We start from the raw sequence: 233,467 nt of genomic DNA, 5'->3' as shown, positions 1-233,467 counted from the left end.
TAAGCTCCTTAAGGAAGGTCGCTCTGTAATGGGCTGTAAGTTACAAAGTTTAATTTTTTTTTCATATTGCTTTTGCCTTTGTTCTCCGCAGCAATTTCCAAGGTTCCATGTAGCAAGTATCAGTACATCATTACATTTTATGGCTAAAACTATTCTTTTAAATGGACATTGCCATATTTTGTTGTTGTTTTTCTTCCCTCCCTCCTTTCAGATATTGCCACATTTTGTTTATTTGTCAGTTGGTCGTTTAGGTTGTCTTCATTCACTTTTAGCTATTATAATAATTCTGCTGTGAATACTCAAGTTTTTGTTTGAACTCTTGTTTTCAATTTATTTAGGTATATGTTTAGGAGAATTCTACATCACATGGCAATTCCATACTTAAATGTTGAGAAATTGCCAAACTGTTTTCACAGTGTCTACACTAATTTACATTACTACAACCTCCTCAACCCTTACTTTCTTTTTAAAAAGTTGTTACAGGGGGCGCCTGGGTGGCTCACTCGGTTGAGCATCCGACTTTGGCTCAGGTCATGATCTTGTGGTCTGTGAGTTTGAGCCCTGCATTGGGCTCTGTGCTCAGCCTGGAGCCTGCTTTGGATTCTGTGTCTCCCTCTCTCTCTCTGCCCCTCCCCTGCTCATGCTCTCTCTCTCTGTCAAAAATAAATAAACATTAAAGAAAATTTTTTTAATAAAAAGTTGTTACAGCTGTGATGCCTGGGTGGCTCAATTAAGCATCTGACTTCAGCTCAGGCCATGATCTCATGGCTCCTGAGTTCAGGTTCCGCATCAGGCTTTGTGCTGACGGTTCAGAGCCTGGAGCCTGCTTAAAATTCTGTGTCTCTGTCTCTCTCTCAGAAGTAAATAAATGTTAAAAAAAAATTTTTTTTTAATATGTATGTATACTAAAAATAAATAAGTAAATAAATAAATAAAAGTTGTTCATTATAGCTATCCCTGTGTATGAAATGGATTTAATGGGTATCCCTAATGACTAACAATGTTATCTTATTGGCCATTTGTTTTTTGGGTTTTTTTTGACAGAGTGAGTGTGTGAGCGGCAGAGAGAGAGACTGAGGATCCCAAGCAGGCTGCTCTGCACTGACAGGCTGATAGCAGGAAGCCTAATGTGGGACTCGAACTCATGAACCATGAGATCATGACCTGAGCTGAAGTTAGACATTCAGCTGACTGAGCCACCCAGGCACCCCTCTTATTGGCCATTTGTATATCTTGCTTTCAGAAATGTCTGTTCGTATCCTTTGGTTCCCCTTACACTCCCTTGGTAATTTTTTCTTTGCAGTATAAAATATGCAACATAAAATTTATCATTTTAATCATTTTGAGAAGTGTACAATTCAGGGGCATTAAGTACATTTACAGTGTTATGCAACCATTACCTTTGCTCAATTTTAAATGTGGTTGTTAGCCTTTTTGACTGAGTGCTAAGAGTTCTAGTTCTGTGTACAACTTGAAGTCAAACTTATCTATTTTTTTCTTTTGTTACTTCTGTTGGGGAGGAAGATTTTTATGCTACACTTCAAGATTATTCTGGCTGATCAAAGAATTAAATTGAGATGAGACAAATTAACAGAAGAAAAGTCAAATTTAATTACATACATGTGGAACATCCACATCAATATGAGAGATTCCAAAGACAGTCAAGCAAAATGAGGTGTATATGTCATCCTGGACTAAGGAGAAGGAGGTAGTGGTCTGAGGCTTGAAAGGGAAGGAAGGTAATTCATAGGAAGAATATAAAAAGTAAATTTTGATAAATGTTTGCTGGGCCATCCAGAAACAATGGGACACAGAGATCAAAAAGGCCTTGCCAGGGGCACCTGGGTGGTTCAGTCGGTTAAGCGGCTGACTTCAACTCAGGTCATGATCTCGCGGTCCGTGAGTTTGAGCCCCGTGTCGGGCTCTGTGATAACTGCTCAGAGCCTGGAGCCTGTTTCAGATTCTGTGTCTCCCTCTCTCTGACCCTCCCCCGTTCATGCTCTGTCTCTCTCTGTCTCAAAAATAAATAAACGTTAAAATAACAATTTTTTTTTTAAAAAAAGGCGTTGCCGGAAAAAAAAAAAAAAAAAAAAAGGCCTTGCCAGGTTCCTCCCTGTGTAACATACCTAGTTCATATTGTACTGTAGTTACCTACAGGGTGTCCAGTTGGCTTAGTTGGTGATTCATGCAATGCTTGAAATTGGGGTCATAAGTTTGAGCTCCACGTTGGGCATACAGATTACTAAAAAAAAAATTAAAAATTGGGGCGCCTGGGTGGCGCAGTCGGTTAAGCGTCCGACTTCAGCCAGGTCACGATCTTGTGGTCCGTGAGTTCGAGCCCCGCGTCAGGCTCTGGGCTGATGGCTCGGAGCCTGGAGCCTGTTTCCGATTCTGTGTCTCCCTCTCTCTGCCCCTCCCCCATTCATGCTCTGTCTCTCTCTGTCCCAAAAATAAATAAAAAACGTTGAAAAAAAAATTTAAAAAAAAAAATTAAAAATTAAAATAACAATAATAATAAAAGGGGCCTGGCTGACTCAGTCGGTAGATTATGGGACTCTTGATATTGGGGTTGTGAGTTTGAGCCACACATTGGGTGTAGAGATAACTTAAAAATAAAATATTTAGGGGGTGCCTGAGTGGCTCAGCTGGTTGAGTGTCTGACTCTTGATTTCATCTCAGGTCATGATCTCATGGTTCATGGGCTCAAGCTCTGCTTCCCTCTCTGTGCTGACAGTGTGGAGCTGGCTTGGGATTCTTTCTCTCTCTCTTCTCTCTCCTTCTCTCAAAATAAATGAATAAACTTAATAAATAAGATATTTAATTTTTTTTAACTTTATTTTTGAGAGACAGAAACAGCGTGAGCAGGGGAGGGGCAGAGAGCGAGGGAGACACAGACTCCAAAGCAGGCACCAGGCCCTGAGCTATCAGCGAAGAGCCTGCTGTGGGACTTGAACTCACAAACCTCGAGACTGTGACCTGAGCCGAAGTCAGACTCTTAACCAACCCAGGTGCCCCAAAATAAAATATTTAAAAATAAAATAATAGGGGTGCTTGGGTGGCTCAATTGGTTAAGTGTCTGACTCTTGATTTCAGTTCAGGTCCTGATCTCACGGTTTGTGGGATAGATCCCCATGTCAGGCTCTGTGCTGTTAGCATGGAGCTGGCTTGGGATTCACTCTATTCCTCTCTCTCTGCCCCTCCCCCATGCTTGCTCCCACTCTCTCTCTCTCTCAAAATAAATAAATAAACCTTAAAAAACTAAAATAGGGATTGATTTCAGCTCAGATCATGATCTCATGGTTCCTGAGTTCAAGCCCTGCCCACAGAATCTGCTTGGGATTCTATCTCTCCCTCTCTCCCTCTCTCTCTGCCCCTCCTCCACTTGCCCTCATACAACCATGCTCTCTCTTTTGAAATAAATAAATAAAAACTTAAAAAAAAAATCAATTGACTATACATGAATAGGTTTATTTCTGGAAATTAAATTCTATTTTATTGATCTATATGTCTGTCCTTATGTCAATACCGTACACTTTCTCCCTCTTTTTTTTAAGTTTATTTATTTTGAGAGAGAGAGCACATGCAAGTAGGGGAGGGGTAGAGAGAGAAAGAGAGTGAGAATCCCAAACAAGCTCTACTTGGTCAGTGAAGAGCCTGATTCAGGGCTTGAACTCACGAACCACGAGGTCAAGACCTAAGACAAAACTAAGAGTAAGACACTTAACTGAGCCACTCAAGTGCTCCAGTACCATACTCTTTAAATTACTGTGGCTTTGTAGAAAGTTTTGAGAATTGTGAGTCTTGTGACTTTGTTCTTTTTCAAGATTGGTTTGGCTTTTCAAGGTCTCTTGCAATTCCATATGAATTTTAGGATCCGATTGACCAGTTCAGCAGAAATGGTGGTTGGAATTTCTATAATTTAATTAATTAATTAATTTATTTATTTATTATTAAAAATTTTTTTTTTCATTTTTGAGAGAGAGAGAGAGCAGGAGAGGGGCAGAGAGAGAGGGAGGCACAAGATCTGAAGTGGCCTCTGTGCTAACAGCTGACAGCAAAGAGCCTGATGCGGGGCTCAAACCCAGAAACCATGAGATCGTGACCTAAGCAGAAATCGGATGCTTAACCAACAGAGCAACCTGGGTGCCTCTGTCTATCTATCTATCATCTATCTATCTATCTATTATTTATTTATTTAAGTAATCTCTACGCCCAGTGTGGGACTTGAACTTGCAACCCTGAGATCAAGATTTGCATTATCTTCCAACTGAACCAGCCAGGTGCCCCAGTGGTTGGAACTTTGATAGGGATTTCACTGAATTTATAGACCAATTTGGGGAGTATTGGCATCTTAACAATATTAGGTATCCGTTTCACAAATATGGGATGTTTTTCCATTTATTTAGTTTCTTCTTTAATGTCTTTCATCATGTCTTAAAGGTTTCAAAGTTCAATTTTTGCTACTTCTGGTTAAATTTATTCTCCAATTATTTTATTCTTTTTGATGCCATTGTAAATGGAACAGTTTTCTCAATTTCATTTTTGGATTGTTTATTACAAGTGAACAGGCATACATTTGATTTTACTGGGACGCCCGGGTCACTCAGTTGGTTTATCATCCAATTTCAGCTCAGGTCATGACCTCATGGTTAATGAGTTCCAGTCCCAGATTGGGCTCTCTGCTGTCAGTGCAGAGCCTGCTTTGGATCCTTGTCCCCCTGTCTCTCTGCCCCTCCTCATTCTGTCTTTCAAAAATAAATAAAATATTAAAAATAAATAAATAAATGTTTTAAAAATTTAAAAATTTACTTTGGCATGTTGATTTTGTATTATACAGCTTTGAAAAAAATTTTAATGTTTTATTTATTTTTGAGGGGCGCCTGGGTGGCTTGGTCAGTTAAGCGTCCGACTTTGGCTCAGGTCATGATCTCACGGTCTTTGAGTTCGAGCCCCGCGTCGGGCTCTGTGCTGACCGCTCAGAGCCTGGAGCCTGTTTCAGATTCTGTGTCTCCCTCTCTCTCTGCCCCTCCCTGTTCATGCTCTGTCTCTCTCTGTCTCAAAAATAAATAAACGTTAAAAAAATGTATTTATTTTTGAGAGAGAGAAAGAGTGAGTGGGGGAGGAGCAGAGAAGATCTGAAGCAGGCTCTGCTGACAGCAGAGAGTCCCTGGTGTGTGGGCTTGAACTCACCAACTGTGAGACATGACCTAAGCAGAAGTCGGATGCTTAACCCACTGAGTCACCCAGGCACCCCTGTATTTTACAACTTTGTCAGTTTATTTGCTATAATAGTTGTGTTTTTATATATGTATTCATTAGGATCAAATATAAGATCATGCCGTCTGTGAATTGAGATAGTTTAACTTGTTCCTTTCCAATTTGAATGCTTTTTATTCCTTTCTTTTTTCCCCCCTTGGCTTAATTGCCCTGGCTAGGACTTCCAGTACAATGTTGAATAGAAGTGGTGAGATCAGACATCTTTGTCTTGTTAATGATTGTAGGGGCAAAGCTTCAGTCTTTCTCTATTAAGTATGATTTTAGCTTTGGGTTTTTCACAGATGCCCTTTATTAGATTAAGAAGTTTCTATTCTATTCCTAGTTTATTGACAGTTTTCCTCATAAAAGGATTTGGATGTTGTTAAATGGTTTTCTTCCATCAATTGAAATGATCATGTGGATTTTTACTGCTTTGCATTAATACAGTGTGTTAGATTGACTGGTTTTTGTATGTTGATCCATCCTTGAATTCCTGAGGTAAATCCCTTTTGGTTATGGTATATAATCCTCTTCAGATGCTGCTGGGTTTGGTTTGCTAGTATTTTGTCTAGAATTTTTGCATATATACTGGTCTGTCGTGTTTGTATTAATTTTTTTTTTTTTTTTTTAGGTAATCTCTATGCCCAATATGGGGCTGGAACTTATGACCCTGAGATCAAAAGTCATATCCCCTACTGACTGAGCCAACTAGGTCCCCCTCTTGTGATATCTTTGACTGGCTTTGGTATGAGAGTAATATTTTGTTCATTTTTATGAACAAAAATGCTCCTTTGTCCTGTTTTTAGAAGTGTTTAAGAAGAAGTGGTGTTAATTATATTTTAAATATTTGATAGAATTCACCTTCACCAGTGAAGTTATCTTGTCCTGGACTTTTTTTTTTTTTTTTCTCAGTGGATAGTACTTTTATTACTGACTTAAAAATTTTTTGTTACAGGGATGCCTGGGTGGCTCGGTTGGTTGAGCGTCTGACTTTGGCTCAGGTCATGATCTCACAGTTTGTGAGTTCGAGCCTGCTTCGGATTCTGTGCCTCCCTCTCTCTGCCCCTCCCCACTCACACTCTGTCTCTCTCAAAAATGAATAAAAACGTTAAAAAATTATTTTTGTTACGATTTTATTTTTAAGTAATCTCTAGACCCAATGTGTGGCTCAAACTTACAACCCTGAGCTCAAGAGTCACATGCTCTACTGACTGAGTCAGCAAGGCACCATTTCTTTTCTCCCCATTTTTACACAAAATCTATACCTTGCATTTTAAATAATATATATTGGAAATTGTTTCATATCAGAATAAGAGTGTATCCCCATTCTTTTTGCCAGCCAAGTAATATTTTTTGTACGAATTATCATAATATGGTTACTTGATCCCCAATTGATGAATATGTAGGTCATTTTTAAAAATTAAAAAAAATATTAATTTAGGGGCGCCTGGGTGGCTCAGTTGGTTGAGCGTCTGACTTCGGCTCAGGTCACGATCTCACGGTTCCTGAGTTTGAACCCAGCATCGGGCTCTGTGCTGACAGCTCAGGGCCTGGAGCCTGCTTCCGATTCTGTGTCTCCCTCTCTCTGCTCCTCCCCTGCTCACACTCTGTCTCTCTCTCAAAAATAAATAAGGATAAATAAAATAAAATAAAATAAAATAAAGTAAAAAATATTTATTTTTGAGAGAGAGAGACAGAGTGCAGGTGGGGGAGGGCAGAGAGAGAGGGACACACAGAATCCGAAGCAGGCTCCAGGCTCTGATCTGTCAGCACAGAGCCTGACGAGGGGCTTGAACACATGAATGGTGAGATTGTGATGTGAGCTGAAGTCAGATGCTTTACCCACTGAGTCACCCCAGGCACCCCTATGTAGGTCATTTTTTTTTAAGATCTCTTTTTCATGGAAAGAGGCCTTTTATTTATTTTATTTTATTTTATTTTATTTTTGTTAAGTATGCTCTACCCCCAATGTAGGGCTTGAACTTATGACTCCAAGATCAAGTCACATGTTCTGTCTACTGAGCCAGGCAGGTGCCCCCTAGGTAGGTCTTTTTTTATCCTTTGCACTCATAAGCAGTGCTACAGTAAACAATCTCATACTCATTTCACTCTTGTACAATTTTATCAGAATATGCTCTTAGAAGTAGGATTGCTTAGTCACAGATCTTGTGAATTTACACTTCTAACATTGTAATTAATTTGCAATTTGTAATTAATATTTAATACATATTGCCAACTTGATTTCTCCATGAGTTATACCAATTTACACTCCTACCAGTAACATATGAGAGTATCTGTTTTCCCACACCCTTGCCAAATAGTATATTTTCAAACTTTTAAGGGTGAAAAATGGTGAATGGCACTGTTTTTGTTATCTATTACAGTATAACAAACCATCACAAAATGTAGTGGCTCAAAATAACAACTTCTTAATGTCTGCTGGCTCTGTAGGATGACTGAGCTCAGCTAGATGGTTATTGCTTAAGGTCTCTAATTTGCTTGCAGTCAGATGGCAGCTGAGGCTGGAGTCATCTGATCCCAGCCTGTCCAAGGTGATTTCTTGACTTACATATCTGGCACTAGAGTGTTCCTTTACTCTCGGCCTGTCCAGCAAAGCAGCCTGGCCTCCTTTTATAACAGCTCTGGGTTCCAAAGTAAGGAAGGGGATAATGTCAGCTCAGGTTCAATAGAGTGGAAGGGATAGATGCCAGCTCTCAATGGGTAAGTGAAGTGCACAGAGAGGGAGGAAAGGAGATGACGGCCATCTCTGGTATCCTGATATAGTTTTGGTTAGTAGTTCTCTCAGTTTGAGTGAGGCTGTTTTTTCACACATATAAGAGACATTTGTATTTCCTTTTCTAGTAAACAATTATTCTGTTCCTTTGTTGTTTTTCTATTTGGACACTGATCTTTTTCTTCTCAATTTGTGGGAGCTCATCTTAGTCCTTTATCATCTAATCTGCAAACATTTTATGTAAATTTTTGTTTTTTTATGATTTTTAATGTAAATTTATGATTTTTTTTTTACTTGGATTTTGGTGAGTTTTACTGAGCAAAAGTTGTTATCTTTAGGTAGTAAAATTTATAAAATGTTTCTTTCATGGCCCCTGAATTTCACACACACAAAGAAAGGCTTTTCCACTCTGATTATAAAAAATAAATTCTACAAGTGTTTCTTCTAGAGTTTTTATTTATTTTTAAAAAATGTTTATTTTTGTGAGAGAGAGTGCGCACGAGAAGGGGAGAAGGGGAGGGGCAGAGAGAGGGAGACAGAGGATCTGAAGTGGGCTCCGCACTGAAGCAGGTTCCAGGATGACAGAGAGAGCCCAAAGTGGGGCTCAAACTCACAAACCGCAAGATCATGACCTGAACCAAAGTCAGACACTTAACTGACTGAGCCACCCAGGGGCCCCTAGATTTTTTACCTTTTTTGTCTGTTTGTTTAAGTTTTCAATCCATTTAGAATTTATCCTGGGGAAAGGAGGTAGGACTCTAACTTTATTTATTACAAATGGCTACCCAGTTATTCCAACTATTCATTGAATAATCCTTCATTTCCCTAGTAATTTGAAATGCCACCCATCTATTATTGATAACACCTGTACCATATTCTTTCATTATAGCTTTATAAAATATTTTATATTTGTAATACTGTGTATTTGTAATCCTTTAATTACCTTTTCTTTCCCCTGACCCCTGAAGTTTTTGGTTATTCTTGTCTGTTCCATATGAACTTTAAAGTAAGATAAGAGTCAAACACTTAACCGACTGAGCCACCCAAAAAGCGCCCCTGTATATTTATATTTGAGAGAGAGTGAGGGGGGGAAGGTACATAAGGAGAGGGGGGACAGAGGATGTGAAGCAGGCTCCGCACTGACAGCAGACAGCCCAATGCAGGACTCGAATTCATGAACCAGAGGTCATGACCTGAGCCAAAGTTGGATGTTCAACCGAGCCAACCTGGCCTGCTTAAATTTCATTTTAGAGAGAAAGACTGTGAGCAGGGAGAGTGGCAGAGAGAGAGAGAGAGAGAGAGAGAATCCCAAGCGGGATCCATGCTGAGCGTGGGCTCAATCCCATCACCCTGGGATCATGACCTCGGCCGAAATCAAGAATCACACACTCACCGACGGAGCCACCCAGGTGCCCCAACATGTAAACATTTTTAAATGCACTCAAATATCCCACTATATACTTAATATACATTTTAAAAACATTTTTATGTTTTTGCTTATGGAAATATTTTGCCACAAGTGAGTCTTATTTTATACTCAGCTAACATTTTTGTTTAGTATTTATGCATATATGGAATACCTTTTCTTTTTTTTAATTGAAGTACAAGTAACATACAATGTGATATTATTTTCAGGTGTACACCATACAAATTCAACAATTCTATACATTACTGAACGCTCACCGCAATAAGCATTTACACCATCTGTCAGCCTACAATGTTATTACAATATTATTGACTATATTCTCTATGCTGTAATTTTCTTTTATATATATATATATATATATAATTTTATTAAGTTTATTTATTTTGAGAGAGAGACAGAGGGAGTGTGTGTGTGTGTGTGTGTGTGTGCGAGAGCAGGGAAGAGTCAGAGAGAGACAGGGAGAGAGAGAGAGAAAAAGAGAGAGAGAATCCCAAGCAGGCTCCACACAGTCTGCACAGAGCCCCATGCAGCACTGGAACTCGTGAACTATGAGATCATGACCTGAATGGCAATCAAGGATTGGAAGCTTAACCAGCTGAACAACCCAGTTGCCCCCGTATGCTGTACTTTTCACCTTCATGATTTATTTTGTAACTGGGAGCCTGTACCTCTTTTTTTTTTAAATTTATTTTTTAAATTTCTATACCCAATGTGGGGTTCAAACTCAAGACCACGAGATCAAGAGTCACATGTTCCACTGACTGAGCCAGCCAGGTGCCTGGAAGGCTGTACCTCTTAATCCCCTTTATGTATTTCACCCATCAACCTCACCCACATTTCCTATGGCAACCACCAGCTTATTCTCTATAGGAATTCTTAACAAGTGAGAAAAATCCAACCTGCAGGTTTTCAGTGAAATAGAATTTTTATGAAAAGCGTACTGGAAATTTAATGAAGTTTTTAATTTGCTTAGAAGTAATTCAGCACGCTTGGATGACTCACCTGGTTGAGTAGCCAACACTTGATTTTGGCTTGAGTCATGGGATAGAGCCGCAGTCAGGCTCTGAGCCGAACATGGACCCTCCTTAGGATTCTCTCTCTCTCTCTCTCTCTCTCTCTCTCTCTCTCTCAAATAATAATAACAAGGGGCACCTGGGTGGCTCAGTCGGTTAAGTGTCGGACTTTGGCTCAAGTCATAATCTCACAGTTTGTGAGATCAAGCCCCTTATCAGGCACTGTGCTGAGAGCTCAGAGCCTGGAGCCTGCTTCAGATTCTGTGTCTCCTTCTCTCTGACTCTCCCCCTCTCATGCTCTGTCTCTGTCTCTCAAGAATAAATAAATCTAGGGGTGCCTGGGTGGCTCAGTCGGTTAAGTGTCGGACTTTGGCCCAGATCATGATCTCACAGTTCATGAGTTCAAGCCCCGCGTCAGGCTCTGTGCTGACAGCTTGGAGCCTGGAGCCTACTTCGGATTCTGTGTCTCCCTCTTTCTCTCTGCACCTCCCCAGCTCATGCTCGCACTCTGTCTCTGTCAAAAATAAATAAACTTTAAAAAAAATTAAAAAAAAAGAATAAATAAATCTAAAAAATTTTTTTAATAATAATAACAAAAGTAATTCAAATTTTGGTTTTTGCAGTTTTCCTTCCACATTATATTGAGCTAATATTTTACTTTTATTTTTAAATAAAATTTATGTATTTTGAGAGAGAGAAAGAGAGAGGGAGTACTAGCAGGAGCAGAACAGAGGGAGAGAGAGAATCTCAAGCAGGCTCCAAGCTGTCAGTGCAGAGCCCTACGTGGGGCTCAAACTCAGGAACCTTGAGATTTGACCAGAGCTGAAATTAAGAATCTGACACTTAGGGACACCTGGGTGGCTAAGTCAGTTGGGTGTCAGACTCTTGACTTTGGCTCAGGTCATGATCCCAGGGGTGTGGGATTGAGTCCTACGTTGGGCTCCATGCTGAGCAAGAAGCCAGTTTGGGATTCTCTCTCTCTGCCCTGCTCTATCACTCTCTCTCTCTCTCTCTCTCTCTCTCTTAAAAAAAAAGGGGGGGGGGTGCCTGGGTGGCTCAGTTAAGCATCCAACTTCGGCCTTGGTCATGAACTCACGGTTCATGATTCTGAGCCTTGTGTCAAGCTCTGTGCTGACAGCTCAAGCCTAGAGCCAGCTTCAGATTCTGTCTCTCTCTCTCTGTCCCTGTCCCACTTGCACTCAGTCTCTCTCTCAAATATAAAAATAAACATTAAAAAAAATTGGGGGTGCCTTGGGTGGCTCAGTTGGTTAAATATCCGACATTGGCTGACGTCATGATCTCATGGTTTGTGGGCTCGAGCCCCATGTCAGGTTCTGTGCTGACAGTTCAGAGCCTGGAGCCTGCTTCGGATTCTGTGTCTCCCTCTCTCTCTGCTCTTCCCCCATCCTCTCTCTTTCTCTTAAAAACAAATAAACATTAAAAAAAATTTTTAATTAAAAGGAAAAAAGGGTCAGACACCCCGAGGTAATACTTTTTTTTTTTAATTTTTTTTAACGTTTATTCATTTTTGAGAGACGGAGAGAGACAGAGCACGAGTAGGGTACAGGCAGAGGGAAGGGGAGACACAGAATCTGAAGCCCAACGCAGGGCTCGAACCCACGAGCTGTGAGATCATGACCTGAGCTGAAGTTGGACGCTCAACTGACTGAGCCACCCAGGCGCCCCGAGCTAATACTTTTTTAAACTGGATTTTACATTTCAACAGATCTTTGGAGTGCTTATAAATTCTAGATGCTTAGATGTGACCCTTGATGTAGGAGAATGAAAGGATCTTATGTAAATACTAATTTTTTTAAAATGACTGTGACTGGAAGAAGAAAGAAGACAGAAATGGTGGTGTTAGCAGAGGGATGTGGTGCTAGGAGGGGGTTGTGGGGCTGAAGAGCAGTTTCTTATTTGCTTTATGATGCCAGAGACTAGGATGTATTTGAATACTGCTAGGGAGGATCCAATATTGAGATTGAAGTCAAAGGGAATGAACAAATAACTCTCTCTTGAGGAATTGAAGTCCCTGAAAAGGCTAGTTGGGACAGAGTACACAGAGAGGGATTAAATCTTTGTGTGTTTTTTTTTTTTTTTTTTTTAAATTTTTTTTCAACGTTTTTTATTTATTTTTGGGACAGAGAGAGACAGAGCATGAACAGGGGAGGTGCAGAGAGAGGGAGACACAGAATCGGAAACAGGCTCCAGGCTCCGAGCCATCAGCCCAGAGCCTGACGCGGGGCTCAAACTCACGGACCGCGAGATCGTGACCTGGCTGAAGTCGGACGCTTAACCGACTGCGCCACCCAGGCGCCCCTAAATCTTTGTGTGTTTTGTTGGTTTTTGTTTGTTTGTTTTTGGATTTTTAAAAATTTATTTATTTTTTAATTTACATCCAAGTTAGTTACCACATAGTGCCACAATGATTTCAGAAGTAGATTCCTTCCACTAAGGAATCTACTTACCCATTTAGCCCATCTCCCTCCACAACCTCTCCAGGAACCCTAGTTTGTTCTCTATATTTGAGAGTTTTTCATGTTTCCCCCCCTCTCTGTTTTTATATTATTTTTGGTTTCCCTTTCTTTCCATACTTTGGCTATTGTCAATAGCGCTGCTATGAACATAAGGGTGCATGTGCCCCTTCGAAACAGCACACCTGTATCCCTTGGATAAATACCTACTAGTGCAATTGCTGGCTCCTAGGGTAGTTCTATTTTTAAGTTTTTGAGGAAACTCCATACTGTTTTCCAGAGTGGCTGCACAAGTTTGCATTCCCATGTTTATTTGATTTTTTTAAACATTTTTTTAAAATTTAACGTTTATTCATTTTTGAGAGATAGAGAGGGACAGAGCATGAGCGGGGAATGGGCAGAGAGAGGGAGACACAGAATCAGAGGCAGGCTCCAGGCTCCGAGCTGTCAGCACAGCCAGACACGGAGCTTGAACTCACGAACCACGAGATCATGACCTGAGCTGAAGTTAGACGCTCAACTGACTGAGCCATCCAGGCGTCCCTGTTTGTTTTTTAAGAGACAGCGAGGGAGGGAGAGAGAGAAAGAATCCTTTTTTTTAATGTTTATTTTTGAGAGACAGATAGAGAGACAGAGCACGAGAAGGGAGGGGCAGAGAGAGAGGGAGATACAGAATCTGAAGCAGGCTCCAGGCTCTGAGTTGTCATCACAGAACCCAACCCAGGGCTCGAACCCAGGAATCGTGAGATCATGACCTGTACCAAAGTTGGATGCTTAACTGACAGAGCCACCTAGGCACCCCAAGAAAGAATCTTAAGCAGGCTCCATGCTCACCACAAAGCCTGACTTAGGGTTTGATCATAAGTAAAACTTTAAAAAATGTTTTAGGGGTGCGTGGGTGGCTCAGTCAGTTAAGCTTCAGACTCTTGATTTTGGCTTAGGTTATGATCTCAGGCTTCATGAGATCGAGCCCTGAGTCGGGCTTTGTGCTGGGTGTGGAGCCTGCTTGGGAGTGTCTCTCTCCCTCTCCCTCTGCCCTTCCTGTGCTCATGCTCTCTCACTCTCTCTCTCTCAAAAATAAATAAAAATAAAAATGTTTTAAAGAAAATAAAAAGTCTTGGCAGAAAAATGCTTTTGAATAATGTCTACCTCCTGAAGTTCTGAACTTTTCATTCACAGTTTTATAAAATAGCCTGGTAATAAATTTGGTGCCTGGCAAGGAGAAGGGATTTTCATTGATCTTTGGCCAAATATTTTTCCTTAAACTGCCAGAAAGGGCTGATTAGAAAGAGTAAATAAAGTGTTGGCAAGAAAATGATTGAAATCAGGAAATGCAATCAGGGAAAGATTGCATAGGAAGAAGGATCAATAGAGTCTCCAGTGAGGTAGAAAGAGACTTGTGGAAACAGCAGGTAGGACAAACAGAACAGATAGGAGGTTGAGGTCATGATGTGAGATATATGAGCTGATGATTTTGGAAGTGATGATATGTTCCATTCCATGACTGGAGAAAGGAGGCTCTGGTGACGTGGGAGAGAAGGTGCCCAGATAAAATCAAGGAACCGAGATGTGAAGGTGTTGGGATGAGGTATCTATTTGTTCAACCCAGAATGGTAGTAAAACTCAGGGCAGGGACGAATAATGCATGCCAACAGCAAAGTCACCAATGAATGAGGAGGAGTGTTCAGGAAGGTAATAGAGAATGGGAGGCGTGGCAGAGCTAAATGATGTGAGATTTTTCGATTTTTTTTTAACGTTTATTTATTTTTGAGACAGAGAGAGACAGAGCATGAACGGGGGAGGGTCAGAGAGAGGGAGACACAGAATCTGAAACAGGCTCCAGGCTCTGAGCTGTCAGCACAGAGCCCGACGCGGGGCTCGAACTCACCGACTGTGAGATCATGACCTGAGCCGAAGTCGGAGGCTTAACTGACTGAGCCACCCAAGTGCCCCGAGATTTTTCAATTTTTAAAATCATTTATTTGTTTATTTGTTTCTATTTTTATTAATTTTTTTTTTTTAAGTTTAGTTATTGGAGTGCCTGGGTGACTCCGTTGGTTAAGCATCCAACTCTTGCTTTTGGCTCTGGTCGTGATCTCACACTTCGTGAGCTCCAGACCTGCATGGGTTCTGTGATAACAGTGTGGAGCCTGCTTGATGTTCTCTCTCTCTCTCTGGCCCTCCCCACCCTCCCCCAATAAATAAATAATCTTTTTAAAAAAGAAAGTTTATTAATTTATTTTGAGAGAGTGTGTGTGGGCACACCTGCGTGTCCAAGTGGGGGAGAACGACTGAGCCACCGAGGTGCCCCGATGTGAATATTTAAAGGGAGAGCACATTGGAACAAGAAGAACATCTCTTTTTTTTTTTTTTTTTAATTTTTTTTTCAATGTTTTTTATTTATTTTTGGGACAGAGAGAGACAGAGCATGAACGGGGGAGGGGCAGACAGAGAGGGAGACACAGAATCGGAAACAGGCTCCAGGCTCCGAGCCATCAGCCCAGAGCCTGACGCGGGGCTCGAACTCACGGACCGCGAGATCGTGACCTGGCTGAAGTCGGACGCTTAACCGACTGCGCCACCCAGGCGCCCCAAGAAGAACATCTCTTACATTTACTCCCATTCAGAGGTTTGTGCAGTGTGAGATATAAGCTTCTCCAGTTATGAGGCTCTAGCCTCATGTTGCCCTCAGGGGAAAACCAGATTTCATTTTCTGCAAGGTAATAGAACATGCTTTTTTTTTTTTTGAGAGAGAGAGAGAGAGAAAGAGTAGAGGAGGGGTAGAGGGAGAGGGAGAGAACGGGAATCTTAAGCAAGCTCTATGCCTAACTTGGAGCCTGGTGGGGAGCTTGATCTCACAACCTTGTGATCATGACCTGAACTGAAATCAAGAGTCAGGACACTTAACCGACTGAGCCACCCAGGAGCTTCTTGCACCTTGCATTGATTGATTGATTGATTGATTTCATTTTGGGGTGTCTAGGTGGCTCACTGGGTCAGACATCGGACTCTTGATTTTGGCTCCGGTTGTGAACTCATTGTTTGTGGGATTGAGCCCCATGTCAGGCTCCACACTTCAGTGTGGAGCCTGTTTGGGATTCTCTCTCTCACTCTGCTCCTCCCTTGCTTGTTTTCTCGCTCTCAAAATAAATAAATAAACATAAAAAAATAGATTTTATTTTTAAATCATCTCTACACCTAACACGGACCTTGAACTCACAACCCCAAGATCAAGAGTTGCACACTGCGCCTACTGAGCCAGCCAGACACCTCAAGAATAGAGCATGCCTTATAAAAAGATGACTAGGGGTGCCTGGCTGGCTCAGTTGCTATAGCATGCAACTCTTGGTCTTGGGGTCCTAAGTTTGAGCCCCACATTGGGTGTAGAATTTACTTAAAAAAATGAATAAAAAGAAGTTGAGGCAAAGTCACAGGAAAAATTGCTAATCACAGAGGGGGAATTCCAGAGGACTCCTTGGAGGGATGGAAAGGAAGGTGGGGGACTCCATGGTTAGATTAGAAGATGTATTACAGAGTTACAGAGCAGTGTGTGGACGACCACTTGTTAGGTGATGGCTGACCAGCAGAGCTTACACTTTGAGTGATGGCCAAAACAAAGCAGAATGTGATGCATGTGGCATTTAGTTCTGAGAGGCACTTCTAAGAGAGTCGGCCATCTGGCAGTACAGATTAAACTATGGTTGGAAGTGAAGACCAGTAGGTGGAGATGGGGTCTCTGGTTTCCTGTGGTTAGCTGGTGTGGGTAGCTGCAGGGAGAGTAGCTGTGGAATATAGCCAGTCTTGCTTTTTCTGGCATTGGCTGGGGTATCTCAAGGAAAATGTACATATGGTTTATGTGTTCATGGTGTTATGTACCTTTTACCATATTCTTATCTATCATCTCTCTCTCTCTCTCTCTCTCTCTCTACCTATCTACTATAATCTACTTATTTACTTTGACATTTTTTAAAGTATTTTTTTTAAATTTAAGTAATTGTTACACCCAATATGGGGTTTGAACTAATGACCTCAAGATCAAGAGTCACATGCGTCTCCAACTGAGCCAGCCAGGTGCCCCTCACTTACCATAATTAAAAAAAAAAAAAAAATGTATCGTTCCACTGATGATGGGCTAGCAAAAAGGTGCTGTACTTCCAGAAGACGATTGGGGAATATCTATCATAAATATTTAAAAATATACATTCAGGGCACCTGGGTGGCTCAGTTGGTTGGGCGTTCGACTTAGGCTCAGGTCATGATCTCGTGGTTCACGGGTTCGAGCCCCGCGTCAGTCTCTGTGTTGACAGCTCAGAGCCTGGAGTCTGTTTTGTGGATTCTGTCTCCCTCTCTCTCTGACCCTGCCCAGCTCATACTCTGTCTCTCTCTCTTTCTCAAAAATAAATAAAACATTAAAAAAAAAATTTTAAATAAAAATATACATTCCAGGGTACATAGGTGGCTCAGTCAGGTAAGCATCCAACTCTTTTTTTGTTTGTTTTTAAATGTTTATGGGGGTCCCTGGGTGGCTCAGTCGGTTAAGCGGCCGACTTCGGCTCAGGTCATGATCTCGCGGTCTGTGAGTTCGAGCCCCGCATCAGGCTCTATGCTGACAGCTCAGAGCCTGTTTCAGATTCTGTGTCTCCCTCTCTCTGACCCTCCCCCATTCATGCTCTGTCTCTCTCTGTCTCAAAAATAAATAAACGTTAAAAAAAATGTTTATGTATTTATTTTGAGATGGGGGGGTGAATGGAGGAGGGGCAGAGGCAGGGGTGGGGTGGGGAGGGGAGAATCACAAGTAGGCTCTGCACCATCAGTCCAGAGCCAGACTCGGGGCTCAATCCCACAAACATGAGACCATGACATGATCTGAGCCAAAACCAAGAGTTAGATGCTTAACTGATTGAGCCAGCCAGGTGCCACAAGCACCCGGCCCTTTTTTTTTAAGTTTATTTATTTATTTTTGAGAGAGAAGAGAGAGAGAGAGGGAGCAAGGGAGGAGCAGAGAGAGGTACAGAATCCCAAGCAGGCTCTGCGCTGAGCCTGTCATCTCAGCTGAAACACACAAACCTGTGAGATCATGACCTGATCCAAAAACCAAGTCATACACTTAACCCACTGAGCCACCCAGGCGCCCCCTTCCAATTCTTGATCTCAGCTCAGGTCTTGATCTCAGGGTTGTGAGTTCAAGCCCCACATTAGGCTCCAAGCTGTTCATGAGGCTTACTTAAACAATAATAATAAAATTTAATTTAATTTAATTTAAAATATACATTCAAAAGACTGGGAAAACTTATATGTCTATCAATAAGAACTAGTTAAATAAGACATGATTTGTCCATACAGAGAAATATACCATACAGGTATTACAAAATAAAAAAAGAAGGGCCACCTGGGTGGCTCAGAGGGCTGAGTGTCTGACTTTGGCTCAGATCATGATCACACATTTTGTGAGCTGGAGCCTTGCATTGGGCTCTCAACTCTCAGCCCCAAAGCCTGCTTTGGATCCTCTGTCAGCTTCTCGCTCTGCCCCTCTTTCATTCACACATGCACGCACACACTCTCTCTCTCAAAAATAAATAAACACTTAAAAAAATTATTAAAACATAGGGGCGCCTAGGTGGCCGACTTCAGCTCTTGTGGTTTTGTGGTCTGTGAGTTCGAGCCCCACGTGGGGCTCTGTGCTGACAGCTCAGAGCCTGGAACCTGCTTCCGATTCTGTGTCTCCCTCTCTCTCTGCCCCTCCCTTGCTTGCTCTCTCTCTCTCTCTCTCTCTCAAAAATAATAAACATTAAAAAATTTTTTTTAATAATGAAAAAAAAAATAAGTAGTTCTATATACATTTATCTGGGCTGTTAGATTTAAAAAAGAGAAGCAGATGTTTATTTCGTTTGCATATGTGCACAGCCTCTGGGTAGACACAAGAAACAGCTAAGTATGGTGGTCTTTGGGAAGACGAAATGTGAGGCTACGCTTGGCAGACTGATTGGATGCTTACCGAAAAGCCATTCTCCCCTATTTCTTCCTTTGCTGACAGAGCCCACATTTTGCTCAGATGTGACTTCAGGAGAAAAGGATTTCTTCAGCCCCAAGAGGTAAATATTGATTGGCATAAGCCAATTATGGTACTTATTCTCCCTGCTAGTGATTGTTTTAGGCATGTCTATGTGACAAAATATTGGCCAATGAAACAAAAGTAGTCTATTAGGGGCTTTTGAGTTTTGTTACTGATTAGGAAGAGACTAGAGGGTAAACTCCTCTTTAGGATTTTTAGGTAAAGTTGGGAAATGTCCTGACTCTTTGAGTTGTCGCAGCAATCTTGAGACCATGAAGGAAACCTAAGAGAATTGCAGATCAGGAACTCTGGTATCATTGAATTGCTGAGTTTATTAGCCCGGAATCATTTATCTCTGGATCTCTTGTTAAGTCAGAAAATGCACTGTTTATTGTTTAAGCCACTGTTAGTGGTAGCCAGGAGCATCTTTAGTACAAACATTGGACAACAGAGGTAGTGATTAGAGAACAAAGGCAAAAGAAAAATAATTAAGCTTCCTTACATTCACAGCACAGTGACAGGTTCTTGAGACAGGCAGAGTGACCTTCCTCAAGAAACTCAACTCCCCTGATGTTAATACTTTGCTAAAGGCAAAAGGGAACTTAGCTTGACATTAGCCCAACCTCTACGATCTTGTCTTTTTTTTTTTTTTTCTTTTAATGCTCATGTATTTGGAGAGAGAGAGAGAGCTCCTGCACATGTGTGTGAGTGGGAGAAAGGCAGAAAGAGAGGGAGAGAGAGAATCCCAAGCAGGCTCCATGCTGTCAGCACAGAGCCCAACTGGGGGCTCAGTCACAAGAACTGCGAGACCATGACCTGAGCCGAAATCATGGGTCCAACCAATGGAGCCACCCAGGCACCCCTGTAAGTCTGTAACATATAAAAACCCCTTTGGAAACTTCCTTTATTTCTACCCTCCAAGATACAGGTTAGCAAGCATCCTCCAAGCATATGGCCCACTGATATACACCTGAAGGGTCTCATGACTAATGTTTTACTAGACAGAAGTAAATGACCTTTTCCTAACAATAGTGAACCACTCAGTGACCTGAAAACCTTGATTCCAAATTCCTTAGAGTCTTAAGCTATCCCGAACCCCCTCCCAACTTGAAGGAATATAATCAGCCACTCCTCACAACCTCAGTGCAGTTCTTTCTGCCCACGGATCCTGTCCCTGTGCTTTAATAAAACCACGCTTTTTGCACCGGAGATGTCTCAAGAACTCTTTCTTGACTGTTTGCCCCTGGACCTCAACATTTCACATCAGTGGGAAGTTCATTACTTTTTTCCTCCTTTAATATCTTTTGTACTTCTTGAATTTTGTACCAATGGAATGTCTTAACTATGAAAAAAAGTCTTTTTTTTAAGGTTTTTTTTTGTTTTTTGTTTTTTGTTTGTTTTTTAATTTAAGTAATCTCTACACCCAGTATGGGGCTGGAACTCATGATCCTGAGATCAAGAGTTACATGCTCTTCTGACTGAGCCAGCCATGCACCCCAAAAATGTCTTTAATTAAGTGCATTCCCTTTAATACAGAGTTTTAATGTTTATCACTATGAAAAATTGGACAAAAAATAGAACTACCCTACAACCCAGCAATTGCACTACCAGTATTTATTCAAGGGATATGCTGTTTTGAAGGGACACATGCACCCCAATGTTTATAGCAGCACTATCAACAATAGCCAAAGTATGGAAAGAGCCCAAATGTCCATCAATGGATGAATGGATAAAGAAGATTTGGTATGTATATACAATGGAGTGTTACTCGGCTTCACTCATATGAGGATTTTAAGACACAGGATAGATGAACACAAGGGAAGGGAAGCAAAAATAATATAAAAACAGGGAGTGGGATGAAACGTAAAAGATTCTTAAATATGGAGAACAATCCCTACTGGAGGGATTGTGGGGGGGGCGCTAAATGAGTAAGGGGCATTAAGGAATTTACCCCCAAAATCATTGTTGCACTATATGCTGACTAACTTGGATGTAAATTTTAAAAAATAAAATAAAATAAATTTTTAATGTTTATTTTTGAGAGAGAGAGAGAGAGAGAGAGCAGGAGAGGGGTAGAGAGAGACAGAGACACAGAATCCAAAGCAGGCTCCAGGCTCTGAGCTGTCAGCACAGGGCCTGTGCGCAGGGCTCGAATTCATGGAGTGTGAGATTATGACCCGAGCTGAGGTCGGACGCTTAACCGACTGAGCCACCCAGGTGCCCCACCAGGGGTATGATCTTAGCCACTTAAAGCTTCAGAATTGATCTGTAAAATGGGGTTAATAAGAGTCCTTACTTAATAGCATCACTGTGGGAGTTAAAGGATTTATATAAAATGCAAAGTTTTGGGCATATAATTATTCCATACATGTAGCCATCTTGATTTAGGTTGAGCAAAATTCATCATTTGAACATCTCTAAATATTAAATCTTATAGCCTTATATAGTTAAGAATGTGTGGTTTTTATTTGATATTAAAATTTTAAAATATTATTTTGAAGAGGAAAGAAAAATTAGACTACCAGGTGCAAAATAGAAGTATAAAATTTATTTAAAACCACCCACAAAGTTCCGTGTAATCAGGAATGATACAATTTGCAATAGTTTTTTTAAAAACTCATGACAAAGATTTAAAATATAATTTCAATTACAGTATTCATTTAGCCTTATTCAGTTAGAACACTTAATAAAAAAGAAACTTTATGCTCTAAATAAATGAGACACACAAGGAAAATATAATAGACAATTTCCACAACTATCTTTACATGTATGTTTCAATACTAGTACATTTCAATGCATTTTGCTACATAAACATGAAATCACGTACAACTGCTGTGCACCAAAATTTAGCTTAATTAGGTTCTTTCAAGTAACATGCAATTCCAACTCACAAGTCTTCAAGTACTGCTAATAAGTGTTCCCTTGTATGCAGAGCACTACATGTTGAACTGTAATCATCACAATTAAGATTATTTCTTTCCCTTCTGCATGGTGAAGTGCTTTTTCTTTAAACGGTTTCTCCCATATGTTAAGAACCAAAACCAGATTTTGTAGAATTTTAAAATCTTTTTCTTATTAACTTATTTCATTGTATGGAATATTTAATACAGTAGGACTGCAATAGGTAAAAATAAATCCCCCTAAGCAAAAAATCAAAGGTACAAAATAAATAGTAAATATACCCTCAGAGGAGGAAAAGTCACCTAGAGACAGGAATATTAACTTGTGAAACTGATACTTCGTTATTGAAAGGTCAGTACTACTCTATTTCCCCATGATGAAGTATCTGTGAATATTTCACTCCCACTATTGAGAAGCACTCATTCTTCTCCTTTGAACCAAAGTATTGATATGCACGTGAATCTACTTGGTAGGTCATCATATAACACAAGAGAAAATGAAGAAACTAGAGAGTAATGCTTTTCCTTCTGCCAAGTAGCTTTACAAATTTCTCTTCAGGGAACACTTCATGATTTCTTAGTAACTCAAAGATGACCATCCACCCATAGGTAACAATGCAAAAGCTGCCCTCCCCCCCCCCCCCCCATTACTATAAAACCGTTTCTGGAAAAATATTTCTCTTAAAGCACCTATCACAATGTTATCTGTTATAGAAGTTTAAAAAAAATGACCATACATAGTAATAAAAAATATTTAATCTTTGTTTTGCTTTTTTTTAAGAGCTGTTTTTGTAAGGTCCTATGTTGTCAGCCATTTTAGAATATCACAAACAGGCATTAATTAGTGAGGATAGGCAGTTACTGAATCAAATCACCAAAAGTGGAATTTATTTTGACTATTTAGGGAAGTTTGGGTTTTTCATTAGCAACCCATAATGTACTGATGGAATAGGCAAAATATCCTACCTCTTTATTTTTATAAAGAACTTACTAAAAACTTTACAAATACATCTCGTTATTTTTCTTAACTCTCTGGGCAAAGGTATGTTTAAACTTTGACTAGAGACTTTACATGGCTGGAAACAAAGAGGAAGGAAAAACAAAATGAAACAAATTTAAATAAGTGGGAGACAGTACAATCTCTTAGAGATGTCAACAACTTTACATTTTTACTATGAGTACCTGAAAACTAAAATAGTCAGTTTACTGAGCACATTCCCTTCTAGAAACCTGCACTTCAATATAGCAAATACATTAAACTTTGATTATGAACTGCTGATCTTAGTCTTTTTAAAAGTAGTATTTTTAAAACAATTATTATTGAGGTTTCCCTTTGTTTTCGTAGCACAGGGACATTCCTTATTAAAAGGTTTATTTACAGGGGAAAAACTGAAACTTCATTAATCTAAGCCCTAATGCAAAAGTTCTGGGAATTTAGGGAGACCTTCCAAAGTATGCATTAAAAAATCACTGTCTAAATAAATAGTGGAAACAAAATACGTCAGAAACATGTTTTGCATATGTTAAATAGGGTTTACATTATTCTTAGATCTGGTCTGACAAAATTTCTACCCACTAATACTAAGTCATTGTTTATGATGCCGAAATGCATTTATTTATTTTTGAGAGGGAGAGTGGGCACACAGGGAAGGGGCAGAGAGAATCCCAAGCAGGCTCCACACCACCAGCCTGGACCCCAATGTGGGGCTGGAACTCGTGAACTGTGAGATCACGCCCTAAGCCAAAGTCAGACACTTAACTGACTGAGGCACCCAGACGCCCTGATGCAGAAATGCACTTAGCAGTCTGCAGATATGAAATGGTTTAGTCTCAGATGGATTGACTTGGTGTATGACTTGGAGCAAGCCATTTGCCACTCTTGCCAATCAGCAGGTTCACCACCAGTAAGACGGGAACATTTGGACATCTGTCCAACCCTCAGTGTTGGGGAGAAAAAATGAGCACATTGTAAAGCAGTTTGATAACCTAAAACATTATAAAATACAGGGATTATAATTTTCTTACTACCATATTTGCATTCAAAATGGTTCCTCATTTTGAGCTATTTTTCACATAAAACTTATACGGTGGGGAGGAGAGCTATTAATGAATTTTTGGCTGGGCTGGTCAAGTGAACCAGCAGATTGTGAATAGGGGCACAAATCTCCCTCCTCTCTGCCCCTTAAATCCTCCCTATTATACTCAGAACTCCTGATAACTGATTTATCCCATCTTTAAGAATTCCTCAAGTTACTTTCAGTTCATTTTTAACCTTTCTCACCCAGATTTTAGAATATTTCCTATTATTGTCAAAACCCAATTTCCAAAGGGGTAAATTTACAATAGAAAGTAGATATCATCCACAAAACTGGGCCAGGAGATAAAACGTGCGAAAACATATATATCTACTCTATAAAGCAGACCTGTTATTAATTCAAAGTCACTGGTCAGACAACTTATAATTAGTATAATGTATTGTACAGAAATAGCAAAGCTATGCAGAAATAGTGCTAGAATATTTAACTTCTTATACAATTTTTTTTGCAAAACACTCAAGCACTAATAAACAAGTTAAGAGACACACATTGTTGGGATTGTTAAAGAGAACAATGGGCGCATGACCACTATCTAATCCTAAAAACTGAATTTGCCTCTACCCAAAAATGGCTAAATAAAATATTTTGATTCTTTTTGGTATTATTCCACAAAGGATTTGTGAAACATGATTTTAGAAGACAGGAAAAGACACCTTGACCAAGATCACTGCTATTCTTGAAATGAACCATGTGTATATGTGTAGGGAGCATGGGGAATGGAGGCAGAACAGGGAGAGAATTTTAATTTAAAGAAAATCAGAGGAAAGGATAAAAACTGTAAAAAGAATGAAAGTACACTAGTAACATCATAGCGTCAGTGAAATGAAAAAAGAAAAATAACAAGCACAGTTTCTGGTCAAAGATGGCAAGTCTATACCTAGCCAAATGAAGAAGGAAACTACTTCTTAATACTGTCTCTCCAAAAGTGAACACGTTTCTGACAGCTGCAAGATTTTTTTCTGATGAACAAGACAAGAGAAAATGCCTTTCATAACAGCTGCTGGGGACAAAATTTCTATTTTAGGAAAACTAGGTTAAACTATTCAACAGGAGTTTCGCAAGTTGTGCACAAACATAAATCGGTTAAATCAGATGTAATGTGTTTAAAATCTGATAATAACATTCCTACCTTAGACTAAGTTTTGCTTCAGTTATAGGGGACATGTATGGCTGAACAAACAAGAAAAACTTGTGATCCCGGCGGGATCATGGTATCACAGTAGGAATGGGAAAAGTATGGCCAACAAAGCTGAGACAAGTGTTTGACTTCTAAAGCTAGAAATATTAAATATTGCATACTATCAAAAGAGAAACACATTGTGGGGCCCTTAAAGGAGAAGTGAAAATTAGGAGTGGCAAAATGAGGAATACCTTTGGATTACTTGAAGGAATAAAATACATGCCTTTCGAAGTAAACAGTGGTATTTGATCAGGTGCCCAGAAGACAAGGGGATTGAAACAAAGTCACCTAGATGTACTGAATAAAGAGAATTGAAGTTTGTAGAGTTCAAGACAAAAAGAATGATGTCTTGCATAAAAGCCAGTTTTATCATTTCCAAAATTAAAAGAAGAACTTAGACACTCTTTTATACATGAGAAAAGAAAACAAATAAACAACAACACAAACCCGCCAATAAATCTTAATACATTCTAAGAAAATACATGAATCCAGCTTCTGATAGACATGCTGATTCTTTCTGAATTGCATTCCAGAGCCGTAAGTGGCATCATTTTCTCAACCTGTTAGAAGAAAGCTCAAAATGGAGCACAATTTTGATTTGGATAAGTCCAGACTCTTCAGGAATCAGGGCACTCATTATCATCACTTGGTTGAGTGTACCTTACGGTTGACATTGAAGTTACAAGTTCAATACACTTATGGGCAAGTTTAGGAACTGTGCACAATAAAACAGTATTCTAATACAGGTAGACAATCACTTCAAAATTAACTATGCTAGGATTTACTTGTGAGGCCAACTTGGCAGGAGGTGTGACTAGACTGTACAACCATGGCTAGGTAGTATATATATATACACTGGATATACTTTCTCCAATTCTTTTAGTCATTCAATTTTTCATAACTCCTTATATATGCCTAATAATTGTTCCAGGGGAAATAAAAGCCTGTACCGTGTAAGTACTTGATATATATATATATTTTATTGAAATAGCAAATAAGACTATTGCCACATTTTGTTGGATTAGTTAACAGGACAACTTCATAGGTAAAAGTCAGCTAGATTTCCCACACAGGGGAATCTTGATCCAATTTCACTTGACTTATTTTCCTGAAGCCCTCAGGAAAACAAACAAAAAAATAAATAAATAAAAAAAACAAACAAAACAAAAAAAGCAATAGAAAAAATAAAAGGCCATTTTTATCTTTCACATACACTGCAATAAGGTTATTTCCCAGTGATACAATACTCCCTGGGTGAGGAAATCAAGTTTGTTTCCTAAAATCCTCCTACGCACAACAAAGTGGCCTTCATTTGATGGTTTAAATTCTATTTATAAACATAAGTTATACACTGACATTAACATCTGCTCTTTAGGCCCCAGTGATTTAACTATAGGACTTCTAAGGTGTCTTCCAGGGCTATGAGAGGCCACTACCATATTACTTCACAATTCTTGTCATAAAATTGTACAGAAGATCAAAACTCACAGTTGTACTAAATCTAGACTAAAAAGAAATTTCCATGCAGCAAGAAGTTGTGAAATAGAAGGTAGCTATATATTATTAAAAGTCACATACAGCTACTGATTTACTCAGCACATTCAAAGGAAGTCCTGTGCTCGCTATAGGTGGAAGTTGTCATGCAATGTCAAAACTTTGTCCCAGATAAAAAAATCTGAATAGAATTTGTCTTAAAGAATAAACTTAAGTAGTTTGGGGTTATTTTCATACATGCTATTGTGGAATAAATGATGGTCCATTCAAATCCACTGAAGCAATAACATTAGAAAGTAGGTTACTTCGTATGAATTGTTATCTCATTTACACAAGGGTATGCATTCAATTAAGTATGTACTGGGGTTATGTCTTAAGCAAATTGCTTACGGATTTCATCTAGTTGAAATTCTATATTTAACAAATTAAATTATTTCACATGCAGATTGCATAACAAAGATGTTAGAAGGGTAAGCTGCAAACATTTTGCTAACATATTGCAAAAATTTACCTACAGCTATACATTTTCAGCTAGCCTCACTTTCCAATAATATGTTTCAATTAAGTCTATGACATGATGTACTTGGTACTTTGTAGATGGATTGGAAGATACAGGTGAGGCTGATAAGCAGAAGAAAACATTTTTTTCCAACCATGGCCTGAGAGCCATTAGAAATGGGAGTCTGAAGGGCAGAGTGATATATTGTAGGATTCTAAAATAGGCAGTTCATTGCAGTTAGTAAGTTTGTAACATATTATGGACAGGTTGGGTTAACACCGGGGTCATGTATCAATGAATTCAATTATCATACCATGAACAAAGGCAGAAGATTCAAAAACTCAATTTGAGTGCTGTAAGAGAGGTGAAGCAAAAGGTGATCGTGACAGTAAAACATAAGAGGTGTAGAAATAATGTTAGATGACCAGTTTTCTGAGTGAAAATGTCATTTCAAACAAATTTATTTCCTTGCTTCATAAAAGCAGTCTAAAAGCAGTGTTGCTAGCATACAATCACAATGCTGTAGAACATTGAATAAGCAGGAGTTAAAAAAAAAAAAATCACAGGGCAGACAAAGGGATGGTAAACTGCTAATTTAAACTTATGAAGTAACGTCCAACAAAGTAGGGATCACGTGTGGTTCGCACCATGGGGTTATCGGTTGAGGCAGGCTATTGATGGTGTGAATTATAATAAGGAATGGAAAACATTTTAGTTGAGAAGGGATATTTTCATATATGTTTTTGGGGCAACTGCAGCCAACTTCACAATTTTCAATATTCCCCTTAAGTCAACACTGGAGCTTCAAGTTCAGTTGTTAAGAAACTTATTCCGTTAGTGACCCTGATGGGAATTTCTGCAGATATATTATAATGGATTCTTTTGAAGGAAACTTGCTGTTTCTTTGAAAACCATGGATAAAAACATCTTTTAGGATTTAAATTCTTCAAGTTTACTTTGTCATGGGAGGCGATTCAAAGAAAATCAAAAGCTAACATTTAAATTCTGCAGACATTTAGTAAGTGTTGAATGGTAAGAAGATGGATGGATGGATAAAGGGTGTTAAAACTTGATCCATTAAATCTGGTGATGAAATAATTTCTAGTGGGAGCTAAGGCCTAATATCTAAAATGAAATATCACAAGGGCGTATTCCTGATAGTCTAATACTAGTAAATATCTTATTGAAGCAGCAGAAACAATAAACAATCACTTATTTATATACTTATATGTATAAGAAACCTTAGGCTCACAAAAATATACATGTTTTAAAACGGAAATCTAAGGCACACAAAATACTAAAACAAGTCAATGAATCACCCTATTTTACATATTCAAGAAGCAGAAATCTACTTGTACAAGATGATGGTCTACCAATGGATATTTGTTATATACAATCCCTTCATATTCCTTTACTTGTATTAGTCAAAAGCTTGAAACTGATACTTTGCACCATATATTATTTTAATATAAGTTACAATGAGTTTTTCTTTAGAGAGCTTGCTGGAACTGTTTGCTTTTGCACCAAAATTGTTGAGTGTTAGCAGTTGTGGGCTTCCTATGGCATTTCCAAGGGAGAAGCACCATTAATTAGGTTTTCCACACTCCCAAGGAATCTGACACTTTGAATGTTATAGCACCTCTGCATTTTAACAGAATCAAGTATTTCATTGAAATTTCTTGTTCTAAACATTTTGCTCGGGCAATCCTTTTTGTTTTGTTATAAAATGAGCCAATAAAATAATGGGAATATATAACGGGAGGGCTAACATAAATGGAATGCCTATTTTCCTGTTACCTAGAACATAGGCAATTATCAGAGAAGATGAGTTTTCATTTTCCTAGAACGAATGTGCTTAAATCAACTACTTTGGATTAGTATTAATGGGCAATATCATTCCTACTGTTTCGGATGTATGGATATGTGATGATGATAGGGAATTTATTTTTAAAAGATTCTTACGGGAATTTTATTCTTATTCTGTACCAGAATGATTTTAAGAACAAATAAGGCAGTTGGGATGGGTAGGGTTTTTGCTACTTTATTTTTATATTTGAACACCTTGAAACTTTAGAAGCATTTGACTCTACTGATTCCTACTATGTTTCATCTCCTTTTGGAAAAACCTTTCATGATTATACTGAGAAAGCTGGAGGGAAAGTAAATTGGGGCCACTGTTGCTTGATAAATCAGAAGAGAGCGCTCTTACTCAGCTCCAAATAAAGCGTTAATCGATATCGGTGATACGCTTCCTAATTCCGATTTTAGAGAAAATGAACAATTTTTGCATGTTCTAACTATTTTATAAGTAGCTAATATTTGCATGAGGACACATTAAAAAAAAAAAAGAACACAACAAACCATATACATGATTAGAATACATATTGCAGTTAACAAGATGGAACTCTACACAGCAATAAATGATTTCTCTTGTATGCAAATATGCATAAACAATAGACAATAGGATTCTTATACTATACTATTTCAAGTTACTTTTAAAAATAGAAAGTGCTTTTAAAATATATATTTACAATTTATGAACAGCCTCCAACCATTATTAACAATAATGAATTATTTTATACAGGAGAGATATTTTGAGAGAAAACATTTCATTGGTTTATTTCAAAGGAATATGCCAATTTTCTAGCAATGATTGGAAGATGTTGGAACAATGGCACCATGAAAAAATAATGCAGCTTATTTTTAACTGTTGATGTGGGTAAGCACCAGGAGCTGTGTAGAGTTAACACTGTGTCTTGATTTTACATCATAGCACATGAACCTGTTAAAATCCTCTAAAAATGACTCTTGTTTCATAGTAAACAGACTTAATTTAAAGCACCAAACTGAGTGATTCTATCAAGGTTAACACCTAACCAAAACATTTCTTTATGTATTGAAAACTATAAAACTTTTATTTTTGCTTAAAATGTGCACCTTCTACCAATTGTCAAAATATAGTCACAGTTAAGAAATACCCACCCCATTTTTGTTTTGTTTTTGTTTTTTTTTTTACCTCAGCCTTCAAATGGGTGAGATGAAGATATAAGTAAACGACAACATGACTTTCTTTTAACAGCACCTTGAAAAAATACACAAAACTAGCAAAGGCATTAAGAAGGGGAGAAAAGCTTTCAGACCCAATGGTTATAGGGCCCTGCAACATGTGTGAGAGCATAGGGGGACACTGTGACAATATTGTCATGGGTTAATGTTAATGCTTTATGAGAAGGAATTTGGTTCAATTCATTAACTTCAGGGGACAGTTCAGGACCCTCATTAGCTGCCTGGTCTTTCTGCTCTGAGGCCTTAGTTTTCTTATTCTTAGCTTCTTTAGCCTCAAACTTCATTTTGTTTAGTTCAAAACCATGTTGGGGCTTATTCAGGTTTTTGTGCTGGTAGAAGACAAGGGAGAGGCGTGTGGGATGATTCCGGTTTGGGTGTTCGACAGGAGTCGTTGCGTGAAGCTCTCGCCGGGCACACTCGATCAAAACGGAGCCATGAGCAGGCGCGATAGCCACCCCACCAATGTTGGCATCCAAGAAGATGTGCTCACTGTCTGACCAGTACTCATCAATGTGGGGCAATTTCTCCTCAGCAGGTGACAGGGGGTCATCTGAGAGGGGATCATCTGAGAGAGGCTCATCTGCTTCAGAGTGTGGCTCATCTTCTTCCACCAGAGAGGACGCAAGGTCATGAGGAGAGGCGGTGAATGGGGGTTGCTGGTTTGGATGATTAGAAGATAGCTGTTCAGATGGACCAGTGGGAGGCTCAGAATAAACCAAGGAATCTGGCATGGGAGTAGACAAGGTGGGAAGAGGAACCACTTCACCAGGCTGTGCAATTCCAGCGCCTTCCCCCGCAGCTGCATTAGCACCACCGTGTCTCGCAGAAGGCATTGTGCAGTGAGGATTGCTACTTCTTTCTGAAAACCCGTACGAAACTGACGACACATCGTTCTTAAAAGGAGCTGTTGTGGCCGACACAGTCTTAGGGGACCAGGAGAGACTTGGAGGTATGTTAGCCTCTTTCCATGTGTGAGGAATGGATGGGGTCAATGAGTAGGTTTTAGTGTTGTCCGAACCTTTGAAGATAAAATGGGGTTCAGTTTCATTTTTTATTTCAAGGTGCAAGGCTTCGGTTTTATTCCCTAAACAGAGAAAAGGACACCAAATGCGAAGATAAGTACAAACTACTTTAGGTAGTTGTCTTTAAGGAGTATTTTAAAGAGAAATACATGACAAAACATTGATGATGGCAGTGTTGGTCAGTTTTGTTCTATTTACTTTAAGACAAACATACGAGCATGCTTTAAAAATCGCATGTAGTTTGGTATGCTTTTCCAACCAACAAATTTCCTTAAAGAATGCTTCCCTAGGCACACATTTAGCCAGAAGGATGCCCAGTGATTAAAATACTAAGAAATTAGAAACAACCTAATTGGCTATAAGGTAAATATTGAAATCATACATTGGAATACAACACAGGTAATAACATGACGATTCAGAGCAATATTTCTACCCAAAGAGATTATTGCATGATCTCATTTTCAAAAAAGTAAAAATAAGTAATAGTTTATAAATATTTCTGGGTCATGACAACTTCATAACTGGCAAAGTTAATTACTAGGCAAAGGAAGTCACAGAAGAAGTTTTAGTTGAAGAGGCACCTAGGTGGCTCAGTCAGTTCAGTGTCTAACTCTTGCTTTTGGCTCAGGTACCATCTCACAATTTGTGAGTTCAAGCCCCCTGTTGCTTTCTGTGACAACAGCACGAGCCTGTTTGGGATTCACTGTCTCCCTCTCCCTCTCTCTCCCACTCTGTTCGTGATGCCATTCTCTCTCAAAATAAATAAATAATACACTAAAAGAATAGTGCTTATGGGTTAAGATTACAAAAAGACGCGGGGTTATAAGCCTAATATTGTGCAGAGCGCTACCAACAGGGTATGTATTATTATTATTATTTTTTTAAAGTTTATTTATTTTGAGAAGGAGACAGAAAGAGAGAGCGCATGTGTGCACAAGATCATGACCTAAGCTGAAATCAAGAATTGGCCACTTAACCAACTGAGCCACCCAGGCGCCCCATCAAGGTATATAGTATTAAAAACATAGCAGTAGGGGCGCCTGGGTGGCTCGGTTGGTTAAGCGGCCGACTTCGGCTCAGGTCATGATCTCGCGGTCCGTGAGTTCGAGCCCCGTGTCGGCTCTGTGCTGACAGCTCAGAGCCTGGAGCCTGTTTCAGATTCTGTGTCTCCCTCTCTCTGACCCTCCCCCGTTCATGCTCTGTCTCTCTCTGTCTCAAAAATAAATAAACGTTAAAAAAAAAAATTAAAAAAAAAACATAGCATGTAAAGATGCTACTGGGGAATGACACGAAGATAAAGTTGGTAGAAATGCTGTTTACAGGCAGTATGGAATCAGGTATGTGACTCTTAAAATAAATCCAAAATAAGTGTCTGTAAAATGGAGCTATATTCAAAAAAACTTATCCTAATTCTCCCCATCTTGCCTCTTCATTATCTCCCTATTAAATTTTTCTTAGCCTTGTATAAATGCCTGCTCTGTCATTTCTCTCATCTTACAAAAAATAAATAAGCAAACTCTTGTTGTAAATATGAAAAAAAAAAAAATCAAACAAGTTAAGGAATACCCCGTAATTCTATAGTTGAGTAAAGTTGAATACAAATTCATGGTGTATTTTGTTCCCTCGGGCTCCTTGGAGAGATGGCTGAATTTATATATGGGGCAGTGTTATATAAAACAAGCCTGGAACATTGTGTTGGAAGCTAAGGAAACTATTGAAGGCAATCGAGGTCATGACAAAAAAATTCAGAAGCCAGCATGATGGGTTTCTACTGATCAAAGATGGAACAATTTGAGGATTTTTTGGTTTCAATTTGAAGATTTTTAAAGCATTTTTCATATTTAGTTAGGAATAAAAACCTATTTAATATGCACTGAAATATGAACTATAAATAATAATAAAAATACTAGTTATAAAATAACAAAAATTAAAAAATTTTGAGATCCAAAAGATACTAAATTAAAAAAAACTGAACACACTGGAAATTGCTTAGGAACTAACTTGTATTCTAAAAACCGGTGAATAAAGGCAAATAGCCAAGCATTTATTCTAATTTCCCTACATGAACCATATATCTCAGCATTAACAAGTTATTGGTAAGGGCAATATTTCTTTGTAAAAGAAGATCAACCACCAAATGGAAGAATGGTGGACTTTGTTGCTGCTCATGTAATAAAGAATATAGAATATGAGGGCACCTGGGTGGCTCAGTTGGTTAAGTGCCCGACTTCGGTTCAGGTCATGATCACATGGTTCATGGGTTTGAACCCTGCGTCAGGCTCTGTGCTGACAGCTCAGAGCCTGGAGCCTGATTTGGATTCTGTGTTCCCCCTCTCTCTTCTCCTCTCCTGCTCGTGCTCTGTCTCTCTCTGTCTCTCAACAATAAACAAAGACAAAAAAAAAAAATATATATATATATATATATATATATACACACATATATGTATATATATAATATGATATTAAGTGTTTCTAAAATGGGTAAAAAGTTCATAGGGAATGTTATGATCAGTGATTCCCATTGACGACACCCGGACCATGGATCAGTCTTAACATCATAAAAAAGAGATATCACTGGACACTATATATTTCCTGATGTGAAGAAACAAGAGTGTTCAAATTGGACAGTGGTCTTTAAATAGTGTTTTTATTTTTATTTTTATTTTTTTTTATTTTTTATTTTTTTAAATTTATTTATTTATTTTTGGGACAGAGAGAGACAGAGCATGAACAGGGGAGGGGCAGAGAGAGAGGGAGACACAGACTCGGAAACAGGCTCCAGGCTCCGAGCCGTCAGCCCAGAGCCTGACGCGGGGCTCGAACTCACGGACCGCGAGATCGTGACCTGGCTGAAGTCGGACGCTTAACCGACTGCGCCACCCAGGCGCCCCTTAAATAGTGTTTTTAAAGTGGAAGCTGAATTTGTCTCCACAGGACAATGGTTTTGGCTATATGAAAAAAAGAGAAAGGAAAAATTGGAAAAGCAAGCTTAAATAAAAAAGGTTTAGGAGACATATCAAATAACTATAATGTGTGACCTTGTTTGGATAATAATTTAAACAAAACAAAATGTGGGGCGCCTGGGTGGCTCAGTCGGTTAAGCATCCAGCTTCGGCTCAGGTCATGATCTCACAGTCCGTGAGTTCAAGCCCTGCGTCAGGCTCTGTGCTGACAGCTCAGAGCCTGGAGCCTGCTTCGGATTCTGTGTCTCCCTCTCTCTCTGCCCCTCCCCTGCTCGTGCTCTGCCTCTCTCTGTCTCAAAAATAAATAAAAACATTAAAAAAAATTTTTTTAAACAAAACAAAATGAAAAACAAAAGAAAAATCATTTAGGAGAAAAATGGAGCATTTTTTTGGTTTTGTTTTGAAGTAGGCACCATGCCCTCCCTATGTGGGGCTTGAACTCACGACCCTGAGATCAAGCGTCAGGTGGTTCTCCTACTGAGTCACAAAGGCACCCCAAACGGAGCAATTTGAACACTGATTGGTATGAAAACAATATTCGGTTTGTTTGTTTTAGGTATTGCGGTTATAAAAATTACTTATTGTTTAATGACATACTGATGAAGTAATTGATAAGATAATATGATGTGAGTTCTGCAATTTATTATTGAGGGAAGTGAGATTCATTAAATAATTCACTCACTCTATACCTTTAAAACATTTTTCCATTTAAGAAAAAAACCTCTCAACCTTTAAAACTTCACTGCATTCAACTGATTCCCTTTATAACCAAGCACAAGAATCTCTCCATTTCTCTCCTATTTTGCCAGCAATCTACTTCAATAATGCTCATGCAGGACCTCCCACCGCCTGTAAAACTCAGAGTGAAACTTCAGTTTTCATCTCACTTGACATGGTTGAGCACTCCCTCCTTGAAACACTGCATATACTCTTAGAGTTCCATTAATACCTCACCAGACCTTCCAAGACTGTGTTCATCTCTGAAGCCTGTACAAATTGGGAATTCCCAGGACTTCTCCTTTTACCTCCTTTAGTTCTCTGTGATTTCATTTGCTCTCAGGCTTTGAAATTCTATCTCTATGCAGCTGACTTCCTAAGTTATACCTCCAGCCAAAATCTTTTCTTTGAACTACACTCTTATTCAACTGTTTACCTAACGGTTGTCTGACAGGTGTCTTAAACTTGACAGGTCCAGAAGTGAGCTTCTGATCTCCCTCTGTATGTTTCCAAATTTGTTCTTTCCCATTTCTCATGATTCTTGGTGATTTCCCCATCTTTCCAGTCACTCCAGACCAATAACACCAGGGTAAACAGTGAGACTTTTTTTTGTCCACAATCCAGATTTTTCAGAAATCCTGTTGACTCTACCTTGAGAACAGATCCAGAACCAGGCATCTCTCATGTCCTCATTAGCCAGTCTGGTTCAAGCTCCATCACCTTTTTCTTGAGCTGTTAGGATGTAGCCTCTTTACCATTAACCTATTTTTCTGTTCTGTCTACTGGTTTCTAGTTCAACCCGGTAAGCAGAATGTTAAGTTTGAGTCACATCATACACCATCTCTATGTTTTTTTTTAAGGCTTTACTTTTAAGTAACCTCACACCCAACGTGGGCTTGAACTTACAACCCCAAGATCAATAGTAAAATGCTCCACCAAATGAGCGAGCCAGGTGCCCCAGCCCCTCTCTATTCTGAAATCTCCAGTAGCCTTCCTTTCCCTCACTAAATGCTGATATCTTTACAGCAGTCAACAAAGCCCGAGATGAAACGCTCCAACACCCCTCTTCCCTCTCTAATCTATTTCTTACTCCTCTCCCCATTTCATGCTCTGCTTCAGCCACACTGGCCTCTTTGCTTGCATAAAGTATTCAAGGTAACCTCTTGTCCCCTGATCTTTACGTTTGCCATTTCCTCTGTGTAGAATGTTATTTCTCCCAATAAAAACACTAAGGGTTCTTATTGGCCTAAGGACTTTACTCAAATGCTCCATTCTCAACAAATAGCTTTCTGACAACCATATCCAAATAGAATTCTCTCACAGAGCTCTCTCTCCTCTTTCACTGCTAACTTTCCAACACCCAGAACAGCACAAAGTGGTACTCAGTAATATTTGTTGACTGGATTACTTGTATTTGATGCTAAATGTGACCAAGGAAGACTTCAAGGAAGTGATGTCATTTCCCATGTTCCAAGAAGGAGTAGGGCTTCAAAGTAGATGGGACCAAACAAGAAAAACAGGTTTCTGTTTGTTTTCTTAAAGCATAAATAGAAAAAATACCAAGAAATACTGATGGGTCACTTTTTTGTTGACTTTTAGTTTTGGAAAGTATGTAGAAACTGTGTACATGTATGGATTCAGTGTCTTATTTTGAACTCTAAAGCAACATGTATTAGAAACAAGTGAGATTTAAGAATAATTACCTAATTGAATTAACATCTGACCTAAAGTTGTTTTTTGCTGTGTTTTGTTTTCACAATGCCTCATTCCTAAGAGAGCAGCAAGGATAAAGGACAGGGGAAGTGGGGTGCAAGGGAAAGTCCCAACACTTTGGCTAGTGGGAGTTGTGCACAGAGACTCAGCAGCATCCATAGGCCTCACCTAAAAGCGACAGCGATGAAGCCTTGCTATTGTTTGTGGTCGAGTTATTCTTCCGCTTGATTCGAGGAATGAATTTCTTCTCCACAGCTCTTATCTTATGTGCAAGAACTTCTGTCATCATCGCTGCCCTTTTCTTCCCAGAGCGAGGAACAGGCTGAGTGAAACGTGTTCTTTTTTTACGGCGGGGTGTGAGCACCTCGATGGCCCCAGATTTGATCTTGGCTTCCATTCCTTCACTAGAGCCAAACTCATCTGTGTCTGAGAGTTTGTAGAGCGGTAGCACATGCAGCTGCTCATCTTGAGGAATAACCCCCAAGGAGCGATTATCCTCTCGTGTTAAAGTACAAACCTGACAGAAAGAAAACATGAAATAGGTCCTGCACATTCAGAGTTAGTTCTACCTTCTAATTGTTGCCACTGTGAAAGGGATCTATGTTCCCATTGTATGTTCCATTGGTTCCTGCTGGTATATTAATTTTGCACAACTAGTATACATCAAGCCACTCAACATTCTTCAATTCTAGGAATTTATCAATTATCTGTAAGCAGACCAGCATACTTTTGAGTTGATCTTATAAGTACATATTATGCACGTTTATGTATTTTATAATATTTATAATGTTTATTTATTTTTGAGAGAGAGAAAGAGACAGAGAGAGAGAGCAGGGGAGGGGCAGAGAGACCGTATCGTAGGTAGGCTCTGCGCCATCAGCACAGAGCCTGATGTGGGGCTTGAATCCATGGATCGTGAGCTCATGACCTGAGCGAAAACCAAGAGTCAGACACTAAACTGAGCCACTGAGGTGCTTGTTTAAAAATTTTTTAAATGTTTATTTCTTTATTTTTGAGAGTATAATATCTTTAAAAAGTAAACTCTGTTGGGGTGCCTGGGTGGCTCCGACTTTGGCTCAGGTCACGATCGCATGGTTCATGGGTTCAAGCCCCACATGGGGCTTTGCCCTGACAGTGCCGAGGCTGCTTGGGAATTCTCTCTCTCTTTCTTTCTCTGCCCCTTGCCCATTTGCACTCTCTCCCTCTCAAAGTGAATACATAAAACTGAAAACAAAACAAAACAAAACAAAACAAAACAAAACCACACAAGCAAACTCTATCCCCGATGTGGGCTTGAACTCATGACAAAGAGATCAACAGTTGCGTGCTCTACTGGCTGAGTCAGCCAGGCACTCCTGTAATATTTTAAATACTAGGTCTTTTTGTTATATTTCATCTTACTCCATTGTCCAAGTTAAGGAATGTTTACTGGACTGTCCACAGCTTTCATACTAAATACTATTAAGATATTATTTTAGCCTATATATTACCATATTTCTTAACTATTTAAATAATGACACATTCATTGGGTAGAGGGGGATTACTTATGAAAAATTTCCAGATTGTAAGGTTGACAGAACTTGATGAATACAGATGGTAAAGAAAGATAAACTTAGTTTTATTTTCTCAGTATCTATAGTCATGTTTACTGGCAAGACTTGAAATACTAAAGTCTCTTGGGTGTAATTTGTGAATAATTTAAAGTAATCATGTTAAAAATTAGACTCTTGCATCAATAAATGTTTAAGCGGTTTATTTGTTCACAGGGACACTAAGAAGGGGCCGAGGAGACAAGATACAAGGAGCATAATTAGAAAGACTGAGGCAGCAGACAGGGAGGCAAGTGAGTTGGTAGCTGAAGGTCAAGATTCCAGGGTTTCAGAAATGCAGAACTTTGGAGTCAGGGCAAGTTCTAGGTACAAGCCTCATTGCATGAGCAATGACAGCAGAGGAGAAGAGGCCACACTGAATGATACACAAGAGAAGCACAAGAAGAAGACGAACCAAAATCCAGTTTGACTGAAACTAATTCACCCTGATCATGGATATTGTGTCATGAAGCAATTCAAGTAAAGTGACTAGCCAAGCAGTGACAATGAACCACACTGTGGCCATGATTCACCTGGACAGATTTCTACTATTTCAACTTTGAAAATAACATTTGTCTCAAAGACTATAGTCAACGACAGTGGAGAGGAATGATAATGCAAAAAAAAAAAAAAATTTTTTTTTTTGGCTCCTTAATTCTATCAGTCATAGACTTCACTGGCTAAACAAGGAGGGAAGGCTGCCTTTTGACGGATTAGATTGTGTCCTTCTAGTCACAGTGTAAGGGACTGTAGCTATGTCTTTCTTATATGGGGCCAACCAGACTGGTGTCATGCAAAAACAGAGGAAATCACTCCATATTAATCTCTTGTTTTACTAGGTGAGGAGATAATGACTTGAACCAAATCCATTTCATTTAAAAAAGACAACTGTGTGATTTTTCTCAGGGTCTTTTACCTAATTTAAGTGTTTCTTAATTGACTTCACGCTATGGGCGTATAATTCTTTTCATGGCTGTAAACATAAGTATGAGCACTGAAATGCAAATATTTCTGATAATTCTGGAATATTAATGGAACTTTATACATACATACTGGTATTAAGAACAAACATGAACAAGAAAACGATACATTCAGGATAATTCCATCACAAAAACCCTTTGGTACCCAGAAGGCAAAAAAAGAGAACCGATAAATTGCTTAACTTCCTAACTATCAGTTTGAGAGCATACAAGAGTGCTCGTACCTGCTAGCAAACACACCACAATTAAATATAAGATTCAAGACCTTCAAAAAATATTTAAGGCCAGTTCTGTAACTTTGTGGAAGGACTTGGACAATAACATAAATGCTATTGATGTATATACTATGTGAGACAGAACATAAAATATGATTTTTAAAATTTAATTCATCTCTGCACCCAACGTGGGGCTGGAACCCATGATATTGAGAACAAGAGTCATGTGCTCCTCTGACGGAGTCAGGCTGGGGCCCCTAAAGTAAAATTTTTGACAGTAATCATATTCAGCCTAACCACACAGAGATGGAGCTTTTAGAATCAAAAGCCATCTATGTACATACCACAGTGCTTCCATTATTCATGTTGTGAATGTCCCTGTGGGGATGGGCACAGAAGTCTAGGCAAGCAGTGACCCCAGAGAAAGGACGACCCTCTTTGCTGCCAAGCCGACATTCTCGGGCAACATGTTCATATTCTACCTAAAAAAGAAATGTATGACACAGAGTTGTGAGAGACAGAAAGAATCACCTTCAGTAAAGAATAAAAGTCACTTCCTGACCAGGCTCTTAAACTAATGACACATTGCAATTTCAGATATTTATGACCATAGTGCGTTAAAGTAGTGGATGTGTAGCTCAGAAACATTCAGGAGGAAGAGTCTGATAGTACACAAAGGAAAATGCAAATCCCTGGCTGTGACTGATGGTAGGATGATAAAAATACCTGCTGCTGGTGAATAAACAAGCAGAGCAAGCCTAATTTATTCCATTAGGAAGAGAGACTAACATAGTGCATTAATTATGTGGGAAGAGTCCTCAAGGTCTATAAATATACATGTATTCATAAACCAGTATAAAAAATGAATTTATAACTATTTTATTTTATTGTTATTATTATTAATTTTTTAAAGTAGGCTTCAGGCAGGGCTCCAACTTAAGACCCTGAGGTCAAGAGTCAGACGCTTAAGCGACTGAACCACCCATGTGTCCCTATAACTCTTTTTAAAATGAAAAGTTGAATTTAACAGAAAGGATGTTATTCATGACAATACAAATAAAGATTTAAGAAATATAGACCATAGGTCTCTGGTTATGTTTAAGATAAAAAGATATTGGGGTGCCTGGGTAAATACACACAATGAAATGCTATTGAGCCTTAAAATGGAATGAAATTCTATGGTGCCTGGGTGGCTCAGTCAGTTAAGCATCTAACTTTGGCTCAGGGCATGATCTCGCGGTTTGTGGGTTCAAGCCCCGCGTAGGGCTCTGTGCTGACAGCTTGGAGCCTGGAGCTTGCTTTGGATTCTGTGTCTCCCTAACTCTCTCTGCCCCTCCCCAACTCTCTCTCTCGGTTCCTGAGTTTGAGCCCTGCACTGGGCTCTCTGCTGTCAGTGCAGAGCACACTTTGGATCCTCTCTCTGCACCTCCCCCAGTCTCGCAGACTCTGTCAAAGATAAACTTTTAAAAGATATTTACACGTATTTTCCACCTTGTGATGACTGCACACGTGTGTATTGCAAAAGGATTGCTACAGGAAGGTTAGGTAACATCTCAATCCCTTAACACTATGAGGTTTATTTTGTGTGTGTAGTGATAATTGAAGATCTTTTAAAAACTTGTAAGTATATAATATAGTATTGTTAATTAAATTATAGCCTCAATGCTGTGCAATAGATGCCCAAATTGTATTTATCTTATAGCTAGCTGGAAGTTTGTACCCTCTGATCAACTCCCTGCTTCCCTCAACCCTCATTTCTTTTCTTTTATTTTTTTAAAATTTATTTATTTTGAGAGAGAGGGAGAGAGAGAGAGGAAGGGAGAGAGAGAGAGAGAGAGAGAATGATTGGGAGAGAGGCAGAGAGAGAAAGGGAGAGAGAGAATCCCAAGCAAGCTCCATGCCTGTAGCACAGAGCCCAACATGGGGCTCGAACCACAAACTGGGAGATCGTGACCTAAGCCAATATCAAGAGTCAGACATTCAACTAGCTTAGCCACCCAGGTGCTCCTCCTTTAATTTGTGGATGATGTCCTTTGAAGCACAAAATTTAAAAATTTTGAATTTCTTTCAGTTGTCCTTAATAGAACCTTCAGCAAAGTGTTTAATAGAAATGGTGAGAGTAGATATTCTTGTCTTGTTCCACATATAAAGCAAAAAATGTTTTAGTCTTTTATCATGATTATATTAGCTGTGGGTTGTTATAGATGTCCTGTATCAGGTTGAGCCAATTCACTTCTATTTCTATTTTGATGACTGTTTTAATCATGAAAGTGTTAGCTTTTGTCAAATGTCTTTATACAGAGAGATTATATGGTTTTTGTCATTTGTTCTATTAATATATTCAGTATACTGGACTGATGGAATTTTCTTGTGTAGAATCAATCATGCATTTCTGCTTTTATAAATTATAGTTCTAGAAATAACCAGAATTCTGTCACTCTGGAATTTTAATTTAATTCAACTGTCATAACAGGAAGTTTTTAAAGACAGATAAATATCCATTTTTTTTTAATTAAAAAAATAGAAAAAAGTTTTTCTTTACAGTAATCTCTACACCCAATGTGGGGCTTGAACTCACAACCCTGAGATCAAGAGCCACATGTTCTGCCATCTGAGCCAGCTAGGCACCCCCAGGCTAGATAATTTTTGAAGTTGTTCTATAAAGATAGATAACCATGTTCAAGAGTACTGCATCTGGTCCCCAAACATACCTGGTTTTGGTAAGCAACTGGAGCATACTGCTTATAAATTGGAGCTAATCGTGTAGCCAAACTCTGTAAATTATCTTCAAGGTTTTTTTCCTATAGGAAAAGACAGTCCATGAAAGTTGTTTCATAATGACATACAAGTTTTAGGTGTGTGAAAAAGAGTGATAAATCATTGCTGATGTGTGGTTGATGCACAATTCATACTTACCCTAATAAAAGAGATACCACAGAAAATAAACTGGGTTGTTTTTTCATAAAATCGAAAGCCTTAGTCATTGTTATGGTTTAACTATGTTGTAAGTGAGTTAGAAATGTAAATGGTGTTAGAGATAAGGTGTAAACCTGCTCACGTTGCTAAATATAAATACAAGAACCGTATTTTATATTTATTTAGCAGTACCGGGTACTTAAATCTAGTAGGACTGTAAGGAGCCTTGACACCATATCAAGAATCTGGATTGCTACCGATGGAAGAAACATGGAAGACTTTTCAAAGGAGAACAGTCTTTAACAAGAGTCTCCATTAAAAATGTCACTGATGACAGTATGAGGTATCCAACACAAAAGGAGACTTTGGAAACAATAGTTGAAAGAGCACTGTGATAATTTTTCAGAGAGGATTGTATTCTAAATCAAATCAAAGACTTGATAAATGATCAATCACATCCAAGGAAGACTATGGAAGGGAAACTGAGAGCAAGGATGAAAGGAAGAATTAAGGAGGCTCAAGGCTTCTGCTTCATTTCAGATTTGATGGATGCCAAGAACACAGAAAGATCTTCATGTGGATACGTATCGGATTATAAAAGCCAAAGCCACACACAGTATAGACACAGGAAGTTAACTCTTTTTCTTTTCTTTTTTTAAAGTAGGCTCCACAACCAGCATGGAGCCCAATGTGGGTTTTGAACTCAGGACCCTGAGATGATGACCTGAGCTGCAATCAAGAGTCAGACACGTAAACGACTGAGCCACCCACCTGCCCCAGGAAGTTAATTCTTGGGTGCCTTTAACAAACCCCAATTTGAGCAACTGAAAAGCCATCAGTGGTAATAACCTTTTTTGTTTCCTACTGATTTAGGTTGATTCTTTCACTGAAAAAGAAATTTATTTATTTGGCATATATCTAAATTACTCTGTTCCTTTCATCTGTTTTCTTACGTATGTGAAACTTAATATAGCTTAATAAATATCGTCAGGAAAGTCAGGACCCTCCTTTAAAAAACTTCCTGACTATACTCACCCATTAATTATTTAATTTATTTGAAGAAAACTTTACAATTGTGATTTAAGTACCTATTGAAAATATTTTGATTATGTTTTGTAACACCTGAAATATTAAGTGGAGCAACTGTGTTTTACTACTGGTAGATAATGAATTCACAAAGAGTATCAGAAGTTAGACTGAGTATATGGTCATCAAGAAATATTTATTGTGTGGAAATGTTGAAATAAATTAGGCCCACAGAAATTAAATAAAGCTTATATAGGCGACCATTACAAATGTAAGTCTCATTATTCATAATGTAAGGATCTTGACACTCTGTTTCATTAGAACAAATGTGTTTGTCAGATATAGAGGTTTCTTCATATCGGGTCCTAACATGTCAGGGCTCAAGCCTATATTCCTCTTCTCTTTTCATCCTAAACCTGATCTCTAGGACTGTCATATCCACATCTGTGGTTATAATTACTATCTGGACAAGAAATCACACTTGAGCTTCAGATTGTTATTATTGACCTGACATCCCCACTTGGATTTACCATAGAAATCTCTCACCCAGTGGTTCCAAACTGAATTCATAATCTGCCTTTTTGAAACCTTATGTCAAGAAATAGCACTACCATCTGATTATGAAAACCTTTCCAGACTACCACTATCCACTATGTCCTCTGTCACAACCAATTCCAAGTTACTATTACCCCTTCTCTGGACTATTCTTTTTTTTTTTTTTTTTTTTTTTTTTTAATGTTTATTTATTTCTGAGAGAGAGAGAGAGAAAGAGAGTGTGAAAGGGAGAGGGGCAGAAAGAGAGGGAGACACAGAATCCGAAGCCAACTCCGGGCTCTGAGCTGTCAGCACAGAGCCTGATGTGGGGATTGAACTCACAAACCGCAAGACCATGACCTCAGCCCAAAGTTGGAAGCTTAACTGACTGAGCCACCCAGGCGCACTTGGACTATTTATTCTTAAAGCTAGCTCAACTTGCTAAACACACTCTTCAACAATTTTAATACGTTATTCAAAGAGCAGCTAAAGAGATCCCTTTGAAAGACAAGGGTAATTGTACCACTATTCTCATTAAAACCCTTCAATGATTTTCCAAAATGTTTGACATATAAGGCCACTGCATTCACCTTACTCTCTCTTGCCTGCTGAGCTTCATACTGGCCTTCTGTCAGTTCCTGGAAGGAGAAATGCTTCTTCCTGTATTATAAGCACTATATAGATATTACTCATTATTTATAAAGACCATAGAAAAAGATCATGATTCATATAATATTATTATGTTGTAGAATAAAAATGTAACACTCATGTCAATACTCTGATGTATTTATACACAGGCAGTTTCATCATAAGATATTTGTAAAGAAAACTGATTAATTTTAAGGGAGAATGGACATCACATTATCAAGTGTTCTTATGTTTGAACATAGCACCTTTCCATGATCAGGTATAGCCTTTAGTAAATTTTATTGTTTTCTCCCTAGAGGTCTAATACACTTCTTTGATTTTTAAATGTAAGCTCTACACCCAATGGGGCTTCAACTCATGACCCTAAGATCTAGAGTTGCACACTCTTGAGACTGAGCCAGCCAGGTGCCCCTAACATACTTATTAGATTTCTTTTAAGGTATTTTATCTGCAAATGATAGTTCTCTCACTAAAATCATTTACATGTTTTATTCCAACAGACAGGAACTCTAAAAAATGCTAAATAATTCCACTTACCTCTTTAAAGGGATCATTATTAATTCTGAGGTTCTTGGAAAGATGATATATTCACCTTATTATGGCTATAATTGAGAATCATTCCTGCTGTTGTATTTTGTGTTTCCTATTTATCTTGTATTCTAATGACTTTTAAAAATCCTTTTGCTGATTTATGTATAGGTTGTCTTCCTTAGAAAGATTTTTTCCCCACACTACTTTAAAATGCAAAAATTCTATTTAAATTCATCTAAAAAATTTTTAAACATATGCTTTCTTAAATATATGTTTTTCTGACAAATTCTAGAGCAGTGTTTTCCAAGCTGTGGGTCATGACTCAGTAGAGGGCTATGAAGTCAATTTAGTAAGTCACATCTAACAAAGAACAATGAAATTTTATAAAAAGTATTGTAGTGAATACCAGTGATCCTTCGCTATAATTAAATTAGATATTAAGTTTTTAATATTTTAATATCTTATCTAACATATAAGATGAAGTATTATTTACTGAAGGTTTTGTTTTAATTATTTACTTGCATATATCTATTGTATAGCAGTTTATAATATAAAATGTTTTTTATTCTTGGTCACAGCTCAAAGTTTGAAAAACACTGATCTTAGAGTTAATTGGTATCTAAATCATCTCCACTCCAAACAAAGCATAAAACATCACCACATTTAGTTCCTGTAGGTGCCCCACCCCCTCCCAGTGCCTACCCACCCTTGAGCTGGTAAGAGTATGGAATTATACTTATCGGTTGTTATTTTAATTTAAAAAAATGTAAGTACTCAACTTATTTAAACTTAACAGTAAGGTTGACTAATTTCTTTGCTCACCATGGCCTCGTGTCCCGGACAGATTGGTTCCGGTTTCATATATCTTCTTTCTGGATTACGTCCTTTAGTAATTCTTTCATAGTAGTTCTGTGGGTAGTAAACTTTCTGAGTCTTTGAAATGTTGGCAAATGGTTTTATTTATTTTTCCTACTTTGGCTGGGTATAAAATTCTAGGTTCTTTGAACAATTATTGTCTCTGGGGTTTGGGGAGAAGGAGGAGGGAGCCAGGGACAGTGGTAATTTGGGCTCAGAGATGAAGACTTTACCTAATTTATTGAGAATTTTAAACTATTTACATATATATATTCTTACTGTTTTTTCCACTACTTCTAAAATATTTAATTGTTTTACTATTTAAAAAACATTTTAAGGAATGTACTTATAAACTCATTGTGAAATTTAAAAGTAAAAAAGGGCACTTACGTGTAAGGGAGAGCTTGGATCAATTCTAAATCTTCTAGGGCTTGGGCTTCTACCAAATTTACATCCATTGAAATACATACTCCAGGAACAACCAAAAGAGAAGGAAGCTCCACAAGTCTCTGGATCAATTCCTTGACATGTACAGGTACGACTGTAAGATGATAATTGCAAGGGAATGAACTGATAAAGCGGGCCAATACCTCAGAAAGAACATTTCAGATTCCTATAATTTTAGAAGTATAGATGACTAATGAATTGATTTTAACACATCTATTTTATTACTAATTTTACCTTAAGTAGTGTTGACAACCCAAAGCTAAATGCCCTTGAATATAGGCCAATTTTTAACTAAAATGTTTGCTCACGATTGGAAATCCAAATAAATAGCAATAAACTATACAGAAATATACATATGGATATGTCCAAGGAGAGGAAATAAAGAATCTAGATTTTAATCCTGGATCTGTTCCCTATCAGATGTGAAAATTAGAGTATCTCATTAGCTCTTTGGACTTTAGCTCCTTCATCTATAAACTGACATTGATATAATTCTCTGAGGATTGACAGTGGATAAGATATTTTGCATGTGAGATCACTCTCAATTTTAATGAAGGTCTTTATTAGGGCGCCTGGGTGGCTCAGTTGGTTAAGCATTGGACTCTTGATTTCGGCTAAGGTCATTATCTTGCAGTTTGTGAGTTCAAGCCCCATGTCGGGCTCACTGCTGTCAGTCTGTCAGTGCAGTACCTGCTTCAGATCCTCTGTCCCCTCTTCTCTGCCCTTCCTCCACTCGCATTCTCTCTCTCAAAAAATAAATAAAATATAAAAAAAAACCATTAAAAAGTCTTCATTAAGGTTATAAATGAAAAAATTGAACTGAAAGTTAATTTGGTTATTTTATCACATTGGGGGCATTTCTGAGGTCCTAACAGACCCAATAGTAAGGATGACAATGATTACAATATTCATACAAAGATATGAAACCAAGGAGGTAAAAAGCACTCTTTGGTTTCTAATTGCATAATCCTCAAAACTTGAATAGTATGTGCATAGTTCTTTCGTAATGGTTAAAGATACAAACAAAAACCCATATTTTAAAAAGTAAATAAAAAGAATATAGAAATGTAAAGTTTGAAACTATTATTAGTATTTTTAAATTGTGAACATCAGGAAAATGCCTAATACATAAGGTAACACTGAATATGATAAGAAAGTATACAAAAAGTATCATTTAAGATACCGCGAAGGGGAGGAATTGTCTAAGTACCCCTAAATCTTCTTACCAAGATGGAAGATATATTGTAAAATGACAAAATGTTACAACAACTTGAAAAGGAAGAAAAAGGGTATGTAAATGGGATTAAACTTGAAATTACAGAAGGACATTAACGTTGCCAAATAGAAAAACAAATAACACATTTATGTCATTGAAATGACACATGGAAAGGAAAGAAAATTGTAGTTTCACTGAAAGCTGACAGTTATTTAAACAATTAAAAACACAGGAAATGTAGAAGTTCGTGAGACCTACAAGAGCTTTTGCAAACAGTCAATATCACTGATAATAGGACAAATGAAATGAAAGTAGGTCCTTATCTTTTGGACTAAATATGATAGTCCTGCCAATAATTTCTCAATTGAATTACATTAGCAAGCAACAATCAAACTCAAACTGAGCAATTGTCTATAAAATTAGGACCAAAGCAAAAATGTGCTATTGGGACCTCCTCAAAATAAAAGGCTTCTGCACAGCAAAGGAAACAATCAGGAAAACTAAAAGGCAACCGACAGAATGGGAGATGTTTGCAAACAACATATCACATAAAGGGTTAGTATCCCAAATCTATGAAAAACTTATAAAAAAAATCAACCAAAAAAGAAATAATCCAGTGAAGAAATGGGCAAAAGACATGGATAGACACTTCTCCAAGAAGACATCCAGATGACCAAGTGACATGAAAAAATGCTCAACATCACTCATCACCAGGGGAAAATACAAATCAAAACCACCATGAGGTATCACCTCACCCCGGTTAGAATGGCTAACATTAACAACTCAGGCAACAACAGATGTTGGCGAGGATGTGGAGAAAGAGAATCTCTTTTGCACTGCTGGTGGGAATGCAAACTGGTGCAGCCACTCTGGAAAACAGGATGGAGGTTCCTCAAAAACTTAAACATAGAACTACTCTACAATCCAGCAATTGCACTACTATAGGCATTTATCCAAAGGATACAGGTGTGCTGTTTTTTTTTTTTTTTAATTTTTTTCAACGTTTTTAATTTATTTTTGGGACAGAGAGAGACAAAGCATGAACGGGGGAGGGGCAGAGAGAGAGAGAGACACAGAATCGGAAACAGGCTCCAGGCTCCGAGCCATCAGCCCAGAGCCTGACGCGGGGCTCGAACTCACGGACCGCGAGATCGTGACCTGGCTGAAGTCGGAGGCTTAACCGACTGCGCCACCCAGGCGCCCCCAGGTGTGCTGTTTTGAAGAGACACATGCACCCCAGTGTTTACAGCAGCACTATCAACAACAGCCAAGTATGGAAAGAGCCCAAATGTCCATCGATGGATGAATGGATAAAGAAGATATGGTATATATACACAAAGGAGTATTACTTGGCAATCAAAAAGCACGAAATTTTGCCATTTGCAACTACACGGATGGAATTAGAGGGTATTATGCTACGTGAAATTAGTCAGTCAGAGAAAGAAAGATATTATATGATTTCACTCATATGAGGACTTTAAGATACAAAACAGATGAACATAAGGGAAGGGAAGCAAAATAATATAAAAACAGGGAAGGGGACAAAAACATAAGAGACTCTTAAATATGGAGAACAAATAGAGGTTTGCTGGAGGGGAGATGGGCTAAATGGGTGAGGGGCATTAAGGAATCTACTCTTGAAATCATTGTTGCACTATATGCTAAGTAACTTGGATGTAAATTAAAAAATAAATAAGTAAATAAGTAATAATAAAATTTAAAAAAATAGGACTTCAAAAATATCAATACAATGAAAGACAAGGCATGAGATTTAAAAAAAAAAGTTAATGTTTTATTTTTGAGAAAAAGAGCTCAAGTCAGAGAGAGAGGGAGAGAGTATCCCAAGCAGACCCTTCACAGTCAGTGCACAGTCCATTGCGGGGCTAGAATCTACAAACCAGCGAGATCATGAACTGAGCTGAAAGGAAGAGTCAGACACTTATCCAACTGAGCCACCCAGGTGCCCCAAGTCTTCCTGTTTTTGATTATTGTACAGGAATTATGTAAGAGAATTTTGTCATTCTTAGAATATACTCTTGAGTAGTATTTACAGGCAAAAGGTATCAAGCCTGCAACTAACTGACAAATAATCCAGAAAGAAAAAATTTAAAAAATAAAAATAGCACTAATAATAGTAGGTTTTTTTTTGTTGTTGTTATTTATTCTTTGAGAGACAGACAGACAGTGCGTGAGCAGGGGAGGGGCAGAGAGGGAGGGAAGACACAGAATCCGAAGCAGGCTCCAGGCTCTGAGCTGTCAGCACAGAGCCCAATGCGGGGCTCGAACTCATGAACGGTGAGATCATGACCTGAGCCGAAGTCGGTCACTCTACCAACTGAGCCACCCAGGCACCCCAAGTAGGTTTGTGTGCATGTGTAAAAAAGCAAATTTTACAAATTGTTAACAATAATGAAATCTATGTGAGGGGTATATATGATAAGAGTTCATTGAAATATTCTTGCATCTATTCTGTCAATAAGAATTTTTCTTAATTTTTCTTTATTTTTTTTAAGTAGGCTCCAACTCACAAGTCAAGATCAAGCCCCACATTGGGTGTAGAGATTACAGAGGGGATGTCGTATATTTTTGTTTATATTTTGTATAATGACATTTCTTTTTTTTTTTTTTTTAACGTTATTTATTTTTGAGACACAGAGAGACAGAGCATGAACGGGGGAGGGTCAGAGAGAGGGAGACATAGAATCCAAAACAGGCTCCAGGCTCTGAGCTGTCAGCACAGAGCCCGACGCAGGGCTCGAACTCACCGCGAGATCATGACCTGAGCCGAAGTTGGACGCCCAACCGAGTGAGCCACCCAGGTGCCCCATGTAATGACATTTCTTTAAATACTCTCTAGTAACTGGAGTTGGCTTAAATGGAAAAAATGATAGAAATAGATCTCCTCCTCCCATGATTGACTAGCATAAATTTTCAAGTTTATTTATATATTTTGAGAGAGTGAGCACGTGCATGTGAGTGGGGGCAGGGCAGAGAGCGAGAGCCATAGAGAATCCCAAACTGGTTCTGCACTGTTAGCGCAGAGCCTGAAGTGGGGCCCGAACCCACGAACCATGAGTTCATGACTTGAGCCGAGGTCAGACGCTTAACAGACTGAGCCACCCAGGTGCCCCAACTGGCATAAATTTTAAATACATCACAAATTCAGGTTTTTAAAATTTACAATTTCAACAAGAACTAAAAGAAACCATGGGTGGACTACTATGTAACTTGCAAGAAAGAAAAATGTTCTTTAATGCCACTTAAAATGCAGACAGAAAAGAAAAATAGGTATGATTAATTATATTATAACAGAAAGAGGATGGGGTGACTGGCGGGCTCAATCGGTGGAGCATGAGACTCTTGATTGTGAGCTTGAGCCCCACGTTGGGTGTAGAGATTACTAAAAAATAAATAAATGAGTAAAGGAGAATATCCTAAAAGGGTCTCAACTCACTATGAAACCAAAGGAGAATACCCTAAAAGGGTCTCAACTCACTATGAAACCAAATTTCTATTAAAGAAAAAACAAAAACAAAAAAACCCCACTTCATTATTTTTAGTTTTAGAATACCTAAATTTATGTTCTCCCATATAATACACGTCATTGGTAGTTAACTAACAATGTAATATTACATAATAGAGGTCTGAACAGGAAAGCAGTAATAACTAAATTTGATTACTTTTCATTGAGCGTGCATCTTCGGTCTGTGGGATGACCATTGTAGGACTTCAGATTTTCAGTGAGCTCTGTATACAGTCTGTCGGCCATGGGGAGAGGGATGCCGTCCCACACCATGATGAGGACCACCATCACAGCTGTTGGACAATGGTGGCCTGTGCGCTGCCGAACCAAACAGAGAACTTTTTCTTCATCGCTGCCTCTTCTTAAAACCTGGAAAAGCAGAGTGCATTTGTTTATAGAAAACAAGAAACCTGAACTTGAGTGCAATGGATATTGGTTTTAAAGCTCTGTATTATTGCATTTCAGGTCTTTTTAAACGTGACTATTTCTTAAAGGGTTGAAGCCTATTTAGTTTTTAGACTAGTTGCCTCTACACAACTCAGAGTAACCCAGGTTACTTGACTAACAAACAACAGGCAGAACAGGAGTCTGTGGTATGTGGTTATTACTTGTGAAAGGAGACGAAAGCAATCTGTGGTTTCTTTCGCTGTCGATACAGTATTGCAAAATAGACAACAGAGGATTCCCTGGAAAAGAGCCTAACTGTTTTGCTCTTACACAAATGCCACAACGGGACAAATCTAGCCAGATGCAAATAACCAGGGACCCTCAATATTAAAAATGGACTTCAGCACTTGGGTGAATGGTTTTATTTGACAGAATAATTAATATATAAAGCAATGCTCCTAAAATTCCTGTGACCTTTCCATGCTATCACAAGGATCTAGCATACCCATATTATCATAAGATTAAGGTGGTTCAGTTGATACGGTAAATGCAAAATACAATTAACTTTGAATAATTATTGATTTTTCTTACACTGTATCGTACCCATGGGGTGCTATAAAGGTCTCAGAAGTATTTAAAATATAGCCCAGTGGTCCTAGTGCACACCAAAACATTACATAAAAATGTTGACAAGACATAAAACCAACCAATTCTGTTTAAAACTCCCTCCATAAATCACAAATTTACACAGCAGAGACACTGACCACATTAATCAGCACATAATCAGTAAATGATAAAGGTGCCCACCCCTGTGACCAAAATGGAGCAACGAACAGCAAAATTATTATCCCATTTCTGTTGCTATAATAATATTACATAAACTTGAGATGAAACTTCTTAAGATGTTAGTTACCCAATATCACTTTCTTCTGTCACTCCAGATGGTTAACAATCATTGCTACCAAGGCATCCCTTGAGTAGAGTTGGCTTTAGGACCTTCCCCCTAAACACAATTATTTATATTAAAATTTTTTTCTATACTTATATGTCCTTTTACAGCCAAATAAGAATACATTTGCTTTCAAATAATCTCAAATACAAAATGATATATAATGTATTAAACAAAATTATACCAGATAATTTTCAAGTTTTCAAGCAAAGAACAAAGTTACATTTATCTAGTCTTTGTATGGGAAATGCTAAAACGCTATTTATTCATGGTTATCTGTGCTTTTCTCAGATTCTCCAAATGTCATTCAGTGAACATCAGAAAATTAAGCATAACGAGTCTCTAAATTCAGATCTGGTTCAATATGCTGCTTAAGTATTGCCATGGTATGAAGATTTGTGACCACCAAAAATCCATATATTAAATCTTGAATCCCAGTTGTGGTGGTATTACAAGGTAAGGCCTTTGGGAGGTAATTAAGTCACATGGGGGAAGCTCTCATGAGATTAGTGTTCTTATAAATAGACACCACAGAACTCCCTAACACCTTCATACATATGACAACACAAAGAGAAGAGGACTCCCCCCACCCCCCATCCCCCCCTCCACCCATGCTGGCATCCTGATTGAGACTTCCACACTCCAGAACTGGGAGAAATATATTTCTGTTGTATAGAAGCTACTCAGTCTGGTATTTTCTCATAGCAGTCTAAATGGAGGAAGACAAGTATTATACCTGTGTAAGTCTATAAAAACTATAAAACATTAAAAGAAATTAAAGGTGATCTCAATAAATGCAGAACTACCATGTTCATGGAATAGACACTATTATAATGATGCCAATTTTCCCCAAATGGATTTCCAGATGTGATGGGATCCCAAGCAAAATCTTATCAGAGTTTATTTTGTTTTGGGTGGAAGTTGACAATCTTGTGCCAAAATTCAAATGGAAATGCAAAAGATGAAAAAGGGCCAAGAAAATGAATGAAGGCAAAGTGATTTACCAGATTATGAATCTTGACCCTTACTGCACATAAGTAGCTTGAGTTATATTGTTGATATAAATATGAAAGTTAAAACAACACGTTTTTGAAAGAAAACATCTTCATGACCTTGAAGCAGGTAAAACCAATTTAGAATAGATTACCACATTTAATAACTATAAAGAAAAATATTAAGAAGGTGGATTGTACAGGCACTTGGCTGGCTCAGGTAGTAGAGCATGGAACTCTTGATCTCAGGGGTGTAAATTTGAGCCCCATGTTAGGCATAGAGATTATGTAAAAATAAAATCTTAAAAAAAAAAGAGAGAGAACTTGGATTATATTATAATTAAGCACGTCTGTTCATGAAAAACATTAACTAGCAAGAGATTAAGAAGGCATACAGGCAAGCAATACAGTGGGAGAAATATTTATAATACACATAATTGATAAAGTATTTTTACCCAAAGTATATAAGGACATTTCTCCAAGTGAGTAATAAAAACACAATAGAAAACCAGCCAAAGATTTGAACAGGCTCGACACAAGAGAATATCAAACAGATGATGAGCATATGAAAATATGCTCCACATTACTCGTCATGTAGCAAAGTAAGAAAATTTTAAGGCACCACATATGTTGGTGTGATGATAAAATAGTGAAAACTGCTACAGAAAACAGTCTGGAAGTTCCTCAAAAAACTAAAAATAGAACTGCCATGTGATCCAACAATTCCACTCTGGAGCTTACATGCGAAAGAACTGAAAGCAAGGCCTAAAACAGTTATTTGCGTGTTCATAGCACCACTATTCATAATAGCCAAGTGGTGGAAGCAATTCAAATGTCCACTGACAGATGAATGGATAAACAAAACGTGGCATATCTATATAATATCCAGACTTAAAAAGGAAGCGAATCCTATTACATGCTGCATACAACATGGATGAACTTTAATGATACAATGTTAAGTGAAATAAGTCAGTCACAAAAAAGCAAATCTATATGATTCCAGTTATAGGAGGTACCTAAAGTAGTCAAATTCATAAAACATAAAAGGGGAATGGTGGATACCAGTGGCTGTGATAATGGGATAATCGGGAGTTATTTAATGGGCATAAAGTTTCAGATTTGAAAGATGAAAATGTTCTGGAGATTTATGCCACAAAAATCTGAATATATATTAATGCTAAAGAATTATACACTGTGGTTAAGTGGGTAAGATGGTAAATTTTATGTTTTTTTAAACATAGTATAAAAAAAGTGGAGGGGTGCCTGGGTGGCGCAGTCGGTTAAGCGTCCGACTTCAGCCAGGTCACGATCTCGCGGTCCGTGAGTTCGAGCCCTGCGTCAGGCTCTGGGCCGATGGCTCGGAGCCTGGAGCCTGTTTCCGATTCTGTGTCTCCCTCTCTCTCTGCCCCTCCCCCGTTCATGCTCTGTTTCTCTCTGTCCCAAAAATAAATAAAAAACGTTGAAAAAAAAATTAAAAAAAAAAAAGTGGAAAGAGATCTTAAAAAAAAAAAAAGGCACTAAACACCCATTAGAATGTCTACAGTGAAAAAGAAAATATCAAGTATTGCTAAGAATGTGGAGCGACTGGAAGAGTTTTATGTTAGTCATGTGACTATAAAGAGATAACCACTTTGGAAGACTGTGTGTTCCTCTCAACCAAAGCTGCACATATGCACACCCCACCCTCCCCACCCCTGCAATTTAGCAATTCCACTTCTAGATGTACAGCAAATAAAAGTGTATTCTTATATTTCCCAAAGATTTCACCAATATCCATAATTATCCCAAATCGGAAACAACTCAAATGTCGATCACCAGAAGAATATAACTCCATAAATTTTCAACATTTATGGTAACAGAACACTACTGAGCAATGAGAATGAGAATGACTTACAGTTACAGAAAACATGAATTAACCTTACAACTCTAATGGTGCATAAAGGAAGATAAGACGAAAGAATAATTATTGTAAGACTGCATTAAGATGAAGTTGGAAACAGGCAAGAGAAACCCATACTGTTAGAAGACAGGACAGCGGCTACTTTTAATCGGGGATAAGAGGGGACAAGAGTGCTTTTGAGGTGCTAGTAATATCAGATGCCAATTACACAAAGGTGCTCACTTTAGAAAAATCCTGTGACCTTAGGATTTCTGTAGTCTTCTGCACATATGCTACAGTTAATTAAGAAGTCTACCTTAACCTAAATTAAAACAAAAAACTGGAAAAGGCTGGAGCACCTGGGTGGCTCAGTCGGTTAAGCGGCCGACTTCGGCTCAGGTCATGACATCACTGTCTGTGGGATCGAGCCCAATGTCGGGCTCTGTGCTGACAGCTGGGAGCCAAGAACCTGCTTTGGATTCTGCGTCTTCCCCTCTCTCTGCCCCTCTGTGGCTCGCACTCTGTCTCTCCCTCTCTCTCTCAAAAAAGAAATAAACATTAAAAAAAATTAACAGCAAAAACTTGTAAAGGCGGTCATTTACTACTTCAGGATACTTCAGCAAGTTTCTTAACCCATGTATAGCAGCACAGAGCTAGGATCTAGTTAATATTAGCCACTATTTCATGTCTCTTTGATTTATTACTGCACACTTGGCTCCTGATCATAGAATTTCAGCTCAAATATTTGTTGAATGAATGGTTAAAAACCACAAAAGCCCAATGTGGTTGCATTTTACAAAACTTTCAAAAAAAAACAGTTACACTATTAAGATGAAAACTCTCATTTCAAAAGATTTTAAATGAGTATAAATATCCCCAATTTTAAAACTTTTCTCGAGAATTGTATCATTTAGAAAATGGAAGGATTTATTAATTTATAAGCTGTTGAATCTGTGGTCATGTGGCAGTCACTTTAGATGGTAAATGGTACATACAAACTTCTGTGGGAAATGTTTGTGTAATTAAAAACACACCACAAACTGAATGAAAAATGTTTTAAATAGTTTTCATAAATATGATCGACTTGTCATATATGTAAAATAATTTAAATACCATGAAGTCCATCCTTTTAAAGTACAGAATTCATTGGTTACTGTATACTCAGCGTTCACCCTCTCCCCAACCCCTAGAAGTCATGCCACTTTTTTCTCTTTCCTCTGCCTGCTTCGGTCCCAAATCTATTTTCTACCTCTATGGACTTTGCTCATTTGGGACATTTCATATAAATGGAATCCTCTAACACGTGGCCTTTTGTATCTGGCTTCTTTTGCTCAGCCTATGTTCATTCATGTATGTAGTACTTATCGGTACTCTATTCCTTTTTACTGCCAAATAAGTATTCCATTGCATGGACATGCCATTTAGACTGTTTCCACTTTTGCAGTTATGATTGATGTTACGATTAACATTTATTTAACAAGTTTTTCTGTTGACATGTTTTCATGAGACCAAGCCCTGCAATGACAGTGTGGAGCCTGCTTAGGATTCTCTCTCCCCCTCACTCTGCCCCTCCACAGCTCACGGGGGGTGTGTGCACTCTGTCAAAATAAATATATTTATTTTTTAAATATTTATTTCCTTGTTGAGAGAGAGAGAGACGGAGAGAGAGAGAGTGGGGAGGGGCACGGGAGAGGCAGAGAGAGAAACCCAAGCAGGCTACTCTTTGTCAGCACAGAGACCAATGCAGGGCTTGATCTCATGAACTGTAAGATCATGACCTGAGAGGAAATGAAGAGTCATACAAGCCACCCAGTCACCACTAAATAAATAAACATAAAGAAAGAAAGAAAGGAACAATCAGACTATTTTCCAAAGTGCAAGATCTATTTTGTAATTACACTAGGAATGTACAAATGGATCCAATTTCTATATCCTCGACAACTCTTGTTATGGCTTGCCCTTAAATTATAGGCATTCTAGGGTAAAGTGGCATCTCATTTTGACTTTGATTTGCATTTTTCTGCTGAGTCATGATGCTGAGCATATTTTCATGTGCTTATTGGTCACCTGTGTATCTTCTTTGAAAAAGGTCTGTTCAAATACATTGTTCATTTTAGTTTGGATTGTTCATTTATTATTGATATTTAGGAGTTCTTTTCTTATAGTCTCTATACAAGCTCATTAGACATCTGCTTAGCAAACATTTTCTTCTATTCTTATTGTTTTTTTTGACCTTTCTTTATAGTCGTGTGAAGCACAAAAGTTTTAAATTTTGATGAAGTCCAATTTATCTTGTCACTTGTGCTTTTGGTGTTTTATCTAAGAAAAAAATTGTGTAATCCAAGCTCAAAGATTTACAGCTATGTTTTTTGTTGTTATTGTTGTTGTTAATTTTTTAAATGTTTATTTTTGAGAGAGAGAGAGAGAGAGAGAGTGCTCAGGAGAGGGGAGAGAGGGCAGGGGGAGACAGAGGATCTGAAGCAGGCTCCATGCTGACAGCAGAGAGCCTGATGTAAGGCTTGAACCCAGGAACCGTGAGATCATGACCTGAGCTGAGGTTGGATGCTTAACCAACTGAGCCACCCCGGTGCCCCTACGACTATGTTTTTATGTTTTGACTAATGATTACATAGCTTGAACTCTGACATTTGAATCTCTGATCCATTTTGGGTCTTTAAGTGACTAGGACATTTCATGACAAGTTACTTCATTGTAAAGTTTTTAAGTTAAAAGACGTGGTAAATAACTAAATATAAATAAGTGATCCTGGATTGAATTCAGACGCAAGAAAAAATATGTTGTCTTTTTCCATAAAGGATAGTTAGATATAAGACCTAAAGATTAGACAATAATATTAAATCAGTTTTGATCATTGTCCTGTGGCTATGTAAAACTTTCTTAATTATATTGTGGTTATATAAGGCAACATTCTGGTTTGTTTGTTTTTTTTAAAGACTTCATGGGGCTCAAACTCACAACCCTGAGATCAAGAGTCTCATGCTCTACCAAATGAGCCAGCCAGGCACCATGCACCATCCTGATTTTTATGAAAAACATAGCAATGTATTTAGGGGAAAAGGGCATCATGTTTACAAATTACTTTTAAAGTATTAAGAAAAAATAGAGAATAAAGAGAGAGAGGGAGAGAGAAAAATAAAGCAAAGCTAATTTGGTAGAAAACTACATTTGCAAAATGTAGAGTATACGGAAATTCTGCAGTATTCTTGCAGTTTTTGAATAAGTCTAAAATTATTTTAAAATCATAAGTTTAAAAATAATCCTATGATGTTGGCCAAAGTTCCATATTGTATATTTTATTCTCAATACAAGCTTGGGATTCTTGTGCTCATTGTCCATAGGGATGGATGACAAGTTTCAAAACAGAGCCACTCAATCAGTGAGATCATAGGTCAAGACATAAGCTACAGGCAGATCTCTGGAAAGTACCAAACCCAGGGATTCAAAAAAACAGGCCACTGTCAGAAACGATGTAAGAGCAAAGAATAAGTCTGCATAATCGGAGGATTGAAGAATGGACATATATTTTGTAAAATAAAAGATCTCCCATCCTGAGATTAACTCAGTCTGTGGGACAATGAATATTCAATGCATACTAAGGCCTAGTAACATCTAAGATAAATTAATGTAAATTAATAAGTATGTGAACTTAGATAAAGCAATTAGTTGCAAGTCCAAAATACTGTCAGGTTAGCAAGATGTCATTTTGTCTAATTATTATGCTGCAAATTGTAATCACCTGGGAAGCCGATTAAGTACCACTGCAAAGGAAATCAGACAAATGCAAAATTGAATATACAGTATCATTTTGATTAATGGGGAAAGTATTAGTCACGTACTTTTCTATCAGGATATTGTAGGGGAGGTAGACATTTGTAAGGGGTCTGTATGAGTTAAGTGTGCAAAGCAGAGCTAACTCTGTTTGGAGAGCGGGAAGGCTTTATGGAGGAGACTCCTTTTCAAGAACTACAGAAGTTTGCTACCACAGAAAAGAGTACAAAGACCATTCTAAGAATTTTGGAAAATAAGTCCCACGAGGCAAGGATGTTATTTAAGGAAGAATTCTGCTAGTTGTCCAGATACCAGATGGCTTCTGTGACTTATAAAACCTCCTTTATTAAATTATTATTCATAGTTGGCTCTATTTCTGGGATCTCTGACATAAAGATGATGTTCACTCTGTATATAAGATGCAGCTCAAGAGTCAATACCTTCCCAAAGCCCTTCCTGGACCCTCATCTCCAAATATTACTCTTGGTCTCCTCCCTACTCCTTCTATATGCTCTTCTCAAGCAGGCAAGTGGTAGCATTTCAATAGTAACAGCACACTGGTGACTGCTTGAGGCACGGCCATGAATGAACTCACCCAATAAGGAACACTTGACGGGCTGAATGAATTGCTGAGGAGTGTTGGGGAAAGCTGTGTGATGGAAACTCTTGCCACACATCAGCTTCTCCGAAGATGTAGGGTAACCAAAAGTTTGAGCTGCTGAAGAAAATCTACGAGGACCCAGAATTTCCTTTGGCAGTTTAGGTATCGGTTGACCATTGGGAGAGCACGCTCAGAAAAAGGGTGAAGAAAGAAGATAGAGCAATCTGATGATCATTAGGAAAATATTTCCTAGCAAATCTGTGATAGAATTCTCTCATCCTAGGTTATACATGATTCTGCCTCTACAGCCTCTTTACGAATAGCTCTGCAAAGTACATTCTTAACGATTTTCCAAGAACATGGTCCAGATGGGACAACCTATAGAAATTCCCCATGGATAGTTCTTAAGATTGGGATCAAGAGTGACAGCCTAGGATATTCTAAAGAACTCTCTGGTGGTGTGTGTATGTGTGGGTTCAGGACAACTCATTACTAAGTGTATGAAAACTGCTGGGGAGAGAAGACTGTCCTGAGAAACAAAATTACTGTTATAATTTCTAAGGAGGCAGGTATAGGTAAACAGTATTTTCACATGCTTAGGGGCATAGAAAGAAGAAACTCAAAGACCTAGAGAGGTTTCCCCTAGGGCAGGCAGATTTGGGTTCTAGTCATAGTGTATTTATATAGGCAACAAAAAATTATTGAAGCAGCTGTCTAATTCCCACCACTTCCAAAAACCAGAGAACATGAGGTATTTATAAAAAAGGTTTAAAAAAAATGAGAGGAAATTGTCCTTCTAAATTTCAATTTTTTCTTTAAAGCTATAGCAAAGCACATTTTATCAGCCAAGCAATGGTCTGCTCTAAATGGGTCAAGGAACAATTTCAACCAAAATGAACATATAGAAAATGGAATTTTAAATCACTGAAAAAAATTCAAATTAACTATGGGATCCATACATAAAATTATGAAAGTACAGGGAGACACTATGTTTCTAATAGCCCGGTAAAGACTCAGGCTTCCTCAGCCAGATGAAAAAAACTCTGAAGGTATAGAGTAAATGACATTGATTTGACCAGGTAAGAATTTCAAGCTTCTGTACAAAGATAACAGTCAAGCACTATGACTAAAAGAAAATCTACTGGGGGGCCTGGGTGGCTCAGTTGGTTAAGCATCTGACTCTTGGTTTTGGCTCAGGTCATGATCTCACAGTTCTTGGGTTCGAGCCCGGCATTGGACTCTGTGCTGACAGCACTGAGCGGGCTTGGGATTCTCTCTCCTCCTTTCTCTGTCCCCTTGTTTGTGCACTCTCTCCCTCTCTCGAAATAAATAAATAAATAGATAAACGTTAACAAAAAAATAAAAGAAAGTCTAGTATTTAAACAATAGCAGACTATATAATAGAAGTTTTATTCACACACCACAAAAAAAGATAACGTAAATAAAACATGGTTATGAAGAGTGAATTCATGGAAGAAATACAAATGGTTAATAAAACTTTTATTTTTTTTTTTAATTTTAGGGAAAGAGAGCAGGTAAGAGGGGCAGAGGGAGAGAAAATCTCAAGCAGGCTCTGCGCTCAGTGAGGGGCATGACTTGGGGCTCAATTCAAAGAAACTGGGATCATGACCTGAGCTGAAAGCAACAGTTGGACACTAAACTGACTGAAACACCCAAGCACCCCAAATGGTTAATAAACATTTAAAAGAAACCAACGTAATCAATTACAATGTAAGTTCACTCATAGTATCAATTTTTGGTTACTAGGTTAACAATGATGAAATAGATTACACTATTAGATATATATATATATATATATATATATATATATATATATAATTCAATTTTTTAATATAATTCAATTTTTAAGAAATTAACAATAACTAAAAGATTTATTGTTAACTCAAGTGTTTAAAATTTTTTTTAACATTTCTGTGTGTGCATGTGCAAGAGACAGCACAAGCGGGGGAGGGGCAGAGAGAGAGAGAGAGAGAGTAAGACACAGAATCCAAAGCAGGCTCCAGGCTCTGAGTCATCATCACAGAGCCCTACACGGGGCTTGAACTCACCAGCCATGAGATCATGACCTGAGCTGAAGTCAGACGCTTAACTCACTGAGCCACCCAGGTGCCCCTGGACTATTTTAAGCAAAGAATTTGTAAGAGTTTGTTTGTTTGTTTGTTTTAGCATCTTTAAATATTAAGCAAGTTCTCAGATGCTTTCTTTATAATTTCTAATATTGGATCCAAACTATACATGAAGAATTCCATTTCAGCATGCAACTAAGAGTAAATGCCCTTGAGAAGATTCTGCTCCAAAACAATCCCATGCTTATTTTTTAAAACATGTTTATTTATTTTGAGAGAGACATGGGCAACAAAAGGGAGAGAATTCCAAACAGGCTCTATGCTGTCAGTGCAGAGCTAAACCAGAGGCTCAATCCCACAAACCTCAAGATCATGACCTGAGTCAAAATCAAGCATCACTCAGCCGACTGAGCCACTCAGGCACCCCAATCCCATGCTTATTTAATCAACCTTTCTTGAAATTTAGAAAGTTTTTGCCATAATAATATTAACCCTGTAACTTCTCTGCCCAACATGCTTCAGCAGGTGTCGAACATTTTTAATTGAATGTTTTAACATCCAAACTTAGTTTGGGTATACCCAGGGTTGTTAAACATCATTATCTCAGAAAGTAAATTTAAGATCGATTTTTAAATTTGAAAGTAATCAATTTTTACGCAAAGGAAACAATCAACGAAAGTAAAAGACAACCTACTGAATGGGAGAAGATATTTGCAAATGACATATCCAATATAGGGTTAGTATCCAAGATATACAAAGAAATGATACAACTCAACATCCCCAAACCAGAAGAAATGAACAGACATTTCTCCAAAGACAGAGAGGCCAACAAACACATGAAAAGATGCTCAACATCACTCATCATCAGGGAAATACAAATCAAAACCAGAACTGGATATCACCTCACCCCTGTCAGAATGGCTAAAATCAAAAAACACAAGAAATAATATGTGTTGGCAAGGAGGTGGAGAAAAATAAACCCTCATGCACTGTTGGTGGGAACACTGTGGGAACACAGTGCAGCCACTGTGGAAAACAGGATGGAGGGGCCTCAAAAAATTAAAAATAGAATTACCATGTGATCCAGTAATACTACTATTGGGTATTTACCCCAAGAATACGAAAACACTAATTCAAAAAGATATGTGCAGCCCTATTCTAATTGCAGCATTATTTACAATAGCCAAAGTATGAAAACACCCCACATGTCCATTGAATGGATAAAGCAGATGTGTAGAAGATGAGGAATATTATTCAACCATTAAAAAAAGAATAAGGGATGCTTGGCTGGCTCAGTTGGAAGAGTATGTGACTCTTAACTTTGGGGTCATGGGTTTGGGCCCCACCTTGGGTGTAGAGATAGTTAAATAAATAAAACTTAAAAAAAAAACACAAAAACTGGGCACCTGGGTGGATCATTCAGTTAAGCATCCAACTTCATCTCAGGTCATGATCTACCATTCTGTGAGTTTGAGCCCCACGTCAGACTCTGTGCTGTCAGCTCAGAGCCTGGAGCCTGCTTTGGATTCTGTGTCTCCCTCTCTCTCTGCCCCTCCCCCACTCACACTCTGTCTCTCTCTCTCTCAAAAATAAACAAACATTAAAAAATTAAAAAAAAAATTACTAAATCTTGCCATTTGCAATAACAGGGATGGAGCTAGATAGAGAGTATAATGCTAAGTGAAATACGTCAGAGAAAGACAAATACCTTTATGATTTCACTCATACATGGAATTTAAGAAACAAAACAAAGAAAAAAATGGAGACAACCCCCAAACTAGGCGCTTATCTATAGAGAACTAATGTTTACCAGAGGGGAGGTAGGCAGGGAATGAGTGAAACAGGTGAAGGGGATTAAGAGTATACTTAACTTGATGAGCAGTGACTAGTGTACAGAATGTTTTAACCACTGCATTGTATACCTCAAACTAATATAACCTTGTATGTTAACTATACCTGGAATTAAAATAAAAGTGGGGGGGCACCTGGGTAGCTCATTCGGTTGAGTGTCCAACTTCGGATCAGGTCATGATCTCGTGTTTCGTGGGTTCGAGCCCCACATCGGGCTCACTGCTGTCAGCCTGTCAGCACAGAGCCCGCTTTGGATCCTGTGTTTCTCTCTCTCTCTCTGCCCACCCCCCCTTCCACTTGACTCTCCCCAAAATAAGTAAATATTAAAAAAAAATTTTTTTTTAAGTATGGTTCCTGTAAGTACTTCAATACCAGGTCAATGTGTGGAGTGGATGGTGCAAGCTCCTATTCCATCTCCTTGCTCCAAACCCCATTTAATATAGGTACAGATACTATACTTAATCTTAGCCAAAAGACCAAGTGACTTAAAACTTAATTTTAATTTTATATAGGGTTTTAAGTTTCAGTTTGGATACTTGACCTTGATTTAGTTTTGAATTTTAGTTTAATAGTTGCATAAATATAGGACTACATTACTTTTCTTAAGGAAAAAAAAAACAACAACAAATAGAACAGTCCTTGTAATACAATCTCAGTTGTAAAGATGTCAGGTGATTAGGGTTCTACACCAGTTCCACTGAAGACCTGGGGCCCACAGAAGGACTAGTTTAGAATCACAGCTAGGAGTAATATCTGCATCATGTATGGAGTCTATTACCAAGGCAAGATCATTTTTGAGTTTATTAATAGTCACAGGGGAGAAAAAATTGAGCAATATTTTCAGCACAAAATAATGGTGACCAACCATAAAAACCAATAAATACCAACAATCAAACAAAAACAACACAACCTTTTGGTAAAGACAATTTAAAAGTACCTATGTATGATAATAAAATAAGCTTCAACCTTTGGGGATAATGACTGGGTACGTGCGAGAGACTTCTAGGGTGTTGGTAATAATTGGGTGTGTTCTTCTTGATCTAGCTGGTGGTTACATGGGAGCGTTCACTTTGTAAAGCTTAACTGCGCTATATATGAAGACTTGTGTAATTTCATTTGTGTATATTATATCTGAATAATAAGTTTCCTTAATAAACGAACTCTATAAAAGTAGTTCTAATGGTGGTCTTAATTCAAGAAAAATATGTTTTATAACAAAAAAAGGCAAGGACAGTGAAAAATGTCTGTTAAACATTAGCTGAGAGTTAGCATCAACTTCTTGGCTTCTGCCTAATTCTGAATAAGGAAGCATAAATATTCTTCTCACATTATCAAGGTATCACAGAAACCAAACAAGTAGCCCAGGACATTATACTCCCTTTATTACACACCAGAGTAATATTTCAGAGAAGTGCCTGATTTGGGGACAGAAATATGCAGCAACATGATACAGCCCAAAGACATCGAGGACAGAACCTTGGAACAAAGGAACCAAACAGGGAAAGGAAAGTATTCAAAGGTTATATACATATATAAATCCAGACAACATGGTTTGAAAACTTGTGGATACTTGGCTTTCTTCTTACCCTAAAACTCTTCTCACCTCAGACCAGAGCAGGCAATAAAATATTCACTTGTATGTATTTACTGCCACACCTGCTCTACTGACCACAAAACAATCCTATAGAGGAGAATCCATAAACTGATTCCTGCCGTGAACTGATCAGGCACTGGAGCCATCTGGGCAGCGTACTGTTTGAATTCTTGTCCCTACTCCTCCCACCACCTCAGAGGCTTAAGAGCGTGTGCGTGCACACGCACAAGCGCTCATGGAGTTAGTAGCATAGGGAGTTAACAGAGCCTACTGTATCCAAGAGACTCCATCCTTTCCACCAAAATCTACAGAGTAACAAGATAACTAGTCCTTGACAAGACTCCCAGTGACATGACAGCAGAGAACAGAGTCAGAAACATCTGCGAAAGGCTAACAATTATGGGGGAGGGTTAATGACTACCTGGCAAAGAAAAGTGTTAAGAGCAAGGGCACAACAATGTCAGAGAGGCTCAAAAACCTGTCCTGCCCGGTTAGAATTTGCTGCTAGGATTTTTCTGTGTGACCATTAAAAAGAGGACCAATAAGTCTCTCCTTCAAGAAAAGGAGGCCAAGTGCAGCACAATAAAAATAGGATAGAGTTCAACCACTATGAACAAACGAACATGGAAAAATAGAGTGAAAAGATTTACATAAAAAAATCACAATGTTTGATTTAGGTTAAAGTTGAATATCAAATACACGATAAATATACACTGTACAGGACGAAGAGTAAAAATGGAACAATGCAAACCACTAGTTAACTGTTTACTGAATTCCTTCATTTAAAATGATTGGTCTTCCTCTACCCCATCCCTTTACTTCATTCCTGCATAAAGCATCCCTGTAAGACTCAGTAACGCTAGTGCCATTCAAAATAATCTGCTCTAAAGTCCTAAAAAAGAATGTAGACTATGGAGACCTAATTCTCTCAATTTTTTATTTGACCCGTATCAAAGTTCAAATTTGAGATGGACAATTTTATCAGACTATTAATTCTCATACTCCAAGTTCTTTTTTTTTTTTTTTTTTTTAATTTTTTTTTCAACGTTTTTTATTTATTTTTGGGACAGAGAGAGACAGAGCATGAACGGGGGAGGGGCAGAGAGAGAGGGAGACACAGAATCAGAAACAGGCTCCAGGCTCAGAGCCATCAGCCCAGAGCCTGACGCGGGGCTCGAACTCACGGACCGCGAGATCGTGACCTGGCTGAAGTCGGACGCTTAACCGACTGCGCCACCCAGGCGCCCCTCTCATACTCCAAGTTCTGCATGCCTCAGAAAAGAGCTAATAATGAACACCACGGCAATACTATTCCAAGATACCAATTCAAATTCAAAATATTCAATATTCTATAAGACTTATTTAAGCTCTATGTTCATTCACTCAACAAAAATTTTTCAGTGTTGACTATGTGCTGGGCAGTGCTTTGGGCACTAGCAATGAACATATAAATATATTAAATAAGATAATTTGGAAAGTTTGCAAAAAATAAAGTTTGATTAATATTTTGATTTCTCTAGGACATACAAGCTTTTATGAGACCTAGCTTTTCTTTTTCACAGATATACAAAATCAATTCTTGGTTTTGTTATCAAGATTACACTTTTGACTTCTCATTAGTAGACACCAAATTTTCATTAAGTTGCTTAGCAACCGTGCTTTACTTCAATCCTTATCTTTGGATTGCTTTTGTATTCGTGAAAAGTGCCAGATATGTATCATGATGTATTGAAATGTTCTTTTATTCTGAGATAAGTATTGCAAAAGGGAAAATAAGAAAGTAATTTTACTATAGCTGCTTCATGGAAAATGCTAACTACTCTTTTTTGTCCCTAAGAACCCCTGAAGACTAAATCAATAATAGCAACAGAATGATGCTACCAAAATCTTTGAATGGTAGATTTCATTTTTGTCTTCATTAAAAAAAAAAAAAAAAAAAAAAAAAAAAGAGGTATACACTAAATTCTATCAGTGTAATTATTATTGCTTAAGAGAAGGTTTGGAAGGTAGGAAGGAAGGATCATCTAGAATCCCACCACTTAACCCAACTACCTTGCTTTCTTTTGGATGACTCACTCTAGGGAGAGCCAGCTGCCATGTCCTAAGGATATTTTTACCCTTTGCTACTAAATAGGCAAGAAAGTAAAGGATTCAGAAGTATGTAACAGATACAGATTTAATGAACCCATGTCAATTGTCAATACCAAGTATTGGGAACCAGTCTCTGCTATTTGTTTCAGCAAATGTGCTGAATGAGTAATATGTGAGTAGGGGGAGGGCAGGAAAAGCAAGAAAATTATTACCACAAAAGTCAGGATGGGAAGTTCTTGGGCTTCTAGGAATCAAAGAATATTCTGACCTGGGTAGTTGCTTTATCAATGTTTTCTTTACAATTATAGGTAAACTGTACTTTATATTTTATGAACTTTTCTGTTGATATATTCCATAATGAACAATGTTAATACTTAACAGCATTATTTTGTTAATAAAGTTCACAAAGGACTTCTTTTCCTCCTTACAAAAATACAGGACTATGTTAGATTATATTAAATATTAACTATATTGGATAAGGCTGAGATAGATACATTTTACAATGCCAATATAGTGTCTTTAACATGATATTTTTAGTGAAGAAGAGATACAGAATATTGCTGTAGTCATCTCCAAGACATCTCCAATGATTGCCACCACCTAGTATTTACACACTTGCACAGAACCTTCCTACACTGAATAGGGTTCACTTTTGTAGCAACTTCCAAGGCTAACACCCTAAAAGACACTGTTGGGACGTCTGTGTGACTCAGTTAAGTATCCAACTCTTGATTTCAGCTCAGGTCAAGATCTCACTGTACAAGAGACTGAGACCCACAATCGAGCTCTGCACTGTCAGCTCAGAGCCTGCTTGGGATTCTCTCTCTCTCGCACCTCCCCTCTCTGTCCCTCCCTTGCTTGTGCTTCCCCCCGCCACCCCCTCCAAAAGACATTCTAGCTGTTTCTTGTTATCTGTTGATTGACTTACTATGGCCATGGCAGGGCATGGGAAAACACCTAAGTCCTATGATAAGAAAGTGAGGCCTCTAGCAAACAACCATCAACGAATCTCCTGCAAATGACCTGGGAAGTAAACCTTCCAGCTCCACTCCGTACTCTCCAAATTTGCAGATGACTTCAACCTCATGAGAGTCCCTCTTCCAGAAGCACTCTGCTAAGCTACTCTCAAATTCTTTTTAAAAAAAATTTTTTTAAGTAGGCTCCATGCTGAACATGGGGCTTGAACTCATGACCCTGAGACTGAGTCAAATGCTCTGCTGACTGAGCCAGCCGGCACCCCTACCCTCAGATACTTGATCCACAAGAGCTCTATGAGATAATAAAAGTTCCTTGTTCAAAGCTACTAAATTTTGGAGTACTTGGTAAGCAGCAACAGATAATACAGATTTGCCAATTAATTCCTTAGAATGCTCTTTATAAAACATAAACCAGGTAGATAACATATCCCTAATTAAAATACCTCAAAGACTTCATGTTGTTCATGGACTAACACCCAAATTGCCCACTATGGTCTACAAAACCATTCATGCCCTGGCTTCTGCCTAACCCTTTTACCCTCACACGGTTCCATTCTCTACTTCTTCAGTGACTAGACTCCTCTGAGGTTATTAACGAATATACTCTTTTCTATCACCTTTTTTTTTTTTTTTGCTGTTTTCTCTGCTTAGGAATGTTCTTCCCTGCATTCTTGGGAGTATTCTTTGCATACTTGGCTCCTTTTTGTCTCTCAGTTCTCAGCTTAAATGTTCCCTCCCCAGAGAGGCTTTCCCTGATGACCCGTTCATGAGAAAGCCCTGGAAAGTTCCCACTAAAGAGAGAAACAAGATAAGGAGGCCATATTTAAAGCAATATAAAACTGGAGTTAGTCTGTTTGAATAATTGTATGAAGTGAAAGAAATGGTATAAAATTTGAAAAGAATATAAATTTGTCACTACAGATTACATGATTGCACATCTGAGATCACAAGCAAAATAAACTGAAAAATAAGAAACAAAACAAAAAAGAAAAAAGAAGAAATATATAAACTCTGGGAAGTAAACTTTAAGACACCTCTGAAGGAGGGGCACCTGGCTGGCTCTGTCAGTGGAGTATGTGATTCTTGATCTCAGGGCTTTGGGGACTCTCTACGTGTTGGGTGTAGTTTACTTAAAATTAAATCTTTGAAAAAAATTAAAGCACCTCTGAAGGCCAAAAGAATACCCTAGCCAATGGAAAGGTATCCTGTGTAGGACAGAAAGACTAAGTATATTCTCCAAATTCTCTGTGCAGTATGGTTACAATAACACCAATAGGACTTTATTTTTGCAACTAGACAAACTGATTATTAACTTAGGGGAAAAATAAACAAGACAGGAATAGTCAAGAGATTTCTGAAAATTAGAAGGAATTACCTCTACCAGATATTAAAATATATTGTAAAGTATATATATTTGTGTATATATACAAATATATAGTATATAATATACAAATTTTTATTTGTACTATATACAAATAGTATATAATATACAAATATATAGTATATACAAATATATAGCATAAATATATTGTAAGAGTAATTTGATGCTTATTTGGGAGACCCATAGCAATGAGATAACAACAGAAAATCTAGTAGTATAAACAAATACAAATCAGTGGAGAAAATATGGACAATTAAATAAGTGGTGTTGGATGTCTGCACAGTCATCTGAAAAAATATAAGCTGTTATTAACATCCTACATGCAAAAAATGGGTAAAATAATGCAGAAAAATCAAATCATTAAAATACGACAGATTTATCAGCTTATAAGCTAGAAGTGGTAAAGATTTTTCTAATTAAGACACAATACACTAAAGTCAAAGAACAGATGAAAGATATTTACCTTAAAATTTTTTTCATCTCCAAAATTTTTTTCAAAATTTAAAATTTGATTTAAAAATTCTGAACGTTAAAAATAATGACAAGCAGTGGAAATACATCTGCAACCTTTATGACAAATGTCAATTTTTCAAAGGGGCTCCCATAAAATCAATAGAAGACTAATAATCCAATAGAAAAATTGGCAATCTGTATATTGTTTCCTACTTTAAAATGTTTTGCATCGCCTGTATTTTTCAAGAGTGATTAAAACATAAAAATAAACATCACTTTGGCTACTGTTTAGATATATCTTCACCAAAACTGTTACACATAGAGATTGACTCATGGGGACTGAAGAAAGGATGTACTTTCACAGCTGAGTTGACACAGTCTGAAAATCAGTGCATGGCTAGGACAAGAGGTTGATCCATGAATGAGGAAACAGTCGTTCAAAACTAGTTGGGGAGCATTTTAAGGAGATTTTATTTAGTTCTTGAGAGGTGAGGTGGCCCAGCAAACATGTAGTTAGCAAGCCTAGTCTGAAACTGTGTGATGGCTGGAAGAACCCTGGCCAGTTTGTTCCCATCTACAAAATGACTGGTAGATCTTAATTCATGTTTGCTTCCCTAATATCTAGCCCAGGGGCTGGCAATAGAAAGTATTCAAGAAGCACATTTTCTTCACTTATTTTTCTCCTTCTGAAACTGTTTCTTTTCCCTTCTAAAACTCACCCACATTGTAACAAATTGAAGGCAAATTATCTTGGAACTTGATTCTATTTCACATAACAGAAAACTCCCAAACAACACGTTTTTAATACGTTAAAAAAAATTCTCTCTCATGTTAAAGAAATTCAGATTTAAGGGGCACCTGGGTGGCTCAGTTGGTTAAGGGGCCCGACTCTTGATTTCAGCTCAGGTCATGGTCTCATAATTCATGAATTCAAGACCCGCATCCGGCTCAGCGTTTGTAGAGCAAAGCCTCCTTTGGATCCTCGGTCTCCCTCTCTCTGTCCCTCCCCCCTGTTCATGTTCTCTCCCTCTCTCTCTCTCCCTCTCTCAAAAATAAACATTAAAAAAAATTCAGATTTAAGAAAGACTGAAGTTAGTTTGGCAGTGCTCCTGGTATCATCAGGAACTCATGCTCCTATCTTTCTTCACACTAGAAAGTCAATCTGTGCTTCAAAAGTGGCTGTTGGAGCTCCAGTCATTAAATAAACTCATGTTCTATAAATGTTGAGTGAAAGGAGAAAGACACAAAAGAGCACACACTATATGAGTCTACGTATATGGAGTTCATCAAAAAGACCTTTAAGGAGATAAAGGTCAAAATAGTAGTTACCTTTATGTGGTGTTATTGTCTGGGAGGGCCCTTCTGGCGTGCTAAAATGATTATATCATCATCTGGATAGCATTAGACACAAGAATAACCTTGATGTGTACGTACACCTAAGGATTTGGGCACTTTACTGTAAGATAACTAAACAAGGTAAATTCTAGGTCTTTGAGTTTATCTGTATTTTGACAAGACCAGGAACTCCACATAGATTGAAGAAACAGTATTTTGGAGGCCCCTGGGTAGCTCAACTGAGTAAGTGTCTAAAGGAAGCTCAGGTCATTATCTCACAGTTCATGAGTTTGAGCCCTTCATCGGGTTCTATGTTCTAAGCACAAAGCCTATTCAGATCCTCTGTCATCCTGCCTCTCTGCCCTTCCCCCACTCTCTCTCTCTCTCAAAAAAACAAACAAACAAACAAACAAAAAAAAAAACAAAAAAAACCCAAAGTATTCTAGAGTGTGCAGTGTGCAGCTCTTGTGCTTTTAATTGCTTCCAAAGGTTTAAAGTAACCAAGACAAATAGTTTACTACTAGAGCAGCTATGGGTGTGGCAATTGTCTTGCTTTAGGAATACCTGGGTTTAATCCTACTTTTATTTTGTATTTAATGTCTTTAATTTCTCCAAAAGGGGTATGAAGTTACTGACTTTTACCTTATTCAAAATCATAACAGAGTCCTTTTGTGAGGATTCAAGTTTTTAACATAGTACCTGATGTGTAATAAAAGGTAGTTGTTATTGTTATTATTTTATTACCATTATTACCAACATCAATTTTTTTTTTTAAACAACATCGTCATCATTAACAAATGATGGCACAGGGATCTAAAATGATTCTACGATTGGGGCGCCTGGGTGGCTCACTTGGTTGGGCGTCTGACTTCAGTTCAGGTCATGATCTCATACGTCGTGGGTTGGAGCCCCGTGTCGGGCTCTGTGCTGACAGCTCAGAGCCTGGAACCTGCTTTGGATTCTATGTCTCTCTCTCTCTCTCTCTCTCTCTCTCTCTCTCTCTCTCTGTCCCTCCCCCAGACATGCTCTGCGTCTCTGTCTCAAAAATAAATAAACATAAAAAAATTTTTTTAATGATTCTATGGTCAAAAATTCCAAATAAACTGGTTAATATCCTTGTGGATGTGAATGTCCTACTGAATATATATATTTGGCCAGGAACTTGTTTTACAGTTGAGAACTTCCCAAAGAAGCTGAATTCAGTTCTTCTTATAGTTCTGCATGTTTAGAAAACCAAAGTAGTCATGGGTACAATTTTGGGAGTATGTTGTAAAAAATTTGGTTTTGCTTTCAAAATTATATGATCCTCATTAAGGTGGTCCTATGGATAATGACTTGGAAATAATTTCAATACAGAAACAGATAACAGATATAAAGCAGTATGTATAATTTAGTACCATTTACTTATGTTACCTAACTATAAATTCATTAAAAGATCTCTAAAAGTACATAAGACACTGACAAAAGTGGTGACCTTGGGGAGCTGAAGATCACTAAGTAATAACTGGGAACTTTTGTTCATTTAACATAAAAAGTCCAGGCTAAGATAGAAAGCTTCCTGATTATTTCCCAGGGAATAATAAGGGTGGATACTTTTCTAGTCCACATATTCATGGAAAATAAATTGATTGGTTTTATATGTGGAATAAATCTAGTTTTGAAAAATGTGTAAGCACAAAATACTTACCCACTTAGCAATTGGACACCCATGAGAGCTTTTTCCTTCTTTTCCCGTGTACACTACAATTTCTATCCTTATTGCGTTTCCTTTTTGACCATACCTGAGTACAAAACACAGTGAAGGGAAAATAATTGCAATTAATTGCGATATACACTTTTGACATCTTAATGTACATAAGATACAGCTTTAAAGAAGTACAGAAATCAAACACTCCTCATAATTTACATTCGTTAAAAATGTATTTTTGTGTGGCAGATATTTTTATTGTTATCCCATTCTGCTTACTTATCCTTACAGATCACTCTTCTAAAAAATGGACTGGCTCCAAGATAAGCATAAGGAATGTGAATGCAGTGTTGATGGAGGTAATCTGAACTATCACTACGATTATACAGTAATATAAAAATAAGTATTTCTGAATTTAACAAAGACAGCCTTGCTCTGTGAGTGTCTTGTTGAGGGCCCCAAGGCTCATGTGATGAGTGACTCAGCAGGGACACCAGGACACTATTCTTTGCCTGGGCCCTAAGAAACATCCAACTTCCACTCCTGAAGGTATATATATACTTCTCATTTGTTCCAGAGATAATTTCTCTGCATTGAGTCAGGTCCACAGTAATGAAGGATTTTAACAGGGAAGGATATTTCCTCACCTATTCTCCATGATTTCCCTGATAGCAGCAACACTTGGTCCTGCCCCAAGGTGTGTATAATATGGGCCTTTGTCTTTTTGTATAACTCGATCTGTGGAAGGAATAAGATTATTAGACCCAAAGCTTTACAGAATTGCATAGGGGCAAGGAGGATATAGTTTTATTATTTGTTTTCCAATTCAGAACAATGAATCTTGACAAGCTTTTGGAAAGATTTAATAATTAATGTCTAGGACAATAAGCCCTAGAATTTCACTTGTTTCTTTCTTTCAGCTCCTAACTATTTCATTCTTCCTCTAAGAATCAAAGGAGAAAAATATTTTAAGATGTGGGTCATATTTATTTTTCTACCTCCTGCTTTAAAAGGAATCTATTAATAATTGAGGTACACAATTAAAAGTTATGAGAGCAATACATCTTAAAACCCTGGCCTTACAATCCTATTAAAATCGAGCCCTGCAACTGTACTGCTAAGAATTTATTATACTATACACTTGCCTAATTATATATTTATAATGCAAATGTATGCAGGAATGTTCCTTGTCACAATTATTTGTAATATCAAAAGAGAGAAGCACATTTAGCATGTCATTAAATGATAGGTTGAATAAATTGTGGGATGTTTATATAGTGGAAAAATAAAAAAAACTATCAAAACAATAATATTTAAGTAATGAAAACCCTGAGATTTCATATTTTTAAAAGCAAGTTGCAAAAATATAGTATATAGAGTATTTTTTAGTATATTTTAAAAGATCCAAATTTTCTAAAACTGTAACCAAAATTGAAATCAGTAATAATGTTAATTCATATAGAAAAACTCTGAGGATTTATCGTTAGAATATTATACTGTAAGAAGACATTTGCATCATATTTCTGTCCTACCTGAAATTTTATGGGTGTGAATTATATATTTCATAAAAACAGTATGTTTAACTTGGCCTCTCAGAATCATGTCTAACTGGAATCGCTCAGGAATGCATTTCTGGCCGTGGTGCATCTATACTGACTGAAAGGTCATTATGATTGGACGTCGGATACAACATAAGATTACTTTTGTGGCTTCCTAAGATACATTGAACAGATTGTAAGTTATTACTGATGATCTAAAGCAGTGGTTCTTAACCAGGGGCGATTTTTCTTGAGTAGAAAATTTGTCCAACCTTCTTGGTTGTGACAACTGGGCAGGGGTGTGTGTGTGTGTGTGTGTGTGTGTGTGTGTGTGTGTTTGTGTGTGTGTTACAGGCCATGGATGCCACTAAACAGGCTAGGTTGCAGAGGACAGTTCCCCTACAATAAAGAATTATCCTTTCCTCAAAAACTTAAACATAGAACTACTCTACAACCCAGCCATTGCACTACTAGGCATTTATCCAAGGGACATAGGTGTGCTGTTTCGAAGGGACACATGCACCCCAATGTTTATAGCAGCACTATCAACAATAGCCAAAGTATGGAAAGAGCCCAAATGTCCATTGATAGGTGAGTGGATAAAGAAGATGTGGTATATATATACGATGGAGTATTACCCGGCAATCAAAAAGAATGAAATCTTGCCATTTGCAACTATGTGGATGGAAGTAGAGGGTATTATGCTAAGAAAAATGAGTCAGGCAGAGAAAGACAAATATATGACTTCACTCATATGAGGACTTCAAGATGCAAAACAGATGAACATAAGGTAAGGGAAGCAAAAAGAATATATAAAAACAGGGAGGGGGACAAAACATAAGAGACTCTTAAATATGGAGAACAAACAGGGGCGCCTGGGTGGCTCAGTCGGTTAAGCGTCCGACTTCAGCTCAGGTCACGACCTCACGGTCTGTGAGTTCGAGCCCCGCGTCGGGCTCTGGGCTGATGGCTCAGAGCCTGGAGCCTGCTTCTGATTCTGTGTCTCCCTCTCTCTCTGCCCCTCCCCTGTTCATGCTCTCTCTCTCTCTGTCTCAAAAATAAATAAACGTTAAAAAAAAAAATTAAAAAAAAAATATGGAGAACAAACAGAGGGTTGCTGGAGGGGTTGTGGGTGGGGGATGGGTTAAATGGGTAAGGGCATTAAGGAATCTACTCCTGAAGTCATTGTTACACTATATGCTAACTAACTTGGATGTAAATTTAAAAATTAAAAAAAAAAAAAAAAAGAATTATCCTATCTAAAATGCCAATAGTGTTCAATTTGAGGAAGCGTGATTAAGAGGTTAATTACTCATACTTTGCTAGAACACAACACCTGCATGGAAATCTTTTACTCTTAGATACGACCATCCCACTTGGGATGATTTCTGAGTGAGTCTGCTTTTTGTTTTTTCATCACTTCCCATTTCTACACAATGAGCACAATAATCTTGCATGTAATGATTACAGGAAAACATGTAAGTGACAATGTATAAAACAATTACGGGTGTACTGCCGATGTTCAATAAACTTTAAATGCTTAGTTGTGTCTCAACTCCTACCCTGTGACTAGTTACTATCTCTACGGAAAGAGTTTTGAAACTAGACAATCATCCTACTGAAATTATGCACACAGTAAAATTATACTAGCTCAGTAAAATTAGACTAAAATATAAATTTTAATGGCATTTTAAATTACAGATTTTTTTTCCATTTCTAATGATATTAAAAAAATTACCGTCCCTTTTTTACTTCAGATTTTTGAAACAATAGGAAGGTAGGCTCTCAAGTTGTGACTGTCTTTGAAATCCAGTTTAGTCATTCACTACCTGTGAACTTCCCTGTGACTTAGTTTCCTCATTTGTAAACTGGAGTTAATAAGCCTTCCCTTTGTAGGGATGTTGTGAATATAACAAGTCAGGGCCATTGTACTGTATCAGACTTGGCAGTAAAAGATCTGGAATAGGAATCATCATTATTACACTCTTCTGTCCTTGGTCCAAGAACCTCTCATTCATTCTCCTGTTTCGACCCCACTCAGCATTGTCACCCCTTTTCAGATTATGAGATCCTTCCAAGAAGAGCTTATCCCTGGTACCTGGCACATGGCAGGCTGTCTAAGTGGTGTTGAATGATGAGCGGAGAAATAGAGGATTGACTTCAAAATGTCAAATGTACTTTAGAAAATCAAGAGCAAATAGTCATGGCTATATACTTCACTAATTTTTCTGCTGTGGTTTTGAAAAAAAATCAGAATGATATAGTTTATCCTTCCAAACAATCCTTTACCCATTCTGGAATGTACTAACCAACCACCTACTTCTGACAAAAAAAACTTCCCTTGTTCAAGGCAAATCTTAAATCTTCGTGATTTGGGGCTATATTTTAAGACTTTTTTTTTTTTTTAAAGACTTTTAATAATCAAACCTATTTGAGTTCAGAACAGGTTATTTCACAAATTTTGTCCTCATAAGCTGTATAAAAGCTGAAATAATGAGGGCATCAAGTAGTGTAACAAACTTGAATGACCCAATCTATTTAATCTCTCTATTACACCTACGTTAGAGTAAATTAATTCTTCTTTTACATAAGCTCTTACATGAAATCTGGCCATAAACAATGACTAATCAGTACAGGGTTCAAATTAAGCTTTCGTATGTTTTAAATACTGAGCAAATTTCTCATAAGGCCTGCCTAAGAATCTTTAGTCCTGCAAGATTTTCTCAGGGCTGATAAAAATTCTAATTATTAGTTCCTGAATGATCTCTTTCAATGACTCCTAAGACACATAATATGTATTAGTTAGAAATCACTTCCCAGCTCAGCTATTTACACATGACTATTTGTTTTTTAAACAGGAAAACAATATTATACAACAACTTAATATTTTAGAATTTCAAAAGGTTTTCAAATGCTTCAGCAGCTAAGATTATGGATTTGTTTCATATGTAAGGACATCCTTTGTATTGCAGAGCAGAAGAGCTCTAAGCATTGAAAAAGAAATAAACCAGGTCCAGTTCTTTAATGGGGTGGCAATCACACATACTTTTTATAGTTATTTGTTAAGTTGCACATATATTTTATGTTCTCTGTGTGTAGGTTTTATATTTCACAATAAAAAATAGTTTTGAAACAAATGCTTACAGGTTGAAATTCTTTTCCATATAGTAAGAATAAACTGTAATAAAGTATTAAAGGAATTCATTCCTATCATATTCACAATAAAATTTGGCCAAGAGAAATCAGCAAATTTTCCACTTAAGAAAGTTTCCAAATTATGCGTTAAACTTCCCAATTATTTGAGCATAATCAGTAAAGGTCCCACAGAAAAATCGGCATAGATTTAGTCCATTTCAGCTAGAACATGAATGGGGCAAAAATGCCACATATGAAAGACAACCCAAAATTTGATTTGGTCATGAGGAGGCAATTAACGGAAGTAAACAAAGAAGAAACACATAACACACTCGGCCCCACACTTACCAAGACAGTTGCAGGTTGGCAAATCAGAATCTTTCGTTGTGGACACCAGGTTTTTTGTAGGATTGGTAAAGAAGTTCATGGCATAATCATTAAAACTTTTCTGTGCACTGTCTACTGGGGAAAATTCTGATGCTCCAACACTGGATGAACAGACATCCTCTTCACTTTTGGTAGAAACCACTGTAATTCCACCTGAACACACTACATTTACATTCCTGAGAATTTGTGCTGGGTCTGGTAGGGGGGTCTCATGAGAGATACCAGGCAATGTCGGCAGTCTCTGATGCATGACTTGGTCTTTAACGTCCTGCTGGAATGGTGTTTGGTCTTCGCCAGCCATTACATTAGCACACTGGTTAGTTGGAGAGGAGGCCTGGAGTAAAGGATGAGCTTTCTGATTGACATTCACGGATGGCTGTACCTGAGAATTATAAACTTTTTCTGTAAACGCCTGCCCATTGGATTCTGTTTTTAACTGGAATAATGGGAGAGAATCCAAAGGTTCAACCTTCATGGTTTTTTCCTGTGCTAATTCGGGATAATATCGCTCAAATTTTATCTGAGTGAGTGGAGGAAATAATTTTTTGTGTTCTAATGCTGAAGTCGTTTGAGTCAGTGGTTTCCATACTTTGGTTAGGGGAGGAATTTTTCCTAACAGAATGGGAAAATCATGTGGACCAAATTGACCAAATCTTTGAAATTTAGATGCTATCCAAATGTCATGTAACTTACTGTACTCATATGACAGCTGTTCCCTCTTTTTCTGGTCATTATCTTGACCAGTTAGGACTACAGGCTTCTTTTTCCGCCGATCTCTTGATGGGGTAGATTTTGTCTTTTTCTGTGTCGTGTTCTTGTGCTTTGTTAATGATGAGCTATGATTGTTTTGTACACTGGAAGGTGGTTTCTGTTGTACTGTGATTTTCTCCTGACTGCATTTTTCCTGCACATTATATGCAACAAGATTTGTTGATGTACTTTCAACCTTTTTGTCCTCTTGTTTTATATAATTGAATTTAATTATTGATGCAAGTTGTGTTAACTGTGTTGCAACATCTTCCTCTATTTTACTATGAACTGTATCTTGACACGATGGATCATCTTTTGAATCTATCTGTTTACTGCTGGCCAGTGACTGGTTACAATACCCCAATTTATCACTTGTTGGTGGCAACTGATGCAAATTCTTAGAACCCTCAAGGGTAATTCTAGCTTGAGCAACATTTTTATTGGTGTCAATTTTAGACGAATTTGGATTTGGTATGAAAAGAGATCCTGAATTTGTGACTTTTGAATATTCCTGTGACTTTGTAGATGCTTGGTTAGCAGCTGAGTTGTTGTGTGACTTGGAAATATTTTGGCCATTAAATACCACCGTGCTGCATGAACTTTGCTTTTCCAAAGATGGATAGTGATGAAGGCTTTCTGGCTCCCCTTGTAAGGTTGGGTCTTGAAGGTCTTTTTTTACCGAATAAAGGATAGCTTTACAGCTATTAAGCAAACTCGCTGTTCTGTGCTCTGTTTCTTCATCCTTCTCAGACTTTGATGGTGAAGAATTTTCCGATGGAGCTTCTGATAGTTGGGTCAGAGCTTCTATGGCCACCACTTGCTCCAATGTTAATCTCCTATCTTTCATCAGGGATAGAAGACTTGGTTGAACTGGAGATCCATCTTTTGATTCTTTACTTGGTATATTTTCTAGAGATTTGGGTTGATCACTTTCATTGTGTGTACTAGTATGACTATTTAGGTTGAAATTTGCTGGATCTGGGATAGACTTGCAGTTAAAGCTGGGCTTCTGGAAGACTGAAACATTACTTTTCCCCTTGAGATGATCACAGCTTGCATTAGTGGCAATGGAGCTCATGGCATTATGGTTGGCAGTGTCTTTCAGGAATTTATAGGAGTTGTTTTCAAATGCCTTGCCAAATTCTTCAATACTGAATTTTTTAAAACACACGTTGGTCTCGGTTGGTAAATAGTGTACATTTTTAATGCCGTTTCTTACAGTTTGTGCAAACAATTTCTGAGGTTCTGGTAACTCGGTGAGTAGGACTTTCTTCTTGTCATCTTCAGAGTTTTTCAATTTTTCAGCTTCAGTCACAATTGCCTTAAATTCTCCTTTGACATGATCGGTTAAATGTGATTTCTTATTTTGCGTCCACTTCTCCACTTCAATACCTGTCATACTTTCTTCATTTTTAGTTACATTTTCAAGGGGAGGTGGGTTTAATTCCAATCTCTGTTGGTCCCCATGGCATTTACTGTATTCCATGGATTCTGACTTGGGGCCATTTACTGGTTTGTTGTCAAAATTTGCCTACAAAATGAACACAGAGATATCTCATATTATCTATGCAAACATACGAGTAAGAGCCATGGGAAATTCACAGTTTAATAGAAACTAAATGTAAAGCCCTGAAAAAATATTTTTGCTTTTTTTATGTGTTCAATAAAATAGCAATAATGGGTGTGTAGGAAAAAAGAAAAAGACCGAAGTACAAACTATCATAACCCACGTGTATTAATATTTTGGTATACTTAATTGTTTTTCCAAATTAATTTTTAAATATTTTTATGTTGGTACCATTCAATGGGCAATATCTATTATTTGAAATACAAAATACACGCAGAAAAATGTGCAAATCATAAGTACATAACTAATTGAATTTTCACAAAACGAACACCTATGTGCCCAGATTCCAGGCCAAGAGACTCCCATCTGGTCATCATTTCACTGCCTGAGGGTAACCATTGCTTTGACATCTATCATAGATTTCTTTTGCTTACTTCCAAACTTTAAATAACTGACTTCCTTTCACTCAAAATCGTATTTGTGATTCATCCATGTTGTTAAGTATACTTGAAGTCCATTAATTCTTATTGTTGGACAGTCAAACAATGACTACAATGTATTGATTCTACTATACATGGACATTTGAATTATTTTTGGTTTTCGGTTATTGTAATCATATTGCTGTAACATATTACTCTTACAAAATTAATTATTTTACCACTTAAAATCTTACAATTCAGTGGGTTTTTTTTTTAGCATATTTACAATGTTATGCAACAATTGTGTCTAATTCCAGAACATTTTCATCACCACTAAGAGAAACTTTTTCCCACTAAGCAATCACTGTTTACCCTAAGTTTCATAATTTATTTTTAAAAATATTTTATCTTCTTAAAATTTTTAATTTTTTATCTAATTTAATTTTCTTTTCAGAGACATAAGAGGGTTCAAGTGAGCGAGCAGCAGAAAGGGAGGGAGAGAGAGAGAGAAGCAGGGCTTACCCAAAGCGGGGTTCGTGCTCATGCTCTCTCTCTCAAAATAAATGAATAAACATTTAAATTTGTTAAGTTTGTTTGTTTATTTATTTATTTATTTATTTATTTAGAGAGACAGCGAGAGCAGGGGAAGAACAGAGGGACAGAGAATCCCAAGCAGGCTCTGCACCACCAGGAGAGCCCGACATGGGGCTTGAACTCATGAACCTGTGACATCAAGACCTGAGCTGAAATCAATAACCAAACGCTTAACTGACTGAGCCACCCAGGCACCCCAATCTCAGTTTTTTAAAACCATGAAACAGCTCAGCCAAAATTATAGCACAGGAATTCAGACACTAAGGGCATTTCTTCCTGCTGTCAGGGGCAAATGCAAAGACAAGCTCCACCTCCTAATCTTTAATATGGCTCTGCACATTCTACTCAATGCCTCAGGGAGAAAAAAATGTTAAGTATCAAAACTTAGGAGACTTCCTCTTTAATGAAGATGATATACCTGACTCCATAGACGAACAAGGAATATTGGCTGAAAAATGGAATCAATGTTCAGGATAGCTATAGTTACATTCAGAATATAAAATATTGAAGCATTATCCAATTGTGTAATTAAACACTAAACAATCTTAGTAGAAATAAATTCTATCTAATTTCTTTAAAAAAATTTTTTTTTCAACGTTTTTTATTTATTTTTGAGACAGGGAGAGACAGCATGAACAGGGGAGGGTCAGAGAGAGGGAGACACAGAATCTGAAACAGGCTCCAGGCTCTGAGCTGTCAGCACATAGTCCGACGCAGGGCTCAAACTCACGGACCGCGAGATCATGACCTGAGCCGAAGTCGGCCGCTTAACCGACTGAGCCACCCAGGCGCCCTTCTAATTTCTTGATCAGGGTACACAAGTTACACAGGTTATGTTCAGTTTGTCAAAATATATGATACACATATATATATACATACATTTTGTATGTATATCCTTATTACATTTCAATAAGATTAATTAAAAATTAATCTGAGATAGTGGACTTTGTTTTTAAGACAGCAATGGTCTTTAATTAAGGAGCGACTGGGTGGCTCAGTCGGTTAAGCGTCTGACTTCAACTCAAGTGAATCTCATGATTCATGGGTTCAAGCCTGAGTTGGGCTCTGAACTGACAGCCTGGAGCCTGCTTTGGATTCTGTTTCCCTCTCTTCCTCTCCTTCACTCATTCTTTCTCACTCTTTCAAAAATGAACAATGAAGAAAATAAAAAAATAAAAAAAGAATCTTCAAAAAAAAAATTCCATTGTTAATAGGCAAAAATGTCCAGGATATACTGGACAGTTGAAAAAACCCAACCAGGGGCGCCTGGGTGGCTCAGTCGGTTGGGCGTCCAACTTCGGCTCAGGTCATGATCTCGCGGTCCGTGAGTTCGAGCCCCGCATCGGGCTCTGGGCTGATGGCTCAGAGCCTGGAGCCTGTTTCGGATTCTGTGTCTCCCTCTCTCTCTGGCCCTCCCCTGCTCATTCTCTGTCTCTATCTGTCTCAAAAATAAATAAATGTTAAAAAAAATTTTTTTTAAAAAAAGAAAAAACCCAACCAAACAAAAAAGAGGGTATAGAACCTGTACACATAATGCTTTTATTTTTTAAAATAAAAAAAAAGGGGCTGGGGCACCTGGGTGGCTCAGTTGAATGTCAGACTTCAGCTCAGGTCATGATCTCATGGTTCATGGGTTAGAGCCCTGCATCAGGCTCTGTGCTGACAGCTTAGAGCCTGGAGCCTGTTTCGGATTCTGTATCTACCTCTCTCTCTGCCCCTCCCCTGCTTGCATTCAGTCTCTTTCTTTCTCTCTCTCTACCCCTTCCCCACTCCCACTGCCTTTCTCTCTCAAAAATAAACATTAAAAAAAAGTCCTAATTAAATAGAGTTTTGATTTGTAAAATTTATTTCCTTTAGGGGCACCTGAGTTGCTCAGTCACTTAAGCATCTGACTGGCTCAGGTCATGATCTGACAGTTCCTGGGATCAAAACCAACATCGGGCTGTCTGCTGTCAGCTCAGGGCCAGCTTTGGATCCTCTGTCACTCTCTGTGTGCCCCTCCCCTACTCATGTGCAAGCGCAGGTGATCTCTCTCTCTCTCAAAAATAAATAAACATTAAAATATATTTCCCTTAAATTTAAACCAAAATTGGGGCACTTGGGTGCCCCAGTTGGTTAAGTGGTTAAACTTCAGCTCAGGTCATGATCTCATGTTTCGTGGGTTTGAGACCTGCATCAGGTTCTATGCTCTCAGCTTGGAGCCTGGAGCCTGCTTCGGATTTTGTGTCTCCCTCTCTCTCTGCCCCTCCCCCACTCCCACTGTGTGTATGTGTGTCTCTCTCTCTAAAAAATAAACATTAAAAAATAAATAACTAGGGGCGCCTGGGTGGCGCAGTCGGTTAAGCGTCCGACTTCAGCCAGGTCACGATCTCGCGGTCAGTGAGTTCGAGCCCCGCGTCAGGCTCTGGGCTGATGGCTCGGAGCCTGGAGCCTGTTTCCGATTCTGTGTCTCCCTCTCTCTCTGCCCCTGCCCCGTTCATGCTTTGTCTCTCTCTGTCCCAAAAATAAATAAAAAACGTTGAAAAAAAAAAAATAAATAACTAAATGTAAACCAAAATTGATTAAGCTTCCTATGAAAAGATTTCTAGCATACAGTAAGTGAAAAAAGCTCAAAGTTTATGTAGTATCAAATTACAAATTAAAGCATAAAGGGTGTGGAGTATATATGTATTTTATATTATATATACATAAATATATAGTAAGTTTATATATTAAAATATTTCAGGAATACCTAGCTGGCTCAGTGATTAGAGTGTGCGACTCAGTCTCAGGGTTCTGAGTTCGAGCCCCACGTTCCATGGAGAGATTGATGAAAAAAAATAAAATATAAAAAAAATATTTCAGGAAGGCTATGCACAATTGTCTACTTGTGTCGTATAGAAACTGTACTCAGTAGAATACTGGTAAATGTTTGACAATCAGATTGGGAAATGAGAGGGAGGAAACACTTTTGCAGTGTGGGCCAATTTTCATGGTGTGCACACCTCCACCATGGTGGACTGTAAATGATCAGCATGACACCCGAGAGGGTGTTAGGAAGAAAGGCGCACAATCCCAAAGCTGGAAGGAACTGATTTCATCATACCACTGAGTGCACCAACAGAGACTGCTGGTGCAACAGGCTCCAGTAACTACATTATGAATTTTTCTTTTAAGTTTATTTATTTTTATTTTGAGAGAGAGCGAGCAGGAGAGGGGCAGAGAGAGGGAGAGGGAGAGGGAGAGGGGGAGAGAGAGAGAGAGAGAGAGAGAGAGAGAAAATCCCAAGGAGGCTCCAGTGCGGAGCCCGTTGCATGGCTCTAATCCAGGAACTACGAGATAGTGACTTGAGCAGAAACAAGCACGCTTAACTGACTGAGTCACCCAGGCGCACCTGAATTTCTTTTTTAATGAAGACTTCCTTGACATTTAATCTACTTAGGCACAGTGAATTTCCAAATATCCATTTTGTGCCTCAAAACATTTGTTAACATCTACCTTCTCTAATGAGAAGCCAACTCTCCAAAGGGAGTGAATACTGAAATGATGGCTGTTTTATTCCCTAACTTTCTATATGCACTCTGGGGACCCAAACTCATGCCACCTGCCCACTTGTGTTTTGTCTCTTCCTCCTCTACCACCCAAGGCTACCATTTAAGGGACAGTGAGTAATTCAATGTCTCACAGCTTTCTCCTTTGCGCGCTATACTAGTCACAAGAATAGAAGTTGCTCTGGGCCCCTCTCACCCATCCCAAACCAACAGGAATGTTGAACACCTTAGATCAGATCTGAGCCCAAGAGTTGCTGAGCCCCCTCTGTTCTCTTATTTCTCCACATTCCTATCATAGTGATACTCTTACACCCATTCTTGAATGAGCTCAAATGGCATTGAGCAAAGTGGTATTTGATTCTGAAGTGACTACGCCCTTTGGACAGAATCTGACTGTAGCCTCTCCCAACACTCACATTCCATACATGCTGTATCAAGAAACAGGTGCGCAGATGACATGAAAACATCTTTCAAAGCATGTACAGAGACATGGTCCACAAGACTCTGACCTTTACTATAGGTAGATCAGTGCTTCAACGTGCCTTTTGTTTTTGTTTTGTTTCGTTTTACCGCCCGCCCTCCCCCCCGCCCCCCATCCCAGGAGTCTTTTAAAGCTTTTTTTTCCCTAATAAACTTAGGGAAATGAAATTTAAATTTCATAAATATAGTGTGTATGTTTATGGAATGTAGCCCCATTGTAATTTCTACGATTTTTTCCACCTTTTCCCCCCAACCAAGATAACCTTTATCCCCTTTGAGGAAAAAATAAAAATTAAAAAAAAATAACACACAGAAGAAAAGGAGCATCCCACAAAGTGCTTATACCTAATCAGAAGCAACACCCTCAGGACTTATGTTCTCAACCTAAAAATTAAGTGTTTGGAGAAAAAATTCAGGAGGCCCACTGGTGGTTCCATTAATGTTGACTTTCAGATGATGCAATCATGCTGGATACTGTATTTTACCTCCTACATTCCCACAGAAGCATGGAGGTCAGCCCTGCTCTGCACAACTGCTTGTGAACAAACCCAAATTTAAATCAAAAGGAAAGATTAACCAGTCATTCACCAAAGCGAAAATAAACATTTAACACACATACACAAAAAAATCCTCCTTCAAAGTAGACCTGCAAAATAGTTACCTTATTTTGCTACGACAGTAAAAATTGTCTAGCTCTTTTCCTTTTTTAGGCATAAAAAAAGGACACCTAGCCACCAAGTGCCATAGCCCTAATATTTGAGCATTGCCTCTATCCTGTTTCTCCAGTTTGCCTACAGCCACCCTGTGAGATGTCCAAAGTTCAGAGAAAGGCAGGAGAGGGTGGGGTCTAAGGGACTGAGTTTGCACGTGTCCCCACTGGTCCCCACTGGTCCCCATTGGTCCTACCTTGGTGCCAGAATGAATTATGGTTCTTCCACACCTGGGCCAAATAGAAGCCATTGCAGAGACTTGGAAAGTTCCTTTTCCAATTCAATCCACCAGATACAGACTTCTTTTCTATTCTAAAGTTTTTACTCCAATCCGCAACAAAAACCCCACCCTTATTTGGCCACAGGGTCTCAGAATCCAAAGTAAATCCTTTACGTGGGGGTGGGGCAGAGGAGGGGAATCATGTCATTAGAGGGAGGGACAACTACTGTTTAATACAGAAACATGTAAATTGTAGATTGGCTCCAAATGTATACAAAACTGAGGTAAGAACTCAACCTCTCTGGTCCCAGGTGCCCTTGTTCCTGACCTCCTCTTCTGAAGCTTTGAGCCAGTACAATTTACTCCAAGTCAAAAAGACTAAAACCATTCAGACCCCAAATCTTCTGAAGCTATCATCCTATCAAATTCCCTGGACATTCAAATATCTTAAATGGCTACCCCAAGATTAGACATGAGTCCTCGATCGCCAAATTCTATCATTCCTTAACCTACTCTTTTTAGACCTCCAAGGAGAGTCTCAACTGAAATTCTAAAATCTAGGTCTCCTTGGAGCTCCACACTTATGTGCCTCTGTCCCCAGGCTGTAGGTGTGTCCCCCTGAGCCTACAACTTGGAGGATTCCAAAGAGAAACCCGTTGTCCTTTTGTTCTTCAGACTTTTCATGAACAATCTTATCCATGCTTAAAGTTAAAAACCAACTCTTATCCAGTGTATTTTATTCTTTATATTTTGTGTACCTTCTTTCAAGTATTTGTCAGAATATGGGCTTTATTGGAATCAGACAGACTTTGGCTACTTTCCCTGGTTCCATCCTTATAAAACATGTGGCCTAGAGTAAGCCTTGCTCTATGGAGCCTCTTTGAGCCTCAGTTTCCTTTTTTTTTTTTTTTCCTTAAAAAAATTTTTACATGATTATTTTTTAATTTTTTAAGTAGGCTTCACACCCAGCGTGGAACCCATTGTGGGGCTTGAATTCACAATTGCGAGATCAAGACCTGAGCTGAGATGGAGTCGGATGCTTAACCAACTGAGCCACCCAGGTGCTCAAGCCTCAGTTTCCTTAAGAAAAATCAGGATGAGTAACAGCATTCACTGAACAAGTTTATTTTGAGGATTAAATGAAACTATGTATTTACATACATTGTTAGACCTTATTACGTGCGGAAACGAACTATTTAGGGGAAGGATATCTATTAGGTAGTTCTTTCTTTGCTACATATATGTCCTTCAATATATAGCAAAACCTACTAATTCCAGTGTCAAGTCCACAATTAAGAAAAAAGAATATTTATTAGTGGTTATTATGCGTTGAGCATTGACTGCTGGCTAGTCATCAAAATTAACACTCTATTGGAACTCATTTATGAGCTTCTCCTACTAAGTGTATTAATATCTCCATTTTTCTCATAGAAGTTTAAAAAGCTTAAGTAACAATCCAAACTCAAATGAATACTCTCAGAGCCAGAATCAATCAAGGTGCCTGTCTCTCACAAGACCTTAGTGTTTAAACTCAAGGCACTGCTCTTTAAGTAATAATTAACATTTATGATGAATTCGATTAGTTACTAATATTTAGTAATGTTTACTGAACTAAGATTATGATAGATGCTTAACACTTAAAAGAACAACACAATTTCTGTGATACTTTCTTTTCCCAGATTGTGTGAATTCTTGTTTTTCTGGACCTACTAGCCTACTTTCATTCACCTGTTTTGAGTTGTAACAGCATATACAGCATTGCTATTCAAAATATTATCACCTTTTGTGCAAATTCTATATATGCACTCTATATCAAGTGATGAAGTAAACTTGGGTGAAATTAAAATCCAATTTACAATCCAACTCTTGAGGATATGGTCAGAGGCCATTGTCTCTTTTCTCTCCAAATGTTCCTTGGACTATATCCCTCCTTACTTCTGAATAACCCTGATTTGCTTTACCTTTTCCTAACTTTTTGCTCAAAATTATCAGTTTCATCTAATTACAAGGTTCGGTGAAAATGTACTGGTATTAAGTAATACCCCAATATGTAGTGCCACATTAATTTTTAAAAAACAATTAAAAGAACACACAAAAAAATGGTAGCTTACTTAATTCAATCAGACAGGAGTCAATCACAATGCAGTTTAAAATTTTTTTAATGTTTATTTATATTTGAGAGAGACGGCGACAGAATGCAGGTGGTTTAGGGGCAGAGAAAGAGGGAGACACAGAAGCAGAAGCAGAAGCAGAAGCAGGCTCCAGGCTCTGAGCTGTCAGCACAGAGCCCGATGCGGGGCTCGAACTCACGAGCTGTGAGATCATGACCTGAGCCAAAGTCTGACGCTCAGCCGACTGAGCCACCCAGGCGCCCCTATCACAATGCAGTTTACATGCACTCATACTGTCAAAGCTGGGCATACAAAGTAGGTTCCAAATACCTTGTTTTTCTCTTTTCTTTTCAGGGCATTTAAATGCTCCTCAAGATTTCGGGAGACTTGTCCCATGACAAATCCTGTTTTTCACTAGGGTTTATCCCCTATCAAGTCATTTTGCTTGGAATGCTCCTCCCTGGAATGATCAAAGATAAATCCAAGGACTTTGCCTCACCTAACCCCATCCAGGAGGCCATCAGATAACTAGTTTAATTCAAGATCCCACAAAGTAACGACAAAGGTTTCTTCAACTTTCAGTTCTTTCCAATATGGCTCACGTGGCCTTGGATCTTCCATGTGACATTGGGCCCTCCCTCAATGTTTCCCCTTGAAGAAAAGAAAAAGTGTCTACTTCTGTCTAGGCTTTCTAAGAATATAAGCTCCAAGAATACTGAGTATTTATTCAGCACTTAGCTGGTGATGATATGCACAGAGGTATTTACACATTCCTAACAGAAAAATCAGAGACCATTCTGGAGCCAAAGTATCAAGATCTGTATATCTTTCCCTTCTAGCTCCTTCCCCACAGGCCATAACAAACTCAAGTCTTTTCTAACTTAAAAAAAAAAACAAACCAAAAAACCTAGAGAAGCATTGAGCTCTCACCCTATCTCACTGCACCATTTTTACAAAAAAAAAAAAAAAAAAAAAAATGGCCTTCAAATAACTATCTGCGATTCTGGACTATAGCGCACTCTTCAGCCTACAATATAATTAGGCTTCTGCAGCCACCACCTCACTAAAACTGCCCAAGGCTCACCAGTGCAGTCCCAATTCCCAAATTCATTTCAGTGCCAGAATATCTTTTGATACTGTTGCTCAATTCTTTAAGATTCTCCCTTCAATTCTCCACACGTCATTTCAGTCTCCTTTGCTGGCTTTTCTGCCTACTTATAAGTTTTCATTTTTTTAATGTTTCGTTTTTAGAGAGACCATGCTTGCGTGAGTTGGGGAGGGGCGGAGGGCGGGGGGGGGGGTGGGGCGCAGAGGATTTGAAGTGATCTCTGCAAACCGTGAGATCCTAACCTGAGCCGAAGTCAGACACTCAACTGACTGAGCCAACCAGGTGCCCCTTTCCTGCCCACTTATAAGTGATGTTGTTCCCTTTTGCCTTCTCTCACGTCTCCCCATTTATCTACATATAGGCCTTCAGTTTACACCTGCTTGCTGATGTTTTGCTTACGGCAAAACAAGATCTTTCCTCTAAACTACAAACTCAGATGCCAACTGGGCATCCTCACCAGGCAACTGAAACCCAACCACATCTAAAAGTTAATGAGTTATCTCTACTCTCACCCTGCTTTAACTCCAAAACCCACCTAGCATAATAACCCATGAGTCTTGTCAGAAGCCTCCTGCATTCAAAACCCAAATTCAGACAATGAATTCACAGTCTTGTTAAAACCTCTTCCTTTCATCCTGTGTTCTTCATTCCTACTGCTTTTGGCTCAGTGCATTCATTCTACAAATGTTTACAAGAGTACCTGCAATATGCTGGAGGCATGGTTAATGGGAGAGTTAACCCAAGAGGTACCAGATCTTATGGATATTACACTCAAATGAAGGTTAGGTAACAAACACTTTCAGAATCTAGTCTTTCACCACTACCCTTAGTGGATTAACCTCAGCAATGGGATTAGTTTCCAGTATGTAGCAGGTTGATACTTTTATATACTGTAGTTCTAAGGAAGCACTTTCCAATGAAAATACAATATGGGCTCCGAAATCATCTTAAAATTTTTAGGAGGTGTCTTTCTTTCTTTCTTTCTTTCTTTCTTTCTTTCTTTCTTTCTTTCTTTCTTTCTTTCTTCCTTTCTTTCTTTTTTTAAGTTTATTTATTTATTGAGTGAAGAAAGAAAGGGAGGAAGTGGATCCTAAGCAGGCCCCAAGCTGCCATTGTGGAGCCCAACCCAGGATTTGATCCCACGAACCGTGAGATTATGACCTGAGAGGAAATCAGTAGATAGATGCTTAACTGACTGAGTCACCCAGGCGCCCAAGGAGGTATATTTCTTAAAAGTAAAAGGAACAGGTGAAACAAATTTTAATATATTTCGATTGAAGTCATCATATAAAAACTATTATTACAACATGTATGAATATAAAAATTAGTGGAGATATTTTAGTGTTTGTATATTAAGTCTAAGAAATTCAGTGCATGTTACACATGACGCAAATTAATTCATTGCCAAATTTTCAATGGTTAAAGTAAAATGTAACCCCAAAACAAACTTGTATGGTAATAAAAATATTTCACTTTAATTCACTTTTAGCTTTTAAATCAATTAAACTTAATTAAAATTATGAAGTCAGTTTCTTAGTTGTACCACCCATATTTCAAGTATTAGATATGCAGTTATTTAAGGAAATTGGTTTACATGCAAATCTCATGGCTTTAGGCCACATTCCACAAGCACCTGGCTAAACAACAACATCACCCTGGGGTTTTTAGAAAACGAGATTCTAAACTAGCCCCTGCACAGTTCCTTTATTCTGAAGGTGGAAACTCTAGAAAGATTCAAACAGAGCATGGTAAGGGAACCTGGGAACCACTAACCACCAGAGCAAAATTCACATTTTTCAGTACAAGAAAGGCCTCCAAGATCCTAGCCTTGGCCAAATTTTACACAATGTATCTTGCACTGGCAGTATCCTCAGACCAGCCCCACCCCCAAGTTTGCTTCCCCTTGGCTATTTTAGGCAGCCCAGTCTTTTCTCAAGTAGCAGTTTTATAGTAGAATGCCCCTTAATCATTCAACCCTCCCCCATCCATTTTGCCCCCCAAAAAACCCCACCTAGAATTAGAAGAAAGGTATCTGTAGAAATCAACTATTTTTGACAATCCCCCATCTGGTAAAAAATCAAGCATTTCTTAACCATCCCCCTCCCCACCTGCCCCCACTCAGATAAACCGAACACTCCTTCCTTTACTATCTCTGCATGGCCATTTATCATTATCAATTGATTGTACCTACTTATTTGTTTGCAATGCTGTCTCTTCATCCTGGACTTTAGTCCCCAGAGTACAGATCTTGGTGATTTGTCTTCTAGGCTCAAAAATGTGTTTTATTTTGGGGCACCTGGGTGGCTTAGTCTACTGAGCGTTCGACTTGGGCTCAGGTCATCATCTTACGGTTCGGGGTTCAAGCCCCACATTGGGCTCAATGTTGTCAGCCTCTCAGCACGGAGCCCACTTTGGATCTTCTGTCTCCCTCTCTCTGCCCCTCCCCCACTTGCACGCTCCCAAAAAGAAATACATATCAAAAACAAATAAATAATTTATTTACTGTGTTTTATTTAGGGGACAAATGGGAAGATCTAAGTATACACTTGGTATTAGATAGTATTAGGGTATTGTAATAATGTATGATTGTATGGTATGACTTAACTTTAAAGATGATTACCTACAACTTTCCGATGGTTTGTACACATACAAAAACTCAGTTATTGGTGGTGTTCACGGCCATATTCTCTTAACTTGTTTTCTGTGTAAATTTTTTATTTAAAAAGCTGGATGATTATCTGAATAAAATATGAATGAGAGGTACGTGGGTGGCTCAGTTGGTTGAATGTCCAATTCCAGCTCTGGTCAGGATCTCATGGTTCTCGAGTTTGTGGCCCACATTGGGCTCTGTGTTGCCAGTGCGAAGCCTGCTCCAGATCTTCTGTGTCCCTCTCTCTCTGCCCCTCCCCTGCTCACTCTCTGTCTCAAAACTAAATAAACTTATAAAACATAAATACATAATGAATAAGTACACGAATGAACTTAGAAGAAAAACACAGGATGCTTTAATCTGGGGAGACTTTCCAATTTAGCTTGTATTCATTTGTAAATATTATTTTAGAATAAAGGAATAGTTCTTCTTTTCTAAATGTCAATTTTTCAAATACTTGTTTTCAGAAAGTGCTGCTTCTGAAACCAGACACCTTAAGTAGCAGGATTGGTTAGGAAGTTATTTTATATAAACTTGTTCTAGTCTTTTCTTGTCTCCCACAAAACAGTCCCCAGGACATAGCATCACTAGACTGACTCCTTTCTCATCCACCACCAGTCTGTATATAACACCTTTCCCCACAACCAGAGCTCCAGTTTTCTTCTATCTAATTCCCCCTTTTTTTTTTCTAAAATTTTTTTAACGTTTATTTATTTTTGAGACAGAGAGAGACAAAGCATGAACGGGGGAGGGTCAGAGAGAGGGAGACACAGAATCCAAAACAGGCTCCAGGCTCTGAGCGGTCAGCACGGAGCCCGACGCGGGGCTCGAACTCACAAACCGCGAGATCATGACCTGAGCCGAAGTCGGCCACTCAACCGACTGAGCCACCCAGGCGCCCCTAATTCCCCTTTTAATGCATGACTCAATCTTGGCAAGAAGAGAAACCCAGGTAAGCACTTACAGGCAAAGTCATGAAGCTAGGAGCTACTACAAACCAATACAAGTTACCATCATGGGTTTACTCCTTTTTTCCTTCTTTTATTTCCATAAAATAAGTACAATGATGGAAATTTTTGCCCTATCTTTCTCTTTTTATTAGAAGTAATAATTTGGGGCGCCTGGATGGCTCAGTCGGTTGAGCGTCCGACTTCGGCTCAGGTCATGATCTCGTGTTCTGTGAGTTCGAACCATGCGTCAGGCTCTGTGCTGACAGCTCAGAGCCTGGAGCCTGCTTCAGATTCTGTGTCTCCCTCTCTCTGACCCTCCCCCGCTCATGCTCTCTCTCTCTCTGTCAAAATAAATAAACATTAAAAAAAGCTTTAAAAAAAGAAGTAATAATTTAAGTGGCACCTGAATGCCTCAGTCAGTTAAGCATCCAACTCAATTTCTTCTCAGGTCATGATCCCATGGTTCATGACTTCAAACAACGCGTGGGGTTCTGTACTGACCGCATGGAGCCTGCTTGGTATTCTGTCTCTCCCACTCTCTCTGCCTCTCTCTCTCAAAATAAATAAATAAACTTAAAAAAATAAAAAGAGAGGCGCCTGGGTGGCTCCATCAGTTAAGCGTCCGACTTCAGCTCAGGTCATGATCTCACAGTTCGTGGGTTCGAGCCCTGTGTCGGGCTCTGTGCTGACAGCTCAGAGCCTGGAGCCTGCTTCAGATTCTGTGTCTCCCTCTCTCTCTACCTCTCCACCGCTCGCACTCTGTCTCTCTCAAAAATAAATAAAATGTTAAAAAAAATTTTTTTTAAATAGAAAGAAATAAGTGATAATTTAAAAATATCTTGGGGCACCTAGGTGACTCCGTCGGTTAAGCGTCTGATTTCGGGTCAGATCATGATCTCACGGTTTGTGGGCTTGAGCCCCGTGTCGGGCTCTGTGCTGACAGCTCAGAGCCTGGAGCCTGCTTTGGATTCTGTGTCTCCCTCTCTCTCTCTTTGCCCCTCCCCTGCTTGTGATCTGTCTCTCTCTCTCTCAAGAATAAACATTAAAAAAAAATTTTTTTTTAATAAAAATACTTCTAGATTTACATGTTTCTTTAATAAGAAAAATAATTATGAAACATTTATAAGAATGTTTATGGAAGACCTGTTTGAGCTGCATCATAACAGCAAATACTTCAAAAACAATACAGGACTAGGTGAAAAAAGCATGGTATGGTATGTCTGTATAATGGAATTCTAGGTAGCCAATGAAATATCATGTACCGAAATGGCAAAGGGTCCAAAACATTTCATGAGAAGAGCAGTTGAAGAGGAACATGTAATACAGTTTTCTATGTGTGTATGTGGGGATGTCTGGGGAGAAATCTCTAAGTGTAGATTTAAAACAACCAAGGGGCATCTGGGTGGCTCAGTCAGTTAAGCGTCTGACTTCAGCTCAGGCCACGATCTCACGGTTTGTGGCTTTGAGCCCTACATTGGGCTCTGTGTTGACAGCTCAGAGCCTGGAGCCTGCTTAGGATTCTGTGTCTCCCTCTCTCTCTGCCCCTCCCCGACTCACACTCTGTCTCTGTCTCTCTCTTTCTCTCTCTCAAAAATAAACATTAAAAAAAATTAAAAACAACCGAAGAGGGGGCACCAAGCTGGCTAAGTGGGGAGAACACTCAACTCTTGATTTTAGAGATGTGAATTCAAGCACCACATTAGGTGTATAGATTAATCATAATAAAATCTTAAAAAAAATAAAAAATAAATTAATAGGGGGCACCTGGGTGGCTCAGTTGGTTATGCATCAACTCATGATTTCGGCTCAGGACGTCATCTCTCTGTTCGTAGGTTCCTGGGTTTCAGCCTGGAGCCTGCTTGGGATTCCTTACCTCTGCCCCTCCCCTGTTCTCTCTCTCTCTCTCTCTCTCTCTCTCTCTCTCTCTCTCTCTCTCTCTTAAACACATAAGTATTTTAAAAAATAAATAATAAAATAAAACATCTGAAGAGATACACAAAAAACTAGTCCTGAGGTTATTGATGTGAAATAAAAGAGATGGAAAGGACAGGAGAAAGAAAATGGGAATTGTAACATTTAGCGCTTTGCTATTTAAAATTTTTTTCAACTAGTATCTGTTCCTTTTATATTTTTTAAATTATAAATGCATACAAAACTGAAAAACCAGAAAAGTACATCTGCCAAATTCCAGTATTAATTAATTTTCTATAAACAGAGGTTTCATTCCATTAATAATAAATAAATGTTAAGGATCTAAATAGGTATTTTTCCAAAGATAAAATGCATATGGCCAACAGGTACTTGAAAAGGTGCTAATCATGATTAATTATCACAGAAATGTAAATCAAAAGCAAAATGTGATATTACCTTAATGAGGTAGCAGCATTATTCACAATTGTCAAGGTAAGGAATTGGGTTAACTGAAGTGTCTCCAGACAAATGAATGGGGACAGATAAATGGGTAAAGAAAACGTGTGTATATGTGTGTGTGTGCGTGTTTGCATGCACACATATTGGAATAGATTATTCAGCCTTTGTTTGCTTTCTTTTTAAAAATTTATTTTGAGAGAGAGAGAGAGAGAGAGAGAGAGAGAGAATCCAAGCAGCCTCCACACTGTCAGTTGTAGAGCCTAACACAGGGATCAGTCCCAAGAACCATGAGATCATGACCAGAGCTGAGATCAAGAGTTAGATGATCAACCGACTGAGCTACCCAGGTGTCCCTTATTCAGTCTTTAAAATGGAGGAGGAAATCCTGTCATTTGAAACAATACGGATGACCCTCAGAGGCATTATGGTAAACGAAATATGTCAGAGAAAGACAAATATTGCATGGAAACACTTACACATGAAATCTAAAATTTTAAAAAGACAAACTCAAAGAAACAGTAAAAAAGTGGTTGCCAGAGACTGCGGGGGTGAGGGGGTGGCGGCCGGGAGTGGAGCAAATAGGGAGAGGTTGGTAAAAAGGGTACACGTTTTCAGTTATAAGATGAATAAAGGCTGTGGATCCAATGTATAACATGGTGACTATAGTTAATAACACTGTACTATATAATTAAATTTGCTAAAGGAGTAGAATTCAAATGTTCTCACTAAAAAGAAAAATTAAAGTTAAATCTGTTTAGTAACATATGTGTTACTTCGATGGGGGAATTCTTCCATGGTGCTATACATAAATCAAATCACCACATTACACACTTTAAATATCCAAATTTACCAGTTATACCTCAATAAAGCTGGAAAACCCTTAGTAATAATTTTAAATGTAAAACAATGTAATCAATTTAAAAATGTCAGACTGACAAACAATAATGATTCATAATATCTAGACATGAGAAACTTGCTACTCTTGGTTCAGTTTCAAATTTATAGATGGCAGGGAGCCTGGTAGCTCCATTAAGCATCTGACTCTCGATCTAGTTTCCTGAGATGGGAGCCCTGCCACTGGCTCTCTGCTGACGGGGTGGAGCCTGCTTGGGATTCCCTCTCCCTTTTTCTCTGCCCCTCCCCTGCTTGCACAAATGGGTGCAATAAATAAATAAAGAAATGGCAGTAGTTACCAAAAATTTAAATGTATGCATCAAAGCATATTCTACTTTTGTTTATATTTCTCTGAAATATTTTTGCCCCTCCTAAGAGTTTGAACTCTCTTTCCTTTTGAAGTGTCCCTTGTGCGTAGTATATCACTTAATTTAGACTTTGTTTTATTTACCTAATCTGAAGCATGTCTTTTAGATGGTGGTTATATTTTATAGACACACTGTAATAATAAGTGTTTGGTGCTGGTAGGTTTTTTGCTAAATGGGTTATTTTTCTTTTTATTCTCTTTTCCTCTATTAATTTAAAAGACAGACACTCTCTTTTACATTTACTACTGATTCCTGTCATGTCTTTAAATATTATTAACTCCATATTTCTCAATTTATTAAAATGATAATGGATATCTACTTAAACTGATCCAAAAAGGAGCACACAGTAAATTAATATGAAAAGAACCAAGGTGCAAAGAAGCAACATGGCACAGTCTAATTTTTATAAAACAATAAGTGTTAGTATGGTCATAGGACATTTATCATATAAGACAATTGTTAACACTAGGTACATCTGGGTAAGATGGGAGAAGTAAATTTTCCACAAGAAATAAATTTACAATTAAAGAAAACGAGAGGCTCCTGGGTGGCTCAGGAGAAACAAACTCACGCTCCATTTCTCTCTCCCAAAAATAAATAAACATTAAAAAATAAAATACAATAAAGAAAAAGACACTTTCTACCATGGGGGAGGGAGGCTCGAACTCACGATCAAGAGTTGCATGCTCCTCTAACTGAGCCAGCCAGGTGCCCCATGAAAAAGATACTTTCTTTTTTTAATTTTTAAAAAATGTTTATTTCTTTTTGAGAGAGATAGAGACTGACAGACAAGAGCGAGTGAGGGGCTGAGGGAGAGGGAGACACAGAAGCCAAAGCAGGCTCCAGGCTCCACGCTGTCACAACAGAACCCGACACGGGGCTTGAAACCACAAACCATGAGATCACGACTTGAGGCGAAGTCAGACGCTTAACTGCCTGAGCCAACCAGGTGCCCCAAAGATACTTTTAATAAGTGTCTAGAATGTAACCTGCTTGGATTCACATCATTTGGAATAAAACACCAGCACATATCATCGTTTCATGTATTTCATAGTGCAAACAAACTGCCACAGAGGGCACCTGTGGGGCTCAGTGGTTTAAGCATCTGACTTCAGCTCAGGTGATGATCTCACAGTTCGAGTTCAAGTCCCGAACCAGGTGAGCGGGAGCCCCGTTTCTCTCTTTCTCTCCCTCCCCCACCTCTCTGCCTCTCAGTCACTTGCACCCCCCCCCACCAAAAAAAGCCACTGATAAAAATGAAGCCATTACAAAAAACTTCACTGAAGTTATGTAATTACTACCTATGCAGAGGCCACTGTATTTTCCCTCATCATCTTATGTATTTCTTTGACAGTTATAAACAGACAAATTCAAATCTGGGACTATATTGTTTTTTAAATCTTCATAAACACCTTAAACATCCTGGAATATAAATCCAATGAAGAAAAAGGGAAACAAGAATCAGAAAGGGGCACGATTCGGAATTCCACAGTTCCCAAAAGACTGGTGTGATACAATAAAACAGAAAATCACACACCTTAAAACCATACCACTGAGGACAGTTGTAGAGACTGACATAGCTGAGCATAAGGCTTTTAATAAAAATAAACAAAAAGAACACCAGAAAAAAAATGTCTCCTAGTCTGTGAACATTGACTTTCTGTTGCCACTGAATTTTTCTCACCTTTTATGAATTTCAAAGCTACAACCTGACCCTAAAATACCTCTATTCTGTTCCTCACTGGAAAGCTGCCAGGAGAACTTTTGTGGCCTGTTCTTAAGCCATTCAGATGCTTGCTAACAAATGATATGACAGCCATAGAAACTAACAGAACTGTTGAGAACATGAGGCTCCAGGCATGACGGAGCCTTAGCAGATGTTGTTATACATTTGGACATTAATAATGAAGCAATTCCTACAAGGCCTCTTGGTATTATACTTGCAAAACTGATTCAAACAAATCAGCTCGGGAAAGAGCAATCAGTGGAACTAAAAGCTGGATTAAATATGGTAAACAAAGGAGCCTTGCCAGGGGTGAGCAGAACTTGGCTAGGAGAGACACAAATAACATCCTAAGACCTACTAACTCTAACAACGAATTGAAAAACACAGAAAAGAGTCAAGTTGGGGCCAGTAATAAATTTACAGCCAATGCTACAAACCAATGCAAGGGAGAAAATTTCAATAACATTCTAAATGAACACAAGAGTATGGCAATCATTTCACAATAGATATATATACCAAATAAGCATGTTGTACACCTTAGACTCACATGGTGTTATATGTAGAGTAGTCCCAGTAAAGCTGGGGAAAAAATAAATTTGAAAAAATTCAAATAAAGTTCAATAGGTTTTTTTTGTATAATATTTCAGAAACTGTGGAAATAAAGACAGGTAGAGAATTCATTTCAAAAGATGGAAAATGTCTGGGGAAGTATAAACCAAGGCTGAAATTCTAAGGAGGAAGTGTGGAAAAGATCAGGCAGAAAATTAAAAGCAAAGCAGTTGGCTCTAGAAAACAACACAACTACACCAGCAAATGCAATAATCCCCTTTACACAACCCAAGAAAAAGTCACCTTGAGCTATAAACTTACTCATTATTATGTTTAGTTCTAAGAAATAAGAAGCCAGCTACACGAAAGTGATGGAAACTATCAGGCCTGGCGTTTTTACATCACATACACTGCAGTTCCATACCCCTTACCCTTTGCCTGGGGTGCCCGCTGGGTTTTACCAATTATGCGACAGATACACCAGAGGCTAAACATGCGCTGATATAAAACCCTTACCACACAAGCTTAGTAGTTAAGTAAGTTATGAAGTGACCATCTGTGTTTTCTGCTTAAGCAGATGAGAGGATCTCAAGGTTAGAAGAGACCTTCAAGGGCATGGAGTCCACCTCCTTATGCTAGGCACAATACCTCTATTAAGTGATTCATCAGTATTTGCTTAAGTACCAAAAGTAACAAGAACTACCTCTCAACAATACAGTATGCGGTTTCTTCCTACTCCATACTTATCAATCTTATTTTTATGCTTGGAACCTGACAGAGCAAGTCTTCCTTAACCCTTTAATTACTGATTTGTGATGGAGTACAGCCCACAGAATAAAATAAGTAGCTCTGAGTCCATACTGAGATAAATAATCGAATAAGTGGGAGAAGAGGGACAGTGCTTTCTTACAGTAAAATTTCCATTAACAGATGGAGAGGAATGGTAGAAACAGAAAATGACCATTTGGTAAGCACCACGTTAATAATTCTTGGGAGCAAGAATCATGTATGAGTACTAAATAAAATCAGTGGGTAAAATTATGAAGGAAAGCAGGATATTTTCAGAGTGTCCAAGTACCTCCACACAGGATACTTTTAAGTAAGGTCCACTCCCACTATGGAGCCCAAAGCAGGGGTAGAACTCATGACATTGAGATCAAGACTTGGACCCTTAACTGAATGAGACATGCAGCGCCACCACCACCCCCCCCCCCCTCCAGACCCTGCCAACACACACACAAGATAATTTTAAAATATTTTTAAGTTTATTTATTTATTTATTTATTTATTTATTTATTTATTTTTAAAAGTTTATTTGTTTGTTTAGAGAACCAGTGGGGGAAGGGCAGATAGAGATGGGGACAGAGGATCCAAAGCACACTCTTGAGATGACTGAAGACAGCCTGATGTAGGGCTCGAACTCCCGCCCCTATTTATTTGTGTTTTGAGAGAGAGTGAACAGGGGAAAGACACAGGGAAAGGGAGAGAGATTCTCAAGCAGGCTCCGCGCTCTCAACACAGAGCCTGATACGGGGATCATGACCTGAGCTGAAATCCGATGCTTAATCACCCAGGGTCTCCAAGATACTTTTTAATTACAAAGGGAAACAGTAATTTCATAGAGAAGAATCCTGGCAGACACCTAAGCCAAGAAATCAAAGTTAACTCAGACATGAGACCTGATATCATACACTGAGAAAGGCCTGCTGCTTCTGTTGATTCTTGCCAAAAATGCATATCCTAAATTTAATCACGAAAGAGCATTAAACAACCCAACTTGAGGGACATTCTACAAAATAACTTACGAAGAGGGCACCGGGGTGGCTAAGTCAGTTGAGCGATTTGGTTTCAGCTCAGCTCATGATCTCACAGTTCATGACTGCATCAGGCTCCATACTGAAGGTGAGGAGTCTGTGTGGGGTTATCTCACTCTCTTTCTCTCCTCTCTCTCTGTTCCTCCCCCTGCTGAATCTGTCTCTCTCTCAAAATAAATAACTAAACTTAAAAAAATAAATAACTGGCCAGGATTCCTTAAAAGTGCCAATGCCACGAAAGACTTTAAAACACTGAGAACTATAGCAGTCTGAAGACTAAAGAGATGTGCCAACTAAATGTGATGAGGTTGGGTTTGTTTGTTTTTTAATGTTTATTACTTATTTTTGAGAGAGACAGAGCACAAGTAGGGGAGAGGCAGAGAAGGGGACACAGAATCCCAAGCAGGCTCCAGGCTCGGTGCTGTCAGCACAGAGCACAACGCAGGCCTTGAACCCATGAATGGCAAGATCATGACCTGAGCCAAAGTCGGACACTTAACCAACTGAGCCACCCAGGCACCTCGAGAGAGAAAGAATCTTTTTTTTTTTTTTTTTTAATTTTTTTTTTAACGTTTATTTATTTTTGAGACAGAGAGAGACACAGCATGAACGGGGGAGGAGCAGAGAGAGAGGGAGACACAGAATTGGAAGCAAGCTCCAGGCTCTGAGCCATTAGCCCAGAGCCTGACGCGGGGCTCGAACTCGAGGACCGCAAGATCGTGACCTGAGCTGAAGTCGGATGCTCAACCGACTGAGCCACCCAGGCGCCCCAAGAGAGAGAAAGAATCTTAAGCACGTTCCATGCCAGTGCAGAGCCCAAGGCAGTGCTCAATCCCACAACCCTGGGATCATGACCTCAGTAGAAATCAAGCATCGGATGCTCAACTGATTGAGCCACCCAGGCGCCACTGATGATGAGAGATCTTAATTGAACCCTGCACCCCCAACAAAAGGACAGTAGTAGGGAAACTGGCAAAATTTGAATTAGGTCTTTAGAACAGTAAATAGTATTGTGTCAATGTTAATGTCCTAGTTTTGATCCATGAGATGTGAGACATTAACATTTGGGGATGTTGCTCAACTTCACTCATCATCAGGGAATTTCAAATCATATCACCTCACATCTGTCAGAATGGCAAAAATCAACAACACAAGAAACAATAGGTGTTGGTGAGGATGTGGAGAAAAAGGAAACCTCATGCACTGTTGGTGGGAATGTAAACTGGTGCACCCAATGTGGAAAACATAAGTTAAAAAGAGAACTACTCTATTCCAGCAATTGTATTATTGGATATTTACCAAAAAAATACAAAAACACTAAATGAAAGATATACATTTACCCCTATATTTATAGCACCATTATTTTCAATAGCCAAATTACGGAAGCTGCGTAAGTGTCCATCGATTTATGAATGGATAAAGAAGATATTACACACACACAAATACATACAATGGAATAGTATTCAGCCATATAGAAGAATGAAATCTCATCATTTGCAACAACATGGATGGAGCTAGTGTGTATAATACTATGTGAAATAAGGCCGTCAGAGAAAGACAAATACCACATGATTTCCACACACTTGGAATTTAAGAAATAAAACAAATGAGCACAGGTGAAAAGAGAAAACCAAGAAACAGACTCTTAAAAAGAACAAACTGATGGTTATCAGTGGAGAGGTTGGGGGGGGATGAATTAAATAAGTGATGGGGATTAAAGAGTACACATAACATGATGAGCACTGGGTGATGTATAGAACTGCTGAATCACAATACTGTACAACTGACTGTAATATAACACCATATGTTAACTATACTGGAATTAAAATAAAAATTTTAAAGATCAGGGGCGCCTGGGTGGCGCAGTCGGTTAAGCGTCCGACTTCAGCCAGGTCACGATCTCGCGGTCCGTGAGTTCGAGCCCCGCGTCAGGCTCTGGGCTGATGGCTCAGAGCCTGGAGCCTGTTTCCGCTTCTGTGTCTCCTTCTCTCTCTGCCCCTCCCCATTCATGCTCTGTCTCTCTCTGTCCCAAAAAAATAAATAAAAAACGTTGAAAAAAAAAATTAAAAAAAAAAAATTTTAAAGATCATTTGGGGATGTTGGGTAAGTTCTTTGTGCTATTTTTACAGTATTCTTTATTTTTAATGTTTACTTATTTATTTTTAAGGGAGAGGGAGAGGCAGAGAGAGGAAGACAGAGAATCCCCAGCAGGCTCCGTGCTGTCAGCGCAGAGCTCGACTTGGGGCTTGAACTCATGAACCGTGATAGCATGACCTGAGCTGAAATCAAGAGTCAGACACCTTGAGCCACCCAGGTGCCACTATTTTTGCAATAGTGTTATAAATTATAAATGATATCCAAATAAAAACTCAAAAATATTTACTTGTCATAACCAAGAGCCAGCCCATTCTCCTCTACCCAAGACTTCTCCACCCTCAAGGCCTCTATTGGAATTTTACACAGAAGGAGTATTTTTTACAATATTCAGCGTACTAGTTGCTTCTCTTTAATCACAATGGTAGGGCTTACATTTTGTATTTTAATCAAAATTTCTTTGATTTTATTACATTCTTATTACAGGAAGAAAAAAAACTGGCACATTAAGGAAAACCAGAAGAAAGACTCCCAATCATTTACTCAGGCAAAACTAAATTGTAGTCTGCCAGATCCTTTTTTATGTATATAAATATATTATATTTGATGCACTGTATTTTTAAAACAAAAACGAGATCTATACCATATGTCATTTTGTAACCTATTTTTTTCACTTAAAAAATATAGTTATATCTCTCTTAAAGACTAAAGCATACTTTTAAGACTCTAGCCAAACTGCTCTCCAGGAAGATAGTATCAATTTATTTTCAAAGTGCCATGTGTCCCATTTTAACTCCAACTTCCCATATTTCCTAATCTTGTTGTTTTACCTTTCCAAATTCATATAAAACAAAAATGAAAACAGAATCTTGATTCACATGTTCAAATTATTGTAGAGGTTGACCATTTGAAAACTATTTCTTGAACATATTTATAGTTCTTCTTTTGTGATGTTGACTCTTTAGTAAGTTCTTTCATTTATTTTAAACTTCCAGACAATTCTTTCATTTTCTTTTTCTTTTTTTAAATTTTTTTTAACGTTTTATTTTTGAGACAGGGAGAGACAGAACATGAACAGGGGAGGGTCAGAGAGAGGGAGACACAGAATCCGAAACAGGCTCCAGGCTCTGAGCTGTCAGCACAGAGCCCGACGCGGGGCTCGAACTCACATACCGTGAGATCGTGACCTGAGCCGAAGTCGGACACTCAACCGACTGAGCCACCCAGGCACCCTATTTTTTTATTTTTAGACAGAGAGTGAGTGGGGAAGGGGCAGAGAGGGTCACAGAATCTCAAGTAGGCTCTGGGCTCAGCATAGAGCCAGACGCATGGCTCGAGCTCCCAAACCATGAGACCATGACCTGAACCAAAATCAAGAGTCAGATGCTAAAATGTCTGTGCAACTCAGGTGTCCCTTGACTCTACTCTTCATACTGTTATTACATATTCAATATTATAAGACAGATGCATGGATTATATACCTTTAAATATCTGTGCTTAGTTAAGTATGTATATTTTAATACTAACTATAATGATGGAAAACTAGAAGTCAATTAATTCTCCTGGATGATAAGGTTTTCTTCCAAAATTATTAACGTAATTAATAATGTTATTTGAAAGTAATATAGAGTATATTTTTCAAAAATAAATAATTATCATAGAGCCATATGATGGGTTAACAAGAATAGCTATCATTAGTAGGATTAAATGAAAAATTCCTAAACCAAATGTTGGTTAAGATGTGGAGCAACTGGAATTCTCATAATTACAGTAGAAGTATAAAATGATACATTCACTTTAGAAAATTGCCGCATTTTTTAAAGTTTATTTTATTTATTTTGAGAGCAGAGAGAATGTGTACACACACAGGGTAGGGAAGAGACAGAGAGAGAGTGAGAGGAGATTCCCATCCAGGCTTGGGACACAGAGCCCAACACAGGGCTTGACTGCATGAACCATGAGGATCATGACCTGAGCCAAAATCAAGAGTTGGATGCTTAACTGACTGAGCCACCCAGGTGCCCGTGGCAGATTCTTAAAATACTAAACATATACCTCCCATGACTCAGCAATTCAACTCCTATTAAAGAATTGAAAACACATGTCCACCAATAAAACCCTTGAATTATATCTTAATAAAGCTGTTGAAAAAAAAACAACTAAGGATGTTCAAATTTACCTACCTACCCAGTCCTGAGTGAAAGAAGCCAACTTATTCTATATAATTCCATATGCAAAAAAAAAAACAACTAACCTATGATAACAGAAAACAGATCAGTAGTGGCTTGGTGGGGCTGGGGCGGGTGGTATAATATTGACTAGGAAGAGGCACAAGGGAGCTTGCACAAGGAAATAGAAATGATTGGTATCTTTCGATGCACTCATCAAAACTGCTTGAAAAGGGGGCGCGTGGGTGGTTCAGTCCATTAAGCGGCTGACTTTGGATCAGGTCATGATCTCATGGCTCATGAGTTTGAGGTCCATGTCGGGCTCTGTGCTGACAGCTCAGAGCCTGGAACCCATTTCAGATTCTGTGTCTCCCCCTCTCACTGCCTCTCTCTCTCTGTCTCTGTCTCTGTCTCTCTCTCTCAAAAATAAACATTAAAATTAAAAAAAAAAAAAAGCTGCCTGAAAAATATATGTAAGACCTGAGTATTTCAATGCACATAAAGTGTATTTCAAAAATACCAATATAAAAATGAACAAGCTGATACATCTGTATATACATGACATATATGTGACTATGGATACACTTGTATGTCTACAGACTACATGTGGAAAATACTCACAAAACTGTTAAGTGTATGTACCTCTCAGATGTGAGGGTAAGGGGGTTAAAAGAAGGGAAGGACGATGAGTATATAGGACAACTTTGGGCTTTCCAGATATCTGTTTTAATTTCTTTCAAGTTTGTTCTTCTTTTGTAGTTTAAAACTATTTTAAAATGAGTTCACTGGATTTTCTTTTAAATCATACTGATCTTTGCATTTTCTTATTTAACATAATTTTGACTATACTTTGATGTTTCCACCAGATCATTAGCTGTACACAGGATTGAAGTGTAATTTTGCTATTATCATAACCTATTAACTTCACTCAGAGGTAATTTTCTGAGTTTTGTTTCTTATATATATCCTGAATGATGTTTAATGTAATTTGTTTCTTATCTGGTTCATAAATAAATAAATATTCTTTTTCTTTTCTTCAAAGCTCCTTGGTCCTAGATTGAGGGAGTAGGTTATCACTGATTGGTTATCTTCTATTTTACTTTGTCTGCATTTGAGCTAGACGCCTTTCCTTTGTATTAAGTTCTTGGTAAGATAGGGTTGTGGGGAAGATAAGTGGCGGAAAGGGCAAGATAAAGAAGGAATGAAGTCTAAGTCACATTCCCTTCGAATTCTATGCCTACTTAGCCTCATCATCCAGATATCTGCTTTTTCTCAACATCCCAGAGACTATGCCCACATTTTACCACTATGTGGCCTGAGTCCAACTACATTCTCAACCAAAATAAACCATTTGCCTACACAGTGCAATAGGACATTAACTGGAGCCAGGGGCATTTTTCGTTCTTAACTAAAAGTTTTATTCATTTAATCTTTAAAACTTAAAATCTTTTAAATTCAACTGTTTTATGCCCCCCCCCAAAGTCAAAGTGCCTTAAAAGTAACAAAATATAAAATAGAATGTTTAGGTTAAAAATGGAGTGCATAATATTTCATCCAGACAGAAAGCATTAATGGATGCTAAAAATCAATGAAAAGTAGTACTAAAGTATCTCCACAAAAGATAATTACAAAAGCTAAGAGTATAGTATTACCTGGAAGATATCAACTTAACCAAGTGATCAATGTTAGGATCATAGTAATGGAACAGATTGGCATCACGTGCCTCAAGATATGATCCACAGAGAAGAACACAAACTCGCTTCTGTGGCTTTCTCGTTAAAAATGCAGAACCTGAATCTAATCATGAGCAAACATTGAATAAATCCAAATTAAGCGACATCTACAAGAATAACTGACCCATATTCCTTGGAAACATCGGATTTGCAAGACTAAAGAAAAAACAACTGAATGCAATGCATGATCTGAGATTATCTTTTGATATACACTACATTAAAGACAATTGGTGAAATTTGATCAGTAGATTAGATAAGGAGAGTATCATATCCATGTTAGTTTACTGATTTTGATCTTTGTACTATCATCATATAAGAAGAGGTCCTTGTTTGTAAGAAGTTCACATTTTAGTATGTCTGAAATGTACTCTCAAAGAATTCAGGGGGAAATCCATGTATGTGGAGAGAGAAAGCAAACAAGATAAAACATTAACATTTGGGGAAACTTGGTGAGGGGTGTATGGGAATACTTTGAACTACCCATAGCTTTTCTGTTGCTTCAAATAAAAAAAAATTTTTTTTTTAAATGTTTTATTTATTTTTGAAAGAGAGACAGGGAGTGAGTGGGGGAAGGGCAGGGTGAGAGGAAGACAGAGTCTGACTCAGGGCTCAAACCCACAAACTGAGAGATCATTACTTGAGCTGAAGTCAGCTGCTTAACCAACTGAGGCACCCAGGTGCCCTCTAAAATTTTTAAAATTTTAATAAAGTCCACAAGAAAGAAGTGGGAAGACCAGAGGCTTTCTCATTTCAAAGTGGAGCACATGACACTGCTTGACCTATGAATTTGATTGAGTTTCTGACTGAAAAGTCAAATTGGAAAACATTGCTTACATTGTCTTTCTGTGACCATGGGCAGCATGTAACTTCTTCTTCACGGATTATATTGAGCAGACATTAGCCTGTCAGGCCCTATACAACTGTATTATGTATCATAATGCATAGGACCTTAGGAAATGTGCACCAAGTAACTCAGCTTTCTGATGGTCCTAACTTATTTTAGTGAAGTGATCAAATATCAGGCTTTAAATAAACCCTGGACAGCTGGGTTAAATTTCTGATGAAATGTTCTAACCTGCAGTGCAGTTATCTTACACCATCCATTAAGTGAGGGGATAAACTAGACTTCATGGGTAGAGTGATAAAATTAACATTTTGAAATAGTTTTTATTTATCTTAATCAAATAAACTTCAGATTTTTATAAGATTCATCAAAACCCTTACTTCAAGTCAATAATACTTTTGTAAGTGCTTCCCCATGGCTCTATAAATACTTTTACTTCATTTTGTTTTCATTTCTTTATTTCAGTGCACCAATATTCAAGGTATCCCTTTCTTGTCCATTCCTTGCCTCCAGTGTAGATGGAGAAGATCAAGTTAATCTCTGAATTTACACTTATTTTTTTTTTTCAATGTGCTAATCTCTTATCAGAAATTTAAGATCCAATCCAGGAATCACTGGACGCTCTCCAACAGCTACATCTGGATTGGACAATCTACCGAAAACCTGAAATTTACTGCCTGTTACCCAGATTTCTTGACAGTCAAACCGAAACATTTTATAAGAATGTAAGAAAAGACAAGTAGTGTTAAAAGTCATCAGTCAAGAAAGAATACACATACACACAATGGTAGGAAGACCAGAGAGACATAATCAAATGCAAGACGTGATCGAGGACTGATTGTTAAATCAGGAGGAATACAGCTAGAAAGGATTGTTGGGGGGGGAGGAGGGAGGATAATTGAAAAGATTTTTAGATGGACAGTATCTTAGATTAGACTGAATCAATATTAAATTTATTTAGTGTGATCACTGTATTGTGGTTACATTGAAGAATATTCTTTTCTTAGGAGAGGTATGCTGAAGTATTTACAGGTAAAATGTCACATGCTCCAGCAAAAAAAAAAAATATATATATATATATATATATATATTTTTTTAAGTATATAAAATAATACAGATGTTCAATGTATTTTTCTTTCAACTTTTTTGTAGGCTTAGTCTTTTTTTCAAATAAAAATTAGACAAAAATTAATCAAATTAAACTAAATGTATTAGATATGTATTCTGATTTCCATAGCAATTCATTAACACAGACTATTCAGACCTGGACGGATGATTTGAGACAACACAGTTTCTCTTATACACTGAGATGTCACTATAGTAACATCTAACGGTTCCAACTTAACTGACTAAACTTAGGCCATGATATGTATTAATTTGATCATTCATGAAACTAACATTTATTGAATTATAGGCACAAGGTATTACACTAAGATATTCTGGAGACCACAAAGTTAACTGCTGCTCTAAGCCTAAAAGTTATGATTGTTCTCATAACAAAAACAATAATGATGGTGAAAGCTATCATTTATGGAAGATCAACTACATATGGGATAAATTAAGAAAATTAAAAATTATGCAAGCTGCCAAATAATCCTGTAGATTAGTTACTGCTCCCCTTCTACAGATAATGAAAATGTGTCTCAGAGAGTTCACTTAAAATTTCTTAGGTCATGCTTCAGATTCTACATCTCCCTTTCTCTCTCTAGCTCATCCCAGCTTTTGCTCTGTCTCCCAAAAATAAATAAAAACACTAAGAAAAAATTTTTTCTTAGGTCATATAGTAAATAGAAGAAGAAGATGCAGAGCTTAACTCAGGGCTATGTGACATTAAAGGTCACGTACCTTCCTTTGGGTGCCGCTGATTCAGGAGATACACAGTTCAAACATGAACTGTAACTGTATGTTCAAAAATGAAAAGTAATCAAAAGCACTAAATGTTTATGATATCAACATTTAAATACTCAGAAAATTTCGATATGTTTTTTCCTATTTTGTCTAAAGTAATTTTAAGCTTATTTCAAAAATTGAAAATTAGATAACTTTGTCTTTTTCTAAAGTAGAATGAATACATAGGATATTAAGTGAAAACATTGCTTTCTAAGAAAAAATACTTTCAGATATTTAAGATAATTTTTTGATAATTTAGTGAGAACTTTATTATGTGACTCTTATCTGTAAAAAAACAGGCTTAAAAGATACATAACCTGGAAACATCACTAACACTTATGTTCTGCTTCAGATGTCTTCATATCCATCTACCTTTGTCTCTGTACCCGAGTTGTGTTTTTTAAGTTTGTTTATTTATTTTGAAAGAGACAGAGACAGCACAAGTGGGGAAGGGGCAGAGAGCGAGAGGCAGAGAGAAAGAATCCCAAGCAGGCTCCCTGCTGCCAGTACAGAGCCCGATGCAGGGCTGGAACCCACTAAGCAGGGAGATCATGACCTGAGCCAAAACCAAGTCTCAGATGCTCAACAAACTGAGCCACCCAGGTGCCCCTGTACCTGAGTTCTATAATTCAAACTAATCATCAAGTGTGAGATTATTTTTCATACTGATGATATTCTAGCTTTATTAACAGAATACTTGATTCTATAATATATTTATAAATAAAGGGGGAAAGAGAAATTTAGTGCTTTCAAGGTTTAAACTCTTATTTCTGGGGCACCTGGGTGGCTCAGTGGATTAAGCATCGGACTTCAGCCCAGTTTATGATCTTGTGGTTTGTGGGTTCCATCCCCACATCCGGCTGTCTGCTGTCAGCATGAGCACTCTGCAGATCCTCTGTTCCCCCCCCCCTCTGCCCCTCTCCCACTTGCACTCTCTCTCAAAAATAAATAAACATTTAAAAATAAATAAATAAACAAAGTCTTATTTCTGATATTCCTCATGATAAAAAGCAGAAATTACATTTTTACAAAGAAAGAAAAGGCTTTCTGGGATATAAGTTATATATTTCTTTTTATAATTTTGTAAATATTTATTTATTTTTGAGGGGGAAGGTAGGGGCAGAGAGAGAGGGAGACAGATGATCCAAAGCAGGATCTATGCCCAACACCAACAAATCTGATGCAGGGCTCGAACTCACAAACCATGAGATCATGACCTGAGCTGAAGTTGGACCTTAACCAACTGAGTCACCCAAGTACCCAGGTGCCCAGGTTTAATGAAAGAATGAAGTGAATATGCTGCTAAGAAAGTACACATTTTCTGAAAGACTCAATAATTTTAGTAACATACATTACACCTTCAGATATAATAATATACTGATAAATTACTATATGCCATGCTGTCTTAACCACTTTACATGTATTAAAAAATTTTTTTTAACGTTTATTTATTTTTGAGAGACAGAGAGTGACAGAGAATGAGCAGGGGAGGGGCAGAGAGAGAGGGAGACACAGAATCCAAAGCAGGCTCCAGGCTCTGAGCTGTCAGCACGGAGCCCAACACGGGGCTCAAACCCAGGAACCACGAGATCATGACCTGAGCCAAAGTCAGACATTTAACTGACTGAGTCACCCAGGTGCCCCACCACTTTACATGTATTAAATAATTAATTTAACTCTACAACAATCCTATGATCTTATGTGGGTATGTTTAGGTGTGTACTATATTTAAAATTAAATACACACAATATATAACACTTAAACAATTTAGTTATTTAAAATAACCTGGTCCCTATAATAAGTTTATTGTTTAACATCTGGTTCCTTAGAACCATGAAAAGAACATGTGTTTTAATCAAATTCATATGACATCAGTAATTTTTAAAAATAGATGATAAAACTACAGCATCTCTTCTCTTAAAATCTGTCACATGCAGAAAGTCCTGCTTTTAGTTCAAAAAGGATTCAGAGTCAGCCTTTAAAACAATAAATCAGGGGTGCCTGGGTGGCTCAGTCAGGTAAGTGCCCAACTCTTGACTTTGGCTCAGGTCATGATCTCGTGGTTCCTGAGTAGGAGCCCCACATTGAGCTGTGTTGGCAGTGGGGAGCCGACTTGGGATTTTTGTCCCCCGCCCCGTCCCCCCCACTTGTTCTCTATCTCCCTTTCAAAATAAATAAAAATAAAGCTTAAAAAATTTAAAAACTAAAAAAATAACCACAATAAATCATCAGAACAAGTCAAGAAAAGATTCTATAATCTTTATTCTCTTGCTTAGGCCACTGTGGCAGGTAAATCTTATCATCAAATCTTTAAATAAACATTTTTAGAACATATTTTGGGCATTAAATTAATTACACTTGAAAATTAATTACAATACTAGTAACGTTTCAACAAAAATTTAATATTTTTTATTTAGCTCTTTTTATCTGACTCTTCAGAATACATTCTAGTCCAGCACTATCAAAACACAAACACAGTATCAAATGAGCATAAACATTCAAGAAACAAGGTATATATTCTTTTCTTAGCTAGGAAGAATTCAACAGATTTTTTTTTTTTTTCTGGTAGCTTGAATGAAATTTTCCTCAAGCCCATTCACCCCACTTGGCTTTTATTCACTGATTCTTTGGGATCATTCCTAGAAATTACAGAATGAACATGGGCCTTGAGTCACTGGAAATGTACGTGCTCCAATAATAAATGAATGATTTGACTGTGTGTGAGCTTGGCTTAGTGAGAACCCAGCCCTGAAATCAGTCTGATCATCTCTGGGCAAAATGCTATATTACAATTTCTGGGTATGCAAACCAGAAGCCCCATGTGTGCCTTTGATCATGTGAATAAACACTGTTGGATGAGCACACATCTTTGACAATTTTTGCCAGTTTATGACATAATGAGGAAAATAAGGACCATGTGTTGAATCATTAAACTAAATAATTAAATTTATATGACTGTCCTGTATCTGAGATTATCTTCTTATACTTTATACGGATTTTTTAAAGCTAGTATTGCTTTGCAGATACTGTCATCACCCACTCTGAATTTTTTCCGCACTGCTCTATTATATTCAGAAGACCGGGATTCATTGCACGAGACTATGAAAGACTATCAAAATGGCATGCTTTTTTTCCTGAACAATGGTCAAGCTCCGCATGTGATCTATCACTTAAATTTGCAACATGTTACTATAAATCATAGAATGTTACATTATAACCAGAGTTAAGAAAAGTTTACTAATGATTTTTTTTTTTTTACTAACTGAAACAAAGTTGTAGATAAGTGTGCAGAGAAAATGTTTTAGTAACGTTGTTATCTTCCTTGTCTCCTAGCTTAATGGGTTTTAAAAATAAAGAAGGTAACTCAATGATATCAAATTTGGTACTTTTTTCAGCACTAGTATAGGTAACAATTTACAAATGAAGTAAATTTCCCTAGCTTGGCATTTTGTTTGTTTGTTTCATTCAAAGCATGTACAATTTGTAATTTTTTCATTTGTCTTTAATTTTGTTTTGTTTTGTTTTTTTGCCTGCCTTCCCTAAGTAATAGTTAACCTCTATGAGGGCAGAAATAATTTTGGTCTTGTGCACCATTGTAGTCCCAGCATTTAGTAAATGCTAAGAAAATATTTATTGGATATAAATGATGTTGTTCAGGAAACTGAACTTACTGAGCATTTACTATGTGCCAGACAATGACGGTACTAGATATTTTGAATGTCACTATGTCTTGCAAATCAAGACCATGTATGAATATGATTTATTATTTATTCTCCTTTTAAAACATAATTCCTAAAGACCTAAGAGTAGCTATATGTGAGTGTCTTCTTCTCTCCTAGTGAGATACATGTCTTATGTCCCCCCCCCTCAGCCCCCCCCCAACTTGTTCTTTTCCTTTATCAGCATCATCAAGGAAGGAAGGAAACAGTGAAGAGTAGGGCCTGCCAGTGTAGAAGCTAGCAGGAAGATCACTTAGCTTTCATTTTTTTTCTAAATAATCTGTAGACAGTTTCCTGGTTTAATATCCACTGACATTTCTTTAAATTTGTTCACTCAGTTCTTCCAAATACTACTTTGATGATATTTTGTAACCAAATAGCTAGAAAATATCCCTTATTGGCCTAGAAAGAGTGTGTCTAATTACAGAAGGTATAAATGTGGCCCACGCTCAGGGATGCCCATACTTTTTATTCTGAATGATTTTAGATTTACAGGTAAGTTGCAAACACTGTATGGGGTTGCTTATATACACTTCACCCAGCTTCGCCTAATGTTACTCTCTTATGTAATAATGGCTCTAGTACTATTTTTGACTCTACTATACTGTCCCTGTGGTCACTAGTGATGCTGAATATGTTCTGTTTGCCCCTCTAGGTCCATACTCCATCTTATACACCCTCTTACATGCCACAGGAAGTTCACTGGGACGTATTTTATCCGTATGCTCCCTTCCCTTTTGGCTTCTGATTGGATCCGCCAATGAAAGCAGCAAGAAACTGGAGGGCAGGGTATTTATTTCCAACCCCCCTACCTCCCGACCCAAAGAATTTTATTTCTGCAGAAACATCCCTTTACCAAATCCACAACAAAGCCCTGCGACATCTCTTCCACTCCAGTCATGCTTTATGCCTGGATACCTGCTCCCACACGCTGGTCTCTCCAGGCCTATGGGTGGTGAGAACTCTCTGCTGTCACTAACTCTGGGATGCTTTGACATCCCTAGTTTTTTCTTTAATCTTACTTATAGTTCTTAAACAATTCCCTTTTTAAATTCCCCCTCACTACCCCCAAATAACTGTGCGATCTGATTTTTTTCCCAGGGACAATGATTGGTAACCTAACCAAAGTGATATTACTTTAAAATTGATTTTCTCTTAAGAAAATTTAAGGGAATATATCCTTTTACTCTGACACACCAAGTTGAGATTATTCATGTAAATGTTTCTACCAAACAGAGCTCCAAGTCATGCCATTCACAAGTGCAATATTATGAATCAATCACTGAAATTACTTCATACGTTTAGCTTGCTCAAGAGTCAAGGAGACAATTACAGCACAGCCAATAAGCTGCCATGTATATATCACAGCAACTCTAGTGATAATCAATAGGGTTTCAGTTGGAACCTGTCCTCCAGAACCAGTGGGGGCAAGCATCTGTGCCAAGCCCCCCCCCCCCCCCCCATCATCTGATACCCATTCCGGCTATGAGTGCTTTGGACAGAAACTGTCATTTCATTTAGAGGAAATTATCTCTCTCGGCAGGGATTGGAGGTCACATCTACAGTTTTAAATTAGGAACTACAATAGAATAAATATGTTATCGACATAGATAGTAGATTGCTTAAAAATTAGAGGTATGAGACATACCAGGCAATTTCAGCCCCACAACTGGATTCAATATTTAGTTGGCAAGTTCAGAGTAGGATGGACAAGCTTCAAGTCTGCACCCAATTTCCTTAATCAGACTCTTCACCTATCCAACTGCTTCTCCACAGATAATGAAAGTGAAGATCAGCGGGGATGCCTGCAGCATCTACCCTGACAAAGAGCAGGGGACCCAGGAGATCTGAAGATCTAAGAGGCCAGAGTCAAAGCAAGCAGACTGGATCTCTGGCACAATGCCAAATGCAAAGAGCCAATTACAAAAGGAGACCAAGTTGTAACCTGTAGACTCCCGTCACCACTCTCCCAGGTAGCAGCCTGCTGGAACCCTAAGTCCTCACCTACAAAACTTTAAACTGAAGGTTGTGCTCTTCCCCCTCCCTCCCTCCCCAAGTATGGATTCAGTTTTCCTAACATCTCCTTCAGGGTTGTACCATATCCTACTTATTTTACCCATATCAAACGAAAATCTGACAGCATTTTAGCATTTCTACTGTGGAGCAAAGAAACAAAGCTTTCTTTGGAGAACAAAATACATTACAGCCAACAGAAAACTAAGAAAACATTTTAAAATGCCAACATCAGGGGGAAATTATTATGTTTTCCTTTAAGGGCATTTCCCTACTCTTGTACAACAATTGATAGATAGAGGAAAGTGAGCAACAATTCAGTTCTGCTTTCCGTGGCCCATGAAATTCAGCCACCCACAGGCATTTATTTTAAAATAAGTCAGAGTCCATTGCCATGATTCAAAAAAGCAACACACAGTATATTTACTTCTGAAATTTATTTCAGGTGACAAGACACCCACAGACTAACAAAATAAACATAGAATTAAATAGTATTTCCAAAGCCCAATTCTACTTCTTAGCAAAGGCAGATGATGCTTTAGCTACCAAGCTTAGTCTATATTAGTGTGTCCATGTAATTGACCTCTTTCTCCTATACCCTCATTCCACCCCCTGCAAATTTGAGAGCCATTTTAACAACAGCACTAAAACAATTTCTCACTTGAAGATTTGAAGACAAAACACCTAAGATGGATACACCCAACCCAGAAAGTGTAAGAAGAGATGAAGAAATATAATCAGGGCTTTTGATGATATTAATTCTATAGTTAGAGGAAGGGAAGGAAGTGAGAGGGGGTGAGTGAATCAACATGCAGAAGAAAAACAGGAGGGGTTAATTTACCCTGAAAATAACCAGTATTCTATTTGTCCAGGCCCAATGAGAATTTGTGCCAAGCAATTTCATTCATTTCACGGTGCCTAGAACACTGATGACTGTGTGGTAAATATTAAACAAATACTCGTTGGTTGATGAAAATGTACATGGCAATGCCATATACACACAGGAAACAGAAACTCAAGGTGGTCAGACAAATTTGAAAGCAATGCAAGGTTTGGTTCTCCATGGTAATAACATTTTCAAGGCACACAACTGGGGAAGCAAATGAGATAAAAATTTGCCACATCCATAGCTCAACATGTTGTTCCTCTTTGAGTGCTAAAACTTTATTTGCAAAAGAAAAGCTAAGATTAGGTTTAGAATATTTTTAATTATATATACATAATATAATTTTAAAGACCAGTTAAGTTTTATTGCTTAATATGTCTTTATGATTTAAAAAGGTTACTTGCTCAGGTTGGTTACATTTTAAATAGCAATATACCACTTGAAACCTTTAACCCATAAGCACCCATTTACTGAACTAAAGCTAGCCTTGAACTTTTAGTAAGCCATATGCTTTTAAATTAACCCTTCTAAATACTGTACAAAGCTCATAACACAGACTGTTAGCTTATAGCTGAATTAGGTTACTACTAAATACTCATTAGGCAAACTATTGAAAATAATGAAACCATGCATATTCCTACAGCTCTATGAAGCCCGAAATTAAAAATGATACAGTGAGAATTTGGGATTAAGCAATTTGGCTGATCTCAATGGCTTACACATTTTAAGTTGAACTAAAACCTCTAAGGACCTTTTCCTTTGGAAAGAAAAACCACACATTTAAAATAGTATCTAATGGAAGGTCTATTAAAATCACAATGGATCATAGCTGTCAACTTCAAATAGTGTCTCTCTCCTTAAGAGCTTAAGTTTACACACTGGTGCAACACCACAAATGCAGATGCTACAAAGGGATCTACAGAGGAAAAACAAATTTTATTCACAACACTTTGCATATAAACTTTTCCTTCTGGAGACTTGCGTGTGGTTGAAAATAAAGGATGCTAATATGCACATTATGCAGCACATCAAGAAAAGAGAAAACACTTTAGTTGAGTGAAAATTCATTTATCTACTGAAAATCCGGGAGAATTCACATCCACTGTGCTGCAAATTTACTCCTAAGTGACAGAAAAATACTATATGAAATGGAAAAAAAAATTAAATATGATTTAATCAATAGCTGATTACCTTTAAAACTTTGGGCTTCTTTTCCCTCTGGGGCCTCTTGTTTTCTTTTATAACCTAAAAAAAATCAAATTGCAAAGTGAGCCTCCGTTTAAGAAAAAAAATTAGCTCCCACCCCCCCAAATTTTTTGGCTATTTCTCTAGAAAACTACTTATACCATTTAAAATCATCAACATGTTTGCTAGGCAGAACCTAAAGAGCTTATGTAAAATGTATACTTTAAAAGTCACTGAAAAAAAGCCTTGCATAAAGATGAAGTAGGGAAATACCCTTTTTTCCCCTTAAAGTCTGTCTTAATTAGCCTCTGCATTCTTCACAGCGAAGCCCACGAGGTAGCCATCTTGCTTGCTTCTGCAGAGGAAGCCTCTACAGTGGAACAGTTCTGCAAACTGCTTTTTGGTATTATTATCATGGTGTTTAAAGGCAGCCCTGGCCTGCCAGCACTGTAGACGTGCTGGGCATGCCTTTTGCAAAAACAGCCCCACAAAGAGTGCAGCCAATGGCAATGCAGAGCTTAGCAACTCCAAAGTGATCTTCTCTGCTAGCCTTCCTAGACAAAGGATCTCCTGTGCGGCTCCGCTCTCACCACAGGACACAGGCAGCCACAAGCTGCGACATGGAGTGCGCTGCAGAGGATCTGGTCGCGCCGAAATCACAGGAGGCTTCAGCAAAAACAATGCACACAAATCCCCCAGGTCTCCGCCATCGGATCGATGGCGGAGGCTCCCTGATTAGTAACCTCTTGGCGGCTCCGAGGGCAGGTCTGCGCGGGGGGAGGGGTGCGCGGCTCTGCCTCCAACGTACAGGAGATATAACTGAGCCGAGGGGGGCATTTGGGCTTGCTGAAACTCTGGAAGGTATTGTGCATTTTTACTTTATAAGGCAAGGCTAAATATTGGCGATATTTAAGGCAGGGAGGTTATGTGAGGACAGTGTAGGCTCAGCTGTTGGGCTGCGTGTCTCATTCCCCGGGAACCACACCTCTTTGCAGCAGGCGCTTTGCCCAGAAACACAGCAATTTGATTTCTGTCAATAAATGTCCAATGACAAAGGCGGATTAGAAAATACTAATGAAGCCACTTAAAAGGAAAAGGACAGGATGAGGACAAGGAGAAGGGGAGGAGTTTACAAAATGTACTTGCCACTCTGAGTGGCTGGAGAAAAAAAAGACTTCTCTCTTGCTCTGCACATTTCTGGTGACCTTCATTTCCCAGAGAAAATTCCTACTGTCCCAAGGTGGGCTCAGACCTTTGGGATAGAAGGGGCACCTTTGGCTCCTCTGTCTCCCAAGATCATCAGCTGTCACCGAGCATCTCCCGGTGGAGCTGCCAAGTGGGTCCCCACGTGCAGCCTGTCTGCGCAGCAGGCTGATGGTCAGTCGGGGCCACCCACTTCCCAGGAATTGGGAGCGAAGCCAGAGGTGGCACAGGCAGCCACCCACACTCACGCACCTGGACCGCCACTGTGCCCAGTGGGTGGTAGGCACTGGGAGAGCTGGGCACCAGAGCCAGAACTTGCCAGACCCTGAGAGTGGCAGAGCCAGAGGAGTTCAGCTCCCTCCCCTTAAGCCCCCTGGCCAGGCAACAGTGGCAGGAGAGAAAGAACCAAGACAGCTGCTGTGAGCTGGCAGGTCTCAAGGTCACTGCCAAAATGTAGTGAAGAGGCCAGTCACAGTCCCATCATAGCCACCTTGACAGCTGCACAGATCTTGGGAAGACAGCCTCAGCTCCATCCTCCCAGGGCCAAAGTTTCAGCAACACATTTAGGGGATTGGCAGGAGGGCCTCCCTTGCCGCTCAGCCAAAGATGGGTTTTCCACTTGCAGTTGGATTCAGAACAGATTCCCACAACCAGAAATCAGGAACAGAGCGAGGGCCGGAAGGCCTGTATTTCATCACCCTGGATTCCTAGCCTTTCGGTTTGCCACAAAAGCACGCTTTTCTTGTTAGGATGGTAAGTCCAACATGCACTCTTTTCCGACTTTAAACTACCTCTCTCTCACCTACCCACCCTCAAATTTTTAACAAATGTAGAAAGCAAGCCTCCTGGTAGCAAAACCAGTGGATTCTGACCTATCTACATCTTTCAGGGCAACTTCAAGCACACTGTGCCCACACCAAGAAGCTCTCTGTGGTGAATGAAGCATCCCCGAAGCAGGTAGGAAAACAGGACATAATACAACAAGATTTGAAAACGGCCCTACATTTCTTTTTCTTTGAAGTTTGTGTGTGTGTGCATGATAAAATATACATAACATAAAATTTGCCATTTTTACCATTGATAAGTGTACAAATTTAGTAGCATTACATTCATTCACAATGTTGTGAAACTATTCCCCCCCCCCTCCATTTCCAGCTCTGTTTGATTATCCCAAACAGAAACTCTATATCCATTCCACAATAAGTCCTCATTCACCTTCTCTCAGCCCTTACTACCTTTTATTTTGCCTTCTGTCTCTATAAATTTGCCTATTCTAGTATATCATATAACTGCTATCACACAACAGTTGGCCTTCACTTCTTGTAATGTTTTCAAGGTTCATCCATGTTCTAAGATTGTCACAATTTCATTCCTTTTTTTTTTTTTTAAATAAGATATTTTTTTAAGTTTGGGCCGCCTGGGTGGCTCAGTTGGTTAAGCATCCGACTTTGGCTCACCTCAGGATCTCAGGGTTTGTGAGCTGGAGCCCCGCATCGGGCTCTGTGTTGACAGCTCAGAGTCTGGAGTCTGCTTCAGATTCAGTGTCTCTCTCTGACCCTCCCCCCCTCACACTCTGTCTCTCTCTCAAAAATAAATAAACACTTTAAAAAAAGATATTTTTTTAACATTTATTTATTTTTGAAAGAGAGAGAATGAGCAGAGGAAGGACAGAGGATCTGAATTGGGTTCTGTGCTGATAGCAGATGTGGGGCTCCAACCCATGAACCGTGAGATCATGACCTGAGCTTAAGTGACTGAGCCAACCAGGCGCCCCAGAATTTCATTCCTTTTAAAGGCTCAATAGTATTTCACTGTGTGTATATACACCAAATTTGTTTATCTGTTCTTCTGTTGATGTACATTTGGGTTGTTCCCACTTTTTGTCTATTGTGAAAAATACAGCTATGAACATGGGTACGAGTATCTATTTGAGTCCCTGCTTTTAATTCTTTTAATATATACCTAGGAGTAGAATTGCTGGATCATGTGATAATTTTGGATCATATGATAATTTTAATTATTCAAGGAATCACCAAACTTTCTGTGGTGTCTATACCATTTTACATTCCTGTCAGTGCATGCAAGGGTAAAGTTCCTTGCATTTCAATTACAAATAATGCCTCTCCCCCTTGAATACTTGAATATAATTTTTAAAAAGTATCAACATTTTCCCAGCTTGATTGCTCAATATTTAGTGAAGTTGGCCATGATATATAATAAATCATATGCTGAAAATCAACCTATTACCTATGTGATCCATGTTCATCTCAATAAAACAAAATCAGGCTCCAAGTGTTAGGTGTACCGAAAATCCACATCAGTGAGAAGGCAGACCCCTTTTTAAAGCCCCACTGACAGAATTTTCACTGCATGGGATACTCATGAAGTCATACAACACTGCACTTGGCAACCTAAGCAAACAGTGGAAGTCTGTGTGCCGTGTTCTGCAAAATGAATTAATAAATAAAGCCAAAGCTCATCTCAGCTAAATATGAGGGTTAATTAAAGTGACCAGAGCTCACATTGACTCAAAATAGCCAACTGATACTATACCATGAAGATCTGCACTTGTTTGAACACAGAATAGATTGGTAACCTGCATTGGTTGTGACCATCTGCTCTAAATCCTATACTTAGTGATTTGTCAGTCTCTCGACTCAAGGCTTAGGTGATGGCAAGCTTTGATGGAGAAAATAATCAGACATTGCTAGCTGAGAAATTGGAGGTCAGGAAAGCCATTCCCACTCTCTTATCACTCAGGGCAAAGTACACACCACTAGATTGTGATGGAAAATGGCAGATCAGAAACTAAGAAACCCTGTGTTGCAGTCTTACTTACTCAGAACTTGCTTATGTCACTTAAGTCTATTTGTTTTTCTCACAAGAAATCATGATTGTTAAGTTGCATGAGTTGTACTTAATTTTGTAGTAACTTCTAGGTTCTTTCAAATATTACAAAATAGAATCTCTTTTCTCTTAATCCCATGATTGTAGGGGCGCCTCAGTTAAGTGTCAGACACTTGATTTCAGCTCAAGTCGTGGCTCCGCATCAGGCTCCACGCTGACAGTGTGGAGCCTGTTTGGAATTCTCCCTCTCTCCCTCTCTGTCTCTGCACCCCTCTCCCCTGCTAAGGCTCACATGTGCACTCTCTCTCCAAATAAATAAATAAACTTAAAAATTTTTTTTGAAATCGAATGATTGTAGAACTAAAAGAGAACATCAGAGAAAAAAATTGAGTCTAACTACATTATTTCATAGATAAACTAAGGCTCAAAGAGATAAAATTACTTAATTCACACTACACAGGAAGTTAGAACTTGACTTGAGCTGAAGTTTAACTGTCTACACTGCTTTGTCTATAACTCCTCTTCGTTTTCAATACCCAACAATAGACATTGGTAAATATCCCCCAAATAACCTTTAAGGTTGAAACATCTTCAAAACTACACACTCTGGGAGCAGGGGGCCTGGGGGACTCTCTTGGTTGAGTGACTGACTCTTGCCTTCCACTCAGGTCATGATCCCAGGGTCATGGAATGGAGCCCCACATCAGGCACTCTGAGTGTGGAACCTGCTGGGGATTTCTCTCTCCCTCTACCCTTCTCCCCTGCTTGCACTTTCTCTCTCCCCCTCTCTCTCAAAATAAATAAATAAATTTAATTTAATTTAAAAAAATTTTTTAATTTTTTTAATGTTTATTTTTGAGAGAGAGAGAGAGAGAGAGAGAGAGAGAGAGAGAGCGCGCACAAGCCAGGAGAGGGGCAGAGAGAGAGGGAGAGACAAAGCAGGCTCCAGGCTCTGAGCTGTCAGCACAGTGCCTCATGTGGGGCTCAAACTCACGGACTGTGAGATCATGACCTGAGCCAAAGTCAGATGTTTAACCAACTGAGCCACCCAGGCACCCCTAAAAAAATTTTTAAATGCAAAATCCTACATACTTTGTAGTGGCTCATATTCCTAGAAGACTGGTATTTAAATGAATATTACATTAAATGTGCTTTTAAAAAAGTAAATCTTGTGCCCTCAGAGATAAATTTATGAATAATTTTAAAATTCTACTTCTCTTTCTAAGCATAAGCCATTCTGCATCCACAAGAAACAAGACATACAAACACCACCTAGGAGGAATTTTCTTCTAGGTTAATCTCAGGAGTGATCATGCTTTCTCAAATTGGACACCTCTGTAGCACAAAATCCTTCCAGTATACACCCCACTCCCCTCTCCCATAAAATCCTTCTATATTTCTTTTCTTACACGTTGTTGGGGGAGAGGGGGTCACAGCTTTTGTAGTGATACCTGGGTAAAGATATTTTAAGTACCGTACTTTATAAATTTCCAATCATTAAGAATAAGAAAAGGATGGCTCATATTGTTCACAATTCTTACAGAGATCTTGAAGTTAGCTTGGTTTTATTTCTTGTGAGACACAGAAACCTTAGGTTAATGGGAGATCTTCCTGGGTGATTGGGTAAACAATAATAGTCTGGGTATAGGTGGCTGATCTCACACAGCCTTCCCTGGCTTCTTTCTGTCCCCCACTTCCTTCCCTGAGGCTTATCTGCAGTGACCCTTTTTTCCTTCTAAGGGGCCAGGTCTACATAGGGTCTATCCCATTCCCTCTAGCAGTCCTGCTTAGTGCTGGTAAAAGTAACTGCTTTTGGGGGCCCTTGGGTGGCTCAGTCAGTTAAGCGTCTGACTCTTGATTTCAGCTCAGGTCATGATCTCACGGTTAGTGTGTTGGAGTCCCACATTGGGCTCTCTGCTGATGGTGCGGAGTCTGCTTGGGATTCTGTCTCTCTCTCTGCCCCTCCCCTGCTTGCTCCCTCTATCACTCTCTCTCAAAATAAATAAACATTTTTAAAATTTTTAAATAAAAAATAAATAACTGATCTTCAAAAATAAGAATTAAGGAACAAGTGAAGGATGGTCTTCAATAATTGCCAAGGGAGGGGCGCCTGGGTGGCGCAGTCGGTTAAGCGTCCGACTTCAGCCAGGTCACGATCTCGCGGTCCGTGAGTTCGAGCCCCGCGTCAGGCTCTGGGCTGATGGCTCGGAGCCTGGAGCCTGTTTCCGATTCTGTGTCTCCCTCTCTCTCTGCCCCTCCCCCGTTCATGCTTTGTCTCTCTCTGTCCCAAAAATAAATAAAAAACGTTGAAAAAAAAATTAAAAAAAAAAAAAAATAATTGCCAAGGGAGAACTGTTGTCAGTGAGGGGAAGCAGAGATAATGCCAGAGATTAATGGGGCTGAAATATCACCTCTCCCTAGTTTCTCAACAATTCTTAGTACTAACTTCAAATTGACAAGTTTACTCCATTACAGTCTAAAGCCATAATTTGACACAGAAATCCAAAGAGTATGTATAGGTGCTTGTCAAAAACAAATCACAAAGGATGCTGATAGTTAGAAAATGTCCCTTTTTGTGAATGATATATTGAAATTTGCTTCTTATTATTGCTAGTCTGTCCTGTGTATTTTATATCAATAATATCTTTAAAAAAGAAAAAAAAAGGAAGGTCTCTATCTTTGGGCTCCTTCTCCACGTGCTAGAGAGCTGACACTAGATAGCACTGAACCCTCAGTTTTTAGATAATCCTATTGTCTCATCAAGTCTAATAGCAAAATCATAAAAATTCAGTTTCTCTGAGAAGCTCTAATCATTTTACGTACACACAACTTCTTTCCTGAGGTTTAGATCTAATTATCTCATAAGTTTAACAAAATCTAACTTAAAATTGTTGAACAACCTTAAAAAACTCCACATCCAAAAACATTTTCTTTGAAACTTGTTAATTCATTTTTTATAATGAACCTTTCCATTTAAATCTTTAAACAACTTAATAATAACAAAAAATAAATAATCAAAACCCATACGATGACTTCATAAATGTTGGGGACTTCTAATATGCAGAAATGGTGCTGGGCCTGGCCCTCAGAACCTAACATCTCAAGGGCCGCTTGAGTGGGTCAGTTAACCATCCAACTTCAGCTCAGGTCATGATCTCACCTCTCATGAGTTCGAGGCTCATGTCAGGTTCTGTGCTGACAGCTCACAGCCTGGAGCCTGCTTCTAAATCTGCGTCTCCCTCTCTCTCTGCCCCTCTCCCACGCATGCTCTCTTTCTCTCAAAAATAAATAATTGTTAAAAAGAATTTAAAAAGAACCTAACATCTCAGGAGAGACACAAACAGACAATCATGATGCAGTATAGAATGGGGATGAGCCCAGAAAAGCTATGAAAGAGAAGTCTTCCCAGAGGAAGTGACATTTCCACTGAAACCTAAGGAGGATAAGCAGGAGTTGGTGACATTTAGAGGGAGAGAAGAAATGTATGTGCCCCCGATGAAGGTTCACAGCATGTGCAAGGACACTGGCAGCACTATGACTATGGAAAGTCACACTGGAGCGTGGCTGTGAAGGAGCTAAGGGGACAATGAATATAAGAGGCACATGGATAGATGTAATCAGCCTTTAAATCTCTACTTTTCCAGTTTGAAATGTTACTTTTTTTGTACCGTTTTCCATAATTAGTCCTTTCAAAAGCCAACAATGATGCTCCTATTAAATTCATCATCACAGAGAGTGTGATGCTAAGTGAAATAAGCCATGCAGAGAAAGACAGATACCATATGGTTTCACTCTTATGTGGATCCTGAGAAACTTAACAGAAACCCATGGGGGAGGGGAAGGAAAAAAAAAAAAAAAGAGGTTGGAGTGGGAGAGAGCCAAAGCATAAGAGACTGTTAAAAACTGAGAACAAACTGAGGGTTGATGGGGGGTGGGAGGGAGGGGAGGGTGGGGGATGGGTATTGAGGAGGGCACCTTTTGGGATGAGCACTGGGTGTTGTATGGAAACCAATTTGACAATAAATTTCATATATTGGGAAAAAAAATAAATAAATAAATTCATCATCACAAATAACAGCTACTTTTTCAAAGGAAGAACTAAGGAGGGGCGATTGGTTTGTCTTAGATCTGAAAACCCTTACTTTTCAACTAGAAATCACCCTTGTATAACTAAGTCTCCTAATCAGAGAAAAGTATATTTTGAAAATGAACGTATGCAAAATTTTTTGTTGAGACAAGATCAGTTATTCAAGAAAGGTTAACTCCTTTAGTCCTTGAACTCATTTCCTAGAGTTTCACACAATCTATGGAGAAATGTATTTGTCTGCCTAGAAATAAGTTATATTCTTTCAGCAGGGCAACTACTGGACAGATGTTTTTGATGTTTGGAGTAAAGGGTGCCCTTTGTTCATCCCGGTAATGGAACAGAGAATAGCAATTATATTGGAGCCACTTCATACCTTTGGTGTTTCTGATTTAATGAATAATTCTTTTTCATGGAACTTAGCTCAGGTTGAGAGAAGACAGGAATTACCACTTTTTTCAGGGAGAACCAAAAAATAAATAAAACCAAAAAACTTGCCATTGAGCCTGTAATATTTTTATAATAGTAGAATGCCTAAAATTAATTTTTCCCAAAGTCTGGTTTTCCTGACAGCCAAATACTTATTCAATGGACACATTAGTTCTTATGTAACATAATAAATAGGGCACCTGGGTGGCTCAGTTGGTTAAACATCTGATTTCGGCTCAGGTCATAATCTCGCAGTACCTGGGTTCGAATTGCACGTCAGGTGAGCTCAAGCCCCACTATGGGTCAACAAGAACCCCGCTTCAGGAGAACCCCACTTCTCTCTCTAAATCTCTCTCTCTCTCTCTCTCTCAAAAATAAATAAATAAATAAATAAATAAATAAATAAATAAGACAAATAAAATAAAATAAAATAAAATGTCCTCAAGGTTCTTCCTACTTCTTACTAGGTCCTCAGTTCTTCTAACTTGGCACCACTTCTGTGTTTGAAGGTGATCCTTTTGAACTTTTGCAATATAAAGCCCTTTAGAAATACTTTGTGAAGTCCAGAGAAGATATACTTGCCGTAACAAAAGAACAAAAAGGTTATTTTCATCACAGTTCACCTTAGAAATCAACAGGTATAGAGCTCAAGCTTGTAGCTGTGCTAAATGTGCAGACTTAAATTAAAAAAAACTTGCATATCTTTGTTAGGAATGTTTTTGCATAAATGATTATAATAGTGTTTCCATAGATACTTTTTTCTTTTTTTTTTAAGATTTATTTTTAAATAATCTCTATGCCCAATATGGGGCTCAAATTCACAACCCAGAGATCAAGTTGCATGCTTTACCAACTAAGCCAGCCAGGGGCTCCCATAGATACTCACTCTTAGTGGCTACTTTAAAAAATGCAATTTCCCCCAAAATGTGTTTGATTTACCTGACTTCCGAATACTTATTCAATTGCCTCTTGTTTAAAAAAAAAATAAATGGTTCTTAATGTTTTACTATTATTTATAAATTGTGAATGCCCATCATTAACTCTTTAAACTGCATCATTTGAGAATGAGTCAAACTGCATTCACTGATGCTGTAATTAAAATTTTAACTTTATGAACATAAAGCCATATTTTATAGGGTTACTTTTTGCTTCGTCATAATAAATGAAGTGTTAGTGGGTTTGGGGGGATTAAGGATTGCTATACCCACCAATTGTCTTAATCACTAACTATGCATGTAATAAAAGAAAATTACTGTAGATGTCTTGAAAAGAAAGTTTTGGGGCACCTGGCTGGCTCAGTCAGTGGAATGTATGACTCTTAATCTCAGGATTGTGAGTTTGAGCCCCATGTTGGCTATAGAGATTACTTAAAAATAAAATCTTAAAAAAAGAAAGAGAGAGAGAGAGAGAGAAGCTTTATTTCCTCCTGGCCTATACATCTTAAATATATTTTTAAATTTTTTTTAATGTTTATTTTTGAGAGACAGAATGTGAGCAGGGGAGAGAGAGAGATATATAAATATCAAAATATTTGAGGGGCTCAAACTCACTGACTGCAAGATCATAACCTGAGCCACCCAGGAGCCCCAACCTTAAAATAGGATATTATACAATATCAAAATATTATCTTAAATAAGATCAGTATGTCCCTGGTGGGTCCAAGTCCCAACTATACTATTAAATATGGGACCTTGGGGTACCTGGGTGACTCAGTTGATTGAGCATCTGACTCTTCGTTTCGGTTCAGGTCATGATCCCAGGGACATGGGATGGAGCCCCAAGTTGGGAGCCTCCTTAAGAGTCTCACTCTCTCTCCCTCTGCCCCCTCATGCTCTATCTTTTCCAAACAGGAAAAAAAAAATCTTTAAATATGGAACCTTAAGCAAGTCAACCTCCCATAGACTCAGTGAAGGACAATGCTGACATTAGGTTTAAATGTTGAAATGACTATGAAAAGCATGTGATATGGTGCTTGGCTTTCAGGCGGTTCCATTACAGCAGCCAAGAACCATGACTGTCATTAGTTAAGAAAACTGTATATGAAAAACAGTGTAATAAAAAAAAGTAAAGAAACAAGTGTTGGCAAGGATGTGGAAAAAAAGGAACCCTCGGGCAGTGTTGGTGGGAATGCAAACTGGTGTAGCCAAGGTATGGAAGTTCCTCAAAAAATTAAAACTAGGGGCGCCTGGGTGGCTCAGTCAGTTGAGCGGCCGACTTCGGCTCAGGTCATGATCTCTCGGTCCGTGAGTTCAAGCCCCGCGTCGGGCTCCGTGCTGACAGCTCGGAGCCTGGAGCCTGTTTCGGATTCTGTGTCTCCCTCTCTCTGACCCTCCCCCATTCATGCTCAGTCTCTCTCTGTCTCAAAAATAAATAAACGTTAAAATAAATAAATAAATAAATAAATAAATAAAATTAAAACTAGAACTACTATGTGATCCAGTAATTCCACTACTGGCTATTTACCCAAAGAATATGAAAACACTAATGTGAAAGGATACATGCATCCCAATTTTTATTGCAGCATTGTTCGTAATACCCAAATTATGGAAGCAACCCAAGTGCCCATTGGGAGATGAACAGATAAAAGAAGATGTGCTATATATACACAGTGGAGTATTATTCAGACATAAAAATTAACGGAATCTTGCCATTTGCAACAACATGGATGGATCTAGAGAGTGTAATGCTAAATGAGATAAGTCAGCCAGACTTATTTGACCATACGATTTCACTCATATGTGGGATTTAAGAAATGAAACAAATGAACAAAGTAAAAAAAAAAAAAAAAAAAAAGACTCTTAACTCTTAGGAACAAACAGATGATGAGAGAGGAGGTGGGTAGGGGGATGGGTGAAATAAGTAAAGGGGATTAAGAGTACACTTAAAATGATGAGCCCTGGGGCGCCTGGGTGGCTCAGTCGGTTAAGCCTCCAACTTCGTCTCCGGTCATGATCTCACAGTTTGTGGATTCGAGCCCCGTGTTGGGCTCTGTGCTGATAGCTCAGAGCCTGAGCCTGCTTCAGATTCTGTGCTCCCTCTCTCTCTCTTTCTCTCTCTCTCTGCCCCTCCCCTGCTCATGCTCTGTCTCTCTTCCTCAAAGATAAATAAACATTAAAAAAAAAAAATATATATATATATATATATATATATGATGAGTATGATGAGCCCTGAGTAATGTATAGAATTGTTGAATCACCATATTGTACACTTGAAACTAATTTATAACACTGTATGTTACCTATATTGGCATTCAAAAAACAGTAATGAGCAATTAACGCTAATTTAATATAAAAACTGAAGATATTTAAGAACACACTGTTTGGGGACATCAGAACCTCTCCCAGATAAATCTAGTATCAACAAGACTTCTGCTAGACTTGGGGCATTCTAATTCCACCATTCCATCATAACATAATCTTACATTTATTAATTTAAAAAGAATATAAAGGGGTGTCTAGGTGGCTCGGTCGGTTAAGCGTCCGACTTTGGCTCAGGTCATGATCTCACGGTCCTTGAATTTGAGCCCCGCGTTAGGCTCTGTGCTGACAGCTCAGAGCCTGGAGCCTGTTTCCGATTCTGTGTCTCCCTCTCTCTCTGCCCCTCCCCTGTTCATGCTCTGTCTCAAAAATAAATAAACATTAAAAATAAATAAATAAAAATAAAAAGAACATAAAACTTTCACTGTCATTGATAATAGATTTGATAGTTTGGAAAAACCGTCCCGCTAAAGACAATTAGAAAAGCTGCACAAAATATAAAAACATCTGATAGAAGGCATAGGAGAGTGTAGAATTACCATACCAAGATTCAGAGGGGAATGAGTCCAGGAAGGGTAAAAATATTTTAAGTAAAAATATAAAATTTGAGAGAAAGAGGTAAAAAGCTGGCTAAAGAGAAATGTAACCTTGGAAGTAAAATATAGAATCAGTGGAATTGGCAAACTCAAAGAGTTTCAATATTTGATTCATGTCAAAAAAGAATTATAGTTTTGGGGGCGCCTGGGTGGCTCAGTTGGTTGAGCGTCCGACTCTTGGTTTCGTCTCAGGTCATGCTCTCACAGTGATTTCAAGTCCCATGCTGACAGCACAGAGCCTGCTTGGGATTCTCTCTCCCCTACTCACATTCTGTCTCTCAAAACAAATAAACTTAAAAACAAAGAAAGTATTATAGTTTTGCAAAATTAACCTATAAGACTCTTAAACAACATCTATTTCAAAGTTTCACAAGTCTGAAAGATAGCATCAATGCCCTTAGCATGACTATTCACAACCAGTCTGCCTCTAGGTTCCCCTCCTCCACATCCTCTGGCTTCTTCACCTCCTGCTTGTTGCCTTCACTTGAGAACATGGTGGTTAAAATGAGCACATACCATCCAAGCCAAGGGTTCTTTCAAATCCCAGATCAACTGTGTGGTCTTAGACAAGTTACTTGGCCTGTCTAAGCATTAGTGTCTTTATTTTTTAAAAAATTTTAAAGCTTACTTATTTATTTTGAGAGAGAGAGAGAGAGAGAGAGAGAGAGATTGTGTGGTGGAGGGGGAGAGAGATGGAGAGAGAGAGAATCCCAAGCAGGCTCTGTCCTGTCAGAGCAGAGCCCAAAGTGGGGCTGGAACCCACGAACTGGGAGATCATGACCTGAGCCAAAATCAAGAGTCAGACTCCTAACCAACTGAGCCACCCAGGCACCCCTTCAGTGTCTTACCTTATCCACTGGGGGAAGAACGTATACTTGATAGAATTGTTGTAAGGATTAAATGAGACAATGAGTATGTCAGTAGTTAATACACTATTGGGCACTAAGTAAGTACTCAAAACATGATAGCTGTTATTAACCTCTTCAGATAAATGCTTACTGCATACCAGTTCCACATCTATGTTCACTATCATTCAACTCAACCGACATTTGTTTGGTGGCTACCCAATGCCAAACACAGCATAGGGAGGGACATGAAGGGCAGGAAAAAAAATCCTGGCCTCTTCAATCAACTCAGTGATGTTTCAAAAAAAAAAAAAAAAGATTAACGCTCAGGTCATGATTTGGTGGTCCCTGAGTTCCAGCCCCATCGCAGGCTCTGTGCTGACAGCTCAGAGCCTGGAGTCTGCCTTGGATTCTGTGTCTCTTTCTCTCTGCACCTCCTATGCTCTTTCTGTCTCTCTCAAAAATAAATAAACCTTAAGGAAAAAAAAAAAAAAAGATGGGCCTTTGGGAAATGCTTCAGTCATAAGAGTGGAACCTTAAAGAAGGGACTAGTGCCTTATAAAAGAAGCTCCAGAGAGATCTCCTAGCTTACTCTACCATATAAGAACACAGTGAAAATGCACCAGCTATGAACTATGAAGAGGGCCTTCACCAGAATTTTATCATGCTGTCACCTTGATCTTGGATTTCCCAACCTCCAGAACTTTAAGCAATACATTTGTGTTATTCATAAATGACCCAGTCTGTAGTATTTTGTTATAGCAATCCAAAGGTCTAAGGACTAAGACAGAATTGCAAAGTATTCATGGAAGATATACAAATGGTCAATAAACACATGAAAAGATGCTTGACATCATTAATCATTGGAGAAATGCAAATCAAAACCATCATGAGATAATCACTTCACATTCACTAAGATAGCAATAATCAAAAATTCACAGGTGGCTGAGTTGGTTAAAGCACCCAACTTCATCTCAGGTCATGATCTCACAGTTTGTGAGTTCAAGTCAAGCCCCATATCAATCTCTCTACTCTCAGGGTGGAGCCTGCTTTGGATCCTCTTTCTCTTCTCTCTCTCTCTCTCTCTCTCTCTCTCTCTGCCCCTCCCCCACTCGTGCTCTCTCTTTCGTCTCTCAAAAATACATAATAAAAAAGTAAACGTAAAAAATTGGAATAATCAAAAAGATAATAACAAGTGTTGGAGAAGATGTGGAAAAATTAGAATCCTCATACATTGCTGCTTGGAATCCAAAATGGTCTATTTTGGAAATCAGTTCGGTAATTCCTTAAACAGTTACCATTTGACTCAGCAATTCCACTTCTAGGAATATGCACAAAGTAACTGAAAACACATGTCTACAGAAAAACCTGTACACAAATGTTCAGAGCAGTATTACTTATAATAGGCAAAAAGTGGAAACAACCTAAAAGTCCAACAACTGATGAATGTGCATACAGAATGTGGTTTATTCATACAGTGAAATATTATTTAGCTATAAAAGGGAACAGAGTACTGGTATATGGTACAACATGGATAAACTGTGAAAGCATTATGCTAAGTGAAAGAAGCCAGACACAAAAGACCAAATACTGTATGATTCCATTTACATGAAATGTCCAGAACAGGCAAATCCAGTGACAAAAAGCAGATTAGTGGTTGCCAGGAGCTGGGGGAGGGGAGAATGGATGACTGCTGAGTGGCACAGGGTTTCTTTCAGAATAATGAAAATGTTCTAGAATTAGATTGTGGTGATGGCTGCACAACCTTGCAAATACATTATAGAACACTAACTTGTGCACTTTTAAAAGAGTAAATTTGATTATGTGAACTCTATCTCAATTTTTTTAAAAAGAAGAGATTAATTCTTTAATTCTCCTTTATCACAGTGAAAAAAGTGCCTCTACTACTTGCTAGCCATGGGGAATTAAGCACAATTTTTAAAGTGGGTTTCTATTTACCAGTCTGCAAAATCAGAGTCCAAACACTTAAACTTCACCGATCACTGTCAGGATCAATTATGGTAACATTAAGACTTTTAGCAGTGTCTGGCCCATAGTAGACCCTCAATAAACGTTAATTTCTATCTTCTTCCTTTCCTTTGCCAGTTTCCTGTTTCAAGTCAAAGAAGTTTAAATTTTGTTAAAATCTTATGTACCCAATTAGCAATGAAGATAGAGTTCCCTAGTTGTTAGTTATTTAAAAAAGATAAAAGTTAAACACTATTGTTTTGTTTTCCTGGTTTTTAAATTTTTGTTTGTTTTAACATCTCATAATGCACTTGAAAATATAATTAGGTGGGGCGCCTGTTGGTTGAGCTATTGGCTTCAGTTCAGGTCATGATCTCACGGCTTGTAGTTTTGAGCCCTGCATCTGGCTCTGTGCTGACAGCTCAGAGCCTGGAGGCTACTTCAGATTCTGTCTCCCTCTCTCTCTGCCCCTCCCCCACTCACATTTTCTCTCTCTCTCTCTCTTCTCTCTCTCTCTCTCGTTCGCTCACTCTCAAAAAAAAAAAGTAAAAGAAAAAAAGAAAGAAAGAAAATGGAATTAGGTGAATAAAGGCATTTGAATTTCTATATTACCTAGGACAATCTCCCTGCAGTTTTGTATTAACTCCTAAACAATTTACTTACACACACACACACACACACACATGGCTTTCTAAATCTAAACAGTATCAACTCTGCCCAAATTTCATTCCTTGCATAAACTGTGGACTTCCATTGCCTTATCTTCCCACTTCTTCCTGTCTTGATCCTATGTTTGCTCTTTAACGTAAAATTCACCACAAAATGATATTGCATATGAAATCTATATGAAAAGGGCACCTGGGTGGCTCAGTTGGTTGAACGTCCAACTTCTGCTCAGGTCATGATCTCATGGGTCATGGTTCAAGCACCACAAAGCACCACATGGGGCTTGATGCTGTCAGCTCAGAGCCTGCTTTGGATCCTTTATCCCCCTCTCTCTGCCCCTCCCCTGCTTGCATTCTCCCATAAATAAATAAATAAATAGATAGATAAATAAATAAATAAATAATCTGATATGAAAATAAGCTGTAGTGTAAGTGTCTAGAATACAGCAAACACCAAAACCCTCTCATTATACCAAGAAAAAAACTGTACCGTCATCATCTCACTGGAAACCACAACTATAATTCTATATCACATGGGAACAGTGAAACCAATTCATTCATAAGGCACCTTAATCCTCCAAAGAAAATGCTTTTGCAGATACTGCAAAACAGTGTGTACTGACTACTTCTGAGTACTTCAGTTGCTTTGCTCTAAATAACATGAATCAAGTGGCGAGAGGGAAATGGCTGAAAGTAATGAAATGAATACACAAATCTCTTCAAGGATGTAGTGACCACCACGTTTAGGCACCTAGTGTTTAGCAGGCACACTGCCAGGCCTTTTATAGACATCACTTCTGCTCCTCAAGTCACAGGTCTGTCACAATGTTATGAATAAATCCATTCTCATACTGATGACCGTGTGGGGAATAATCAAAACTCAGTATAACTGGTTTTTCCTTTTTTTTTTTTTTTTTAAAAATTTTTTTTCAACGTTTTTTATTTATTTTTGGGACAGAGAGAGACAGAGCATGAACGGGGGAGGGGCAGAGAGAGAGGGAGACACAGAATCGGAAACAGGCTCCAGGCTCCGAGCCATCAGCCCAGAGCCCGACGCGGGGCTCGAACTCACGGACCGCGAGATCGTGACCTGGCTGAAGTCGGATGCTTAACCGACTGCGCCACCCAGGCGCCCCTAACTGGTTTTTCCTTATCTGTAGGAATAGTTGTCAATTTCATTCCTTCAAATTTGTAAAAGAGCGGTATGATTCTCTTACCTGTTTTACTTTTGGGAAGTGAGAGACATAATTGCACAGTTCTATGAAATCTAATAAAAGTCACGGACCATCTCTACAGAAAAATGCATATAAAAATAATATACTGTAAACTAATATAACACTGTATGTTAACTATACTGAAATATATATATATATATATATATATATATATATATATATACATATGGCATAAAAATTTAAGTTTTACTTAATTTATTTTTTTAATTTACATCCAAGTTAGTTAGCAATATAGTGCTCAACAATTTCAGTAGATTCCTTAATGCCTCTTACCCATTTAGACCATACCCCCCCCACAACCCCTCCAGTAACCCTGTTTGTTCTCCATATTTAAGAGTCTCTTATGTTTTTTGTCCCCCTCCCTGTTTTTATATTGTTTTTGCTTCCCTTCCCTTATGTTCATCTGTTTTGTATCCTAAAGTCCTCATCTGAGTGAAGTCCTATGATATGTGTCTCTGACTAATTTCACTTAGCATAATACCCTCTAGTTCCATCCATGTAGTTGTGAATGGCAAGATTTCATTCTTTTTGATTACAGCATATAATTTTGAGGGAATGGGATCACAGAACACTGAAGCCCATCCTGATTAAAAAGCCTCTAATGCAGAAATTCTATTTTTATGATTACTGAAATATTGTATGAGTGTTGGGATCATTTAAACCGGGATCAGCGGTGCCTGGGTGCCTCAGTCAGTTAAGCTTCCAACTTCAACTCAGGTTCATGATCTCAAAGTTTGTGGGTTTGAGTCCTGAGTCAGGCTCTATGCTGACAGCTCAGAGCCTAGAGCCTGCTTCAGGTTCTGTGTCTCCTTCTCTCTCTGCCCCTCCCCAGCTAGCACGCTCTTTCTCAAAAATAAATAAACGTTAAAAAATTAAAAAATAAACTGGGATCAAATTGGTCTTAGTAATTCTTGTCTAGCAACCAAAATACATGTGCAAATTTTAGTAGGACTAAAGAACTAACATAATGATAGCAATTTAAAATTTTTGGTGTTTCTGTAAATGCTAAAAATTTACCAAGTATCTAATCTGATCTGGCTAGTATCCAGTCATTAGTTAGAAATGCTGAAATGCTACCTCAATCACCATCTTTTTTAAAAAAATTTTTTTTCAACGTTTTTTATTTATTTTTGGGACAGAGAGAGACAGAGCATGAACGGGGGAGGGGCAGAGAGAGAGGGAGACACAGAATCGGAAACAGGCTCCAGGCTCCGAGCCATCAGCCCAGAGCCTGACGCGGGGCTCGAACTCACAGACCGCGAGATCGTGACTTGGCTGAAGTCGGACGCTTAACCGACTGCGCCACCCAGGCGCCCCTCAATCGCCATCTTTGAGAAAGCAAATAAGATGTGTTAACCAAAAAACAATGTAACAGAAACTTCAGTCTCTCATTTTGGGAGAAGGAAATAAACCTGACTTTCCAAAAAATACCTTTACTGTAAATACAAACCTCAGGTTTCTAAAAACGGTAAAGATTTGGAAACCATTAGGCATTAACATTAGAAAAATACTAAGTATTTTGGTTACGTTAATACTTTTAGCTTGAAATAAAGGACTAATGATTCCAGTATCAAGGAAAAATCTGAAATAGAAAACAAGATTTATCCTGAAAAAAGTTCACTACCATACAAAAAACTGTAAGAAATTGAAGCATCCGCCAATGGAAAATAATTTAGTAGAGTTAAGTTTATTTTTCACAGTTTCTAAGTCTTTACAAAATTTTAATTACAAGGGAAAATGTGAAAAAAGGAGAAGAAACACATTTACCTGATTTGACTTCAACTATGTGTTTTTAATGCAGAAAAAATACTCAACTTTTTATATATATGCCATAAACCAATATACGTATGGGGGTTACCTCTGGTAGAATTATAGTTCTTTTTTTCTTGCTCCTAAACTTCCTTTTTTTTAATTAAAAAGTTTTTTGGTTTTTTTTAGTTAACAGGGTTTCTTTGGTAATATTTATTTATGTATTTATTTTTAATTTTTTTTAATGTTTTATTTTTATAAAGAGAAAGAAAGAGAGAGACAGAGTGTGAGCAGGGGAGGGGCAGAGAGAGGGAGACACAGAATCTGAAGCAGGCTCCAGGCTCTGAGCTGTTAGCACAGAGCCCAACGCAGGGCTCGAAGCCACAAAACTTGAGATCATGACCTGATCTTATGTCGGAAGCTTAACCAACTGAGCCACCCAGGTGCCCCAATATTTATTTTTGAGACAAAGAGACAGCATACAAGCGAGGGAGAGGCAGAGAGAGATGGGGGCAGAGGATCCAAAGTGGTCTCTGCACTGAGAGCAAAAAACCTGATGCAGGGTCGAACTCGTGATCATGACCTGAGCCAAAGTTGGAGGCTTAACCAACTGAACCACCCAGGCGTCCCCCCACTTTTTTTTAAACATGTTTATTTATTTAGAAAGAGAGAGAGTGGGGAGGGGGAGGCAGAGAGTTTGAGAGAGAATCCCAAGCAGATTCCCTGCTGTCAGCACAGAGCCAACACTTGGGGCTCGAACTCAGGAACCATGAGAGCATGCTTGCCCTGTGCCAAAATCAAAAGCCAGACACTCAACGGATTGAGACAGCCAGGCGCCCCCAATGTATCTTTTTCAAAAGCACACTGCAGGGGTGACTAGATGACTCAGTTCGTTAAGCACCTAACTTGAGCTCAGGTCATGATTTCATGGTTCATGAGTTGGAGCCCCCCATCGGGCTCTGTGCTGAGAGCTCAGATACTGGAGCCTGCTTCAGATTCTGTCTGTCTGTCTGTCTGTCTGTCTGTCTCTCTCTCTCCCCTCTCCTCCGTTTATGCTCGGTCTCTGTCAAAAACAAATAAACTTTAAAAAATAAAATGTTTAAAAAGCACATTGCAAATCATCATTATACCCTATATGTACCTATCTATATGTGTCAAGCAACTCTTGATCTTGGGGTTGTAAGATCCAGCCCCACGTTGGGTGTAGAGATTAGTTAATAAAAAAAAATCTTTTTAAAAATAAAATAAATTAAAAAAATAAAAAGATACATTGCTATGTCAGAGATACACTGAAGTCTTAACATTTTTATTTTTTTAATTTTAGAGAGAGGGTGTGCATGAGCAGAGGAGAGAAGCAGAGGGGGAGACGGAGAGGGAGAGAGGGAGGGAAGGAGAGAGAGGGAGAGAGGTGGGGGGTGGGGAGAGAGAGAGAGAGAGAGAGAGAGAGAGAGAGAATCCCCAAAAGGTTCCATGCTCAGCATGGAGTCTCACATGGGGCTGGATCCCATGACCCTGTAATCATGACCCTAGCTGAAATTAAGAGATGGACCCGCAACCAAGTGAGCCACCCAGGTGTCTCCCATTTTTTTCAAAGTCTTACATCTTTTATAAGATTTCATTCTTTCATTTATTAACTGAATCATTTGTTCACCAAACATTTATTGAGCAATTATTATGTGCTAGTACCTGCTAAATCCCAGGCTTGGGCTTTAAAGTAATTTAAACATCTCACTTCTAATCACTTTTCTCTCTGTAGGGCAACACTGACTTTTTTTTAAGTTTATTTGAGAAAGAGAGAGAGAGAAGAGTCTGAGTGGGGGAGGGGCAGAGAGAGAGAGAGAGAGAGAGAGAGAGAGAGAGAGAGAGAATTCCAAGCAGGCTCCACACTGACAGTGTAGAGCCAGATATGGAGCTTTAACTCAGGAACTGTGGGATCATGACCTGAGCTGAAACCAAGAGCCAGACACTTAACCGACTGAGCTACCCAGGCACCTCTATGACTTTCTTTTAAGAACTGTGACTCAATAATTTTTTTTTAGTTTATTTATTATTTTTTAAATAATCTCCACACCCAACATGGGGCTCAAACTCACAACCGGAGATCAAGAGTCACATGCTCTTCTGACTGAGCCAGCCAGGTGCCCCTGTGACTGAGTATTAATGGAACATAATTAAAGTGGAAGAAAAGCAAGGTTTCTCTTTTGTTTCCTTCATAGTCAACTGAAGAGCTAATGATAATTAGCCAAGCTTTCTGGATACTCATGACTTGAGTACTGAATCTCATTATCAGATTAATAATCTGAATTACTTTGATTAGTTTGATTCACTTGCTAGTTGTATTATTTTAATATGATAATAATGCAAAAAGAGAAGAGCTTGCCTCTCTCCTGGTAACACAAGTACCACATGCATCAAAGTGCAACAATGACTGGCTACTTTATAAAGAGAATGACTGTTGCAGCTTTGAAATCATGAACTCTTGAAATACCATTTTGGAACATGAAAACCAAGAGTCTGACCAACAAAAGGAACTATGGAGTTAAGTTCTGTAGTAAAGTGAACATGTACCATACTATGGTGCTCACTATCATATAATAGTCTAATGTGGATAATGCTGACACTAGATGAAGGTGTTCTCCAGTTCCACACACTTTCCTTCTTGGTTAAGATGATATACACAAAATGGCAGGTAAGATTTGAACCATATTGACAAGATTCTGGAAACTAACACCTGAGGTCAGAATCAATCAGGGTCACCATGGTTTTGTTGACATAGTTGGGGTTTACACATGCAAGGATCCTAGACACCAAAGGGTTTTTTCCCTACAGTCAGCTCTGTCCTGGATACGCTACCAAAGCCTCAGTAGTGATCCAAAGAGATTCCTTAAAGGCATATTTAAGGACATACAACATCTGCCCTCAATTGAAGGAGTTAGTAGCAAAAATTTGTTCCATATGCCGTATACAACATAAACCAAAATGAGTTCCGACTGTTTATAAATACTAAAAAAGCAGTAGCCAGGAGAGGCTTGTCCCACCTCACTCCCACTAGAATGAAAAAAATAAAATAAAACAAATATGTCAGCCAATTCTGAAATGATAGCTCTGGAACCAGACTGTTACCACACTATTCACAAAATAGCGGACAGTCAGTGGCTCAATTTGTATCATACAATACTACTGGACTTTTAGCTTTGCAAGTATAACTTATGGGGGTATTGTTATTCGTCCAGAGAGAATATGCATTAGCTAAGAAGATAGCATGGTAACAGCACATTTTACAGTGTTTTCTAGTATACTGCTATTTAATCTGACCAAACATATAATAACCCTTCAATACTTTGGGAAAAAATCATTAACTAGAGTAAATACAAGAGATTATTTCAATTTGGCAGCCAAATAAATCAACAACTGCTTGTTGATTTAATTAATGTTAATTAAATGTGTGATGTACTATACCCCGACCATTAGGATACAGATATATAATTCAATACCCTGCGCTCAGAAACATATCAACAAACAGCTGTGTTTTGTTTACTTTTGTTTTTGTACACACTAAAAATTATTTGCAAAAGTGTAGTCTGGCCAAACACCTACTCTCTGCCTCTAAAAAGTACCCCCTTTCTTTTTTTTTTTCCTTACTTGTAACATTATCAAACAAACAGGGTAATGCGTAGGTCATAAAATGCTAAATTACAAATACACAGAGGTATCACCAGCCAAGAGTAAAATCCTAGATGCCTATGAATTATAAAGTTAGTGGTTTAAATTATTTGCATTTTGGACTGTTCAGACAGTAACCTGAACTAAATTTGGCAGAAAAATAATATTTTATATTTCAGCCAAAAGATATCTCTGCGGAGACTATCTAACCACCTTGTTGACAAATAAAAACAATTCTTTGTGGGAGACAAAAATGTGATCTATGACCAAAAAAAAGCAATAGTAGCTAGCTTTTTGGGAAACGGCACATGCTAAGTATATTTTAGACAAAAAAATTTTTTTAACAATTCTGTTTTTAAAATGTACATTTGTTTAGGGCACGTGGGTGCCTCAGTTGGTTAAACGTAGACTCTTGATTTTGGCTCAGGTAATGATCTCATGGGTTCATGAGATAGACCTCAACATCAGGTTCTACACTGCTAGTGTGGAGACTGCTTGAGATTCTCTCTCTCCCTCTCTCTTCATCACAATAAATAAACATTAAAAAAAATTATTGGGGTGCCTGGGTGGCTCAGTCGATTAAGCATCTGACTTCAGCTCAGGTCATGATCTCCAAGTTCAAGAGTTCAAACCCTGTATCGGGCTCTGTGCTGACAGCTCAGAGCCTGGAGCCTGCTTAGGATTCTTTGTCTCCCTCTCTCTCTGCCCCTCCTACCAGTGCTCAGGCACACTCACGCTCTCTCTCTCTCTCTCAAAAATAAACAAACATTTAAAAAAAATTTTTTAGGGGCGCCTGGGTGGCACAGTCGGTTAAGCGTCTGACTTCAGCCAGGTCACGATCTCGCGGTCCGTGAGTTCGAGCCCTGCGTCAGGCTCTGGGCTGATGGCTCGGAGCCTGGAGCCTGTTTCCGATTCTGTGTCTCCCTCTCTCTCTGCCCCTCCCCCGTTCATGCTCTGTCTCTCTCTGTCCCAAAAATAAATAAAAAACGTTGAAAAAAAAAATTAAAAAAAAAAATTTTTTTTTAAAGAATAACTTAAAAAAAATAATTATCCATCTTGACTCCTTATACCATACGCAGAAGTCAATTCCTGATATACTTTACATCTAAATGTGAAAAGTTTAAAAAAGTGACTTTTTAAAATTTATTTATTTATTTTTGAGGAGGGGAGGGGCAGAAAGGGAGAGAGAATCCCAAGCAGGCTCCGCGCTGTTAGCACTGAGACTGAGGTGGGGCTCGAATGCACAAACTATGAGTTCATTTCCTGAGCCAAAATCAAGAGACAGGTGCTTAACCGACTGAGCCAGCCAGGAGCCCCAAATAGACAAAATTTTCTTAAACAGGACATAAAGGAAAGAAAGCATTGGTAAGTTGAACATTGAAGTTAAAATTTTCCATTCATTAAAAAGCATGATAGGGGTGCCCGGGTGGCTCAGTGGGTTGAGCGTCTGATACAAACTTGGTTTGTTTGTGAATTCGAGCCCCACATCGGGCTGACTGCTGTCAGTCTGTCAGTGCAGAGCCTGCTTCAGAGCCTCTGTTCTCCTCTCTCTGCACCTCCCCTGATTGCACTCTCCTAAAAATAAAAATATTTCAAAAATTAAAAAAAATTTTTTTTTATCAATAAAACATAATGGGGCTGCCTGGGTGGCGCAGTAGGTTAAATCCTCCAACTCTTGATCTCTGCTCAGGTCATGATCTCATCGTTCATGAATTTGAGCCCCCCAAGGGGCTCTGCACTCATGGTGCAGAGCCTGCTTGGGACTCTGTCTCTCCTTCTCTCTGCCCCTCCCCCACTTTTGTGCACACTCTCTCTTTCAAAATAAATGAATAAACTTAAAAAAATTTTTTTCAACATAATAAACTCTTAAACAAACTTTAAAAAGGCATAATAAACTCTTATAAACCAATAATGAAAAGGCAGAAAAACCAATTTAAAGATGGACAAAGACTATCTAAATGGCTAAGAAGCAACTAAAAAGTAGCTCAATTTCATTAGTTATCAAGAAAATACTATGTAGTGATACCACTACACACCCAACAAAGTGATTAAAGAAGACAGAAAATAGCAAATGTTGACAAGGATGTGGAGAAAATAGAACTCTCATACATGACTGATGAAGAGTCTTAATTGGAACAACCACAGCTGTTGAGTAATAACGAAAGCTAAACATATGCATAGTCTATGACCCAGCAATTCCATTCCTAGGAATATACAACAGAACACACACATATATTCACCAAAAGACATTCATGATAATGTGCACAGTAGCAGTACTGTTCATTAAGAGTAGAATGGATGAATGTATTGTGATACAAACATACAATGGAACACCATACTGCAATAAAAATGAATAACTATAAGCAACATTACTGAATATTAAGCAAAGAAACCAGAAACAAGAGTTTACAATTGTTGTTTGTTCCCTCAGAATGAACTTCCCTCAGAGAAGTGTTCCCTGTGTTCTCCTCTGCCTCTCCATCACTTTTGGATGGGCAGATCTATCTACTGCCAGAGTAAGGACAACATAATACATTCTTCAGGATCAGCTTTGTCAGTGATAAAAGTGACCTTTTGGAGGAGGGGAAGAGCAAGAGAGAGCAAAAAATATGAGTATCAAGTATAGGGGGAAATGTGAAATAGAATATCAACAGGGGTATCTGGGTGGCTCAGTCGGTTGAGTGTTGGACTCTGATTTCGGCTCACATCATGATCTCACCGTTCAGGGCATCCAGCCCTCTGTCAGACTCTGCAATGACAGCGCTGAGCCTACTTGGGATTCTCTCTCTCCCTCTCTCTCCCCCTTCCCTGTGTGTACCCTCTCTCTATGAAAATAAATTAACATTTTTTTAATGTGGTTTTAAAGAATATTTAAAAAATGGGGGAACCTGGCTGGCTCCATCAGTAGAGCATGAGACTCTTGATCTCAGGGTTCTAAGCTTGAGCCCCAAGGTAAGTATGGAGATTACTTAAAAATAAAAATCTTGAAAAAAAGGAGGAAAATCTCTTAGAGTTGAAAGCTAAGCTCGCTAATAGATTTAGAAGAAATGATGGAAACAGAATCACCATTTGGCAGCCATCAGGCAAAACTCACTAATAAATGTAAAACTAGGGGGTAAAAGTTTGAGGGATAGCAGGATATTTACAAAGTCTCAGTCTCCCTCTAAGATATTCATTAAGTATATAAAGTGAAAACTACTGACTTTACAATGGAGAATTCTGGAAGATATTACCTTAAGCAAGAGATCAAAATTAAGATCATAGGAGTGCCTGGGTGGCTCAGTAGGTCAAGCGTCCAATTTCAGCTCAGGTCTTGATCTCAGGGTTCATGAGTCTAAGCCCTGCATCAGGGTCTCTGCTGTCAGTGCAGAGCCTGCTTTGAATCCTCTGTCTCTCTCTCTCTCTCTCTCTCTCTCTCTCTCTGCCCTTCCCCTGCTCATGCTCTACCTCAGTCTGTCTCTCAAAATAAATAAATCTTAGGGGCGCCTGGGTGGCGCAGTCGGTTGAGCGTCCGACTTCAGCCAGGTCACGATCTCGCGGTCTGTGAGTTCGAGCCCCGCGTCGGGCTCTGGGCTGATGGCTCGGAGCCTGGAGCCTGTTTCCGATTCTGTGTCTCCCTCTCTCTCTGCCCCTCCCCCATTCATGCTCTGTCTCTCTCTGTCCCAGAAATAAATAAAAAACGTTGAAAAAAAAAAATTAAAAAAAAAAAATAAAATAAATAAATCTTAAAAAAAAATAAGATCATAATAGTAGGACAAACTGACATCATGTCCCACCTGATAAGACATTCCTACAAAAATGTATAACCCAGACCTCATCATGAGGAAACATTAAACAGACTCAAATTACAAAAGAAGTGATCTGCACTTTGTAAAAGCATCATAAAGGATGAATCCTGAGGAACTGTCCTATGACACCCCCTGAAAAAATAGAGTATGTATTGTATGATTCTATTTATATCAAATTCCAGAAAATAAAAAATCTATAGTGACAAAAGATACTATTTGCCTAAACAGAAAGGGTGCAGGGAGGGGGTAGGGACTACAAAGGGGCACAAAGGAATTTTTGGAGGTGATGGCTTTTGTGCTAATAGTTGCACAGTGTATACATTATGTCATAGCTATCAAATTATATACTTTATATTCTCTCTCTTAAAAAAAAATTTTTTTTAATGTTTATTCATTTTTGAGAGACAGAGAGAGACAGAGTATGAGCAAGGAAGGGGCAGAGAGAGAGGGAGACACAGAATCAGAAGCAAACTCCAGGCTCTGAGCTGTCAGCACAGAGCCCGACGCGGGGATCAAACTCACGAACTGCAAGATCATGACCTGAGCTGAAGTTGGACGCTTAACCAACTGAGCCACCCAGGCCCCCCCCACTTTTTTTTTAAATTTATTTATTTTTGAGAGAGAGAGAGTGTGTGAGTGAAGGAGGGGAAGAGAGAGGGGGAGAGAGAGAACCTCTGTGCTATCAGCACAGAGACCAATGCAAGCCTGACTGAGGGCTAGAACCCACAAACCATGAGATCATGACCTGAGCCGAAATCAAGAGTCAGATGCTTAATCAACTGAGTCACCCAGGTGCCCCTGCTTTATATTGTCTTATCATTTAACTTATTTAGCACATATCACCATGCCAAGTCTAGACAGGCACTAGAAAAACAACCTGGGGAACACACACAAATAGTTGTGGCACAGTGAGGGGTGAGTGAATGGGTGGAGTCTTGTCAGATAGGGAAAGGAAGAATGTGTACCATAAACATGGACACTGAAGTTGGAACACACATGGTGAGCTTGGGGAAATACAAGTAGGTGGATACTACTGAAACTTCAAGATTAATATGAGAAGCAGTGACAACAAACAAGACAGAGGTCAGCTGTGTCAAGATCTTGAAGATCTTGTATTTCATGCTAAGAAACTATGCTTCACCTGTACTTGGCAGGCACCAAAAGCTTTGCTCTATTTTTGTTTTGTTTTGAGTGAGATATATCACACATACAGAAGAGCACTAAATGTATTTAGGTAAGAGAATCATCAGGGATTTAGAAAGAAAACTCAGACTGTACTCAAGGAGAGGTTGTTCAACATCCTGACTTCTCTGCTAGCCAGTACACTTACAACTATATCCCCAGGGCACAACCCAGAGTTGAAGTGCAGTAAATACTTGCTGTGAGAGAGAGAACACTGAAATGTCCCAATAAGGGATAAAGGCATCGTCTATAGAAGTGGCTAAGAAAATGGAGAGGAAGGAGTGCTCAGATCTCATAAACAAGAAATCTAGAAGAGGGAGAGGAAGGGATCAACGATGACTGAATTTTCCATTTTGGGTGACAATGCAGACGGTAAGCCATTAAGCCAAATATGTAATGACAAAAGAGGAGCAGGTTTAGGAAAAAAGAAAACAAATTCACTTACACCTATCAGAGACAGAGTGAGTACCTTCGGCAATGATGCCATTTGGCAATCTTACAAATCAGGAACTTACGAGGGAGGTCTCTGCTGTAAGATACTGCTGCTGCTAGGTATTGTCCATGTACGTTTGTAAACCATCAGGTTGCTGGCCACTCCCACACGTGTGAAGCGACTTGAGTAAAAATTACTCATTGCAGTAAGGTTTGGAATAACAGAGTATTTTATTTACTTAAAAAATTTCTTTAACGTTTATTCAGTTTTGAGAGACAGAGTGTGAGCGGGAGAGGGGCAGAGAGACGGAGACACAGAATCTAAAGCAGGCTCCAGGCTCTGAGCAGTCAGCACAGAGCCCGACCTGAGCTGAAGTAGGATGCTTAACTGACTGAGCCACCCAGGTGCCCTTGGAATAACAGAGTATTTTAGAAACACCTTAGGGGTGCCTGGGTGGCTCAGTCGGTTAAGCGTCCAACTCTTGATTTTGGCTCAGGTCATGATTTCATGGTTCATGGATTCACAAGCCCCACATGAGGCTTTGCATAGACTGTGGAGTCTGCTTGGGATTCTCTCTCTCCCTCTCTCTCTCTCTGCCTCTCCCCTGCTCACTCTCGCTCTCTATCTCAAAATAAACATTAAAAATTTTGAAGGAAAGCAAAAATAATATACAAACAAGGAAGAGGACAAAACATAAGAGACTCTTAAATATAGAGAACAAACAGAGGGTTGTTGGAGGGGGAGTGGGCTAAATGGGTAAGGGACATTAAGGAAGATACTTGTTGGGATGAGCACTGGGTGTTATACATGGGGGACGAATCACTGGAATCTACTCCTGAAATCATTGTTGTGCTATATGCTAAGTTGGATGTAAATTAAAATATTAATTAATTAATTTAAAAAAATTTTTTTAATTTAAAGAAACACCTTAAATGCCCATCAATATATGATTAGTTAAATGTCTGATCTCTTGTTTGCAATGGGTCAAATAGAAAGTCAGCATTTTGGATAGATAAGAATGAAATAGAAAAGACTAACTTAAATTTAAGTTCACAATTCTTTAAAATTAATCTCTTCTACTATACCTTTATTCACAGCAGACACAAAATAAGCATAACTTCAAGTGAGTGATCTAAAAATCATAAAACACCAAGTTGGCATGTGTTTTAAAGGTCTGAAAAGCAAGTTTAAGTATTAACCAAGTTCCATAAAAACCTTTAAATAAAGTCTAAGTCAACCAATACTTTTAGTACCTTAGGTTCATCAACTGTAATAATGAGAACTAAGGTTTATGTACCACTTTAGAGTTTACAAATTCTTTTTAACTTCTGGTGACCATTTAATCCTAACCACATGAGATATGTAGAGCAAGTGGAAATCACCTACCAAAAGGTGCGATGAAAGCTTTATTGTTGTTTCACCTTCAAGGCAAATTTTCAAAATTAACGATACCGACCATTTTATTCTTTCAAAAGAAAAGAAGTTTAACTCCTCTGGTTCCTCAAGCTGCAAGGGAGTTAATGAATGTTCCACTGTTAATTTAAATTTAAGTTAAACCTGTAACTTCCAAAAAAAGACACACAACTAGCCAAAATAAGGCAAAGTGGAAATCTTTGCAAAACCATGTTTCATGTCACTGCTCTGTCTCATCAAATCCTTTAATGTAAAATTTTATGTTCTAGTTTTTTGAGACAAATTCTAAAAATAAGCTAATGTATCACTGCACAAGACATATTTCAGGTAGATCCATACATTCTTATAGATAATACAACATTTTATCAAAGTAAAGTGTTCTGCACAAATCACTCTATGAAAGTCTTACAGACGTCTCCCAGCCCCTGGGACGTTTACTTACCTCCGAAGGCACAATGACGGATGGTTTCTTTTTCAGTTCCTCACATTTCCTCTTCTTACAGATCTGATGGCTATTCTTTCTGTTCTTACAGTAAGTACATTCACCACAATTGGTCTTCTGCTGGCAGGGCCCACACACCCCACACCGCTTTCGTTTCTTCTTTTCCAAAGTAGGTAGCAAAGTTGTATAGGAGGAAGGGGTGGCCCTGGCAATTGAACCTGGCCTAGATACCACTGTGGTATTGATGTCAACCATGCTGGTCACGCTGATCTGGGAGCTCCCTCCTTCCAATTTGCTGGGACCAGCCTGGGAGAGTTGGGTAATGCCCTGTGAAGCATGGAAGAGTCCTCTCTCAGGGGCTAAGGTGAACGCCTGAGTGTTAGCTGGCAGAAAGCTTATATGAACCTGCTTCTGATTTTCTATATTGCTAATAGTCATCACAGGAGGTACCGAACTTATCTCAGAGTTTAATGATGGCTGAGGAGTGTGACCTGAGCCCAAAGGCAAAATCTGCATTGCTCCCTGGACCTCAAGCCCATATGAAACAGTGCTCTGGGGCTCAGGCCATTCTGGGAGAACACTATAGGTAGCAATTGGGTTTAGCGGAGCAGGAACAAAGATAGGTGGGTCTGAGGCAGTACCGCCACCCATCCCAAGGATTTGTTGGTCTAGGATAGCACCAAAGACCTCTCCTTGGACTGGAATAGCACCAGGAAACTCTGGTGGGGCTGGGGTTTCATCCAGAGCCTCTCTGTGTACTGGGTTAGCACCAGGGACTTCCCATTGATGTGGGACAGCACTAAAAGCCTGTCCTAGGACAGGGGTGGTATCAGGAATTGCCTGTTGATCTGGGGTAGCTTTGAGTACCTCTTGATTATCTGGTTTAGCACCAAGCGTTTCTTGTTCAGAGCTTGCCAAGAGGAGTTTTATTAATGAGGTAGGATATATTGACCCACCAATGGACAAACAGTTTCTAAGGTCCAATTCAGGTATAACCTTATTAAAGCTGGAGGTGGGGTAGCAATCATGTTCACTTTTGATAGGATCCAGGTAAGAATCAGATAGCTTAAGAGATTCTACTCGTGAACCCAAATCTTCTAACTGAATGCTGGAGTTTCCTTCGTAAGTAACCTTGAGGGCTGCTCTTTGGAGCAAAGGAGCACACAGAGTGTCCTGAGCAAACATTCTAGGTGAATCACTTGTATCAGTCAATGTCTCTTTAGAGAATAGTCCTTCACCACCATGTGTCCCTTCCAATGACCCAGAAGGGATCTCTACTGCAGGACCACTGTGAGTGGAGATATTTATTTTGGTATCCTCCACCTTTTGGGACCAAGACTGGGTTGTCTCTTGGCTCTCACCTTCAATTAAAGATGCATTTTGTACACCAATTAGATTCTCTGTATCAGGAGCAATTAGGGGAACTTGGGTTGGAATTGAATCATTTTCTGAGTGTTTCACTCCTTTGTCAGTAACTACATTACAATCACATTCATGTTGCTTTTCTAAATGCTTAGCAGGTGGAATTTTCTTAGGTTTGGCTATGATCACTGGAGGTTGGGAGAGTCGTCTGCTAAGAGAGGTACTTCGGAGAGCCATTGTAAACCCATTGCAAGTTAAGGATTCTGGGTTCTGAAAAAGAACCTCAGTCCTATCCAAATTCATTCGTGCCGCTCCAGCTCTTGTCAGAAGGCTTCTGACTGGCATAGGTGTTTTGGGTTCTATTTTTTTCTTAACATCTCTTTCTTGAATTAATTGCTTTACTCCTTTTCCAGGGCTCACAGTCTTGACTGATGCCACATTTTTATTGGCTAGCTTAGATGTCTTCTTCAGTTGGCTGCTTTTCTTTCTGTTTAGATCTTCCCTCCTGATTAGTCTGGAAGGCCTTGCATGGCGGGATCGAGACATAGCTACAGAGTAGGAATAAATGAAAGGGCACAAGGAACAGAGTCATTGGTCCTTTGGAAAGTCTCGCCTCTGAGGAGAATCTGAATGTACCATGGTTGAGTTCAGCCCACAAAATTTTGGTCTGAAATAACAAAAAAAAAACATTGGAAGTGAGTCTTTTTCCTATGTATTCTCCCATTTGAAATAAAACACTAACAATTATTAATCAAAATTGGGAATGAGAATGTTTACTGCAAAAGAAAAATATAATAAACACAAAAGATACTAACATATCCTTTAAACCCCAGATTCACAAATAAAGCTCCTTTAATTACTGTGACAACTGATTTAGCTGATGAAGTTCTACGAACAGGGTAAGCATGTGGGTTATTCTACATTAGAAACCACAGTTGTTGTAGGTACATGTAGTTTAAAGATCAAATCCCAATCTTTACAAATTTTGGATACTTAAATTATCCATTAATCTTTCCTCAGCATATCACCACACAAGATGAGGTATCATCTGGTAAAACCAGAGGAAGAAGTTTATATAATTCAAGAAACTCTACTCGGAGATCTAGTAATATTAATACCACATTCCAATTAATAATCTACAAATTTTAAGCTTTACACATGCACACAAAAATGGCATAAAATCTTAGAGGAGTTAGTATTGACAGATTAGGTTACAGATAAGACTCACGGGTCCAACAAATATCTGTTGAGTACCTACTATGTATAAGGAAGGCATTGTGGTGGGCACTGCCCACACCCAGAAATGAGGTCCCTCTTTTCTCTTTCACCCGACTTAATCCAAAGACTGCTGGTTCTAAATCCCTTCTACCAAGGATCCCAAAAGTCTCATGATGAATGCCTAGGCAAGGAAATTGGAAATAAAGAGAAAATGAGATAATTAGAACAGTAAAGCATACTAGGCAAGCAACTATTATTTGAAAGGTAAGCAAGAAAAAGGAGAAAATGAAAGGGGACTAAGAGCTACCACTGTCTTTTGGTCTCCTTTGATTGCTTACCCTAACCCAAAATAAGACCAAACTATGAGCAAGAATGAAGCTCACCATACAAGATGTATCAGTCTATTCCCTAAAGATCACAGAATCAAGAGTGGGACAGCTGGGTTGGTGAGGATTCTTTAACGGTTAACACGTTGTTGGATTTGTAAGAAAATATGTTGTAGGAGAATAGTTACCAAAAACTTGGTCTGCAACCAAGTGATCAACAGTCTGTGGCAAAATCAGGGGCAAAAAGGGCAGTATAAAGTTTTTCCATAAAGTTGAACTTATTCATTTTAGACAACTCTTCCTTATTCTGAAATGCCTCCCTGTTTTCTCTCATTAAAATGTCCTTTCTTTTAGAAAAGTAAAAGTCCTTTATTTTTTTGAAAAGGTAGGGATAGATTTATTTTATAATGTTATTACTTGGCCAAGTAAAAACTTGACAGCCCTCTATCATTCTCAAGTTGTGCATTTGTTTTTGTTGCACTGATCTGATCCAGGTAATCCTGGGACACACTGGTGGGTTTAGTGGCTAGAGAGATGTGCCCCATCAGAAAGCTGCGAGTTTGAATTTGTGATCACCTGCTAGTTCCTTCCACATCCTATTTAACTGAATCAAGGTTTCTACATCTGAACTGAGGTCGTTTTGAGGTATCATTGGGCTCCTACAGGAAAAGCTTATGTGAGGTTGAGGAGGGAGCGGGGAAGGTAGGGGAAGGACTTTGGAAATAGGCAGACTTGGGTTCAGTTTCCAGCTCAGAAACATTACTAGCCACGTGATTCTGATAAATTCTTCAGTCTCTCTATACCTCAGTTTCCTCATGTGTAATAGAATAGGAAGCATAATAGTACTGACCTCACTGGGTTACCATGAGAATAAAATGAGATGAGCTGTGTAAAACTTAGCATAGTGCTGGCATATACTTAGGTGTTTAATAATAAATGGGAACTTAAAAAAATAAAGGCTGCTTATAACTCCAAAAAACAAAAACAGAGAGATAAGCTAAATGGTTATCATTATAGAATCAGTTTAACCCAGTCTGCCATACACTGCAAAACAAGATTTAGTTCTTTTGTTTCTATTATCACCTAACACATAGTAAGCTACACACTGCAATAAAAGACCCCAGAGCACTCATTGAGTTAAAGTCAAAGCATTGTGCCTTTAGGATATTTTTCTCGGGGCGCCTGGGTGGCTCAGTTGGTTAAGCGGCCGACTTTGGCTCAGGTCATGATCTCATGGTTTGTGGGCCTGAGCCCCATGTCGGGCTCTGTGCTGACAGCTCAGAGCCTGGAGCCTGCTTCAGATTCTGGGTCTCCCTCTCTCTCTGACCCTCCCCCATTCATGCTCTGTCTCTCTCTGTTTCAAAAATAAATAAACATTAAAAAAAAAAAATTAAGATATTTTTCTCTCTGTGCCCCTCCTGCACTTTCTATCTCTCAAAATAAATAAGTAAACTTTAAAAAGAAATAATGATAGCCTTTTTGTTTCTTTTTTTTTCTTTAAGATTTTATTTTTAAGAAATCTCTACACCCAGTGTGGGGCTCAGACTCACAACCTTGAGATCAAGAGTCAGAACCTCCACCAAGTGAGCCAGCCAGGCACCCCAAGACAGATTTTTGATTTTTTACTTAGTTTTTCCCCCAAGACAGACTTTTTAATTATTTTATTTTTTAATGTTTATTTATTTATTTTTGAGAGACAGACATTGAGTGAGCATGAGCGGGAGAGAGAGAGAGAGAGAGAGAGAGAGAGAGGAAGACAGAGAGTCCAATGCAGTCTCAAAGCCATCAGTGCAGAGTCCATGAGGGGCTTGGGGCTTGAACTCACAAACTGAGATATCATGACCTCAGCTAAGGATGGACGCTTGGCCAACTGAGCCCTCAGGCAAGTGCCCCGTCCCCACCTCAAGATAGACTTTTTAAATGGGCAGTGATAATACTAACTACAAGAAAAATAAGTTTGATAAATGTGTGCTAAATACAAACACTAGACTGGAGAATACTGGAGTTCTTGGTATCTAAGCTTACTGCTTTCCCCCTTTAAAAAAAAAAAAAGGGTTTTGGCTTGCACTAATTTTTTGGCTGTGAAAAACTGTTAGATATTTTCTCCAAAGACCATTGCTTTTTGTACCAGTATTTTTAGAAAACAAAAGACATTCCAATTCTAATCTCCAGAAAGTCAGCAGTCTTTATAAGGATGTTTTTTCAGATAGCAAAAAGCAATTCTTTCCATTCTTTAGAAATTCAACAATATCAGTATAAGCTTGCTTTATCTCTTGTATCAAGATTGCATTTCTAAAAATTATTAGGAGCATATAATCTAGGTATTGCAATAGGCCACGAAAATTAAAATTCACGTTATGTAGGCAAGTAATCTGGATATACCAGAAGGTGTCATGGGATCTGCCTTTGAAAGTAGTTTATAAATTGATCTCAGCCTCATATATTCTTTTATATTTTTAAATTAAAGTGCTTTAGAAATTCAGCCTTGTAATTAAGATAATGTTTACCATTCAAACCTTATCTCCTGAAAAAGAGCCTGCCAAGGAAATGGAAAAGGTATGAGCAACATGGATTGGGAAGATGTGGTCTCTTTAAATGGTAACAGCCTTTTTATGAGATCGTGAAAGAGGCCAATGACCCCTGAAAAACCCAACTGCAGGGGAGAAACCACTGGGTACCACCCAGCCAAAGAAATAGACAATCAGAAACAAAATAAGGGCTCCCACAAGATCCTAATTTTATCACCCAAGGCTCCAATGATGAAATGTGACCTTTTGTGATAAACTAAGTTATCCCCAGGGCTGAACTCTGGGAGGAGAGGCAACAAGCTTTTTTTGAAATTTGTGTGTGTGTGTTGGGGGGGGGGGGGGGGGGGAACAATGCAGTCCATTCTATTAAATAGGTTCCTATTTAAATATGAAGTTATCCCCACAGATCTCCTGAAAACTATTTTCCTTGTTAACCTATACACATTATTAAATACTCCATTTCCCCCTTTTTTGTTACTTTTATTTATTATAGAGTACTTAAGTCCTACAAAAAGGTATATTTACAACCAAAAACTAATTCCACTTCCATTTTTCATTTCTGATGAAAATTGACGTTTCAATATTTCTCAAAATCAATTTTATTCTACCCTAGAATATATTGAAGAGTTCTGAGTGCTACAGAGATAGATATAGGATAACACGATCAGAGCAGAAAATAAGAGAATAGTGTCTCTGTTATTAAATACAGATCATAGGTCCTAATTATTTGCAATTGATACTATTCTGTGGGTTCTTATTTTCCTGGAAGAGAAAACAAAAAGAAACAAGCAAACAAAACTCCCAACAATTGTGAGATATAAAACATTAGTTAACAAATCTTTTCACCACAGGGCACCACAAATAAAAATTCTTTTTACTAAAATATCCTTCTGATGTAGAGGACTAGAGCAGTAGGAGATTCAAGAGGCCAACACATAATTTGAAACATGAAAAGACATGATGCCAACCTAAAGTAGAGAGTATAAGGTTAAAGACAGAGGGAAGAAGTGGCAGGAGCAGGCAATAAATATTTGACTGTCTAAGGATTGACTAATTATTCACAATTTAAACTTAACCTAACCAAACTGGTGAACAAATAGGATCAGGTATTTTCCTCAATATTATTTGAGCTTACTAAGTACTCAATCTTTCCCTACAGAGGGCCTTTTTTATAATTACTGAAGTAATTCCCTGGTCTAGAAAATAAAAAGTGACTTCATGAACTATGTCAGTTGTCTGTAAAGGACAATATTGACAACAGCACCATGTCAGAAAATCTTCTCCCACCTCCATCCCTCCTCCTTCTTCTGGATCTCCCAAAGTCCCTTGGGCAGGAAGTGGCTGAACTGATGTAACCATCCAGCCCGCAAGTCAATTTAAAATTATATTGCAACCCTTCCCACTACCAGCAGTGGCCAAAAAAGTGGTGAGTATTTGCATTCATATGGCTGGAGGCAAAAGAAGCTCTGATTTCAGAGTCGCTCCATTCAGCTCCTTAGAATTTAAAGGCTACTGCACTTGACTGAGAAATACAAGACTTACAACATTTCTTTTAAAAGGTACCACCTGACTTAGTTTCCTCCAGCAACTAAGTTCTACATCTAAAGGAAGAGGAGGTGGGCGGGCGGCTTGCAGTTCCTAGATAGTCTTCTACCACAGGAAGTGTGAGAGCCCTCTGCACAAGGAAAGGCTGTTCAAGGAAACTCACTAGAATGCCAGCAGATTTAGTCAAAGGCTCCTTCCATATGTAAAACACCCCTGCTGCCCTGCAGAGAGCAAGAAAAAAAAAGGCCTAAGAGAGCCACAGAAAAGGGAAGGGAGAAGTTAAAATGGAGATGGAAGGATTCTTCCAAAAACAAGAAAAGTATAAAACACACTGGGAATAGTAAAAAGCATAAGAAGGAAGAAAATGTCTAAAGGGGAAGGGGGAGTGGGCGAAAAACTTAAGGGGAAGACTTTTGTAGTAATAAAGCTAGAATGTAAAAAAGATAACTGGGATCAAAACGCTGAAGACTAAAGGTAAAAAAACCTAGGGGAGAGAAAAAAGAAATTTAATTGTGCAGGGAAAGAAAAATAGATGCAAAGAGAGAGTGGGGGAGGGGATGGACAAACCAGATAAAGAAGATTGGAGAGGGAAGAGAAACAAAGAGCAGAAACAGTGGTGATCCAAACCTCAGACCCATCAATTCTGGAAAACCAGAGCTGAGTGCCATAGTTAATTCTCATTATAATGGTAAGTGATGGTCGCAGAGTTGTAAATCTGAGCTACTAATCTGTGCAAAGAGAAAGGGACGGGGTGTGCTAATAACTCCAGAATATCTTGATTCTGAAGTTTAACCGAAATCATAACCTGGCTTTAAACACTGTCAGAGGCTGACAACCAACCTATTTAAGATCCCTTACTTGGGGAGGGAAGTGTAACTCAAAACTGGTAAAATCAGGAAACACGCCCAAAATCACAGTGCCGAAGTCTTTCAGTTCTTGGAAATAATACGGACTAATCTCCAAGCATCTCCTTATCTATGCACCTATCTGGTGCACCACCCTTGTTTAATTGTAGTCATACATTCCTGATCTGCTCTAAATAATTCTTGCCCTAACTGGTTAACAAGCCCCAAATACATGTATAGATGCATATATATTTGGCATCTTGGGCCTTAAGAAACCATCGTCTTTATTTTACTATATATCGTCGGAGGGGGAGGAGAAGGGAAGGTGAGCACATTTCGTTCAGGGCAGACCTGAGGCTGCTACCCTACAGCGCCGCCCTTCAACTCATCCCGGTGCGGTGCGCAGCGCACCCGGCGGACACTAGACCGTGCACCTTATCTTTAACTCGCTTAAGTCTCGAAGCACTTAACCTTTATCTCTTCATAAGCTATTATACCATTACGTATTGTGCAGCTCATTTGGTGCCCGAGAGTGGAACCGGGGAGAAGTGGCACAGGGGTAACCTATGCAAAATGGTTAATTTGGGAAAATGACGAGTTGGGGGCGGGGGAAAGACTCCTAATCCAAGCAATTTTTGTTCTTGGTGATATATTCATTTTTATTGGGTCAGAAATGCGCAATTTGGGTTCCCCATTCACGTGGAAGGCTACTGGGGCGGGTGGGTAACCTCCTGACCACTTTTAGTGGAACTATACGGACTGCAAGTAGCCCTTCCAGAAGCCCTATCAGTTGAGGGTGTGGGTGAGAAGCAGGGCCGGGAAGGGAGGAAGAGAGGAGAGGGGGAGAGGGAGAGAGATCCAGCCCCGTCCCCTCACGACACGTGAAGTGCCTGCGGCCCTGGCCGGGACTCGGCCCCTCCCGGACGGCACCGCTGGTCGGAGGCACCCAGCTCTGCGCACCTCCCACCCCGGGGGCCAGCTCCCCGGACCCTGCGGGTGGGACTGACCAGACCGCAACGCCAGCGCGCTCCGCAACCCGGTGGCGCCCAAAAGAGGTTTTCAAAAGCCATTTTGACAGAACACTAATTCTACTCCCTATTCCCTACTTCCCGGATCGCTGTAACTCCAGGTCACCTCGGGTCAGACTCTAAAGTTTCATCTATGAAGTTCCTTCCCCGAAATGCTCAGGGAGGGAAGTGCCAACAGTTTCCCAAAGAAATCTGTCCCCTACACAAGCATGGGGGAGGGAGAAACCCTGTTTGGGGGTGCGCTTGATTGTGCGCCAGGACGGGCTCCTCACCCGCAACTTGCCCTAACTCTGCCTTCTCACCTTAAGGAGCCAGACCTGCGACTCTCCTACGAGGCGCATCAATCTCCGGCACTTTCAGGGATCCCCGCAGGCACACTTGCCCTCCCCCAAGCCCGGTTTGCGGCGGCGCCCGGGGTCCGAGCCCGCGGCGCCCCCGCCCCGCTCCCCTCGTCCAGCGCCGCAGCTGGGCCTCCGGGGCCGGCGGCCGCGTCCTCCGGCCGGGAGCATTGTTTACCACCCGCAACAAAAGCGCCCCAAGCGGCTCGGGGCAGGGGGTCGCCGCGGGGAGTGGGCCCACCCTAGCGGACCCGGAGGACCCGCGGACGCCGAGCTCCGGCCCCGACCCAGCCCTAGCCGAGTACCGCCCCTCGCACCCCCTTCCGGCCTCGGTGTGAGGGTCCCTGCAACCCTGCCCTCTGCCCCAGCCCCAACTCACCACTGGCCGGCGCCGGCTCCGAGGGCAGCGCGCGTGCCCCAGGCTCCAAGCCCGCACCAGCCCTCGGGTAAACTTTCCAACTCGCGCTGGTCCCCACAACTTGAGAGCCCAGAGTCTCGGCGGGCACGAGGGGCGCGAGCGGGCCCCGGGCGGACACCTACCGGCTGCCTGGCAGGGTCAGGGCCCGAGACCCTGGGGTGGGCGGCAGCTTCCCAAAGGTCCACAGAGGAGAAGCAGGTAGAGTTGCATGACTGGGGCGGGGCAGGGGGTTGTCCCAGGGGGCAGACCCGGGAGCCGAGGGGCCGGCGGCTGCGCGCACAAAGCAGTGCGGGAGCGGATTGCGCTGCCACTCCCCGCCAGGTCAGCCCCCCGGAGCAGTAGTGTCTCCCCAGGACAGACCTCTGGGAGTGAAGCAGGGGCTCTGCCTTTGCTGGACCCTGCACCGCTGAGCGAGAGTCAAAACGCGAGCTGGATTTCCCCAAACTGGAGCTGGACTCCCCTCTCGACCCTTACCCCTCCCCTTAGCCCTCCTCTCTCATAACACCTTGTGTGGTGTGTGTGTGTGTGTGTGTGTGTGTGTGTGTGTGTGTGTGTGTGTGTGAGATGTCAAAGGAGAGTATTGGATAGGGAGAGAGGTGTTAAGGTTTTCTTGTCATTATCTTTTTTCGGAGGAGTTCTTGGGCTGAGAGAAAAATTTTAGGGTTTCTAAATTGAATGTTTATAGAGAGATCAAGGGAGTGCCAGATCAAAGATGACACAATTGAGCAATATCTGGGTTGCAGACAATGGTAAACTGCCCTCAACACTAAAGAGAGGCCAGAGGACGGTTGTGTTTCCTTGACTCAACACTTGATGTCTGCAGATGTCATAACATTTTTTGTTAGCTATCTGGCCTTGTATGTTGAGGGTGGTCATATTCACTTTATGGATGAAAAATTGAAGACATCGGAAGAAGTAAGTTTTTAGCATTAAAAAGAATAACCAAGTGGCATTATGCCAAAATTAAGACTCAATGGGGCATTGGAATTTCTCCCTAAATGTTTGATGGCTGTTGCTTCTTCCAGCAGTCAGTCATTACACAGACAAGGAAATCCAGAGCTTTCATGGGCTCACTGTGGTAAGGAAAATGCTGTTCATGGAACTATCTTTCCTCCCAGGTCAAACTTCAACCGAAGAGAAAGATTCATTCTGTCATTGCCTTCAACACCATTCTACCCCCATTCTGCACATAATTTGTATTCTTATTATACTTGCTTTAATAAGCATAACCAGATTGTTCTTTTGAGATAGATTCCTAAACTTTCAACCTTTCTCACTGATTGATTCATTCAAATTTATTCTTCAGCCAGGATATAGGTATACAGAGATGAATAAAAATTGCCTCTTGCCCAGGAAGAACACACATTCTGGGTTGGCAAGCAGAGCAAATGAACACTACAGTGTTTTCAGTGCTACAGTCAGATAAATACGTTAGTTGGAGGAAATTTAAAATGTGGCTTTTAAAATAAATCTTATCTTAGGAGCCTGGGTGGCTCAGTCGGTTAAGCGGCCGACTTCGGCTCAGGTCATGATCTCGCGGTCCGTGAGTTCGAGCCCCGCGTCGAGCTCTGTGCTGACAGCTCAGAGCCTGGAGGCTGTTTTGGATTCTGTGTCTCCCTCTCTCTCTGACCCTCCCCTGTTCATGCTCTCTCTCTCTCTCTCTGTCTCAAAAATAAATAAACGTTAAAAATTTTTTTTAAAAAAATAAAATAAATCTTATCTTCAAAAACGGACTCTTTTCAATGTCTAAAAAAACCTAATTATTGGGGCGCCTGGGTGGCGCAGTCGGTTAAGCGTCCGACTTCAGCCAGGTCACGATCTCGCGGTCCGTGAGTTTGAGCCCCGCGCAGGCTCTGGGCTGATGGCTCGGAGCCTGGAGCCTGTTTCCGATTCTGTGTCTCCCTCTCTCTCTGCCCCTCCCCCGTTCATGCTCTGTCTCTCTCTGTCCCAAAAAAAAAAAAAAAAAAAGTTGAAAAACCTAATTATTAATACCTTGTCAAAAACAATCTCCTAGGACTTAGATGAAAAGAATGTTGGGAGAGTTTGACTCATAACTTAATCTCTGTAAAGAACAAAGAAGAAAGAACATTTGAAAAAGAAGAACAAAGGGGAAAAGATTATCATGAAATAGCAATATCCTGGCATTTGTCAGTTAACTGAAATGACTATCTTTAAAAAGTATTGAGGCACCCCTGGGTGGCTCAGTCCTATAAGCAGCCAACTTTGTCTCAGGTCATGATCTAGCCATTCATGAGTTCAAGCTCTGCTTAGGGCTCTGTGGTGACAGTTCAGAGCCTGGAGCCTGCTTTGTATTCTGTGTCTCCCTCTCTCTCTGCCTCTACCCTGCTCGCACTCTGTCTCTATCTCTTAAAAATTTTTCAAAATAATAAAAATAAAAACTATTGAAATGGGGACCTGGGTGCCTCAGTCTGTTAAACGTCTGACTCTTGATTTTGGCTCATCTCACAGACATGATCTCATGGTTCTGATCTCAGAGTCATGATCTCAAGGTTTGTGAGTTCAAGCTCTGCATAGGGCTCTACACTGACAGTGTGGCGCCTGCTTGGGATTTTCTCTCTCTCCCTCTCCTTCTGCCCCTCCCCCATGAGCTTGCTCTCTCTCTCTCTCTCTCTCTCTCTCTCAAAATAAATAAACATTAAAAAAATTTTAAGTATTGAAATGGGAAAATCACACAAAGATGTAGAAAAATATCTATGGTAACCCTCATTCTCTTCATTCCGTGAATGTTAGTTGAACCTATACTATGTGCCAGTCACAGTTCTAAATCTAGGGAAGCAGCAGTGAGCAAAATGAAACCTCTGTCCTTGTGAAGCTTGCATTCCATCATGGAGTGGGGTTGGGGCCGAAAATGAAGAAGTCAAATAAGCAAAATATATATAGTGCATCAGATGGTCATAGAGGGAGTGGGAGAAAAACAGGCAAGGGGACAGGAAGTGATGAGGAAAGCTGCAATTTAAAAAAATTTTTTTAACGTTTATTTATTTTTGAGACAGAGAGAGACAGAGCATGAACAGGGGAAGGTCAAAGAGAGGGAGACACAGAATCTGAAACAGGCTCCAGGCTCTAAACTGTCAGCACAGAGCCTGACATGGGGCTCGAACTCACGGACCACGAGATCGTGACCTGAGCCAAAGTCAGCCGCTTAACCGACTGAGCCACCCAGGCGCCCCAATGCTGCAATTTTAAATACAGCAGTAAGCTCATAGAGTAGGTCCGAAAAAGATAAGGGAGGGAGCTGGGGGGGATTTTATGTGTAGGAAAGAACAAGTGCAAAGGTCCTGAAGGTGGGATTGTTTTTGTGGAAATACAATAGTTTTCACTGTGTTTCACAACAGGAAGACATTGGAAACTCTATGTGCCTGTCAGAAAAAAAGTATAGATCACTCCCATTGGCCAAGTCTGGGATAATTTTGAATTTGGAAAAGAGATTTCCTCTGGAAAAACAAATTTGGGAGACATCAGCATGTAGATGATATTTACAGCCACTCTGGTATCTGAGTCTTAACATCTCACTGAACAACATTAGTCAATCTGATCCTATCCAAAAGGTGTCTGGGGGCACCTGGGTGGCTCAGTCAGTTAAGCGTCTGACTCTTGGTTTAGGCTCAGGCCATGATCTCACGGTTTCATGAGTTCAAGCTCCGAGTCAGGCTCTGTGCGGACAGCGCAGATCCTGCTTGGAATTCTCTCTCCCTCCCTCTTTCTCTGCCTCTCCCTTGCTCACGCTGTCTCTGTCTCTCTCAAAAATTAAATAAACTTAAAAATATATATATTAAAAAAAAGAAAGAAAAGGGGTCTGATTTGATATTTTCATAGAAACTGAAAGGTTGAACAATATATGAGGAACTAGACAGTAATATGAAATGTCTACTCAAGGAGAAGAAAAGGACGTGAAATTCTTTCCAGAACTCATTATCAAGGAATAAATGTTTAAGCAGTTTCCCACTTTCCTTACAGCTACCTCACCTTATTCTTCCTTAATAACAAAGCAAGAATTCCTGTCTTCTTCCAATCATCTCTCTAGAAAAGAGATTTATTTACACATATGTGGGTCCTGGAACTGTGTTGATTTAACTTCCTAAAGATATAACTAATTTCGTCTGCTATAGCTGCCCTGCTTACTAATTTACCTTAGGCAGTGCTGTAGGGAAAAAAATATATATATACTCTCCTCAAACACACATGCATATACACAGATACACATGCATCCCACACACAGTTTCTACCCTAAAGAAAATAATCTTGGGGCTCGTGGGTGGCTCAGTCGGTTAAGCCTCCGACTTCAACTCAGGTCACGATCTCGCGGAACGTGAGTTCGAGCCCCGCGTGGGGCTCTGGGCTGATGGCTCAGAGCCTGGAACCTGCTTCGGATTCTGTGTCTCCCTCTCTCTCTGCCCCTCCCCCGTTCATGCTCTGTCTCTCTCTGTCTCAAAAATAAATAAACGTTTAAAAAATTAAAAAAAAATAATCTTGATTCTCAAAAGTTTTTTAATTTGGCAATACTGGAAAAAGACAATCTCTTCAACAAACGGTGTTGGGAAAACTGGACAACGACATGTAAAAGAGTGAAACTGGACCACTTTCTTTTTTTTTTTTTTAATATGTTTATTTATTTTTGAGAGAGAGAGAGACAGAGCATGAGCGGGGGAGGGTCAGAGAGGGAGACACAGAATCTGAAACAGGCTCCAGGCTCTGAGCTGTCAGCACAGAGCCCGATGTGGGGCTCGAACTCACAGACCGTGAGATCATGACCTGAGCCGAAGTCAGACGCTCAACCGACTGAGCCACCCAGACGCCCTGGACCACTTTCTTATACCATACATGAAAATTGGGGTGCCTGGGTGGCTCAGTTGTCTAAATGTCTAACTTCAGCTCAGGTCACGATATCCTGGTTTGTGAGTTTGAGCCCCGCATTGGGCTCTGTGCTGACAGCTCAGAGCCTGGAGCCTGCTTCAGATTCTGTGTCTCCCTCTCTGCCCCTCCCCTGCTCACGCTCTGTGTCTCTCTGTCTCTCAATAATAAATAAACTTTAAAAAAATTAGGGGCGCCTGGGTGGCGCAGTCGGTTAAGCGTCCGACTTCAGCCAGGTCACGATCTCGCGGTCTGTGAGTTCGAGCCCCGCGTCGGGCTCAGGGCTGATGGCTCGGAAACTGGAGCCTGTTTCCGATTCTGTGTCTCCCTCTCTCTCTGCCCCTCCCCCGTTCATGCTCTGTCTCTCTCTTTCCCAAAAATAAATAAAAAACGTTGAAAAAAAATTAAAAAAAAATTATTAAAAAAAATTAAAAAAGAAAAAAGAAAAGAAACTCAAAATGAATTAAGGATTTAAATGTGAGTCTTGAAACCATAGCAACCCTAGAAGAGACCAAAGGTAGTAATTTCTCTGACATTGGCTATAGCAACATTTTTTAAGATATGACTCCTGAGGCAAGAAAAGAAAAGGAATAATAAACTATTGGGACTACATCAAAATAAAAAGCTTCTGTACAGCAAAAAAACAAAAAACAAAAAACAAAACAATCAACAGAATTAAAAGACAAGCTACTAAGTGGAAGAAGATATTTGCAAATGACATATCCAATAAAGGGGTATGTATCCAATATATGTAAAGGACTGATACAACTCAACACCAAAAAAACAAATAATCCACCTAATAAATGGGCAAAGTTCATGAATAGACATTTCACCAAAAAAGATACACAGCCAACAGACACATAAAAAGATGCTGGTTCATTTGGTAGAGCACACAACTTTTTTTTGTTTTGTTTTAATGTTTTTGAAAACATCTTTTTTTACATTTAAAAATTTTTTTATTTTATTTATTTTTGGGGGAGGGAAGGGGCAGAGAGACGAGAGAGAGAATCCTAAGCTGTCTCCACGCTGTCAAGGCAGAGCCTAATGTGGAGCTTAATCTCACTAACCGAACCATGAGATCATGACCTGAGCTGAAATCAAGAGCGGGACACTTAACTCACTGAGCCACCCAGGTGCCCAGAGCATGTGACTCCTGATCTCAGGGTCTTGAGTCAAGCCCATGTTAAATGTGGAGCCTACTTAAAAAAAAAAAAAAGAAAAAGATGTTCAACAGCACATCATCTGGGAAATGCAAATCAAAAGCACAATGATATATCATCTCACATCTGTCAGAATGGCTAAAATCAAAACACACAAGAAACAACAAGGGTTGGCAAGAATGTAGAGAAAAAGGAAGCCTCTTGTGCTGTTGGTGGGAATGTAAACTGGTGCAGCTACTGTGGACAACAGTATGGAGGTTCTTCAAAAAATTAAAAAAAGAATTATCATATGATCCAGTAATTCCACCACTGGATATTTACCCAAAGAATATGAAACATGAATTTGAAAAGATACATGCATCCCTATGGTTATTACAGCATTCTTACAATAGGCAAATTATGGAAACAGTCTAAGTGTCCACTGATAGATGAATGGATAAAGAAGAGGTCTCTCTCTCTCTCTGTCTCACACACACACACACACACACACACACACACACACACATACACGCATATACACAGGGAATATTACTCAGCCATAAAAAAGAACAAAATCTTGCCACTTGCAGCAACATAGATGGATCTAGAGAGTATAATACCAAGAGGAAGAAGTCAGTCAGAGAAATAGAAATACCATATGACTTCATTCTTATGTGGAATTTAAGAAACAAAACAAATGAGCAAAGGGGAAAAAGAGGGACAGAGAGAGAAACCAAGAAACAGACTCTGAACTATAGAGAACAAACTGATGATTACCAGAGGGGAAGTGGGTGGGGGATGGGTAAAAGAGGTGAAGGGGATTAAGTGTATACTTATAGCACTGAATAATGTATAAAATTGTTGAATCACTTTATTGTACATCTGAAACTAATATAACACTGTATGTTAACGATACTGGAATTAAAATAAAACCAAAAATAATAAAATAAAAAATTGGCAACACTGTCCTAGTATTGGTGAGGAATCCTGGTAGTATAAATGGCTAAGAAGACAAAGTATTTTCTATATGGAGCTCAGGGATGGATGGATGGATAGATAGATAGATAGATAGATAGATAGATAGATAGATGTAATGTAGGTAGGGGAGAGCTAATTGTCCCTTGGTGATCTAGCACAGCACATTTGCATGATCCTGGGAGATAGGAGGGGAGGCTGGGCAAGATAAATCTGCAGTAGTAGCTTAGCACTGAAAAAGAACTATGCTGTCAATTCTGCCAGGAGTTCAAGAGAGCAAGAAAAACTTAGAGCAAAAAAGACCCAAGGGAATTACTCGAGAATTTGCACTGAGCAAGTTTGCAGGAATTGGCATTTACTGGTCAATTTAATGGCAGACACAGAACTAAAATCTTTTTCTTACTCAAGTTTTAAAATTGAATTCAACAATTGTCAAGAATACACACGGTATGGGGCGCCTGGGTGGTTCATTCAGTTAAGCATCCCACTCTTGATTTCGGCTCAGGTCATGATCTCACTATTTGTGGGTTTGAACTCCATGTAGGGCTCCATGCTGACAGTGTGGAGCCTGCCCGGGATTCTCTCTCTCCTTCTCCCTCTGTCTCTGTCCCTCCCCTGCTCACGTTGTCTCTCAAGAATAATTTTTTTTTTAAATTTAAAAAAAGAATACACAGGGTACATAGAACACATAGTAGGTGCAAACCAAAAGACACCTCCATGGGGGAGGCAGAAGAAAGGAAATCAAAGTAGTAGAAAGAAGGAGAAGAAAATTGGGATTGCCAGAATTGTTTTGGAAGGAACTAGAATTACCATGTCTTCACACTGATTGTAAAGCTGAAGATATATTCTAGTTATAATGAAGAAACAAGATCTTTTGTATTATAGACAACTTCCAAAAGTACCAAACACCCAATGGAGAACTGTCTGCATGTGGTCAGGTGAGCCTGTTTTGGTGCAAGCTCCTTCCCTACTTCTCATGACAAGATTGTAGCCATTTGCTACATTTATGTCTTGTCCGGCAACTTCCGGCAACTTCATTGGTAACCTTTTCAACCCACTAATTTAATTCTTCTTTTGACCTCTCCCAAACTCAACCTGGAAGCACCCTCACTTGACCTTTACATCCCCCTCATCCCTTTTCTCTACTGCTTGCAAGCAGCAGAATTCTCTCAGACTTAGCCAGCTTCAAAATCTTAGGCCCTAAATCTGCCTGAAGTCTTTATTGCTCCTCAACAATCCCTGTTTGTGGAGATTTTTAGCCTCTTTCTGCCATGGGACCTGTTCTAAGCCTTCATTTTTTCCTCACCTCCAATGCTGCCCATAGCTCAGGCTGTCAAGTAAGGTCTTCAAGCAATAGATTTCTTACCTTTCCCACCCTTCCTCCGCAGTACTATTTCCTTCCTTAGCTGAAGTTTCTTGCCTTGTTATATGATTGTTCCTTAACTTCTCCCCCTTGAGCCCATAGTGTCCATGCTACCTTATTTAAGCCTTTTTTTTTTTTTTTTTTTTTTTACTGTTTTTGAAGAGCCCTTCTCTTAGTATCTCCAGTTCGTCTTCAATGCTCCATCTTCTCTGCTGTCTAGAGGTATTTTTTTTCCCCTAGGTAGGCTTCACACCCAGCACAGAGCCCAATATGGGGTTTGAACTCACAACTCTGAGATTAAGGCCTGAGCTGAGATCAAGAGTTGGAGGACTAACCAACTGAGCCACCCAGGCGCCCCAGAGTCTTTATGCGTATCATGCCTAGGTCACCCCTTTGCCTGATCTTGTTCTCCCATTTAACTTAAGTTCCATTTCTCTCCTTGACAAATGGTATTTCTTGCTTTTTCTTGTTCCTATAACACCTATTTATTCCTGAGTCCACTGACCCATTCCTGAGGTTACATTCACAACACAGTTTCGTTCTCCTTCCTGTGCACGCTTAATTTTGAAATGCCTCCATCCTGGAATTATGTAACACATGCAGTCCACCCTTGTTCTTCTCTTACACATCCAGCCAAAATACCTCACCATCTTCTCTCTCTTCTTCAGAGTTCTCTTGGCACTCACTGCAAGCACTTTAGGACCCGCAGAACACTTCCAAAGCTGGATCTCTAGCACAGAATGCTTTGCTCTGTGAACTCCAGCCCATTATCTCTCACCTCTGAAGCCATATGCAATGTTCCTGATCTGCTTTCCTTTCATTTTCACCTGAAACATGCTGGGACCTGCTCCACTCTGATGTTTCTCTGTGTCACACGAGATGACCCCTACTTATTAGGCACTTGAAAAGCAATTGACTGAATTATTTCTGGCCATTTTCTTCCTCCTCACTGAAGATTCGTTCAAAGATGACTTAATTACCCTGTGAGTCTCTCCTAACAAACTTATTTTGTCTGGCTTTGTGAATAGAAGGGATGGAATGGTTGGAACAGATACAGGTCTGCCTGGAATGTCATCCCTTCTGTTCTGTCTCTCCTTCCTCTATATTGCTCTTATTCTTGTCAGCCTGGCAAACTTATCCTATCTCTCAAAACCCACCTCGCAGAGCTCCTTGAAGCCTCACGTAATGACCCAGGCAGAATTAGGAGTATTGCCGCTCCCCTGACACTGCTTCTGTAGCATTTCCACATCAAGCACTTCTCACACACTCTAACCAGTTACCAAGTTGTACACCCTTCAAAGGGCTTATCTTTCATTTTATATTCCCAGTGCTTAGCGCAGGACTTGGCACATAGCAAATAACAAATAGCTCAAGAAATTTTTGTTAAATGCCTCCCTGGGGTCCTATCTAAACTCTAAGGCTGCAATCGCGCAATTCTATGTTGGCACAACTGAGACTAACTTCTTGATAAACTTCACAGTGTCACCATACCTTAAACATGACAGTAAAACACCTACACTAGGCCCACACAAAGCAGGATCTCTGTGGGTCCCTTTCCCATCGCCTCCCTTATATATAAGAAGCACTTCAAAAATATTTGTCTTTGCCTTGAAGATATCTGCAAGGTCCTTACCATCTCTAGAATTCTATTATTTAAAATCCAGGAGGGGCACCTGGGTGGCTCAGTCAGTTAAACATCTGACTCTTTTATTTTATTTTATTTTATTTTATTTTATTTTATTTTATTTTATTTTTTAATATATTTTTGAGAGAGAGACAGACAGAGCACAAACAGGGGAGGCACAGAAAGAAAGGAAGACACAGAATTCAAAGCAGGCTCCAGGCTCTGAGCTGTCAGCACAGAGCCCAATGAAGGGTTTGAACTCATGAGAGCCATGAGATCATAACCTCAGCAGAAGTCAGAGGTTTAACCAACTGAACTACCCAGGCGCCCCAAGCAACCAACTCTTGATTTCGGCTCACATCATGATCTCACAGTTTGTGAGTTCAAGCCTCATGTCAGTCTCTGTATGACTGTGTGGAGCCTGCTTTGGATTCTCTCTCTCTCTCTCTCTCTCTCTCTCTCTCTCTCTCTCTCCTCTCTCTGCTCCTCCCCTACATGTGTGCATGCTCTCTCTCTCTCTCTCAAAATAAATAAACTAAAAATAAAATTAAAATTAAAAAATTTTTAAAAATCCAGGGGCGCCTGGGTGGCTCAGTCAGTTAAGTGTCCGACTGACTCTTAATTTTGGCTCAGGTCGTGATCTCACAGTTTGTGGGATCAATCCCTGACTCAGGAATCCCATCTGTGATTCTCTCTGCCTCTCTCTCTGCCCCTTCCCTTCTTGCACTCTCACTTTCTCAAAGTAAATAAATAAACATTAAAACAAACTGAAATCCACTGACAACTCAGTTCCTTTAGAAAACTGTTCTTGAACAACTCCACCAAAAGTAGGTAGCCTCTGAATTATCATCCCTCTTCAGCATTAATGAAGAATAGTGTTGAACTTTATTAAGTATGTAAATATGTAACTGTTCACTAGTATTACATATGTCAATATTTTATTTCCCCAATTGCCTGAAGGCTTCAGGGCGACACTCATACTTTCTATTTCTTTTGTATTTTATCTTTCCATAGGACTTCATACTATAATACCCTCAATAAATATTGCTGACAGACCAAATATTGACTGACAGAAGCAATCGGATAATATCTCCAAAGTGTTTTTATCTTCTGGGACGAAAACAGTAAGTAAATCCATCAGTGTTATTACTGCTCAAGTGTGTGAATAGTAATTGCTACTGTTGATCGAGGACCATCTTTTTTTTTTTTTTTTTTTTTTTTTTTTCAACGCTTTTTATTTATTTTTGGGACAGAGAGAGACAGAGCATGAACGGGGGAGGGGCAGAGAGAGAGGGAGACACAGAATCGGAAACAGGCTCCAGGCTCCGAGCCATCAGCCCAGAGCCTGACGCGGGGCTCGAACTCACGGACCGCGAGATCGTGACCTGGCTGAAGTCGGACGCTTAACCGACTGCGCCACCCAGGCGCCCCTGATCGAGGACCATCTTTACAACATTACACTCTGTTCTCTAAATAAATATGGCTTAATTTGCAACTTAAGTGCCCCAAACTTCCAAGTTATCTTTCTAATGTTAAGTCCATTTTTGAGGTCCCGATTATTTCAACCTAGACCCTTTGTAGACCTTTTAAACTCAACATTTCCAAAGCTATATTTATTACTCTTTTTTCTTGCATTCTAATCACTGTAAGATTATTTTGTCTTTATTTTTATTTATTTTTAATTTTAAAAAGTTTTATTTATTTTTTTTGAGAGAGAGAGAGCACGAGTGGGGAAGAGGCAGAGAGAGAGAGAGAGAGAGAGAGAGAGAGAGAGAGAGAGAATTCCAAGTAGGCTCCACACTGTCAGAGCAGAATCGTGAGATGATGACCTGAGCTGAAATCAAGGGTCGGTTGCTCAACCGACTGAGCCACCCAAGTGCCCATATTTATTTTAAATTTTATTCCAGCATAATTAACATACAGTGCTTTATTAGTTTCAGGTGTACAATATAATGCTTCAGTAATTCCATGCTACTCAGTGTTCATCATCCAATACTGTATTATTCTTTTGTTGAAAAATTTTTAATGCTCATTTGTTTTTGAGAGAGAGAGACAGAGACAGAGAGAGAGAGGCAGCGTGAGTGGGGGAGGGGCAGAGAGAGAGGGAGACACAGAATCTGAAGCAGGCTCCAGGCTCGGAGCTACAGCACAGAGCCCGACGTGGGGCTCTAACTCCTGAACCACAAGGTCACGACTTGAGCTGAAGTCGGACACTTAACCGACTGAGCCACCCAGGTGAGCCTTATACTGTATTATTCTTAAAACACTCTTTTCCATTGGCTTCTATAACTCTTGTTTTACCCTCTACATCTTTAGCTACTTCCTAGTCTCCTTTGCCAGTCTTTGATTCTCTGTCTAGACATTAAGTGTTCTAGTTACCCAAGGCTGAATTCTAGGTTCTCACTTTCTCCTTAACCTTGATTTACTAATGTTATATCTTCAGCCCAGGCTGCTTCTTATATATTCAACTCTTTAGTATCTCTTCTTGGGTGTCTCTAAGGCCTCTGCATAGTCAATATGGCCCAACCAAGTAACTCATCCTTTCCTCTGTCCTTCCACTTTGCTCTAAACCAACAGTAAACTGATTCTCTTCTAGTGATCCCTGCCTCGGTGGGGAATCCATAAAATTATGTTAACAGGAAACTAGGAATTATCCTTGACATCTTCCTCTCCCCATTGCCCTATTGAATCCCTTGCCAAGTCTCATCCATTTTATCACTTCAGAGTCCATTCATCCATTTCCCTCCATTTCTGTGGCCTTTACTCTAGACTAAGCACCACATCTTGCAATAGTCTACTCATATCTGCTTTTGTCTCTATTACATTATCCAAGCTATGGGCAAGGATCTTTTTTGAAATGTACACCTGACCATTTCAACCACAGCTTAACACTTTGGCTTTGTGTTGCTTTTAGGATAATGACAAGACCTCCACAGTGACTACAAGGCTTCTAGTGGCTATAAGATTTTATATATATATATATATATATATATATATATATATATATATATATATATATGTTTTATTATTTATTTTTGAGAGAGAGAGCCTGAGTGGTGGAGGTACACAGAGAGAGGGGGACAGAGGATCTGAAGTGGGCTCTGTGCTAACAGCAGAGAGCCCAGTGAGGGACTCGAACTCATGAACTATGAGATCATGACCTGAGCCAAAGTTGGACACTCAACCAACTCAGCCACCCAGGTGCCCCTAGATTTGACCTATTTCTCTATTTCATCTTATATCACACACTTCCTAGTTCTTCCTACTCTAGTCACAGTGGTTTTCTTCTATAGTTGCAAACCAATAATTTTGTTCTTATGAACCAGTTAATTTCATTTGCAGACAAGTTTCATTGTAGGCTGGACAAACACTTTGACACTTCTCCAGTCTAGCAGCTCCCTCTATTGTCTCATACATTTGTCAGCATAGGTGACCTGCCTGATCCCTGGAAGGCATTTGAATTCTTGACCCTTAAAGGACATAGTGTAGTCATGTATTTGAGGTTGTGATCAGACCTTTGAAAACACCAGCTCTCCTACCAGAGGCTCTGTTTCCTTTTTGTGGAATGCTTTTTCTTATGCCTTTCCTCAGTTAAGCCCTTGTCATCCTCCACTTCTGAGTTTAAGCATCACTTCCTTCCTCAAAGAAGCCTTCTCTAAACTTATTTAGGTCAATGGGGCACCTGGGTGGTGCCAGTCTTTGAGCCACCTCAGTGGCTTGAGTGTCTGACTTTGGCTCAGGTCATGATCTTGCAGTTTATGAGTTGGAGCCACACATCAGGCTCGTTGCTGTCAGCCTGTGGGGGCAAAGCCCTCTTCAGTTTCTCTGTCCCTTTCTCTCTCTGCCCCTCCCCTTCTTGCATTCTCTCAAAGATAAATATTTTTTTAAAAAAAAGTAAATTGTTTTAGGTCAAATTACTTTTTTATGGTTTTATATCACCATGTACTAAACCTCCTCTCAAACGTACTAATCTCAGTTTGAATTTTACATGAATTGCTGTGATTATTTGATTAAGATCTGTCTTTCCCACTGGAGTATAAGTTCCCTGAAGGACATGGGCCAAGCTTTTTTCTTTGTTTTTAAGGTTTTATTTTTTTATTAAAATGTTTTTAATGTTTATTTATTTTTGAGAGAGAGAGAGCGAGCATGAACAGGGGAAGGGCACAGGGAGAGAGTGGGGGGAGACACAGAATGCAAAGCAGGCTCCAGGCTCCGAGCTGTCAGCATAGAGTCCGATGCAGAGCTCAAACTCATGAGCTGTGAGATCATGACCGGAGCCAAAGTTGGACGTCTAACCGACTGAGTGCCCCAGGTGCCCCATTAAGGTTTTATTTTGAAGTAATTTCCACATCCAACATAGGGCTCGAACTTATAACCCTGAGATCAAGATGGACCATGTTTTTATCAACTATTGTATCTCTGATGCCTACCATCTGTACAAGAAATACCTATTGAATGAATGAAAGAATAAATTAGGCCAGTTCTGTAAACAACTTCTAGTTCATTGCTATATCTAATTGTAACTACATTGACATAATGCAATTCCTCTTCTGCAATATTCTTTCTCCTACAACTGCCTGGAAAACTCTTACTCATTTTTCAAGGCTCAGCTCAAGTCTCTTTTCCTAATCTCCTCACTCCTCCCATAGAATTTGTCTCTCCCCTTTCTGCCTTATAGTACTCCATGCATACTCCTAATATAAAATAGGTAACTGACAAATTGTGCTCACTTTTTGTAGCTGCTTGCTCTCTTACAAAAGACTTTGTAGAAATGTTGTCTTATTAATTTGTATATCTTGGTCATCTAACATAATGCCTGGAACACAGTAGGTAGACAGTGGATGTGTGTTGACTGAATGAATATAGATCTATTCTGTAGGTCTAGGGGTGTACATACTAAGGAAGTGAGAGGAATATAGCACCTAATATGTGCTGAGCACTGCAGTAGCTCTTATGCCTCAATGATCTCATGTGATATTTGCATCACATGGAGGGGATCACTCACATTTTACAGATTAGAAACTGATACTCGGAGGGGCGCCTGGGTGGCGCAGTCGGTTGGGCGTCCGACTTCAGCCAGGTCACGATCTCACGGTCCGTGAGTTCGAGCCCCGCGTCGAGATCTGGGCTGATGGCTCGGAGCCTGGAGCCTGTTTCCGATTCTGTGTCTCCCTCTCTCTCTGCCCCTCCCCCGTTCATGCTCTGTCTCTCTCTGTCCCAAAAATAAATAAAAAACGTTGAAAAAAAATTAAAAAAAAAAAGAAACTGATACTCGGATATTTAGTGAGTCCTTAAGATCATTATCTAAGTAGAGAACATTCAATGCTTTGGTTCTTTCTTATTCTACTGTGTTGTTAGAAATTAATGTGCAACAACTATACTTAAATTAAAAAAATTAATGTGAAGATTTGATGGGCTTCAGAAAAAGACTTGACTCAAAAAATGTCAGTTTTGGGGCACCTGGGTGGCTCAGTCGGTTAAGCGTCCAACTTCAGCTTAGGTCATGATCTCACGGTTCATGAATTTGAGCCCTGCGTTGGGCTCTGTGCTGACATCTCAGAGCCTGGAGCCTTCTTTGGATTCTGTGTCTCCCTCTCTCTCTGCCCCTCCCCACTCGTACTCTGCCTCTCTCTCTCTCTCAAAAATAAATAAAACATTTAAAAAATTAAAAAAAAAATAAAAATGTTGGTTTTCATTTTTTCAAATACCAGATTATTAAAACCAAAATAAAAGAGAAATCTGAAGCAATTTCCTAAAATTTCTGCTCTCCTTATTAGCTTTGACCTTATGTTCACAAACTTTTCTCAACTTCACATTAGCCATGGAAATCTGATGTCACAACTTTAGAATATCTAATATTATTTCTAGAGTTGAGCAGCACCTGGCCAGCTCAGTTGGTAGAGCATGTGACTCTTGATCTCAGGGTCATAAGTTCAAGCCCCACATTGGGCATGGAGCCTACTTAATTACAAAGAAAAAAAGAGTTGAAAATATTAAGAATTATGTTCATCTCATGCAATTTCTTAATATCTAATTAATTAATATCTAATATCTAATAGATCAAAAATATAACCAAAGTATGTTTTAGAAAATATCCAAACCATAAAAAAAGTGTATAATGAAAAGTAAAAGGTACAGGTCTCCTAAGTTTCATCAGTCCCATCCCCCAGAGGTAATCACTGCTAGACAGTGTCTTGTGTATCATTTCAGAAATAGTTATGGCATTTCTTCTGATATACTAAAATACGCTATATGCATTCCATATTGGCATTCCAATTTCTGCCTATTTCACATAACACGGTGGTGCATGTGGGGGTGGGAAAGTTTTCAAAGAAGGCTTTTCAGGTAGTTATTGTTATATATGGTCTACATGGTATTCATATATTGTCATATTAAAAAAAAAAAAAAGCTTTGTCAAAACTTTGTCCTTTGCCGGAGATGCCTGGCTGGCTCAGTCAGTAGAGCATGCTACTCTTGATCTAGGGGTCATGAGTTCAAGCCCCTCTTAGAGAGTAGAACTTAAAAACAAAACAAACTTTGTTTTGGTATTTTGTATGTTTTCACTCAAATTCTGCATTATACACACAGTGTTTATTTGAAAATTATTTTGGCTTGGGTGCCTGGGTGGCTCAGTTGGTTGAGTGTCTGACTTTGGCTCAGGTCATGATCTCATGTCTTGTCCTGAGACAAGCACATCTGGCTCTGTGCTGACAGCTCAGAGCCTGGAGCCTACTTTGGATTCTGTGTCTCCCTCTCTCTCTGCTCCTCTCCTGCTCACACTTTTTCTTTCTCTGTCTCTCAAAAATAAATAAACATTAAAAAAAATATTTTGGCTTTTTTTTGCTGTTGTTTTTGTATTTCATCTTTTTTTTTAGACTGAATTAATTAACTAATTAATTTAGAGGGCACAAGTGAACAAGGAGTAGAGACAAAGGGTGAGAGAGAAGCAGAGCTCACCCAGTGGGGCTCATGTTCACCTGAAGCAGGGCTGGAACTCACAAACCGTGAGATCATGACCTGAGCCAAAGTCAGATGCTTAACCGACTGAGCCACCCAGGCGCCCAGTTGTTTTTTTTTCTTTTTTGTCTTTGTGTTTTGTTTTTTGTTTTTGTGCTAACATTTCTAACCTTTCTGTGTCTTAAGCCAATTCCTCTTTCTGTCTTCCTTATTTTGTTAGTGATACCATCAAGTCTGTTAATCACTCTAGCAAAAAGGTTTGCAGCAGCTTTGGCTTTTCCTCCATCAATTTCCTTTTAGGTCGCTATGTTTTTACGCTCCTATCAGCCCTCTTTTTTAATTAATTAATTTTTTGAGAGAGAGAGAGAGAGAGAGAGAGCACAAGTGGGGGAGAGACAGAGAGAAACTCCCAAGCAGGCTCCTGGATGTCAGTTCAGAGCCTGATATGGGGCTCGAGCTCACTGATCTCATGAATTGTGAGATTGTGACGAAATCAAGAGTCAGACACTTAACCAAGTGAATCACCCAGGCCCTCTTGCCTGGATTGTTGCAAAAGCTTCCCAACTGGCTTCTTTATTAAGGATCTGTCAGTATCTCCCTTCCCAAACATTCTATTCATCTCTTCCAGATTAACTTTTCTAAAATCGAGCTGTCATCAGCTTCTTATTATCCATTGAACTAAGTCTAAACTCTTTAGCCAAAGATTAAACCACTTCATGATATAGCCTTGACCTACTTCTCTAACATTATTGGTCAGTAGTCTGCCACACAAGTGTTGGGCCATCATGGAGAGGGAATCAAAGATCGACAAACTGGACTATTCCTTGTTTCTTGAACAAGTTCAGTTTTCTTATTCTGTGTGTGTGTATGTGTATATATGTTTGCCTTAGTCCATGCTTAGCCATGTCAAAGGACAGTTTAATTATCTCCTTCCCTGTTGACCACTAGCCAATATGATCTTTCTCCTGCATCCCCACTTTTATTTGTATTATATGTATTTTACTATTAGGTTCACATTCATTCCATGAAATAATACATTCTCTGAGGAAGTGGATTGATTTTTCTCTACTTTTTTAGCCTCTGGCTACTAGTTGCTAGATATTCTAAAAGTGAAAGACAGAGAGAAAAGATTGGTCTTTGGCATGCCTGGCTGTCTCAGTTAGTAGAGCGCACAACTCTTGATCTTGGAGTTGTGAGTTCGAGCTCCATGTTGGATGTGGAGATTACTTAAAAATAAAATCTTTAAAAAAATGATAAAAGAGGGGTGCCTGGGTGACTCAGTCAGTTAAGTGTCTGACTGTTGATATTGACTCAGGTCATGATCTCATGGTCCTGAAATTGAGCCCTGTGTTGGGCTCCACACTGAGCATGGAGCCTGCTTGGGATTCTCTTTCTCCCTCTCTCTCTCTCTCTCTGCCCCTCCCTGATTGGCACATGCTCGCTGTCTCTCTCTCTCTCTCTCTCAAAATAAATAAATAAACTTTAAAAAAAAAGAAAAAAAGAAAAGCTTGGTCTTTAAGTAGATCTACCATCATGTATCACCTATTCAGTGTCAAAGGACATACCCAATTAATGAAACAGATGAGTCCTAACGTCATTTGAGCTTACATTCTAGTGGAGGGAAACTGATATGGAAACATTTTATATATAACATAAATCTTGTATATAATATATATGGAAAGCTGATAAATGCTATGGAAAATATCTATTAAATTAAAAAAAATTAATGTTTATTTATTTTTGAAAGAGAGAGAGAGAAAGAGAATGCGAGTGGGGGAGAGGCAGAGAGAAAGGGAGTCACAGAATCCTAAGCCGGCTCCAGGCTCTAAGCTATCAGCACAGAACCTGACGTGGGGCACAAACCCATGAACTGTGAGATCATGACCTGAGCCCAATTTGGATGCTTAACTGATTGAGCCACCCAGGTGCCCTTTATTAATCTTTTTTAATGTTTATTTATTTTTGAGAGAAAGAGAGAGTGAGTAGGGGAGGGGCAGAGAGAGAGGGGGAGACACAAAATCTGAAGCAGGTTCCAGGCTCCAAGCTGTTAGCACAAAGCCTGATGCGGGGCTCGAACTCATGGACTGTGAGATCATGATCTGAGCCAAAGTTGGACACTCAACCAACTGAGCCACCCAGGCACCCCTGTGGAAAATATTTAAATTAGAGTCACATACCCTACTGACTGAACCAGCCAGGTGCCCCAGAAAATTTTATTTCACTTTTTAATCTATTTCTAAAGATTATTATTATTATCATTATTATTATTTTAAAGTTTACTTATTTTGAGAGAGATAGAGCGGGAGCAGGGCAGGTATAGAGAGGGAGGGAGAGAGAGAACCCCAAGCAGACTCTGTTAAAGGGGGCTTGACCTCACAAATCATGAGATCATGACTTGAGCCAAAATTAAGGGTCAGACACTTAACAGACTGAGCCACCCAAGCACCCCTAGCATGAGACTTTTGATCTCGGGGATCGTGAGTTTAAGCCCCATGATGGGTGTACAGTTTACCTAAAAATATATAATAAATATAATATAATAAAAATAATATAATAAAAATATAATAAAACTGTGAGGTTGGGTAAGATCTAGAGTGAGTGTGATTATAGAAGAGGCCCGCTGACTGAGCCCTGGGACACCATAACATCTGTAGGTTAGGTAGTTTAGTAGTAACCGGTTGCATAGATGGAAAAGAAATAATTGGATGTTGGGGTGTCTGGCTGACTCACTCTGAAGAGCATGTGACTCTTGATCTAGGGGTTGTGAGTTTGAGCCCCACATTTGGTGTAGAGATAAACAAACAAATAAATAAATAAATAAATAAATAAATAAAGGATGTTGAAATCACTAGACTTGTCAGTTATCATTTATATCAACTTTCCATCCTTCATCTGGATTGAGTTTTGGAGTTGGGAGCCATTAAATGATAAGCTGAACCTGTAAGGTACATCTCATTGAAAATGGAAACGGAAGAGAAGAGATGTACCAGTATAGCCTACAGGCCTGGGGGAGAAATCCACATTAGTACTAGGAATTGGGGCAGTTTTGCTAGTTAGGTAATTTCTCCTTTGTTGTTACATTAAAAAAAAATGTAAGAAGCTTTCTCTTTGTATTTTTTTATTGTGTAAAATACACTTCATTTAAAATCTACAATTTTAACCATTTAAAAAAATTTTTTAATGTTTATTTATTTTTGACAGAGAGAGAGAGACAGAGCCTGAGCAGGGGAGGGGGGCAGAGAGAGAGAGAGGGAGACAGAATCCAAAGCAGGCTCCAGGCTCTGAGCTGTCAGCACAGAGCCCGACACGGGGCTCAAACTCACAGACCATGAGATCAAGACCTGAGCGAAGTCGGTTGTTCAACCAACTGAGCCACCCAGGCGCTCCTTAACCATTTTTAATTGTACAATTCAGTAGCATTAATTACATTTACAGTGCAACCATTCCATTTGGGGAGCTTTAGTTTCTACACATTAGACATGTAACATATAAATAATGATATTATTATATAGGTCTGAATTTTCTGGCAGAAACTGAAAATTGGGAACCTGGAGGAAAATGAATTATAAATCTGGACTCATTACTAGTGACTACATGTGTCTAGAAAGATCTTGCAGAAGCATATTCATAGAAAGAGAAAGAGGAGACTGGTGCCAATAATAAGAAAGGTTGGAATAACTATTGAAGAAAATTCTAATATCGTTTCTGAAAGAGACAAAACAAGTTCAGAACAACTTTGGTCATAAAGAATAGGAATGAATTTTGCCCAGCCTGGAAGTGATGAGGGGCTTACAGTGAGAGAATAGTGCCCCTCACCTGGGTGGCTCAGTAGGTTAAGCGCCCGACTTCGGCCCAGGTCCTGATCTCAAGCCCCCCCGCGTTGGGCTCTGTGCTGCTCCGAGCCTGCTTCGGATTCTGTATCTCCCTCTCTCTCTGCCCCTCCCCTACTCGTGTTCTTTCTCTCCCTGTCAAAATAGAAAAAAAAGAAAGAGAGAGAGAAATAGTGCCCTTAAGGAGTAGTTAAGTAGAAGTCTTGGAGTTAAGTCTCCAGTTGCGGGGAGAAGCAACTGGAAAGTTCCTAAGATTTTATGGCAGAGACTGGGCTGGTGGGGAGCAGAGTTCGGTTAAGCAGAGGCATAGATTCAGAAACGCTGGACAAGCATAGTAATTGTGTAATTTGTAGGGCCCCAAAGAAAGCGCAATCTGCTTTAGCAATATTTCTTTGACTGAGGTGATGGGGTGGCGTGGAAGCTTAATAGGTGGTTAGGGAGAGTAGACACCGAGGTTCAGTGGGAAGCTCTGAGAAGGCAGAACTGATTTGGCGGGAGATGGTGCAATTTCAGAGGTTCCTGGAAAGAGCAGTGAGGAACCAAAGGTTGTTTCTGGAAAGGATTCATCTGAGCTAGGGCAATTACAAGTCAATGGACGGGGAGAGCTTTCTGAGGTGGGTTTTGGTGGGACCTTCTCGCTGGCCACGCTTTCCTTCTTCCATCAGAACAGAAGAGGCCTGGTAAGCGAGGCCGGGAGGAGGGTCTTGGGTGAGGCTGGACGGGGGAGGTGGCGAGCGTGGGTGACTCCCACTCGTGGCGCGGGCCCAGGCCCCGCCCCTGGTGTACGCCATCAGCCCGCGCCGCGCCGCTTGGTGTTATTCCGTCCCGCCCGCGCGGCGGTCGGTGCTCTGTCACCGCCCGCTCTGGTCATGTCTTCAGCCAGTGGCTTGTAAATTGGCGACCCGATTTCCCGTCGCGGCCCTGGTCCTGATGGCGGCGGCCGCGGCCCTGGCAGCGGCCGATCCCCCTCCCGCGATGCCGCAAGCGGCGGGAGCCGGAGGGCCCACCGCCCGCCGGGACTTCTACTGGCTGCGCTCCTTTCTGGCCGGAGGTGGGTGTCAGCCGAGAGGAGCCGGCGCGCTCGGGTGGCAGGGCGGGATCCTGGGCAGATCCGGTGTTTGCGGCCGCGATGACATTCTTGGACTCTGGCTGCTTCAGTGCCCTGTCGGTTGTTTGCACTGACCTGTTGTAACTCTTTCTGATAACCACTTGACTAGTGACAACAGGATCCTGGGGAAGAAGGGCCTCGAGCGGTCTGGGAGCGGCTGGGGATGTGGACGGGCCGAACCAAGCACCCATTCTTCGGGGTGGGAAAGTAGGGGAAAGAGCGGAGTGCCAGGGTTTCAGTGAGACATGTTGGGCACCCTTTTCTTTTACAAGGACCATAAATGACCCATTGTAGAGTTGGATTTTGCTGTTTGCTTTAAAGAAAACAAATACTGGAGGTCAGCTTTTTAAAGATGATGAGGGAAATTGTGTAAAACTGTCTACAACCAAAACTGCTTCCAGTGATCCTAGTAAACTGCTCTATAGTTACATGATAGGTAGCTGGTGCAGCCCTTCTATCTCTGTTACTGTGAGGCCAGAAAGTTCATAATTGTCTCTCAGAAATTTCCTCTGGCTTACCATAAAGAAGTCTTTCAGTCACTGCCTTCTCTTAGTTATTGTCCGGGTTGTCAACACTTTATTACTTGTTAAGGCTGGGAATTTAAAAAATTCCACGCTATGAGGGCTTGTGGAAAGAATATCTGTAGGCAGCAGTAGTATTAATAATTTAATTATTTTGTTCTTCTGATAAAAACGACATTCATTCATTTATACCAGGAATGAGTGCCTGCTATGTGCCTGCTACATGGTCAGTGTATACCATGGAACAAAACAAAGCTCCTGGAGTTTAGGTTGATTGGGGATTTGAGGGGAGAAAGTAAGTTACATAGTATGTTAGAAGGTGATGAATGCAATGGGGAGAAGTAAAAGGAGAATGGGGCAAGGGAACGCAAAGCTGAGTGGGTGCAGTGTTAAATAGGACGGTCATAAATCTCTTGGAGAGAATGACACTTGAGCGGACTTGAAGTGAGAGAGTTGAGCAAGTTGATGTCTGAAGAGGAGCATTTCAGGCCAGAAGGAAAGCCATGTAGCTGGAGCCAAGTGGTGTTGATGGGGGAAGGAGGTTAGAGGTAATGGGGAGGCAGAATGAAGAGCTATGCAAGCGATTGTAAACATTCTGACTTTTAGGGGCGCCTGGGTGGCTCAGTCGGTTGGGCGTCTGACTTCAGCTCAGGTCATGATCTCACCATCGGTGGGTTCAAGCCCCACCTTGGGCTCTGTGCTGACAGCTTGGGGCTTGGAGCCTGCTTTGGTTTCTGTGTCTCCCTCTCTCTGCCTCTCCCCTCTCGTGCTTTGTCTCTCTCTCAAAAATGAGTAAACATTAAAAAAAAAAAAAAAGATTCTGACTTTTACTTGCAGTGAAGTAGGAACTGCCAAACTGTTTTCTAAAATGTATTGGTATTATCAGAGTTTGTGTCCTCTGTGTTTGTGTATGTGTGTGTGTGTGTGTGTGCTTTCCCTTTAAATAGGTGTTTAATGGTATCTAATTGTAGTTTTAATTTGCATTTGCCTGATAACGTATGATGCTGAATATCTTTTCATATTCTTTGGTCTCTTATTTGGTAAAGTGCTGCTTCAAATTTTTGGTAAGTGTGAATAACTTTGAAGATTGTATAGGAATTCTTGGTTCAAGTGATAAGAAAAAAATACCATTGGGCAAGTTATTTAGCCTCCCTGTGCCTCAGTTTCCACATCTTTTATTTTATTATTTTTTAAAGTACTTTATAATCTTTTTTTTTTTAATACTTGTTTATTTTTGAGAGAGACAGAGACAGAATGCGAGTGGGTTAGGAGCAGAGAGAGAGGGAGACACAAAATCCAAAGCAGGCTCCAGGCTCTGACTGTCAGCACAGAGCCCGAAGCAGGGCTCGAATTCACGGGCCATGAGATCATGACCTGAGCCGAAGTCGGACACTCAACTGACTGAGCCACCCAGGTGCCCCTGTTGCCACATCTTTTAAGTGGGAAAAGGATAGTACCTACCTCAGAAGATTGTAATGATTAAATGAGATAGTACCCATAAAAGCTTTGGCATAATGCCCTCAGTTAAATCTCTTAGCCTAGTACCTGGTATAAAGTAAACATTCAATACTTGTTAACTGTTATTGTTGATTAGCAGCAGTGTTGGACAAATAACTTCATTTGCTCAAAAGGAAGATAAAAGCTTCATGACCTAACTCAGTGGATTGTTGTGATGATCAACTGAGCTATAAAGTAATGTGACGAAATGAATTAAGATACTATCAAAGAAAACTACTTACTGCACGCATTCCAAATTTTATAATAATGACTGAAAAGATAATATAACAAAATATTCTGAAACCAAATATACCCAAATGCAAAATATTTTTCATTTATCCTCAATTTGAGGCAGCCATGACTATTATTTTCATTAGTTAAGATAAGAGAAGCTTGTAATATATAAAGCTTATATGTGAATTTGAATACGATAGGCATTTTATTTTTAGATATCTCAGATTATGGATTTTAATATTAGTTACATGCTAGGCTATTAAGTAAATATGAGTGATTTTGTCTTACATTTTAAAAAGTTTGTAAAGTAAGAGTCTATGTTCATTCATTAAACAAACATCTTTTGGGTGCCTATTATGTGCCAGGCCCTGTACTGGTCTTTGGGGATATAGTTCTAAAGGAGACCCACAAAATCCCAGTCCTTTTGTACCTTCTGGATCAAATATGCAATGGTGAAGAGCTTAAAGTAGTCACAAAAAGATACCAAAGAGTTTTAATCCATCATTTTATAATGATAACAGCCTATTTTATCAAGTGCTTACAACATGTAAGGTACTTTACAAAATTGTCTAATTTGGGCTACTATACCAAAAATACCATAATTTAGATAGTTGGCTTATAAACAACATTTTTTCTTCCTTCCTTCCTTCCTTCCTTCCTTCCTTCCTTCCTTCCTTCCTTCCTCCCTCCCTCCCTCCCTCCCTCCCTCCCTCCCTCCCTTCCTTCCTTCCTTCCTATCAACCTGGAAGCTTCAGACATTTATTTCTCATAGTTCTGGAAGCCAGGAAAGCCAAATCATGGTATCAGCAGATTTGGTGTCTGTTAAGGACCTGCTTCCTCATAGAGGGCACCTTCTCACTGTGTTTTCACCTGGTGGAAGGGGCCAGGGATTTCTCTGGGCTTTTGTTTTTTTTATTTTTTTTTAATTTTGTTTAACGTTTTTTATTTATTTTTGAGACAGAGAGAGACAGAGCATGAACGGGGGAGGGTCAGAGAGAGGGAGACACAGAATCTGAAACAGGCCCCGGGCTCCGAGCTGTCAGCACAGAGCCCAACGCGGGGCTCGAACTCACAGACTGTGAGATCATGACCCGAGCCAAAGTCAGACGCTCAACCAACTGAGCCACCCAGGCGCCCCTCTCTGGGCTTTTATAAGGGTATTAATCTCATTCACGAGGGCTCTACCCTCTGGACCTGATCAATTCCTAAAACCCCCACCTCTAAATACTATCACATTGGGAATTAGTTTTCAATATATGCACAATCTATAGTAAAGAGTCTTTATATATTATCATTTTATAAGCATGCAAGGAGGTAGGGCTGCCCTGGATTCTGACCTACACTAAAGCCCATGTATACACATTAGTGTCATCCATATGTCTCCACAGGGGCATGTGTTAGGGACCAAATACATAATTGCTAGATATATAAATGAATAACTGAATTTTATGGGTAAAAGTTGGTTGTTTCAACGAAAGGGTCATCTAGAAGTAGAGGTTACTTGAAATAGAGCCTCACAGTTGGGTAAATACCTTCAAGTGTCTGTCTCCTTAACTACAGTTAGCAAGATTCCTAGTGTTCATCAGGTATTAGAGGGAAGATTTACACTCTCCGAATTTATTTTTAAGTCTGACATGCTCAATTATTAAGTTACAGGGAATGGGGGCCAATCATCTGCATATCCCTGCAACTGGGCAGTTCTACCCGTGGAGACCAAATTAGAAATCAGGAGGTGTGCTGGCTGAATAAATAACGATTTCCATGTGGAAAGAAATAGTGTGCAATTTCATCATGTTTAAAAATTTTTCAGGTATTGCTGGATGCTGTGCCAAAACAACAGTTGCTCCTTTGGATCGAGTAAAGGTTTTGTTACAAGCTCACAATCACCATTACAAACATTTAGGTGAGTTAATGGATGCTAAAGATAAAAAATGAATGAAAACATTATCCATCTACTAGGCTGGTTTCCATTTGTGAATTAGTGGAAAGAGGATGCAAAAGGGAATTCAAGTTTGGGAGCAAATTTTGCATGAGATTTATCTCTTATCTACTTTAAAATTTTCATTTGCAATTAGTGGTTATATATATTATCAATTTAAGGGTACTGATATTCTGTAAAGCAAAATCTTAGAATCCTTGAAGTAAGTACTATTTGTTTATTGGGATTAACAAGTCACATCTTTTCCAGACACATGTAACTGCTCGATCTGATTTTTATTTTTATTACTGTTTTCAACATGATTTTTTTTTTCATTTTAGAGAGAGAGCAAGAGTGAGTGGGGGAGAGAGGCAGAGAGAGAGAGAGGGAGAGAGAATCTTAAGCAGGTTCCATGCTTAGTGCAGAGTACAATGTGGGCTTGATCCCACAGCCCTGTGATGATAACCTGAGCCAAAACCAAGAGTCAGAGGCTGAGCCACCCAGGTGACCCTCAACCTGATTTTTTAAAAAAATATCCAATTATTGATGGAGGTAAAGTTTATTCCTTTATTTATTATTTTTTATTTTAAAGTAATCTACACCCAATGTGGGACTTGAACTCATAACCTCAAGATTAAGAGTTGCAGGCTGTACTGACTGAGTCAGACAGGCAACCATATTCCTTTAAACACCCAGTTAAACAAGCTCCTAGAGGGGCGCCTGGGTGGCTCAGTCGGTTAAGCGTCCAACTTCAGCTCAGGTCACGATCTCACGGTCTGTGAGTTCGAGCCCTGCGTCGGCTCTGGGCTGATGGCTCAGAGCCTGGAGCCTGTTTCCGTTTCTGTGTCTCCCTTTCTCTCTGCCCCTCCCCCGTTCATGCTCTGTCTCTCTCTGTCTCAAAAATAAATAAATGTTAAAAAAAAAATTAAAAAAAAAAAAAACAAGCTCCTAGAAATCTTAGTGCAAATAAAATTCAATGCAGTTAGTATGGATAAACTTCAATTGTTAAAGAATATCAAGCTCTTGTTTGTTCCTTACAAATATAAAAATCGGCCATTTAATTAACATGGATACTCTAATAATATATCATTGGTGGGAGTAGGAATTTTTTTATAGCCTTTTTGGAAGGTGTTTTGGTAATATGCATCAAAAATCTTGAAAAGATACATATTCTTTCACCGTGCGATTCTAGTTCTAGGAAGTTATTGTAAGGAACTAATCAGAAATATACTCAGGGGCACCTGGGTGGCTCAGTTGGTTGGGCGACCTCCTTCAGCTTGGGTCATGATCTCATGGTTTGTGGGTTTGAGCCCCACATCGGGCTCTGTGCTGACAGCTCAGAGCCTCAAGTCTGCTTTGGATTCTGTGTCTCCCCTGTCTCTCTGCCCCTCCTCCACTTGCACTCTGTCTCTCTCTCAAAAATAAATGTTAAAAAAAAAAGAAAAATATGCTCAAAGATGTGGGACGCCTGGGTGACTCAGTGGGTTGAGTGCTAGAGTCTTGATTTCGGCTCAGGTCACGATCCTAAGTTGGTGGGATTGAGCCATGTGTCAGGCTCTGCGCTGAGCATGGAGCCTGCTTAAGATTCTCTCTCTCCCTCTGCTTTTCTCCTGCTTGTGTGCGCTCATGCTCTCTCTCAAATAAAATAAAAAAAATTTTTTTTAAGAAGGAAATATGAGGGGCGCCTGGGTGGCTCAGTCAGTTAAGCATCCGACTTCAGCCCGGGTCACGATCTCACGGTCCGTGAGTTCGAGCCCCGCGTCGGGCTCTGGGCTGATGGCTCAGAGCCTGGAGCCTACTTCCGATTCTGTGTCTCCTTCTCTCTCTGTCCCTCCCCCGTTCATGCTGTGTGTCTCTCTGTCTCAAAATAAATAAACGTTAAAAAAAAAAATTTAAAAAAAAAGAAAAAAAAGAAGGAAATATGAGGCACCTGGTTGGGTCAGTCAGTTAAGTGTCCGACTTCGGCTCAGGTCATGACCTCAGAGTTCATGAGTTTGAGTCCTGCATTATGTTCTCTGCTGTCAGCACAGAGCCCTCTTTGGATCCTCTGCCCTCCTCTCTTTCTGCCCCTACCCTGTTCATGCTCTCACCCTCTCTCTTAAAAATAAATAAACACTAAAAAAAAAAAAGAAATGTGCTCAAAGACATATATACAAGGATGAAAACATTATTTATGTTAGTAAAACAAAAAACAAACCCCAAAATGTTCAATAATAGGGAATTGGTTAAGTTTAAATAAGTGTTATTTAAATAAATAAATTCATATTGTAGACTATTTTCCAATCACACAAAAACTGTAAAAAGAATATTAATTGGGGGAACCTGGCTAGCTCTTCTTCTTCTTTTTTTTTTTTTTTTAAGTAAACTCTATGTCCAGCGTGGTACTGGAGCTCACAACCCAAGATCAAGAGTGGCATGCCCTACAGGCTGAGCCAGCCAGGTGCCATAAGCATGTGACTCTTGATTTCAAGGTTGTGAGTTCCAGCCTTACATTGGGCTTAGAGCTTACTTTATTTTTTATTTTTATTTTTTATATGAAGTTGTTTTTTATTTTATTTTATTTTATTTTATTTTATTTTATTTTATTTTATTTTATTTTATTTTATTTTATTTATTTTTTTAATTTAAGTAATCTCTACACCACATAGGGCTTGAACTCAGCCCAAGATCAAGAATGCATGCTCTTCTGATTGAGCCAGCCAGGCATCCCTAGAGCTTCCTTAAAAAAAAAAAAACAACTATATGTATATGTATATCTATATCTATATATCTATATATCTATATCTATATATCTATATCTATATTGTCTAGGAACAATGTTCATAATGTATTAGATAAATGAAAACATATTACAGGGGCTCCTGGATGGCTTAGTGGTTAAACATCTAACTTCATCTTAGGTCATGATCTCAGTTTGTGGGTTCAAGCCCACGTTAGGCTCTGTGCTGACAACTCAGAGCCTGGACCCTGCTTCGGATTTGGTCTCCCTTTCTCTCTCTGCTCCTCCCCCACTTGTGCTTTGTCTCTCTGTCTTTCAAAAATAAGTAAACATTTTAAAAAATTTTAGGGGCGCCTGGGTGGCGCAGTCGGTTGAGCGTCCGACTTCAGCCAGGTCACGATCTCGCGTCCGTGAGTTCGAGCCCCGCGTCGGGCTCTGGGCTGATGGCTCGGAGCCTGGAGCCTGTTTCCGATTCTGTGTCTCCCTCTCTCTCTGCCCCTCCCCCGTTCATGCTCTGTCTCTCTCTGTCCCAAAAATAAATAAAAAACATTGAAAAAAAAAATTTTAAAAAAAAAATAAAAAAAAAATAATAAAAATAAAAAGTTAAAAAAAAGAACATATTACAAAATGGTTTAATCATATTGCATTTTATATAAATATATTCTTAGACAAAAGGCTAGAAATAAAAACATTAACTGGTTAATTTTCTTATTTATTAATTTATTTAATAAATACTTTGGTGAAATTTTAAGGAAATTTTTTCCCCTAAGCTAATATTAATACATGTTGAACATATATTACTTTTTCAAGTAGAGGGGAAAAGACCTAAAAGAAAAAGAATTAATGTGGATAGAGACCAAGAAAGAAATTAGGTCAAGGCAACTAACTTCATTGCTTTATAGGTTCATGCTTTGGTAGATAGGAATGATGTGTGCTCTGTATGACTTACGCAGCATTAGTGTACAAGGAACGTGTTCTACCAAGTGAATGAATCCGTTGTTTTTTCCATAACATATAGAGTTATCAAATCACAGTTGTAAACCTAAACTAATGTGACATTGTGTCAACTGTCTTCAATTAAAAAAAAAAAAAAAGAATCGGGATGCCTGGGTAGCCCCAGTTGGTTAGCATCCAACTCTTGATTTTGGTTCACGTCATGATCTCAGGATTCATGGGTTCAAGCTCTGCGTCAGGCTGTGCACTAACAGTGCGAGATTCTGTCTCTTTCTCTCAAATAAATAAATAAATAAATAAATAAATAAACAAACATAAAAAAGAGAATAAATTGTTTTTCCAATTGTGTTTTTAAAATGTGATTTTTCTTGGGGCGCCTGGGTGGCGCAGTCGGTTGAGCGTCCGACTTCAGCCAGGTCACGATCTCGCGGTCCGTGAGTTCGAGCCCCGCGTCGGGCTCTGGGCTGATGGCTCGGAGCCTGGAGCCTGTTTCCGATTCTGTGTCTCCCTCTCTCTCTGCCCCTCCCCCGTTCATGCTCTGTCTCTCTCTGTCCCAAAAATAAATAAAAAACGTTGAAAAAAAAATTAAAAAAAATAAAAAATAAAAAAATAAAATGTGATTTTTCTTAAAAGGGGTAATGGATATTTATGTTGTATAGAAACTATAGCTCATTTTCTTTTTTCTTTTTTTAAGTTTACTTATTTTGAGAGAGAGGGAGAGAAACAGAGCATGTGAGCAGCAGGGAAGGGGCAGAGAGAGAGGGAGTGAGGGAGAATCCCAAGCAGGCTCCGTACTGCCAGTGCCAAGCTTGACATGGGGCTCGACCCCACAAACTCTGAGGTCATGACCCGAGTCGAAATCAAGAATCCGGTGCTTAACTGACTGAGCCACCCAGGCACCCCAGCTCATTTTCTTTCTTTACTTTTTTCTTTTTTTTCCAGCTCATTTTCTTTTCAATATTTTTAATACTCAGTAAGTCTCTACTTAAAATTAAAAGAAAAAAGTTGCTGTTATCTTTGCGTCCAGCAATGAGTTCTGGTGGCTCAATCGGTTAAGCGTCCACCCTCAGCTCAGGTCATGATCTCATGGTTCATGGGTTTGAGCCCCACATCCGGCTCTGCACTAACAGCTCAGAGCCTGGAGCCTGCTTCAGATTCTGTGTCTCTCTCTCTCTCTCTCTCTCTCTGCCCCCTCCTGCTCTTGCACTGTCTCTCCCTCTCAAAAATAAATAAACATTTTAAAAAATTATAAAATCTACAACCAAAAAAATTATAGGTATAAATATATGTAGGTGTATATATATACATATAAATAGTCTTTTATTTTCTTTTTAAATAATTTTTTTTAAACGTTTTTTATTTATTTTTGGGACAGAGAGAGACAGAGTATGAACGGGGGAGGGGCAGAGAGAGAGGGAGACACAGAATCGGAAACAGGCTCCAGGCTCCGAGCCATCAGCCCAGAGCCTGACGCGGGGCTCGAACTCACGGACCGCGAGATCGTGACCTGGCTGAAGTCGGACGCTTAACCGACTGCGCCACCCAGGCGCCCCTTATTTTCTTTTTAAATGTTTCTGGGCATTTTATGCTAGATGCCTCTCTTTTTATATGCAGACATAAGATAGTTTTAAAAATTTTGCCTTTTTAAACATGATTTTTCACAAAGATGATGAGGATGTGCTATGGATAAAACTTCTACACTAACTTCTTTTAAAAAATGTGTAACTTGACTTCCAGGGCATCAAAAACGATTTTTTATTTTGAAGCAAAATTATTCTGGCCAATGAAAAGAAAGGAGTACTATTAGAATTTCTCCTTTCTCCACTTTGCAATGTTAGTATAAAGAATCTTTTTCTGTAATATATTGAAAATCTTTGATTTCCATTTGACTTTGCATACTCAAATGTGATATAAAAATAGGTAGACGAGGGGGGCATCTGGGTGGCTCAGTTGGTTGGGTGTCTGATGTGGGCTAAGGTCGTGATCTCACGGTTCATGGGTTCAAACCCCACATTGGGCTCTGTGCTGACTGCTCAGAACGTGGAGCCTGCTTCAGATTTTGGGTCTCCCTCTCTCTCTCTGCCCTTTCCTGCTTGTATTCTGTCTCTCTCTCTCCCCAAAATAAATAAAACATTAAAAAAAAAATAGGTAGGTGAGGGGCACCTGGGTGGCTCAGTTAGTTAAGCGTCCGACTTCAGCTCAGGTCATCATCTCAGGGTTGGTGAGTTTTAGCCCCGCATTGGGCTCTGTGCTGACAACTCAGAGCCTGGAGTCTGCTTTAGATTCTGTGTCTCCCTCTCTCTCTGACCCTCCCCTGCTCGTGCTCTGTCTCTCAAAAACAAATATTTGAAAATAAATAAGTAAATAAATAAATAAAGGTAGATGAGTCATAATATGATTCTTTAAAAATTTTTACTTTTAATTTTACTGCTTTTATTTATTTTTTTGCAAAAGGAATTTCTATTTATTTATTTATTTATTTTTATTGACTTCTCCTCTCTTTTTTCTTCTTTTTTTAATATATGAAATTTATTGTCAAATTGGTTTCCATACAACACCCAGTGCTCATCCCAAAAGATGCCCCTTCAATACCCATCACCTTCCTTTCATTTTATTTTAATTTATTTATCTTTATTTTTTAATATAATTTATTGTCAAATTGGCTAACATACAGTGTGTACACAGTGTGCTCTTGGTTTTGGGGGTAGAGTCCCGTGATTCATTGCCTACATACAGCACCCAGTGCTCATCCCAACAGTGTTCTCCTCGGTGCCCATCACCATTTTCCCCTCTTCCTCACCCTCCATCAACTCTCAGTTTGTTCTCTGTATTTAAGAGTCTCTTATGGTTTGCCTCCCTCCCTCTCTATTTGTAACTATTTTTTTCCCTTCCCTTACCCCATGATCTTCTGTTAAGTTTCTCAAGCTCCACATATGAGTGAAAACATATGATATCTATCTTCTCTGACTGACTTATTTCACTTAGGATAATACCCTCCAGTTCCATCCATGTTGCCGCAAATGGCATGATTTTATTCTTTCTCCTTGCCAAGTAGTATTCCACTGTATATATAAACCACATCTTCTTTATCCATTCATTAGTTGATGGACATTTAGGCCCCTTCCATGATTTGGCTATTGGTGAAAGTGCTGCTATAAACATTGGGGTACATGTGCCCTATGAAATAGCACTCCTGGGGGCGCCTGGGTGGCTTGGTCGGTTAAGCGTCCAACTTCGGCTCAGGTCATGATCTTACGGTCCATGAGTTCGAGCCCTGCGTCGGGCTCTGTGCTGACGGCTCAGAGCCTGGAGCCTGCTTCCGATTCTGTGTCTCCCTCTCTCTCTGACCCTCCCCCATTCATGCTCTGTCTCTCTCTGTCTCAAAAATAAATAAACGTTAAAAAAAAAATTAAAAAAAAAAGAAATAGCACTCCTGTATCCTTTGGATAAATTCTGAGTAGTACTATTTCTGGGTCGTAGGGTAGTTCTATTTTTAATTTTTTGAGGAACCTCCACACTGTTTTCCAGAGCGGCTGCACTAGTTTGCATTCCCACCAACAGTGCAAGCAGGTTCCTGTTTCTCCATAACCACACCAGCATCTGTTGTTTCCTGAGTTGTTTAATTTTAGTCACTCTGACCAGTGTGAGGTGGTATCTCAGTGTGGTTTCGATTTGTATTTCCTTGATGATGAGTCACGTTGAGCATCTTTTCATGTGTCTGTTGGCCATCTGGATGTCTCCTTTGGAAAAGTGTCTATTCATGTCTTCTGCCCTTTTGTTCACTGGACTATCTGGTTTTTGGGTGTTGAGTTTGGTAAATTCTTTATAGATTTTGGATACTAACCCTTTATCTGATATGTCATTTGCAAATATCTTTTCCTATTCCATCGGTTGCCTTTTAGTTTTGTTGTTTCCTTTGCAGCTTTTTATCTTGATGAGGTCCCAGTTCATTTTTGCTTTTAATTCCCTTGACTTTGGAGATGTGTCGAACAAGAAATTGCTGCGGCTGAGGTCAAAGAGGCTGTTGCCTGTTTTCTCCTCTCGGGTTTCGATGGTTTCCTGTCTCACATTTAGGTCGTTCATCCATTTTGAGTTTATTTTTGTGTATGGTGTAAGAAGTGGTCTAATTTCATCCTTCTGCATGTCCAATTCTCCCAGAATCATTTAAAAAAAATTTTTTTTTTTAATGTTTATTTATTTTTGAGAGAGACTGAGACAGAGCTTGAGCAGGGGAGGGGCAGAGAGAGAGAGGGAGACACAGAATCCAAAACAGGCTCCAGGCTCTGAGCTGTCAGCACAGAGCCCGACGTGGGGCTTGAACCCACGGACCGTGAGATCATGACCTGAGCCAAAGTCGGACGCTCAACCTCCTGAGCCACCCAGGTGCCCCTCCCAGCATCATTTGTTAAAGAGACTGTCTTTTTTCCATTGGATATTCTTTCCTGCTTTGTCAAAGATTAGTTGGCCATACTTTTGTGGGTCCAATTTTGGAGTCTCTATTCTGTTCCATTGGTCTGTGTGTCTGTTTTTATGCCAATACCATGCTGTCTTGATGATTGCAGCTTTGTAGTAGAGGCTAAAGTCTGGGATTGTGATGCCTCCCACTTTGGTCTTCTTTTTCAGTATTACTTTGGCTATTCGGTGTCTTCGGTGTCTTCTGTGGTTCTATACAAATTTTAGAATTGTTTGTTCTAAAGGAAAGCTGGTGCAATTTTGATTGGGATTGCATTGAATGTGTAGATAGCTTTGGGTAGTATTGACATTTTAACAATATTTATTCTTCCAATCCATGATCCTGGAATGTTTTTCCATTTCTTTGTATCTTCTTCAATTTCATTCATAAGCTTTCTATAGTTTTCAGCATTGGTTTTACATCTTTGGTTAGGTTTAGGTATTTTATGGTTCTGGGTGCAGTTGTAAATGGGATCAATTTCTTGAATTCTCTTTCTTTTGCTTCATTATTGGTGTATAGAAGTGCAGCTGGTTTCTGTACATTGATTTTGTATCCTGTGACTTTGCTGAATTCATGTATCAGTTCTAGCAGCTTTTTGGTGGAGTCTTTCACGTTTTCCATGTAGAGTATCATGTCATCTGTGAAGAGTGAAAGTTTGACTTCTTTGCCAATTTTGATGTCTTTTATTTCATTTTGTTTTCTGATTGCTGATACTAGGACTTCCAACACTATGTTAAACAACAGTGGTGAGAGTGGACATCCCTGTCGTGTTCCTGATCTTAGGGGGAAAGCTCTCAGTTTTTTCCCATTGAGGATGATATTAGCTGTGGGCTTTTCATAAATGGCTTTTATAATGTTTAAGTATGTTCTTTCTATCCTGACTTTCTTGAGGGTTTTTATTAAGAAAGCATACTGCCAAATGCTTTTTCTGTATCTATTGACAGGATCATATGGTTCTTACCTTTCTTTTATTAATGTTATGTATCACATTGGTTGATTTGCAAATATTGAACCAGCCCTGCAGCCCAGGAGTGAATCCCACTTGATCATGGTGAATAATTCTTTTTATATGCTGTTGAATTTGATTTGCTAGTATCTTGTTGAGAATGTTTGCATCCATGTTCATCGGGGATATTGGCCTGTAATTCTCCTTTTTTGTGGGATCTTTGTCTGGTTTAGGAATGAAGGTAATGCTGGCTTCATAGAATGAGTCCGGAAGTTTTCCTTCTATTTCTATTTTTTGAGACAGCTTGAGAAGGATAACTATTAACTCTGTTTTAAATTTTTTTTTTTTTCAACGTTTTTTATTTTTATTTTTGGGACAGAGAGAGACAGAGCATGAACGGGGGAGGGGCAGAGAGAGAGGGAGACACAGAATCGGAAACAGGCTCCAGGCTCCGAGCCATCAGCCCAGAGCCTGACGCGGGGCTCGAACTCACGGACCGCGAGATCGTGACCTGGCTGAAGTCGGACGCTTAACCGACTGCGCCACCCAGGCGCCCCATTAACTCTGTTTTAAACGTCTGGTAGAATTCCCCTGGGAAGTCATCTGGCCCAAGACTCTTATTTGTTGGGAGATTTTTGATAACTGATTCAATTCTTCACTAGTTATGGGTCTATTCAAATTTTCTGTTTCTTCCTGTTTGAGTTTTGGTAATGTGTGAGTGTCTAGGAATTTGTCCATTTCTTCCAGGTTGTCCAGTTTGTTGGCATACAATTTTTCATAGTATTCTCTGATAATTGTTATTTATTTATTTATTTATTTATTTATAAAAAATAAAAATAGGTAGATGAGTCATAATAGGATTCTTTAACAATTAAAAATTTTTACTTTTAATTTCGTTGCTTTTAAAATTTTTATTTTTAGTTTTTTGAATGTGTGATGTTTTCACAAGTTTATAATTCAACATGTATAAAAACGTCTTGTTCCCTCCCTTATTTCTTCCTTGGAATTAACATTTTTACCAGTTACTTCCATTTCCTTTCAGAACTAATGTATATATACACAAGCATATTTACCAAATGTTAGTTCTTCTAATCCTAGCTTGATAAAATAGGTAAAGATGCAGGGAAGGATTTAAATAACACAAGCTTGATATAAAAGATACACAGAGAACTTTGTACCCCCCTACAGAGAATAGTCTTTCCAAACATGCTTGTAAATGTGTAAGAATTAGTCCAGTGTTATACCATAAAGTAAAAATATGCCAAAGTAAAAATAGTACAGACTATAGGTTAAAGGAGAAAAACAACACTATAATCATCTCAGTGTATATTTAAAAGCCATTTGAAAACATACAACATTCATTCTCGCTCTTCCTTTCTCTGTTACTTTGTTTTAGGTAAGAGTTTTGTAAAAAGCATATGTTAGATATGGACTTCTAACAGAATTTGAGGATCTTTGGCTTTTAATAGTGGAATTTCTGTATTTCTGTTATTTTTTGTTTTAGGTTTTTTTTTTCTTTTGTGATCACTGATTTTTTTCACTCACCATCATAATGTTTTGTTTATTGTGTTTTCTTGTATTCCATCCTCCCCAGCAACCTCCCCCACTTTGTTTTCTGGATTTCGTTTTTTGAAATTGCTATATCTATTTCACTTCTACTAGTAGTTTCTGTTAAAATCTGTTTTAACAAAATATTTGTGGTAATTAAAGAGTTTTGAAGACTAATGTAGAAAACATATGTGGACCCACACAGAGATTCAGAAATAAACATTACTGGTACATTTGAAACCTCTACTTCTCCCTCATCAACAGCCTTCCTGTCTCTACAAGGTAGCTATTGTTCTAAATTTGATTATCCTTAAACTGTTACGAACACATTTGAAACAAATTAAACAGGGCTTAACCTTTGCCCCTTCTTTTGGCAAGAGGGCGTCTTTAAGAACAATTTTTTTGGGTGTGGGGAAGTATATTTAGTTTAATATATCATGTGTTTGGGAAGAATTTTACATGCATATTATATATTATACATATATATAGGTATATATAATATATATAATATAGAATTCTTTTTAATAAGCTATTAGTTCATTTAGATATCTACTTATTAAAAAATGCTTTTAGGACATCTTTTTTTAATGTTAATAAGTACCTACAACTTTAATTTGCAGGAAGAGATCAAAGGGTTATTTGCATTCTAAAAATTCAAACTGATTTATTTTTATGTTTGATCAAATTTTTGTTTGAAAAATTTGGAAAAGAACCTGAATTTAAATAGTTTAATAATACAAGGAGTGATGTGTTTATGAGAAGTCTGTACAGCAAATAGGACTAGTATTGACATTAGTAGAGTAAATTATATATATATATATATATGTATGTATGTATATATATATATATATATATATGTATATGTATGTATGTATGTATATATTTATATAAATGTACAGGATCAGAACTCAGGCCTTTGTTTATCACTCTTCCTAATTAAAGTGTTCTAACAATGAAAATTCCCCCCAAATTTAAATAGTTATAATAGGTAGTTTTGAAATTTTTTTCTTTTATTTAGCAGTTTCCTTATATAAACAAACCACACATGTATCTAGGTCAGTCTGGGAAACCTTCCTTCATCCTTTCAGAGTCAACCATCTGCAGTGTAATATCTGGTTGTTGAATATATTTCTGTTAGATTTTCTAAATTTCTATAAAATATAATTTGTGATAATTATAATCTACTACAATTTATAGCTGTTTTTGCTATAATATGTTTTATATTTTTATATGAGGTATGTTTATGTAATTTGGACTTATATATTTTAAGTAGGTTTAACTATTAAACATAAATTACAACTCATTTAATTCCTCATGCAAAATTGTATCATGAATGATGATATAGTAATCTTTTCTGTGATTGTCATGAAAATTTGAATTTAGTTTTCTCTGTTTTAATAGTATTTTTCTTCTAAACATTTTTCTAAAAATAGGAGTATTTTCTGCATTGCGTGCTGTTCCCCAAAAGGAAGGATACCTTGGATTGTATAAAGGGAATGGTGCAATGATGATTCGAATCTTTCCCTATGGTGCAATCCAGTTTATGGCATTTGAGCATTATAAAACGGTATTTGAACTTTTATCTTGTTTTCCTTTTGTGTTTGAATATCATACTTAGTTGACAGGCATTTGCTTTGGCCTTTAAAGTTACTTTGGATGAATGGGTAAAGTAATGCCTTTTTGAAGGAAGAAGACTTGTGATAGTTTAAATTTTTTTTTTAATGTTTACTTATTTTTGAGAGAGAGAGACAGAGCATAAGTGGGGGAGGAGCAAGAGAGAGAGGGAGACACAGAATCAGAAGCAGGCTCCAGGCTCTGAGCTGTCAGCACAGAGCCCCATGTGGAGCTCGAACCCATGAACAGTGAGATCATGACCTGAGCCAAAGGCAGATGCTTAACTGACTAAGCCACCCAGGCTCCCCTAAATTTTTTTTTTTTTTAATTTTTTTTTTCAACGTTTTTAATTTATTTTTGGGACAGAGAGAGACAGAGTATGAACGGGGGAGGGGCAGAGAGAGAGGGAGACACAGAATCGGAAACAGGCTCCAGGCTCCGAGCCATCAGCCCAGAGCCTGACGCGGGGCTCGAACTCACAGACCACGAGATCGTGACCTGGCTGAAGTCGGACGCTTAACCGACTGCACCACCCAGGCGCCCCTCCCCTAAATTTTTAAATGTAACTTGGTTTTGGAGTTATCTAGTCCTGCATTGTTAGTCATTTAAAAAAAATTTTTTTTAATGTTTTATTTATTTTTGAGACAGAGAGAGAGCATGAGCAAGGGAGAGGCAGAGAGAGAGCGAGCCACAGAATCTGAAGCAGGCTCCAGGCTCTGAGCTGTCAGCACAGAGCCCAACGCAGGGCTCAAACTCACGAACCGTGAGATCATGACCTGAGCCGAAGTCAGACGCTCAACTTACTGAGCCACCCAGGCGCCCCAGTTGTTAGTCATTTTTGAGCAAATTGTTTATGTATACATTTACGAAGAAGAGCCAAAATATACTTCAAATAGGTAATAATAAATACAGAAAATATTAATAGCTTTTTAATGTGCTTTTTGTTTCTCAGTTGTAGGAAAGGAACATTGTAGCTTTGGATTTCTTACAAATAAAATAGTGAAATCATATTGTGAAAGTCTGTTTTTGAGTAATGCAATCAATTAACAACTTTTCCCATCCTACTCATTGATTGACATTCTCTTTTCTGTGGGAGTGAAAGTGACACAGAATGGTTAAGTATGCTAAATTTCATAGGGTGTCTTAAAAGGAAAAGTAAGCAATAGAGATGAGAACAACATTCCAAGCTAATCAGTCAGAATTGGTGTCATCAGTATGTCAAGACTTCATTGTAGTGGCATTTTATTTGTATTACTGCCACTCACACTTTAAGTATATGTGGTCATGAATGTGCAATATAGTATATTTGACAATTCTAAGTTAGACTGTAAAAGAGCAGAATTGGCATAAAAGCTACATAGGACATACTTGACCTTATGATGTGTTACAATTGTGGTCACTTCATTTACTAATTTTCTTTTTACTAGTTGTCTAACTCTTTTTTGAAATTTCTTCATTATTAAACAGTGAAATGAGAAGTATTTTTAAAATATTCCATTTAATTTGGTATTTTGGTTTCTAGGTAATTACTACAAAACTGGGAGTTTCTGGTCATGTGCACAGATTGATGGCTGGATCCATGGCAGGTAAGAGGAGTGGGTATATTTCATTTCTGACAAATTAATTTTCTACTAAAATACTTAATTTGGTTTAGATAATATTATGACATTGATTAAGTAACATAAATTTTTCATCTTCCTACACTCAGTTATATAAGAAATCATTAATATCCCAACTCAAAAAAAAAGTATTTTACAGTAGGAGAAGGTAAGGAATGGTCTAAATGTACAATTATGAATAACATACATTCCCTTTAACAATTCTACTTCTGGAAATTGTTTTTTTCTTTCAAATATTTTTTTAAAATGTTGGAAAAAACAAGAGGCCACTGTGCCTTTATAAAGAAACAAACATTTGAGGGGCGCCTGGATGGCTCAGTCGGTTGAGCCACCGACTTCGGCTCAGGTCATGATCTCACGGTTTGTGAGTTCAAGCCCCGCGTCGGGCTCTGTGCTGCCAGCTCAGAGCCTGGAGCCTGCTTCTGATTCTGTGTCTCCCTCTCTCTCTCTGACCCTCCCCCACTCATGCTCTCTCTCTCTCTCTGCCTCAGAAATAAATAAACATTAAAAAAAATTAAAGAAAAAAAAAAGAAACAAACATTTGAATGCCTGGGTGGCTCAGTCGGTTAAGTGTCTGACTTTGGCTCGGGTCATGATCTCACCGTTCGTGGGTTTGTATCCTGCATCAGGCTCTGTGCTGTTAGCTCAGGGCCTGGATCCTGCTTTAGATTCTGTCTCTCCCTCTCTCTCTCTGCCCCTCCCCTGTTTGCACTCTGTCTCTGGCTCTCAAAAATATTGGGGTGCCTGGGTGGCTCAGTCGGTTGGGCGTCCGACTTCGGCTCAGGTCACGATCTTGTGGTTCACGAGTTCAAGCCCCTGTGTCGCACTCTGTGCTGACAGCTCGGAGCCTGGAGACTGCTTTGGATTCTGTGTCTCCCTCTCTGCCCCTTCCCTGCTCATGCTCTGTCTCTCTCTGTTTCTCAAAGATGAATAAACGTTAAAAAAAATTTTTTTTAATGAATAAACGTTAAAAAAACATTAAAAATATTATAATGACTATAATAATAGAAACTCTTATACAGTGCAATACTTCCACTCCATAAAAACAATCACTAATCACTATTAGCTGTTTCTTATGTATGCTTTTTTTTTTTAAGTTTATTTATTTATTTTGAGAGAGAGAGAGCACAAATGGTAGGGCCAGAGAGAGAGAATCCCAAACAGGCTGCACACTGTTAGCACAGAGCCTGACATGGGGCTTGAACCCACAAACCAAGAGATCATGACCTGAGCTGAAATTGAGAGTCATACACTTAACTGACTGAGCCACCCAGGGGCCCCATATGCTTTTTCCAGTACTATTCTATAAGATTGGAACCTTTCTTTTACCGTTATCACTAGACTGTTTTCTATATCAATACATAGATCTTTCTTATTTTTTTTAAACAACCTGTGTTATATTCTAATGTATGAATGTACCATGCTTTTTCTTTTTTAAGTTTTTGTTTATTTATTTTGAGAGAGAGGGAGAGAACAAGTGGGGGAAGGACAGAGAAAGGGAGAGAGAGAGAGAATCCCAAGTAGGCTCCGCACTGCCATGTGGGTCCCAAACCCACGAACTGAGAGATCACTACCTGAGCTGAAATTAAGAGTTGGATGCTTAACCAGCTGAGCCATCCAGGTACCCCTGAATATATCATGCTTTATTTAATCCAGTCCCCTATTGATTGGTCTTTGGAATATTTTCAGTTTTTGTTTCACAAATAACCATTATACTTGTATTATTATATCTGTAGAATAAATTTTGAGAAGAAAAATTACTTTATCAAAGGGTATGTGTATTTAAATTTTGATAAGCATTGTCAAACTGATCTTCATAATGCTTTTAATGGCTTTTCCTCCTACTATACCATACCAACAGTGGGTCTTATTAGATTTTTAATATTTGGCAATTATTATTATTATTTTTAATGTTTATTTATTCTTGTCAGAGAGACAGTGTGAGGGGGGGAGGGGCAGAGAGAGAGGGAGACACAGAATCCGAAGCAGGCTCTAGACTCTGAGCTGTCAGCAAAGAGCCCAATGCGGGGCTCAAACCCACGAACCATGAGACATGACCTGAGCTGAAGTTGGACACTTAACCAACTGAGCCACGCAGGCGCCCCAATATTTGGCAATTAATTATGAGTAAGGCTGATCAGCTTTCCAGTGTTTATTGACCATTCGTATTTCTTTTACTTGCAACCTGAGTTGTTTCTATTTTTTAAATATTCATTTTTGCTTAAAACAACTAGGAAAAATTATGTTTATAAGTTTGGGAATTAGGACATTTTTTTTTCTGTCAAGTATTGCTAATAGTTTATTTCTCGGTTTTAGATTTGTCTTTTAACCTTATTTGTGATTTTTTTAAGAAAAATCATCTACTTCTGAAACCAATATTGCACTGTATGTTAACCAACTAAATTTTAAATAGAAATTGTTATTATTATTATTATTATTATTATTATTATTATTATGAGTGAGAGAGAATGTGTGCATCAGCAAGGGAGGGGTGGGCTGGCAGGTAGAGAGGATCTGAAGCAGGCTCTGTGCTAACAGCAGAAAAAGCTCAATGTAGGGCTTGAACCCACAAACTGCAAGATCATTACCGGAGCTGAAGTCAGACACTTAACCAACTCAGCCACCCAGGGGCCCCTAAATAGAAATTATTAAAAAGAGGGAGAGAGAGAGAGAGAGAAATAAAGTACAATGTAAAAACAACAACAAAAAAGAATAATCCTCCACAATTCTGTCTTACACATACACACAAATATACATACCCCACACACCCATAAGTAGTTTTACATGCCAGTTGGTTAGTCTTTTCCTCTTTGGCTTCAAAAATTTTTGTGGTGTTTAGAAATGCCTTCTCTATTCTAAGATAAAAACATTTGATCATGTTTTCTACTAAAATGTTTTTTATATTGATGATTTTTATGTTGATTTTTTTCATATTTTATTTATTTATTTTAAGGCACTGACAACTTTTTTTTTAAGTTTATTTATTTTGAGAGAGACAGCACATACGTGAATGTGTGTGTGTGTGAACAGGGGAGGGGCAGAGACAGAGCAAGAGAAGGAATCCCAAGTAGGCTCCATGCTCAGTGCAGAGCCTGACGTGGGGCTCTATCCCATGACCATGTGATCATGACCAGAGCCGAAATCAAGAGTCTGATGCTTAACTGACTGAGCCACCCAGTCATCCCTAGTGTTTGTTTTTATGTAAAAAATGAAGTAAGGATTAAATAAAAATTTTTTCCAAATGACTAGCTACTTATGCCAACATTATTTACTTAATAACATGCTTTTTTTCTGATTTTAAGCCCCATCTGTATCATATACTAAATTCAGTGATTTTATTTAAGAGAGGAAGTAAAGATGTATACAGTGATATTTAACAACAGATGTTCACTGCAGTTTTATCATATCAAGTTATTTTTTTATTTTTTAATTAAAACACATTTTTTAAATTATTTTTTTTAACATTTTATTTATTTTTGAGACAGGGAGAGACAGAGCATGAACAGGGGAGGGTCAGAGAGAGGGAGACACAAAATCTGAAATAGGCTCCAGGCTCTGAGCTGTCAGCACAGAGCCCAACGCGGGGCTCGAACTCACGGACCGTGAGATCATGACCTGAGCTGAAGTCGGCCACCTAACCGACTGAGCCATCCAGGCACCCCTAAAACACATTTTTAATGTTTATTTATTTTTGAGAGAGAGAGAGACAGAGACAGAACGCAAGTGGGGGAGGGGCAGAGAAGGAAGGAGACCCAGAATCTGAAGCAGGCTGCAGGCTCTGGGCTGTCCGCACAGAGCCCGATCCAGGGCCTGAACCTGTGACCATGAGATCATGATCTGAGCTGAAGTCCAACGTTTAACCGACTGAGCCACCCAGGCACCCCTCAACAGTTATTTAAATATGTAGCTATAAAAGAGTGGTAAAAAAAATTCCACATATCAGAATATCTAAAGCCCTTGAGATCTGCATATGTGGTATGATGTGGAGAGGAATGGGGACAGATGTGTTGAGCATGTAGGCCTCAAAAGACAACAAAAATCTGGATAGCTGTTGGAGACACCTATGACTATAGATAATCATCTATCTTCCTGGTTGGGACGACAGGCTTGCTCTTGGATGACAGGTCTCAGGGACTTTCCAGGTAGAATATCACACTCTGAAACCAAGGACACTCAGCCTTACCTTTCCACCTAGATATATAGTCTTTTTTTTTATGGTTCTGCCTTATCCAGTGTTTATTTAGCTCTTTTTAAAAAAAAATGTTTATTTATTTTTGAGAGAGAGAGGGAGAGACAGATTCTGAAGCAGGAGGCTCTGAGCTGTCAGCACAGAGCCTGATACAAGGCTCCAACCCACAAACCATGAGATCATGACCCGAGCTGAAGTGGGACGCTTAACTGACTTGAACCACCCCGGCACCTCTGTTTAGCTCTTCTTGACTCCTGGTTGGCTGATCCAATTTCAATAAGTAGTAAAAATGATCAGGAGTAATATTCAAAATATTTAGCAACACAACTATAGAGGTACTAATAAATAGCACAGGTTGTGAAAGCCTCCAATTAACTTGTTAGTGTCTGTAGCGTGAGATAGCATGTGGTAGTAGTGGTGGTGGGAGTTCTGGTGGGTTAAGAGGGGTACCAGAGCCATGGTAGGGATCTTAGGGAGTTGGAGCAACAGTTGTTTGCCAACTGGTATCGAAATATTTCAGTATGTTACACTGGTATGACAGTGCTGGTTAGCTAACATTAGCTAGTAAGTATTGATTATTTGCTATGTACCATATATAGACCTGAGCACTTGACATGTAATCCTCAGGCACTTAATATGTAGTTTACAGAAAAATACTATGTGGAAAATGCCATGATTGTCTTCATTTTTATAGAAAAGAAATTTTAGTAAAGATTCCAGATTATAAAATGTATGATTTTGTACATTACTGTTTAAATTTTCTTTTAGGCAGTTCTTTCTGCCCATGGTTCCCATCCCTGTGCTGTAATAAAAACACCTAAAATAAAAATAAGTAATAAATGAATGAATGAATGAATGAATAAATTTTCTGTCTTTTAAATTAAAAAAAATTTTTTTTTAATTTTATTTTTTAATATATGAAATTTACTGTCAAATTGGTTTCCATACAACACCCAGTGCTCATCCCAAAAGGTGCCCTCCTCAATACCCATCACCCACCCTGCCCTCCCTCCCACCCCCCATCAACCCTCAGTTTGTTCTCAGTTTTTAACAGTCTCTTATGCTTTGGCTCTCTCCCACTCTAACCTCTTTTTTTTTTTTTTCCTTCCCCTCCCCCATGGGTTCCTGTTAAGTTTCTCAGGATCCACATAAGAGTGAAACCATATGGTATCTGTCTTTCTCTGTATGGCTTATTTCACTTAGCATCACACTCTCCAGTTCCATCCACGTTGCTACAAAAGGCCATATTGCATTTTTTCTCATTGCCACGTAGTATTCCATTGTGTATATAAACCACAATTTCTTTATCCATTCATCAATTGATGGACATTTAGGCTCTTTCCATAATTTGGCTATTGTTGAGAGTGCTGCTATAAACATTGGGGTACAAGTGCCCCTATGCATCAGTACTCCTGTATCCCTTGGATAAATTCCTAGCAGTGCTATTGCTGGGTCATAGGGTAGGTCTATTTTTAATTTTCTGAGGAACCTCCACACTGCTTTCCAGAGCGGCTGCACCAATTTGCATTCCCACCAACAGTGCAAGAGGGTTCCTGTTTCTCCACATCCTCTCCAGCATCTATAGTCTCCTGATTTCTTTATTTTGGCCACTCTGACTGGCGTGAGGTGGTATCTGAATGTGGTTTTGATTTGTATTTCCCTGATGAGGAGTGACGTTGAACATCTTTTCATGTGCCTGTTGGCCATCCGGATGTCTTCTTTAGAGAAGTGTCTATTCATGTTTTCTGCCCATTTCTTCACTGGGTTATTTGTTTTTCGGGTGTGGAGTTTGATGAGCTCTTTATAGATTTTGGATACTAGCCCTTTGTCCGATGTGTCATTTGCAAATATCTTTTCCCATTCCGTTGGTTGCCTTTTAGTTTTGTTGGTTGTTTCCTTTGCTGTGCAGAAGCTTAAAAAAATTTTTTAATGCTTATTTATTTTTTAGAGCGGGAGAGAGAGAGAGAGAGAGAGAGAGAGAGAGAGAGAGAACAAGCAGGGGAGGGGCAGAGAGAGAGGGAGACAAAGGATCCAAAGCAGGCTCTGTGCTGATGCAGAGACATCAATTCACAAACTGTGAGATCATGACCTGAGCCTAAGTTGGACACTTAACTGACTGAGCCACCCAGGCACCCCACTGTCTTTTAATATTTAATTTTTTCATTTTAATGTTTAGTTATATTTGAGAGAGAGGCAGATTGTGAATGGAGGAGGGGCAGGGAGAGAGCTGTCAGTCCAGAGCCTGACATGGGGCTCAAACTTAGGAACTGTGGGATCATGACCTCAGCCAAAGTCAGATGCTTAACCAACTGAGCCACCCAGGCGCCCTGTATCTTTTAAATTTAACCTTACAGGGCCGCCTGGTTAAGCCTCCGACTTCGGCTCAGGTCATGATCTCGTGGTCCATGAGTTCGAGCCTCGTGTCAGGCTCTGTGCTGACAGCTCAGAGCCCGGAGCCTGCTTCAGATTCTGTGTGTCCCTCTCTCTCTATCCCTTGCCAGCTCACATTCTGTCTCTGTCTCTGTCTGTCTCTGTCTCTCTCACAAAAACAAACATTAAGCGGCACCTGGGTGGCTCAGTTGGTTGGGCGTCCGACTTCGACTCAGGTCATGGTCTAGTGGTTTGTGAGTTCAAGCCCCACGTCAGGGTCTGTGCTGACAGCTCAGAGCCTGGAGCCTGCTTCAGATTCTGTGCTTCCCCCTCTCTCTGCCCCTCCCCTGCTCACGCTCTGTGTCTCTCTGTCTCTCAATGATAAATAAGCATTAAAAATTTTAAAATAAATAAATAAATAATCATTAAAATAAATAAATAAATTTAACTTTACAAATGACTGATCAAAATCCTTTCTTTGAAGGTTATAAGAAAGATTAAGTTGGATTGTGAACATGTGTTAAATCATGGAGACTTTATTTCCTTTTCACAGCACTTGGTATTATTGAACAGCATTATTCATTCAAATGCTATTTCTAGTTTCATTTTTCTGAAATGAAAGACATGTTAACATCTAGTTTTCAGTACATATTAGAAAATAATAATAACCATAGGAACTTTAATTTAAAATTTTTTTTTAAGTTTATTTACTTCAAGAGAGACAGAGACAGCTGAGCAGGGGAGTGGCAAAGAGAGAGGGAGAGAGAGAGAGAATCCCAAGTAGACTCCACACTGTCAGTGCAGGGCCCTACTCTGGGCTCTAAGTCATGAAACCACGACATCATGACCTGAGCAGAAACCTAAGAGTCGGACACTTAACCAACTGAGCCACCCAGGTGCCCCATAAATTTTAAGTTTTAAAGAAAAAAGTTTTTAAAAATTCTAGCAATTACAGATAAGACTAGTGCCTCCATTATTCAGTATTTCTATTTTTATTACCATGTTTAAGTATTATAATTTACATTTTGCTTCTATGATTATAAATCATTGAAATGAGTGTTCTAGTTAATTTTATTTATATTAGGTATCTTTGCTCCTGTACCTTAGGTGGCCTTTGAAAGTATGTTTGGAAATTTCTATATCTGCCAAAATAAAAACTGGTGTGTTTTTCACAGTCATTTCAACAGAGCTTATTTTAAAGTTTTTCTGAATTTCCAACTTTTCCCTCATCCTATAACTACAATCCAGTACATGTGGAAACCTCAGTCAGCCAGAAAAAGGAAAAACTAGTGACTGAGAATCAAGGTTTGTATATTTACGGAGGTCTTCCTCTTCTTTCCTTCTGTTTCAATTGTTTGAAATCAGTCTTGTTCTGACAGTTCTTATGGAATGAACAGTGACAGGAAAAAGAGAGAAGAGTTAGAAACTAGAAGTGATAAGCTGAGTTTTGCTTGCTTATCTCAAGCTTTGCTTGCTCTGGTCTACTCCACTTTGGTGTTTTGGCTCAAGGCTGGGAGGTCAAATGTACTGAATGCTTCCTGGATCCTGGCTGGCCTCCATTATATTACATTGACCATGGGCAGATCATTTAAGCCTTCTGTAATTCACTCTTCATTTGTTAAAGTGGAGTTTGTGTTTGCCCCACTCCCTCTCTTTCTGAGTTGTTCTGAAAGTCAAAGAACTGCTATGAAAATATTCTGAAAGATCTGAGGTCCTCCTTAAATATGAGGGAATATTATTAAACCTTCCATGCCAGCTCAAGAGACTTATTACATGCTCTTGAGCCAGCCACCTAAATTCCTTATTCCTCTTTCTGTCTCATTTGTAACACAGGGAAAATTTTAGTTTAAATAAAGGTGATATTGGGGGCATTCACTTTCCAATGCCCCCCTCTGTAAAGAGAACTCTCATACTATTCTTACTTTCTGATATTATACTCTAATAAACTTTTGCCTGCTGCTCAAAAAATAAACGAATAAACAAACAAATAAAGGTGATATTAAAAATATTTAACAATCAGTATAGCATGTGTAGCAACCAAGCAGGTTAGGCTGGATGTCAGCAGTGAGAATGGCTTTACGGTGCTATTATTAGATTATTATCAGAACAGGTTGATTGTTAGAACAAACTGCTCTTTTGAGACTCTCAAAGAGGCATAGAGGCACATTTCCCAGAGAATTTAATATTTAAAAGAGAATGCTATTCTCCCTTGAGCCCTGATCCAGAATCTAGATGCAATAAGCTTCCTATATTTTTGGAGAAATTACTCTTCTGAGCTAGTAGTATAACTCTTGATTTCAGAACTTACTTTCTTTAGTTAATAGATTTGAGGCCTGATTTGAATGTGGGATGGGCATGATGTTCAGATCTCTGCTCTCTAGCCCTTTGGCTTTTTGACTTAATGTCATGCAGTTATTGAAACATCTGATTTCCACATGAAACTACTATACTGAAGGCATCCAGTCACACACAGTTATTCTTTTGAGTAATAATGATTTCAAGTGTGGCTCCCGAATGTCATATTTGAATTAGAGGTTGCACATAACTGTAGACGGGTTATTAGTTCTTTACAGTTGATATTTTTTTAATCATCAGGCTTGACGTAGTGATGTGGTTCCAAAAGACAGGATATAGTAGAATTGAACTTTCTTGGATATCTACTCTAGACCAATTTCCTTAGCTTTCCAGCTTATCTTTTGTATCTATGATGCATGGAGCCCTTCATTTGTCTAAAGTGTTTATTTTGAATGCATTTGTTTTTTTCATTGAACTTTAATCTCTTTGGATGTGTACATGAAGTCTGGATGCTGCTCCTACATGTAGCCTCAGATGGAAAGGAAGGTAGTGAGTGAGGAGGGAAGCCATCTCTGAAAACTGAAATCTACTTACATATTCATTGGGAAGTTGGAGAGGAAGGAGTTTAATTGATGACGGCTTGGATATGCTCCTTTGCTTCAACCCTGTATTATCCAATTTCTAATACCTATTCTGTTCTTTGTAACTGGGGTACAAGAGCACCTGGCTCTAGGGGTCCCAAGCAGACCAGGTTTGGCCACTCCCCACTGACAAAATCCAAAGGCAGAGACTGAGTGGTAGTGAAATAAAATGAAATTTGTTTCAGTGAGGCCAACACCTGGAAGACAGTAGACTAATGTCTCAAAGACTGTCTCTAAAGTGCCGAAAATACTTCTAGGTTTATATAAGGAAAATGTGGGACAAAGGTCGGTGGACAGTAAAGGTCAGGTCAACCATTGTCTTGGTGTCATTCACACAGGGTCCTGTTGGCATCTAGCAGTCATCGTTGCTTGAGGGGGTAGTTTCAGTTCCCATCAAGGATGCTTGTTGGTCTTTTGCCTGAGTTAAGAGATAAGTTGGAAAGACAAACTTAAGCAATTAGAAAGTATAAATGAGGTCAAAATGGAGGCAGTTGAAGTCCTCCTTCATCTTCCTTCTACTGCCTCCTCCTTGTACAGTGTTACTTCCTCTGGTAAGAAGTTCTTTATGCTTCTTGCTGGAGCAGAATAAAAAATTCATATTTTCCATATTTTCAGAATATGATCTCCAAAGTTTTAATGACCAAGGATCTGTCTTTGGTATCGTGGTTACAAATCGAATTTGCAATCAGAGGATTTTTGTTTTTTATACAGTGATTATGAGGTAGTGTTGAGCTCTTTGAAGCTTTGCAAATCAGCAAAATCTAATTGCTGACTAAAGTATGTCCTTGGTTTACCACAATTCCTGGATTCTAGACTATAGAGATAATAATATTAGCATTTAGGGAAGAAACAGTCTTAGTTTGGATTCATCATTAAGTCCTCAGTTTCTTGATTAAGGGAGAAAAAGAGAAGTTTGCACATAAACAAGGATTGCAAACATGTCTCAACTTGATTGAGTCTCATTGCTTCCTGGTAGGTGAAGATACACTGCTCTCTGTATTAGATTGTGGTTGTAAAGTGGGGGAATAGGAAAACTATCACACTACTATTTGAAGTAGGTATTTTCTGATTTCCCTTATTTGCCCTTGGAGGACTTTTTTGACCTCTCTGTAAAGCAGGGCTAGTTAGAATAGTAAGGAAGAGATATGTGATTATAGAAAAAAGGCCAGAACGGGAGACATTAGGTTTATGAATTGAAAATCCCAGTCACCATTTGGATATGTATGTCAGTCTGATTACTAGCAGTCAAGTTAAGTTCCCACTCAGTTGCATATTCTTCTTCAGTAATCTTCTGATGTTCTTTTTTCTTTTTCTTATTTTTTGTACTGTTCTTTTTTGATTTTTTTTCTTTTTATTTGAAGTCTTGAAGTGCAGGAAGAGATTGAGAATGGAGGAATTTGGGTCAAAAGAGGAGACAAATGATTTGGTTCACAAAAGAAAAGGTCAAAAAACGAATGGCTTGAAAAAGAACGTATTGGGAGAGTAATAATAGCTAACACTTAGATATAATATTTACTATATGCTGAGAATTATTTTAAGCATTTACATATGTTAACTCACTTAAACTTCATAAAACCCTGATTTGGGTAATGACTTATTATGATGTCCATTTTATAGATTCTGAAGCTGACACCCAGGTTAAGTAAGTTGCTCAAGATCACACAGCCAGTTAGTGGTAGAACCTGATTTGAATGCAAGCAGTCTCACTCTTGGGTCCATACTCATAAGTTCTTTTGACGATTTGATCAATTTTGATCACTACAGTCAAAATTAGTCAGAAATAAATAATATAAAACTAAATTAGCTGAAATGAGAAAAGTTCAAGCCAAGAAAATCTAGTGCTGGATTACTTGACAGGTAGACTATATACATGCCTAAGTCTCCGGCAAAGCAGGGACATTTGGTATTTTTAAAAAGCACTGATGTCATCATGAGGAAAATCAGAACTTAGATGTCCTCAAACTTATTTTACAGTGCAATATTATTTTTAGTTTCAACAATGCAAGACATAATAATCTTTTCTGCAGTTAGGGTTTGTAGAAATCTACATCTAGCCCTGTGAGAGGGCTTTATACTTTTATATTTAGAGTGAAGGGTAAAATATGATTATCAGAGGAATATTTCTTACTCCTCTTCATTCCAAAAATAAGTAAACATTTAAAGTCATAAAGGAGTTTTCAAGATTTACAGAGTACAAAATTATTAAGAATCCTCCGCTTATGTTTCAGGGTTTAAAATTATATTGAAATCATTAAGTTGCTTTTAAGAATATTAAAAACCAGCAACAAGCCTTGGTGATTTTTGTATCCTTATGTTAAGTAACAAAATTCAACTGAAAAAATTTGAGGATCATGTTGGCTTTATTCAACAATTCTTGCATTGGGTAGCATCCCATCTAGTAAGTAGAAAGGAGCTCTGAGGAGGTGTACAAAATGGAAGGCTTCTACAGGCAGAAGGGGAACGGGATAAAGAAATAGTGGGCACATTCCTGGAGAAGGTTGAAACTGCAGTTAGGTTAAGTATTAAGACCTGGTTTGGTGACATGGACTTAGCACAAGTGGCTCCATTTTGGGCCTTCTTTTTTGTTTTTAAATCTGCTATTTCCTTAAAAAATTTTTTTCTTAATGTTTATTTATCTTTAAGAGAGAGTGCAAACAGAGGAAGGGCAGAGAGACAGGGAGACACAGAATTCAAAGCAGGCTCCAGGCTCTGAGCTGTCAACACAGAGCCCAATGCAGGGCTTGAACCCACAGATTGGGAGATCATGACCTGAGCCAAAGTCAGCCACCTAGGTGCCCTATAAATCTGTTATTTCTTTTTAACATTTGTTAACAGATTTGTTTTTCTTTAGGAAGATTTGATTGATTGTTCAAATTTAAAAGAAACATACCATATAAAAGTATGGTAAAATAAACTGGCTAAAAAAAATTGTGAAACTAGATAATGAGTTTAGCCTTCCAATAATCATTGGCATCATTTTTTGCCGTTCTCTTATGTGCAATTAGGTTATGCCAGTTCCTGTCTGACTCATAGTCTTGCAACTTTTAGGCTGATGCCCTGTTTACCTTTTACAGATTTCTGAATATACTCATTTTTTTTTTACCAAATCATCATTTTGCCACTTTGTTAATTCACAGTTATTTTATGTTAAGCCACCCAAAGCCAGTAAGGAGACAACTAAAAGATTTGGAACATTGTGAGAAGGAAAGAAGAAATAAATGGAGTCAGAGAGCAAATTGGAGAGGCAAGACCAAAGTGATACTGATTAGGGAAGAGGAAAAAAAAGTTGTAAAAATTACTAGAAGTGGTAAAAATAAAATGGATACTGATGAATTGGGAAAATCTTAGCAAAATCTGATGTTTAGCCAGGTTGTGTTATGTCAGCACAATCAAGCCTTAAAATGGTCAGCCCTTTGATTCTCTTCTTTGTTAAAACTTCTTAATATGAAATATACCAATAAAGATGGAACTAGTTTATAGAGAATCTCTCCTAATTTTATTTTCTAAAAATTTCCCTTGCAAAATCTTTATCACAAGCTGTAAAAAAAATTAAGTCAACTTGCAAAAACATATAGTTTTATAAATATCTGGATAATAAGGTATTTGCTGTGACTTTAATGTTACTGCCAAACCTTGTCTCAGGAACATCACCTTTGTACTATATTAATTTAGATGCAGCTTAAAAGACACCATTTAGGAAAGTCACTGCCTTGCCAGGCTTAGGTGGCTGACTTGAATAGCGATAGGTAACATATAAATATGTTACATAGTTTGAAAATAAATGGCTTGAAACAAATAGCACAGATAAAGAAGGAGCTCACAAATCAAACTGCTACAGTGGGGAATTGACAGTTCTAATCACTGGACTGGTGGAATTTCTGAATAAAAAGTTAAGTATAGAAATTACTAAGCAAATGTTTAACAAGAAAACAAAATTACAAGAAGCAACATATGTCATGATGTGAGTCAGAAAACTTTGTTTCAAATCCTACTCTGTGATACAGAAACTATATGAATTTTGTCAAGTTACCTAACTACTTTGAACCTCAATTTTTTCATTTGCAAAGCAGTAATAATAATATCCATCTTCTACCTGGTAGGATTGTTGGTGGTGTTTGGCATGTGAGGATTAGAGGTGGTATTTATAGAGAGCCTGGTATGGTGTGCTTGGCACATAGTGGCTACTTTTTATTGCTATGGGCAAACTAAAGAAAGGAAGGTTTAAAATATCACTTACAGCTAAACTACAGATATGGTAATCATAAATCAGCCTTTCTTGGGGCACCTGGGTAACTAGGTCTGTTAAGTGTCTCTAGATTTCTGCTCAGGTCACGATCTCAGGGTTTATGGGTTTGAGCCTTGTGTCCTAGCTGTCAGTGTGGAGCCTGCTTGGGATCCTCTCTCTCCCACTTTCCCTTTTGCTCTGCCTCTCCCCTGCTTGTGCACACTCTAACTCTCTCTCAAAATAAATAAATAAGCATCCTTTCTTAATAAAAACCCTCGAGAAAGTCGGGATAGAAGGAACATACTTAATGGAAAGAGCCCAAATGTCCATTAATGGGTGAATGGATAAAGAAGATGTGGTATTTATATACAATGGAGTATTACTCGGCAACCAAAAAGAATGAAATCTTGCCATTTGCAACTACATGGATGGAACTGGAGGGTATTATGCTAAGTGAAATTAGTCAGAGAAAGACAAAAATCATATGACTTCACTCATATGAGGACTTTAAGAGACAAAACAGATGAACATAAGGGAAGGAAAACAAAAAAATATATAAAAACAGGGAGGGGGACAAAACAAAAAAGACTCATTAGTATGGAAAACAAACAGGGTTGCTGGAGGGGTTATGGGAAGGGGGATGGGATAAGTGGGTAAGGGGCATTAAGGAATCTATTGAAATCATTGCTTCACTATATACTAACTAATTTGGATGTAAATTTTAAAAAATAAAAAATAAAGTTTAAAAATAAATTTAAAAAAAAGAAGGAACATACTTAAACATCATAAAAGCCATTTATGAAAAGCCCACAGCTAATATTATCCTCAATGGGGAAAAACTAAGAGCTTTCCCCCTGAGATCAGGAACACGACAGGGATGCCCACTCTCACCGCTGTTGTTTAACATAGTGTTGGAAGTGCTAGCATCAGCAGTCAGACAACAAAAGGAAATCAAAAGCATCAAAATTGGCAAAGATGAAGTCAAGCTTTCACTTTTGGCAGATGACATGATATTATACATGGAAAATCCGACAGACTCCACCAAAAGTCTCCTAGAACTGATACATGAATTCAGCAAAGTTGCAGGATACAAAATCAATGTACAGAAATCAGTTGCATTCTTACACACTAATAATGAAGCAACAGAAAGACAAATAAAGAAACTGATCCCATTCACAATTGCACCAAGAATCATAAAATACCTGGGAATAAACCTAACCAAAGATGTAAAAGATCTGTATGCTGAAAACTATAGAACGCTTATGAAGGAAATTGAAGAAGATACAAAGAAATGGAAAAACATTCCGTGCTCATGGATTGGAAGAATAAATATTGTTAATGTCAATACTACCCAAAGCAATCTACACATTCAATGCAATCCCAATCAAAATTGCACCAGCATTCCTCTCGAAGCTAAAACAAGCAATCCTAAAATTTGTATGGAACCACAAAAGACCCTGAATAGCCAAAGTAACTTTGAAGAAGAAGACCAAAGTGGGAGGCATCACAATCCCAGACTTTAGCCTCTGCTACAAAGCTGTAATCACCAAGACAGCATGGTATTGGCACAAAAACAGACACACAGACCAATGGAATAGAATAGAGACTCCAGAATTGGACCCACAAAAGTATGGCCAGCTCATCTTTGACAAAGCAGGAAAGAATATCCAATGGAAAAAAGACAGTCTCTTTAACAAATGGTGCTGGGAGAACTGGACAGCAACATGCAGAAGAATGAAACTAGACCACTTTCTTTCACCATTCACAAAAATAAACTCAAAATGGATAAAGGACCTGAATGTGAGACTGGAAACCATCAAAACCCTAGAGGAGAAAGCAGGAAAAAACCTCTTTGACCTCAGCCGCAGCAATTTCTTACTTGACACATCTCCAAAGGCAAGGGAATTAAAAGAAAAAATGAACTATTGGGACCTCATGAAGATAAAAAGCTTCTGTACAGCAAAGGAAACAATCAACAAAACTAAAAGGCAACCAACGGAATGGGAAAAGACATTTGCAAATGACCTATCGGACAAAGGGCTAGTATCCAAAATCTATAAAGAACTCACCAAACTCCACACCCGAAAAACAAATAATTCAGTGAAAAAATGGGCAGAAGACATGAATAGACGCTTCTCTAAAGAAGACATCCAGATGGCCAACAGGCACATGAAACGATGCTCAACGTCACTCCTTATCAGGGAAATACAAATCAAAAGCACACTGAGATATCACCTCATGCCAGTCAGAGTGGCTAAAATAAATCAGGAGACTATAGGTGCTGGAGAGGATGTGGAGAAATGAGAACCCTCCTGCACTGTTGGTGGGAATGCAAACTGGTGCAGCTGCTCTGGAAAACAGTGTGGAGGTTCCTCAAAAAATTAAAAATAGATTCACCCTATGACCCAGCAATAGCACTGCTAGGAATTTACCCAAGGGATATAGGAGTCCTGATGCATGGGGGCACTTGTACTCCAATGTTTATAGCAGCACTTTCAACAATAGCCAAATTATGGAAAGAGCCTAAATGTCCATCAACTGATGAATAGATAAAGAAATTGTGGTTTATATACACGATGGAATACTACTTGGCAATGAGAAAGAATGAAATATGGCTTTATGTAGCAACGTGGATGGAACTGGAGAGTGTTATGCTAAGTGAAATAAGTCATACAGAGAAAGACATATGTTTTCACTCATGTGGATCCTGAGAAACTTAACAGAAGATCATGGGGGAGGAGAAAGGGGAAAAAAGTTACAGAGAGGGAAGGAGGCAAACCATAAGAGACTCTTAAAAACTGAGAACAAACTGAGGGTTGATGGGGGGGTGAGAGGGAGGGGAAAGTGGGTGATGGGCATTGAGGCGGACACCTGTTGGGATGAGCATTGGGTGTTGTATGGAAACCAATTTGACAATAAATTTCATATTAAAAAAATAATAAATAAATAAACTTAAAAAAATAGATCAGCCTGGGGCACCTGGGTGGCTTAGTCAGTTAAGCATCCAACTTTGGCTCAGGTCATGATCTCACAGTTTGTGGGTTCAGACCCCACCTTGAGCTCTGTGCTGACAGATCAGAGCTTGGAGCCTGCTTCAGATTCTGTGTCTCCCTCTCTCTCTGTTCCTTCCCCACTCATGCTCTCTCACTCTCAAAATAAATAACCATTAAAAAAATTAAAAAAAAAATAGATCAACCTTTCTTCTATGAGTCTAACCTGTTCAGACCATCATTAGGCTAATCTTGATCCAAAATACTGCTTGTGTTTAAATTAAATTCCAGAGACACCTGGGTGGCTCCGTTGGTTGAGTGTCTTTCTCTTGATTTTGGCTTGGGTCATGATCCCAGAGTTGTGGGATCAAGCCTCTTGTTGGGTTCTGAGCCGAGCATGAAGCCTGCCTAAGATTCTCTCTGCCCCTCTCCCCGCTCGCGTACTCTCTCTCAAATTATAAATTAAATTCCATTACTTCACATGTTATTCAGATTGACTTTACCTTCATTGTCTAAAGGAATTTAATTTTTGTCATTCTCAAGAGAGAACTAAGGGTTGCGTGTGTTTGCATTGAAGTATTACCTGTATATTAGCTGTGTAGGTTTTTAGCTCAGGTAATGTTTTAATCACCTAGGTAGAGATGCTATGAAAGTTACCTAGATAATAACGTAAGAACAGTCTTTTCCAACTCCTGTATAAGGATGGCAAACTGATGTAGATTTTTTTTTTTAGAGAGCAGTGGAAGTTTTGAAAGTTAGTATAGATTTAGGTGTGCGCTGATAAAAAATGGATGCAAAATTACAGTAGCATTTGCTAAGTAAATGGGGTAAGATATGTCAGGTCTATTAAGTAATATTAAACAGATACTAAAAAATAATTTAAAACTAAAAAGTTAAATTAGGGTGGGACGCCTGGGTGGCTCAGTCAGTTGGACAACCGACTGCAGTTCAGGTCATGATCTTGTGGTCTGTGGGTTCGAGCCCTATGTCTGGCTCTGTGCTAACAGCTCAGAGCCTGGAGCCTGCTTCAGATTCTGTGTCTCCCTCTCTCTCTCTTCTCCTCCCCCCTTATGTTCTATCAAAAACAAATAAACATTAAAAAAAATTTTAAGTTAAATTAGGGCAAGAAAATGGAAATTAAATAAAATCACTTTTACATTGTTGGCTAATCTGAGTCAAAGTTGTGGCATAAAAGTTTTATTTTTATTTGTTAAGACTAATAAAAAGATGAACTTATCTTATTTAAAAGGTAGTATTAAAAGCCTGGGCGTGCCTGGCTGGCTCAGTTGGTGGAATGTATGACCCTTGATCTCAGAATTGTTAAGCTTGAGCCCCAAGTTGGGTGTAGAGATTACTTAAAAATAAAATCTTAAAAAAAAAAAAAAAAAGCCTATGTAGGAAAAGGAAGTCATGACAATACGTTGCACTCTCCCTTCCCAACCTGGGCCCAGAACGGCTCTGCAAAGAGGGATGGTGAAAATAAGGCTGTTCTGCTGACTATAAGGTAGTGACCAGAGAACACACCTTACCATTCACAAGTACATCCATGGAGTAGTCTTCAGGAAGCATGTGCCTCATGTACTCATAGAGATCCAGAAATTTGCCCTGAAGGAAATGGGAACTCCAGATGTACACACTGACATTAGGCCCAACAAAAGTGTCTGGGCCAAAAGAATAAGGAATGTCCCTCACACTGTATTCATGTGAGGTTGTTCAGAAGCTGTAATGGGGATGAAGATTCATCAAAGAAGCTATAGGTGTTGGTTACCTATGTACCAAGCAGGTAACCACTTTCAAAAATCTGTCACCACTTTTAAAAAATCTATCCAGGGGCGCCTGGGTGGCGCAGTCGGTTAAGCATCTGACTTCAGCCAGGTCACAATCTCGCGGTCCGTGAGTTTGAGCCCCGCGTCAGGCTCTGGGCTGATGGCTCGGAGCCTGGAGCCTGTTTCCGATTCTGTGTCTCCCTCTCTCTGCACCTCCCCCGTTCATGCTCTGTCTCTCTCTGTCCCAAAAATAAATAAAAAACGTTGAAAAAAATTAAAAAAAAAAAAATCTATCCAAACAAAAATGTGGATGAGAACTGACAACTGAGTGTCAAATAAAGTTATAAAACCTCAAGGAAAAAAAAAAGATAAAAAGTCAAATGAGAAAGAAGGCAAAATAACACAGAATGCTTTTTGTCCATGAAATGTTGGGGAAATTATCCAATAATTGAATATTCTGATTGTCTAATAATTATCTAATACTCTGAGAAGTCAGGAAAATAGGACTTTTATTCCAATGACTGACATTATAAGTTGAAACAATCTTTCTGGAAGACAATTTTTCTATTAAAAGCCTTACTCTTTTACACCTGAAACCAATTTTACCGTATGTTAACTAGTAGAATTGAAAAAAAAAAAAAAAAAAAAGCCTTACTCTTTGACCTAATATTCTAATTTAGGAATTTATCCATAGTGGAAAGGATAAGGATGCACAAAAATATTTAGTTATAAAATCATTTACCAAAACCCTGTTCACTGTTACAATATCATATAACAAATAATGGAGCATATATCAAATTAGGTTAGACAACCTAAATGTCTAAGAGGATTGTTTTAATAAATTTTGGTACATCCAGGTGATGTTTTTCTCACATGGGAAGATGTTCATAATATAACATACAGTAGAAAAATTGACTACAAAATAGAATTACATATTAAAATTATTTTTTAAATTTACTTTTTTTATTTTTTAGTAATCTCTACACCCAAAGTGGGGCTTAAACTCATGACCTGAAGATCAAGAGTCAAATGCTCTCCTGAATGAGCCAGCCAGCTATCCCAGAATTATACTATTATCATAATATATATGTGGGCATGTGTTTACATGTGTAAATGCACATGTATAAGGGTTTGGGATATTATATATGTAGGTGGTTATTACTGGTGGATGAATATGTATATGTTTAATTTTATTATCTATTTTTTAAAATTTTTCTACACTGAACATACATTTCTTTGGTATTTTACAAAAATAGAAGATTCTTACAAAATCAAAAATAAACTATTGAGAGTACATCAAAATAAAAAGCTTTTGGGGGCACCTAGCTGGCACAGTCCATAGAGCCTTGTGACTCTTGATCTTGGGATTGTGAGTTTGAGCTCCATGTTGGGTGTGGAGATCACTTAAAAATAAAATTAAAAACAATAAACAATAAAATAAAAAGCTTCTGCACAGTAAAGGAAACTATCAACAAAACTAAGACAACCTACTGAATGGGAGAAGATATTTGCAAATGATATATCCAATAAAGGGTTAGTATCCAAAATACATAAAGAACCGATACAACTCAACACAAAAAACCAAATAATCTAATTAAAAAATGGACAGAAGACATGAACAGACATTTCTTGGAAGAAGACATACAGATGGCCAATGGACACATGAAAAGATGCTCAACATCATTCATCATCAGGGAAATGCTAATCAAAACCACAATGAGGTATCACCTCACATTTGTCAGAATGGCTAAAATAAAAAACTTCAAGAGCGGCACCTGGGTGGCTCAGTCACTGGTTAAGAGTTCGGGGCGCCTGGGTGGCTCAGTCAGGTAAGCATTTGACTTCAGCTCAGGTCATGATCACGGTTCGTGAGTTTGAGCCCTGCATCAGGCTCTCTGCTCTCAGTGCAGAGTCTGGAGCCTGCTTCGGATTTTATGTCTCCTTCTCTCTCTGCCCCTTCCCCACTCATGCTTTGTCTTTCTTCCTCTCTCAAAAATAAACAAACATTAAAAAAAAAAGTTCAACTCTTGACTTCGGCAGGTAATGATCTCATGGTTCGTGGGTTCTTGAATTCAAGTCCCACATCAGGCTGTACGCTGACAGTGCAGAGCCTGCTTGGGATTCTATCTCCCTTTCTCTCTGCCCCTCCCTGACACGTGCACACGTTCTCTCTCTATTGCTGTCTCTCAAAAACAAACAAACAAACAAACAAACCAACAAAAACAATATTGGCAGGGATGTGGAGAAAAAGGAACCCTTATGCACTGTTGATGGGAATGAAAACTGGTACAGCTACTGTTGTAGACCGCATGGAGGTTCCTGAAAAAATTAAAAATAGAATTATTATATGATCCAGTAATTCCACTATTGCATATTTATCCTAACAATACAAAGACATTAATTTGAAAGGACGATGCACCCCGATGTTTATTACAGCATTATTTACAATAGCCAACTTAGGGGAGCAGCCCAAGTGTCCATCAATAGATGAATGGATAAAGAAGACGATAATACACACACACACACACACACACACACACACACACACACACACACAGAGTAAAACCTTGGTTTGTAAGCATAATTCCTTCTGGAAACATGCTTATAATCCAAACTACTTGTATATCTCTCTCTTTCAAAATAAATAAAAAATAAACTTAAAAAAATTCCTTTGATTAGGTAAACATCTCTTCATTTTAGGATTAGAGATAATACATAAAAAGTCAAATATCTTGCCTAGTGCTAGGAGATAGTTTTTCCTTTCTGGTATCTTACCTGGAAATAGACAAGAAATAGAATTAAAAAAAATACTCATCATACACCTACACTGCACTGTTTTGGTGTTAATAATATAACTTCACAGTGGGAAGAATTTCGAAAGAGTTTACAAACTGACCCTTTGCTTGCAAGATTGTTTTTCAACTGATAATATTATGATTTAATTCTGTAAGTAATATCACTTTCAATTGCATTGGGTTTTCATCATAAGTATATTTTGAGAGCACTACTAATGATCGGAAAAAGATATATATTTTCTATTACATTTTTAAGTTTCTCCTTTTGTTTTCAGGTATGACAGCAGTTATCTGTACTTACCCACTTGACATGGTTAGAGTACGCCTAGCATTCCAGGTGAAAGGGGAACACACTTATACAGGAATTATTCATGCATTCAAAACAATTTATGCAAAGGTATTTCACATTTACTTTTCTTGTTTATATTGTGTCTTTTTTTTTTTTTTTTTTTAATAATGTGAGTTTTATGCCCGACATGGGGCTTGAACTCATGACTCTAAGATCAAGAGTCACAAGGTCTACTGACTGAGCCAGTCAGGTGCCCTTATAATGTGTCCTTATATATTTAGAAAAATATTTTGAAAGTTATATAAGCTATCTTATTTATAGTTATTGATGTTAATAATGATTGTGACACATTTGTGTTTCAGGTTGGGTCCCAGAATAATTTTTTTCATTGTAATGTATGCTTTTGCTTTTTGATGTTTATCATAATAAACACAATGTAATCTCACTTCTACTTTTTCTTCATTCAAAAGGAAGGTGGTTTCCTTGGATTTTACAGAGGCCTGATGCCCACTATATTAGGAATGGCTCCATATGCAGGTATTTTCAAATTTGGCAGAATCTTGATCTTTCATTTTTTTCTAAGAATGATTTTTAAATTGTAGCATTTTGTATTTAAGCCCCAATTCCTTCAGGAATTATTTCTTTCCTCCCTAAGGATAACCATTTGACCCAGCACCATAGTCCCTCCTTTCCCCAGTGATCTATAGTGCTACTGCTTTTTTTTTTTTACAGTGCTACTTCTAAAAATAAGAATAAAGTGCAGTTTTATGCACTCTTTATATTTGGTAGGACAAGTCCATTTACCTTATGCTTTTTTTTTTTTTTCCAGGAATGTAGGAACTATAGATATTGTTTCCTGCACATTTTAAAATCCATTTTGAAGTTGCACAAAAACTTGCTGGGATTTTGAATGAAATTTTATACAGTTCCGGGACATTTTTGTTAGATATATTTATAGATACCATGTAAGCTGTGTTGTGTCTTTTAGAAAATTACATTTTTAGTTTATTACTTGATTTAATTTTATGATTTTATAGCTAGCCATTTTCCTACTTGTTGGTATCATAGCCAGCCACTGTGTTACTTGCAGATGTTTTGGGTTTCCTATGTGGGCAATCGTATCCTGTCCACATGGTGTCTTTTTCTTATTTACATTCTAATCCTTATTTCCTTATTTATTTATGTTTATCTTCACTTACTGTACTATGCTAAGGACTTACAGTGCAGCAGTGAATAGAAGTGATGATAGTAGGCATTTTTGCTCATTAATTATTTTAAAGGGACTGTTTGTAATACTTCTTCATTTAGTTTAATGTTCATTTATGATGTTAAGGAAATTTTGCTAAGAATTTTTATCTGATTTGGTGTTGAATTTTATCAGACACCCTCTCCTGCATTTATGGAGGTAATCATATAGCTTTCTCCTTTAATATGTTATTATGATAAATGATATTAATAGATGTTCTAAGATCAAGTCAAATTGGCTCTGACATAATGACCTTTTTATATCCTATTGGATTAAGTTTGCTAATTGTCTTTAGAGGTTATACATCTAGGGGCACCTGGGTGGCTCAGTTGGTTAAGCATCTGACTTCGGCTCAGATCATGATCTCCCCATTCATGAGTTCCTTCTTTGGCCTAAGTGCTGACAGCTTGGAACCTGGAGCCTGCTTCGGATTCTGTGTCTCCCTTTCTCTGCCCCTCCCCTGCTGGCACGTTGTTTCTCTCTCTCTCAAAAAAAAAAAACATTAAAAAAAAAAAAGAGAAGTGTGGTTTGGGTATCAAGGTTATATAAGTCTCATAAATGAGTTGTAGAGTATTTCCTCATCTTCCATCTCTATAAGATGATTAGAATTATCTGTTTCTTGAAAGTTTTCTTTGTGGGTGATTTTTTTTATACTGGTTTAACTTCTTAAATGGTTGTAGGACCATTCAGATTTTCTATCTTTTGTGAAACATTTTTGGTAATTCATGCCTTTCTTTACCATTTTGAATTTGACCTTTTTGGATTAATTTTCAATTTTTTAGCAAAAGATTTCCCTTATTTCTTCATATCATTTTGACATCTACTCTATTGCCATGCTCCTTTTTTCACTTTTTTTTTTTTTTTTTTTTTTTTTTTTGATCAGTTATTTGATTTTGCAAAGAATCAATTTTGGCTTGTGTTTTTCTCTAGTCTACCTTTATTTTGCCTTTCATTGATTCTTGTTCATTTCTTTTTTTTTTTTTTTTTTTTTGATTCTTGTTCATTTCTTAATTATCTCCTTCTTCGTCATGTTTATTCTTCAGTTGGATGCTTACTTCTTTCATTTTCAACCTTTGGGTTTTTTTATTCCTAATGTGGGCTTCCTACCCACCCCCCCACCCCCCCGCCCCGCCATCATGCTTCAGCTGCATCCCATGAGTTTATTATTTTATTAATTGTTTTTACTTAAAATTTGGAAATTTTGAAATGTATACAAAAGTAGACAATAGTATAATGAGCCACCATGCACCTATGACCTATCTTCAAAAGTGATCAACTCAGGACCAATCTTGTTTCATCTGTGCCCTTAAATACTCCCTCCCCTCTCATTCCAAATTGTTTTGTTTTTTTAATTTTTTTTTTAACATTTATGTGTTTTTGAGACAGAGAGAGACAGAGCATGAATGGGGGAGGGGCAGAGAGAGAGAGGGAGACACAGAATCTGAACCAGGCTCCAGGTTCTGAGCCATCAGCCCAGAGCCCGACAGGGGCTTGAACTCACGGACCGCGAGATCGTGACCTGAGTTGAAGTCGGACGGTTAACCGACTGAGCCACCCAGGTGCCCCTCATTCCAAATTGTTTTAAAGTAACTCCACAGTATCTCAGTATTCAGCTCTCTATGTTTTTTAGTTTTTTTATTTTATTTTTTAAATGTTTTATTTATTTTTGAGAGAGAGAGACAGAGCACGAGTGGGGAAGGGGCAGAGAGAGAGGGAGAAACAGAATCTGAAGCAGGCTCCAGGTTGTCAGCACAGAGCTGGATGTGGTGCTCGAATCCACTAGCTGTGAGATCATGACCTGAGCCAAAGTGGGACACCTAACCAATTGAGCCACCCAGGTGCCTCTCTATGCTTTTTTAAAAAGCATAACCACACACTATTATGAACTTTAAAAATATTTTTTAAGTTTATTTATTTACTTAGAGAGAACGTGAGTGGAGGGGCAGAGAGAGAGAGAGGGAGAGAGAGAATCCCAAGCAGGCTCTGCTTGTCAGCACAGAGCCCCGATGTGGGGCTCAAGCTCATGGACCATGAGATCATGACCTGAGCCAAAACCAAGAGTTGGACACTTAACCAACTGAGTCACCCAGGTGCCCATAAAAAGTTTCTTAATATCATCTAGTATATTATCATTGTTCAAATCCCTGCCCCCTCCCCTTAACTCATAATTAGCTTTTGGACAGATCCAAGTTAATATTTGCCTAGTATATCTTTTTTCATCCTTTTATTTTTTACTTTCTCATATCTTTATGTTTTAGGTATTTCTTTTGAAATCATTATATAACTGGATATTGTTAAAAATCTGGTCTGTAAAATCTTTAGTTGCCCATTAGTTCACCTGATAGTTATTGTGATTATTGATACATTTGTACTTGCTCTGTACCTTGCTATTTGATTTCCACCCGAGGCTTTTCTTTTTTATGTTTTTAAATATTTCTTCCTTGTTCACTTATTTTGCCTAACTCTTACCTGCTCTATTATAAATGTATAAATTTATTTGCCTCCTCCTATGTTGGTGGTCTTTAATTATGAACCCATTACTTGATCTGAATCTCTGAGTTTCAGACCCAGTGATTCCATCTTCTGTAGACCCAGTAGCAAGATGCATCTCAATAGCTTTGCTGCTATTGGCATCAATATGAAAAGTCACTTCACTTCTTTCATGGGCCCACAACTCCCAAATGAGCTCCAGCTTCTATTTTTAGAAGGTGGTGGTGCTGGGGTTCTTGGAGACTTTCTCATTCTTTTTGCAAGACCTGTAGCAATGACAAAGTCATTCAGAATACCTAGATTGCCATTATGCTGGAAGAAGAACTCTTTAATTTTTTGGTCTTATTTTCCTCTCTTTCTAAGTTTTTTGTTTTTAAAATATATTTTAACCTAGTTATAGTATATATATAATTTTGTTTCTTAATTTTTCCCCATTTCCCAAACATTTTTCACCTATATCTGTACTCTTCACAAACATCATTTTATTAGTTGTGTCATATTTTCACTGAATACTATTCCACATTATTTAGGTATTTCTAATTTTTTTAACTTACATTTAATTTGCTACGAATTTCACCATTGTGAACTTTTTCAGATTTTAGATTCAGTCTTTAGTGTATGAATATATAAAAGTGTATGAATATTCTAAAATTGTATACTGTCATTTCAAAATACTATAAAGTTATAAGAATTTTGTATAAGGAATAAATGCATATATTGAGGTATTCTCCTAGACTAAATTTTTGTTAGTGCTTATTTCTTGTTAAGCATCAAGTATATTTTAAATATATTCTCAAATTTAGTAGATATCAAGGTATCTTGAATAATGCTTAGTTGATAGGATTGCTTGAATTCTATTCTTGATTTTGTTAATGTAAGACTTTAATGGGTCTATTATATAATCATAAATGTTCAGCAAGCACTAAGTGCATATTATTGATAATTTAATATTTACTAGATTTCATGTGCTTTGTGATTCAATATGAACATTTATCTCATGCTTACCACTCTTCCTTGGAGACAAAATTAGGCACTGAGTTAAAATAACAATTTTTTGTCACTTCTGAATGTTTTGTTTGTATCTTATCACCATCATTGTTATTGTGAATTTAAGTTGTAGTATTTACTTGTAATTATTAATCATGAATTTAACTTTTACTGATGTGAAACCTTGGAAAACTACTTAATCCTATTAATATATAAGGTGGCATTTATACCCAACTACTGCCTTTATTCAGTAAATTGAAGTATAAATGTATGAAAACCATAGCGATAATTGTTATAGGTATCTTGTTATCTTTAGGTTACTTATAAACATTAATTAAGCCTTTTTCTTTCAGAAATCAGGAAATGTATAGGTTGTTCTTTGAGTTAATTGGTTATTATAAAGAATGGTATCTTCTCATGGTTTATGAATCTTAAGCATCATGGTGAATTTATGTTTTATTTTTCAGGTGTTTCATTTTTTACTTTTGGTACCTTAAAGAGTGTTGGGCTTTCCCATGCCCCTACCCTTCTTGGCAGACCTTCATCAGACAATCCTAATGTCTTAGTTTTGAAAACCCACATAAACTTACTTTGTGGTGGTGTTGCTGGAGCAATAGCACAAACAATATCGTAAGTTTCTTCACTAACTTAATCCAATCAAGTTGCAGTTTTTCAATCTTGATTTTCAGCATTATTCATTTTATTTTTTATTATATATATATATATATATATATATATATATATATTTACCACTTTGCAGATCTTCTTTTTCTTTTTTAACTTTATTTTTTATTTTTTAAAATTTACATCCAAATTAGTTAGCATATAGTGAAGCAATGATTTCAGGAGTAGATTCTTTAATGCCCCTTACCCATTTAGCCCATCCCTGCTCCCTCTCATGTATATATATATATATATATATATATATATATATATATATATATATATATATATTTAATGTTTATTTATTTTTGTGAGAGAGAAGAGAGAGAGAGAGAGAGAGAGAGAGAGAGAGAGAGAGAGAACGAGTGGGGGAGGGGCAGAGAGAGAAAATGACAGAAGATCCAAAGTGGGCTCTGGGCTGTCAGCAGAGAGCCTGATGCAGTTCGAACTCATGAACCCTGAGATCATGACCTGAGCCGAAGTCAGATACCCAACTGACTGAGCGACCCAGTCACTTCTCTTGCATTAAATCTTGAAGACCTCCTTTGTGTCAGACAATGTACTAGGTTTTGGGACATTTGCTGAATATAGATAAAGGGATTGCTGTATTGTAATTGAAAAAGTAGCTTCAAAGGATTTCCCTAGTCCAAGAGAGATTGTGTAGATGAGATAAAAAGAGGCTGGAACACTAAGAAGCAGGAATTTTTCAGGAAGAAGAAGAAAAGCTTTCTGTGACTGAGGAGTATCCTGAAAAACAGGATGTAGTATTGTCACAAAGACAAAAAAGAGTATCCAATGGAAAAGAAAAATCAAAGTAATATAAGTACTGAAAAGTAAGGTGTTCATTGGATTTTACAGTCAAGGATTACTTGTGTGAAAGCAGATTCCGCGTACTTGTGTGTGGAAGCAGATCATACTAGGTTGAAGGTAAAGAAAAAAAGGTGGTGGTTTACTTTTGGCAATCTGGCTGTGGAACCTTGCACATTTGTAGAAACATGATCACCTCTAGTTATTTTGATTCTCTTCTTGCTCTTACCTTTTTCTTTACTACTACTCACTTCCAATCTAGATCCTTAAAATCTTTTCTTTCCCATTTCTTTTCTTAAACTGTATTCTATACCCATTGACTCTTACCAGATCCAAAGGCTCCCTCTTAGTTCTTTTGCTTCCTTCCAGTTGTTCTAGTTCCTTCATTTTTGTAAATTTTTTTTAATGTTTATTTTTGAGAGAGAAACAGAGTGCAAGTGGGGGAGGGGCAGAGAGCTAGGGAGACACAGAATCTGAAGCCAACTGCAGGCTCTGAGCTGTCAGCACAGAGTCAGACGCAGGGCTTGAACTCACAGACCGCGAGATCATGACCTGAGCCCAAGTCGGACACTCAACCGACTGAGCCACCCAAGGCGCCCCTAGTTCCTTCAGTTTTGTAACAGTACCTCTCCTTGGCCATCTGCCTTCCCAACCCACCCACCCCCACCTTTTCAAGTATCTTACTGATTCATATCTTCCTCTTTCTTCCTATCCATGCTGATATTTTAAGGCGCAGCCTGGCTTTAGTCCTATGCTCTTCCCATAAATGTGTAGAATAGCTCATCTATCTTTATGGTTTCAGTGGTCACCTCTGCACAGATAACAAATTTTATTTAATTCTCCATTACTTCCTCTCCATTACTTCTGTAGCAAGCTCTTAGATATTTCTGCTTGGACTTCTGCCATCAGGGCAAACTCCATAGTTCAGATATTAATTCCTTTTTTCCTCTTGGTGACAATCCTCAGCTCCCAGCTTTCTTATTTGTTATTGATAACCATTAATCTTCTAGCCCTAATAATACCTTGAAACCATTTTTCACATTGTACATATCCAAATACTCACTATGTCTTACTGTTTGTTACTGTAGAACATTGCCTAGAATGCTATTTTCTTTCTTTCCCATTGTTCTTTCCCGTATTCTAATCCTTGTACCTTGTCTTCTTACATTCTCTCCCTTCTACTAACCAATTCCTTCTACTCACATACGTCTTTTCCAGCTTGGAAACTGAATCCTTCAGACTAGGTTTTTGTTCCCTTGATTCCCATAAAATTTCTTCTTCTCACTACCCCATTAAAAAATAATTCCTGGAGATGCTACTGAAATGCATACAGAACTTCAATTATTGGTAATGCTATTTCTTAAGCTGTTTGGTTAAAAAAACATGTTTTTTAATTATTAAAAAAAGTTTTTTTACTGAGAGGCAGAGAGAGACAGAGCACAAATGGGGGAGGGGCAGAGAGAGAAGGAGACAGAATCCTAAGCAGGCTCCAGGCTCTGAGTTGTCAGCACAGAGCCCGACACAGGGCTCGAACTCACAAACCATGAGATCCTGACCTGAGCTGAAGTTGGACACTCAACTGACTGAGCCCCCCAGGAGTCCCACATGTTTTTTTAATTATAACATATCATTATGAATATAAATATAGGCAGCTCTTCCTGCCCACGGGTCCTGTCCCCATGCTTTGATAAAATCACCTTATTATTTTTGTCATATATCACTTAAGTATATGTTAGGTACCATGGAGATCTTTGAATAGGAAAGTAAAAAGCAGCTTTGTGACACTTGAGAATGTAAGATTCAATTTTCTTAATGTTGGGATAGCAATACCTATTTCATGCAATTATGAAGATGGAATGAGATAAATTACATAAATTGTTTAACTACATTGACAAGTAGTCAATATTAGCAAAATAAAAGTTATTTAAAAAAATCACCTGGGGTCCCACTCTTTTTATTTATTTATTTATTTATTTATTTATTTATTTATTTTTCCAACGTTTTTTTAAATTTATTTTTGGGACAGAGAGAGACAGAGCATGAACGGGGGAGGGGCAGAGAGAGAGGGAGACACAGAATCGGAAACAGGCTCCAGGCTCCGAGCCATCAGCCCGGAGCCTGACGCGGGGCTCGAACTCACGGACCGCAAGATTGTGACCTGGCTGAAGTTGGACGCTTAACCGACTGCGCCACCCAGGTGCCCCCTGGGGTCCCACTCTTAAGAGAGATTCCTTTTGTATATTTCATTTCAGGCATTTTATTTTATTTTATTTTATTTTATTTTAGTTAAGTGTACCTAATTTGAGAGAGAAACAGAGCATGAGCAGGGGAGGGGCAGAGAGAGAGAATCCCAAGCAGGTCCCACACTGTCAGCACAGAGCCCAATGTGGGGCTCAGGCTCACGAACTGTGAGATCATGACCTGAGCTGAAACCAAGAATTGGACTCTCAACCAACTGAGACACCCAGGTGCCCCTCAGGCAAATTTTTTAACAGAATTTTCTCTGTTCTCTAAATGCAGTATCTGTATTGTTAATTTTTGCCTTTAAGGAAAATTTTTTGTTGGTCTACTGTATACAAGGGGGCTTGCTGAATATTTTTAGAGTAGTGGTTCTTAACTAGAGGTGATTTGCCTCCAGTGGACATTTATTAATATCTGGAGACAATTTTGGCTGTCACAGCTGGGGTTATGCTATTGGCATGGAGTGGGTAGAGGCCAGAGTGGGTAGAGTGGGATGTGCTTAAACATCTTACATTGAATAGGATAGATCCTCACAATTAAGAATTATCTAACCTAAAATGTCAATAGTGCCAAAGTTGAGAAACCCTGTCCTAGGGTTCCAACAATGAAAAATACCCAGTTTGTTTCTTCAGAAAGTGGCATTGAATTTGGCCTTGAGGAATGAACTCTATATTGTGGTGATGAGAGAGAATCATCTAACCCAATAGAACCACATAAGCAAAGGCAAGACCTCTTTATTGCTGTTTGATTGTATTCATGTGCTTATGTCCTGACTCCTAAATTAGACAAAACAATAAAGGTATAAGAACACATTATTTCCTAGGGAAATAACATGTAGGACTTTGTATTCAATAATTGTTGAGTAGAATGCTAGAAATCATTTTTATATCCTTCTGCCTTTTTCTTCTTTTAGCTACCCATTTGATGTAACTCGTCGGCGAATGCAATTAGGAACCGTTCTTCCAGAATTTGAAAAGTGCCTGTAAGTTTTCCATTTGTCATTGTTCATTTTCTTTAGGAAATGTAATGTTTAAAGTAGGTATAGAGATAGGACTGTGGTCTTACCAGTAGTTCAGATCTTCCATAGTATCCTTTGGTAAATTTACAAACTTTCAATCTAGTCCCAATCCATATATATATATATATATATATATATATATATATATAATGTTTATTCATTCTTTTTTAATTTTTTTTTAACGTTTATTTATTTTTGAGACAGAGAGAGACAGAGCATGAACGGGGGAGGGGCAGAGAGAGAGAGGGAGACACAGAATCGGAAGCAGGATCCAGGCTCTGAGCCATCAGCCCAGAGCCGGATGCGGGGCTTGAACCCATGGGCCGTGAGATCGTGACCTGAGCCGAAGTTGGATGCTTAACCAACTGAGCCACCCAGGCGCCCCAATGTTTATTCATTTTTGAAAGACAGAGAGACAGAGCACAAGCAGGGGTGGGGCAGAGAGAGAGGGGGACACAGAATCCGAAGCAGGCTCCAGGCTCCAAACTGTCAGCACAGAGCCTGACGTGGGGCTCGAACTCACGAACCGTGAGATAATGACCCGAGCTGAAGTCCAACACTTACCTGACTGAACTACCCAGGCACCCCAAGTCCCAATCCCTATTAAAAATTTCACTTTAGGGGCACCTGGCTGGCTCAGTTGGAAGAGTGTGCAACTCTTTTTTTTTTTTTTTTTTTTTTTTTTTTTTTCAACGTTTTTTATTTATTTTTGGGACAGAGAGAGACAGAGCATGAACAGGGGAGGGGCAGAGAGAGAGGGAGACACAGAATCGGAAACAGGCTCCAGGCTCCGAGCCATCAGCCCAGAGCCTGACGCGGGGCTCGAACTCACGGACCGCGAGATCGTGACCTGGCTGAAGTCGGACGCTCAACCGACTGCGCCACCCAGGCGCCCCCGAGTGTGCAACTCTTGATCTTGAGGTTCTGAATTTGAGCCTCATGTTGGGTGTAGAGATTATTTAAAAGTTTGTTAAAAAGTCACATTAGGGTGGCTCAGTTGGTCAAGTGTCAGACTCTTGATTTTGGCTCAGGTCATGATTTCATGGTTTGGGTGACTGAGCTCTAAGTCAGACTGTGCGCTGACAGCTCTGAGCCCACTTGGGATTCTCTCTCTCCCTCTGTCTCTGTCCCACCCTCACTCACTTGCACATGCACTCGTGCGCATTCTTTCTCATTCTCTTTCAAAAAAAAAAAACATTTAAAAAATCACTTTAGAGCAGCTTGGTTAAATAGAAATATAATGTGAGCCACTTACATAATTTAAAATTTTCTGGTAGCCACATTAAAAAAAAAGTATAAAAAAACAAATGACTGTTTTAAAATCTTTTAATTTAGGGGCACCTGGCTGGCTCATTGTGAGGAGCATGCAACTCTTGATTTTGGGGTTGTGAGTTCGAGCCCCATGTTGGGTGTAGAGATTACTTAAATAAATAAACTTAAAAAAAAGTTAAATATTTTAATTTAACCTAATATATCAAAAATATTATCACTTCAACATCTCAAGACTTTGCATCCTTTTTTTAATACTTTGTTTGAGGGGCACCTGGGTGGCTTAGTCAGTTAAGCGCCAGACTTTGGCTCAAGTCATGACCTCACGGTTCGTGGGTTCGAGCTCCACATCCGGCTCCGTGCTGACGGCTAGAGCCTGGAGGCTGCTTCAGATTCTGTGTCTCCTTCTGTCTCGCTGCCCCTTCTTGGCGCTCTCTCTCTCTCTCTCAAAAACAAATAAACATTTAAAAAAATTAAAAAAATAAAGAAACTAAGTGTTTGAAATCCAGGGTGTATTTAATACTGACAGCACATTTCAATTTGGACTTGCCACATTTTAAGTGCTCACTAACTATGTATGGCTAGTGGCTACCATCATTACCCAGCACAGCTCTAGAGTTTTCTATAATCTGTAGAGATTTAGAATCATTCTGTTTTCTGGGTGGTGTGTTGTTCCTCAGGGGAAGAGCAGAATATTTGCTCAGGACTTTGAATTGCCTTTGAATTGCCTAAAAGGTTTTTTGAAGATTTTAGTCCAGATTGCCTATCAAAAGAGAAAGGCAAAAGCCAAAATGTTGGTTTGAAAGGAAGGAACACTGAAACTAGAAAGTCTTTATTGCCTATATCTGATAGTCCTTTAACCTTTAGTTCTATAACCATCTGCTAGTTGTAGTATAAAAGTTGAGTTGAAATGGAAGCTTGATGGGCAAGTGAGCATACATCCGTCAAAAAGAGTACATAAATATTTCAAATATTTTTATGATATAGTGTTGCCAGTAAATTTTACATAGTCCAAACAAAGTAAATTGTATTAATCAGCCAGCAATTCTGTGTATAATGCTTGTACTTGTTTGGAATGAATTGCTGTTTTATGGTGAATTTTCACCTTGTTTTAACACTTGCTTTCCAAAAGCTATTCAAGATGACATTTTGGCTTTTTTTTTTTTTTTAAATGTTTATTTATTTTTGAAGGAAAGGGAAAGAGGGTGTGTGGGAGGGGCTGAGAGGGAGACAGAAGATCTGGTGAGTAGAGGAGGGGCAGAGAGAGAAGGAGAGAGAGAGAATCCCAAGCAGCTCCTCACTGTCAGCACAGAGAGCTATGTGGGGATCTTAGTCACAAACCTGTGAGATCATAACTTGAGCTAAAGTCAGATGTTCAACTGACTGAGCCACCCAGGTGCCCTTGACATTTTGACTTCTTTTAAAAATGCTATTATGGATTCTGAAAATATCTCATCAGTGGGCATAAAGGTGTCATCATTTAACTATTGTCTTTCAGTACCATGTGGGAGACTATGAAGTACGTCTATGGACACCATGGAATTCGAAGAGGATTATATCGTGGCTTATCTCTTAATTACATTCGCTGTATTCCCTCTCAAGCAGTGGCTTTTACAACATACGAACTTATGAAGCAGTTTTTTCACCTCAACTGAAGAAAATCGTGATTTCTTTTCCTGAGTAAACTCTCACAGGGAGACATAAATGTTCTTTTAATTTTGAGGGGAACATTACTTGAAGGGGGCTATTTGCCTAGTCACAGGAACCACTGGTATTTTAGTACTTGATTTTTTTATTCATAACAAATCAAAAGTGCTTACCGTGCTTTTTGATGCCAAAAGTTATAACTGAGAACATTGAAAAAAATTCCTAAGCTGATGCTGGCTAATCAGTTAGGTTATTTGAAACTGTTTTAAAATGTTTTTTGGGAGTAGCACTAACTTAAAATGGGATTCAAGAGGTTGCCATTAGGCTTTATCATGCTTTAATTCCAAGCTTTAAGTATAATCATGATTTTCAAAGACTCTAACATTGGTTATTATTATTGTAATAAACAGGCTTGGTTATATTGCAGCAGAATGATGAGAACTGAATTTTTATGTTTATAAAATGTAGCTTAGGGGGCACCTGGCTGGCTCAGCCAGAAGAGCATGCGACTCTTAATCTCGGAGTCATGGGGCGCCTGGGTGGCGCAGTCGGTTAAGCGTCCGACTTCAGCCAGGTCACGATCTCGCGGTCCGTGAGTTCGAGCCCCGCGTCAGGCTCTGGGCTGATGGCTCGGAGCCTGGAGCCTGTTTCCGACTCTGTGTCTCCCTCTCTCTGCCCCTCCCCCGTTCATGCTCTGTCTCTCTCTGTCCCAAAAATAAATAAAAAACATTGAAAAAAAAAAAAAATTAATCTCGGAGTCATAAATTCCAACCCCATTAGGTGTAGAGATTACTGGGGCGGTGGGGGGGTGGGAGGGAAGTAGTTTAGAAGCCAGCATTGAACATTATTCTTAGTATCTCTCTTCTCATAATTCTGCTCCACTGCATAAAAGGACTGACACTTTTTCTCTGTTTTTAAATAAAATAAATGCTGTATTTAAAAATTAGCCTTGTAGAAGCTCAACAATAAATGAAGAATTTTCAGGTGTTGCTCAAATGTTATTACTAGGTACTATGACTTAAATTTGTTTTTAAAAGTCAATATATTTCCCAAAGGCAGTAATAATAAATACTGAATATCTTTGCTCTCAAAACAGATTAGCATTATAGATTTGTTTTTGTTAGATGATTTGGTATATACTAGAAAACTTATTTAAGTGAACTGTGAAATATCTATTAATATAGATGTGAATGTCAAAGAATGTTTCTAAGGTATTTTGTCATGATACATCAACTAGTTCTTCCATGTAAAATAATTTTAGTGCAATATAAACTTAAGTAGAAACATAAAGCTGATTTGATTTGCTATCCTTTATATTAAAATGGTTTAAAATATAAGAATTCCATTTATTGTGTTTAGAGTACTTTTTATCTTTTACTGTAAGCATGACAGAAGTGGAAAGGGAACAAATACAGTTCTGTCCTCAGACATAGCAATTTGTAGAATTGATGTGATTTTTTTTTTGATCAATGCAAACTATTTTAACTGCTCTAACTTTATAATTTTTTTTATTGAGGTAAAATTGACATATAACAATATATTAGTTTCAGGTGCACAATGTAATGATTCAATATTTGTATTTACTGCAAAACAATCACCACAATAGTCTAGTTACCATCTAATTGATGTGATTTTTAGGACATTAGAAAACTAAATCGAAAAGTGTTACTTCTGCTTCAATTTTAATTTTGTTTGCATAAAAGATTTCTTGTTATACTTTGGTAAAAATTAGATGAACTGGTTTCATTTTCAAAGTCTTTATTTTAAAATAAATATGTGTCTTTGTATGATTTGTAAGTGTACCCCACAGGTAGAAATACGTGTGTTCTTGAAAGTATTTTGTATATTTTCATTTCTGGGCTATACTGTAGCTAAATATTGTTATCAAGTCACAAGATAATTTAAATGTATGAAATAAATATCTCAGTTATGTTATCAATAAAAGAGGACTGCAAATATTTTTTTAAATAAAAATTTGCATTCTATGTTACAGAATTTTATTCATATTTGGATCATTATTTCTCTTTTTTAACTATTCACATTATTAAAGCACAAATGATAAACATCAATAGTCAGAATGCAAGAATATTTAAAATAATGACTATAGTTATATTTGATTTATTTCAGATTGATGACCCAAAGTGTATCTTGCCAGGTTATCTTCCACTGAAGATTGACTATTTCTGTTTTGATTTCCACTGTTACTCTTTTACTGCCTTTTTTGAGAATACCCCTTTGATCTATAGAATGGGACAGTGGTCTGGTCTAGGCAGTAAGTGAGGTACCACTCCTAGTTTTCAAGGGTATGGAGTTAGAATGGTTAATGGGTAGGGGTGCCTGAGTGGCTCAGTCAGTTAAGTGTCCGACTTTGGCTCAGGTCATGATCTCGAGGTTCGTGAATTCAAGCCCCACATTGGTCTCTTTGCTGTCAGTGCAGAGCCTGGTACCTGCTTCGGATCCTCTGGCTCCCTCTCTCTCTCTCTCTGCCCCTCTCTGGCTCACGCTCTCTCTCTCAAAAATAAATAAACATTAAATAAATAAAACTTTTAGGGGCGTCTGGGTGGCTCAGTCGGTTAAGTGGCCGACTTTGGCTCAGGTCATGATCTCGCGGTCCGTGAGTTCGAGCCCCGCGTCGGGCTCTGTGCTGACAGCTCAGAGCCTGGAGCCTGGTTCAGATTCTGTGTCTCCCTCTATCTGACCC

The 233,467-nt window shown here is 38.8% G+C and overlaps 2 protein-coding genes, 1 long non-coding RNA gene and 1 pseudogene across 10 annotated transcripts; 2 read left to right on the top strand and 2 right to left on the bottom strand.

Moving 5' to 3' along the window:
- The first annotated feature begins 7,867 nt into the window (after positions 1–7,867).
- Positions 7,868–43,211, top strand: LOC131492754 (uncharacterized). Its single transcript, XR_009252273.1, has 3 exons — positions 7,868–7,977; positions 18,938–18,995; positions 42,967–43,211. It is a non-coding gene; the product is annotated as an uncharacterized LOC131492754 (long non-coding RNA).
- TET1 (tet methylcytosine dioxygenase 1) lies at positions 21,482–157,301 on the bottom strand. Of its 7 annotated transcripts, none has more exons than XM_058696521.1 (13): positions 156,909–157,301; positions 147,340–149,368; positions 117,547–117,600; positions 78,160–80,479; positions 73,786–73,876; positions 73,139–73,232; positions 51,243–51,454; positions 46,290–46,440; positions 45,867–45,953; positions 42,101–42,190; positions 39,734–39,871; positions 36,774–37,122; positions 21,482–31,274 (listed from the first exon to the last, which is right to left on the bottom strand). In XM_058696521.1, exons 2-13 carry the CDS (start codon positions 149,245–149,247, stop codon positions 30,259–30,261), a joined length of 6,510 nt encoding a protein of 2,169 aa, XP_058552504.1. In that variant the 5' UTR covers positions 149,248–149,368; positions 156,909–157,301; the 3' UTR covers positions 21,482–30,258. The 7 variants fall into 7 exon arrangements, with proteins under 7 accessions (XP_058552504.1, XP_058552506.1, XP_058552505.1 ...); XM_058696523.1 differs by having other exon boundaries at positions 21,482–31,208; XM_058696522.1 differs by lacking the exon at positions 156,909–157,301 and adding an exon at positions 149,960–150,078.
- LOC131494191 (U2 spliceosomal RNA) lies at positions 63,961–64,109 on the bottom strand (annotated as a pseudogene).
- A 21,215-nt stretch (positions 157,302–178,516) lies between the features above and the next one.
- Positions 178,517–231,288, top strand: SLC25A16 (solute carrier family 25 member 16). 2 transcript variants are annotated; one of them, XM_058696520.1, is made up of 9 exons: positions 178,517–178,758; positions 182,878–182,970; positions 195,039–195,172; positions 196,742–196,805; positions 218,385–218,506; positions 218,869–218,935; positions 223,589–223,751; positions 227,746–227,814; positions 230,590–231,288. In XM_058696520.1, the coding sequence occupies exons 1-9, from the start codon at positions 178,638–178,640 to the stop codon at positions 230,693–230,695; spliced, it is 939 nt and encodes a 312-aa protein (XP_058552503.1). In that variant the 5' UTR covers positions 178,517–178,637; the 3' UTR covers positions 230,696–231,288. The 2 variants fall into 2 exon arrangements, with proteins under 2 accessions (XP_058552503.1, XP_058552502.1); XM_058696519.1 differs by lacking the exon at positions 230,590–231,288 and having other exon boundaries at positions 227,746–227,818.
- The last annotated feature ends 2,179 nt before the right edge of the window (positions 231,289–233,467 follow it).

The sequence above is a fragment of the Neofelis nebulosa genome, chromosome 13, assembly GCF_028018385.1.
Source record: "Neofelis nebulosa isolate mNeoNeb1 chromosome 13, mNeoNeb1.pri, whole genome shotgun sequence".
Taxonomy (NCBI): domain Eukaryota; kingdom Metazoa; phylum Chordata; class Mammalia; order Carnivora; family Felidae; genus Neofelis; species Neofelis nebulosa.
Note: the sequence above shows the minus strand (reverse complement) of the source record. Positions and strands in the feature narration are given on the sequence as shown.

Excerpts from the sequence above, each read along its gene's own strand:
- SLC25A16 (XM_058696520.1), top strand. The coding sequence starts at position 178,638 with ATGGCGGCGGCCGCGGCCCTGGCAGCGGCCGATCCCCCTCCCGCGATG. Across the intron at positions 196,806-218,384 it reads GATGGCTGGATCCATGGCAG|GTATGACAGCAGTTATCTGT; the intron begins GTAAGAGGAGTG and ends TTTTGTTTTCAG. Across the intron at positions 218,507-218,868 it reads TCAAAACAATTTATGCAAAG|GAAGGTGGTTTCCTTGGATT; the intron begins GTATTTCACATT and ends TTCATTCAAAAG.
- TET1 (XM_058696521.1), bottom strand. The coding sequence starts at position 149,247 with ATGTCTCGATCCCGCCATGCAAGGCCTTCCAGACTAATCAGGAGGGAA. Across the intron at positions 39,872-42,100 it reads CAGTTGCTTACCAAAACCAG|GTAGAATATGAACATGTTGC; the intron begins GTATGTTTGGGG and ends TTTCTTTTTTAG. Across the intron at positions 37,123-39,733 it reads TGAATAATGGAAGCACTGTG|GTTTGTACTTTAACACGAGA; the intron begins GTATGTACATAG and ends TCTTTCTGTCAG.